At 41.0% G+C, this 267,642-nt stretch overlaps 51 protein-coding genes across 71 annotated transcripts in view; 26 read left to right on the forward strand and 25 right to left on the reverse strand.

The window, feature by feature from the left end:
* Positions 1–1,319: 1,319 nt before the first annotated feature.
* On the reverse strand, positions 1,320–6,459 carry LOC108599005. Of its 2 annotated transcripts, XM_033293598.1 has the most exons (3): positions 6,388–6,459; positions 6,098–6,170; positions 1,320–1,637 (listed from the first exon to the last, which is right to left on the reverse strand). In XM_033293598.1, exons 1-3 carry the CDS (start codon positions 6,399–6,401, stop codon positions 1,401–1,403), a joined length of 324 nt encoding a protein of 107 aa, XP_033149489.1. In that variant the 5' UTR covers positions 6,402–6,459; the 3' UTR covers positions 1,320–1,400. The 2 variants fall into 2 exon arrangements, 1 of the variants encoding a protein (XP_033149489.1); XR_004458843.1 differs by lacking the exon at positions 1,320–1,637 and adding an exon at positions 1,966–2,007 and having other exon boundaries at positions 6,098–6,453.
* Positions 6,460–45,547: 39,088 nt separating this feature from the next.
* Positions 45,548–46,768, forward strand: LOC108599104 (rhythmically expressed gene 2 protein). The gene is made up of 3 exons (XM_017985362.1): positions 45,548–45,841; positions 45,896–45,984; positions 46,203–46,768. The coding sequence occupies exons 1-3, from the start codon at positions 45,684–45,686 to the stop codon at positions 46,739–46,741; spliced, it is 786 nt and encodes a 261-aa protein (XP_017840851.1). The 5' UTR covers positions 45,548–45,683; the 3' UTR covers positions 46,742–46,768.
* A 6-nt stretch (positions 46,769–46,774) lies between these two features.
* On the reverse strand, positions 46,775–47,750 carry LOC108598290. The gene is made up of 2 exons (XM_017985363.2): positions 47,265–47,750; positions 46,775–47,208 (listed from the first exon to the last, which is right to left on the reverse strand). The coding sequence occupies exons 1-2, from the start codon at positions 47,554–47,556 to the stop codon at positions 46,796–46,798; spliced, it is 705 nt and encodes a 234-aa protein (XP_017840852.1). The 5' UTR covers positions 47,557–47,750; the 3' UTR covers positions 46,775–46,795.
* A 462-nt stretch (positions 47,751–48,212) lies between these two features.
* Positions 48,213–56,074, forward strand: LOC108600881 (tyrosine-protein phosphatase non-receptor type 61F). 3 transcript variants are annotated; one of them, XM_017988700.2, is made up of 7 exons: positions 48,213–48,591; positions 52,288–52,461; positions 52,528–52,790; positions 52,854–53,220; positions 53,771–54,297; positions 54,380–54,505; positions 55,973–56,074. In XM_017988700.2, exons 1-7 carry the CDS (start codon positions 48,469–48,471, stop codon positions 56,007–56,009), a joined length of 1,617 nt encoding a protein of 538 aa, XP_017844189.1. In that variant the 5' UTR covers positions 48,213–48,468; the 3' UTR covers positions 56,010–56,074. The 3 variants fall into 3 exon arrangements, with proteins under 3 accessions (XP_017844189.1, XP_017844187.1, XP_017844190.1); XM_017988698.2 differs by lacking the exon at positions 55,973–56,074 and having other exon boundaries at positions 48,214–48,591; positions 54,380–55,342; XM_017988701.2 differs by lacking the exons at positions 53,771–54,297; positions 54,380–54,505; positions 55,973–56,074 and adding an exon at positions 53,318–53,444 and having other exon boundaries at positions 48,214–48,591.
* A 351-nt stretch (positions 56,075–56,425) lies between these two features.
* Positions 56,426–58,194, forward strand: LOC108598896 (tumor susceptibility gene 101 protein). Its single transcript, XM_017985657.2, has 7 exons — positions 56,426–56,583; positions 56,657–56,741; positions 56,807–56,872; positions 56,922–57,197; positions 57,249–57,463; positions 57,520–57,875; positions 57,932–58,194. Exons 1-7 carry the CDS (start codon positions 56,539–56,541, stop codon positions 58,116–58,118), a joined length of 1,230 nt encoding a protein of 409 aa, XP_017841146.1. The 5' UTR covers positions 56,426–56,538; the 3' UTR covers positions 58,119–58,194.
* A 198-nt stretch (positions 58,195–58,392) lies between these two features.
* On the reverse strand, positions 58,393–58,853 carry LOC108599360 (transmembrane protein 258). The gene is made up of 2 exons (XM_017986164.1): positions 58,763–58,853; positions 58,393–58,704 (listed from the first exon to the last, which is right to left on the reverse strand). Exon 2 carries the CDS (start codon positions 58,701–58,703, stop codon positions 58,467–58,469), a length of 237 nt encoding a protein of 78 aa, XP_017841653.1. The 5' UTR covers position 58,704; positions 58,763–58,853; the 3' UTR covers positions 58,393–58,466.
* A 92-nt stretch (positions 58,854–58,945) lies between these two features.
* On the forward strand, positions 58,946–64,825 carry LOC108600141. The gene is given in 7 exon segments (XM_017987534.2): positions 58,946–59,032; positions 59,099–59,393; positions 60,308–61,558; positions 61,561–62,250; positions 62,302–62,501; positions 62,558–62,695; positions 62,754–64,825. Coding segments are annotated over 7 exon segments (4,575 nt in total). The 5' UTR covers positions 58,946–59,023; the 3' UTR covers positions 64,746–64,825.
* Positions 64,826–64,885: 60 nt separating this feature from the next.
* On the reverse strand, positions 64,886–68,298 carry LOC108600140 (dnaJ homolog subfamily C member 16). 3 transcript variants are annotated; one of them, XM_017987533.1, is made up of 2 exons: positions 65,666–68,298; positions 64,886–65,082 (listed from the first exon to the last, which is right to left on the reverse strand). In XM_017987533.1, the coding sequence occupies exons 1-2, from the start codon at positions 67,990–67,992 to the stop codon at positions 65,079–65,081; spliced, it is 2,331 nt and encodes a 776-aa protein (XP_017843022.1). In that variant the 5' UTR covers positions 67,993–68,298; the 3' UTR covers positions 64,886–65,078. The 3 variants fall into 3 exon arrangements, with proteins under 3 accessions (XP_017843022.1, XP_033149760.1, XP_033149759.1); XM_033293869.1 differs by having other exon boundaries at positions 64,887–65,082; positions 65,608–68,297; XM_033293868.1 differs by having other exon boundaries at positions 64,887–65,082; positions 65,569–68,297.
* A 557-nt stretch (positions 68,299–68,855) lies between these two features.
* LOC108601115 (protein FAM76A) lies at positions 68,856–71,337 on the forward strand. Of its 3 annotated transcripts, none has more exons than XM_017989034.1 (6): positions 68,856–69,017; positions 69,366–69,430; positions 69,492–69,608; positions 69,845–69,938; positions 70,133–70,543; positions 70,602–71,337. In XM_017989034.1, exons 1-6 carry the CDS (start codon positions 68,931–68,933, stop codon positions 70,971–70,973), a joined length of 1,146 nt encoding a protein of 381 aa, XP_017844523.1. In that variant the 5' UTR covers positions 68,856–68,930; the 3' UTR covers positions 70,974–71,337. The 3 variants fall into 3 exon arrangements, with proteins under 3 accessions (XP_017844523.1, XP_017844524.1, XP_017844525.1); XM_017989035.1 differs by having other exon boundaries at positions 69,495–69,608; XM_017989036.1 differs by lacking the exons at positions 68,856–69,017; positions 69,366–69,430; positions 69,845–69,938 and having other exon boundaries at positions 69,537–69,608.
* On the reverse strand, positions 71,316–72,171 carry LOC108601116 (adrenodoxin-like protein 1, mitochondrial). Its single transcript, XM_017989037.1, has 3 exons — positions 71,929–72,171; positions 71,786–71,837; positions 71,316–71,734 (listed from the first exon to the last, which is right to left on the reverse strand). Exons 1-3 carry the CDS (start codon positions 72,038–72,040, stop codon positions 71,383–71,385), a joined length of 516 nt encoding a protein of 171 aa, XP_017844526.1. The 5' UTR covers positions 72,041–72,171; the 3' UTR covers positions 71,316–71,382.
* Positions 72,172–72,412: 241 nt separating this feature from the next.
* LOC108598521 (heat shock protein 67B3) lies at positions 72,413–73,634 on the reverse strand. Its single transcript, XM_017985201.2, has 2 exons — positions 73,229–73,634; positions 72,413–73,160 (listed from the first exon to the last, which is right to left on the reverse strand). The coding sequence occupies exon 2, from the start codon at positions 73,153–73,155 to the stop codon at positions 72,568–72,570; it is 588 nt and encodes a 195-aa protein (XP_017840690.1). The 5' UTR covers positions 73,156–73,160; positions 73,229–73,634; the 3' UTR covers positions 72,413–72,567.
* A 211-nt stretch (positions 73,635–73,845) lies between these two features.
* On the forward strand, positions 73,846–74,457 carry LOC108598522 (rhodanese domain-containing protein CG4456). Its single transcript, XM_017985202.2, has 3 exons — positions 73,846–74,016; positions 74,087–74,246; positions 74,305–74,457. Exons 1-3 carry the CDS (start codon positions 73,896–73,898, stop codon positions 74,363–74,365), a joined length of 342 nt encoding a protein of 113 aa, XP_017840691.1. The 5' UTR covers positions 73,846–73,895; the 3' UTR covers positions 74,366–74,457.
* Positions 74,458–75,100: 643 nt separating this feature from the next.
* On the forward strand, positions 75,101–75,830 carry LOC108599000 (heat shock protein 22). Its single transcript, XM_017985777.1, has one exon. The coding sequence runs from the start codon at positions 75,193–75,195 to the stop codon at positions 75,736–75,738; it is 546 nt and encodes a 181-aa protein (XP_017841266.1). The 5' UTR covers positions 75,101–75,192; the 3' UTR covers positions 75,739–75,830.
* Positions 75,831–76,065: 235 nt separating this feature from the next.
* On the forward strand, positions 76,066–76,877 carry LOC108599054 (heat shock protein 27). Its single transcript, XM_017985834.2, has one exon. The coding sequence runs from the start codon at positions 76,094–76,096 to the stop codon at positions 76,688–76,690; it is 597 nt and encodes a 198-aa protein (XP_017841323.1). The 5' UTR covers positions 76,066–76,093; the 3' UTR covers positions 76,691–76,877.
* A 73-nt stretch (positions 76,878–76,950) lies between these two features.
* On the reverse strand, positions 76,951–77,844 carry LOC108598386 (heat shock protein 26). Its single transcript, XM_017985004.1, has one exon. The coding sequence runs from the start codon at positions 77,732–77,734 to the stop codon at positions 77,108–77,110; it is 627 nt and encodes a 208-aa protein (XP_017840493.1). The 5' UTR covers positions 77,735–77,844; the 3' UTR covers positions 76,951–77,107.
* A 745-nt stretch (positions 77,845–78,589) lies between these two features.
* On the forward strand, positions 78,590–82,250 carry LOC108601022 (sodium-independent sulfate anion transporter). Of its 3 annotated transcripts, none has more exons than XM_017988896.2 (6): positions 78,590–78,637; positions 79,971–80,571; positions 80,628–80,903; positions 80,957–81,629; positions 81,692–81,871; positions 81,931–82,250. In XM_017988896.2, exons 2-6 carry the CDS (start codon positions 79,981–79,983, stop codon positions 82,044–82,046), a joined length of 1,836 nt encoding a protein of 611 aa, XP_017844385.1. In that variant the 5' UTR covers positions 78,590–78,637; positions 79,971–79,980; the 3' UTR covers positions 82,047–82,250. The 3 variants fall into 3 exon arrangements, with proteins under 3 accessions (XP_017844385.1, XP_017844384.1, XP_017844386.1); XM_017988895.2 differs by lacking the exon at positions 78,590–78,637 and adding an exon at positions 78,652–78,771; XM_017988897.2 differs by lacking the exon at positions 78,590–78,637 and adding an exon at positions 79,351–79,674.
* On the reverse strand, positions 82,243–83,398 carry LOC108601023 (cathepsin L1). The gene has a single exon (XM_017988898.1). It carries the CDS (start codon positions 83,304–83,306, stop codon positions 82,302–82,304), a length of 1,005 nt encoding a protein of 334 aa, XP_017844387.1. The 5' UTR covers positions 83,307–83,398; the 3' UTR covers positions 82,243–82,301.
* Positions 83,399–85,126: 1,728 nt separating this feature from the next.
* On the reverse strand, positions 85,127–126,410 carry LOC108598291 (protein TANC2). 5 transcript variants are annotated; one of them, XM_033293791.1, is made up of 7 exons: positions 125,565–126,410; positions 102,261–102,446; positions 101,391–101,530; positions 89,702–90,101; positions 89,306–89,605; positions 85,613–88,950; positions 85,127–85,551 (listed from the first exon to the last, which is right to left on the reverse strand). In XM_033293791.1, the coding sequence occupies exons 1-7, from the start codon at positions 126,400–126,402 to the stop codon at positions 85,234–85,236; spliced, it is 5,520 nt and encodes a 1,839-aa protein (XP_033149682.1). In that variant the 5' UTR covers positions 126,403–126,410; the 3' UTR covers positions 85,127–85,233. The 5 variants fall into 5 exon arrangements, with proteins under 5 accessions (XP_033149682.1, XP_033149683.1, XP_033149679.1 ...); XM_033293792.1 differs by lacking the exon at positions 125,565–126,410 and adding an exon at positions 121,966–122,345; XM_033293788.1 differs by lacking the exon at positions 89,306–89,605.
* LOC108598292 (putative uncharacterized protein DDB_G0271606) lies at positions 111,879–113,444 on the forward strand (the record flags this gene model as incomplete). The annotated part of the gene is made up of 1 exon (XM_017984908.1): positions 111,879–113,444. A coding segment is annotated over exon 1 (1,566 nt), but the record flags the coding sequence as incomplete, so codon positions are not given.
* Positions 126,411–129,211: 2,801 nt separating the features above from the next.
* On the forward strand, positions 129,212–130,953 carry LOC108599765 (fibroleukin-like). Of its 2 annotated transcripts, none has more exons than XM_017986781.2 (3): positions 129,212–129,466; positions 130,183–130,735; positions 130,801–130,953. In XM_017986781.2, the coding sequence occupies exons 2-3, from the start codon at positions 130,497–130,499 to the stop codon at positions 130,922–130,924; spliced, it is 363 nt and encodes a 120-aa protein (XP_017842270.1). In that variant the 5' UTR covers positions 129,212–129,466; positions 130,183–130,496; the 3' UTR covers positions 130,925–130,953. The 2 variants fall into 2 exon arrangements, with proteins under 2 accessions (XP_017842270.1, XP_017842268.1); XM_017986779.2 differs by having other exon boundaries at positions 129,212–129,419.
* Positions 130,954–131,411: 458 nt separating this feature from the next.
* Positions 131,412–135,579, reverse strand: LOC108600592 (uncharacterized oxidoreductase YjmC). Its single transcript, XM_017988270.2, has 3 exons — positions 135,293–135,579; positions 131,835–132,781; positions 131,412–131,776 (listed from the first exon to the last, which is right to left on the reverse strand). Exons 1-3 carry the CDS (start codon positions 135,495–135,497, stop codon positions 131,615–131,617), a joined length of 1,314 nt encoding a protein of 437 aa, XP_017843759.1. The 5' UTR covers positions 135,498–135,579; the 3' UTR covers positions 131,412–131,614.
* A 269-nt stretch (positions 135,580–135,848) lies between these two features.
* On the forward strand, positions 135,849–139,570 carry LOC108600593. Its single transcript, XM_017988271.1, has 6 exons — positions 135,849–135,937; positions 137,659–137,788; positions 137,875–138,211; positions 138,529–138,687; positions 138,740–139,042; positions 139,100–139,570. Exons 3-6 carry the CDS (start codon positions 137,906–137,908, stop codon positions 139,364–139,366), a joined length of 1,035 nt encoding a protein of 344 aa, XP_017843760.1. The 5' UTR covers positions 135,849–135,937; positions 137,659–137,788; positions 137,875–137,905; the 3' UTR covers positions 139,367–139,570.
* On the forward strand, positions 135,856–140,376 carry LOC108600328 (ADP-ribose glycohydrolase OARD1). The gene is made up of 3 exons (XM_017987841.1): positions 135,856–135,937; positions 139,709–140,046; positions 140,114–140,376. Exons 1-3 carry the CDS (start codon positions 135,898–135,900, stop codon positions 140,264–140,266), a joined length of 531 nt encoding a protein of 176 aa, XP_017843330.1. The 5' UTR covers positions 135,856–135,897; the 3' UTR covers positions 140,267–140,376.
* Positions 140,294–140,888, reverse strand: LOC108600329 (ADP-ribose glycohydrolase OARD1). Its single transcript, XM_017987842.2, has 3 exons — positions 140,755–140,888; positions 140,519–140,693; positions 140,294–140,463 (listed from the first exon to the last, which is right to left on the reverse strand). Exons 1-3 carry the CDS (start codon positions 140,874–140,876, stop codon positions 140,311–140,313), a joined length of 450 nt encoding a protein of 149 aa, XP_017843331.1. The 5' UTR covers positions 140,877–140,888; the 3' UTR covers positions 140,294–140,310.
* Positions 140,872–142,936, forward strand: LOC108600325 (E3 ubiquitin-protein ligase parkin). 2 transcript variants are annotated; one of them, XM_017987837.2, is made up of 7 exons: positions 140,872–141,006; positions 141,137–141,357; positions 141,414–141,591; positions 141,654–141,999; positions 142,056–142,500; positions 142,561–142,657; positions 142,723–142,936. In XM_017987837.2, the coding sequence occupies exons 1-7, from the start codon at positions 140,961–140,963 to the stop codon at positions 142,830–142,832; spliced, it is 1,443 nt and encodes a 480-aa protein (XP_017843326.1). In that variant the 5' UTR covers positions 140,872–140,960; the 3' UTR covers positions 142,833–142,936. The 2 variants fall into 2 exon arrangements, with proteins under 2 accessions (XP_017843326.1, XP_017843327.1); XM_017987838.2 differs by lacking the exon at positions 140,872–141,006 and having other exon boundaries at positions 141,099–141,357.
* A 3,117-nt stretch (positions 142,937–146,053) lies between these two features.
* Positions 146,054–151,780, forward strand: LOC108600978 (TPR-containing protein DDB_G0280363). Its single transcript, XM_033293680.1, has 5 exons — positions 146,054–146,906; positions 146,965–147,352; positions 149,678–149,967; positions 150,627–151,067; positions 151,327–151,780. The coding sequence occupies exons 1-5, from the start codon at positions 146,367–146,369 to the stop codon at positions 151,720–151,722; spliced, it is 2,055 nt and encodes a 684-aa protein (XP_033149571.1). The 5' UTR covers positions 146,054–146,366; the 3' UTR covers positions 151,723–151,780.
* A 1,641-nt stretch (positions 151,781–153,421) lies between these two features.
* Positions 153,422–160,201, reverse strand: LOC108600152 (CLIP-associating protein). Its single transcript, XM_017987547.2, has 2 exons — positions 159,760–160,201; positions 153,422–158,102 (listed from the first exon to the last, which is right to left on the reverse strand). The coding sequence occupies exon 2, from the start codon at positions 158,040–158,042 to the stop codon at positions 153,606–153,608; it is 4,437 nt and encodes a 1,478-aa protein (XP_017843036.2). The 5' UTR covers positions 158,043–158,102; positions 159,760–160,201; the 3' UTR covers positions 153,422–153,605.
* Positions 160,202–160,461: 260 nt separating this feature from the next.
* On the reverse strand, positions 160,462–162,294 carry LOC108600151 (asparagine synthetase [glutamine-hydrolyzing] 1). Its single transcript, XM_017987546.2, has one exon. The coding sequence runs from the start codon at positions 162,233–162,235 to the stop codon at positions 160,559–160,561; it is 1,677 nt and encodes a 558-aa protein (XP_017843035.1). The 5' UTR covers positions 162,236–162,294; the 3' UTR covers positions 160,462–160,558.
* Positions 162,295–162,931: 637 nt separating this feature from the next.
* LOC108598330 (probable asparagine synthetase [glutamine-hydrolyzing]) lies at positions 162,932–164,614 on the reverse strand. Its single transcript, XM_017984946.2, has one exon. The coding sequence runs from the start codon at positions 164,612–164,614 to the stop codon at positions 162,932–162,934; it is 1,683 nt and encodes a 560-aa protein (XP_017840435.2).
* Positions 164,615–175,779: 11,165 nt separating this feature from the next.
* On the forward strand, positions 175,780–192,798 carry LOC108600976 (adenylyl cyclase 78C). Its single transcript, XM_033293480.1, is given in 27 exon segments — positions 175,780–175,820; positions 182,196–182,625; positions 182,693–183,023; positions 183,437–183,663; positions 183,665–183,730; positions 183,792–183,957; positions 184,045–184,226; positions 184,302–184,503; positions 184,664–184,797; positions 184,869–184,958; positions 185,022–185,183; positions 186,124–186,260; positions 187,101–187,241; positions 187,302–187,609; positions 187,612–187,802; positions 187,860–187,955; positions 188,022–188,161; positions 188,233–188,387; positions 188,484–188,895; positions 188,897–188,993; positions 188,996–189,223; positions 189,289–189,384; positions 189,438–189,618; positions 189,678–190,081; positions 190,140–190,368; positions 190,426–190,572; positions 192,632–192,798. Coding segments are annotated over 27 exon segments (5,160 nt in total).
* An 864-nt stretch (positions 192,799–193,662) lies between these two features.
* On the forward strand, positions 193,663–209,238 carry LOC108600821 (GTPase-activating protein). The gene is made up of 6 exons (XM_033293481.1): positions 193,663–193,711; positions 203,905–205,760; positions 205,823–206,088; positions 206,430–206,435; positions 206,670–206,871; positions 207,779–209,238. Exons 1-6 carry the CDS (start codon positions 193,663–193,665, stop codon positions 209,090–209,092), a joined length of 3,693 nt encoding a protein of 1,230 aa, XP_033149372.1. The 3' UTR covers positions 209,093–209,238.
* Positions 209,239–211,299: 2,061 nt separating this feature from the next.
* Positions 211,300–214,412, forward strand: LOC108600619 (myotubularin-related protein 9). The gene is made up of 7 exons (XM_017988303.2): positions 211,300–211,801; positions 211,868–212,118; positions 212,173–212,533; positions 212,603–213,078; positions 213,140–213,552; positions 213,612–213,709; positions 213,804–214,412. Exons 1-7 carry the CDS (start codon positions 211,655–211,657, stop codon positions 213,879–213,881), a joined length of 1,824 nt encoding a protein of 607 aa, XP_017843792.2. The 5' UTR covers positions 211,300–211,654; the 3' UTR covers positions 213,882–214,412.
* Positions 214,413–214,666: 254 nt separating this feature from the next.
* Positions 214,667–217,386, reverse strand: LOC108600618 (ATP-binding cassette sub-family E member 1). Its single transcript, XM_017988302.2, has 5 exons — positions 217,276–217,386; positions 216,800–217,013; positions 216,134–216,744; positions 215,356–216,072; positions 214,667–215,292 (listed from the first exon to the last, which is right to left on the reverse strand). The coding sequence occupies exons 2-5, from the start codon at positions 217,010–217,012 to the stop codon at positions 214,998–215,000; spliced, it is 1,836 nt and encodes a 611-aa protein (XP_017843791.2). The 5' UTR covers position 217,013; positions 217,276–217,386; the 3' UTR covers positions 214,667–214,997.
* Positions 217,387–217,652: 266 nt separating this feature from the next.
* On the forward strand, positions 217,653–219,816 carry LOC108600823 (signal recognition particle subunit SRP68). The gene is made up of 4 exons (XM_017988615.2): positions 217,653–217,862; positions 217,979–218,328; positions 218,383–219,045; positions 219,105–219,816. Exons 1-4 carry the CDS (start codon positions 217,763–217,765, stop codon positions 219,807–219,809), a joined length of 1,818 nt encoding a protein of 605 aa, XP_017844104.2. The 5' UTR covers positions 217,653–217,762; the 3' UTR covers positions 219,810–219,816.
* Positions 219,817–220,081: 265 nt separating this feature from the next.
* On the reverse strand, positions 220,082–222,145 carry LOC108600824. The gene is made up of 3 exons (XM_017988616.2): positions 221,679–222,145; positions 220,964–221,256; positions 220,082–220,902 (listed from the first exon to the last, which is right to left on the reverse strand). The coding sequence occupies exons 1-3, from the start codon at positions 221,938–221,940 to the stop codon at positions 220,108–220,110; spliced, it is 1,350 nt and encodes a 449-aa protein (XP_017844105.2). The 5' UTR covers positions 221,941–222,145; the 3' UTR covers positions 220,082–220,107.
* Positions 222,146–223,416: 1,271 nt separating this feature from the next.
* On the forward strand, positions 223,417–224,281 carry LOC108598451. The gene is made up of 2 exons (XM_017985093.2): positions 223,417–223,465; positions 223,884–224,281. The coding sequence occupies exon 2, from the start codon at positions 223,889–223,891 to the stop codon at positions 224,258–224,260; it is 372 nt and encodes a 123-aa protein (XP_017840582.1). The 5' UTR covers positions 223,417–223,465; positions 223,884–223,888; the 3' UTR covers positions 224,261–224,281.
* On the reverse strand, positions 224,282–226,763 carry LOC108598450 (N-acetylgalactosamine kinase). 3 transcript variants are annotated; one of them, XM_017985090.2, is made up of 7 exons: positions 226,676–226,763; positions 226,248–226,307; positions 225,934–226,114; positions 225,707–225,880; positions 224,903–225,636; positions 224,640–224,844; positions 224,282–224,581 (listed from the first exon to the last, which is right to left on the reverse strand). In XM_017985090.2, exons 3-7 carry the CDS (start codon positions 226,101–226,103, stop codon positions 224,506–224,508), a joined length of 1,359 nt encoding a protein of 452 aa, XP_017840579.2. In that variant the 5' UTR covers positions 226,104–226,114; positions 226,248–226,307; positions 226,676–226,763; the 3' UTR covers positions 224,282–224,505. The 3 variants fall into 3 exon arrangements, with proteins under 3 accessions (XP_017840579.2, XP_017840581.2, XP_017840580.2); XM_017985092.2 differs by lacking the exon at positions 226,248–226,307 and having other exon boundaries at positions 226,676–226,762; XM_017985091.2 differs by lacking the exon at positions 226,676–226,763 and having other exon boundaries at positions 226,248–226,428.
* A 570-nt stretch (positions 226,764–227,333) lies between these two features.
* On the forward strand, positions 227,334–228,945 carry LOC108598465 (protein phosphatase methylesterase 1). Its single transcript, XM_017985109.2, has 6 exons — positions 227,334–227,491; positions 227,571–227,769; positions 227,835–227,944; positions 228,002–228,313; positions 228,369–228,566; positions 228,623–228,945. Exons 1-6 carry the CDS (start codon positions 227,418–227,420, stop codon positions 228,930–228,932), a joined length of 1,203 nt encoding a protein of 400 aa, XP_017840598.2. The 5' UTR covers positions 227,334–227,417; the 3' UTR covers positions 228,933–228,945.
* A 333-nt stretch (positions 228,946–229,278) lies between these two features.
* Positions 229,279–230,303, reverse strand: LOC108598466 (UPF0193 protein EVG1 homolog). Its single transcript, XM_017985111.2, has 3 exons — positions 230,020–230,303; positions 229,595–229,966; positions 229,279–229,534 (listed from the first exon to the last, which is right to left on the reverse strand). The coding sequence occupies exons 1-3, from the start codon at positions 230,234–230,236 to the stop codon at positions 229,359–229,361; spliced, it is 765 nt and encodes a 254-aa protein (XP_017840600.1). The 5' UTR covers positions 230,237–230,303; the 3' UTR covers positions 229,279–229,358.
* A 234-nt stretch (positions 230,304–230,537) lies between these two features.
* Positions 230,538–231,635, reverse strand: LOC108599019 (nucleolin). Its single transcript, XM_017985799.2, has one exon. It carries the CDS (start codon positions 231,581–231,583, stop codon positions 230,660–230,662), a length of 924 nt encoding a protein of 307 aa, XP_017841288.2. The 5' UTR covers positions 231,584–231,635; the 3' UTR covers positions 230,538–230,659.
* A 94-nt stretch (positions 231,636–231,729) lies between these two features.
* Positions 231,730–232,607, forward strand: LOC108600579 (transmembrane protein 50A). The gene is made up of 4 exons (XM_017988247.2): positions 231,730–231,878; positions 231,945–232,079; positions 232,151–232,280; positions 232,337–232,607. Exons 1-4 carry the CDS (start codon positions 231,795–231,797, stop codon positions 232,444–232,446), a joined length of 459 nt encoding a protein of 152 aa, XP_017843736.1. The 5' UTR covers positions 231,730–231,794; the 3' UTR covers positions 232,447–232,607.
* A 54-nt stretch (positions 232,608–232,661) lies between these two features.
* Positions 232,662–235,109, reverse strand: LOC108600577 (chitooligosaccharidolytic beta-N-acetylglucosaminidase). Its single transcript, XM_017988246.2, is given in 6 exon segments — positions 232,662–232,872; positions 232,874–232,909; positions 232,911–233,848; positions 233,907–234,492; positions 234,550–234,595; positions 234,663–235,109. Coding segments are annotated over 6 exon segments (1,812 nt in total). The 5' UTR covers positions 234,740–235,109; the 3' UTR covers positions 232,662–232,743.
* Positions 235,110–235,310: 201 nt separating this feature from the next.
* LOC108600576 (general transcription factor IIE subunit 2) lies at positions 235,311–236,614 on the reverse strand. The gene is made up of 6 exons (XM_017988245.2): positions 236,468–236,614; positions 236,298–236,402; positions 236,080–236,242; positions 235,734–236,024; positions 235,583–235,670; positions 235,311–235,523 (listed from the first exon to the last, which is right to left on the reverse strand). Exons 1-6 carry the CDS (start codon positions 236,527–236,529, stop codon positions 235,348–235,350), a joined length of 885 nt encoding a protein of 294 aa, XP_017843734.2. The 5' UTR covers positions 236,530–236,614; the 3' UTR covers positions 235,311–235,347.
* Positions 236,615–237,058: 444 nt separating this feature from the next.
* LOC108598487 (RNA-binding protein 45) lies at positions 237,059–239,727 on the reverse strand. Of its 3 annotated transcripts, none has more exons than XM_033293483.1 (10): positions 239,315–239,727; positions 239,059–239,253; positions 238,628–238,995; positions 238,501–238,564; positions 238,353–238,450; positions 238,193–238,299; positions 237,955–238,125; positions 237,824–237,896; positions 237,739–237,772; positions 237,059–237,565 (listed from the first exon to the last, which is right to left on the reverse strand). In XM_033293483.1, the coding sequence occupies exons 1-8, from the start codon at positions 239,623–239,625 to the stop codon at positions 237,825–237,827; spliced, it is 1,386 nt and encodes a 461-aa protein (XP_033149374.1). In that variant the 5' UTR covers positions 239,626–239,727; the 3' UTR covers positions 237,059–237,565; positions 237,739–237,772; position 237,824. The 3 variants fall into 3 exon arrangements, with proteins under 3 accessions (XP_033149374.1, XP_017840630.2, XP_033149373.1); XM_017985141.2 differs by having other exon boundaries at positions 237,059–237,677; XM_033293482.1 differs by lacking the exon at positions 237,739–237,772.
* A 120-nt stretch (positions 239,728–239,847) lies between these two features.
* On the forward strand, positions 239,848–240,414 carry LOC108598488 (protein twisted gastrulation). Its single transcript, XM_017985142.2, has one exon. The coding sequence runs from the start codon at positions 239,987–239,989 to the stop codon at positions 240,398–240,400; it is 414 nt and encodes a 137-aa protein (XP_017840631.1). The 5' UTR covers positions 239,848–239,986; the 3' UTR covers positions 240,401–240,414.
* Positions 240,415–240,557: 143 nt separating this feature from the next.
* On the forward strand, positions 240,558–241,776 carry LOC108599049 (ribosome biogenesis protein BRX1 homolog). Its single transcript, XM_017985829.2, has 2 exons — positions 240,558–240,724; positions 240,796–241,776. Exons 1-2 carry the CDS (start codon positions 240,611–240,613, stop codon positions 241,735–241,737), a joined length of 1,056 nt encoding a protein of 351 aa, XP_017841318.1. The 5' UTR covers positions 240,558–240,610; the 3' UTR covers positions 241,738–241,776.
* A 36-nt stretch (positions 241,777–241,812) lies between these two features.
* Positions 241,813–245,508, reverse strand: LOC108598579 (CTL-like protein 1). Its single transcript, XM_017985270.2, has 9 exons — positions 245,313–245,508; positions 244,361–244,743; positions 244,145–244,299; positions 243,858–244,087; positions 243,484–243,799; positions 242,800–243,079; positions 242,573–242,735; positions 242,289–242,510; positions 241,813–242,232 (listed from the first exon to the last, which is right to left on the reverse strand). The coding sequence occupies exons 1-9, from the start codon at positions 245,430–245,432 to the stop codon at positions 242,005–242,007; spliced, it is 2,097 nt and encodes a 698-aa protein (XP_017840759.2). The 5' UTR covers positions 245,433–245,508; the 3' UTR covers positions 241,813–242,004.
* A 1,029-nt stretch (positions 245,509–246,537) lies between these two features.
* On the reverse strand, positions 246,538–247,683 carry LOC108599009 (caspase). The gene is made up of 2 exons (XM_033293584.1): positions 247,599–247,683; positions 246,538–247,531 (listed from the first exon to the last, which is right to left on the reverse strand). The coding sequence occupies exon 2, from the start codon at positions 247,484–247,486 to the stop codon at positions 246,701–246,703; it is 786 nt and encodes a 261-aa protein (XP_033149475.1). The 5' UTR covers positions 247,487–247,531; positions 247,599–247,683; the 3' UTR covers positions 246,538–246,700.
* Positions 247,684–248,050: 367 nt separating this feature from the next.
* On the reverse strand, positions 248,051–264,085 carry LOC108598663. Of its 2 annotated transcripts, none has more exons than XM_017985375.2 (6): positions 263,866–264,085; positions 250,124–250,305; positions 249,954–250,061; positions 249,305–249,469; positions 249,146–249,246; positions 248,051–249,083 (listed from the first exon to the last, which is right to left on the reverse strand). In XM_017985375.2, the coding sequence occupies exons 2-6, from the start codon at positions 250,236–250,238 to the stop codon at positions 248,619–248,621; spliced, it is 954 nt and encodes a 317-aa protein (XP_017840864.1). In that variant the 5' UTR covers positions 250,239–250,305; positions 263,866–264,085; the 3' UTR covers positions 248,051–248,618. The 2 variants fall into 2 exon arrangements, with proteins under 2 accessions (XP_017840864.1, XP_017840865.1); XM_017985376.2 differs by lacking the exon at positions 263,866–264,085 and adding an exon at positions 263,371–263,796.
* A 247-nt stretch (positions 264,086–264,332) lies between these two features.
* Positions 264,333–266,992, forward strand: LOC108598924 (protein maelstrom). Its single transcript, XM_017985688.2, has 7 exons — positions 264,333–264,754; positions 264,832–265,012; positions 265,220–265,350; positions 265,410–265,611; positions 265,671–265,820; positions 265,882–266,285; positions 266,339–266,992. The coding sequence occupies exons 3-7, from the start codon at positions 265,231–265,233 to the stop codon at positions 266,783–266,785; spliced, it is 1,323 nt and encodes a 440-aa protein (XP_017841177.1). The 5' UTR covers positions 264,333–264,754; positions 264,832–265,012; positions 265,220–265,230; the 3' UTR covers positions 266,786–266,992.
* Positions 266,993–267,637: 645 nt separating this feature from the next.
* The window catches only part of LOC108598352 (protein indeterminate-domain 11), a 681-nt gene continuing 676 nt past the window's right edge, over positions 267,638–267,642 (forward strand). The window contains exon 1 of the mRNA XM_017984970.2: positions 267,638–267,642. This exon is cut by the window's right edge and continues 457 nt beyond it. The gene's annotated coding sequence lies outside the window, so the exon portion shown is untranslated.

A 267,642-nucleotide genomic window follows, 5' to 3' on the forward strand; every position in this document is an offset into this window, starting at 1 on the left:
AAGGGTCACTCTTTGTGTCAATAAAGGATCCGGCAGGATCAAGCGCAACCAACTGTCACACGTACCATGCGAAATTAATAAATTACCGAATTTTCTTTTATATTGCAAACTTTTTTTTGCCAATTTTTGAGCACAAAAAATGGGTGAAAAATATAAATTTATTTTCCTTTTTTTTTTTGCATTGTGCTCTAATCTAGTGGAAGGGAGGGGGTGCCGGGCGGCGTTGAAGGGGTTGTGACACATTAACTGAACCCATTAATAAGCCTTGCCTCAACCCCTGACACGCGCGGGTCAGTGTCAGACGTTGCATGCTGCATCCTTGCTAATGTCCTTGACAGCCAGCAAAAATTACCTAAATTTTTTACAAAAAAAATTGCAATTCAAAAAAGAAAAATGGATTTGCGATTTTCTATAAAATTGTCACAGACGGCAAACAAAAATTAGAAATAGGTAGCAACAGTAACAACAACAACAATGCAACGCTTCATAATCCTCTTAACTGCAAAAACTGTCGCATATATATAAAAATACAACAATGTGTGTGCAGAGTTTTCAATAAATGCGATTTTCAATGTATTTTTAGGGAAAAATGGGCACAAAACGTTGTCAATTAGCTGGGCAGAGCCTAAGCCTAAGTAAATGGCTTATTGTTGTGCGTTAGGCTGCTAAGCACACTGATTAATTAAAAATTGTGCGCCTGATTTTGTAAATACATTTAAATTAAAACTATTATTGTATACAACACAACAAGTTTTAAACATTATTTGAATATAAAAGGTTATTTGCTTAAATGCATGTTGCTGCTATTTCAATTTGCTTCAAATTGCTAATGCAATTGCTGCTAAATTTTATATTTTACATTATTTAATTTAACTTTTAGCATTACAACTGCGCGCCAACAATTTAAAATTGACTGTTCCCAGCTGTTTTATCCATACGGATAAAAAGCATTCTCAGTTCGTTTCAAACACGTTGCCTTGCTTGTGGTGCGTGTCCTAGCTAAGCCTGGAACAGTATCTAATGGTAACAGCATCTAATTTCCACACCCATTTGCTGATTGTTGTCTTGACTAGAATTTAAAATTAAAATTGGTGCGCATATTTTTCTTTAAGTGTGCGCGTTTTCTAGGCCCTAAAAGCTGGCACTGTTTTTTTTTATTGCGCAAACATTTTATTTGAAATATTCAAAGCAGAGCACAGGGAGTTGCTAAGCAAACTTAATTTTGCTTTTCAATGGCAACAAATTTTAACCAATAAAAAAAATGTTGCGCATTAGTGAATACATGTTTGTATTTATTTTATTTTTTAAATAAGCTGCAGCATTTTGACTAAAAATTATTAGCAGCTTAGCTGCTATATTTGGGAGCTCTCTTGACCCGTTATCAATGAAATAATTTCAATCTAGTTGTTGCCCCTGCCCCCAGCAAAGCACAAACAGTCGCACTTTGATCGACATAAGCCATTAGCTGCCAAATCAGCGTTTTTTAAACGATGTCTATAGTGGACTATAGCTGTTGTTGTTGTTGTTGTTGCTTTTAATGTGCGTGTGTGCGTGTGTGCGTCGCTGTCGCTGCTGCTGCTGCTGCTGACCCAAATACCAGCGCTCAAGTAATCTTTAGTGATAAACGGAAGTGCATGCTACTAAATACGAAAAATTAGAAATGTGTCGCTGCTGAAACTACGACGTAATTAGAGCTTTTTTATGTTTCGTTTACAACTTAATTAGAAATGTGCGAGTGTGTGTGTGTGTCACAAATATGAATGAGCGAGTGAGTGAATGAATGAATGTATGAATGTGTGCGCTGATACGACTACAAAGTGAGTGAGGGGGGGGCGGCAGCAGCGGCAGCGGCGGCAAGCGTCTACGCATGCCGGATCAGGCCAGGCCAGGCCAAATATAAAACATATATATATTATATATATGTGCATATATATAAAGAGCGACAGAGAGAACCGGAAATGAGTTAGTTGAACTTCCGTCTTGGAGGCGACTCTGACTCTGTGCGGCCTGCAATATTTATTTATTATTATTATTATTATTTTTTGGTCTCACTCACACACACACAGTTTTGTATGTGGCGACAATAATTTGCACAGTCACAGCAAACAGCGCCGAAAGTGGCGACACACACATATGCGCATATATATGTACATATGTACAGTTAGGCAGCGTCGTCAGGGGTGCGCGCAAGATGTTGTTGAATAAGCAATAATAATCATAAGCAAGATCAATTGGGCAATCAGTAAACTGCGTATGGGTTTCATATTGTGTGTGCATTATAAATATTGTTGCTTATCTGATTTCGAAAATAATGTGGGAAAGCAAGCAGCGACAGCAAAGCAAAGTAATGAGAGCATTTAATAGCGAGTTAAATACTGTAAAGTAGTGTTAACTAATGTGCAAGCTTTAAACTGAGTAATGAACGCATAAGCGCTGTAATTTATTTATTAAATTAACGCACAATTTGTGTGTTTTGACTGCTGGCATAAAACAAAGCATACTTTTCTGCGCTGCACAAAAACCTTTAACTAGACCTTGCGTAGTCTTGCCAGCTCCTTGCTATATCCTTTTGCTAGCTTTGCAGCTTAGTTGCAGCTTTAAGCTTACACTCTGCCTCGCTAGCGCGTATCTTTGAGTTACTTTTAATGCTCAGCGCTGTGTGTGAACGCCTTGGTCCAAAATATTGTTTGCTTCCCATGATTTATGCGCTGCAATCTACTGATCTACACAACTGGCAGCGAGCGCTGCGTCTAGCGATAATGGGCGTGAGTTCAATTTGGTTTCGTTGTGTGTTGAACTGGAAAAGCGAGGCGCTTGGGCTGCAGCTGGAGAAAGTGCAGCACTTTTCACATGGCCACCATAAATGTTTATCAAATGTGCAACGCACTAGGAGGGCGGGCGGGCGCACCAACGGGGAGGGTGTGGCAGCAGGGCCAGACTACAAATCAAGCAATTTACATTTCGTGCACTTTTTGCTCAGACTGTGAAAATTTATATATATAAATGTCTGGGGCGGCAGCCCGCATCGAAACTGAGAATCGCATTAGAGTAGTAGGAGAGGGGGGGTGGGGGGGGGGGGTGATTGTCAAGTTATTTCAATTCTGGGTGTACAAAAGTTTTCAATTTCCAAATTAAAGATATGGTTAAATGAAATTCATAACGCAGCAGACATAGCATACATATATAATTAGCCTATTAGAAGCAATAGCTGCGTATGCGTATGTGTGCGTGTGTTGAACTCAAGTACAGTTAGAGTTGCTCTAAGTTATGCCGCAGATACTTTTGCTTTCAGGAGCTGACGCAATGGCGCATCAAGTTTATTTTTTTTCTGTTCTTCTTCTTACAGTGATCTCATTTCACAAAAAGCTTTAAATATATATTTCACAACCTAGCAACAGACAAAACCGAACGCGTTCAAACTTGCACACACACGTGTGTGTGTGTGTGAAGCCACCCTAAAGGCTGCTATTGGGTTCACCCCAAATAAGAAAAAAAAAACGACATATCTTTCAATTTCACACACATATTCATTTTCGTGTCTATTCATGAATATGAATAGCGCTGTTCCTCTACCTGAGCGCTCCAGATCTTTAACGATCCCAATGCGCCCTAACTTTAATGGCAACTTAATAAGCTAGCGAGGGTATATCTATATCTATATATATAGCTAGTGGGGTGTCTTTTGTACATCAAAAGCGCATTCAAGCCAAAGCAAATGTAATTAGTTGTCTGTTGTTGCAAACGAAAACAAAATATAAAATAAAACTAACTGCAAAGAGCAGTTCCGAGTTCCTTAAAAAGATATAATAAGCATGGAGTAGGGTTGGAAGGGTAGCAAAGACGCTTCCCAAGCTGTTAAGCAATGTGATAAAGATTATTGTGGTTTATGCTATTTTGAGTTTAATTTGTTGTCGAGGCAGTTTTATGTTCTGTTATGATCGTTATAGCAGAAATATGCGAAGATTGATAGACTCATAAGGGTAAAGCTATAAGAAATGCTTTATATATATTAAGCTATTAAGTGTTAAGTTATGTTATAGTCTTAAAATAATATTTCAGCATAAAAATTTCCATAAGCGAGTTTGATTGATCTTTTTGTTCTGCTGCAAGAACTTTACGAACTCTAAGCGCTTAGAAATTAAGTCATAACATCGCTTATTCGCCTCTTGCTCTAAAATATTAGTAAGCTATGTATATAAGTTTTTGTTCAAGATCTTTAATAAGTCGGAGGTTTGTCTGCTTGCTTCCTTCTTCTTAAATATTGCTAAGCTAAGTTCTTCCTTAAGATCTTTATTAAGTCAAAGCTTCTTTGAAGTCTGAAGTTCTTGCTCTCTTCTAATATATTTCTAAGCTCTTTCTCTCTCTCTCTCTATGAGAAGACTAGTTCAACTGTATCTTTCTTCTATTCTTCTTTAGCTAACATAAGTACTTGTATATTTCCTAATCAACATTTATCAAATGTTGCATATTTCATGTCAAAACTGGCGTCGCAAGTTCTTGAAGATTCCTTAGCTCTTCCTTTTTTCACACAAGGGTTGCGAACAGGATATTTAGCAGTTGGCTACAAAGAAAACGTGGCCAAACTGAAGGCCAAACAGCCAGACAACAGCAACAACAACAACAACAATAATGTTGCGCATAGGAAATGGTTAAAACTACAAAAGAAAGCGCCTCATGCATTCAACAGTTGAAGCAGTTGGCTGTTTACACTCGCATGTGTGTGTGTGTGTGTGTATCTTTTCTCCACAGTCTGCAGCTGTATGTGCGTGTGTGTGTTGGTTGCTTGTGGCCCAAGCACTGGCGCTGGCCGCATTTGTGTAGCGCTTTATGGCCCGCCACTGCCACCAGACGCATTCCGATGCGTATCCGGGATTGTGAAATGTTTTCATTTCAAGAGAGCGAGAGAGCACACAACTCGTCTCGAAGCGTCTCGTCTGTAGCTATCTCTGTCTCTAGTGCGTGAGTTCTTTGGCTGCTTTGGGCCACTCACCTAACCGATACGTAACGCATTTTAAATAATATCGTTGCCAGCTCTGCAATCAAAACTATTTCGGATTTTCGTACTATTTATAGCATTACGCGATTTTAATGCTTTTTATTGCAGTCTAAACGTTTGGAATGCATACTAATTGTAGTTTGATTTATATGGGGGCAGCATAGCAAATTATGCAGAAATCTTTAAATATTTATCAAATTTAATGCTATTTTTTATAGCTTTCTGCATAATTTTGGCTCAAAGTTATCAAACTTAAGCTAATCAAAATTATGCTTAAACACTTTTATCAGCAATTAATTACTCCGATGCTGTTATTGCTTCTAGAAATTTCCCGGAACTGCCAGTTGGCATTCCGTTGCACCACTCCCCACGCCCCTTTCCGAGCTGCTCTTTGCTTTAGTTTTCAGCTGCTTGCTTTTGACAGCTGTCGTGGCCACCACAGGTCTTGACAACGTTTAGAAAGTCAGTCCCGGAAATTTACAGCAACAAACAGAGAGAGACAGATAGAGAGAGAGGGAGAGCGCTCTAAACACGGCATATTTATGCTGATTAGCACCTTTTGCTTAAGCCCAAAGCATGTGCCCCAACATGTTGGAAAATAATCAATTGGTAAATATGTTTATCACGACTTTTGGAAGCTACAAGCTGCTCCACTTTGGCATGGCATGGAATGTAATGTAGTAAAGTGAGATGGAGTGGGTGCCCAGGTCTTGCATTGGGATTCATTCATGAATACACAAAGCATATCTTATCATAGCTTATCACAGGCTGTAATATTTTTATTTTGGGGCTTTTGTAATGCGCAAACAAAGCATAAATTCCAACACATCAAGTTGTTTAGATACACCAACACCAATACAACAATGTTGGTATGCTTGGAATGTTGTTTGCTTTTGTTAATGTTGTTGTTGTTGTTGCTAGAGTTGCAGACATCTCACCTTGAGCGACAGCAAGAGTGTTGAGCTTACAGTCGTGTCGCATATAATGTACCCAGCTATGCACATACGACGCGGCGCTTGCGCGTCGACGCTGCTGCTGCTGCTGCGTTGGCGTTGACCCACTGTACTTACAGCTATAATATGTTTGTATGTAAGTACTCACCTTCAAAAGTTTCACTTGGAGGCTGCTGCTGCGGCTGCTGCTGCTGTCGACGACAAGCGGCATTAGTTCAAAGCTAATAGAAACAAGAAAAAACAAAATAACGTTGGAATGTGGAATGTGGTATTCATTGACAAAATCAGCTTTCAAAATGATCTCACTTGTATGAAAAACAGTCAAACCAAATCGAAAACCGGTTTCGTAGTCAAATCAAAGCTTAAGTTACACACACACAACTCTACAACAACAAAACACAAACACAGCGACAACTCTGTAGAGACACATATACTTACATTTTTTTACACATTTAATTTTCCTGGAATTAACAAAATTTAGTTCGAGTATTTCACAGTTTTCACGCGTTTGTTACTACTTTTTCTTTTTTTTTTGTTTCGTATAATTATAATTACGCTGTGTGTCAAGTCAAAATTATATGCTAAATTTAACACATTAAATTAAATGAACGCACGAGACGAAAAAAACAAAAACCTTTTAAAGAGCGTAGCCTAAATATTTTCACACGCGCAAAGCAAAAAGCGTAGAGCAGCAACAGAGAAGGAGAGCGCGAGAGTGCGAGAGAGACGCGAGCAAAGGCAGCAGCATCTTACGGTTTCGGCTTTTAATATAAATAGCACAGACAATTAGTGGCGCTGAGAACAAAAAGAAATGAAATGAAATGAAAAGAAATAAAGAGACGCGCAGCAGAGTTGAAGTAAAATGAACTGTAAATATTTCAAACAGTGTGCGCGCCGCGCAGTGGTATGGGAAGTTTATCAATAATGCAAAGGGGAGCGGGTGCGGGTGTGAGCTAAATATAAAGTTTGACGGGGGAGCCAACAACTTACCTTAGGCCTTAGGACTGACTGCAGCTGAAGCTTTTTTATAAATAGACGAAAAAACACGCGCAAGCATGCGCAGGCGCGCCTTGTAACTCACACACAGCCGCATGAGTGTGTGTGATGGAGTGAGAGAGAAAGAGAGCGTATGACTGAGTGAGCGCGTGACGCTTTGGAATGCTGGGAGCAACAATCTTTTATTTAACAATCATTAATTTAGACATCGTTCCAGCTGTTTGACATTGCGGCGGCCGAAAGGGAGCGCCCCCAAACCGTCGATGGCGCTGCTGATGCTGATGTTGATGCTGGGAAGCTGTGGGAAAGTATGCGGCGCAGTTAGCAGTGGCTGCGGCAGCGACAGCGACAGCCAACAAATTAGGTCAACATTTTTTCATTCACTTATTTTTGTTGTTGCTAGATTTCAACACACACACACACATGCATATGTTTGTGTGTGTTTAGTTTTTAGTGTTTTTTATTTTGCTGCTGCTGCTGCCGCTGCTTTTAGCTGTGTGCCTGGCCATTTTTTATTAACACTAAACTTTCTATTGAGCGGACAACACAAACAGAAATCTGTATGTACTTTTTTTTTTTGTTAACTAAGCCACACACGAGCTTCAGCAGACCGTAGCATTAACCGTTAGTTTTTTTTCTCTCTGTTGATTTTTTTTTTTGTTATTTTTTTTATAGCACATTTTTATGGCCTGGTCAGTAGCTGGCACCTTGATAATATACAAATATAGCTATAAAAAAAAAATACTATTATAAATTTTTTGATTAGTTTTAATTGACATTTATGCACTGTGTGTGCTTGAGCGCCGCGGCCAACAGACAAATACATAATAAAAACTAAGCTTACAGCTTACGACTGACTAGGCGACCGCGACCACGACCACGACCACCAAGGCGCTCTCCCTGCACTGCACTCTTCGCTGCCTTTTGCACCAGTTTCGCTGACAGCGCTGCTTTTTTACAGCAAGAAGCAGAAACGGGATCATTTTCGCTTGGCGTCCGTTAGGCGTGTGAGAGAGCGCGTCTGTGTATGCACAAAGAGCGAGGCAGAGCGAGAGAGAGAGCGCAGCTTGCAATTGGCGCTCCCTTTGCTGCGGTTCTGCTTTTGCCCGCATTCAATGCTGGTGGTTGACTTTACCACTGTCGTTTAGCTGCTTTTTTTTTTCTGCTGAGTGATGCAACTTTAATTTCTTCTTCGCTCGCTCATTCGTTCATAGCATAGAGTAGACACAAATTAAGCTTTACTGTTGTATTGAGCTTGACTTGAAACCCACGCTATAACATGACTCATGCTTGAAAAATTTTAATTTGAATTTCTAAATAGACGCCACACACACTCAAGCACACTCACACTTATACAAATACAAATACTTGGCAGACAGTCGCGACGCGCAGCATCCAATTTCAGCCAATAAATATTTTAGTTGCGACGAGAACTCCACACACAAAAGCAAAGCCGAGCTCTGTCTGCCACACACACCACTCTATGCATGTGCTTGTATTTGTGTTTGCATTTGTATTGGTATTTGTGTAAGCGCATTGACTGCAAATTCCACAAGGCTTACGCTTAACCCATGTGGCCTGAGCTCAGACTTGTAGGTTAGAATCAAAGCGTTACTTTGGCATGTCAATGGAGATGCTACGACGACGACGACGACACAAAGTCTTGGACTGTGAAAAACAAAATAAAACAACAAAACACATACGCAAACCAGTTCTCTCATTCTCTCTCTCTTTGTCTGTTGTTTGTTACTCACTATTGAAGCGCAAGTTCTATTTGGCTTAGTTCTGGCTTCTTAGTTGGAAGTTGTACAGAGCCGCATTCCATGCTCCACACACACACACACACACACACATGCATACACTGCGCGAGAGTTCTTTAACTTTAATTTTTCCACGCTGCCCTCTACTCAACACTCTGCACTCCCCGCTGCCATGTCCACCCCAATGAGTTATTTGAACTCACTGGAATGCGGTCGCGCAAGTTTCATACAAATACAAATACATACAAACAACTTAAATTTTTATACACTGATATTTTATACACATCGCACTGTCGCCCTCAAAATCCTCGACGGTATCGCTGAACTCTTCTTCTGACCGCTTCTGGTATTGCTATCTCCCTCTTGCCAATGCACAAAAATTCTGCCGCTACCGACTGCGAAGATTTGTGAGCGGCAATAAGAAGCAAACAGCAACAGAAGAAAAAAGAGCAAGAGGTTCAAGAGCAAAATAATTTAACATATAGAAATTTGTACACCCTTTAATTCTTTACGTTCACTGAAATGTATGTTTAAGCGATAATTAATAAGTTTTTAAAAAATTCATCAAAATAAGTCATGATTTCAATTCTAAAATTCATATAATTAATAAACAAATATTTGTTTATTGTATAATTCGTAACAATATTTTATTCATATAGTCCGGCAATTCCGTGCAATACGCCTTTCTATTATTGCAAGTCGCGCGCATTGCTCTCCATCTTGGAAAGTGTAGCAGTAGCCAAAGCATTCTGTAAGTATTATAAGTCTATGCAGCATTTAAAGTTCTCTATTTGAAATTTTGTATTTGCAGCCAAAGGCAAAATAGTGGATGCATCACAGGAAATGATTGCGCTGGGCTTTTGCAACGTTTTTAGCTAAAGTAAAGTAAAGTTTAATGGAATTGTGACACTTCAAGTAAGTAAGCGATTTAATGTAATTTGCTTGTACTAATATTTGTTCTTTATTTACAGTGGTCATAGCCCTAGTCGATGCGAGCCAGCAAGCGAAGTCACTGCGGAAGTCACAAAATATAAAATACTGAACTAATTAAGTTAGCAAATAAGTTCAATTTAATTGATTTTTCTTAATTCTGAATAAAAAAATTTTCATATATATGCTTATTTTTTACTGTATTTATTTATTATTTTTCAAAAATGAAATTCCTATTGGAATCCCTGTGGATTTCCTATAGAAAAATCCCCCTGGATTCATCGTGGAATTGTTGTGGATTTGTATAGAAAAATCCCCCAGGATGCATCGAGGAAACAGTGCGGATTCGTATTGAAAAATCCCCCAGGATGCATCGAGGAAACACTGCGGAAAATATCCCTGAGGAGGGCCCTAGGAAATGGCTGTGCAAAAATCCTCGGGGATTCTTACGAGGAATCCTCGAGGAGTCGGGGATTGATCCCTGATGATTCCTCGAGAAATCCTCTGTGAGTCGGGCGACAGGGAAGCTACGAGGCCTGATTGTGTGTGTGTGTTGGTGTGCTGTCGCAAGCGCAATAAGCTTGTCGCTTGTCTGCGCTGTGTTTTAATTATGTTTTGCTTTGTTTTAACAAATATATATTTTAACTTTTCATTTAACAAACTTCAGCGCTTACAATTTTATATATTTTTTTGTTGTTTGCTTTGCTTTTTTAATTTCAACTCGTCGCTTGGCACAGCTAAGAAAACGCGAGCGCTGCCGAGCGTACACGACCATGCGGCTCTAGCTACAAAAATTTACTGAATGAATGAATTTTGTGTTTCCTTTGCGCTGATCTTTTGTCGTCGCCGCGATCAAATGCTGGAATTTTGTTGATAGCGCCGCCAAAAACATCCTGCTCTTGTTGTTGTTGTTGTTGTTGTAGTTCGTTCGTTTCGAAAGTAGTTGAGCGTGCGCACGTCTCTTTGCATGACTGTGTGTATGTGTGTGTCTGCCTGTGTGTGTGTGTGTGTGTGCTAGAAAGTTTCAATGCTCTGTGAGACGCTAAAGATATTAAAGAGACTTCCATGGCTGTGTGTGATGTTTGGGTCAGCAACATATGAAACTTACAGAACGGCATTCCACAAAACAAAACTGACACTGCTGCTGCTGCTGCTGCTGCTGAGGCTGCGCTCCCCCCTGTCTATGACTGCCACACGCCCTTGTATTTTGTAGCTAAGTTCCACTGTATCTGTAGCTGTAGCTGTGTTTGCTGAACTAAATATTTTCTACTTTTGCCTGGATGCTTGGCAATATTTATCTTTGCTTTCTTCATATGTTAATTGTTATTTTATTTTTTATTTACATATTTTAGTTTTTTTTTATGGCAAATGTAAACTTGTCAACATTTGCTTGTTGTTTTATTCTAATTTTGTAAATTTTATAGTTTTATTTTTTATGTTGTAACTGGTAGCATTCTTTTTTTTTCGTAAACAACTCACACAGCTACACACCCAACCAAAATAAAAAACACAAATTTGCCATTGAACAAACGGTAAAAAACAAATTCCAATGTGTTTGACTTTGTCGCTCAATGTATGCGTGTATGCGTGTGTGTGTGTGTGTGTCTAGTATTATGGACTTTTTCAATTACATGTTTGTAAATGGAATTTCTGAACTTTTTGTGAACGAGGTCATTTACAGCGAAACCAACAACAACAAGAAGCAGACAAAAAACCAAAGCACATTTTTAGAGGGGGAAACTAAAAAGCTGTTTTTTGTTGTTGTTGTTGTTGTGTTGATTTTTTTTTTCGGTGATCGTCAAGAAGGTATTTATAGGAAATTCCATAGGCATTACTCTTTAAATTTAAAATAGGCGTTATTTATAGTTGCCAGGCCAATGACATGTCATGCATACGAAATGCTGAAAGCGCGTGGTAAACACACCAAAGTCAGATTATCAGAGGGAGGGTTCAAAATGTCAAGCGATCCGACGAGTAATGTGGGTGGGCAACTACTAGGGGGGAGCGCTGATATTTGAAAAGAAATTGGGGTAGCCTATTGATGAAATTTTGTTTTTTCCAGCTCATTTGCAACACTTTTAATTACAAGCAAGAAACTATTTATACAGATAAGATTGGACATTTTCACATGGGAAACAACTTGGGGAGTTTGTTCGCTTATATTTTGACCCACCACCACTGTAGATAAGCTAACTACAGGCATGTAGTGCTCTTTGGAGCTGTAAATTGGTAATGTCATCGGCATGAATGCAGTCCATTGACAACTGATTGAAAACTGGACGTCATAAGAATTGATAATGCAATGGACAAGCGACTACTTGACGCCCCGGAATTCGAGGAATTTCGAAAGTGTAAACACACCTGCCCTGCCTATGGTATACACAAGAGCACGTGCTCCAATCTATATAGCTTATCAAAAAGATTCCAAGCTATAGTCATAAAGCAAGCCTTGTGACGGCAACAATTGCTTGAACTGTATTCGGATCACATGCCTTAGCACTTACCTTTTGTACGCTATAGTAATGCCCCAGCGACGATATCAAAGTCAGTATCTGGAAAGATAGTAGTAAAGAGAGCATTTGTATTTGCGTGTGTGTGTATGTTATGTGTGTGTAAGAATGCGAACGGAAATTGTAAAATATAATATTGTTTGCTTTATAATTACAAAAGGGATTTCTCAAAACCGTACGTTGGACTTTCGACTGCGTCAAGACCATAAACATTAATTAATAAATCTTATCTAAAGAAGGTGGCATACCAATGCAGTCCAGTCATTGAGAGAGCGCACATTAGTTGGCGTGAGAGTTAGCTAGCGCGTTATTTGTTTAGACTAGACCCCCTGCTAGACAAATTGCACATAATTTCTAGTAGAGTGCAGCGAACCTGCCCGAAAAAAATATATACAGACTTTTCAGGGGGGTGTGTGGGGACTTAAGGCCCAAGGCAAGCCAAGCAGGCAGCTAGCTAGTTAGTTAGTTAGTCTCAGTGCTCCCCAGTCGTTTTCATGGAAATTATGTCGTGTGCAATTTTATGCATGAGAGCTTTAGTGCAGCAAGAAAAAAAAACTTGAACAGCGTTAGGTAAAAGTAGCGACAGCGGGAGAAGGGGGGAAGGTTGGTGGGCAATTGCCGGCGGCAAATGTGCACTCTTCTCTCTGTTCGGTGTATGATAAGACGCTTGACGCCGCCATCCAAATGGAGAACCCACAAATGAGCCACGCAAACCAAGTCGCAAAACTTGGCTAACTCATTAAAAAAAGAGCCAGCGAGGTATACACGAAGTTAAAATGCACTTTAGAGATGCTATGAGGATAAGATAAATGTGGAATTGAATAAAGTATAACTAGGATGCACACAAAGAGCAAATACACTTGGCTAACTCATTGAAAAGGAATGAAATAAAGTCAAACTAGGCTGCACCCAAACTATAAATACGCTTTGGTTAGTTGCTCTTTCTGCTTGAATGTAATCATTGAATTCACTCCCTTTGAACTTTATGCTCTTAATAGAAATATTGTAAAGTAATAATTGTAAATGCGGGTGCTTTGGGTTGGCTTGGTCAACTAAGAGGGTCGCGTCTGCGGTTCATGGTCTGATTCTGTCAGTGCCACTTGTTTTCACTCAAGCGTTGCATCGACTAACTATAGTATCGACTATTTCGCACTGTGCATTTTGCGGCTAGAGTTTGGCTATGGGAGAGGCCACAAAGTGCGGGTACTGCGGCGGCTGCTGTGGAGTTGGCTTCCTGAGCCCACACGTTGTCTGCTTAAGAGCGAAAGAGAGAGAGAGCAAGAGCGAGGCATAATTATAGCACATTCCATGGCTAAAGTAGCTTGCAATCGGTAGTGGAATTGTGGATTTTGTTCAGCTGCTGCCGCCAAGTAGTAGAAGTCGCTGCACTCTCTCGTCCCAAGTCTATGTAGGCGTCCCCCTCGTCGAACAACTACGCCCGCCTGCGATCTGAGAGATGTATTAATGACATTTGGCCCAGTTTTCTTAACAGTTTTCAGTTGTCTCGTGGGGGCGACGACGATGTTGTTGGAGCAGCAGCTGTGTCGACGTTGGCGTCGCGTCTTAAGTCTAAAGTCTTCTGCTTTTGTCTATGTCTGCCTCTCTCATTCATATTCATAAATTTTAACGTCTTTTTGCGTAGCGGAAGTTGTACGACCTCCTACACTGCACTCGTCCGTCCCCCGCACACACACACACACCACACACTACTTCTTCTTCTTCTTAGCGCTTCCTCTCTCTCTGCATTTGGCAGACAATGTGCCGCTCTATTTTCGTGAACGTTGGACATGGACGGGACGGGACGTTCCCGTTCCCAGACGCGCCAAACTAAAAAAGTTCAAAGCACTATTGAACTCTCGGGCAACTCTCGCAGCGCACTGGGCAACACTTTCGCCATAAATAGCAAAAGTGACGTTGCCCCCACTCCCGCCTGCTCTTGCTCTTTGGCCCCTCTTAGGCCAAGCGCCCCAGCGTAGTTTATCAACGGAAACAGTCGCAGCTGTTGGGAGCCCACAGAAAGAGAAAGAGAAAGAGAGAGAGAGCGAGAGCGAGCGGGAGGCATAGGAAGTGGCAAAAACAGCAAAAGAAACATATATACATACAGAAAAAAAAAAAACGAAAACAAAAGTGACTAATGCGCCAAGTGTGTGAGCCGCTCGCATCGCTTGCTTCCACTATACCCGACCCGGCTCTCCCGCTCACTTCCTGTGCGTGTCGTCGTCGTCGTAGTCGTCGGCGGCGGTCTAATGAGGAAGTGGAAGTGGAACTGGCAATTGGAAGTGGCAAATGTGGCAGTGGCAGTGGGAAGGTGGAAAGTGCAACTGCACTTTTGTAAAGTGACAGCTCTGAAGCAAGAGATTGACTACAAATGCAGACAAAGAATGGACAGAAGAAATGCTCGAAGTGCAAATACACTTTGCCTGAAATCTGTCGAGCCAAATGCATAGCAGCTTGAGAAATTTTATTATTTGGATTATAAAGTATCCAAATATCTTAAGACGAATCTTTAGCAGCTGAAACCAACTCGAACTAGATTTTGGGCTGAATTGAGGCTGATTTGAATTTCTGTAATATGCCAAATAATGATTGGTGCACACAATAGACGAAAGGAAAATCTTTGAAAAGTAATAACTAACTTAACTGATTTTGTAACCAATATTCCTCACACATATTGCCGTAGTGCATGATGGGCAAGCAGACGTCAATTTGATGTCAAAACTGTGGCTTGTGTATTCGTGAGTATCTCTATAAATAAGCGTTGTAGTATGCCCCGGAAGGCCGGAAATATTGTGACCATATAGACGCACACACCTACATACGATCGTCTGATACTTCGCTTTATGTTTGTTTGCATGTAAATGTGTGCGCTTCATTCATAATTTTGCAGCAGCAGCAGCAACAGCAACATATATTCATTCATAACTGAATGGTATGTTTGAATGGCAATTGGGCAGAGGCAGAGACAGAGGCAGAGACAGAGGCGAAGGCGTGGGGAGCGGCTAACGGACGCATATGGGCAGAGCTGTTGTTGTTGTTGTTGCTGTTGTTGTGATTACGGCAAAGCCAAAATCAAAATCGAAAAACAAATAATAAGGCAAAGCAGACGGAGCTGCTGGAAACGTATTGGGTGCTGACCCCAAAAAATAAATAAAAACGACAACGGAGATACGGATCCGTTCCGCACTTATCAGTGTGTGTTAATACATATGTGCATGTGTGTGTGTGTGTGTTGTAATGTTTGACTATGCGTGTGCTCAATGAAAATTCATTAAAATTTAGAGCAAATCTATAAAATGCAGCGAAGCAAGCAACAGCAACTACAAGCTAAACTACACACACATACACACACATGTGTATATAGACAAGAGCTTGGGGGTCTCAATGACGTTGGCGATGGCGGCGATAAACTAACAGCAACAACAACAACATTGGGGCGATGATACAAGAGACTGCGACGGCAGCAGCAGCAGCAGCAGCAACGTCGGACTGCGTAGCGTCAGCGTCGACGTCGACGTTTGCGTCGGTGGTTGGTGGCTATTGCTGCAATGCATGAATTTATGAATGAAAGTGTATGTGATTATGTTTGTCGCTCTGCTCATGTGTGTGTGTGTGTGTGTAGTTGCTGTGGCGTGTCGCCGCCGCAGCTGCTGTCGCTGTATGCGTTCACATTTAATGAATGAAAATCCCCAACGACAACATAAGTCAATGCATACACACACAAAATACATCCCACACACACACACACACACGCATACACATACAACAAACTGCACTAAAAAACGGAAGTAAATGAGAACAACAACAAAATAAATATATATATACTATATGTCTGTGTATTTGTCGCATTTGAAATGAATGAATGGAGCGCTTGATTTTAGACTACGGATAAGATGTTCTATAGCACTCAAGTATAGCCGCACATGCTTATTTACCGTTACGCTTGTGTGTGTGTGTGGCACTAAGCGCTGACCTCGACTGTAGTTAAAGATCTGTTGTCTGAGCTAAAGCGGAACTACAGCCGTATTTAAATCAGGAATTCAAATTCAAGTCTCCACTTAAGCTTTGCTTATATAATAAAGCATTTTTTCTTTTTAAATGCAATAGTATCCAAAGTATCTTAATTCCCTATAATTATTTATTGCAGATAAGCTAATGATTTCCAAAAAAATTAAATAAAACTTTTACCCCTGTGTATTGTGCTACGCTCTTGACATTCTTTTGTTTGCTGATTTCATTTGTTTATTTTTAGCAAGCAATTTGTGATTAGCTTTGATTTTTTGCTTTCTTAGAACAAGATCACATTAAACTAATGTTTGCATTAAACTTTACAAGCGACGCTGACTCAGTTGGCACTACAAAGAAAAGCTAATGAATATGCATATATATCTATAAATATATATATATAGAGAGAGAGAGACGATTGGCTTAGTCACAGATCTTGAGTTACATATGCATACACGTAATTGAGTTCTAAAGAAATTCGCTTGACTGCATCACAAGTGCCGCCGTCATTGACCCAATAGGCTGACGATGACGCTGGTGCAAAAGGAAATAGGGAAAACGCCACTTGGTACACAAAAATAAACAACAACACAAAAAGTCGTTAAAAACTTTACACTGTATAAATAAATAACTTTAAATATCAACCGATTTTTGTAGCATTTTTTTTTTTGGGGAAGTACTTTGAATGTAAATGCTGAAAAACGCATTTGGCAGCACTTTTTGCAACACTAGCGTGTCAACTTTTAAGCTTTGAATTTGTTGGAGTTTACCGTTTGCTTTTGTGACGCACAGGTAAAATAAAATACCCATAAATACATATTTATACATAGAGCTTGAGTTTTACGAGTGGATATTTATCGAAAGATGCGGGCAAGCGATAAAATTACAACAGTGAGACACTAGCGAAAGTGCTGCAAAAACAAAAGCAGCAGCAGCAGCAACTACAAATATAAAAATGTAAACTGAAAAACAATAACAAAACCAAAAGGCGAAACAAATGACGCACAAAACTTTACAAGGTTGTCTGTGCGTCTTTGCTATTAGCCCCCCCATGTAATCAGTCGCGGTGTGGAGAAAGGGGTAGTCGTAGTCGGTAGGTAGTCTCTCTATATAGCCGTGAAACTGTACAGTGTACGTCATCGAATGGTGAATGAAAATGAAAATTAAGTTTGCGCACATGTAGAAGAAGCCCATGTACGTCAGCAGCAAACACAAACTGTATTTCCAGCAATTTATTTGTTCTTTTTCTTTTTTGTGCTATATGTATATTTAGCTATCGTGTGTACTTAGATTACAATTATTTATATATTGCAGCAGCAGCAATGACGTAGCGAGCAGCAGTCAATATTGCGTCAAAAGCGCGGCGCTAGGCGCATAATTTTAGCAGACACTGTGGCTGTTGTGCAGTGCTGCCAAATAAATCAATAGCTAAAGTAATATAAAAAGCATAGCCAGATCGCTAAAGCGATAATGAGCGTGAGAGATCAAATACAGGGTGCTACAGCTAGCTATTTGATAAATGCGTAACATATATCAAACTGGTTCAATTCTGTTGATAGTTTTTGTTTTTGTTGTTGTTGTGTGCGCCTGAACAATGCCAATCTTAATTGCGCATTTAAATATACATACAAGCAAACTATTCTACAAATTTACAGCCCATTGTGAACTTTGAGTCTCTTGCATGCAAGGCCTCGCGTGGCTGCTTCCCCAAAAGCGTGGCTGCGCCTCCCTGCTACCAGGCCCGCTGCGGACGAGGTGATTGGGGTCCGCTGCCTCGGTACATGTTTGGAGCTGGAGGAGTCTGGCTTCCGGTGTGTTGTATTGGTTGTGTTGGGTGTGGGTGTTGTTTAGCGTTTTGATGGGGCGCCTTGTGCGGCATGTGGGTTGGGTTAAGCGTGCCTGCGTGTGTTAGTGTGTCTGTGGCTGCGGTTGTGGAGTCAGTGCGTGTGGCGCTGGTACGTTGTCTTTGGTGGTCTGTTTTGGTGACGCCGCACTCGTGGGGCTTGGTACGATTGTCGCTTGTGATGTGGGGGGTTAGGGGTGTGTTTCTGTTGTGGCGGGGTATTGGGGGAGGGGTTGTGGTGGTGCGGCGGCGGTGCGGGCGGGCATCTTGGCTAACGGCGTGGTGTGTGTCTGCTGGGGTTTCTTCGGCTGGGTTCGGGTCTGAGTGTTGATTTTGGTTGCTATCCGCGCGTTTTTACGTGATTCTCTTGGTCCCCCTGTCCTCCTCATTGCGCCAACATATGTATGTCTGTCCGTCCGTCCGTCTGTCTGTCTGTCGCTTATTACGCCTTGGACTACTTATTATGTATTTTGCAAACGTCTAATTTTTTTTTGCGCACTAGCTAAACCAAAAGGTAAAACAGGTGGCAACGCTGTGCAAATTTTTAAAGCAAAAACTTTATAACAATTTAATTGTTAACAGCAACTGTTAACCACTGTGCAGCCGAGCCACACTACAGCAGAGTGTTAACCGTTTCATGCTCACAGGCACTTAAGCTAAGAGCGGCCTAACAGCGCGCGCGCTCTTAAAAGTTACTGCCATTACAAATTTAAACTTAACGACTGCAAGAGTAAATCAAGCTGAGCTTAAGTATGGCCTGAAATTGAGCTTGATCGAGTTTAGTCAAATTTCGATTCATAAATGGGAGCGCGCTGGCCAAAGAGAAAACGAAAGAGAGCGCAACAACTTGTTGCGCTTGCTTGAGTGTGGGTGAGCAATAAGTATTTATATGTGTGTGTGAGAACGCGCAGCTAAGAGCGCGCAGCTAAACAGCAAAGAGAGCGCGCGTGTTGTACAAAGAGTGCGGGTGGGGTTGGGGGCTCGCTCAGTGGCGCTACAACTGTGAGCTTGTATGTGTGCATTTGCTTATACATACATACATATACGTATGTGGTCTTATTTTTGGTGCGCAAAAAGCCCAGCGCATGCCTAAGGACATACATATGCATAGACTGTATGTGTGTGTGAGGACCTGCTGTCTGCAGCTTAAGCCGACGCAGCGCTGCGTCTGCTGCAGTCAACAAGCGTCGGCATTAAAAACAGCTGTTTTTTGTTGTCAGTTTACAAATGCACGGCCGGACAAAGCAGCTGTGAAACTGCAACAGCGACTGCGACTGCAAGCCGAAAAATGAAAACAAAAAACAAACACACACACACACACACATTTGCATATGCATGTGAGTGCATGTGTGTGTGTAAAAACTAGTTAAAGTTTAGTTAAATTGCTTTTGATACTTACAAACAAAGCCCATTAGGCGGCGATTGCTGATGACGCTGCCCTGTGTGCTGATTATATAAGCAGCTCATACATATACACATATATATATGTTGCTGTTGGTGTTAGTGTGTGTGTGTGTGTGCCAGTTTAATAAATGCTCAACACACGCACTGAAACTCAAACTCAACCGAACGAAACGTCGACAAAAGGCAGATAGGCAAGTTTGCCTTTGTTGTTGTTGTTGCTGTTGTTGTAGCTGCTGGGCGACAGACATTTGTGTCGTATCTAAAACATTTGCGCTTTAAATAAATATACAAACAGACAGACAGACATACATATAAAATAGCAAAATAGCAGCGGCAAATAAAGTACAACACTCTATACATAAAAATTGTATTTTTCTTTTTTTTTTTTTCATTTAGTTCAATGCACGCCGCCCAAGTGGACACAAGCGTAAGCTTATCACAGGTGATAGAGCTGCAAATATGGCGAACGTATGTGCGATAGAAAGAGAGTGAGATAGAGCGAGCGAGCGAGCGCTAACATGCGTGTGCGATAAAGATGGCGCTAGTTTTAGCTATATTGCTGATTTTGGGGGTTGGGTGTACGGTACTTGTAACGCACACTCGCACACACACACACACACATACAGTTATCATGTTCATGATCAACATCAACATGTTGTCACTTGTGGAACAAGTACAAAGTTCATTTACACACACACATTGCCAGCACACACACATGTGTGTGTGTGTGTGTGTGTGTATTTATAATTTTTTTCTTTCTTTTTTGGTTGTATAAGTTTACAGTTGCTTGTTGCGCCATTTTTAAATTTTTTTTGGTATTTACTTTTTTTGCTGCTGCTGCTGCTGCTACTAATTTTAATTATACAGTTGCTTGGCAATGGCAAGCTCAAAAGTCGCGCGCCAGTTTGTCTTTAATTCTTCTTCTAGTTTGTTGTTTGCATTTGGTTTAATACGACGTTTAAGCAGTTACGTTGACGTTTACGTTACGTTATATGCGCTGGCTGGCTGGCATTGGAAACCTTTAAAAACTGCGTCGCAAATTCGCAAACATTTTTTTTATTATTATTATTTGTTGTAGTTGTTGCTGCTGCTGTTGTTGTTGTTGTTGGCACGATCGAGTTGAGTTTGAGTTCAAGTTTTGTTGCTTTTGTTGTTGTTCTTTTTTCTTTGTGTTTGTTTAGCAATATAATTAATAATTAGTTAAATGGCTACACGCACACATACAGACAGACAGACACACACACACATACACAGTGAGACAGACAGACACACACACACTAACACCAATGAGCAAGGCACAGTTTCTTTTTTTTTTTAATTGAAATTCACTTTGATGCCGCCGCGCAATCCAGATACCAGAGCTAGTAGAAACAGCAGCCGACGAAGATTCCAACAGTCTAAAGCCTCGCCCTAGCGTGTGTCGTGTGCTCACCGCCTCCTCCTTCTTGACGTTGGCGCTGTCGGTGACGTACTGAAACAAATGCCGCACCAAAGTTTCGCATGGCCTTCAGCAACAGCAACAGCAGCAGCGACACAACGCTGCGCTCTCTCTCTCTCTGTTTCTCTGTCTCTGCTGCGGCTGCCAGAGAGAGAGCCAGAGCGTGGTTTGGTATCAATGAATTTAAGACAGCAGCAGCAGCAACAAGCAGAAGAGAGTATCTTTAGCTCTGAGCGCAGCGCACACATTTCAGAATGTATGAATGAATATGTGACTTGAACCGCTTGCTCCGCTTTGCCCCTGCTCGCTCTCTTCGCTGCGCTGCTGTCTTCGCTGCTCGCGCGCGCTCCCACTCTGCCGCCACACTGCCACTGACACTGTGAGTGTGAGTTTGCATGTAATGGTTGACGCCATCGTGGTAAAAACAAATATATATACACATACATATATATATTGCTGCTGCTGTGCTGCATGCGACAATACAATAACAAACACACAACAAGTCACATCAACCACACAGTCCCATACGCTGCTCTCAGCGCTCTCAAAAAAAAAGCTTATCGCTTGCGCCTTGGCGCACGGTAAAAAATTTTTATAAACGTCGCCGAAAAAAAAGAAAATGGCGCCGGCCTGCTGCAAATGCTAAGCAAGCGCAATAATTGCATATTTAATGCTTAAAGCAACAATTTACATATTTGTTATTAATTGAAGCAGCTGCAGCAGCAACTCAATTGTTTAAATTAATACAATGTGCAGCATAAAACACTGCGCAATAAGCAACAAATTGTAAATGAAGCAAACAACTTAAGACAAAATTGTAGCAAAATATTTGTACGCTTGGCATAAAAGTCAAAACTATGTTGAAAATAAATTATTAAAAATATTTTAAAGTACATAAAATTGTAAAGTTAACCGTCTAGTTGTAGTTAAAATATTATAAGTTGAAATTTTCAAAAGTTTGGTTGAGTTTTTGAGTTTTTTTGCAGCGCCAGCAAATATACTTGACAAGTTTTATTGCAAGTTGTTTGCAGTAAAGTAACTAAAGATTTAAGTTTAAGCAAATAAAGTCGCTAAAATTAAGCTTCAAGCCTTAATGACTTTATTCTGCATTTTAAAAATATTTTTAATCATTTTTTGCTCAAAATTTTAAGAGTTTATACCATATTTTGTTATTTTTGACAAAAGCTAGACTTTTCATTTAAAAAGCCAACTTTCTGCACAGTGTATTGCACACACACACATACGCATACACACACTAGTACAATACACATTCACGATCAAAATCGACGAAAAAAAATTATAAAGCAGCACAATAGAGCTATAGCAACAGGAGCTGTAGTTGTGTTGTGTGTGTCATATGAAATGTGTAACATCAAAATAACAACAACAACAAACACACACACACACACATGCACATATATCACGAGCAAACTCAGCACTCGAGAGCAGCAGATACAGATACATATGCTAGAAGAAAAAAAACATTTCGATTTTGGGCAAACGTGCATGTGTGTGTGTGTGTGTGTGAGAGCTGCTTGATATGCGTGTAAGCGTGTGTAAATGTATATGTAAGCATGTGTGTGTGTGTGTGTGTGTGTCTGAATGCCATGAGGGCATTTTTATAAACTTTTATACTCATTTAAAAACAAATGCCAAGTGGGGTATTTAAAAACTATAACAATCAAATATAAACAACATTTAGTTGGCCAAGCAGCTTTGCATTAATTTGTTTGTACTGCAGTTAGACAGCTTAGTAACAAAGCTTATTTTTGTACAGGGTATCTAGAAGTCGCCACTGTAGCATACGCTGATTTTAACATTTTGTTCTAATTGCAGGCATGAAATTGAAATAAATTTCTTTGTGATATTAAATACATGTATTTAATAAACTTTTACTTATAATGCGCTTGCCTTGTCGACTACGATGATTAAAGAAACGAACCTGGCGCACAAAACGGAACTAAATCTTGACTGAACTACAAACACGCACACGCAGCATAATTACATGTGTATGTGTGTGTGTGTATATTTAGTTATAATAGTGCGCCTGTGGGCAACCTTTAACCGCAGCCAACTGATATCAGTTTACGAGTTGTCATTGTCCAAGCGTTTGAAAACGGAAATCAACGGGTAGACAACAACAAAAACAACCAAGAGCAATTAAATAATTTAACTATTAGCTGCTTGAGCTTGTGCAAGCCTTAAATATACAATTATGTTTTTCAATACTAAAGTGTATCCTAAATGATTTTCCAAAAGTTAATTAAACGCTTTTAATAATAGTCCACGTGCTAATGCTGACGTAAGGGACGACAGTCGACATGACAACTCATAGGGGCGTGCACAATATCACACTCTCACACATACACACACACTCGCACACACACATGCATACATATGCCTTATAGCGCCGCTCTACGCTATTTGAATTAAAAAAACGCAGCAAATTTCTCACGCATACCAACAACTCTCTCGCTCTCCCTCTCTCTGCCTTGCACGCACACACATGTCAACGCAAAATTTCTTTCTATAAAGATCGCAAAATACACACACACACACATGCATACAGTTATAAATTGAAGCGCGCTACAAAGCTACAAATGACGTAGACAAGTTCACATCAAAGACAAATCAAAATGTCCGTCGCTTTTGCTTGCTATAGAAAACTATAACCAAGCATTGCATGAAAATGAAAATCTCGCCCATCTAGCTGATCCTGTGGCTGCTGCTCAGCTGCTGCACTTTTCCTTTATCCCAAACGCCATTTCGTCGCATTGCTGCCACACACATCACGTGTTCCGTTCCGTACTCCCAATAAGCAGCAAAAATTTTTATATATATCAGCACAGCAACAGCGGAGAGTGTAGAGCGGAGAGCATGGAGCAGAGCATACCCAAAATTAGCAACCAAAAAAAATTATATATATATACATATATACGCTCGACACTCTCAAAGAGAAACTCACGCGTAGCTGCGCAAAAAAAAAAATTAAAATGTTTAACAAAATGGCCGCCAGGTAATATTGCATACGTGGTTTTAAAGTTGCTGTTGCTAATTTTTCAAATTCATAATTTTAGGTATTTATTAAACGTTTAATTTTTTAAATTATTAAAATTGTAAGCTTATAATATTCAATTAGTTGTAGCATGTAAACAGCAATTAAAGCAAAACAAAATGGCGGCGCTTCAGCGTGTTTTATTGAATTTCAGCGTATAGTTGCACTTTTTGTTATTAATTCAATTACTAATTATAATTTTAAACGCGTATGGAGTTCTGGCTTCTGTTAAAGCATATATTATGCATCAAATAAATTTAATATTGCACATATTTATTTGAACAACAAAACATCAAGCGCTTCAAAGCAATTTTTAGCTTCAAACTGCAGCGACTCAATTTAAACTTAATGATTCAATTGAAATCATAATTTAATCTATGCATTTAGATATATAATTCCTAGCAGTTGATATCAACACATTACTCTGCTGACTAACACATTCCACAAGTCATATAGTCATCATATATATGCATATATGGTAGTTGGCAATACAATTCAATTTTGCCTGGCAATCAATTAAATTTGGCCTCAATTGTGAGTTTGATTCTGCATGCAACTAACACCAGCAACTAGTTGACCGTGCGACTGACTGCACGCCACAGCACTCGCCGCCCCGCGTGGCGCGTCCATTTGCATTGGCGACAGCGACAGCAGCAGCGTCCATTAAAATGCCCCACTAACTGCATTCCAAGAATTCATAAGTCAAAGATCGAATGTGGCTGCAGCATGGGGCAAACGATAGTGCGGGGCCATCAGCACACACACACACACACACACACACACACACACACACACACACACACATTTCTTTCTTTCTCTCTAGGCCAGCAGACAACAAAGACTCAAATTGAATGCATAAAGCGCTAGATTTATGCATACAAAATTAATAAATTGAAATATACTTAAGGCCCCCGGGCACACATACAAACACACAGAGAGACAGAGCAAGTGCATCAAGGCATTTAATTTTAATGCACCAAGGTTTATCAGCATTACTACTCCGACACCAAAAAGAAAGAACGACAAAAGAGATTAACACTGAGAAACCAGATATGAAATATGCGCGATAAGACCAAAGTGCATTGGTGTCAAAAACAAAAACAACAACACAAAACTATGCAGAAGAATGGTAAAAGTGGCAAACGAATATGATATACACTTCAGAAGACAGTTGGGTCTACTATCGTCGAAACTATCGTCACGATCGAGACGAAAGCTTTAGCTGCATATCCTTTCTTTAAACTAAATGTGTCTTCTGTTTAAAATTCTTCCTTATGGAATAATTGTTAATTAAAGATCTGCCCATTGACATTTATCTATATGCTATTGAGGACCTTTAGAACTAATTGTAGCAATTTTCATTAGCTTAAATAGCTTCAGCTTCAGTTCCTTTCTTTGAACTAAATGTATCTTCTGATTGAAATTTATCCATATGGAATAGTTGGCAATTAAAGATATTCCATATACCTATATGTTATCATATACTATTAAAAAGCTTTTTATTAGCTTAAAGTACGATCCAACTCAATAACTATCGCTTTAAGGATTACCTCCAATCGAAAATCATTTGGAATAGTTGTCAATTCAAGACATTTTTCCATATTCTAATGAAGACATTCAGAACTAATTGTACAGCTTTTCATTTGCTTAATAATCATCGATATAAGGACCTTTAATGCCTGCAAATGCAATCTTAAGGGTTCTACCATTCCCAAATTCTTTAAAGTATTTCTCGATGTTGCGCAACAAGTGTATTTATGCAACTACGTTAGCGTTTAGCTTGCCACATGTAGCTGTATGTAGCTGTTATCTGGTATCTGGCCCCGGCTGCTTATATTTCTTTCAAGTGGTAAAGTGTTGAAATGAGCATGAGCTCCATAGACTCCCCACATACTACATCATAGTATAAACATGGGAAAGAATCCAAGCACACCCAATCAGCATTACCATCAACACTCGGCCGCTCAGTCACAGATACCAAAGTTCTTCAGCTTCACAGTCAGTCACAATCACAAAACGCAGTCGCAGTTGCATAGCCAGTTTGGTTTTTTTTCTCTTCTTTTTTTTTTTTTGTGTAAGTTTCATGAATGGCGGGGCCCTGAGTGGCTGAGAGCTTGCAGCTCTTTTGTGGGGCTTATGGTTTTTCGTATGAATGAATTGCGCTGGCGCCGCGGCGCTTGCATAGATCGAACTATTGTAATTACTATGAGATTATGCAAAATGTGCATATATACACATGGAGTAATAAATAAGTAAATATACATGTATGCGCATATAAATTGTATGTATGGGGGGCTGCAATTAGTTGTAGCCGCATGTCTCAGACTGCGACTGAGGCTGAGACTGCGACTTCGACTGGGGGTCTGAGTCATGGGCCAACTGGTTTGACTTGACTTGAGAACGTGTACAAACGTACTTACAATGCAATGTTACATAGCAAGTAAGTGCGAGTAGAGTTGCCATGGCGCACATGGTTGTGGGTTACCAAAGGGTATCCAGTAATAAAGCAAATCTTAAATGGCATAGCCAAATTGCAAGCAACTGAAGTGAAGTGTGCTAGTTTATACAAATTTCTGAATATCCTTTATGCTTGCTCAGCTTTCATTTACATAAGCCTGCGCCCCCTTTTGGTCGACGCCACTGTTTTAAGCATTAACTATGATATGAAGTCACGATATTGGAATGTGTGTCTTGATAATGATGATAAAATTGTTGTGCAAGCCATGCCAGTGTCTCAGTCTCAGCCTCAACCTGTTCACCTTTTTGCAATTAAAATTAAAATGAACATAATAAAAAAGAAACAAATTCAAAAAAAAAATACAAAAATCAAATTCAAATTGACATGGTCTTGACATAAAGGGCGCTCTTAATACAACTCTAATTATGTTTATTTTCTTTTTTGTGTCTATTTACAGCAGTGATATATAATTTGATGGTCCATTGTTCGTGTTGTAGACATAGCATTAGATATCACACACACACATATCACATTACATTAACAGGGATGAGGGGAGGTGTTTAATTCCTGCAGCTTGCTGCTGCTGCAAGAGATCAATGCAAGTCAATAATATGAAAAGATGCCGATGATTTGGATGATGCTGATGATGGTTGAAAGAAAATACACGTAATGACTGTCTAACTCGCTATTGCTATCTCGCTTGCACGCATAGAATTGAGGCGTGCCCTGTCCCCTTAAAAACTGATAATAATGTCGCCTGCGAGAAATTCCTTTAGCGGCATTTAAGGCCACTTAATTATGGCCCCGTTTGCCAGCGAGCGTCTGGGCCAAGTCTCATCAAGCGACAACGACGACGACGACGACGCAGAGAAAAACGAAAAAACCGAAATAACCAATCCTAAATTCCTGGAATTTTGACTCTTGTTAAATATCAACTGTTGTATTTGTACTGTCTACGTCTGGGACCGCCGTTGCCGCCGCTCAGCTTCGAGTCTGCATCGCAGTCGCTGTCTCGCTCTAGCAGCGCTTAGTGCACTTTTTAGTGTTTCATTTTCACTGGGAAATCAAGTAGTAGCTTTTATAATATATAGTTTATACCATGTCGGCGATAATTGAAGGCAAAGCCAATGCACCCATAAGCAAATCAGCACCCTAAGGTCAGCAGCTCTTAAAGTTCTTTTTTTTGTTTTCGCTCGAAGACACTCAAAGCGATCATAAGCGAAGATCAGTGCAAAATGCCGCAGAGCGAACCAATTAGATCAAACGTCTACTCCTGCTGAGTGGCAACAACTTACACACCATCAACTGCACCACATCACTGCAGCCGAGAGAGCATTTACCTACTAGCCACCCCACCCCACCACACAGCAAACACCAAGCAGCAAACACCATACACCAGACCAGGTACACAGCAATGTAAATACACACACACACACACATGCATGCATAGCAAGGCGGCTATCAGAATTTCTTTACAACGACGCTACGTTTGGTCTACGGTCATCAAGTTAGCTTGTTCAACATGCAAGGGGCGCGGGGGGTGCTGGGGTGGGCTGGCTGGCAGTTAAGAGTGGAGTAGCAGCCAGAGCCAAGCAGCAGTTTGGAGCTGGAGTTGGAGGCATCGATGATAATATTCATTCATTTGATCAAACCGCCGACGACGTCAACAACAACAGCCACGAAAAGCCAAACGACGACTTTCATTATGCTCCATGCCCTGATACCAACATCCCCACACTCCCCACCAGCCCACCTTACAGCAGTGCAACCAAAGGCGACTGCAGACGACGACGACGACGACGACGACAGCGTCGACCGCCTGAATGCAGTCCAAAATCAAATTGAAGCAGGCAAAAGAAATAACAAAAACATATTGCCAAAGTAGCACCAGCAACAGCAACAACAATAAGAACAACAATTGCTGCAGCAGCAGCAGCCACAACAAAATCAACATCAACAACAGCAAGAGCAAGAGTAACACCAACAACAACAACAACAACACATAATTACACTGCAAGAAATATATGTTAATCGAAGTGCAGCAAGCTTTAGGTAAAAAAATTTATTTGAAAGAATTTAGCAGTTTAAATAAAATTAGTATAAGATATTTTCAAATAAATTTCATTGCTGTCTACAGAATTTCTTCAATATATGCAAGTATTCTAATGAATTTTTAAACATTTGTTTCTTGTTGCTTCCAATCTAAATTTTACGAATTTTCAAAGATTTTTTTTCTTTGTCCTGCGCATATTTTTTCTAAGCTTTATGCATTGCATTAACTTTTTCTTTATAAAGCAACAAATTTTTAATATTTTCAATAGCTATTATATATGCTTCAACCTAAGCAGCTCAACTATTTCTTACAGTGCACAAAATCGACACATTCACTTATAGGTTTTTTTTTTTCGAAAACAAAAACAAAACAAAATCGATGAGAAAAGGAATATGTTGAACGGGCATTCAGTCTGTAGCACGGCTCAAAACTGCCGTCCGTTGTCCGCCCATGCACACACACACACACACGGACTGCACACACACACACACAGTCAAAAGACGTAGCAAAGACCTCTTTTTAATGTATTGCAATTCCAAGAATTTAGGAAGAGGAACGTGAGAAACTTTGTTTTTGTTATTTTCTTTTCTTTGCATTTCATTTCAAGATACGAAGCCTGTGTGTATGTGTGTGTGTGTGTGTGTGCTCCAACCTTAAAGCATATACAGCCAGCCTATATAGCGCTCTCACTTCAACTGCAGCTCCATGCGCAGTCTTCGCCGGTGGTGGCGGTGGCGTTGGCTATTACTCTTGCAGCTCCTATATTGGGCTTGGGGCTTGGGCCATGGCCAATGTTTGATTGCAGTACCGCTGCCGCTGCTGCTGCGACTGCTGCTGCAGCTAAAGTTGCCGCCTACGTCGCTGCTGCTGCTGCTGCTTCAGTTGGCGTTGCAAGCAGCATGCCCCAGACATTCATATTGTATACACTTAAGTTCTTGTGGAATTTCGTATTGCAGCAGCCAAAAACGGCGCATTTAAAGGTGCAAACGTCTGTAGGTAGAGTCGTAAGCAAGACAGAGAGGGAGCGAGCGGCTACACTGCGAGAAAAGTGTGGCTTGGTTGCAAATAAAATGAGCAAAGCATTCAACTCGGGTTTGGAGGCGCGTGGGTGTGAGGAAGTGCTAGGGCTGGGGTTAATAAAATAAGTTTAAGTCAAAAGTCTAAGTGCCTCTTTGATTAGCTGGGGGGGGGGGGGGGGGGGGAATATATTTGAATGAGTTTTGCTAACTTGCGTATAAAAATGGTTAATTGACAATTAGAAACTTTATAGATTTAGTGTGACTAAAAACGGCTTGCAGCGGTGAGAATGATGCTGTGGTGGTGTAACTTCGATTTTTTTTTATTTTCTCTCTATTTTCTTTATGCCTTTTTTTATTTCTCTAATGCACTTATTTGCTTCTATTTTTTTTTTTCTTTTTCTCTGCTACCTAATCTTCTCTGCAGGGCAGCAGCGGTGTGGCATTGGGGCGAGTGGATGGTTGATCGACTTCCGCTGCGCGTTGCGCAGCAGTTGCGGGCCATTCGTGTTCGGCTGGTGTCTGTCTTCGTGATTTTTTGTCTTATATATTAATGTCTTTCTCTCGGTCTCTCGTGTATTCAATTTGTTAGTATAGTTCCTCTCGAAAAATTCGCGGAAGAGCAAGAAGCAATGTGAGGGAAGGTGGGTTGTTGCGGTGGCGGGGGTGTGCTGCCGCATGTTGCAAGTGCCGCATTTAGTTATTCTGTTTGCTTGCCACATTTTGTTTTTGTTTCTTTTTAGCTTTTTGCATTTGCAGCGCCTTTTTTTTTTACTTTTTTTGCGAGTGTATGCAGCTCATTTCTTTTTGGGATGCTGCGACGCCGACGACGGCGACTGCGGCAGCGACTGCGACTGTTGGAATGTGCGCCGACGCTGAGGCTGCATAATTTTTTTTGTTTTTGTTTTTTTTTCTTTCTTTACGGCCAATGGCGCAGGGCAGCGACAAAATAGCAGAATCCTGTTGCCATGATCGTTAACAAGATGCCAAGACAACGGCACAGATAGAAGCGAGCAGCGAGCAGCGCAACAAGGCGGGGCAGGGAGTTGGCTGGCTGGCTGGCTGGTAAGCTTTGGCAGCAGGAATCTGGAATCTGTGGGAGCTTCGAAAACTGGCAGCCAAATTAAATAGGTGCAAGCGCTTGAGTTAGCCACGAGTTGTGGCCCCAAGTTGTTGTTGTTGCTGTTGTTGTCGAGTTGATTGTCCTCTCACCTCAAGTTTTTGGCCTGAGCTGTGCTCAGCTTTTGAGCTCTGCTTTTTATTGTTGTTATTGTTGCTTGTGGAATGTTGACTTACGGGTAGAGAGAGAGAGAGAGAGAAAGAAATCTTCTCACCTCATCAGCATCATTGGAGGATCCGGTATGCGCCTTATATTGCAATAATTGCAATTTATTCGCAAATACTGCAGATACCAACTGCTTACTAGGCTAACAAACAGTTAGAGCCAAAAGCTAGGATGCGTTTTTATTAGACTAAGCTAACAAATAGATGACTTAGATATTAAGCAAGTTAGGGCAGCTTGGAAAGCAAAAGCTGCAGATAAACAACAAATGATTTGTTTATAAGAAAGAGACAAAAGATTCTGCAATTCTGCACAATGCTTTCAATACTCAAGCTGAGTTATAAGCTTTAGCTAAACACTTTAGTTACTTTAACTACTATTGATTTAAATTCATTATTTGCAACAGCGTTAGCTACTAATTGAAGCTCTTGCTCTCAATATCTTTGGACCAGCCGCAGTATGAAAAAAATGAGCTTGTTGCATTGATGATGTCTAAAATATGCAATTAACGTTTGTTGCAAGCATACCATGATTATATCGCCGGCAATATAGCTATTAACAGGAGCATGTGTTGATCATTTTTTGTTTTTTTTGAGGTAGGTACGCAGACAAAGTGTGGCCAAGGCATGTTTTTTGGCAGGGAGGGGGGCACAGGGAGTTGGAAGGCGTTTCATGTTTTTCTTTTGAATTCGGCTTTTGGCGAGTTTGGTCATTCTTTTGGGTAAAGAGCGCGCCCGCTGGCTGCATATTGTTCATTATGATTATTGTGAGCGGCAGCAAGGTAAGGAGACAGCTTCGGTGTGTGTGTCTGTGTGTGTGTGAGGAGACTGTGCAAAAATCCGCACATAATCTGGCAAAACCAGTAGAACAACAACAAGAAGTCGCCGCCACTTCGGCACTTAGGACTTGCTATGCTATGGATGTAGATCTGGCCAGTGGCAGCATCAGCAGCAGCAGCAGCAGCAGCAGCAGCAGCAGCAGCAGCAACGCAGTCGCAGCTCTGCTCATTTATAATGGGAAATGTGTGTGAGAGAGTTGTCGACGCAGGCGCAAACGCAGACGCAGACGCAAGGCGCAAATCCCTTTACGTATGCAACTTTACCTTTTGCCTGTCAGTTGTTGTTATTATTATTATTGTTGTTGTCGCGGTCGTCGGGGTCGCCGTCTCGGCTTTGCGTATATTTTTTTTGCCTTTTGTCCTGCGCATCGCATTCGAATTTTCCCAGAAATGTTAATTATAATACACACACACACACACACGTATAATTACTCGCATATTTTTTTTCTTTTCTTGCGCCTTGTCCATATCCTGTTTATGCGTTGCCTTTGCTAATGCGCCAAACAAAAATTTGCATGCTATGCGTTTTATTTTTAATGCCCAAAAGTTCCCTTTTACCTTCATAATGCGTCTTGTTTATTTTTCTTTACTTTTCGCCAAAAAAAAAAATGGTAAGCATAGATTTATTTTGCATATAGGGCTGTGTTCTTGAGCCTGTTTTCAAAGGTTGCACTTAGGATCATCCTCAAGGACAGAGAACTAGCTGGGCAGCTGCCCAAGCTGTTGCAATTTAATTGTATTTAGTTTGGTTTTAGTGAAAATATTAGAAATAAAAGATATTGACAGCCATTAGCTTGCAGATTATCTAAATATACTTATTTGCTTTATGCATAAAATATTTTAATATATTTTAACTTTCAAATTATCTAAAGATCTGTTTGCTTTTTCATATGCGAATTTATATTTGAATTGAATGTGAACACATGAAATATTCTATTAGAAAATATTGCATGCTCCTATTTATCTTAAAATATTTATCGATTACACAATTGATCGATGCGCCATCGTATGTCAACAAAAATAAAATGTCTGAAATTCTTTGTTGAAACTAATTTTGAACGAAATTCTTTGTTGAAACTAATTATAAAATTTATGGGACAACATTTTCCAAATATTTTGCCAGCTTTTCTTAGTTTTCATTTTTATAACCACAAAACAACAAATGAACATAATTAAGAGCTTTGTTTTATTAACTTTCTTCGGACATTAGTGTTGTCAAAGCCAATAAAAATATATAATTTGATACACGTAACTGTATATTATGCAATCAAATGAACATTTTTATGTCTTCATAAAATGCAAAGTCTAACATAAAAATTTAGAACAAACAACAATTAATAACATTTAATTACCAAATTGACACAAAAATAAAATGAAATGAACTACAAAAAAAAATAAAAATATAACCGACGAAGAAAAACCAAAAATACAATAAAAACAAATAAGAAAAAATTATAGTTTAAACAATTTTTCTACAACGCAATTTTTTTTGTGAGTTTTTCTATCAAATTTATAAAATCAAGCGCCGCCATTATGTTTTTGTTTTTGTATTTGTTGCTCTCAAAAAAGCACAAACTAACAACAACAACAACAGCAATAAGTGAGCAGTAAAGAGCAACAAAAAAAATAAACGAAGCCCTCCCACTTCACATGCGCACCCCAGGGTCTCAAAAGCAATAACAATAACAACAGTGGGCAAGCGCTAGAGCGGCCTCTCCAAATACAAAAGCGACAACAACAAAATATGTCAAAAACTAACAAAAAGCTAGACACACACACACACATACATAGGCAAGCGCCAATTGATCGCGCTCTTCTGCGCCAATTTCTCACCTACACAAAGACACTAGCAGCGCGCGCGCTCTCGCTCTCGCGCATTCGCTCGCGCTCACATAGCTAGACGAACAAAAGGCGCAAAGGCTGCTCAGACTATTGCGACTACGCTAATCGCTGGCAAACGAAGAGAGTGGGGGGCAGATGCTCTCTTCTATGCAAGTGTATGTGTGTGTGTGTGTGCTAGGTAAGAGAGGCGAAGGTGGGCGGCAAATACAACAAACATACAAATACTAAAGACACTGAATGATTGACGTCGACGCGTCGAGACACACACACACATACAGTGAAAAGCAAATATGTGTGTGTGTGTGTGTGTGTGTGTAAATAGCATTGGAGGCCAACTAACGCCACCCTGTATTGCCAGCAAAGCGATAATGAACGCGAGAGCTTGCCCAAGGCGCAAAGAGAGGTTGCGGGGGAAGGAAAGTAGCGTGTGGTGTGGAGCAACTGCATTGCAAACTGGTTGCGGTGGCAAGTCGCAATACCAATACCGCATTCCAAGCGCAAGAGTTTAGAGCTCAGACTCGCCGTACCGTCCAATTCATTCACAATTTTCAACGTCAACAACAACAAGCTGCTGCTGCTGCTGCAGCGTGTGTGGGGCATTAACGTATAGCGTGCAGCAGCAGCAGCGCAAGCGCAGCAGACTGCATACATTTTTTTTCAGTTTGCTTTTGTTGTTCTTTTTCTTTTTGGGGCTGACTTGGCGCCGCGCATGCAATACGAAGAGACCGAAAAACTTAACCAAAGCTCTCAACTTGAACTACGTATTGTTTGCTCTCTCTCTCTCTCTTTCTGTCTCTATCTTTGCCTGGCATTTCAAATATTTATAACCTGTTGGCTTAATTTCTTACTCAAATGGCAAACGAATTACAATAAATTCCTTTGGAGCGCGCGTTGTAATCGTGTTATCATCATTATTTACAATTACATACAAAGCATATATACGTACATACGTTGGAGCCATACACAACTCCAAAGGCCATGCAACCAACTAGACATTGATCATACACAGCGAGAAATTTACTTGAATTTGAAGTGCGCTGTTTGGCATAATTTGCAGCATTTTATGTTCAATTTAGGCTTGCCACGCATATGCTATACACTTTCCTTTAAGCAAATACATAAAATGTTATGTTCAAATTATTTAAAATATATATTTAGTAGCAATACACTGCCAACAACTTGTTTATGTTTGAACATTAAAGTGCAATAGAAGTTTGGCTAAGCAAAGTGTATTAAGTAGCCGGCAGTGTAGCTTTAGCGTATTCGTAGTTCTTTTTTAAGTTTTTATTGCTCACAAATAATGATGAGGCATTGAGCTTTATCAAATTAATCAAAATTAATTAATTACAATTGAAGCAACACACATAAAACATCATAAAATACTCAGAAGTCTGTGATTTTTATAATATACAACTTATATGAAATATGGTAGCTACTTTAAAATGAATTTAACATTAGACTTGAATATTTAAAATATGAAATTAATATTAAAAATATTTAAAATATGAAATTAACTTCAGCAATTTAACTTTTATGCTTTGTAGCTTAGCTTTTCGATATTTAAAAAATTGAATTTAGCTTCTGAATTTAGTAGCGCTTACAAATTAAACATTATACACTTTAAATTAGTCAAATTATAAAGTTGTGCCAACAATTTTTGACTAGTTAGTTGCTATTTCTATAGAATTGTAGTAAGTTTTAGGCCCGAGAACGCATAAACTGCGAGGCAAAGTGTACAGCATAGTTGGACTACAAACTAAGCTTATGCTGCACTACTTTGAAATGTAACTGGACTGTTTTTTGCAGTGTAGACAGTGCGTATCTTTGCTTAGATACTTGGTCTTGGTATTCATGCGTTTGCTGCGTGCCTTTTTCAGAGCAGTTGTAGTTTTTGTCGCTGTCGCTTCCCTCACACTACCTATCAGTCGCCCTCTCTCTCTCTTACACATTGTCACACTGTCTCTTTCTGTGTGCTGCTTGCTGTATAGTCGGTACATTAATAATAACAGCAACAGCAACATTGCTGCGATGCGACGGCAACAGCAACAAACAGCGGCAACTTGCATACGAGAGTACGAAACAATTTGTGGCGACTTTTGAAAGCTATAAAGAGCGAGACAGGGAGAGAGACAGAGAGAGAAGACAGACATACCTACACATACTTCAATGTTACCTAATTAAAGTTTACAAGTAGAAGTAGACGCTGTCGCAGTTAAAGCAACAACAACAACAACACTAACCACAGCAGCAACAGCATGATTCATTGGAATGCAAAGAATTTTTATATGTTTTTTTTTTGTTACCTACAAACACACACACACACACACACACACACCAACACATAGGCATGTATGCATATTGTTGTTGATTTTTTTACATTTTCAATATGTGCGATGAATGATTTTGTAACAAACAACAACAGCCTAAAAAACATCAAGGCAAACACTATGCGCATGTGGAATGCAGCATAATGTGGGGGCAACCAACACCACCCCCCTGTACACCCCGCTTGCAAGCATAACAAAGCAGTTGGCTAGCGGTGCTGTGGGGGTTGGGGGGGTTGCGAGCCGCTGTGACAGACAGCACAGACAGTTAGTCAAATAGACAAGCGAGAGACAAACAGCCCTCAATAGATAGACAAATACGAACGAACGTTGAAGTATACTCGCTAGAAGTTTACTCGCTACACACACATACACACACACATAAAGCTAGCTAAGATATATAGAAAAATGTTTGTGTTCATGCACGATAAGTTACTTAGTTGCAGATACCATAAAACCATCGACATCAAGTGCGCAAAGAGTTTATAGGTTAAACAAATCTGCTGCTGCTGCTGCTGCTGCTGCTGCTGCTGGGGGCTACGTGTATATAAAGTGTACAAATGATCATTGTGATCATTAGCTTTTGCTAATTATATAGGCGATCTTTTATAATGCCCATAGCTTATAGATTGTAATAGGGAAAAGCTGATCACTGATCAAAGCAAAGTGTAGCTAACTAGCTGAACTTTTTATTTTGTAGAGACAACTACTCAATTCAATGCAAAAAGCAAAACAAAGTTAGTTATTATATAGTAATACTATAGCTGCAGACAAAAAAAAATCTGGCCAGCTAGCTGATCTTAATATAAAGACAACTAGTAACTTCATTTGAAAAGATCGAGCTTAATATATCTGCAGACAAAGCAAAGATCACTGATCAAATAAAAGTCTGTCTATTTGGCTGATCTTAACAACTAAAAGATCTACAGAAGGAAGTTAATTTATATATCTTTATATATCTGCAGACAGAACTAAGATCAATGATCCAACAAAAGTGTGTCTAGCTAGCTGATCTTAATATAAAGACAACTAACAAAGCAACTTCATTTAAAAACGAACTGCTGTAGAAAGTTAATGCATATAGCTTAATATAACTGCAGATCTGTCTGCTCTGGCAAAGATCACTGATCACTTTATAAATCTTGCTAGATTTTTATTAACTTGATGTAAAATAAGCTTGAGAGCAGTAAGAAGACTTGATGGGCATAGATTCTATTGATCAGTGATCATTTAAAGTTCGAGCTTAAGTTAGCGTTGCAAAAAGTGATAAATAAAGTATTAACAAAGACAATAGTATAAAAATTATATAGCCATGAGTTATGCATATTAATAATATGAATTAATTTTCAAACACACCAAATTATTACAGCTACTTTAATAAAACATAGAAAAGAAAGACTGCAGATTTCAAAAATATTCCCAGGACTTAAGCACATTCATTCACAGAGAAAGAAAGAGAGAGCGAGCCAAGAAACGCTCTCACGCTCTGGAAGACAAAGAGTCGAGTCGATAAGAATTGATTGCATATTTATGGTATTTATCAGTAATCCTGCCACCCTCGGCTGACTCACACACACACAATTTTCAGGGAAATTTAACGGTAGAGCTCGTTTGAAGTGTAAAATCAGGTCAAGGCACAAGGTTGAAAGGTTAAAGAGATAGATACACACACACACACACACATATGTTGTGCTCTCAACTGTCTTTTGACTTGTTTGTAATCAACACATCACTTGACAGTACGTTGAAGGATATTGCGGCTCACTGGCTTTGATATTGGCACACCCACACACAGAGACAGCGATATCTCTCTCTCTCTCTCTCGCTCTCTCTCTCTCATGCTGTTTGTAATCTCAACAGGAAGTTGTTGTCAGCAAAATGATTACATGCTGACTAAATTGAATACCAGAGTGTGGGCTCGCTTCCAGGAAAATCTTTAGAAAATCATAAAAAAGAGCAACAACAACAACAACAACAAGCAGCAGCATTGAATGCAATAAAAACTGCAACTGACCGTGCACTGATCGACCGACCGCCGACGCTGTCGTTAGGTTCTTTAGAAAATCCATTCAAACAGTACGCGCCTCCTATTTCAAAAAAAAGAGAAATAACTATGAACGCCCCGCGCTGTGGCTCAATGAGTTCTACGAATTTTTCTGCAGTACGCTCTTGACCACTTGTAATAATGTCACACGCAGTCTAAAACTCACGCTGAATTCAAATTCTGTTCAATTTGTTTGTTATGCATTCAATTATTTGAAAACACCGCCTACAATGCAAGCTCATTATTAAAAAAAACCCCAGACACTTGAGTTTTTCCGCTGTGCTCTTGGGGTTTACGGTTTATGGTCTATTGTCGTTGTTTTTGCCCTTTTGTTGAGCCGCTTTTCTTCTAGTTCATTGTATGTGTGTGGGAAATGCAATTGCTGCTGCTGCTGGGAATTCCCACTAATTGAATTCAACTTGCAATTATTGCTTTTCAAAATCCATGGCAAATTGCAGCAGCATTATTTTTGGGCAAAATAATTTTAATTTAAAGTTGCAGTAGCAGATTTTAAGACAAGTTCAGGCAAACTAGAGACTAAGCTTGATATTACAGACTGTTCTGGCATAAGCTAACTTAAAGTTATTGCAGCTCTTAGAGCATATTGCATTTATTTTAAATAGTTAAGCATTATGTCAATTAGTATGTGCAACCTTTCCAACTTACCCAATTAGTATTTGCTGTCCAATTTAAATTTATTTCGTTTTGTCAACTGACTAGTAGAACTTCTCTTGGGCACCCACAAAAGCCACAGACTTGCAGCTTCAGCAAACAATTTCCAATGTTTGCATAACTTTTAATGTTGTTGTTGTTGTGTGTTGTTGTTGTGCGTGTGTGGAAAACTTAGCTAGAGATGGCAGTTGAAAGCTGCAAAAATAGAAATTATAAAGATAAGTTAGTTAGTTATTGTAATTAATTATTAAATACAAAAATATAATAAATAAAATATAAGAGCTCATGTATTAAGCCAAACACTTCTACAATTTCATTTCTTTACTGAGCTGCAGCTATGAAAATATAAAAATAAAATAGTTGGCATCAAAGACGTTTTAGTCATAATTAGTTAAAAAATCAACCGATTATTGAATGTTTAGCTGTTTTATGCTCTTATTGTTGCTAAGAACAAAGTTGAAGCATTATATTTTGAATTTAACTATTTCAATTAACAATGCTTAATCTGAAAGCAATTTTATTGAAAAGCATTTCACGAGCCTAAAAAGTTATAAAACTCTAAAATTAAATGCCATTTAGCAAAGTAACAGTTTTTGAAAACTAATTAAAATAAACCTTCAATATTTTGTTTATGACATGGCTCAATATTTATTTAGGCATACAAATTTATGTCTATATTAATTGTGATCAATCAGATTTAATTTCGCTGAGCTGCAGCATTTTAAAGCTTAACATTATATTAATGTTATTAGTTAAATTTAAATTTTAGTTCAGTTTCAGTTGATCTTTTCTTTCGACTGTGATACGCATCACAGATATAAATATAAATATTTAAGTGCAAGTGCTAATGATTTTGAAACCTTAAACATATTTAAATAAAGAATTATAGTATTGTATTTTAGATTAATATTTTGTTGTGTGCATTTTGTTAGCTAAAAAAGTAAATAAAATTTATAAATATAATGTTGCAACTTGTTAATAATTTATGGCCATAATTTTTTGAAGCTAAACTATCGTCATTTCTATTTGCCATCTCTAGGCAGACAAATGCAAGTCGCATTTGAATATGAAAAAGCGTTACTTCGTTAGCATGGCATGCCATGTGTGTGTGTGCGTGCGTGTGTGTGTGTGTACAATGGTATGCTTGGAATGCAGTTCAAGTCTGTCTCTTTCACTCGCTGTACGTCCAACTCGCTGTGCTTTTGTTATCAGTTGTGGCAACTTATGCTTGATGCATAGATAGATCTCTGGCTATGGCGAAGATGCCGAAAGTAGAAAAGAAAAGCAGCAGCATCTGCATACAATGCAATGGCAAAAGGCATTGCTAATTTTTGCCAAATAAGGTACAGCAGTAGTAGAAGAAGAAGAAGCAGTTGTAGATGTAGCTGCAGTTTTGGCCAAGGTCTGTTAGCAGTCTCGCTCTCTCTCGCTCAGTTGTTGCAACGGTCATTTTCATGAAAGAATGCGGAAGCATGACTCAAGAGAACTCAAAGAACTGTGTGCAATAATTCGAAAATAAATGCACAGGAAAGCAAAGAAAAAAAAAAAAGAAAAGCGCTTAGCGTTTCCATCTGCAACTGCACATGCAATTTTCAACATGTTATGGCGCAACGGCAGCGGCGGGGGGAGCGAGGCAGAAAATGCTGCTGCAGACAGCAAGCAACAGACAACGGATGTGTGTGTGTGTGTTCAGCTGTGGCAAATGACTTTGCAGCAACAACAAGAAAGAAGCAACCTTAGGCTGCAACTATAAAGTTAGTTACAAGTTGAGCTTTGCTTTTGGCCCTCAGACTCTGAACCAACAAATCAATCAAAACATCAACAGCTTCAAGCATTGCGCATAGCAAGAAAATCTTTGGCGCTGTCTGTTGTCTATGTTTAGCTCACACACACACACACACACGCATACATCAGTGATCTAACTGTCTGTGACAAATTTTATTTCTGTTGCGGATCGGGCGACGCGTCTGTCTCCCAAACCGAACCCCAACGCCTGCTGCTGCCCGCGCGCCTGCTCAAAAGCTAATGTCACTTCGCAGCATATTTAAAAGCACATAAAGATGTTTAGACCAAAAATAACATGCAAAGCCCTAGCCCACCACCACCCCCCAGCCCAGCGCTCAGCCCAGCGCTCCTGTTTGCCCCTCTCGCGCTTTGGCTGCAGACAACGACAACGACGACGACGACGACGACGGCCCGTGAACGAAATAGTCAAAAAATAGCCTAGCGACAGTCCCAAAATAAACAAAGCAGCAGACGATGCCAGCGCTGGCAGCGCTGTCGACGTCAACGTCAACGTCAACGCTTGGCGCCCCTGTCCAAATGATGTGCGTCGGATCTATGCGCAACACACAGGGCTGGATGACATCTTAGCCCCCATGACTCACTCGTCACTCCAAAAACTCTAAGCAAGGATGTCAATGCAATTTGTGTTGCCTACTTGCAGGCGCTGCCAAAGGATCTTGCGCAAGTTTGTTTATTTTCGCAACTACTTAGAAAAAAAAATAATAAATACAAAAATAAATAAATAACAACAAATATAAATAAATAAAAACAAATATAAATAAATGAAAGCTTCATTAATGAAGGCAAAATTCATATACTAAAAGTTATAAAATTAAATGCACATTTGTAAAATTAGGTCAAGAGTTTAACAAAACCGCAAAAATATCAACAGATTATAAAATTTCAAAGACTAATCGTACATTTATATTATTGCCCTATATTTGCTTCAAAGTAATACGAGTTATGTTAAAAAAGTATATGAAATTATTTTTAAGCGTTGATAGCATTAATTACTTTAAACTTAGAGCAAGGAATGCGTTTTATTATATTGATTAAGAGTTTAAGCAGTAATTTAATTTTAAACAATTTCACATTTTATGTCACAGAAAAAAGTGTAAAATTATTTTTAAAAAGTATTTTAACTTAATTAACAACTGCAGTTTGCTGCTTTACACTCAACTAAACTTAGCTGCTTAGAGAATTTTATACAAAATATTTGTTATGGTTGCTATGCATTTGTTTAAAGTATAGCTTAGTTTTTTGATTATTTGCAGCTAGTTTGCTTATAGAGTCTGTCAGCCCTGTGTATTGTCAAAAGAAGACAAACGTACACAAATTAAATGCTGTCTGGTCTGTAGTCTAATGCGATGCTACTTGCGCTGCTGGGACAGACCAGATAGACTATATATGCATATATAGCGGGCAGTACAGTATGCCATGGCTATAAGCAATGCAAGCAGCAGTGTGCTAAATAAATATACAATTTGTAGCTTCACTGTACTTGCGCGTCTTGTATTTTAAATGCTAGATAATTTTGTAAATTCAAATTCAGTTTCACTTGCCCACAAAATTAGAAATTTAAAGCAAAACAACAAACATGCAAAAGCTACAGCAATAACAAAAATGTTTGCCTTTTATACAAGAGAAATAAAAGCAGAGTTTGTATTAAGTTAATACACTTACTAAACAATCTGCTGGCTGTAAGCTCCAAAGTCAAATAAAGCCAAAATAATTATTCTAATAACAATTTAAACTAAGCTGCTATAGCCATTTGCTTTATAGTCCCTTTGCCTAGTTTTATTTTAAACTCTCGCGCGCTGTCTCTTTCGCACAGCAACAATTTATCTATAGCTGTCTATTCGTTGTATCTGTTGCGTATTTAAGCATTGTCTGGGAATGCCCAGAGTTGTGTCTTGTCCGTTTGTTTTGGCCCAGGAATGCGTACGGCTCGTGGCACAGCCCGGCCCGGTCCCAGTCCCGGCCCTTTGGTCTGTGTCGAACCAACAAAAATACGATATGCATTCCATATACTTCCGTATGGTGTGTGTGGCGCACAGTGGGGTCTCCGCCCTTAATCAGCGCAACTCAATCATCGCAACAAAATAGCCAAAGGCATTTCCGTTATTTTTAGTACAAATCTAGCGAGCAGAGCAGAGCTGCTGGCATTTCCCCCCCATGTGGGTGGCTGGCTGGCTGCTCAGAATTTGTTACCAACTCGAAATATTTGGTTTATATTTTAATGAATCAGCGCTGCGAGTCATTCAAACAATTGAAAGTACCAGACCCAGCGCTGTTAATCAGCTGTACAAAGCTAGCTTAGCTCAAAAGCTTTGACTTGCAACAGCAGCAGCAGCAACATGAGAGAGAGTCAAGAAATTCTTGCGTTTTTTTCTTGGAATTCACTCAATAAACTCAAACAAAACCCAAACATTTAACAAAGCAGCAGCCGTGCCAGACAAAAAGTCCAACAAGACGTAGACATAGACGCTGCTGCTGCTGCTGCCACAAACAGACAAAAAAAACAGCAGCAGGAATTTCAAAGCAGCAGTTGCTGTTTTGGCTGTAGGCAAGTTGCATGTTGCATGTTGCCAGCTGGCTTAGAATTGCCAAGTTCAAGAGTTTCTCAATTACAAAAACGTTCAAAATTATTTAAAATTTAGTAAGCGTTAGCAAATTTATAAGAGGGACACCAATGCGCATTCATTAAACGGCTGCAAACTTTTTGCAGCATACTTTTTGGCGCTTAGCTGTAACTATGTAAAATTTAAGCATTTCTCAATACAAAAATTCTATTGCCGTTTTCTCTTTTAAAATTAGCTCAAATTTGCGTTCTAGCTTACATTTTCTCCCAATCTAAGTCTTAACTCCTGCAGTAGAAGCTGCTCTTATGTTTAACTGCATTCCAAGTCACCCAAGAACAGCAACAAGCAGCGTTAAGACAACAAGCCGAACCTAATCCGCCAACGAATTATGCGCGTGGCCAAAAATAACTTCGGCACCAACTAAAACTTCGTATCAAGCTTCGGCTGCGGCTACTGCTGGCGCTCGCTTCGCCTTTTGTTGTTGTTGTTGTGGATGCTCCTAAGCGAATCCTCTAAAAATTATTTATTAACATGGTAGAAATTCGCAAACAGGTTAAAACGAGCAATCAAAACAACAACAAAAGCAAAAGCGTCGGCAAAGCGTCCAAAGTGCAGATAATATTAAAAGGCAGTCAGTTGACTGAGCGGCGCAGTCGGCTCGCAGTCGAAGTTGGAGTTGCAGTTGGAGCTCTCGGCCCGACCGACCGACCAAGCCGACCGTCAGCCAGCCAGACAAACTGCCAGACACATTTCGAAAAGGGCCAACATGAAATTCCATGCGAGTCATTGACTTTATTATTATTGGTTCGCTGGCTGGCTGGCTGACTGGCTGTCTGTCTGTCTGTCCGTCGAGTTGGCGGTCTAACTGACTGCTTGACTTGGCTCTTAGCTCTTTGGCTTGCTTGAGTTTCTTGAGCTGTGGCCAGAGAGCTTTGAGTCTTGCGACGCTTTTGCTTGCTTAATTTTCTTGGGAAAGTTGCGAGCGCGCGTTGAAAGTTTTTTGTTGTTGTTGTTTTTGTTTTGCGGCCTTTTTTATACCCTTGTTTAGTAGCTTATAATGCTTTTGACAGCAGTTTATGGAATGATCCTTAATTTAATAAAGCTGCGTTTTAAATAAAATTTGAAAAATAAACTGAAACCATAAGAAACACATATTAAATGATTTAATTATTTCAATAATTTTTTAAAGAGGCTTGTAAAGAATAAAATTATGTATTTCAATAACAATTTTTAACATATGAAAAGTCTTTGCATTTTTTTCAGCATAACAGTTTCATTTTTTATCTATGCGCATTATCAAAAGCAATTCAAAAAATTTGTTAAATATTATGAATATTTATGCAATATATCAAGCGCAGTGCAGTCACATTTTTGCCATAAATTCCCAAACAGCTTGTTCTTGGTAACACTGCTTTGGGCCAAGTCGCAAATAAATAATGGCACATACTACTCTGCTGGCCAACAAACAAACAAGGACAACTTCAATGCTTGGCATTTGCGGAATTTACACAAAATGATTTTGTGTGTATTTTTATGTTTTTATTTTCTTTAGCTTTTGCCCTTCCATAGAAACTTGAAGCTAAGGCAAATTGATACTTTATTTATAGCGAAAACGCACAAAAATTGGCAAATACCGTACAAAAAAAATAAGGGAAAATAAATAAAACTGGGCGCAGTCAAAAGATTAAATAAGCAGAAAAAGTTTTTAACATTTTTTTTCCGCTTTTTTTTTTTGTGGGCGCGCGAGTCAACAAAATTCAGTGAAACGATCTGCGCTTAAACTTTTGAAGTGCACACAACAAAAGTAGACATGTGTATGTGTGTGTGTGAGTGACTGAGTGTGTTTGTGTGTGTGTGTGGCAGCACTTTTGGCAGATTGCTGCTTTTTAAGGTTTTGCTATTGTTGAAGGCCTGCAGCATGAATGAATTTATGCTTTTGTTATTTTTTCACTGGAATTTTTTTGTTGAATGCCCTTATGTGGCAATTTTTTTATTCGCGTTTGTGCACTTTCGTTCTCTTATTGCCTTTTGGGCTGCGTATACGTATGCACGCAATCAATAAAAGGATACAAATTTGTTTCAAGTCGGCAACTTTCGTTGCCAATTTCATTTGTAATTGGGCCACAATTCACAATGCCAAAAATTACTTTAAGCGCAGCTTGTATACCCTTACTTTGGGGCCAGCAGGTAGCCTGGCGCGGCTTTAGGTCAAAACAACAAAGACGTGCAAGTGTTTGTTTCTTTTTTTGTTGTTGCGGCTGTTTTCTTGCTTATTGCTTCCCACGCGCATTAATAAAACTGACACGTCTTCATATATGCGCAACTTTTTTAGCAATTTTTTTTGGCCGTTGGCCTCGAAAGCAACAAATGGCGCCAGCAAGTCGCCTGCTTAAACAAAATTCAAATGCGCGCTTCATATTATGGGTAAGCGTCATGGCTAAACGTGAAGTTGGCTACACTTAAGTATAGACAACAACCAATGTAATGTTGTGCAGCGCATGCACAGTCTGGCAACGCTAGCATAGCAAGGCGCGCATTTCGAACCGATAACACACACACACAGAGAGAGTGAGAGAGATAAAAGTTCTATATGTAAATCAATGTATTTGCTTAGATAAGGCGCTGCCAAAGCAGCTTGTTATTAAAAATACATAACTAAATCAAGCAGATAAACACATACGCACAAACAGCTGAAAAAGCGCACACATATTAACGAATAAATCTGTTGTTAACTGATAACAACAACTAGAAGCAGCAACAGCTGCTGTGCGGTCATAGCAGAAAAGTAATTACGGACTCAAATCACGTACGTAGTATGCCGGCCAGCCTCAAACGTAGCAGACGCACATACACCGCATATTGCTTATAATATATATACATAAAACGAAACCCCAGCAAAGATGCGCGCACTGAAACGCTTCAGATTGATAACATTCGATGTAACAAATACGCTGCTGCAATTTCGCACCAGTCCGGGCAAACAATATGGCGAGATTGGTGCGCTCTTTGGAGCGCGCTGTGATAACAATGAGCTCGCCAAGAATTTTAAGGCCAATTGGTAAGCCACACAAGTCAAAGGTTAAATCTAGTTTAAAGATTGTCTATGGCGCAGGTACAAAATGAATCGCGACTATCCAAACTTTGGGCGTGAAACCACGCCCCAATTGGAGTGGCAGCGCTGGTGGCGTCAGCTGATATCAGGTGAGTGAAAAGTGTAGTTTTGTTCAAAATAAGTTCGATTTTGGGTCAGCAAAGTGACCAAGGCAGCAAAAAAGATGAGCTGCTGAATAAATCGAATGATGTGCAGTGAGCTTACCGTTAAAGTAATAAGTTAATCTATATTAATCAAATTGAGCTTGAATTCATAATTCGAACAAGTCAAAGTACAAGTGCCTAATTAATTGAGTTTTATTTGACAGGCACTTTTGCGGAAAGTGGCGCTGCCATACCCGAGCACAAGCTGGACAACTTTAACAATCATCTGCTGGAGCTATACAAGACCACAATTTGCTGGCAGCCCTGCAATGGCAGCGTGGAGCTGTTGCAACAATTGCGTAAAGCTAATGCCACAGGAACGCCACTGAAAGTGGGTGTTATAGCCAATTTCGATCCACGCTTGGCTGCGCTGCTGCACAACACTAAGCTGGATAAGTACTTGGACTTTGCGCTCAACTCCTATGAAGCTAAAGCGGAAAAGCCACAAGCGGCCATATTTGAAAGCGCCATGGCTGTGGCAGGCTTAAGCGACCTTAAGCCAGAGCAGTGTCTGCATATCGGTGATGGTCCAACCACAGATTATTTGGGCGCCAAGCAACTGGGCTGGCATGCGGCGCTGGTGCATGAGAAGAGTTACACATATTTGGTCAAGAAGTACGGCGAGCAAATCAAGCGTGAGCACGTTTTTCCAAGTCTCTATGATTTTCACAGAAAGTTGAGCGACGATGCAGTAATTTGGTAGATTATAGAAATAAACAATTTAAATAAACACTTGCCTTTAATTTAACAATTATAGTTACGTCGATGGTTGTTTGGCTGTAAATATATCACCATAGGGATTCTGCGGTTTTTGACTTTCCGTATCGTATTGCGAGCCTATGGCCCAAAGCGATTCCAAATCGTAATGCTCACGTGCTTGTGGCGAGAATATATGTAAAGCTATGTTACCCAAATCCATGGCCATCCAATCTCTGCTCTTTTCGCCTTCGATGCGTGGCAGCAGATCACCTTTGCTGCGTTTGATTTTAAATATGCGGCGCACAAACTCCGCCGTGGAGAGCATATGCCGATAGCTTCTGGCGCTGCAGACTGCCAGATGATCCACATACTTTAGCTCTTCTGGCACATAGCAGACAAATATATCATCAACATTTTCCTTGCGCAGCAGCTGAACTAGATCCTCTATGTCAAAGACACCACGCACGCCGCCTGCAAAGAAAGAGTTTGAATTGTGGATTGAACACTTGAAATACATTCATACTCACGCTTTAGATTGAGTCCCTCATACTGATCCTGTTCAGCTGCCGCAGGCAACTCTTGCTGTTGATAGCGCGCCTCCTCCACATCAAAGATTTCTAAAGCCTCCTCATCGCGAAATATTTTATATTTATTTTGTACGCCGCTGGCAAAAGTTGGCTTAGCTTCTTTCTGTTCGGTTTTATTTCCATCCGTCGATGTAGTTTGCTCTGGTTTGCTAAACTCGTGATGGAAACCACGGACTAGGCGCAGACTGTTGCGTTTGCTGCATATGCAGCGCAGTATTTGTGTTTTTAACATGCTTTCCACAACAAATCAATGTTACATCACAGAGCTCCAATAAATTTTAGTGTTCCCGTAGCGCTTGTGTATACTTGCTTATAGAATTTGTCGTTTTAAGTATTTGTTTGCCAAGATATTTGATCCACAGCCAGTTTCTTACAATTTATTAAAACAAAAACCTGTAACAAAAATATTTCGCGCTATTTTCATTTTCAATTGTGGTGGATGACACTTGCAGTAGAGCTGTTTAGCACCTAGCAACTCTACTTCGAGCTCGAACATTGGCTCGCACATATGTTGCTCGCACCGAAGCCCAAGTGCTGCACTTTTATAGAATAGCTGTTAGCTAGATTTCTAGCTATTATACATTTGATTTTTAGCTATGAATTCGTTATTTTATAGAACCTTCTATTATATAAATAAAAGAACATATTTACAGAAGCACACATTTTGTTATTTGTAAATACACAATATAAAAAACGGTATGAGAATTATAAAGTTCTTTTGAAAACAATGCATATTTTATTTACATACATTTTTATTCTTTGTATATGTTTTACATTCTAGATATAAAACTGTTAACATAAAAATGTAGCAATTTTAGTTAGCCTTTTTTGCATTCGACTATTTTTAGCCATTTTTCATCATTTGACTATTTTAATCCACGATATTCTGGCAACACTGATGGTGGTTGGCTTCGGCGCTGCGAGGTTTTAATCAAATATAATCAAATATTAGTGAATTATAGTTGAAAAACATTGTTGTACATGCGTTGACGAAGTTGGAGTGCGTGTATGTGATAGTGTTACGAAAGCAAATCAAGTAGAAACAGTGCGAAACGAGAAAAAATTGCTATACAAAATTCTAAAATATCACAAAAAAAAAGTTGACTGTGTGCGGTGCAACAATAAAAAGCAAAAATAATATAAAATGAGTGAACGTGAACAGCAAACAGTAATAGCGACGACAAAGGATAATACGCCAGGCAGGCTGAAAATCGAACAGGAATATAAAAGCAGAAAAAATGGATCGGGTTGGCTTGGGTTCTACAAGGTGAGAAGCAAGCAAGCACACACACACATACATACATACATGCAAGCAAAAACACTTGCACACAACACAAAAATACATACATGTGCACCTTTACACACACACACACACCCACAAGCGCTTTTTATTCCTTTTTGATACGATTTCCACGAAAATGTGATGAGTGCGCAGAAGGCTTCTTCTCCTGTTGCTCTGTGCACTCGAGCGTTTGCTACAAAACAACAACAAAATATTACCCAAAAATATGTATTTTCTCGTTTATTATACATAATTGTTAATTCTGTATTGATAAAAGACATAGCGGCATTGGCAACCGAGTTCTGCGAATTCTTTGTAGTTACTCCTCATTTGGTTTTTCCTAGAAATGTGTGTGTTTTGGATTTCATTTGTTTTGATTGCCTTTTTGGGGGCCCGGTTTTCTGATAAATATTTTGCCACTTGAAACAATTTACATGTGCAATAGCCCACAAAGCACTTATGCTCTTGCTCCCTCTATCTAACGTCGGTCGGTCGTTTGCTTTGCACAATTTTAACTGTTAAGAGTGCTTTGCCAGAGTGAGAGTGCAACTGGCAGTTTACTGTTAGAATTTTAGTTGGCACAGTAAAAACTAGCTAAAGTATGCAAACCAAACAAATCAAAAAGTTGAAAATTTACATACATAATACATTTATTTGCCCAAACAAAAAGATTTAACACTTTAAGTGTTTATGTTTTTGTTTGCTTTAAGTTTGTTCTAAGCTGGCTTTACTTTATTAACTTTTTTTGCCTAAAAAGTTTCATAGAAACGAGCTTACCTTGCAAGTAGACAAAACATGCAAAAGTCTGACACACACACACATGCACACAAACAACACACACACACACACACACGTGAACAGTTAAATTTCTTGCGCTTGGCACAAAGGGCAATGCGTTTGGGGGTATGGGTAACTGGGCTCTCACTCTTTCTCGCTCTCTGTGGCTCTGGGGTTTCTTGTGCTTGCCTTTTCCTTTTGCTGTTTCTGCTGTTGCCGTCGTCTGCGTCTGCGTCTTTTGCCTGATCTGGAGTTTCTGCTTTATGGCCAGTTCCGGCGAAATGTGTCTTCAGCTGCTTGCCCATGCCCGGTGCCCCGTTTCTCTGTTGTTGTCGTCTTTGGCCACTCACTTCAATTTGGATTTCACGGAATTCAACTTCGCAGTTAGGATGACATTGCCTGACTGTGTGTGTGTGTGTGTGTGTGTGTGTGTGTGTTGGGTATATATATATTTGTATCTGTGTGCATATTATATTCCATTCTTCTGTGTGTATTTGTGGGTGTCCTTTGTAGCAGGATAATCTAATTTTCCAACTAACTCGCATACAGCATCAATTACAGTGCGAGCAAAATTAAAAGCAAATTGCTTTTCGCTTGAAAGCGTCCCCCACACACTGCAAAATGCACATTTCCAATGAATTATGCGACCCAGGTCCACCCACTACACCCCTCTACCATTAGCCCACATAAAATGAAAACCGTAATAATAACAAGCACAGTTTATTTATTGTTTATTGTTATGCTTTCTGCGCACTTCGATACATAAATAACATAAATACATGAATACTTATGGTATGTACATTATGTATATGTATATATACAACTGTTTGTTTGTATGTATGTATATACATTGTTATGTGCGGGAGCTTTCTTATGTTGGTGTTTATCACCTTGCTTCCTTTTGTGTTGCTGATTCTTCTTCTACATTTATGACAGCTACAGCTCAAAACATTGTTCGACGGAACACGAGATGCTTTACATTCTCTTTCCATCTATCTCTGTTTCGCTCTCTTCTTGTCTTGCTCCGTCTCTTTATGCAGCATGCAATTTATTTATGCACACAAACATACAATATGCATATGTAGCATGCATCCCATTGCTGCAGTTATTAGATATCTCGACGCTTTTGGTCTTTCATTCAGTTTTGGAATCTCCAACAATTGTTTTGGCTGCAAAGAGTTCAACAGAATATGTTAGCTGAGCCAAGTGAAAGGAAATGGCAACATAAAAACGATCTACGCTTTGTTGCAATGTGGAATAATTTCAGAGTAATGTTGCTTCTACTCTGGATGGTTCAAATTTTGTTTTTTCTTAAAATATAGTACTCAGTTTTTTTTTTATAGATTTTTAATCTTGATTGTCGGTTTTAATATACATAAATCTTCTACATTCACAATCTTCAATTTCAATGGAAATGTTATTTTAGACTAACAGGAAGTATACACTAATTACCGCAATAACATCATTATATATCCCGGGGGTTTTCAACTTGTTAAGATTGTAATTGGGATTCATTACTATAGGCAATTCATTCACTCTATGTAAGGAGCTTTTCGGACAGTCTACTCAATGTCTGCCATATGTATTTTTGGTAGAAAATTATAGTGCCGCTTATATTAAAATGGCATAAAAATATGAATGACTGCAATAAAATCCATATGAACCAGATGTACGAATGTATATAATACTGATTGCTTAATGTGTATTTGTATTGTAAATGAAATCCGTTATTTGTACATCCCATATACACACATGATTGACGATATAATAAAGCCAGCCACAAGTCAAAACGAGACTCAGTAACAGTAGCGATAACACTTACTCTACTATAGGCCTATACAAACATGTAAATCTCAGAGAATATTCCCACTCTCTTCCTAACTCTCTCGCTCTCTGTCTCTTTGTGCCTTGTGTTATCGGGCAATGTGCTTTAGTACAATTGAATTTCATAATACTGTCAGAGGCAGTTTTTAATCACAACTTTAATCTGAATCACTTCAATTAATGACAAATACTGTCAATTAGCAGCCCGAATTGAAATCAGTGCTAAAAGCAAGTGTTTCGGCTTGTATGCCTCATGCCTCATTACTCATTACATCCATTACAACCACACCTACTACAAACAAACACTCCAAAAGATTGGCTCAATGCAAATTGGAGCACTTTACTATATATACAGCTTAAGTGGGAGAAACTCTAGAATCTAATGACATTGAACTTGTTATACACTTGAGGCATTGTGGCTTTTGTGGTATAGTGACTTACTTGGAGTATATGTAACATTGCAATCAATACATCCACCTATTATATGCTTTAATTAATTGCCAGCTTGAAAATAAAAGTTGATTGAGCAGAGTTATTCATAAAAAGCAATACTTACAATAAGATATAATCGTAAATCTTAAAAGTTTAATACAAAATTGTTCAAATGAAATTGAACCAATTGTTGCTATCAATTAAAAGGTTTAATTAGTCCACAAAGTAAGAGCATTCAATTGTGTTTTTGCCAGTTTTGCTTTTAATTTTCCTAGTTGTCTTAGTATTTGTTATTTTCCGATTCGTTATAGCATGGAAGATAATACAGCTGATAAGCAAACAATCAAATGGTCATGCCAAAGATAATACCGTTAGCAATGCTTTGTACATACATCTATAGATATACAAAAACATACATATGTTTGAATTAGTCATGCTAGCGTGTCTGTCTCTATGGCTAAGAGCACGAAGGAGGGTCAGGCAGTCACTGGGCCAAGATAAGAAACTGCGGCAAAATTGATTAAGAGCCTGGGGCTATCCCAGTAAAAAAAACAAACAAGCATGCACATGCTTGTACATCAACATTATGTGAATCACATTAAAGACTTCCCTCACGAGCAGTTAAAAAACTGATTTTACAATTCACAGGAAATTTGCGAAAAGTCCGATCGCGAGGCTAAAGAGAAACAGTTTACGACACTGGAATCGGAACGCCTAGAAAATCGTGGACTGAATCGCTATAGAGATGTTAATCCCTATGATCATTCACGTATTGTGCTAAGGCGTGGCAACGTTAACTATGTCAATGCCAATCTAGTTGAGGTGAGTTAAGCAAATTAATTGAAAGATTTATATTGTTGAATCGAGCATTTTCGTTTGAATTAACAGCTGGAGCGCGCAGAACGTCAGTACATACTGACGCAGGGACCACTGGAGGAAACAGTTGGACACTTTTGGTTAATGGTCTGGGAGCAGGACTCTAGAGCTATATTGATGCTCAATAAGCTGGTGGAAAAGAAACAAATCAAATGCCACTTATACTGGCCCGATAAGCTGGGTGCCGAACATGCGCTCAAGCTAAATACTGTTAAACTATGCGTGGAACTTATCAAATGCGAGACGTATCAGAACTATGTGCGAAGGTGGTTCAAGTAAGTGAATACGCATAGTAAGCTGAATCTTTAGTTAATCTTTAATCTTAACTCTGCAAATAGATTAACTGATCTCGAAACGCAGACAAGCCGCGAGGTGATGCAATTCCATTATACTACCTGGCCGGACTTTGGCATACCCAGCTCGCCGGATGCATTTCTCAAGTTCTTGCAGCAGGTGCGCGACTCGGGCGCTCTAAGCGTCGACGTTGGCCCAGCCATAGTGCATTGTAGTGCGGGCATTGGACGATCGGGCACATTTTGCCTGGTGGACTGCTGTCTGGTGTTGGTGGACAAGTTTGGCGAATGCAATGTATCCCAAGTTCTCTGCGAGCTGCGCAGCTATCGCTTGGGTCTCATACAGACTGCAGATCAGCTGGACTTTTCATATCAGGCCATCATCGAGGGCATCAAGAAGCTGAACGATCCCGTATGTATGCGCAGAAAGCGCTGTCGTAGATCCTTACGTTAGCACACAAAACGTATTGATATAATGAACTACAAAATTAATATGCTGCCGATGCTAGATGCCGAATACGAATGCGCCAATGCGAAATGCAGTGTGAGCAACAAAGCGAGCTAAGACCAAAGAGTGCCAAAGCAACAGATACTCAAACTCAAGAGAGAACATGAAATTGTTTGTAATTTTAAATGTGATGTAAATTCAATTTGGAAATAATTATTTAAGAAAATGTTGTTGGTTTTCTTATTGTAAATAATTATTTATGCAAATTTTGTTAATTGTTTAAACTGTTTGTGCTTTAGTCTCTGCTTGGCTTGCTCACATTAATACTTAAGCTCACATCACACACACACATAGGCTGTAAATTCATTGGCTTTTGTAGCTCATTATACATGCAAACCTTTAAGCTTTGTGGTTAAAAGCGTGCTAAGTGAATCATCTGTTTGATTCATTTAGTGCACTATTAGTCAATGCTTTGTTGCTAAACACTCTCTTCACATCCCACCCCACTTTGCAGAGCTTTCTTAGCGCCGAGGAGCCCATCTTGGGCAACGATGCGTATGCACAGACACAGGATGAGCAGCCGCCACCATTGCCGCCACGCTCGGATTCATTGAATCTGCCATTGGCGCCCAGCGCCGGTGGTGTGCTCTCATTGGACGTGCGTGCCGCGCATGCCAATGGCGAGAGCATAGAGCTGAGCAGCAAGGATGCCCTGAATAACATAATCATTAAGCCGCATGAAATTATAAATGCCGAAGTGGCAGACAGTTTGCTCAACAATCGTCCGCTGCCGCCGCTGCCTTCGTTAGCGCAGCATAGCGAACAGGATTCGGATAGCGACATAGAGGAAGACTATGAGGAGGATGATGTGGACGATGATGATGACGATGATGATGATGATGAGGACGAATATGAGCACATTGATCAGCTGGAGCACAGCAATGGAGAAGTGCTGCCCAGTGCGGATGATGTGAATGCTAACAATGAAAAGTCTACTACGGTGGAGCATAACAAAGCCAATGGCATTGAGGCGACAGCGAGGTGCGTAGCTAAAATGCCAACAGAAACAAATTTCTTGCTACATTAACTAATGTTTATTGTTTATCTATATTTTTTATTTCAGTACCGACTCGGAGTTGAAGCGACGAAAACGCAACGAATATCAGTCGAGTTTGGAGCAGAAGGTTAACGAGATCAAGCGCAAGCAGCGCGAGAACGAGGACAATCAACAGTCGGCGAAAAAACGAAGGTCATTACTCACATATATTGCGGCAGGTGTTGTGGTGGGCGTCATTGCAGCCTATGCCTATACGAAGCTAGCTTAAGCTCCCCCCAACCCCCAACCCCTTTGCCACTCCCACTCCCAAGCCCACAATTTCCCTTTCCAGCTTATCCTTACTCCACACCCTCTAATCCCCGCTCCTTAAACCGTTTTTCTAGCCAGGAAATAGAACGTAGTTGTAGCAATTAGCAGCATGTAGCGTGACAATGATACCCAAATCTATACTTGGGCATTTATATATATTTATATATGTATGTGTGTATGTAGCTATTTTTTAACGAGCTAACATTAAATGTAAGCGCAACACAAATACACGCACACACAGACACACACACAGACAGACATTACGCATACGCAAGAACAAAAAACAAAATAAAAATAAATACAAAATGCGAAAGTAAAACAAATTGTCGCAAGTTGATGACAATGCATTTTAGGGAATTTTTTATGAAGTATACTATATAAAAAAAAATGAGACACAACAACAAATTTAAAAATTTGCGCCATAGACTGACATTTTAGAACAAATTGTTTTTTGGATACACTGAGCGAAAAATATATATGGAACAGAACAAAGTACACCTTAAAACAAAAACAAGTAAAGCTTAAAGATTAGATATTGATATATAATATCTTTGCACTCGCTAAACTATGTACAATTTATAATATTTTGGTATATGCAATTAAATATATAAACCATAGCCACACCACTTCCAAACAACAATCGCCCACAAGACTTGCTTCACTTGTTATTAAACACCAGCAAACATTTCGCACAGTCAATGTGCCAAAAAAAAAAAAAAAGTAAAAGTTTAAAAGAAATATGCTTTTGTTGGTATTGCGCACATACTTAGCCCACTAACTGTAACCAAAAGTTTAACAACAGCAGAAGCAATAGCAATGTATGCAAAATAGAAACTTATAAATAAACAAAAAAAAAAAAACTATGAAATGGTTTTATAGCCGTAAATAGCATACATTTAAAATATTTTTATATATGTGTAATTCATAAAATATAGAAGAAAGTAAACAACACGATAACTAAAGCTTCACAACCACCAAGGCGAGAGCGTAAACCATACGACGAATTATGATAATGACTTTTTATAAAAATAAAAAATATACATATTTATACACAGATATATACACATATATTTAATGAAGAAAAGTAACAAATGAACAATACCTATAGTAATACCTAGTTAACTGAACATTGGCTAAGTAACTGACACACGAACACATAAAAAATATATATATATATATATTAATATATATACATACATACATATGCCTAAATAGTAAAGTGAGAAAAACCACAAACGAAAGTATTCAAATAAAGTTATATTTAAGATACAAAGCCAAGTGTTCATCTTTTATTTATTATTTTTTATAAATTTATGATTTTTGTGTTTTTCTTTTCTCTATTTTTTGCAGGCAATCCAAAAAACACAAACTTAGCAAGACTGCATGAATAAAAAACGGATAAGCTACAACAACCACAAGAGCTGCACATATTATCTTTGCCACTAACATACATTGAATAATAAAAAATATAAAATTATCATAACTTTAAATTTGTTTCAAATTAAAAAAAAAAAAGTAACGTATGGCTTAACATTACCTTAATGTAAAATGTCTGTTAGCAAAATTCATACGCTTACAGCATTATGGTCACACAGTAAAGTTCTCAGTGCTGAAAAATGTGAAAAGCCGCTGGTAGCAGTAACAATAAAGAAAGAATTCTACAAATATCATAAAATTCCTTTGCGCCCGCAGTTTCTTTGGTTTAATTAGTTCAGTGGCGTTGTTTATTTAAAGTATTTTAAAAGAATAAGTTTAGTCATCAATCCAAAATTATCGATTACATCGATTTGGAATCGAATCGCTTACCAGCTCTAATGCGAATAACAATAAAGAAATTATTTTGTTTAAGCAAATATTGAAAAAAAAATTAGTAGTTGGTGTAGCAAGTAAATTAATCAGCGCAGAAGTTAACAAGCATGCCAGCCATAGAAGAGGCGCAGATAACAAAATATTTAGCTAAGGTATTTTTCAATGATGACTCATAAACTCCAATCGAAACGCAATTAAGTTTGATTAATGTTGGTTTGCTTTTAGTATAAGAATGTGAGTGCAACACGCAAAGATGTTATAGATGTGGTTACCACATATCGCAGTTTATCTTATGATTTGCAGACATTTGGTGAGTACAAAGAGCGTCAGAAAGGAAGAAGGAGAGCACTCATCTTTTTATTGTTGTTTTAACAGTTTTTAATGATGGCAGCAAAAAGGATTTGTTTCAGCTGCAGGGCACCATTCCGGTGGTGTACAAAAGTAGGTTAATTTTGTAAATTTAAAGCGATTATTAATTGATTTTTTGTAGACAATACGTACTACATTCCCATTTGCATCTGGCTAATGGACACTCATCCTCAAAATGCGCCTATGTGCTTTGTCAGACCCACACCAACAATGCAAATCAAGGTATCCATGTATGTGGATCACAATGGCAAAATATACCTACCTTATCTGCATGATTGGCAACCGCAGAGCTCGGATTTGTTATCACTCATACAGGTCATGATTGTAACCTTTGGCGATCATCCACCAGTGTATTCAAAGCCCAAAGAAGCAACACCGGCACCATATCCTGCCAGCAGTATGTGCTCATGATGCAATTTATTACACTTGCTTATAAAATTCTCTACAGATTATATGCCTCAACCAGGGGGCGCTGCTGGCAATAGCTATTTGCCTTATCCTAGCGGTGCAGGCGCTGGTAATTTTCCACCTTATCCTGCTGCTGGTGGTGGTAACTTTCCACCATATCCTACCGCGGGACCAGCAGGTAATGTGGGTGGTGGTGGCAGTTATCCACCGTATTATCCACAACCAGGTGGTTATCCCGGCAGCACTGGTGGCTATGTAAGTTACTCAAAGCATTATTAAGCGTATATTTGTAATAATTGTTACTTTAATAGAATCCTGCTGGTGCTGGGTCTGTCAGCTCAACGGGTACGATCACAGAGGAGCACATAAAGGCCTCGCTGATTAGCGCTGTGGAGGATAAGCTCCGCCGTCGTATACAGGAGAAGGTTAATCAGTATCAAGCTGAGATTGAGACGCTGAATCGGACCAAGCAAGAGCTGGTGGAAGGCAGCGCTAAAATTGACGCCATCATCACACGCTTAGAGCGCGAGCAAACTGAGCTGCAGAAAAACATTGGTGTGCTAAAGGATAAGGAGCAGGAATTGCAGGAAAGTTTGGACTCGCTAGAAAACGCCGAAGCCATTGATCCCGATGAAGCAGTGACCACTACGGCGCCTTTGTACAGACAGTAAGTGCATTTCTTCGCTTTCTGTTGACTTTGCATAATACACTTTTACTTTGCAGATTGCTTAATGCATATGCTGATGAGGCGGCCACAGAGGATGCCATTTATTACCTTGGCGAGGGTCTGCGTGGCGGTGTCATTGATCTGGAAACCTTCTTGAAGCATGTTCGCACACTCTCACGCAAACAGTTCATCTTACGCGCCACCATGCAAAAGTGTAGACAGAAAGCTGGATTGGCTGGCTAGTTGACATTATTATCCCTAATATGTTAGCAACATATACTTATATGGAAAAATATTCACCGCTGGTTTTTATATAAGTTTTAAAATTGAATCTTTCAAATTAAATATATATGTATCTATATTAAAGTTGAGATTTTTAGTTTAGTTCGAGTATCGGTCATTTTGTTCAGTTATTTATTGCCATAAAATACACCGGCTCGTTTAACATCCAAAGATGATCACTTATTTAAATTAGGTGGCGAGCTAAATGGGATACTATTGAAGAAAACGACACAACTCTAAGTTAATACATTTATCGGTAAACTCCACGCCCACATGCTTTATTCTTATTCACAAAAACGGAATGCTTGATCATACGTAAATACCAACAGTTAGCAGTAAAAATACAATGCCAAATCCTAGGAAAATCGAGGCACACAAACTGATTAGCAACTCCTTGATGAGCGGACGCTCTTTGGAGTTCTTGCGCGAGACCACAAATATAAAGAACCAGGCGGTGAAGAAAGTGCCGATAATTAACAGCACAGTAGCGAGATGTGGAAAAACCGCTGGGTTTACAGGTGATAAATAGCGCTGCATGTGCTCCATGCTATAAACATTAAAAATACTATAGCTTTACACTAAATACTTTAGTTAATTTAACTTACATTTGTTTTAAAAGTTTTTGTTATTTTACACAAATCGTACGTGGCCGGCTGTCAATATAGCGTTAATGGATGACAGTGTGTTGTATTGCAACCCCAACTGTTAACAGTTAACAGCATGTTCATTTACATAAAGACGATTCACAACCACAACGTGCTCTCGTTTTTCGTTCGTTTGCTGATTTTGTTGCTCTTTTTTACAATATTTAAAGGATACATACAACATATGCATAACTTCAAATCGAAGCAACAAAGACAGCCAAGATGAGCGATGTAAGTATTAACAAAAAAGTGAAAAATTATATTTTGCGCACTATTTGTGCTTGTGTTTTTGTTTAGCTAGAAGAAATGGACAGCGACAGGTTAAATGAGCTGGAATCTATACTTTATTCATCTATACATTATAATGATTACAATGATGGCACTGCAGCAGAGTCGGTGCACCCCCAACAAGTGGAGGTGGATATGGATGCGCGGTACATGCCTCCGCCGCTGCAGCGCCAGCAGCGCATTGTAAGCGACAAACGCGTAATAAACAATGGAACTGGCAAGCCGCGCTACTGGACCGACAACAAGTGCGAGACGTCGACACCTGTAACAAATCCAGAGGAGCAGCAGCCAAGAAAAGTTGTGGGTAAGTTGGCAAAGTGGGCATTGACTTTTTTGGGACATTGCTATTGGGAACTTTAGTAACTAGACATAAACAAAATTGAAAATTGTGCTTGAAATTTGTGTGATATACACAAGAAAAACAACAGCAACAAATACAGCCATGACACCACTTTGGCTACTGCGCCTGATGAAGGGAATCCCGCGAGCTCTCTGCAATTGCTTGCGCAGTATATTGAATCACAATATTCTGGCCATAGTCATGCTCAAATTGTTGTTAATTCTGCTCATAATTGACTATAACTATCTGTATAATGGTTGCGATTTGCTCTACTGGCGTGAGCAATTGCGGACTGCGCCGTTGCAGTATGTGCTCTCAATAGTGGTACTCATGGTATCGCTGCATGTTGCGCTCTCTTCCATAGAGAGTTGCATATACGATGTGCTCAGGCGCCGTCAGCAGCAGCGAGAGAGCAAGCCACGACAATATTTTGAGGAGCGCTATAGACGATTTGTTTTGATGCGACTGGTGCAGGCGCTTGAGACTGCGCTTGACAAGCAAGAGCATTGGCAGCATATTTGCGACTGGGAGCAGCTATGTATGTGCCAGCAGCAAATCCATGAAGCCTTAGCAGACTTTCGCAGCTCAGTGGCATTGTTACTGTGGCCCAATCGTGCCGATTTGCAAACCGAGCCCTCTATACTCTATAATGTGGATGACCAGGAGCTGCAGGCGTTACAGCAAGCGGGCTATAGCTTGAATCAGCCGCAGCTGGCGGACATAAGCAATGAGCATCTGCAGCGATTGCTTAATCCAAGCGGCTATTAACAACTGTAAAGCGCAACCCCCAAATTAAAAAATATAATTTTTGTGTAATTTCCATTTATTTTTATTTTATATTATTTTGTTTTATACATTATATTTGAATTTTCTTGCAGCTATGGAGCAGACCAGTTCTAACACGGATGAAACAAAGGCCCCGGAGGCAGTGAAGCCTAAGAGCTGTCCTAAGAAGTCGGCGCCATTGCAAAAAAAACCAAAGATGATGCCACAACAGCAACGTAAGATTCCGCCAGCTGCAGTCAAGAAGCCGCAGGATGTGTCCAAACAGGAGTTGCCTACACCCAAGTCGCCAACAACGCCAGCTGCTGCTACTAGCTCTACCGACTTTGAGCCAGAGCGCTTTGATCAACGTCTGCTGGTGGCAATACCATCTAACTGGCCCATAGCCAAGCCAAAGGTTGCAGGTGGGTTTGCCAAAGAACAGCGCAAGCTGGAGCAGCATCAGCGCTTGGACAAAAAGCGTCAGAAATCCAAGCGCGCCAAGCAGCAAAAGAAAATGCCTGTGGAGATTATAGATTTGATGAACAGCGAGTCCTCGGATACAGATGATGTCATATTGGTGCCGGCACCACCGGTTCCCATAATAAATGTAGATGCAAGCGATGAGGAACCAGACGAGGAGCAACAAGATCCAGACCTAAGTGAAACAGAACCAGAGTCCAGTTTCTATGAAGAGAACGCCATGGATGCAGCAGATATAGCTCTACCACCCACTGAGCTACCCAGCACACCCACCCTAATGCACTCACCTTGCAACTCGGTGCTGTCTAGCGATGATTTTATTGTGCAAAAGGATACCAGCCGTCTGCTGGCGGAGTGTGCCAGTGCTACAGACGAAGATCTGCTGGTGCTCACCCAGGATGCTATGCGAGACGCCGCCGTAGCCGAGCAACTAGATAAGCTGGATAACTCAGCAACAGGCGATAACTCCTCGGAGTATGAGTTTGTGCCGCCCTCGCGACTGGAGGAGATTAAGCGCAATTATCGTGTTGATGAGCAGCAATTTCGTGCACTGGATGTTTATGAAAGCGAATCGGATCTCACTGAAAGCGGCATCTATAGCAAGGGCAAGCCCAAGGCGACGCCTACAATTATACGCAGTGTAGATTCGCCCAGCGATAGCTCCGATGTGGAGGAAGCTGTAGATGCGACAGTTAATAAAACCAAACGACTGCGCAAACGTCGCGCCTCCAGCACCAATCAAAGTCAGTCCGATGCGCGCACCGAAGGCGAAGAATTGGAAACGGATACGGATGAGGATGAGGCACAGGCTACTGGTGTGCCGGGCATAGCGCGTGGCATGGCGGTGGAACGCTGTAAGCGCAAGATTAGGCGACTGAGTCAGCGGCAAGAATGCAGAGGAGCCGCATAAGCTTGAGCCAATGCAGGAAAGCTCCGGACTCTGGTGATGAGGAGGAGGACGAGGAGCAGCGTGCGCTACCCACTGCCAGGCAAATAGCAGAGCGACTGCTGGAGCAGCAGCAACAACAACAGGAGCGCGAGAAAAAGCTGCCCAAGCTATCAGAAATTGTGGACATTATATCAGATGACGAGCCTATGGTGAAAGAGGAAGAACTGCGACCACAGTTGCTAGAGGATGTATCGGATACAAACTCCGTTGGCTCGGATGCCAATACCGAGGATGAGGCTGAGCTGCAATCTGTCATGAACAGGGAACATCTAAGTGATGTCTTCAAGCGCATTGACGAGCATGCAGCAGATGCAAAGCGTAAGCAGCAACATCCGGAGCTGGAGCGGGAGCCGGTTAGCAGCTCTGAAATGGAGGAACGATCAGTGGAAATCGTGGATGAGGAACTAGAGCTAGCTAAGCTAACAGAGTTAGATGAAGACAAGCAGGATGAGGAGATGGAACCGCAGCATCCAGTTGATGTACTAATGGCGCCTACTATGCGCGCTTTGCAGGATCAGCCGCGTGGCGGCGATCTAGTCGGTTGGAATATGGAAATGTGTCGCTTCTACAATGATAGCTGGCATGGCGAGCATTTCAGTTTGAACAAGCTATATAAGGGCATGAGTGGTAAGCTTGCAAATTAAACGATAAACATTTTAATTAAACTCAATTCCATAGGCCATCGTAATGACTGGCGTATTATGAATTCGGATCGTTATCCAGTGGCACGCAAGCGCTCCAATTTCAAGTGCACCAATTGTCTAGAAATGGGACATGTGCGTGTCAAGTGTCCGCGTCCACGCAAGCCAATCGTTTGCTATACTTGCGGCAATACTGGACATGCTGAGCCACGTTGTCCGAATGCCATATGTCTTGGTGTAAGTTGCCTGTCCATTTATTTATTATTTGATGCTTCATATTCATTTATTTACAGTGCGGCAGCAAGCAGGCGCTTTATGTGCAAAAATGCAACAAATGCTCGTTTCACAGTCGCGTTGTCTGTCAGATCTGCAAGATGCGTGGACATACCACTGAGCTATGTCCCGACAAGTGGCGTCGCTATCATTCCACAGTAAGTGCAACGCACAGCATTAATAAGTAATGTATTAATCTATTATCTTTACGATCAGACCCGCTCCAATGTGCAGCTGGAGAGCAATGTACAGTATCGCACCAAACATTGCAGCTATTGCGCCGCACGTGGTCATCTCTTTGAGGAGTGTCGTCAGCGCATGGGCGAGTTTCGACAGCAAGTCTATACAAGTCAAATCATATCGCATCAAAAGACGTATAAAGATCGCACTGGCAGGCTGAGCTACTTGGAAGATACCCCAGCATTGTTTCCAATTGAGACACCCTTTCACTTTAATTGGGACTCTGAGTTTGCCAGCAACAGCTGCTATGCTAGATTTCTAAAGGTCGTTGGCCTGGCCAAGCCACCTGAGAAGATACGCCGCTTAAAGGCGCCGCCACAGCAAGTCTATACCAATGACTATGTCCCCAATCCACAGGCCAAAGCAGCCAGTAGCAAACAGCAGATACAACTAAAGGAAATAACCAGCAATACGCAAACTAAAGCAAACGTTAGTAAGATAAACACACATGAACTGGACTCTGACTCCAATTATAGCTTCTCGGAGCACTTTGAGTTGCCCAGCTCCACAACTACAAGCAATGAGGAGCAGCCAACAAGCAGCGCTATGCCTGACATGATACCGCTCAGCACCACGCCCGAGCCAGAAGAGCAACTGCCCAGCACCAGTCAGCAACAGCAGCAGCCGCAGCGTATACAAGGCATAAGCATGTGTGTAAACACCAAGCTAAATGCCGTTCCCGAAGCCGCTTCCAACACAAGTACTGGCTTGGGAGACTTGCCCACCGAGGCGCGCATTTTGATGGCACGCGATCAAACTGAATATTTATTTAGTCCGGAGGGCAGAGAATTTTTAACTGATAGCGCCAAACAGTGTCAAGTGAGCGTGCGCATGGATTTCAAGGAATACGGCTATGTCTTGGTTATCTATGGAGTCAAGAAGCAACAGGAACAACTGCAGCTGCTGCTCATGCATCGCCATCAGCAGGTCAAGAACAAGACCAAAGAGTTTACAAGCCAGTTGCCACCCAAGCGCGTGGATGTGCTCATTCGCTTCATACGCGATGGCATCGCTAGCCTGCAGAAGGCGTCTCTGGGCAAGCCCCACGATCATTATCAACGTATCAAACAGCTGGAGCAGCAGAACACTAAGCACAGCTACAAGTTAGCAGCCAGCAAGCGTCGTTTGCTGAACATGATATTGCTAGGACAGGCAGGACTCGGCAATGGCACTATGCACTTGGACAAACTGCTGCTTATATTAGGCAAGCTCATCGAGGAGTATCCGGCTGTGGAGGTCGCCACACCTGCGCTCCGACAGGAAATTGACGACCATTGGCGCGTCATATTTACCGCCTATCCGCACGAGAATTATGACGAATTGTTGTTTGACTATGTCATGCTAAAGAACAAGAATCGGCTAACGCAGCTGATGATAGATCCAAAACTGATGGGCATACAGCCGCGCAAGCCAGCAGCAGTGCTATTGACTCCTTATCAGCCGCAGCAGCAGCAGCAACAACAGCAACAACAACCACAACAGCAACGTTCGCCCAAACAGCGCGGCAAGCCGACAACACTACCACATGCTTGTGAAGATCAGGATCAGGAACAAGCACCAGCTGCACCTTCGATGCGTCCACCCAAACAAAAACCACCCAAAACCAAACCCAGGCAGGTTGTACCTGTAATAAATACACGCCGTCAGCTGCCCGTCAACGATCCCCATCAGCGTTCGCCCAGCAATCTGCGGCTGGAAAAACATCTTCGGCCGGAGTGTGTGCGTCTCTTGGCCGACATGGAAAACGGCACCCAAGACAGTCACAAAATCAATACGGATGCAACGAAACCCTCAATGTTTTGGTCGCGTGAATCGCTGCAATATCTTGACGATCTATTTAAACTCACCGACAACGCAGCCACCATTGAACGTCTGCAGCGTGTCCTGGAGCGCTCTAGGCGCGGCCAGCTTTCTCATAATGACTATCGCGCTGTCATAAAACTGCACTCGGTCATGGCGCATAATTAAATATAAATACTAAATAAATACATATATCAATATGCTTGTACAACTAAGCTTTGGTGCCTATTTTCTAAAAACAAAAACTTCAGTTGTTTATATAGTTTAAACTTTAGTTTATAATTTTGCTAAACATGCGTAATACTGTGTAACTACAATACAAACTTTATGCAAATTTTCATTTTGGAGAACACTACAGGAAATTGTTTCTAATTCTCTTTGTTGGTCCAGCAGTACACCAATATATTATTATTCATCCAATTTCATCGAAAGGCAAAGCTGTTGCGTTAGATTAAATTGTGCCTGGCTTGTTTTTGTGTATTTCAGTCAGTTGGAGAGAAGTCAACTGTAAACAGAAAAATTACACATATTACTTAAGATATTTATGTTAAAAAGAAAATCTGAAGAAGTTTGTTTTTTGTAATTTTCATGCACAGTAATAACCAAAAAAACGTGCAGTAAACCTAATTTCTCCTATGTTTATAATTTAATTAAATCTTAAGTTTGTTTATCATAAATATTCATGTGAATAAAGGTTATCTAATTTTAATTGAAATATTAATTTCATCTTTACTGATTAAAATAAATTTAAAAACCAAAGCATATTCAAATCATACATACATAATCAATAATTGTCTATTTAAAAGAATACAATATTGAATTGTCTTCAGATATAGATCTGATAGATACATTTTATTTGCAAGCACATTAACCTACATTTTAAATAATCCGATATGATATGCAACAATATTCAATTTTAAAACTAAAAAACAAAAATAAAGATCATTGTAATAATAACATAGATAATAATTTATTGACTAGAAAGATTTACAAGCAGTGTTTGTGTTGTGTCCAAGTACAAGTAATTTACATTTTTGTTAGATATTGCATTGCATTTGGTTTTGGTAAGCGGAGGGGAGAAGTTTTACTTTGTAGGAAAGTCGGGCCAGTAGTTAATATAATAACGATGTGTGGTGCCTTCGAATAAGCGATCCAACCAATTGCTAAGACCATCCAGCAAGTTGTCCTCAAAGAGCACATTTGTTTCTGATTCAGAGTCCTCTGAATAGTTGACGCCCAGAAAGTTGCCTATTTCAGGATCGTCATTGCGATCCAAAAGCTGTTTGGTCATCTTAATCATGCGCTTATTACCGCGTGCGCATTCCGGATGCTTGGCATGGTAGACGCAAAAATATTTGCGATGTCCATTCAAAGCTATAACGGTGCCCACACAGTTGCGCGGATTAATTTGGAGCTGTTGATTTGTGCAAAGTGAGAGACGCAGCAGCTCTGTATACCAGGGTAAGCCTTTTTCTATAAGCATATGACCAAATAATAAAGTCTTGGTGCGTCTATAAGGCCAAACAGCACGATGGAAGGGTGGTATAAGCTTGGTGCGACTTTGTAGATCGGTTATGAGTAATATAGTGCGACAACCGGGTTTTAATAGTCTAACTAGACCATTGTATTTCTCAGCTCTAAGTTCATAGAGCTTCAATTCTGGCTGCACTTTGGCAAGCTTATTTTTGCATGCATCCTCATTGATGGCACCTTGTGCTTTCAAGGACTCTTCCTCGGCACGTACAAAATACATCATAATATAGCCTACGGTGAACATAAACGCTATAGTGCCAAGCAATGATAACGCAGCAAACAAATGCTCATCTTCAACATTATCTGATAGATAATCCGCCATATATAGCAATCTGGTTATCCATTTACTTAGTATACCCTGAGCATGTTCGTCCAGTAGATTTTGTACAAAGGCCTCATAGGTTAAAGCCTCCGAAGTTTTGAGTAAACGTTGTATGGTTAAGTTAATCTCATGTTTGGTAGCATTTATAGCTGAGTTATTGTTGTAGTCTGCCGACTTTATATCCAACTTGGCGCCATCTACCCACTCATATTTAATTTGTGTGCTGTCTCTGCGCCAGATAACTACCAAACGCAGCAGATTATCCTCAAACGAGCCCTTGGATATGGCATTCAAAAAGTCGGCTTGTTTTTCTTTGAACATGTACGCAAATCTCACACGATCCATACTATAGCCACTCTCCAAGGCTATGTGTCTTAAGGCACCTCTGGCCATATCGTATTCAGGTGAGTTTTCGGTAATCAAAACGACACACAAGCGTTTTCGTGGTCTATTCCATTCGGCTGGACAAACGCCTTCAAGCACCTCTTGCGAGGAAAGTCTAGGCAGTGATAAATACTGATTGGCGGCTATGATATTATCCAAGGTTTGCGTAGGTATATCCGCCATGGATATGCTGGCCACAGCGCGTACTGAGTCCTCATTAAAAAGAAACAGTGTATCCAACTTGGGATTAACTTTAAAGCGTTCCAACAACTGCTTACAGTACTGACTAGTCAAATCCACAAAGCCAAAGGCCACACGCTCATGAAAAGCAAAGGCAGAGATTAAATATCTCAGGCGTGTCACACTTCTGGGCTCAAGCACTAAAGCTCTAACGCGATTATCCTGCCAGCCATTCAGGAATTCATCAATATTGTCATCGTTAATACGTTGGCCAATCTTAAAAGGCATTTTCTTGCGTATAAACTCGGCAAGCTTTTGTTGTGTATAAATGTTCTCGCGATAGACATAGCAGTGACCAGATAGAACCAATACCATTCTTGGTATGTCATCTGCGCCGGACTTACGCAGCACGGCAGGCTCGTGCGCCGCATTGACCGTTGCAAAGGTTACGCCTAAAGGTTCAAACGTATCGATTAGTTTCTTAAAGGCGCCCACTATGCGTATGCAGCCAAAGCACCAGTCGTTGTAAAACATTACAATGTGCAATTTGTTTTTGCTCTTTGGTAAAACAGTTTGATCAAAATAGTTGGATGTAATCGACAGCTTGTGATAAAGACTTATGTCCTGGTCAAAGTTAAAGTGCTTGCCGAAGAATTCCTCAACTGGGTCAGAGCCAAAGCGATTGTAGCCGCTGTAATCATGCTTTTGCTTTAGATAATGTGAATCCTCGCTGGTAATGCCATGACGATCGTATAGTCTTCGTCTATCGCTATCACTTAGCAGCTCATAGGCTTTATTGATTCTCACAAACTTTTGTTCTGCATCTGGATGATTGCTCTTGTCCGGATGCCACTCTTTGGCCAATTGCTTGTATGCACGGCGTATGTCCTGTGTGGAGGCTGATTTACTTACGCCCAGCTCCTTGTATGGATCGCTTAGAGCGCCTAGACAGAGCGCAACCAGTGCGCTAAGTATCAGCACATACTTCCAATACATTCTGCAGTCTCTACCAGCTTATCCCTTTTTCACACACGCACTCACACACACACTCAGGCATATACTCCAAAGTGCGTTTGGGGGTTGGAGTGTGGGTTGCCCTCAGCCGTGCTCCAGTTACGAGTTTAATTATTGGTCTCACTTCCGTTCTCTTAAGCGTTGTTGCAAACGCACATGGCGTTGCAAATAATTTTTTTTGTTAGTTTGTGTCAATGTCGCACTAATTTCTATTGAATTTGTATGCTTTTTATTTTTATTTATATCTGACAGCTTAACTTAACGCTACACCCGACAGGGTTGCCGCGGAGTATGAAACTAACAGTGTGTAAGCATCTGTTAAACTTTGCATTGGGTTGGTATCTTTAATCAGTACACACAACTAATTTAATAATAGAGTAAAAGATTTATAGAGCTCCACGAAGAAAGAAATCTATTAATCCCGTTGAATTATCTATTCAATTTCGCAAAATATAAATTAAACTGTATTTTATTTCATAGTTGGATGACAGTGGTTGCGTGCATTCATCAGTTACAGTGACCACTCGCATACGACAAACCACAATATATAATACAATAATAATACATCATTATTATAACACAATACTTTTGTCTCCGAATCTATTGTTTTTGCATAAGCAAATCATGGAATCCTAGCGAATGTATTCAATTTCATAACATATGAGCTTGTTTAGCTTAAACAACCTTTTGATAATTAAAGATTTTACTGTATTTGTTTTCACGCAACCAGTGTATACATATGCAAAAATTGTTGATACAGCATAAATGCCGTTTTATTTCCCGACCGCCACTTTCAGCTTGTTAAGTGTGGTTACACTGTGTGCGTGGTACAAAAATCGCATTCGCAAATCACCAAGCTGAATTTTAACAAAAAGCACAAAAATATTAGTAATTATTAAAAAATAAATATAAAATTTAAAATGAGTGCAAAAGCATTATTCGCCTGTTCGAAATGTTATACTCGACACCCGTATGAAGAACTCTCTTCAGGACAGCAGCTATGCAAGGTGAAAACAAAAAAGAAATTTATAAAAGCAACAAAAAAAAAGAATAGACTAATACAAACTCAAAATGCAAACAAACAAAACATAGCGTGAATCATAAAGACTTTGCTGCGTTTTTGGCAAAAAAGAGTAAAAAGAAAAAACTGACGCGCGACGAAAATGCTGCTGCGCATTTAACAATGAAAAATTGTCGGCAAGAGGAAGCAGCAAAGCGGGCAGCGGTGACAGAGGCCTGAAAAACTGTAGCCTTTGACTGTGAATAATGATCGTCATGGGTCCAACTGCAGTTCTAAGAACGATATCATGATGTTTTTACAAGGTATTAAATGTTATTTTTATTAATTTTTCCAGATGTGCCGTGGGTCTACCTCAGTTGTTAAATGTACTTACTGCCGCTCGGAATTTCCCTCCGCCACGTAAGTTAGGCTTAGCTTATATTACATTTTTTTTGTTATAAATATATTTTTCGCATATTAGCAGCAAATCACAAAGTGCCTGCAAAAAATGCGAACATTATTTGGCCAAATATGGCAAGCCCAGCGCCTGCGAATGCTGCAAAATAGTTGCCGCCTTTGGTAGTTCCAAATGCATGAGGTAAGTGTCCAAGTCTACTAACAAAGTAAGCTGAGCTCCAAGTAGTCAGTTTTCAACATAATTCTTGTAGTTCAGTCTGGCAATAGTTAGAATACAAAAAAAAAAAAAAACAACGTCTCTTATGAACGCAAAACATTTCTCTCTTCTCTTTTTCTGCTACCCCCTCCAACGTGTTGTGTGTGTGAATTACCATTAAAATATATATGCAATATATGTACACACTAACTGCAAAATAGATGCGCAAGCTACGAGGCTAAATATGGACCGCCAACACAATGCGACGAGTGCAAGCTGCGATCAGCCTTTGACAGGCGCGACGAGAACAAAAAGGTCAGCCAGCCAGCCAAAGGATTTAACTTTATAAGCGCTAAATTAAGTTATTGTAAATGATTAATTGTTGTATTAAGAGACTCCTAATTGCAAGTCAAATGTATTGCGTTCATAAGAGTATCTAGTTTTAAGCACTTGATTGTTAAAGAGTTGTTGTAATGCTAATGCTTATAATCAATCAAAATCAATTTCAGGTCAATGGCAAAATGCTTTGCTGGCTGTGTACGTGCGCCTATAAGCGTGCCTTGCTGAAAGCACAGCAGGAGGGGCGAATATCCATGTCTAAGAAGCGGCCACACGACAAATCCTCCGCCACGTCAAGTCATCGAGACAGCGCCTCTGCTAAAAAGCCCTCACGCGGTGGTGATATTGGCAAAAGCGGCAGCAGTGGTATGAATGCTGTTAGTGCTGCTGGTATGGAGCTACCTGACAAGCTGTCGCGTGGTAATAGCGGCAATGGCAACATAACAGCGCCAGTTGCCATTAGTGTGGACACAAACTCATCAGATCATGTGGTTGCTATAACACATCTCAAAGAGCGCATTGCCAGCCTAGAGAAGCGTCTAAATCACAAAGACAAGGAACTTTTGGAAAAGGACAAACAGGTGAGTCAAGAAACTAAAGTTAATTTGAAATTATTTTTAATCTATATATGTATCACAGCTCACAGAGCTTAAGGGCAAAAACTTTGAAAAGGAAAACGAAATGCGCAACAGACTAAAAGAAGTAGAGCGCCTGCATGATATGAAGGTAGACAACTTGAATCGTAAGGTAGCCAGTTTGTTGAAGGATCTGGCTGTCATGAAGAAAAGCAACAACAACAACAAAAAGAACAGCGCAAAGTCTGAGAAAGAAGCGATCAAGCGTGAAAACTTATCGCCCAAAGAGGAAGTCGTTGCCAGCGTTGTCACTAGTGCTGGTGATATGAAGCCTGAGCTAGACAAAGACGAGAAAAGTCAGGATCGTGATGACGAATCCAATGATCGTGCCAGCGTGCACACACGTTCCAGTTCAAGCAGCCCTTCTTCAAACTGAGACACGCACATTTCAAAATCCCCAACAAGAATCCATACTTGTTGTAATCACTTTTAGTTTGTCGCTTTTCTTTTTTTTAGCTATATTTGCATTAATTGTAACATAATTTTTACCACATTTTGTTTATGATGAATTTTTTACATGTATTCCAACTCCACCCTCCTCCCTCTCCGTATGTACTACTTTTATTCAATGTCAACCATCTGATTAGAAAATGTAATTTTTATAGGCTCAACTTATCAAATTTTCTTTAGTTTAATTATGCGCTACATGAAAAAAACGCAAAAAAAAACAGATAACGAAAGCATTGTTTAACAACTTAAGAAATACATATTAATGTTGGGAACACAATCAACTATTAAAATTATATTTGTTTTTATTTATAAACAATAATTGTTAAAGCGTACTTTTAGTGGGGCTTGGGCTTATGCCCATCAACGTAAAAGTTTCGCGTAGCTTTGGGCAACTCTAGCTCCATGCCCTCCATAGATTTGTCGAGCATTATTTGACAGCCGAGGCGGGAATTTTCACGAAGGAAGGGCGCCATGTCCAGCAGATCGTCCTCCTTTTCATCCGCCTCGTTTAGCTTATCCAGATACCTATTCTGCACATAGACATGACAGGTGGTACAAGCCAGAGATGCTTCACAGGCGCCCTCCATTTCAATGCCATGCCGGTGCGCCAGATAAAGCACGTTATCACCCACCTTGCCCTGTACCTTGAAGCGCTTTCCGTCCTTGTCTACGTAGGTTATATTTACGCTGCACGTGGAATTATGAATAAGAAGCCTTTCTTTTTGCTTATTTACTTACATTTCATCTGGTGACTTCGGATCTTGCCATTCGTACTCGCCATGCCGCAGCCCTACAGAGCAACAAAAGCAAAATTGAATTTCATAATTCTTGACGGTATGACGGAATTAAATCTGTTGTATACGGCAGAATGGATTACTTACATGGTGTCGAGTGTAGTGCTCTGTTCACTCTGTATACTGATGATTTAAGAACTGGCTTGTATATAAAGCGACAGGAATAATTACGCGACTGGCGCAATAGTAAACAAATCATTTTTAAGGTTACTGTTCAGAGGTGAGCGATAGTTTTAAGCAGCTGTTAATCCTGAGCGTATTCAATCACCATACTTGTATAGAAAATCATAAAACAATCACAAATACTATAATAACTGTGCTTTATGGTTATTAAAATAAAAATTGTGTGTAAAAGTTTTAAATAAAGCACATTTTTAACTAGACATAAATAACGTAAAGTCAGCTGCAGCCAAGCGATATCAAGTTATCGATACACACACATAATAGCGGCAGAGCTGCCTTATTCAAACAAATGTCTTTTCTTTTGTTTATATATTTGAGATTAATAAATTTATTAATACTGTTTCTAAATATGTTTGTATTACATTAAAAACTAATTTGATGTAGTAAATGTAAGTAATTATTAAATAAATGCATATTTGCTAATAATGAATTATTTAAAAATGCGTGCAGTACTTTTTACTTCAATATTATGGTGCACTTGAATGATGAGAGATAGTCTTGGGGAAAATCACTTGCTGCTGCGGCTGACAATTGGAAGATGCTTTACTTGTCTGCCTGCTCGCCATCCTTGTGTCCATTTTTATTATCTTTTGGCTGCACAAACAAGTCTGAAGGACCCACGTGCTTGATAGGTATAATACGCTCCTTGCCATCCTCTGGTGCTACCAATGGGGGCACAGTAACAGCCAGCACCCCCTCATCGTTAAGTGTCGAGGCGATGGCATTTATATCATACTCCTTAGGAAGCGGATAGCGACGTATGAAATGACGTGAGACATGTCCATGATCATCCTCACGTTCCTCGTGCTTGCCCTCAATAATGACGCAATTGTTCACCAGCTTAACGCTAATTTCACCAGGCTCAAACAGACCCACATCCAGATTGATCTCAAAATTGCCCAGTTTGTTCTTACCGGCAGCAACACCTGCTGCGAGCTCTCCACGATGCTTTCTGGCCACCAGCTGATGAGCATGGGCTCCCATGCGAGCTATCAAACCCAGCGTATGCAAATCCAATGCGTCATGATGACGCGAGTGTTGTCTGCGATACAAGCGATTGGGAAACATGTCATGGCCGTAGTACATGGAGTCTGGAGAATCCAAGTTCAATACAAATGGCACGTCTGGCATTTTTTCTTATTCAATTAGGTCGTGGAAGAAAATTATACAGAATCTGTATCTGGCACAAGTTCACTGAACCTACAGGCAATTTTCTGGCGTACGTGTGAGGGTTGATTTGTATGTAGAGCGAGGAAGTATTTGTAATTCCGTGTCTTTACTAATTTAACTTTGAATTTCTCAGCACAAATGTGGAGTTGTGACAACATGGCTGACTTTTATACGTGTGCAGCGCAAAAGCTTTTCGAGCTTTTTTGGAGCGACAAACTGGGATGTTCTGGAGCGAATGCAACAGACAAGCAGACAACAGTAACTTTAAGCTGGAGGTCGAGCTTTTTGTGCAGTGCGCCAAAGTCAAACCGCAGGTAAATAAAAATATACAAATTTAAACTTTTGAATTCGATATGTTTTGTCTGCTGCCTGGAGCCAGAGAGCTGCGCTACGTTGTAATATGATAGATAACTGGCGCGCCTTTTAACCACCAACACCACAAAAACAACAACAAAAATAAACATAATAATAATAATAACAAATAGTTAACGGACAACAGGTAGGCTTTGCAATTTCTAATCTAACAGCTGCTGCGGTTGCTTTATTCTACTGAAAGCGCGACTGATAAGCTGACGTTGGCGTCGCAGTCGACGTAGCAGCCAACGTCTAATAAATTTTGCACACAATAAATGCTGTTGGCATAGCAAATAGAGAGCTCAGTTTTATTTCATCAACCAAACGAGAAGAACTAAGCTATAACAATGGCCACCTATGAGCAAGTGAAAGATGTGGTGAATCATCCAGAGATTTACTTAATCGATGTGCGCAATCAAAGTGAAATCGCAGAGACTGGCAGCATACCCGCTAGCTTTAATATACCTTGTAAGCCAAACTTTTTATAAATTTATGTCTGCTTTAATTACAAATATATAAAATTCTTTTGTATTTCCAGTGCCTGAATTGAGCACCGCTTTAGCCCTTGATGAACAAACTTTTAAGACTAATTATGGACGCGATAAGCCTGCTTTAAATGCTGATATCATTTTCACCTGTCGCAGTGGGCGACGTGCGCAAGAGGCAGCAAATATTGCCCAAGCTGCAGGCTTTACCAAGTACGTGAATATAAACGTGAATGAAATTCTTTCAACTATCACTTATTTTTTTTTCTAGTGTACGAGTCTATGCTGGCTCTTGGCTGGAGTGGGCCGAAAAGGAGGGCTTGAAAAATTAAATATTTTTGCATGCTATTCAAGACCGCACTTGGGTGATAGATAAGCAACTATTTAAATTATATACAAATTTTATACGTGCACACCATTTTAATAAATACTTTGTTTTGCTTTCCAAACTGTTAATTTAACGACAATTTACTTCGGGTTGCTTTGACTGCAAATTCAAATTCAAATTTGAAATTTATAATATTTTGCCCTAAATGTTTATGAACAAACAAACAACCTTTAGTTGTTAATGTACGAACAAATAATCTTTGGTTGCTGGTCTACAAACAGCCTTTGGTTGCTGATGTACAAAACTAGCAACCTTTAGATGCTGATGTACATAAGCAGCAAACAACATTTGGTTGCTGATGCTAACTTAGTATATGCTTAATATGCTTTGTAAGAACGTAGTCAAGTTATGAAATACTTTTTTGACGCACTGTACTTTACTCTGTCTTGCTGCTGCGACTCACGCTCACTTCTACTCTCTAGAATGCTCTTTGTGTTTTGGTTTTGCGTTGACGTTGACCTACCTCAACAAAAATAAAGAAAGTGTTAACATTTACTGTGAATCTATAAACAAATTGTAAGTCATGTTACTGTTGAAACATTAAATAAGCTTTCTAGAACTTTACACTGCAGCAAATGCCAATAAGCGCAAACGATACACGAATAGAAAAAGCTAGAAATTTCTCGTTGCTAAGAGCTTGAAGTATAAATAGCAGCCGCATGCAGCGCTCTCTTAACAGTTTGAAATAGACAAATAAAGCGAGCAGAGCTAAATGCTTAGTGCGATTTAAATTAATCAGTTATTTAAAAAGCTACAAAAGATTATATTAAAATGCGTAACCTACCCATGTTGCTGCGTATGGCGGAGGAGATGACCCGCATGCCACGCCTGTCCCCATTCCAGTCGTTTTTCCGTGAGCCACCTTTCTGGAACAGCATTGCGGCTACACCACGTAATTGGCAGCAAATTGGACGCTGGCAGCAGCAGCAGTTGACACCGGCGGCATCCATAGGCAAGGAAGGCTATCAAGTGTGCCTGGATGTCAGCGACTATAAGCCCAATGAGCTGACTGTGAAGACTATCAACAATAATGTTGTCATTGAGGGCAAGTCGGAGCAGCAAGAGGATCCAGAAGGCGGCTTTAGTTCACGACACTTTCTGCGTCGTTTTGCCTTGCCCGCAGGCTACGAGGCGGACAAGGCTACATCCAGCTTGAGCAGCGATGGCGTGCTGACCATTAATGTGCCCAATCCACCAGCTGTGCAGGAGGCGCTTACGGAGCGTGTGGTGCCCATACAGCAAACCGGTCCGGCAGAGGTTAATGTCAAGCCAAATCCCCCACTTGATGAACCGGATAAGAAACAGGAGCAGCAGTAAAGCCAAAAATTATAATTAACCAATTTAGTTTAACAATTAGACACCAAACAAATTCAATTAGCAATTAATAATAGAAACAGTCTGTTTATTTACATATTTACATATAATATAATATAATAAAGGGTGTACAAAATATAAGCAAAGAGCACTTTCTGTTTTAATTCCTCGTTGCATGATGACGTTTGCACTTTTTTGATGCGCCGCCAAATCTTTTAGCTTGTTTGTTGGCCTTCGCGCTTTGCCCGCATGATTCATCCACATCATCCGCATCCGGCGCTGCGTTGCGCCTTGGGGCGACAGTATAAAAGCTCGCACAGCTCTGTCTACAATTTTTATAAGAATTTCAAACGCGAGCATGTCTCTTGTGCCCACAACATATCGCGATTTGGTTAGGGAATTGGATCGCCCGTTGTCGCGTCCGCCGTATCAACCCTACGATTACCAGCTGTATCCATATCTGTGGGATGATCCGCGACATTGGTGGCGCTCAAACAGTCTCGAGTCTCTGCGCCCTTTAGATGAGCTGGTGACCAGACGAGTGCGCAATCAGCTTATACAGTCAACGCCCTACGAGTGGGCGTATCCCATGCGCTGGGATAACTACTATGCCGGCGAGCGTGTTCATGCAGATGAAAAGGGATTTCGTGTTGACATCGATGTGCGTCAGTTTCGTCCCAGCGAAATTGTGGTCAAGACCAACGATGATTATGTCATAGTCGAAGGTAATCATAATAGACGCAATGAGGGCTCCAATGGCTTTGTGGAGCGTCATATTGTGCGTAAATATCTCCTTCCGCGAGGTTACAATGCCAACGAGGTCATCTCAGATATATCCAGCGATGGCATCTTGACCATTAAAGCGCCACCGCCGCCTCCAAGCAAGTACTATAATCCAGGTGAGCGTTTGGTGCGGGTCCATGAAACGGGCAAGATGGCGCTGCCTTGGAAATAGTGCCATTGCCTTTACACGCTTGCTTAATCCCTGGGCGTATGTTCAAATTCAAGGTGAACTATTTTTAAACGAGCAGCAACTGCAAAATGCAATTTAGTTTTAAAATAAAGTCTATACATACGTTTTGTACAATATTTGCAGTGTATAAATAATATTAAATGCGCAATAAATCGAATCAAATTTTTAATTAATTACTATTGCATTTGCTGAAAAATTGAAATGAAAAAACAACTTTTATTTTGGTTTAAAGTTTGAAATGCATTGCTGCATCAAATTTATTTTGTATTATTATTAATTAGTCTTTAGCTCGTTTTAAATACACATTGGTTATTAGGAAATAGGGATGAATTAAAAATGGCAAGAGATGAGGATGACTTGACGAATCAAGAAAAAAAAATGGCTGCCTAGTGATGGCTTTCACTTGGAGCCGCCATTTGTCGCCTTCTTGTCCTTGGCATCATCTGCCTTATTCTCCTTCACGTTCAGATGCGCAGGTCCCACTTGCTGTATCTGAACGACGCGCTCCTTGGACTTGTCCTCAATAGGCTGCGGCTTGGGCACGCTGACAGTCAGGACGCCATCCGAAGATAGCGCAGAAGCCACCTTGTCCGCTTCGTAGCCTTGAGGCAAGGCATAGCGACGCACAAAATGGCGCGATATATAGCCATGATTGTCTTCGCGCTCCTCATGTTTGCCCTCAACCACTATAGAGTTGTCCACTACTTTGACGGTCAGTTCGCTTGGCTTAAACTGCGCCACATCCATGCATACTTGGAAGCCATCCTTCCCCACTTGAGCAGCAGGCCAGTTCCAATTGTCGCCACCATCACGCTTAGTCATTTCGTGGTTACGACGACGAGCCACAATATTGGCCATAGGCGAGGTAGGACAGGACGGATGCATACATTGCCAAGGATTCGCCATTAACTGCTGCGACGGGGTTGCCCAGGTTTGTAGCTGGCGCGGATGCATTCCGTGACCAAAGTCGTGGCTGCGTGGCTCCTGCAGCAGATCGGCAAGCGAAAGCAAGTGACTGAGTGACATTTTGTTTGATATTTTTAGTTTTGCACAGGTTACAATTAAATAAAGTTTTTCGATTTCGCACTGCGAAGTACTAGGTATGTATGTTCACTTTAACGTTTTGTTTTAAACTGTGAGAATATCAAAAGCGCCGGCTGCTTTTATATCACCATCCACTATGTACTCGACTTCTAGAGAGTTCGCGAAGCTGCCAATGCGTGTGTATGTACATACATATGTGTAAATGGAAGTCTCGCGAATTTTCTGGTGTGTGAAAACTTATGCAGATGGCAACTAAACAAATTCTAACAAGAAAATAACATTAAAGTTCAGTTACTTTATTACTTACCACACACTTTATTTCATTTCATAAATAACGGCGGATTTTAAGTTTGCTCTCTCTGTGTTTCTCTTTTTAGTCTCTTATTTCTCTTTATAATAAACAAATTCTGTAAGTCGGCGCAGGCGCATGTGAGACTCTAATATATAAGATATTTTGTTTTTATGCTATGATTCTTCTATTTTGAATTCTGAATAATATGTATTTAATTGCAATTTACTATTCACAAACAAGAGAGCAAAGACTGAAACAGCTGATACCTTTATAGAATTGTCATGCAGCTTTTATTTTTTTTGGCGGGCAACATATTTAAATGCTTGTATTTAAATTACAATAGAGAATTTACAATAATTCTACTACTTTTCGCTGAATAAAATATAAGCAAAAGTAACCGTTATTGAAAATTAGAAATATGTACATGTAAATATATTTTATTTAATAAATAGTAGTAACTCTTTATTGCCATTCTCCCCCAATAACAGCTGTGTTGCTTTTGTTTTCAGGTAGATGGCGCTGCATTGAGTAAAATAAGTGGCAACGCTGTGTGAAATTCTAATTGTGAATTGTAAACATGACAGACTAAAAAGGTATTGTTTTTGCTTGTAAAAGTTTCTTTAACAGGTGAAAGTTAGTATTTTCGCATATTTAGAACAATATGATAAACTAATCGGTGTAATGTGTTGGCGGGTGTTGCGGTAAAAGGTGTACTTGGTTAAAGCCGGTAAATATGGTGTGGCTTAAATATTCATACTAACATATGTATGTACATAAACACGTTAATAGTAATAGTGCTAGTGGTTTTAAAGTAAGTCCACTTTCTTAAGTACGACCTATTTATTTTCTTATTAGGTTAGTTAGTCATAACTTGTAGTTTGTGTTAGCGAAAAGTAACAAATTATATTTCAAGAGAAAAGGTGTGAATGTCTAAATTGTAAACACATTGTATCTTCGGCGTATAAACTTGACTTATCTGCTTTTGTTTACAAGCTTGAAACTAGTTTTCTTTTATCTTTGGCAATTTGTGATCAATCAATTGGTCATTGACTTTAAAGTGAGAGCTTTACGCATTCCAGAGTGTGCAAAGAAATTAAACACATGTCTTGCAATTGTTTACTTTTGCTCCAATTGTCTTATTGGACATTGCAGAGCACAACAATTGAATTGCTTAAATAATTGTTTATCTCAGATTTTTAACCAACTGCAGTCAAGTATTTTCCTGATTTTTGATGTCATTTATGCTCTAGATAAGAGGCAACTTGAGTTTCTTGTTTAGGTAGAAATCATAAAGCGCTTATCTTTGAGTCTTTAATTTAAATATTCAAAAACAATAACAATTTTCAAACGTGTAGCCTTGGTCTATGATAAAAACGGCATTCCCTCACTAGTTGAGAGTGTCTAGTAGTGATAACTTCCTCACGTGTTCCGTAGCCTGATTTTCGATTTGTTTGTTTTTCTTTCCTTATATCAACTAATTGGCGGCCATCGTGTGACTTCCAATGACTTCGGCACGCGATCAACAATTCATTTCATTTTATTTGATTGCCTCAGTCTTTATCCAGCTGTAGACGCGCTCAGTTTGAGGTGAAGGCAACGCGACAAGTTCTCAAAAGCAGAAAAATAAAAGGTTTTGTTATATTTTAGTACAAAACATTTGAAATATAAAAGCTGTCAAGCGAGTTCTAGCTACTTAACGTGTTCTCAAGTAAGAGTGTTGGGGCCACCATTAAGTAAAAGCATTTGTACACACAAAAGTATTTTATGAAGATATAAACGTTTTGAATTCTCCATGGCAGTTTTGATTAGATAAGTGTGAGTGCAAGGCTGAAATCCAAATTATTTTTGAGAAAGTAGAGAGAATTAATTTGTAGATTATACTAATTTCTATTACACTTCTGAACAAGCTATTCAATCTTATTGCAGTTAACGCAGAATGCCGCTCAAAAACTTGGACCGGTTGTTGCCAGGCCTAAGGTGGCTGCATGGCTATTCGGCGCAGGATGCAGTGGCTGATCTGATAGCAGGCATTACAGTTGGACTTACAGTGCTGCCACAGGGTCTGGCATATGCAACACTTGCCGGCTTGGAGCCACAATATGGTTTATATTCAGCTTTTGTGGGCGGCATCGTGTACGCACTGCTCGGCAGCTGTCGACAGGTGACAATTGGACCAACTGCCTTGTTGGCTCTGATGACTAGTCGACACACAGGCCTTGGATTGGACTCGGGTCCAGCCTACGGCATACTGTTGTGCTTAATCTCTGGCATAATAGAGCTGGCAATGGCTGTGCTAAAGCTCGGCGCACTGGTGGACCTTATATCGCTGCCAGTCACAGTTGGCTTTACATCCGCGACGGCTGTCATTATAGGCACATCGCAGCTAAAGGGACTGCTGGGTCTGCGCGGTGGCAGTGGCTCGGATTTCATCAACACCATGCGCTCCGTCTGGACGAATCTGCAGCATGTGCGCCATGGTGATCTAACTTTGGGACTAGTTTCTATTACTGTGCTGCTGCTGCTGCGCGTAAGCATAACATTATTTACTGTCTGAAATATTATTAAATTGCTTTTTACTTGCAGCGTCTAAAGAATTCGAAGCTGACGCAGCGCGTAAACAATTTGCGAGCCAAGCAGCTGCTGAGCGGCAGCATTTGGGTCATTGCCACTGGACGCAATGCACTTGTGGTGCTCATCTCCAGTATCTTGGCCTACAGTCAATGCAAAACCAAGGACAGTTGTCCCTTTATACTAACAGGCCGTGTTAAAAGCGGTTTGCCAAGCATAGCGCTGCCCAAATTTGAAACCTCAATCCTCGGCAAGAACGGGACGGCTGTGACTCAGAACTTTGAGCAAATGGTGCGTTTATTATGTTGTTTTTTATAAACATAATGCTTATGTTTACTTTGCAGCTCACGGAACTGGGTCCGTCCATGCTCATATTGCCCATCATTGCAGTGCTGGGTAATGTAGCCATCTCGAAGGCCTTTGGCGGTACAGGGCTGAGCCCCACACGAGAGCTGGTTGCACTTTCGATGAGCAACATCTGTGGCGCCTTCTGCAGCTCCATACCTGTCACGGGTTCGTTTTCACGTAGCGCTGTAAATCATGCGAGCGGCGTGCGCACGCCCATTGGCGGTTGCTATACCAGTGTGCTGGTCCTGCTGGCGCTGGGACTGCTTGCGCCTTACTTTCAGTATATACCCAAGGCGGCGTTAAGCGCTGTCATTATCTCGGCTGTGATATTTATGATTGAATTTGAAGTCATAAAGCCACTGTGGCGTTGCAGTCGCCGGGAGCTGCTGCCAGGCGCTATAACATTTGTCCTAAGCTTGGCCGTAGGCGTGGAGATTGGATTGCTGCTGGGCGTCGGTGCTGATGTTTCGTTTCTTGTTTATCGCGCTGCTCGCCCTGTGCTGAATGTATCCAAACTGCAAACAATTAATGGACTGAGCTATATTTTGGTGCGACCCAAGCACAGTTCACTGTACTTTCCCGCTATAGAGTGGGTGCGCTCTGGCATCTCAAAGGCGCTCGCTACGCATGGCACGGCGCCTATTGTGCTGGACTGTGCTCAAGTGCATGGTAAGTAATATAAAATAAAAAATCTCTGGCAATTTAGTTAATTTGATTTATTCAACTTGCAGATTTTGATTTTACTGCTGCTCGCGGCATGGGCTCACTTTATAAGGAGCTGGCCAAAGCTAATGTGCCTTTATTTTTAATGGACGCTCATAAGGATATTACCGTAATTTTAAAGGAATCAACTGGAATTGATTTTCCCACAATAGACTGTGTTGACGATTTAGAATTCATACTGGAGCTAAGTGAGTTTATATATTCCTAACGCTAACTACGCTTCATAACAATCCCTCATCTTTTGCAGCGCCAGACTATGAGTTGCACTTGCAGGTCACAGCGCCACTTGTTGAGTCAAGGATACAGCAAAAGGAGCTGAGCACTGCTACTGAACTGAGCCAATTGGCTGCAAAAAGTATATGAACATATCGTGAACGTCTAAAGTCTGCCAGACTATATGCTTTACACAATTTTATTTAGTTTAGTCTACTTTCATTACTATTACCTTATTATCTTAAGTACACGTACTTACTGCCTCTTTGTTATGCTCGAATGACTATAATTTTACATATATATGGGATATAGCTTTATGTACCTTTCTATTAAGTTTGTTATTAAGTTGTCGCTTAGAAAGTAAAAACATTTTTATTAAGTTTAAAATAGTAGTACAATTTTAAGCTACAATTTCTCAACCACAGGATAAACAGTTTGAGCTGCAATTTGGCAGTTATTATTTCTGTTACGTGCCATGCGAATGTAACCATCTTCACCCCAGTGTGTGCTCCAGGAATTCTTTACTAGCCAGTAGTCTCCGTGGTTTTCATCGTGCCCATATCCAACAACAAGTACAGCATGATTTGGATTTCTGCGGCAGTTAGGATCATAATAGACGCCACCTTTATAAAGCTGGAAATTGCCTGCATCAACAGCTGCGGCGACGGGACCAATATTAGCAACAACTTCTGCCAGCGCTGCTTCAGTTGGGGCAACCATTGTGAAATTTAAGACGCGAACGCTCATTGCATTTTCATAAAACCGACACTGGGCATCATCGCGCACTTCATATGGATAGGCGCTTTCGCTTTCTAGGCCGCCGTTGTCTTGGACATACTTCAGCGCAAATCGCGGCCTGCCACCATGGCAGCCCCTATTGCCGTATTTCCTGGTGCAGTCTATCAGATTCTGCTCTGAGAGCTCCATCAGTTGGCCTGTTTTAATATACTGGTAACTTTCGAGTGCACCCACAGCAGCAAAGGCCCAACAGGATCCGCAGTGTCCTTGAAACTTTACAGGCGTTACAGCTTTCTTTTCACGCCAATCGAAACTGCTCGGCAGCGTAACATTCTCGGGTGGTGTATATGTATTATAAGATTGCATAAGTGGTGTATCTAGATTGCTCAGCATTATTTCTTCAAACTCCTTTGCACTTAAGTCTGTAAATTGATTAACACCCATTTCAAATGACTCCTTTCCATCGGCGAAGCGTTTATTATGCGTGTCAATAAGTTCCTTGTTCTGTTTAAAAATTTGTTTGCGCCGCAAAGCTTCGTTTTGATCCTCGTATAGCTTTTCATGCTTAGATCGAAAACTACTCCACTCTGTTTCCAGAACATCGGTATAGGCTAATCCCTGAACGATCGCGACAAATATCAAAGACAAAACAACTGAAGCAACGGATTTCATCTTGAACACTGTTTAACATTTTGAGAATGTTTGTATTTTATACCCGCAAATGGACCATAGAGGCAATACATAAGCCCGCATAGAAAAAAATTATTGCGTTATCATTATTATATGTATATATATGTACATCATTATTATGTTTATATATATATTTAAAAACAGTGTATAGTGTTTATATATTTGATGTTTTATATATTATATACGTTTCTACATTGTGTTAATTTATGTACTTATGAATGCATATGGTATTGGATATATTGTTGTTGGAAAGTACTTTTACTCCTTAGTTATCCTTCATATTTCCAAAGGACATTCATATTCGTAATTTTTGGTACTAGATCAATCGAGCTGCTGCCTTTGAGGCATTAATTAATAATCAAGTAAATAAGCTAATAATTCACCAAAGCACAAGCTTGTTTATGCTATTTGCTTCCTACCGTTATCCTTCGCAATTCCAAAAAATGACCATGCATTATTCGTACTCCTGGGCACCAAACTCTATCGATCTGCATTCAAAGAATTTTCCAGAAATTGGCACAAAAAAATATTTCTGAAAAAATTCATGGGGGGTCAGTCGCAAAAATTGGTCCCAAAAAACACAAATTGTCCTTTTTCTCGGAAACTGCTAGGACGATTTACAAGAATGTATTTTGGCATACAAGTAGTGCTCATCAAGACCTTTCAGAATATACCACTCAAAGGACGAAAGTCCTTACAGGAGCGGAGAAAAACAGCATTTTCTGTATACAGAAAAACGGCTATATCTCGCGTATTCTTTGCAGGATCAGGACCAAATTAGGGCCAAACGATGTTGATTTAATAGGGCTATCAACTGACCAAAGGACATCCGGATCGTCCTTGTAGTTCCGGAGATAATGACCATTTTGTGATTTTGGCCATCTCCTTGCGACCTGGAGCTGAAAAATTTCTAAGTTAATGGATAATAACATGACCCCATATTTTTTTGATGCAGATCGATAGAGTCTTGTCCTGTGAGTGTCGCAAACCAAACATTTTGAAAATGCGATAGGATATAGCCGAGATATGGCCAGTTTCCTTTACAAGATAATCAGTGCTCTGCAACTGCAAATTGTTGCATACTTTCGAGCTGAACTATGTAAACAAAAATGACTTAGGCAACAAACTTGCTTATTTGCCAAGTTCGTTGCCTAAGTCATTTTGGGTGGTGACCCAAGTTCGTTGCCTAAGTCTTTTTACATGAAGGCGACCAGCTGCTGATTTCTGTTCGCCTGGTACTTCAGCTGCACTTTGGCTACTTTGCGCGTGATGAAAATTAATGTGACGTCAGCACAGAGCGCCTAATATTTACCATTGCATACCATAAGGGGTTTCATATAAGAAAAACTATGTTGAAGTAAATCCATAACTTGGCCAAATCCTTGCGTATTTTCAAAATTGTTGTGTTGCCGGATCCACAGGACGATCAAGGATTATGGTATCATCCAAAAATCTATCGACATGAAATTTTTCAGTTACAGAGCGCAGTTGCCAAGATACAAAACCACAAGGACGATACGGTTATTCTCGGCTCCTGCAAGGACTTTTGTCCTTTGAGTGGTATATTCCAGAAGGCCTTCAGGAGCACTTCCTCCATGCTAAAGGACATCGGCATCAGGGTTGTAGTTGTGGAAATAAAGCCCAGCAAAGGGATAATACAGGACATTTTAACTTAGAAACTGTTCTTTTTGTTTAATTTCATAAATTCGCACTTATAGATTAACTTATATCTGTATTGTACACGAGTTATGAAAAAAATATATATTATAAAATATAAAATTTGCAATAGTAAAAATGCCAAGGGAAATAAATAGAAAACAGTTAAGGCCTAGATTTCATAATTTTAAATAAAGTTAAAACTTAATAAGCTAAGTAATTTGTCTGCAGCAACAAGAACAATACGTGCAATTTACAAATCGGTCATCTCTTGCTGAGATTCGTAAACAGCGCAAGCGGCAGAGTTGGCCATCACTTTACCAGACGTTGACGCCTGATCCTCGCTTGTAATACGTGTAAGCAGCTCGGCCTGAATGCGTTTGAGCACCTCGACAACCTCGCAGAGCACACCGCTTTGCGCTGCCTGTTGCATGGCTTCGTTGGCATCGACAAGAGCTTCGTTGAGCGCGCCCAGCTCCATGCGCGCCTTGGCACGGGCATAGTATCCCTCGTAGCTGTGCGGCTTTTGCAGTATGGCTTGCGTGGCCAAATCTATGGAGGCATCAAGTTCCTGCAAAACAATGGAACACAATTAGTAAATTAATGCAAAGCCATTGGCCAGTTGGACTTACATTCAATTTACGCTTGCAACGCGATAGATTCAGCAGCAGATTGGTGCGCAGCTGGGCAAAGACCGCATTACGTTCGAGCAACTGTTCCAGTCCCGAGATCTTTCGCAACGCATACTGGTAGCGATGAGCAGCATCCTGAAAGCGATTCTTGCGATACAGCACATTGCCATCCTCGAGTAGCTTGTTGAGCAGCACCACCAAAATTTCCGGCTTGCCCATAGCCATGCTCCAGGTAGTGGGTCCGAGTTTGGCGCCCTTGCGCAAAAACACCTGCACCGCTTGTATATTGCGACAGGCAATTGCACGGTCCAATGGACGCATGCCATGCACATCAATATGTTCGAGATTGGCGCCCTGCTCCAGCAGATAAAGCACAAGACTGGCTGCACCCTGGTACGCAGCCAAGTCCAGAGCAGTGCGTCCATTGTGATCCTCATGCTGACGATTGCAGCCGTGCTCCAAGAGACATTTGGCTGCCGCCAAATGACCACGCAGACATGCCCAGCTGAGCGCAGTGAAACCTTCGTGATCCTGCGCCTCCTTGGCGGCGCCGCGTGCCAGCAGCAGCTCCAAAAGCTCCAGATGTCCCTCTTCGGCGGCAATCATCAAAGGCGTTTTGCGTGTCTGCCCCAGCGGCTCATCCAGCAATGCACCACGCTGCAGCAGCTGCTCCACCACGCTCCAATGTCCCTCCTTCACAGCCAGCCACAGAGCCGTATAGCCCTGTCGATTGCGAGCTTCCAGTTGCGCGCCACGCGACAAGAGTATATTGATTACATCCACGCAGCCATGACGCGCAGCGGCTGTTAAGGCCAACTCGCCGCTGCTGGGCTCCAGGCCATTCACATTAACGCTCTGCTCCTGCAGCTCCTGCTCATTGAGATCCAGCAGATCCTCCAGGATCTTAACATGCGACTGCGCAGCGGCGCCTATGAGCGCTTGCTGCAGCGCAAGCGCGCGGCTGACATCTTGGGAGCGCGCACGTGGCGACCAATCGCAAGCCAATAGATACTGCACCACCAGTTCGTAGCCCATGCGTGCGGCATGCACCAAAGCGCAACGTTGTGTGGTATCCTGTTGACCCAAGCTGCTGCCGGCGGCTACCAGGCGACGCACCACATCGCAGTGTCCTCGCATGGCTGCCAGTATGAGCGGCGTGCAGCCTTGACTGTTGGTCAAACCCACATCGGCGCCAAACTCCAGCAGCAGACTGACCATAGGCAGAATGCCCTCGTGAGCAGCAATGCAAAGTATGGGCGCATCGCCCATATAATCCGTGCGATGATCCGGCGAGGCGCCAGCCAGCAGTACCAAACGCGATACCTTCACATTGGGACTGTACACATTGCGCAGAGCGCCCAAGGCGCCAGAGATGTTATCCGCTACGCCGGCCAGCCAATAGGCCTGCAGATCGCGTGCTGACAACGCCGCCTGGCTGTTGCTATAAAGATGCGCCTTGAGCATATGGTGACCCAGCTCCAGTGTTAGCTGCGGCTGCAGCGGCGCCTGCAGGCGCGACAGCCTAAATGCTATGCCCGCATGACCCAAGCGCGCATCACAGAGAAACTTTTGGGATTCGCCCTCGTCGCGTCGCATTAGCCATTCACGCAAGGCGCTGTGAAAGAACATGTAGGTGTTGTCCAAGCGCTTGATCAGGAAGCCGTCCAGCAGCTTGAAACGTTGGATGAACTGCGGCCAGCTGATCGGCTCCTGGCCCTGCTGCAGTGCCTCTATGCTGTAGTAAATCTCGTCCAGCGTCAGGGGATACAGCGCAGCCAGGCAGACATTGAGTATGGGTTGCGTTTGCTCAAAGCTGCGTGCGGTGGGAAAGCGCAGATTGAAGTGCAGCAGAAAGATTTGCGCCAGAGACACGGGCAGCACCTTGTAGCTAGTCGACTTGACCACCAGCTGACCACGTGCTATTAGGTCCAGTATAAGCTTGGCGTACAGCATGGAGCCGCGGCTCAGCGACTGCAGATGTGAAACAAACTTGGCCTGCGAGCTGTGTCCGCCCTGCTGTCCGCCGATATTATGTTGGATTTCCATGCTATGTTGTATGCGTGTGTTGATATAGTCTAGCATATCCTGCTGCAGCGCTTGGCTGCTGGCCCAGCTGTCCAGTGTGAGCTGCGTATAGCTCGGCGCCTTCACTAGCTCCAGCATCTGGGTGCGCACCGTGGCCACGAGCTTAAGCCAGGCAGGAAAATGTGGCGTCAGTTGAGCTAGAAAGCTTGCTATGGTGTGTCCGTGATCCGGACGATGATACTCTGCTTCACAGAGTGCATCCACTAAGATAATACCAAGCTTGGCGTGTATTTTGCCCGCACGCTGTAGTTGAGCAAGTGGCTCCAGTATGGCCAAGCGCATGACACGCTGCGCATCGGCAATGCACTCACGCACGCTCAGTATATCCTGCAGATGTGGCTCCGAGAGCAAGTAATCTCTATACGCTGTTAGCTGCGGCGCTTGGCAGAGTTGAGCGGCCAGCGAGTGCACAAAGTCCGGTACCTGGCAGGTGAGATTCGCATCTGCCTGGCAAAAATGATAGCCCACCATGTGCGAAGCCAAGCCACGCAGGCGTTCGTTCTGCGCCGTCAGCTGGCTGTAAATGGCATCTGCATCCTCTTGCAAATGTGCCTGCATTTGGCGGCGACCAAAGCAAGAGTACTCCACTAGTTGCAAACAGAAGGCTGTCTTGCCTGTGCCTGGTTGGCCGTTGATCAGCACCACGCGCGTATCGGTGCCCAACAAGATGTTGGATAGCTCCTGCACCAGCCACTGGCGACCCGCATATGGCGGATCTGGCTCCTGCAGCGGCACCTCAAAGAACAACGGCTTTAAGGCCAGCTGCACTGCAGCCAGAGCTGCTGCTGCCGCCGCACGCTTGGGATTGACTGCGGGGCCTCCGGCTACAGCCTGACTGGCAGCTCCACTAGTTACTGCTGCGCCATTGCTGGGCAATTGCTGTTTGCTGCGACGTGCAACATTTTTGCGTGTCTTCAATGCTGGGACTGCTTCATAAGCATGTTCTGGCTGCTGCAGAGCGCAATTCATTTTGAATTTGCTGCTTAGACTAAGCGTGTCATCCTTGCTGGTGGTCGCCACCGACAGTTGACTGCCACTGAGACCCACTGCGGAGCCGCTGGCCAGCGTCTGCTCCGGACTACTGCTGCTGCTGTCGTTAGTGCCAGCATTGGTGCTGCTCGACAATGTGGTGGAGTTGCCATTGTGATCGCTGCTGCTGCTGCAACTATTGTTGTTGTCATTGAGCAGCAAGCCCAGACGCGTGCGCAGCTGATCCTTTTGCTGCTGCTGCTCCAGACACAAAACATCGCTGCCTGTAAATGGAAAAAGTAAACACGAACTAATGAGAAACTGTAAGGCAATTAAAAACTACTGAACATGCATTAATGAGCTTACATCAATTATTTTTGATTAATATAATAAGTAATTAACTTTGTTAAGCTTTGTTAGCAGCTGAAAAAGAAATGTCACTGCTATCGATTGTAAATCTATCGAACTGCATCAACACGGCAACTCTAGAACGAAAGCCAGGCTTGCCACATAGTGAGCGACAAAAATACTAAATCAACCATTCACAATGGTCTAAGTTGTTAGAATTCAAATTAAAACAATTAAATGTTAAATAAAATGAACGACATGCGTATGAAATGTTTGGAAATGTAATCCTGCCTGCTAGTTGATTAAGTCCCGCCTCGCTGGAGTTGGAGGAGTTAACGCTCCACAGCGATTTAATTTTGCCAAATACCAAAGAGGATAAATGACCCGCGTAGACAGAAGTGCCTGCCAGGCTCAAACGATTCAAGCGATTCTCGCTATTGGCGCCATGCTCCGTGGATGTTTTCAGATTGTTGTTGCTCATATGCTTGCGACGACGACGCGTTACCGCTGAGTCCGAGCAGGTGGAGGTGTTCAAAGCGTTTGCCTCCTTGCTGTTAACTTGATGATGATGATGGTGATTTGGTGTATGATCTAAATGCATGAGTGGAAGTGGAGGAGAAGGTTGTGGTAGTAAAAGCAATAGAGACCCAGCACCTTTGACTTGATTGCAAACTTAAAGAAACTTACAGCCTGACAGCGTGGACGAGGTGTCCAGTGGATAGCCGCCATTAGAGGCAGTGCGTCGATGTCCAGTGAGGGCGCTGCGCAGATTCTTGTGATTGAAGAAACGTCTGCGTGTCGGAGGCGTGGCAAAGGCGGGCGCATTGTTCAAGTCGACATATGGCAAGTGTAAATTGTTGTTGATTGCAGTTTGTTGCTGCTGTTGTTGTTGTTGTTGCTGTTGTTGCAACTGCTGCTTGGCGGCGCCGTTATGATGTATATCCACAGTTACGGTGTGTGTATTGCCAGCATAGCCAGTGCTGTTGCCATTGTTGTTGTTGTTGCTGCTGCTGGTGCCGCTTGCCGCACGCGGCAACTTGCCAATGCTTGCATAGCGTTGATATTCCGGCGACTCCTGGCGATGCTGCTGCAATGAGATATGTGTGTGTGTGTGCTTGGACTATAAGTACTGTATATACATATGTATACGTTTCATAGGTTTATCAATGATGAAAGTTTGCCACACCAAAAGCTGCCACAACAATCAACAAATTTGTTTTTGGCACATCGAACTGTGGGGCCAAAAGAAAAGCGTGCCACAATTGATTCGTTATGTCTACGAGCTGGGCTAACGACTTAAGCTGCAGGCCTTGGGAGCCAGAGCGGGCTGCAAACACGCTCAATAAGAGCTAATTGGAGCAGGGAGTGTAAAGAGAGGTCAAAGCGATCTAAAGTCGAAGCGAGTTCCTAAGAATATTCAGTGCTAACTGTACCTGTAGGATGAACTAACTAACATAGTTTATGCATTTGTACTCTTAACATTGCTGTCCATACATCATCAGCTCTTTAGTCAAGCAAATCTAAGCTCCAACCCACACATTGAAGCACAGCCCATGCAGCTGGTTAGTGCAACCTCCGCAGTCTTGTTGCTTAAATCAGAACATACTCATCTCAACTACATTGGCCGGCCAACTCAACTCAATATATTTATGTGTGTGTGGCGGGCTTACCCCTCTCGATCTGGGGGCAACAACTTGTGGCGATCTGTACGATTAGCCAAAAAGCTGTTGGCGTTGCGCTGTCTGCAAACCGAAATGTTTGCGTTGGCCGCTCGCCGCCAAAAGTCCATTTTCACTCAAAATGCAACAACTGTCAAGTGTATTTAGAGCCAGACGCTCAGAGCTCAGCTCTGTGGCCATCCTGTGGCCCCAGCTAATGAACTGCAAATCATTTTTTGTTGTGTCTGGTCTGCGTTGGTTTTTCTCTTTTCTTTGCTTGGGTTAAAGCAATTTAGAACCAGTTGCTGCACTGTGTGTGTGGGTTAAACAGAGAGCCAAACAGCTGAGGATCACAGGATGGCTTTAATTGACAGGCAGGTAAAAAAGCAAAGAACTTGTAGGTAGCATAAATTGTTAAGCTTTAAGCAGTAGTAGAAGAAGTTATGGCCATGGCCATAACATCCTGTTTTCTAAGCTTAACCTGTTCACCCAACTTCAAGTTCTGCAGCTCTGAGTCTGAGGATGCTTCCGTTGTCAGTTGCTTGGCATCATCGAGTGGGCATCAGCTGCCCACAGAGACAGTTAACGTGGATTGGGTTAAAGCTCTAAAGGACACACGCATTTGCTAAAGTCTGCGGCTTATCGATCGGCTATATACACTTAGCTTTCAAACTTGACTTATAATTAAGTTACGCTACATTTCGATTCGATGCAATTCGTTACGACCACAGCGCAGCATAGGAAAGGCTTTCTTTAAACTAGTTCGCATAGCTAGCGGCCTCACTCTCTTTCTGACTTGCTATCTACTTGTATCTGACGCTTATCGTTGGACGACTCCCGCGGTGGCGTTTTAATTGGCCACATCATTTTGATTAAGTTGTAGCTTGAAAATTAATTAACAAATTATGCGCGCCACAGCAAGCATTGGAAATTGAAAATTACTGTGTCTTGTTTAGCAGTCGTTTAAAAGCATAAAAAACTAACATAACACACAGATGAATTTTCACTTTTCTACACAACACAAATTGCTAAGAGATAGTGCCAGAGATATTATGGCTATTAGCATATACAAGTGAGAGGCGAGAGATCCTTGACTGTGCCCCAGAGAGCTTGCCACAAAGCAAGCGCTGCTGATCTTGTCGAGTAGAACCAATATATGAGCCCCTAAGGGAACGTTGCCGTTAAGCTGCGCAGGTGCAACAGCAGCCGTGCCTCAATTGGGCGACGTAATTGTAATATGACAACAACCCGCATTAATTTGGCTACAACAAAAACAAAAAGGAAAAAAAACTTGAAGCTGCAACGGCAATGCAATTACCGCAGCCATTTAATGATCAACTTTTGGTCAAGCTGGCAACAAGATTAATGTTTCATTCAAGAATTCGATTTTCAGACAAGCCAGACACTCAGCAGCGGCAACAGCAGCCGCAGCCGTAGCCACAACAGGTTTAAAATAATATTTGGCAAAATATGAACAAAAATAAAATGGCAAAAAATATTGCTTGTTTAGCTGCGGGGCACTGCAAGAACAACAGCAGCGTTAGCGAGCAACAACGATACAACTGTGAAAGCTCTGGCGGGTGTCCCAGACGATGTTTTGTGGACACCAAGCCAGGCAACGACTTGGCCCCCAATATTTTGGTTTTTAGGCTTGGCTTGCAGTTGTTTGGCCACTGCATAAAAATAAAGCAACAAAAGCGATATTTTTAACAACATTTTGCTTGTGTTGAAAAATAATTGTTTAAATGTCATAAAAATCGCTGCACTCAACTGCAACAAGCTGGAAATTGAAAAGCGTTGAAATGCATATCACAAAATGCACTGAGCGAGCAGCTAACGAAACGATAAATTTGCATGCGAATTGCTTGACATTAGATAAAGCTATGGGTGGTTGGTGGCCAAGACATAAAGCAAGGTGCAATTAAAATGCAAAGCTTTGAATGTCAAAATAACAAAAGTAAAACGCTTTAATTTAAGGCTGGCAAAATGCATAAAAGTTCTATAAACTTTGCTTGGAAACTCGAGAGCGCTTTAAACATTTGCATTTAATGAAGCAAACACAAATAGCAAATGTGTTGCCCAACTCTTGCACCCTCTGCCTACTCCTACACTTGGCCCAGAGACTCTAGTTATAGCCAAGCTGCCTGCACTCGCTCGGCGCACATTCTGTGCATTTGTTTTTTATGAGAACTATTTGCGTTTTGGCTGGCTTTGCTTATTTATGCACTCGCCGCCGCGCTTGTATCAAATTTCGATTGCCAAATCATTTGGAGCGCACATTATTAAAATACATATAAATTGTGTTGGTTTTAGCGTATTGTAATCAAGGCAGCAGCAGAATTGTGGGCTCAGGTGTTTCGAAATTGGTCGAGTCTGGGGCTTGGCTCTGGGCACAAATGGCGCGTAATTGCGAACAAAGTGCTTTAGACTATAACTAGATAGCTCTTGTGGAGTTGAGTTGCTAATGAGTGTATTCATAGTAAATAATTTATGTTGTAATTCGAAGCTCAGCTGCAGTCTGTTAATAACAGCAGCTTGTACATACTGTTAACATAACAAAAAGCTGTTAATGCGCATGCTCCAAATGATTGCCATCTGCAATTAGTAAATTTATAAAGAAATGTTGTTCAATTAGTTGAAATATTTTCACAGCTCAGCTCGGGGTTTGTTGCATCATCGACACCAGCACGCCACCGATGCTTTCAACTTTCGCTTTGCAGCAAATGATCCATTCGAAACAACAGCACTAATGAAACGATAAACAAAAGACCACAACCGACCGAAGTAAAAGTGACCCAAGAAATTAATCAACTAAGCAAATAGTGTAAATCAGTGTGGACTGCAATGCACTGTGATCATAAACAAATAGTTAGCTGAAGTGCAGCAGTGAGCAAAATATTATTAACTAACTACGTTTTTAATAAAGTAGTTTGGTTTAATTAATTGCCTGGCCGTGTGTGTTTGCTGTTTGGCAAATTAATCAACAACTGCCAAAGAAAATGCAAAGTGCAGTTCGCAACATGGTTAAACCACATTCAAAGTGAACTGAAGCGAGAGAGCACGAGAGATGGCGAGCGAGATAGTTGCAAAATTTAATGCATTTATTTAACGATCGATAAATTGAAATGCAGCGCGACGACAACCGAATTGCGCAAAAATATTATGACCATCGTCATGTGGCATATATCAAAGGCGGCCTACTACCAACTACCAACTACTCCCCGAAAAGCAAAAAAGCGAAGCAAACGGAGGCCTGAGAAATTGTTTTCGAACATGCAATTGCCGTGCGATTTATTTGAGGAAGCAGCTCGCATGCCAAAGCTAAAAAGACCACAAAATAGATAAACAAGAGATAAATAGATGCATAGACAGTGAGACTAGACAACAAGTTGCTTGTCAAGCTGCCGCCGCAGTTGCTGCCGCTGCTGCTGCTGTTGGTGAAATGGCTGAGAAAAATATAAAAATTGTTTAACTAAGCAGCAAGTGAAATGAAGTTGTTATTTACAGTTATGTGCTTTTTGACATTTTGGAAAGTGCACAAAATCCTTTCGCTGCAGAACTTTGAAGCATAAACAGTAGGCAAAGGTGTTGCCACCCCCCCCACCACTCCCCAACTAGAGTTATTATAAGCAATAGAACCCTAGAGAGCACAACTCATTAACTTTAAACCTTTTTCACGGCGCATTAAAAGTGTAACTAAGCAAAAAGAAAGCTGAGCTTGAGCACATAAAAACCAAAAGAAGTTAAAATTATTGTGTGCAGCACTTGGCGTTAATCAAAGCGCGTACGTTGCTGTAATTTTGACAATTGTTGGCCTTGGCTCAATCAACACAGTGTGTTTAATTAGGTTTAAGTGAGGCTTGTGCATTAAATCGGTCAGTTTCGAGTGCCTAGTGTAGGGGGCGTGTGAAGTGCCACAGTTATTGATTTCCCAGAAAGTGAAATGCATTTTCAACTCGCCCGAGTCTGTGAGCAGAACAAGCAGCGAACATTCTCCCAAAAAAATAAAAACTATGCAACGTTGCAGCTTTCTAATGTTGTGTGTCCAGTGCATTTATGACCCTGTTGGGTTTCTTTGCAGCACTAACGAGTGTGTGTGTGTGTGTGTGTGTGAAACGTGCCTGGCATGCCAAATAGTAATGAACACTCCAACGCTCGTATGAGTGCAGCACTCAACACTTATGCCCCAATGACCGCAGCGCACTTGAGAGCGCAACTAATCTGCCAAAATTGCAATTGGTGAGAGTCAGTTTAAAGTTCTGCTTAAACAATAATAAATGTTTGCTTAATAAAAGTTGAGTACGAAAGTGAAAGCCACAATAAAAACACAAATGTTTTTGTTATCGCTCAAACATTTGTCGGCACTTTTATGCTCAACATATAAATTATGGCGTTAAATTTGAATCAATCAAACAAATTACATATTAATTAGTGCGGCCAGAAAGATTTATCAATTGTAATTTTCCACTGACTGGCATAGCTCTAAGCATTTAGTAGAGCTCTGAGTGCTACAATATATTACAGTGTAAGTGCTTATCGCTGGCATTTTATCTAAAGGTGTCAGCTTGTTTTATGCCTTTTTGCACGTCCTCCACATGCAGTTTGTTTTTAGTGTGAGGGAGGGGTAGAGGGTGGGTGGGGTTGCACCTTTCGCCAAGTTGCCATTTAGCTTGGCAGTCAAATTAATTTCAGTCCAGCAGCTAAGCACAGACAGTCGTCGGTCGGTTGTTGCTGGCCCTGCCCCTTGATTTTAGTTGGGTGTGTGTGTTTTATCTTTGCAGCAAAATGATTAATTTATATAAACATATGCCAGAGTCTTCTCTCTTTTTTATATAACAAAAAGCACAACACAAATGCTTTTCATATTTTTTGCGCAGTCCTTTGGGCCAACAACTTTCTTTCAGTGTTGTCACTCAGCAGCGCTTTGTATACAACTTTAATTGCCTCGCTTGGCAGGCCTTAATTTACTTGTTGGCCAAATTGAAATTTAGGCCAATAAAGATAAGCCATGTAATTTGTTTTAAATACGTATTAAGTAACTGTGGCCGCCAATTTAGAGTCCACTTTTGAGGTGGGTGTGTTTTTAATCGAAAAACCGCTTAATTGCACATAAATTGAAAATGTTTTAATATTAAGCTTATGACAGTTGAAAATAAATTGGCAACTTCGCTGCGCAGATTTAATTGATTATTAAGTTCAGTTGCAAATTGAATTCTTCTTTTAGAATTGTTGCACCCAGCACAAGCATTAGGCAGCAATAAATGTCAGCAAATAGACATTAGTTTACGCTATTTAATAAACTATTTACAACAATTACGAAACCCACAGCAAATAAATGAACGTACACCGAGCAGTCGACATTTAACGTTTGCCTTCAGCTCATTTGCATAGAGCAGCGAGACTTTGATTTTGTGGCTAGCAATGGGGGCAATTAACTGAGCGGGGAGCTGGCCAAATAGTTTGCCCGACGGGGTTATTTTATTTTATATTTTTTGCATTGAGCTTCTATCGTTAGAATTCCAATTAGTTGCTAGTTTAGTCAACGTTTATTATTATTATTTTTTTTGCTACGTCGATATAAGATTGATAAATTGCTAGTTGTCGTGTTAATTAGAGAGTCTCACATAACGAACAGCAGATGGCGCTGCAATTGTTTTTTTCACGCTGACAAGTTGCGCGCTTTGTTGACTGTTTGTGATAAGCCGAGATTGATAAGAGCCTAAATGTTTATTGCTACTATAAAAATAAAGCATTAAATTATTAATGGAATAAAGAATAGATAATGATGAATGCATTTAAATGTTTAGTAGTTACATGTATTTTGACTTAAGTGTAGCTAACTTATATTTATATTTAATTTCATTAGATAATCGCAAAAAATTCCCTTAAGAAAACAAATCTACACACTTGCTATATATTTTATATTCACAGCTATGTCGACCACTTTGTCTAAACTTGAACTTCCTGAGCGCAGCCTACGCCGCTTTGCTCTTATCTCTTATCAGCTGCATATTTAAATAAAGCTTTGTGTGTTTTATATTAAATTAAGCAACTAAAATCTAAAAATAAGACGCAATTGCAAACATTTTTTTCAAGGAAATCTATGCAAGTACAGCTGTGTTTTAGTTAATTGTTGTTGCTATGCTGCAGAATTAAATTAAATAGTTCCGCTTGCTGTAGCGCAGCACAACCAATTTTACAATAATATTATATTTAGTGTTCTTAGTGTTTCAGCCTGCAAACGAGAATGAGGTAAGCGCTGCAACTAAAACGTCAAATTCATTTGATTTAACTTTCATCTTTTAGTTTTGTAACGCATCACAAACCATAGACCAGGAGTGTGGCATTTATGCCTGCAACATCATGAAGCCAATATTGACATATTTAGGACAGTAAATTATCAAAGTAAATTAAGCGACAACAATGTTGATGCTTTAATAAAAGAAAATGGGCAAATGAAAGAGGAGGACAACAATGAGCAATCTAATAAGTCTACGCAACTATCGAGCTAATCAACAATTTTACTGAAGGTTATGCTAAATTGAATAACAATATAAAACGTCCTCATGCTCAAGCTGCCACGCATACCAACAATAGAAAAATCATTGCTTTGAGCTAAGAAATCAAACTGAGCTACAAACTAAACTTGAAGAATGTTCCCAGGAAATAATTACTAAAGATAACAAATGCCAGCAACAGCTTGACTTGAATTTAATACGCATCTGCGCAAAACAAACGAAAAATTAAATAATGAAATAACAAAGCTTTAAGCTCAAGCTGCTGTTAGTGGCTCAAGTATTGAACTACTTTTTAAAAAACACATGAGCAATACTAAAATATTTGAGGTGGAACTAAGAAATCAAAATAAGCAACAATGAACAGCTCGACTCATATAAAAACAATAAGAAAGTCAATAATAATCTAAACAATACCAACGGGAAACAAAATGAGCTAATTGACGAGCTGACAAACAATTTTGCATCAATAACTAATAGTAGTTATTGATGCTAAATTGTTTGTCAGTTCGTCAATTGGTTTAGTTTGATGATATCAACACTACAGAAAAATATGAGTGTACAAAAATCAGACTGAACTACTAACTAAGCTGGAAACATGTTCTTAGGAAATTTAGAAAAAGAAACCAATGAACAGCAAGTTCAAATAGAAAAGAAATATTAACACTATAGAAAAGAAATGAAAGGAATAATACAAAAAATCAGACTGTACTTTAACTAAGCTGGAAACATGTTCACACGAAAATTTAGAGAGAAAAAAAACAATGAACTGCAAGTTCAAATAAAAAAGTTACAAGACCAAATAAAAATTGTTGAATTTGAGAAAAGGAAGACATATGCCAAAGGCTAAGACATAGATAGCCCTTGAGTACATACGATAGAAGTGACCGATCTGAAGGCATTTAAAGTACTTTGCAGTGATAATATCATAGTGGGATAATCATTCAGCAAAGAATAAACGGCAACGAGGAATTTCAGAGAGATTGGAATACATATCGTGAAGGCCTTGAATCGAAGTTTACTATTTCTTTATCAACAGAAACTTAAATGCAAAGTACTTTCAAACAGAAACAAAGGAATAAACGGCAAGGAGGATTTTCAGAGAGATTGGAATACTTATCGTGAAAGCTTTGGATAAAATACTACTCTCTAACTCCAGAAACTTAAATGGCAAGTACTTTCAAAACAGAAACAAAATATAATCGATCTAAACAATTTGCTTGATCGGTACTCACTTAAAAGGATTCAAATGTAAATTCGTCCAATCAATTGACATGAATTATAAATGTGTAATTTTAAATATGCAATAAAGTAAACAATGCACATTGAATATATATTTGATTTGTATAAATAAAGGAAACAACATTTTGCTTGCTTTAAGCAAGTTTAGAGAAATAAATACATGCAACTCTAAATACTTTTGTAATTAATGCAATTCTTTTGGTAATTCCCACGCTTTTTCTATGTAAATCTCGCAGCTGACTCAGACGCAGCTTTGATTAATTGTTGCACTGCGAGGTGTCACAAGCTCGTCTCAGCTGGAGGAGCTTGCAGGTGTCGCACATAAATCTTGTAAGCAAAAATCTCGAGACAGGCAGAGATCATTTGATCGGCAATCCAATCGAATAGCAATTACAATGTTTGGCATAACTCAAGAGCACAGAGCCCCGCACCACATGTGATTGATTGCATTTATAGTTTTTATTTAGTTTAGTCAACGTGATGCTATCGAAATTGTTGTATAATTAACGCCATATTTGTGGCAAAGCCAGCAACAATTAGACAGGCCAAAAATAAATTGCCAAGCGGTGCGATAAAAATCAATGCATTGCTGTTGTTTGTGTTGTTGTTGCGACTTTTATGGCATTTTTAATGCAAACAATTTGAATTTGAATCATAGACATTTCGGCTGCAGTTTGTGACATGAGTTGATTTGTCGCCTGCGCGTGTCAATCACAAAACTCGAGCTAATAACACGATTTCCAAACGATAATTAGCCAAATACGAGAGAGTAGAGCCAAACAAGCAGTCAGGCAGCCAAACAGCAACAGCAACAGCAGCAGCAGCAGCAGCAGCTATGGTGGCCAAGCTGCTATTTAATCTAATGACAGTTCTCTAGCCACAACTACACGCCCCACAAAAACCAGACTAAGCTTCAAGCTGTAATTGCTTAAACGACTTCTGGTTTGCTTTAGATACTTGCTGCTGTTGCTGCTGCTGTTACTGGAGTTGAAGTTGAAGTTATGTAAAGTGCGCATTGACACACTTCCGTTGGTAAGGAGAAAATGCAACGCGTTTGTGCCAGTTGCCCACTAAAGACAATGATAACAACTCATACAATCAGCTCTCGAAACTGCTTATGGATCGAACGAACGTTCGATCGATGGAACGTCTGCCAGCCAACTCGTTTCAATTTGCCACATCAACAAATCAAATCAAAGGCGCATCAAATTGAGTCAAATCAACTTGCAATGGCTCAGCCTACAAAAGGAAAGTTTCTAGAGAGGTGTTGAATATTTTTATAGCGTCGGTCGGGCGGCAAGTGCAAACACAAATGCTGCTCATTGTTTAAGCTACAAAAATCAAACTTTTGGCACCGCGCCACACATAAAATTTGTCTATCGTAATAATAAAAACAAAGAAATGTTTTCAAGCGCAGCACAATTTTCAGCTTAAGTCGTTTGCTTTGCTGCTGAAACTTTTAATTGCCAAGCGTTGCGCTTTGCTTAAAGTTCAAGTGTCAACTGATTTGGTTTGCGCTACAAAACAATTACATTTATCACATTGTGCTGCATTGTAATTAATTGAATTTGAGATTCGAGATTGAGCGAGCGTCTCTTCCTGCTCAGCAGATTGGCATCTGGGCATCGTTGCCGGGTTTAACTGTCAGCAAATGTCACTTTAAATACGCCAAAATGGCGCAAAAGATTCAATTGGCGGGGCGCCGCATAAACTCTCTAAAAAAACAAAAAAAATCTGTGGCAGACTGTGGGCTGCTGCTGCTTGCCACAGATTGCCGCCACAGATAGTTCGCCATGGCAAGCCGCAGCAGTAGCTAGAAGAGTTACTCTTGCTGCTCGTATCTCATATCTGCGCTTGTGTATCTGTATCTGTATCTGTTGCCTGGCAAAGCGACTGTCAAATGCTTCAACTGACAGTTTGTGTTTCTCTGCTGCTTTTTTTTGCGTCTGAGCCTCTTTGCCAAAGCTGCTAAATTGGGTCACAGTTGAGTTGAGCTCAGGCTTCAAGTGGCGGCTGCAACGTTCAAGCTGACAGGCCAGCATCTTCTGCTTTCTAAGCCAAGTCGACTGCGACTCCGACTCGACTCCGAGTCGAGTTGAAATTGTTTTACTTTTCGCCGCACATAATATTTATGAACATGCACATGCGCTTTGTATATTTATTTCATTGGCGCGCGCGATTCCCAATTGATTTCAATTTCAATTTCCATTTCAGTTTCATGTAGCCCGAGACTTGCGCTTGACACATGACATGGGATTTCACTTAAGACTTTAATGCTCGGCATATATATGACTTGGTACATGACTTGGCGCTACAGGTTATAGATTTTGCTTATAAATCTGCGCTCGCTCGTGTTGAGCCGACAGTTGAACAATGCGCCAAAAGCTAGAGAAATGTGTAAAAACTAAAATCCGACGTGTAAATTGATTTCAAACTGCGCAAACAACTTTCCTTGTATACAAACTAAGCTTTGGACTAACTAGAGATATTCTTAGCTGCATATATTAAGCTTGATCAAGCGACTTTGATTGCTTTGACACTCTCTTTACAACTTGATTAAAAGCAAATCAAACGTTTTACGAGCTATTCTTTGCCTATTCTATAGACACATTGATCAATAAACGGGGCACGCCCACATGGTATAAATGTTTTGTGTGGTTTGTGTGTTGTTAATGAGAGGGGTGAGGATGAGAAGAGCGGGCAGCCAACAAAAGAGGCGCCGGAAATGAGCATCGTTTTGACAGTTACAAAAGAGTCTCAGCTGCTTGGCTGTTGGCTATTGCCCACTTCCATTTTGAGGCGACGGGCGCAATCAAGCGGTCATTAAGGTAAACATGGCAAATGGTGCCGCCAGACAAAGACACACACACACACATAAACACACACTGGGGCAATCTTTAACACTCAGTTGCAACGCTTAGCTTAGCAACAATTGTATCTCAAAGATACAAACACACTCACCTGCATATAGCGCGCCAGAGCGGCGTTACGTTGAGCATGGGATCTCAGCTGCGGCTGCGGCGAGCCCAGCGGGCTGACAATTGTCGAAGTGGAGCCGCCGATGCCAGTGTCATAGCCCTGAGCATTGGCGCCATCAACATCTAAGCGAGAGAGAGAGAGAGAAACATTAGTTTAACAACATTTAAAGAAAGCAATCAAAATGCAAATTGCAAGTGTTTAGTTTACTTTGCGCAAAAATGTTAAAGACACAACGGTAAATATTTTGTTGGGGCTGGCCACGTTGATCTGATCGCGCCAGAAATTTACATTTCTTAGGCCAAGTTAACAGGTTGGCTACAATACAATTTATATGCCAATTGTGTACACAGAGTCGGGCAACTTCAGAGAGACAAATGCCCACTGTACAGTAGTAGTTTGCCCATGAAAACTGAAAGTTATGCTGACATGATTTTCCACACTGCGCGCACTGCTTGAATTTATTAACTTGGCCATATGCAAAGTGGTGTCATTTTGGCCACAATTTATGAACTGCCTTGCTGACTATGCTGATGAGCGCGTGTGAAAGAGAGCGGGCGGCTTATTAGCATAGCTAATTAAGTGTTGCAGTCTAGAGTGAAGATTTTCGTACTGAAGTGCGCGCGCACTCTTAGTTCATTAAAGCAATTTCATTTGGCAGCTCATTAAATTGAAACAACAACTCTTGGCTGTAATTTGAGTGGCATTCCTCACAAATTGTGTGTGTGCAGGGTATTTAACAAATAGCAAAAGCTTTAACAACATAGCTCACACACACAGACACACTCAACACCTTGGCAGCTTGGCTGCCTTAAATGGCAATGACAACTTGCAACAACAACTTGCCACACTTACCTTTCAGCGAGCTGTTCATGCACATGGGGCATTGATCGTTGCGAAACATGCAGGAATAGCAGCGCTCGTGTCCACAGGTGTCGATCAGTTTCCGTCGCTTGCCCTTGTCAAAGGAAATGCGGCACGAGGGGCAGACAGTGCCGCCGCTGGCATCGTGTTCCAACAGACGTCGTATCGATTGTAGATCTGCAATTGCAATATAAAAATAAAATTAGTGAGAATTTACTAAATAGCTGCGAGTTAAAGGAATTCCATTTAAAAGGGCTGTCTGACTTTTTTCATAAGCTTAACATTCGTGTAGGATGTGTGAATGGCAGTGTTAGGCAAGCTAAAAAGGTTAACAGAGGCTTAAGAGCAGCAGCAGCGTAACAGCTGTAGGATGTGAATGCCACTGTTAGGCGAATTTAAGCTTAACAGCAGCAGCAGCTTAACAGACACTTGTTGAGCAAGCGTAACTACATATACTAATATTGAAGAACACTTGAGTTTACTTTAATTTAATTATAAGCTTATCAAGCCATTAAATAATATGCGCTATTGTTATGCACTACATTTCTATATTTGCCTACTCCACTTTTTGAGTGCATCCAGTTCAGTAGTTGAGCGTAAACACAACTGTTGCTCAACTGTTTGGCTCCAACTCCTTGGCACTTGTTTATATGCAACCGTTTGCATAAATTGCGACTGTCAATTAAATGCCATTCGTGGGGCCTGCAAACAACTGCAGCTGTCAATCTTTAAAACCACCCCCCGCCTACCCGCTCGCTCTATTCATACATTGTATGCGCATTTCAAGCAATCAGCGGAATTCCTCCTCTTGGCTGCGCTTTAATTGATTTAATTCGAACACTTGGTTTATTATTTCTTTGAGCACTTTGTCAATTCTGTGTCAATATTATGCAAACAGCCACAAAGAATTTCTGCAGCTCTCAGCATAACATTTGAACTTTATAAATAATGCATAAGCTTAAGTTTAAGAGTGTGTGGAGCAAGCAAAGGATATGTGACTAGTTCCCATGACTAGAGTCAGCGACTTCAATTCCTGTTTCAGCTGCTTGAGTGGGGGCTGGCTGCGACGCCAACAAGAACCACGTCCGGTCGTCGTAAAGTGGATTACAAGCCCAGGGTCTGCAACTGCAACTGAGACTGCGCCGCCTGGGCTTCCATTCATGCCCACTTGACAAACACTCAATACGAATACGAAGTTTGCCTGCATTTGGCTTCTCTGCACATTTCGTATTTATTGCAAATCAAAAAAAAAAAAAGTGGCTGCATTTGTTGTTTCAACAAGTTCTCTGCCTCGCGTGGGCCGTCGCCAGTTGCCAGCTGCCACAAGCAGCCCACGTCAAATTTGTTTGCCGTCTTATCGTTTGGCTTCAACTTTGAACTGCGTTTTTTTTTCACTCACTTGCTGCTTGAACTTTTGCCCAGTGTCATGCGAAATGTAGAGAAGGTGCGGTTAGCTGTTTAGCCAGCGTGTGTGGGGCAGGGGCAGTGGCAAGGGTAAGCGCAGCTGCTGCTATGCAAATTTGTAAGCAACCCTCTTGGCACATGGCGCAAATTATGAACAGTTGTTTGCTTGTCTGGACGCAGCAAGCAACAAGTGCAGCAGACAATTTGCATTCTTTTATTTATAGTTTTTTTTTTTTTTTTGCATAAAATGTCAACTGCCAATTGACGGGCGCAACTGTCGTGCGCAGGCGCAGCAGATGCCACTGGCATTAATATTAAAGGCTATGTGCCACATGCAACACAATCAATTGGAGATGGAGAGGGTTGCCAATTGTCTAGCAGTCGGACGCGCATATTTCAGTTGATAGCATTTGGGGTTGCAGGCAAGAGCTATCAATAGTTAACTATAATAGTTAACACAGCAAAACACACAAAAGAAAGTATAAATAAAGTATTTTTAACTTGTTTGATTAAGTTGTTAAATAAATCCTTGACTTTCTGTAAATAGTTCGTAAGTTAGTTTGTTGTATAGACTGCTGGGCTCAATAATAAATAGGTGAGTAAGTGTGCGTCTATATTATAAAATCTAAAAGTATATATACTTATTATAATTCTAATTAGGTAAAAAAATTCCATTTACTTCATACAAAGAATATATACAAAAAAGCAAATAAACAATTTACTAAATTTTGTTTTAAGTTCAGAGAGATTGAATTGAAGAATATTCGGAATTGAAGTGAAGAATTTCATACATAATATTCAAGAATATTCCAGATTAAGCATATTCTGATATCGTTTCGCATTTAATTTGTGCTATTTATGCCGAATTTTGTGCACTGTGTAGCAAATAAAAGCTCGTGCCGCTCTCCCACTCTCTCTACAACACACACACACTGCTTAATAACATGTGTATGTGTGTGTGTGTGTGTGTGTTTGTGTGGGTTGCACTCCGTTTTTTAATATAGTTACTAGACACGCATGCACACTTGGCTTGGCTTATGGAGCGTGGAAATTGAGTTAATTTCATGGATTTTAAGCAGAGAATCTCAACGTGGCGAGCGTCGATTGAAGCCTTTTGTTTCGAGAGCTAAGGCAATAGTTACAGTTTTGTTGTAAGGTCAATGCACTCATTGTAAATGCAACTGGGAATGCAACCAAATTGCTAAATTATGCGCGCCTCCCCCTGCTCCACCGCCCACTTACACTAACTGTGCTACGCATGCGTGTGTGTAATTCTCTTTTTTTTTTTTTCATTAGATTTATATGCGAATCGCAGCGCGTTGTCTGCGGTCTATGCTAAATTGATTTGAATTTTCTGCTGCATTTTTTTTTTCATCTAAGCTCAATGAATGAATTGCATTTGCCGGTTTGCCCCCGTCAGTGTGTGGTGAATGTGTCTGTGTCTGTGTGTGGACAGCAAGTAGTTCATGTGGGCGTTTTATTTGCAACTAAATTGGCAAACCGCTGCCTGCGGTTCGAGACTCTGGCAGCTTCTCATGTGGGCGGTTTATGTCTCTCCGGCACTTGTTTTCCTTTATGTAATTTCTTTGCAAATTACTTTGTCTTTGCCTAATTCAATTTGCGGTTTATGCTGGGGAATGTGCGTTTAACTAGCTTCATGCACTTCCCAGCGAATTCTTTTCACCACAAAATTGCAGGCAGTAAAAAAATACGACAAACACTTAAATTTGTTACATTCTAGCAAAACAAGTTGCGTTTAATTGTTAATCAAATGTGACAGTTAGCAACAATCAGTGTATAATCAGTTGTTGTCACTAAATATAACAATTTGTCTATGGCAGGTCAGGGCCAGGCTAATTATAAACCAGCAAGCCAGACAGACAGACAGCTCAGGGTTAATTGGAGAAACTTTAGATAGAGATAAAGCTAGCGAAGGGGAGTTGCAGAAAAATGCGTATTCATTACACTTGATTGACAGAGCTCGGTCATAACAATTCAGGCTTGAAGTACGCACCCCAAAACATTTACCAGTTACCACAAAAGCAACAAGCGCTCAACTATTTGCAGTCTCAATTAAATTTAAACACAAATCAAAGCTGCGTCGACTTGGCAATACTCTACACTTGTATATATTGCTTGTTAAGCTTAGTTATAGCCCATTTACTATGCTTTAGTCACTGATATGGAACTAATTATTTTTAGATTTTAATCTTTGCATAACAATTGCGGCTTTGTGTTGAAATTGCTTTTTAACATTTTGTTATTGTAAATAGTAAAGTGTAAAATTGCTTTCATTGTTTTGGCTAAAAACATTTTCAAGTTCAATGCGTGGGCAGCACAAAAAGTTTATGTTCAAGTTTATTATTATTATTTTGCGCTTTACAAACTTTGCTTGGTCTCTGGTCTCTTTTGACGGCTTTTTTGTTAGCGGCTTTTGCGTGGGTCATGACTATGCATGTGTGTGTGTGTCATCGACATGGCTGTGTGAGTCAGCATCCTAGCATATCGGAAGTGGGACGTCTGTAATTATATACTCGGATTCATGGAGCCTGCATTCGATTTGCATTTTCAATGGAATTTAGCTGAAATTCGCTACGCTTTGCTACTCCAGCTCAGTCTATAGAACTTTGCTCTGCTATGGCATAAAGTTCAAAGCTTAACATATTAAACTTTCATTCTAGCTGCATTAAATTGGAATTGGAAAGTTGGCGTCAGTGCATTTGCAACAAAGACATAAATTTAAGCCTAATCAGGCAGCAGGTGTGAGAGAGCGAGAGACGTTAAAAGCAAATTAAGCGCGAAATTGGCTGCCGAAATGGAAAAATAAAACAAAATACTGTTAAAAGTGTCATAAAGTCTTAAGCGTTGCGCGCTTAAATGAGTTGCAAACAAATCACAACTCATAAATAACCCAAATGGTCAACCGAATGGCAAATTTCGTGAGATTTTTCACTGCGATGCGCTGCGCGCTCTGCAAAAAGTTCGTGAAAACGTGAGCGAGAAGAGTTACCTAAGCGTAGCCGCCAGCTCCAACTAAAGCAGCTAAAGCATTATGGAGAGCCTAGACTGCGGTAACTGGAACGCGCTTGCAGCTGCAACAAACAAAATGCGAGGCGTAGTCAGAGGGCAATTCATGGAAAATCCATTAAAGTTCGCCATTGCATTTTGCAATGCTTTTGATTTTTCTTGCCACAGCCGCCAAGTGTCACTGACTTGTGTAATAAAAGTAAATGCGCATAGAATTGTTCAGAGCAATCAATGAACTCTTATCTATGGCTAATAATAATGTTTTATTAATAGCATAAATTGTTTAAGGCTGATAGAGAGGCAAAAGTAAAGTTTGATTACTGCAAATATATTAAAATTAATTAGATTGCAGTTAAGTTAAATCAAATTAAATTACTTCAATATATCAATCACGGTTAATCTCTTTTTCTATATTAAGCTGCTTAGTCTATAAAATTAAACACATGTTAGCCCTCAGCTAACGCCACACCAAATTAAGTATTTGTTATAACCTTTTGCCTTATCGCTTAGCATTGACCCAGTTACAGATAAGGCAAAGACAACTGTAGTGCAAGCATTTGGAGTGACACATCTTCAACACAGCAATGAAAATAACTCTATTAGCAAACATAATAAACAAGCAAATATGTATTTAATATTTATGGCTATTTAAGCTGCAGCCACATGCGTTTAAATGTGTGTCAAGCAGGCCGGAAATTTGCCAAAACACGCAATGCAAAAAAAAGCAAACACAAGTTTCAAATGCGAATGTGCATAAATCAAATGTCACTTCCGTTGCGCGTGGGTTCCCCCTCAAAAAAAAATAACAGCACATTATATATATATATGTGACAAATTTATTGGAAGACAGCAACAGTGTAAGCCAAGGCAACAAAATGCCAACGCACATTGAGTTTATGTAGTGCAAAAATATTTGTTTGGCTTAAATTAATGAGCTATTGGTTTATTTTGTAAGCGCATTGCAGCTTCGTCTATGATTTTGTTTTATTTTTTGGCTAAAACCCACGCACTGCAAAACGCAGACAACGCGGCCACTCACTCGCGTCAGCAGCAGCAACAACAGCTGATTCATTCATTCACTCAAACAATCTTCCAAACTGCAACTGTGGGTCGTGGCCCCAAAGCCAAGCGGACTGACCATAATTGGCATTGATCAATAGCTTTGTTTTTAGTTTGTAGCTAATGCGGGTTAGTGCTGAGCGATCTATAAAATGTTTTGTGTCTTGTCTTGGACGTGGCAATTTGTTAAATTTTAATTGCCTTGAAATGCAGCAGCGCGGGCGTTTTTATTTATAATAAATTTGCATTTCAACATCACGAGCTAATTTGCCAAATTTTTGTTAACGCATTAGCAACTTTATTAAGCTAAAAGCATAAATTTGCTGCGTTTAACGTTTTAGAAATAAATTTGCTTTTAATGTTAATGAGCCTTTAATTTGAGCAGCTTGAAAAAGAAATTTATATGCAGCTATTTAATTATATGAAATTAATTTCAAACTAATTTTTACACACACTCAAAGTAATTTATTTAAATTTGTTGCTTATGCAAGGTCAAGTGTCTGCTGCTTTGAACAATAAGCATATTGATTTAAATAAATGACGATTGTGAAAACTGAGAGCAAGATTATCATCAGTAATAGAAATTTAAAAACTGTAGATTACATAAAAAACGTTGTTAATATACAAAATACGTTAAACAGTTTTTTATGCATATTAATTATAGCCATGGGCATTAGCTAACATAAATATAAATATAAACATATTTATATTTATCTAAGACAATATTGTGCTAGAGCTTGTCAAATATTTTGTTAACATTAGCACATCATTAGGCCAACTGTTTGACTTTGATTTCCTACTGTTGAGATTCTAAGTTCCAAGTTTGGTTTTAGCTGCTGGCAGCTGCAACCAAAAGCGGCTTACAGTCTGGGCCAACAAATGGCGCAGAACTTGAAAACAAATTATACAAATATACATAAAATTTGCATAAATTGTTCGAATTGTATTCCCAAGCTGACGCGTGTGTGCCCAAAGCGAGAGAGCGAGAGGGACACAGATCGGCGTGGCTAGCTATAGATTTGAGTCTTGGAGCATTGACAAGCTTTCAAGTGCATTGAAGCTGTCGCGTTACGCGATTGTTATCGATGCTGAGCGCTGCTGAGCGATGAGCTGCATACAAATGAGCGGCGCTGTGTGGGCGCCAACACGCTGTGGGGCATGCCACACAATGCAGACACACAATATTGTGTTGATTATGTGCAACATTTGTTTGTCATTACGCCTCATTAATCATTACAAAAGAGGCGTGGTCTATGCTCTTCGGGCTTGTTATAAATATTTTGATCAATATTTTGTACGCACTTTTTATTTGTTTCATGCGCCGACTCTTTTTTGTTGTTGTTTAATTTGCTGTAAATAGAGCGTGTGATTGACAGCGCTGTACATTTTTTTTTTTTTGGGTATTTTTAATGCTTTTTGATTGATTGATTATATCTTTATTTTTTGGGTTATATAGAATTGGCGCTATGCGCCCAAATTGATATCAAATTATGAAATATTTCATTTGAACCAATTTCAAAATTGGCTTTTGACGCAAATTGTTATTAATCAAGCAATTTTTTATATATATAGCATAAGTTGTGACTTGTGAATTAGTTGGATAAGCATAGCGCTTTAATATTAGCATAAGCATGTAAATTTGACAAGTTTATGCTTCAAGTTTAAGCTCAAAAGCAAAATAATTTTGAACTCTGTAGTGCAAAGTAGAAAGCGTCTACTAGTTTGCAAGGCAAAGCCTATAAAATATTTATATATATAAGAGTCTATTAAAAATCAAAATTATTTCAAATAAAACTAATAAAAATAATGATAAGCAAAACATACGCACATTTCTAGCCGAAAGCCCCAGTAGCTAAGGCTGCCTCCCCTGAAGCTTAAGTTTTAATTTTAAGCCTACAGTTATATATATAATAAAAAAAAAAACTAAGCTAATTAAAAAACTAATTTAAAATTGGTAATATTTATAATAAAAATTTGCATTTAAAATGTTTATATGCATATGCTTTAGTATAAGTTAGTTATTGTTTATATAGCCACGCCTAGACTCTAATTAAAGCGTCTTAAACTGCCTGCTGTGCCCGTATGTACTTTGCAAATATTTCTTACTGCGCTCTCAGGTGTGTCCACGGGCTTGTAAGCTCATGTCTATATACACACGCTATATTTATGTGCAATTTGTTATGCTGTTTAGCGCTAAATAATAGAAAAAAATAATAACAAATTGTGTGCGTGATCAGCTTGACATTGAACAACTCAAACTGCGTCTCTAAATATTTGATTATAGAATAAAAACATTTCAATTGATAATGCTGTGCGTCTAATTAAAAAAGTTCAACTAACTTGAACTGACAAGAAATATTTAAAAAATAAGATTGTTGTCGCTAGTTTACAGTTGCTCTCTAATAATTTTGTATATTGCAGGTGACATAAGCTGCAGAAATATGTGCACAACTTTATCAATTGTGCTTGACTGACAGCTTAATAAATCAACAAGCATTTAAATTATGAATTGTTGCTGGGGCTAGTCACTCACGCTGAGCTCATGTTACACAAATAGCAGTAGCCAAAGAAAATCTTGGGCAGCTAATTGGAGCTGCGGTGCTTCAAAAGCTGCTACGTTGTCCAAATTACATTTGTGTAACTAAAACTGAAGCGAGTGACGTGGCGGCCCCAGAGCAGTTTAGATTGAAACGTCTTTTAATTGCATGTTAATTGCCTTAACCAGCGACTGAGCGACAGACAGACAGACAGTCAAAGAACTCTAGACGACGAGACAACAACGTTCTGTAGATTTGCTCAAGACGATAGCAGACATTGGCCAAGAGCGTCAAAGCCACATTATTTGTATTGCCAACTGTTGCAGTTATTGTGAGAACGTTTTGCTTGTTCGCTTGGCTACTTTTTCTTAAGTTGGCTGCTGCTGCTGTTGGAGAAGCAGCAGCAGCAACACAAACTGGACTGCAGTCTGCTGCTAAAACAGTTGCACTCATTTGTTGTCCCAGTCGTTGTTTGCTGTCGCCCAGACCAGGCAGGCAGCAGTTGTTGTTGTTGTTGTTGTTTGGTTCCCAAGTCAAGTCCAAGAAAACAAAGACAAGTTTTTCAAGTTTTCCAAGCGTGCAAAAAACAGTTTGCCTGCTGTCTGGCTATAACTTCTAGTTCTCTTTGTTGCTGTTGTTGTTACTTTACACTTGATGTTCAATGGCTTATGGCAGCTCTAGCGATAAGTTATGAAATCTAACTAGATTTATATACTGATAGTCGCACTACTTAAGTCTATTAACTAAACTGCTTTATTTTAAATGCGTTTGCAGCTGATAGCGCCTATCTGACTTACCCAGACTTATTTACGACTGTTTACTGACCCAATTCAATTGCTTGAGTACACAAATGAATGCAACAATTAAGGGCGGCAAGTGTTAATTAAATTTATTTAAATTCCGCAGCCAATTGAAGCGTGCACTCATTACCAACCCAAAGGCTTGGCAACGAGACCACAGGAAATGAGTTGACAGTTTTGTCATATGAATTGACCAAACGTCTTTATCGCTGCGTGGAAAACTCGTCCGCAGGCAGCAGCAACAATTTCGGAAAATGGCAACAGCGTTCGTATTTTATATTTTGGACATAATTAAGCCATTCAAAGCCAAATGCTTGCCATTTGCGTTGACAGTTGTCAGCGAGCCAACCAGCCAGCCAGCAACATGGCTAATTAATCAAAATGGCAACAAACATTTTTGCTTAAATGACTGACAAATATGGCGCATGGCATTTCATTAACTAAATGGCTAAGAAATATGAAAGTTATACCCCCATCTATATGCAAAGACAGGATATTGCAGCTAACTGACTTTTCAATACACTTGACGGGGCATTAACACATTTAGTTGTTTGCTAGATAAAGTTGCCCATGGGTCTTTTTGTTAAGACTCAGTTCAGGCTCAACCGATTAAAGAAGTTTAGACCATTAGAAACTGTGGAATTTTTTGAACAGGGACACAAAGTCGAACTCCTGCCCATCTGCACTGCTTAGCAACTGTTTGGTTGCCATTGCTCCAGCCTAAACTGTTGCCTGACTACGGAAAACAAACAATGCACGAAGTTAGTGCAACTTGTGGCAACATGCAGTACAGTTGGCTGCCACAGGAGCGACGTAAGCTGGTGATACGCGAGAAGCCGCCGCTGGTCATCTCCAGCAAGCGACTCGAGCGACTGCAAGTGAATGCGCAGCAATTGCTGAAGCAGCAGCAGCTGCAGCTGCAACAGGAGCGACAACGCCATGAGGCGCAACTGCGTTCAGCTGGTGAGCAGCTCGTGCTGCAGTTTGAGGGACGCAAGCTGTGCCAGACAGAGGAGCAGCAGTTCCGCAGCGAGCAGCGGCAGTTGCAGCAGCAACAAGCGCAGGCCAAGCAGCAAGCGCTGCAGGAGAATGCGGCGCTGCGGCAGGAGGAACAGCAGCGACAACAGCAGCGCATAGCCAAGGCGCAGCAGCTGCTGGAGCAACTGCGTCCAGGGCCACGTGAACTGAACGCTGCACGGCTGCAAAGCGAAGTGCTGCGTGGCATTAATGCGCAGCGTGAGCTGCAGCAGAAGTTTGCGCTGGTGCAGCAAGAGCAGCAGGCGCAGCAGCGAAAAGTTTACGAGGCACAGGTGCAGCAAGAGCTGCAGGCAGCGCAGCAGCAGCACAGCGAGCGGCAGCAGCAGCTGAGCGAGCACAAGCGTGAGCTGTGCTTGGCCATAAAGCAAAGAGAGCGCGAGCGTGAAGCGTCGAAAGCGCAGCAAATGCAAGAAGCGCAGCTGGAGCGACAGCGCAATGCGCAGCAGCTGGCAGCGCAGCAGGCAAAGCAGCGCGCAGCGCAGGCAGCAAAGTTGCAACAGCGACGCGAGCAGGCGTTGGCTTCACTGCAGGCAGCGCAGCAGCGTCAGCAGCGACTGCAAATGCTGGAGGAAGTGGAGCAGCTGCAGTGCGAAGTGCATAACGAGGCCAAAGCGAAGCTGGAGCAACTTAAAGTTGAAGGCGCAGCGCAGCGCGTGCAGCGGCGACTGCAGCGCAATGAGCAGCTGGCGCAGCAGCTAGCGCCGCGACTGCACTACAGCGCTGGTCAAGATGAGGCGCGCTATGAGCAACAGCTGCACGAAATGCGACGCGCATGGAGCGTTGAGCAGCAAACGCGCGAGCAGCGGCTAAAGCAGTTGAAGCAGCAGCGCCTGACGCAGCAGCAAGCAGAGCAGCAACAAGCGCTGTCAGCGCAGCAGCGTCAAGCAGAGCAGCGCAGCGAAGCAGTGCAGCGCAGACTGCAGAACGAACAGCTGAGCGTGCAGTTCAAGCAGCAGCAGCGTCAACAGCAACTGCAGCGTCAACGCGAGCTGCGTCAACAGCTGGACAAGCAGTCGCAGCAGCGAGCAGCGCAGCAAGCGCGTCCAGGCATCAACTACAATCGCGATGCGCAGCTGGAATGCATGCGTGAGGACATCTTCTTCTTCGACTATGCGCGCCAGCTAATGACAACAGCCCAATCCCAGGGCTGCCCGCTCAAGCCATTCACGCGTGTTGTGGGCCAATACAAACTGGAGAATCGCATTGGCGCGCAGGTGCGCGTGCCGCCGCATATGCGCACCAAGCTGAGCATGGGCAGACGCACGCAAGGCGACAGCTCACAGCTGGCCCAGCAGCCAGCGCAGCCCGAGGAACTGCAGCATCAGCAGCAAATTGAGCAAAACCTAAAGAAAATTGAAGCGCTGCTGCTAAACGAGCAGCGCAACTAAATTTAACTTTGCCATTTTATACTTTCCACACTTGCGTACAAGTGCAAACATAAACTATATTGAATTACTTAAGCATTATCTGTTAACAATGTCAACTGGCCCAGTCGCATTACTCAGCAGCGGCTGCTCCCCTTGCCCCCATTGGCTAACAAAATTACAATATCAGGTTGGCACAGTTTGCTGTGCCATGTGATGACTCAAAAGTGTCTTGGTGAAAGGTGAAAGGCGGCAAGGCACAGTGGTGCGCATTATATAAACAAGTGTAGCAGTACTTTGGACACGCTTGTTGCTACTATTTATACCACTGTGCAGGCGTTGCACTTGCCAATTGTCAATGGCAGTTGAAAAATCGCTTAAATTTACATTCTCTGCGTTGTAAGCAGACAAAGTTTGTTATATTAATGTTATATCAAAAGAGCGTAGGAAATTGAATATTTTTATATGTCAGCGATATGCGTCAAATATAGTAGCAACTTTATAAGCAATTTGGTGTCACTAGCTCTTATAGTTTTGGAGATTCTGTAGCTCATACAGTCATAAGCACGGCTAAACGACTACGCTGCTCTCAATTTATATACTGCCACGCCTTCTACTGCTTTGACTAACTAAGAAGCTGTACATATTGTAACTGTAAGCTTAACAAGTTCATGGAGCAGCGCTTGTTATATTAAAGTTATATATAAGGGATGGGGTACAAACTTCACTTTTTTATATGCCAGCGAGCTGCTTCGCATATAGTAGTAGTTGTATAGCCAATTTGGCGTCACTAGCGTTAATATTTTCTGAGTTTCTGACGCTCATACAGTCATAAGGCCGTCTAAACGACTACGCTGCTCTCAATTTATATACTCGATGCACTCTGCAACGCATTCTACTGCTTGACTAACTTAAAAGACCAGCGGTACATATTGTACCGGGTCTAAAAACTGTAAGCTTAACAAATTTATTGAGCAGCGCTTGTTATATTAAAGTTATATCTAAGGGATGGGGTAGGAAATTCACTTTTTTATATGCCAGCGATCTGCTGCGTATATAGTAGTATCTATATAACCAATTTGGCGTCTCTAGCGCTAATAGTCTCTGAGTTTCCGACGCTCATACAGTCATAAGCACGGCTAAACGACTACGCTGCTCTCAATTTATTACTGCCACACCTTCTACTGCTTTGACTAACTTATAAGACCAACTGTATATATTGTACCGGGTCTAAAAACTGTAAGCTTAACAAGTTCATTGAGCAGCGGCCCCGCCAAATTTGTTAGCATAGCTGTTGCCCACTTTATGTTACAACTAACTAAGGCTCAATTTCATATTATTCATTACTCATCACTCATTCATAAATCAAAAGCAAACGTTGAACTCAAAAGCGCTTGAAGCCATAACTAAGCTAACATAATACACCAAATTACAATACACACACACACGCACACACACTCAGCTTTTATTTTGAGCAACCCACGCAATTGTGTAAACGAGCCACACTAAAGTGTCGAAAATATTGAATTATTTGTACGTCGCATAGATTCTAGTTACTCCGACTGTCAGTCAACTTGGATTTTAGTTGGTTTAGTTTCTTTTTTTCGGAGGGGGTTTGTTGTCTAAGCAAATGCCAACATGTGTGTGTTAAAAGTTTTATCTTCTTTTTTATTTCATGCTCGTCGTGAACTTGTTGATTTTAGATACAAACTTTGCTGTTGCGTTGTTTGTCATTTAACGTATTTGCGCAAGCCAACAAAATTGTCAAAAAACGTACTGAACACGAGAAGCAGAAGGTTAATGTATCTTCCACCACGTTCAGCGCGTTCAGCTCAACAGTTTTGTATCTATTGCAAATAACACATATAATATACAAGTAGTTAAGTTATTTTGTTGTTGCTGTTGGACACACAGGAAACTTGAAGCGCGTTTCGGTTTCAAATTTTGTATTGTATTCTGCTTGCTTGATTTTTGCCAAGTCTGCAGCCAGACTTTGTAGCGTTGCCGCCTGCTTTTTGTCTTTGGCATAAGCTCAAGTCTGTATACATAAGTTTTGGGGCTGGCTTCTTAGAAAAGACGTCTAAAGTATTTGTTTTCTTTTTGCTGTCTGTCTGTGTGTCTGTTGTGCCAAATTTCAAAAATTGAGCTGTGCAAACATAAATTGTTTTTGATTTCGAATTATGAATTTTTGCACAGGTAACGAAAAAACGCGTCGAGAGAGGCAAAAAGTTTGCCAATTAGTCAAAGGATTTTTGCTGCTGCTTGAGTAATTTGTTAGCTTAATGCAGTTATAATGAGCTCAGCTATAAAGAGTACAGTTGAGTAAAGCAACAAATGTTGGCAATAAGTGAAAAAATTAACTAATGATTCATTAATGCAAAACGCTTTTGTCAACTTATTCAAAACTTACGCATGTTTGATTTTTACAACATAATAAAAAAAACTTACCTAGAAATAAAAGAAACAATATATTAGTTAAATGAACAAAAACATATGTAGCGCTTAGTTTATGCATGAGCTGAGCTTAGGTCTATAAAAAGAATTGCAACACCAAAAGTTTATGCCACACTCTATAAAAAAAAAAAACTTGTCTTCAAATTGTTTATGTTTGCTTTTAATAGGCTCATTAAATAGCATATAGAAAATTCCATAGAATTTAAGTAGCGCAGACAAACAAACACATGTCACCATATAAAAAAATAAGCACTTTGAACAAAACGTTTTAATGCGCCTCGATTTACATTAAATGCTTTGACATTTTTTTCACGCTTGCCAGTGTTTATCATTTCCATTTTCAGTTAATTGCAATGCAAATTTGCAACAGGCGCCAGCAATTGGCGCCAGATCTTTAATAAACAAATGCAAGAATTGACAAGCATCTGCCATTTCCTGTCTAATAATCCCCAAGTTATAAATACTTGCCATGCAGTTCAATAGTTCAATGTCAGTTTATTTATTATTTATGCATCTATCAAAGCCACAGCCTTGAAAGCAACACCAAGCGCTTTGACCATTGGGCTTTGAGCATGACTTACAAAAGTTACAAATGCCTTTTGTGTAATGTACAAAAATTAAGTTTATTTTTATACAGCCCAGCCCAGCCCAAGACTCTTCCGCTTTTATAATTAATCAGCTTCACGAAAATAAATTGCGCGCTTTGTGTGAAAAGGCATAATAATAATAAAATTGTTAATATTTATGAGACAAAGGCGTTATATTGACATGCCACATAACATGTTGCCAGCCCCAAAGGAAGTCGCTCTCAAACGCTAAACTTTCCTTAAATATTTGTAAACAAAATAAGAGAAAACTTAGCTGCAGCTGCTAGCAATACAGTGGGCACAAAATAAAGCGCACACAAGTAAAACAAACTAGTTCAGCTCTTTATAAACTTAAGTAGCTCAATTTGTTGCATATCTATCATTATTATCATTAGCTCTTTTTAGTAAATATAATTATATGACTTTTAGACTTAAAGCATTCGATTACCACAGTACTTTCGGCTGCTTAGCTTAGCTTGTTGCCTACTTAGCCATGGCTTATAATTTATGTCTATGCAAGCATTTGACCGCCGGCCACTCGACTTGGTAGTCGTGCCGTTTAGTTTAGCTTTACCTACATTATATACATACATATATATTATTATTTCTTGGCTTGGCTCTTATAGTATCAGCCATTGGCCATCTCAACGCATAAATCAAACTTTGCTTTGGGAGTTTTCTTCTTTGCTGTAGAAAAAAAAAAAAACAAACCGCATTCAAATATTTTGGTTTGCCCATATCAAATTGCCAAAACTTCTTGGAAGTTCTTGCAGATGAATTTATGGGCTTTTAATGTTGTGGCTATGGCTACCAAAGCGTTGACACTGTAGCGGTACATGCTGATAAATTAATTCGTTGCAGTTGCAACGTTACGTTGCCATCGCTCATGCCACAAGAGCCCTAAACCTTGCATCGTTGCAAAGTGATTCATGGCAGCGCGGCCAAGATGACAGTGCAAAGGAGATGTCCAAATAAATGTAAGGAATTCAATTTACCGTTTTACAGATTGCACATGCAAAAAGCAGCGAATAAATTGAGCTAAACTCGACTATGAAATACGCTTTGCTTACAAAAAAGAGTCAAATTTATTATTTTTACTATAAAGTGTATTCAGAACTTTGTGCCTTAAGCAAAAACATTAAGCCAGCGGACAAACTGCGCAGTGCTTAACTATGTAATACACTTTGCTTATAAAAAAAAGAGTCAAATTTATTATGCCTTAAAATAAACGGACTATTCAGAACTTAGTTCCTTAAACAAAAATATAGAGCTAGTTGACAAACTGCGCAATGCTCGACTATGTAATACACTTTGCTTATAAAAAAAAGTCTATTAATTTTAAATTTAAATACACTTTATTATATTACTGTAAGTTCCTTAAGCAAAACTAACACACTAGCGCACAAGCTCAAACTGCTCGACTATGTAATACACTTTGCTTATACAACCCATTCAAATTTCAATAAAGCGTATGCAGAACTTTATAACTCTTGCCCAGTTCCTGCACAGAAACGTCAAACCTGTTTGTTCTTGAAATGTTGGCCTGTCATGTCTGAAAGTTATAAATGTCGGATCAAAGTGTTTGATTTGCCAGCTTGTAAAAATCCACAAAGAATAATAACAACAACAACAAAATTCTCTGTGTATTGTCACTTGTCACGCATCTCTGGTGTCTAAGCCAAAAGGTTTCTTGAACCTTGCCGCGTTTTGTTTTCTGTTTTGCTATGATGAGTCTTCTAATTAAAAGAAATGCGCCGTCATTAGGCAGCAATTTCACTTAAATGCTTCACACACACACACACAGGTGAAAGTTTGTACGAAACAAAAGCAACGCACTAAACCCAAAGCAGCAATTAAACAAAGTGAAAAATATGATTAAAGAAAATAACAATAAATTTATAAAAATTGTATACGCCCACAACAGAAATTAAATGAAGAGGCGCAAACAGCAATGAACGTTAAGTACTGAGGGCGTTGCAAAAAGAAAAAAATACTTTGCATAAAAATTTATGATGTTTAAAAATAAACGCGAAATTCAAATGTACAAAATGCTTTATTTTATGACAGAGGGTGCTTCACAATTTATTCAGCTTGAGCTGCATATTTATAAGTATGACAAATTGTTGGCGAGAAAAATACAAAATTTACAATATGAATTAAACAGAAGATAATGCAAGTGCTGCATGCAATAAAAAAAAAACAGATCTAAGCAATTTGTTAGTAACTTTGCCCTTGGGCAACAACAAACCCTTCAGCTGACCCAGCTGCTGACCCTGAAAGTTCTTTTAACATGCTGACCCACAATAAACTATTGTCAAACTTTAACTTTTGTCATGTTTTAAGTGTTTAGCGCAAACATCTTTAGCCAGCGCTAAAAGTCACGCTTCATGACCGCGCCCCCAAGCCAAAAGCTTGGTAAACATTTAACGTGTTGTTTTTTTAATTTTGTGGTTTAGTTGATGCTATTTTTAAAAAGTTAGTTCACAATTTGCAAAACAAACGTTTTTGTGGCATATGGAGAGCAAACGAATGTTTGCAGCGGCAACAAGCAAAGCCAATTACTGCGCTATAATTATTTGTAAATATTGAACAACAAAAGCAAATGCAAAAACTTAAGGTAAATTAACAATAACAATGTCAAGCAACGGCTGGCGCCGCTTATCAGCGGCAATGGCGACAGGTGCGTCCCATAGTACAACAAAAAAAAGGCGCAACCCAACGCTTATCTAATCAAAAAGAAAATTTTTACAATTCGCATGCCATGGCGTATGCGTAATAAGTGCAAAAGTACTTAGCTGGAAAAAAGAATTAGCAAATGAGTTGGATACACAAATAGAAGCTTTAATTATTTCACTAGTTACTGGTAAGCAATTGAGATTTCTAAGCGCTAGAACTAGTTGAAATTTCAATTATTAATCAAAGAAACTAGTGACTAAGATAAGCGGAATTGAACATTAGACATAATTGGCCTAAAATTATAAACAAACTAGCTAAATTTAAACAGCAAATGCGTCACAATATTTACTATAGATAAGTCCTAAAGTGATTCAAGCGCCTGCTGACGAAATGAGTTAGCAACAAATGTTTCACACGATTGTGAAAGTAGACAGCCATAAATAATATTAAACAAAACTTTTGTTAATGTATTTACAATTAAATTCAATGAGTGCTTTATGCTTGGCTTCAATTAAGTTCGCTCTATGCTGCAATTACAATTTCCATATTGAGCACATGTGTTTGGAGAATCGAAGAAACTTCAAGGTTCAGAGCGTCAATTAAAAATTTGCAGATGAATGTAATTGGTGGCTTCATTCAAACTATAGCGAATACAAAATTCAACAATTTTATTGCCGAGGCTGATTTGTTGTTGTTGTTGTTGTCGCTGCCATTGGCTACTTGTTTTATTTGCAAACTAACGACAAGTGACGCCTACAACTTGACACCAGTTGAAGCTGAAGCGGCTGCCATAGTTGGTTGTTGTCAACAGTAACAAAGCGGCATAGAGAAAGCGAAAAAACAAGGAAAAACTTTTAGCAAATGGCAAAAGTTTCGAAAATACTTGCAAACGTGTTGAAGGCCTAGCTCACAGCAGCCCCCTGTACACAAAATGTCAAAATGGCGAAGTTGAGCGAATTGTCTTTTTGCATAATTTGTATGCGCAAATGGCACAAAGAGTGCCGATCACTTAATCAAGCAGCGGCTGTGGCTGTGGAAAGTTGTGCAAGGGGCAGCAACTTTGGTAACATCTACAACATGTTGCTGTTGTTATTGCCGTTGGCAGGCGCGCGGACGTTGATTTCAAAATAATGAGTTAATAAAACTGCATAAAGTCTGAGGAGGCAGCAGCCGTTTGGGGCGTGCAGTAGTTGGCAAGTGTCAAATAACTCAAAATGTCACGGCAACAAATCGAAAGCCATTTGATATACAGCTAAGCAAAAGGGAGACAAGCTGTTGCCAAGTTGTTGCCAACTTGTCAGCCACTGGCAAATGCGCAGCAGTTGGACAGCCCGCTGCGCAGTCGCACAATTAGCATTAGTCTGCCGCTTCAACAGCGCTGCAGGCTTCGCTGCTCAGCATCTTGCAATTTTCTAGCTAATTCCACTGACCAATAAATCTCACTCACACTCGCAGTTGCCACACACACACGCCTAATGAGCCCTGAGGGTGCCAAATCCAGGGTCTCTCTCTCTCTCTCTCTGCCTTTCTATTGGCATTGGCGCACAGTTCCTAAACGTTTTTTTCGCATATGATTAGTTCGCCCAGCTGTTGGAGCTTAATTAGACTTGTTATAGAATTATGCATTTAATACAAGACACGATTTGTGCTAGAAACCAAAAGTTGTTTAGCCAGCTGGCTAAGCTTGAAGGGCATGCAAATGTCTATGATTAATTATGAGCTCATTGCTGTGTTTAGCTAATTTCAATATTTGTAGTTTGCCAAATCATAAATCAAAGCATGCCTAAGTCCACAAACTGACAAAAACTGCTGTCCTTTGTGCTATTCGATTAATAAAGGACCTGTCTGTTATCCCCATGCAAACTCAACTCTAACCTTCAACTTGTGGCGCATTACAGAGCGAGAGGGCAGCAAACACTTGAAGCTCAGTTGCTCTTGTTTGCGCGTCTCTCTTGCGCTTGTTAACAAATTTCGAAATAAAACATTTCTCAGAATTTCAGCAGGCAAACCAAACAAAATGTGCACACCGGCATGCCCCCCGACCCGCCCCTGCGTACGCTGCTACTAAATACTGAGTTGCGATTCAATCGCTCGCTCGCTCGCTCAAGAGTTCTGCACGCTTCTCTGCGCTCTGGGCTCAAAGGCATGCGCAGCCAGCAGAGAAAGAAGCTGAAGCTGCGCAGCGAATTGCGCAAGTTCAGAAAAAATTGTAGTTCAAGCTGTGGAAACGAAGAAGAAACGCAGCAGTCTATGGAATTTTTATGGCATTTCTCATGGCTTACACTTCCTGCTGCCCCCGTGGCAAAGGGCCAGCCCAGACAGATAAAAGAGTTGCATTGTCTCTACTGGAACAACAGCAGCAGCAACAACAACAATGAAGCTCAAAATTGTTGCAGTCGACGGTGCGACATATAAATTAGTGCATAGTTAACAAAGCATACAAAGATAAGCGAACTACTTTGCAATTAATTGTAATTTGCATTGTAAATATATTAAAAGTCAGCCTGAGAACTGCGGGCTGGAGTAATTAATTAAACGCAAGCTTTCATTTTGAATAATTACAGAAATTATTAAAAACTTTTAGAGCACAGCTTGAACTCATTTAGTTCTTTTTTCTATGCAGTTCATTAGAAAACTATTAGCCTGCCCTCGCTTAAAAACTTGCTGTACTTGTTGCTGCCTTCGAAAAGAATTTTCTTACAAATATTTAACGCTTAAATTAATTCTTATGGCACCCATGAGAGATTTACCTAAAAAACTGCAGCTATACCCACTTCCAGCTCGACGACCGGTTGTCTTATTGCAGCTCCAATTATTTTGAAAATTTATTTTATCCTTGCCGTTGACGTTGCAGTTGGCTGAGTCGTTGCCAATATTTTTCTTGTTGCTTTTGCCACTCGAGGAGCGGTTGGTTAGTGAGAACATGGCATGTATCTTTGTTGGTATTCTGCTTCATGTATTTGTATTCGTATTCCTTCGTATTTATGTCTATCTGTAGCTGTATTTTGTTGCAGCTGCCGAGTCCGACGCCGCCAAGTGCAGGCGAATCCTTTCAAGTTCTTTGACGCAACACCGCGCTTCACTTGTCTCTGCCGCGTTCACGTTTCTCAAGATCTTTATTTACTTTTCGTTAGTGTGTGCGTATTTAATTTAATATGCGCATTTTAATTGAAATTAGCACTCACATAAAAAAACCTATAGTTGGTTTAAGGTTTTTGTTTTTTTTTGTCTTATAGCGCACATTTATAAATTTGATTTTCTGCTGAGACAGCCAAATGCCATTACTAATACGCCCGGAAAACAATAGCGTCGCACATTTCGTTTTAATTTGCAACCTGGCGCATTTTTTTGTGTTAATTAAATTTTGCATGCAATATTTTGTTTGCTACTTGTAACCGTATCCAACGCGATCGACTCCGGCTCGGGCAGAGCTAATGCTGACACGCGCAATGTGCTTGCGCGAGCTTTGACATTCGATTCGAGACTGAGAGAAGGTCTACACAGCCGTTGGTAGGTCTCCACAACAAGTCGCTTTACCGGTTTCCACAAGAGCGAGCGAGTGAGCGCCGCTCTCTGGCACTTCGCATGCGCGTGGGTTCTGCTCTCGCTCTCATTATGTCGCTCTTTTCCACGCTCTGCAGCTGATATCAGATCTCTGTATGCGGCGGCGCTCGGCGCTCGCTTCGAAGCGTGTTGTGTTGTCTGGCTTATCAGTTCATTATCAACTCGTTTCTTTACATTTTTTCTGCCTTTACTGTTTTTTCAATTTGTGTGGAATAATTCATTCACGCGTTTCTGTTGTTGTTTTTGTTATTATTATTATTATTGTTTGATTGCCTGTGCTCTCGTATTTATATTTGTGCACGAGGTATTTTTGACTGATTGAGGTGCTGACTCTGACTCGGGCTTATCTCGTTACAACGCTCACCGCTCAAGTGGCAACACAGTCGGTGGTGGTGCTGATGACGCAAGGCTTAAGTGCTGCTTGTACAATCTGGTTAGAGAGTTCGAGTTCTTAACACTGATAACCCTTGGGTTGCTGCTTTGCAAAACAATGGACATTTGTATTGATTTCAGGCAAAGGAGCTGCAGGCAAGAAAAACAGCAACGCTGACTAATTAAGTACAGTGCACGCTCGCTAATTAGCTGCTCAGTATTTTCTATTCTAAGCTCCTTTAAATTCTATTCTAACAACAATTTTATAGCCAAACCCAAGACAAAGTGCTTAAGCCTTATCGCAATTATATATATGGCACTCTATAAACATTAAATTGATTAACGTTTAGCAACATTAAGCACAGATTTCTATTTTGAAATTATACTTAATGTAAAATAAAATTACATAGCGCTGAGCCTGGCTCATTAATCAAGATTGTGTCACAGCTATTACCTCATTGAAGTGGCTTTTGATTCTGATTTGTTCTACGCTGTGCTACTTAGACGATTAGTGCTCATTATAGTTGTAAAGTAGTGGAAAATTGGGCACTTAGCAAGTAGCATTGAAATTCAATTTCATATAAAATATTTTCAATTTAGTTTAAAGTGTAAGCCATCAATTTGCAGCCGCTTTTATCGCGACCAAGTCAATTGGCAAGTTATCTATGCACATGTTCAATCTACTACAGAGTTCAAGTCATAAATATTGGCAGAGCAATTGCAAATACAAATACTTATATATCAGTTGTGGGAAATCGCCAAGGCACACGCAAACGCAGCAGATTGAAACACACAAAATGCATTCGAACTGTGTTTGCTTTTATTGGAAGCCTCGAGCCTAAAGCCAAAGCTAAAGCTAAAGCCTGATGCCAGCTGTCTAGTGTCTTGGGTGCCAAGTTGCATCTACGCCTCATGCTAATAAATAGTTGTTGTTGTTGTTGCAGCCAAAGCTTCTCTGCGTGCTACAAAGTTGCGAACTGCAGACGTAGTTTTTCCATTTGCTCAGAGTCAGAGACTCACCAGTCAGTTTATTTTTGTATTTTGGGTTCGACCATTCATGGCAACTACCGTTTGGTCTTTTGTTTAACTTTGTCTTGTGTCCGTCAGCTTCATGGAGTCTATTTGTAGATACAAGCTAACCTAACAAGCGACCACTCCAATCTGGCTCTCTCTCTCTTTCTTTCTCCTCTGCAACTCTGTGGCTTGGCCCTTGTGTACTTAGGCCTCATTCTATGTGTGTGTGTGAGTGGGGGGATTGTTGCTTCTGGGGCTTCTCACTTGGGTACGCTATCTCAAGTGTTTTTTAAAAGTTTTCCAGCGATAAGCAATGTAAGTTTATGATGCCTCCAAGCTACTCGGCCACTCCATGCTCCATGCTAGAGGTAGATACGATGCTCTTGACTTGTGCAGGTTGTGGCAGCAACAGCAACAGCAACAACAACAACGATTCACAGTTTGCAATGTTGCGTTTTACTGATCATGATGTATGCATAAATATGTGCGCAAGTGTGTGTGTGTGTGTGTGTGATTCATGACTTTTCACTTTTTTGCAGAAGAGTGCGGCACAGTGGGCTTTAAAAACTCAACAAATCATCAAAGTTTGCGCTTTAGCTGCCTAAGCAACTTAACTAAAATTTGACAAAATTCATCGCATCGACCCCACTGTACGCATGCATGGATGAGAATCTTCACGACTTTTGACCCTTTGCATAAATTTTCATCAGTTTTGTGGTCGCTGTTGCATTTGGCACGCAATGGCACGTAAATTACTGTGACATTGCAACTTGCCGCAACATTTTGCAATTTGCATTATTATTGATTAGTTTTAAATTAAAATTGAAGCTGCATAAATCTCGGCAAGCATTTTCTTATTAGAAACTGTCGTATGTCAAACGAACAATTTCCACTGACATAGTCCAAGAGTTATATTTATAAACAAGATGCCATATGCAAATATGCTATGGAGCTTTTTTTTTGGATGATTTATGACCCTGGCGGGCTGGTTAAACAGCTGTGTGAAATGGGCAAACAGCCTGCCAGCCAGCCAGCCAGCCAGGCTGACAGTCGGCAAATTTGGAGCTTTCACTCGACGGCTTTGTTTACTCTATTGACCAAGCGACTTAACGATCATTTGTGTTGGCCATTTTGATGTGGCCATGGGGATGTGGGGGTCAGACACCGCCTTGCGGGCTACCTTTCTAATGCGGAGCAGGGAATGCTAATGGGAAAAGGAGTTACAGCCCCCTCGCTGCGACTGGGCGACTGGGGTCATTAAAAAGCGTTTGTTAGCCCAATGATAATGAAGGATTGTAAATGAATTTAATAGTCTAACGAACGCATTGATGGATTGCCTTTCAAACTGTATTATGCCCCCAATCAGCACTTTGTTCAAACGAAAGTCAAGTGTACTCACCGCTCTCCGCTGCACTTAAGCACTTGGCTGCCATTTCCTCGTTCAGCTCCTCGGCGGCATTGGCATCGCCATTGTCGAGCACACAAGTAACACTGTCCGGTGACCAGTAGAGCGCACTAATCGCATCGGCGGACACGAGCGAGAGATCCATGGGTGGCACTGAGTTGCCACGCAGCGTGCTGGTGGCCGCACTGGCGGACACGCTCATCATGTGATCCAGCGAAGAGTTCATAGAACCGCCATAAATGGAACTAGACTGCGAGGCCGTGCAGGTGGAATCAAAGCTGCGGTTGCTCTCGCGCCGTTTCTCGGGCGTAGCATAGATGGGCTCCGGCGCCTTTTTGGGCGTCAGTGCCTCGCTGCCAAACGAATTGTTCAGTGTGCCATAACAAGAAGTATTCATAATGTCATTGCGATTAAAGCTGGGCTGCCAGCAGTCCTCCTCCTCCACATTGCCCGAGTCAACAAGCTCTGTGGTCGACTGCTGCTCCTCTGCCACAAGCTCATCCAGATAGTCTACTTCATAGAGACGCGACTCATCGATCATGGCAATGTTATCAGCTTCCAGCTCTTCATCTGAAAGCTCATCCTGCTGCTCCTCCTCAACGTTGAGCTTTTGAAAAGTTTCATCTGCCTGCTGCATGAGCTCATAGGCGCGCGGCATGGAGCTGCCATACACTGAGTCCGTATCGTTCTCCTCTATGCAGGACAAAAGGCGTGTGCGAAAGCCATAGACTGTGCCGCTGGCATTTATGTTTGGCGGCGGTTGTATGGGCAGCGGTGGCGTCTCCAGCTCCTCCAACTCCAGCGTTTGCAATTGTATTGTGGCCATTGACATGTTGTCAGCTGCAAGGCATAAAACGATATATTAATTTCTAACTTTGCTTGACTTTAACGATCTACAGAAAGGCTATAAAGCAGCCTGGCCGAGAAGCTACTGTACACCAAACGGAAATGAGCTGAGCTCTGTGTATCTTTTAGGTGCGAGCTTGTAAATGATAAGCCCACAGCTTTAATGCCACTTAATGCCTTGGCAACGTCAAATTGTTTCAACGTAAATCAGACAAGCAAACAGACGGAAGTGTGTGTGCCGTAGCGATAGAAGTGCACGCAACTTCCCCCATTTCAACAGCAGCAGCAGCAGCTCCATTTGGCCCCCTGCAAAGATTCTTAGCAGTAGGTGGGGGAGTGTGCATCTGTGTGCGTGTGTGTGTGCAACAGATGCGAGTGGCGCGCGCGCACATACACGTTCTCGGCTCTCGGGACAAGGAACTCGAAGTCGTAATAGTTCTGCTTGCATCAGCGTCAGGCGCTGGCAGCGCGCTTCACTGTCAACATGCAATGTCGACGCACTCTTGACATCAACAGCCCGCTGTTGTTGCTGCTGCTGCTGCCGTCGCCGCCGTCGCACTCTCAAGTAGGTGTTCGCTTGTCTTCTTCTTCTGCTTCTTCTTAGTGTCTAACGCTTACTATTTTTAATTTGCGTGCCATTGGGGAAAAACAAACGTGGAGACAGCTTCACTGTTGGATATTGTAGCCTGGAGCTGCAATCGAAGCTTGTGTTTGCTTATGTACTTGGGGTGAAAAAATAACTGTAATGTTTGTCTTTTGACGCGCGACCGCCATTTTGCATTGGCAAAACTTACATTGCTGCAAATATTTGTGCGATGTTGCGCCAAAACTTGCTTTCCTTGACTATTCATGTTGTTGCATACTAAGCAGTCTGTTTTACTAATCACTTGCAAGTATAAACACATATTTTTAATATTAAACTCTTTAAAAAAATTAATTCAATGCGAACATTCGCGGACGCTGTGAAAAATGCCGCCAACGCTCGATTTGGCACTTGTTATCGTTTAGGGTTGTCAATGCCGAAATGCTATTCAATATGACAAAAAGTAATCGCCAGTTGATTGGCAAAAACTTACATGTGCTGACTTTGTTGTTATCGATCAGTGTTGTTAATGTCAGCGATAAAAGCTGTCAATATGAAAAAAAAAGTACTTGAGCTGTCGCTTTTAATTGTACTCAGATTTATTGAAAACAATAAAAAGGGCACACAGTTCAAAGCGCATATAATTAAAAATGTATACAACCCTTGCCAAGTGCGTTTATTGAACAAACACGCGTATGCATAGGAATGCAGGCAAACGTTTAAATTTTCTCCAGTGTATAGTTTACACAAAAACTAATGCAACAAACAAATTACTTGAGGCGACGAAATACTACTACACAACGTAGCAGTCAGATCACAATGCCTAGCTTGGCGGCAGCACCAAAAATAGAACAAGCAAACTATCGGATTGGGATCGGGCAATGGTTGGCCAGAGGCAGAGGAACTAAGCAATGCGACGCTGTCGCTGTCGTCATATTGTTGTTGTTGTTGTTGTCGTGCGCCAAAGCGGGAAAATGAAAATGCATGGTGGCGCAGTTGGTAGCAGGACAGGATCCCCAGCAAACTGCATTAAACTACTTTCGGAGCAGTTTATTGCTTTGTCTCGTGCGTTTCTACTTTTAGCTATGACCTGTGTGTGTCTTGTCTGTGTTTGTGAGAATCTTGAACTTGTGCAGCGTTCACTCTTTTTTGTTTACGTTTTTCTTTATTTTTTGTGAAAAGTGAAATGAAAAGTGTAGGGGAGCGTCTGCAGCTTGTATATGCGACATTTTCTTCTTGATTTCAGTTGCTTTTTATTTAAATTAAAGTTGTTCTCGTTCTCCTCTTGTACTTGCAGCGTTCCAGACATTGGCACTTAAATGCTTTGGGATGTGGTCAACTTGAGTATTGAACAGTCATTGTCGCTATATTTAGAGGAGCCATGCTAATTCTGTCAAGAGGCTGACATTAAATTACATTCGCATTACTCATAGGACGCCAAGTTGGGGTTTGAGCACTAGCCACTTTAATTTTAACTTATTTGGTAAAGTTATTTTATAAAATATATAATATATTCGTTAAAGTGCTTAGTTACCTTGTGAAGAAAATTATTATATGCTTAAGTATTTTTTTTTTAACATTAATATCCGTGCAGTGTCACAATTTTGTCTTTTATCACTTGTATTTTCCACATGAACATAAATAATATCTTTGGTATGTTTTGGGATCTAGGAACTTCTTATCATTGCACGTAGCGCGTAGTTTTATTTAACAATTTCTTATCACAACTTAAGAATTTTGTAGTTTTTTAATGCACATTTACTTTCACTGATAATCCAAAGCGTTGTTAATAAATATGAAATGAAACCGTATCCGTAATTATATCCGTTCTAGTTTGTTCGCCGTATCTCTGTGCCGCACGCGCGCTGCAACGCTGGAATGCAATTGAAACGTCGCTCGAACTGTGGCAGCATCCACACCCTAGTGCTCTCGGCAGCAAGAGCGAGCTCGGCCTGCCCGCTGCTGTTGTCTGCCTACTAGACGAAGACGAAGAGAGGACAGTCTTCTAAAAATAGCGCCAGCCGAGCTGCAACGTTCCATCAACACTGTTAGATTCCTGAGATATGTACTATATGCCACAAAAAAGCAGACGAAGTGTCTGTTGCACCCCGCGAACTACACGCGTTGTCTAATAATGTTGCAAATTCCTCTGGCAAGTCGCTTATTATCATTTTATGTTATTAAATAATCTAATTCAACTACAGATTTTACATTTATTTTCTTAGTAAAGTTAATAAGTACACCAAAGATGCGATAACTGTACCCTAAGTTGAACGAACTAAGATGCCACATGACAACAAGTCGTCTAATTGGATTACAGGATCGCTGGGTACAGTTCATTCAACCCCGCGTGGCAGAAATATTGTCGCGCACGGGAAATCGAATGACAAGAACAGGAGCAACGACGCATGCGCAGCAGAGTTTGTTCACCTTTAAGATGCATAGATACACGGCCTGACTAAATAATGTAACGGATAGTATTACAAGGGGGATAGAGATGATACATGCACACATACTCAATGTTGCAATTTGGGGTCGCGCTGTTCTCAATGCTTGAGTGAAAGTACTCTGGGTGTTTTTCTGATTTTTGATTTTTCCTAGCAACTGTTTCAATCTCTAGACTGATGTCTATTTATCTTCCGTGGCACTAATTTCATTTTCACTTTTTCTACACAAGGAGGGGCCCGCACCTTCATGATTTGTGACACATTTTTGATGGGCTTTGACTTAGTTGCGCCTGCGCTTGATTTGATCTTTAGATCTCTTAAGTACACATATTGCATTTTTGATAAATTATTGTGGGAAAATTCACATTTTCCAGTATACTATATATGTATAAGGGTGAATAGTAAAGTCATAAAATCAAAACAAAGTACAAACTAAAATTTATATGCATTAATAATTATAGTAGTATAGTATACTCTTCAAATATGCTTATAAAGCCAGCAGAAAATATGCCCCTGGGTTTCTGTTCTGATATAGGGTATTGTATTAATACAAAACAAGGCATTAAATATAACGCTTTAACTCTGATATACATTTCTAATCTAAAGGTCAACGCCTTTGTCCGGGTTCGCAGTGTTATCATCTGTCTTTAGAGCCACGCACTAAGCTTAGCTATTCCATTTTAAAAATTAGTTTTTATTTGTTGCTTGATCAAAATGAACCTGTCTCTATTCATAGGTCTAATACTGACAGCAAGATTTATTAGTTTCTCAGCTCAGTTAGAGTTACCTGATGAAGATCTTTTGGATTCCGCGATTGACAGTGAATGCAATAAATTGTACAAATCACTCCATGCTCCAAAAATTAATTTCACTGGCATAAATGGACCAGAGTGGACAATTATTCAACAACGCATTGATGGAAAAGAGGATTTTTATAGAAACTGGAATACATACCGCAACGGTTTTGGCTCCTTTAATGGCTCCTTTTTCCTGGGTTTGCAGAATATTCACGACTTGACCAGTTGTCAGCGCCATGAGCTTTATATTCACATGGAGTTCTTCAATGGCACCACTATTTACGCGCGCTATGATAACTTTACAGTCTCTGATGAGCAAGATAACTTTAGACTGCTGTCCGTTGGAGAACACACCGGAACTGCTGAGGATCGGCTTTACTTCCATGTGAACCGTGGCTTCACAACATTCGATAAAGATAATAATGACTGGGTGAAAGTTAATTGCGCTGAGGATCGGCATGGCGCCTGGTGGTACGGTATCTGCTCGATTAGGTAAGCCATTGCGTACACTTATCAACACAATTATTATTCACTTATTATGAATGTCTATTTTTCAGCAACTTGAATGGAAAATATTTTGATGCTGAGGTATATGGTTATAGAACATCAATATATTGGGAACCGTGGATTGCACTTAAGACTGTCAAAATGGCAATTCGACCATTCCCAAATAAAAATTAATAGATGTACATTAATAAATATAAAATAAGAACGGCGTGCATTGATGCTGCTTCTGTTGTTGTTATTGACTGACTGGCAGGCAGCTATTTAAATGAATGCAGCCCTGGTATTATATACATATGCAATGCAACTCTGGTATTCACAGTAAACAATTTTTTGGTGCGTTGGTTGTTGTCCTAGCTATTCTTTTCACATTAATGTGAACTTCATATTCATATTATGAAGCTTTCATGTGGTTGTAACACAAACTTATTTTTAGCAAATTGACAAACCAGTCAATAACAGAACGCGTCGACAAGCGACGTTTGCATCCAGAGTTCTTCTCATATAGCAACAAATCTAGCTGATCATGAGTATCATAGCAACAAATCTTATTATAACAAAGATGATTTAAAGCTACAAAATAAGTAAAATAACACTAGTCTAAATAAAAATACTTAAATAGTAGTATCAATTCAAGCAGGACAAGTACTTCAAATTACAACATATTTATAGCCTCATTTAATTTATTGGCTTTCAATATCATAGCACGTTATGTGTGTAAGAATGGTATGTAGCATATCATTGGTCTGGGTGTACATATACAAATATCATGAGAACTTGAAGTTAACTCAGCGAAAGTAGTTAAATATTTATAAACTTAGGCACTAACCAGCTTTGGTCAACCGAAATGCAAAGTAAACGCTCCAACTATGCGTTGAACTTGAGCGGAGCAATGTTTAGTCTCTCAGCAAGGCTGGCGCAGGTGTTTAGCTGATTCTCCAAGTACTGAATACCGCCCGCAGCATCAACGCTCTTCATGTTGTTGGCCTCCTTGTCGCCGGGCAGCAGCACGGGTTTCTTAGGATCAGTCTGCGAGAATGGCAAGCAAAGTAAATATTTTAAATGGTGAGCATTTTAAGCTACTTACGGGCTCTGAGCTGCGCAGACGCGTATTGAAGTCGCTCATATGCTCAGCAAAATCTGGCGAGAAGCAGTTGGGATCGACAGCAATGAAGACTTGACCCAAATCAGCTGCTGAATCGGCGCCTGCATGCGTCCACTTGCGCACCTTGGTGGAATAGTTGGCACCAGCCATAACACCAGACAGAATATCCACCATAGCGCCCAAGCCGTAGCCCTTGTAGCCAGAGGTGAGTTCGGAGCCACCCAGAGGCATCAGGCAGCCAGTTTTGAAGCCCAGCTCGGCATCGTTGGTCATGTTGCCCTCAGGATCCTGCGCCCAGCCATCGGGCAGTGCAGCGCCCTTGCGTCGTTGAATCTCAATTTTGCCCACAGCAACAGCCGTTGTTGCCATATCCAGCAGGAAGTTATCACCGTTGGCACCCGGAGCGCCCAATGAGAGCGGATTGGTGCCTAGCGCCGCCGTCTTGGCGTGGGTGGGTGCCATCAGCGGTGAGGTATTCGTCATGGACATGCCCACAAGGCCGTGCTCCATTGCTCGCAGCGCATACCAGCCGGCCATGCCGTAGTGATTGGAATTTCTGGCGCAGACCCAGCCCACACCCACAGTCTTGGCCTTCTTGATGGCCAAATCCATGCAGTAGTTGCCAACAACAGCGCCCAAACCATTGGCGCCATCCACCCAAGCAGTTGCGGGTGTTTCCTTCAACACTTTGGGCACTGCGCCGCCATCCGTCGAATTAATCTTCAGATCGTTAATGTACATCTCCAGGCGATTCATGCCGTGGCTGAAATGACCGCGATGATCGGCTGCCACCAGCAGCTCAGCCTGAGCCACTGCCGCCGCTTCAGGCACGCCAACAGCCTTGAAGCAGTCGATCATAAAGCGGCGCGATTCCTCAACAGCCACCAGTTTGGGTGCGGCACCAGTAGACGACGACATCATGCGAAAGTCTGTGAATAAGTAAAGTTCTTAGTTCCAAATTGACAAGGGATCGCGAACTTTTGGTGTCTGTTCGTAAACGCAGCGTGTACGCGACTGTTTTTTAGCTCTGGAGACGTCAACCAAAACCAAAAAGTCTCACCAATACCAATAAAAACTGATAGCTCAGTTAGACCGAGCAGGGGGCGCTAGGCAAAAAGAGAGCGCAGTCTTTATATATTTTGGCAAACTTGAAAAAATTTTGAGAGCCGCGAGGGGCAAAGAGCTTAATACATTTGGTAAACACGTATTATCAGCAGTCTGGACATAATGTTAAGCGTGTGCTATAAGCATAATGAGCGATAGAACATATGTATACATGTTGGTAGGTATGTGCTAGAGATGGGCATAGTCTAGCTCTATAGACTTAGTCCGATTATAAACTGGACCAATGTTTTCATTCCATATAAAAACTATGTTTTAAGTAGAAACTCGCTTCCTTTTCCTTAACGCACGAATTCTCGTGATATTTTGGAGCAGCACGTTACCATCTCTAATTTTGCTCACATATATGTAGCTATGAGTACTTTATTGACATTTATAAAAACGTTCTTAAGTTTGCCAACTCATTTATGCTCACGACTCTCGTTTATACAAGATTCTTTTGTTTTCTATACTATAGAGGGCTCGCTTGCTATCTATACATTATGTATATGAATTCGTATATATATTTCATACATTTTTTTGTTTGTTAATTTATGTCTTGTGGGCTGTACGATCAATGTCGCGTGTTTTGTCTTGTTAATGACCTTGAACTTCAATTGCTATTTCGATATTCAACTACACTTTAATAGCTGCTCATGGATGAATTAATTATGTTGTATACTGTAACGCATTTTCTTTGATTGATAGCATGTGGCTCAGTTGGCATTTACCCATTTGTTTACCACACCCACTCCCCCAGATTGAAAGCGAAATTTGCTGTCTATACAATACAAATAGGCTTAAAGCCATACAAATAGGCTTAAAGCCATTAGTGTTTGGAAACCCTATACTAAGCACTTAATATGCTTATCTTATCAGCTGCACAGTTAACAGGGCGTATGCTTATCGTAAACATATTGAAGGCTTTGTTCTGGAAGCTGCTAAACAGCTCTCTAGTTCTAGCGCTCTAAACAAATTTAAAAGATATGTATTGATTGTATTTATTTCGCTGATTAACAATAGAAAAAATATAAGTATGCTTGTATTTAATATTGATAAACATTTGTCAGCGTTTTTTTGTTGTTTCTCAATTCGCTCACAACTGTGTTTAAACGTCAATAAAGCGAAACGAGTTTTGGCTTGTAAAAAAAGCAAGTGTTATATTGTTTAATGTGCTTTCAATTAGGCAATCAATTTGTCATTACTACAGTCTGTCCATTATGCGCTTTAATAGCCGTGAGTAAATAGTACAGCTTACGCCTCAGGCATTCTAGCAAAGTTTTATTGATTTTTATTTATGTAGCCCATTCATAAAATTCTTTATAACAATTAAATTTATTGCGCTGTGATTCATTTATATAACAAAATGAAAGTTTATGCATAATAAACAATTGCAATTAATGCAATTAGCATATGAATTTGTCGCTGCTCTCTTTGTTGTTGTTGCTGCCTACATTTACTCTCAATCATTAACGCTTTTGAAGTGTTTGTTTACACCGCCAATTGACGCTGACGTAGGCGTTGGCAGAGCACGCAATAGTCATAGAAATAGAATTTATGTAATAAGCAATTACCTACATAACGGTGAAGTTATGACAGTTGACATAGTTTGTAAATTTGAGCGTAATTAATAATATATCAATGAAAGCTGAAATTCGTTAGCTTATGAGCCAAGTTCAATAAGGTAATTTCTAAAAAGGCAACCGCGTTAATTCCAGCTCCTGCTACAAAGCCAAATAAAGCTTACAACGCAAATTAATAATGCATTATAAAAATAGCTATCTGATCAATGGCTGTAAGCATTTTGAGTTTTAAGCTGTGTAAACATTAACGTTTAGCATAGCTAAATTTTATTTAAAACTATTTTATTAATGCCCATTTTTAGTTTAATATCGATGCTAACGTAAACAAAGTTTCGTTCTATAAGTTTCTAGATATAAAAGTGTAAGCATTGAATTTCCGCTTAGATAAAAATATTTTATAATCTATAAAAAATTAAACGCATATATATATACATATATACCTGTCTGTTTTGGAATGCTGCATCAAATTCTTTAATTAGACATGATATACATTTGTGTTTGCATACAATATTTTATTGACACTATGTGGGCGTGATATATTTAAAGCTGAAGAGTTGTAAAATTGCTTCACACTTGGGAATTGTTTATTGTGCAATTCGTTATTAATTTATACATATAGTTATTCAAATCAGCTGTTAGGCATAAAAGCTCAACAAGTCTAACCAAGAAGGAAGCTAACGCGATAAGCAGATTTATTTTACATAAATTATTACAAACAATTGCACGCGTAATAAGAATATTAAAACAATAACTTACCAGCGCAAAAATTTGCATTTGATTTTGGCGCCATGACAGTGGATCTTGTTGTTGTTGTTGCCAATGCAGCTGATTGGAGACACCTCCATTGCTCTCGTTGTTGTTGTTGGCGCCTTTGAAGTGTTTGTATGAGCCGCCAATTTGCGCTGGCGTAGGCGTTGGCAGCGAGCGCACGACGCGAGCAGCACAATGTCAACGAAGTCATTGCAGTAAATATGGCAAAATAAAATTGAATAAGTTCTACTACACTTCACAATACACTACACTACTTGGACAAATAAAGGCAACAACAATCAGACGAGTCACACTCGCAGTCAGAGCTAAAGCAACAACAAAAACTAGTTTAAAACAAAACTCTACACAAAGCAACGGTAAAGGGGTTGAGGGCGAATCTCGCCAAAACAGCTGATGTTGACGTCAACGTCTCTGCTCGGCTGCTGCTACTCTCAGCTTGTTTTTGCTTTGTAGTCTTGCACTTTTTATTTAGTTATTCTCTTAGCGGCGAGTGTTTCAGAACGTTTCTGTTCAAGCTTTGTTAAGCGTGTGTTTCAAGCTTTCATGGAAGATTTACTGTGCTGAATAATTGTCCAAGAAATCCAAGACGAATGTTTATAGCGCGCCGGCAAGCAACACAACAAATACAAAGTAATATAACACAACTATCTTTATTTATAATCGCTTTTTCATGCGCCGCTATAAACTATTTATGTAATTTGCGCAAAACAATCACAACTACAACAAATATGTGCCAATTTGGCAAGCTAAGCAACAACAAAACACGCACACAAAATTTATTTTATATATCGCTAGTCGGAGTCGCCTCGCGTGTTGCGTTTTGTGCGTTTTCCTCGGCACACCAAATTGAACTGCCATGAACTGAGGGTAAAGACACTGCCGCTGAGACTCTGCCGACGCTGCTGCGTTATCGCATATACTAAGTGATTTTGTCCCACAGTGCGAGAGTGAAATTTAAATAATAATTCTACAACAAATTGTGCGCGCCACGTGTGGAAAAGTGTAGAAATAGTCAGCGAAAGCAATACAAACAAGTGTGCGTGTGTGTGTGGGTGTGAGAAAGAACGCGAAAGTGTGCGTAATGTGTTTGAAAACAAATGTGACCTTGTGTTGTAACAACAACAACAAGAACTTGTTAATTCATTGATTAACATTAATACACACTTAACTGCGAGTGTGCTTTGCTTGCCGCTATGCTCTTATTTATTTAACATGCAAGTCGCTTAACAATAAATAATTATTACATTAATATTCAGTCTGTTAGACTTTTTGCAAGTCGAGACACAAACCATTTATAAATACAGCCAGGCACTATTGAAGTGCCCTGCACTGTGTGCGCACAAACCATAAACTCGCTGTTGTTGCTGCTATTTGTGGTTTACTAACTAGCTGCTTAATATGGTAGTTTATATTTGAATTGTTTATTTGTCTGTCTGTCGGTCTGTCTGTCTGTCTGTTTGTGTATGTTCCAGCTGCTTAGCGCACTTTAGGTGTGAGAAGAAATGAGAATAATTGTTATATAAAAAATAATATTGTCAAAGCAAAGTCAAGTGCACAGTTTGCCACTGATTACTGTTGACAGGTGGCAGCAGTAGGTGATAGAGCGACAGAGATAGCAAATATATTGTTTATATTTGTATTTAAGAATCGCGCCTACGCTATCAGCAAAATATTTCCAAAATACATAACTTTTTTTTTCTACATATATTATGTATGAGAGCAAACAAGAGCTTGAACTGCCTGAGCCCTAGCGGCTAAAACAACAAATTAACAACAAATTCTAACAAAACAAACAAATATACGAACATACATATTCATTTATGTTTGTGTATAATCACATGTCATCATCATCCACCAGCATGATGGCATATTCTGGCCAACAACAATGCTGAGTCAGAATTAAAGCCAAAGCCCATTTGACAACGATTTGTTGTTGCTGGGCCAGAGACACACAGAGAGAGAGAGAGAGAGCGAGAGAGATGAGTGGGGGCGCACTCTAAATTTGGGACGCCACTGTTGCTCAGCTGTTGCGCTGGCGCTGAGGCTGACGCTGGGCTTGAGTTTTGAACTTGCTGCTTTCGCTCAGCACGTTCAGCGCATTCGCATTCCAGTGCAGAACGTTGTGCAGAGCAGTCGTACGTACAAAAAACGGCAGCCGTGCGTCAATTTGATAAATAATCTCAAAACAAGTTAACACAACAACTAGCAATACTAACTGTTGGCCTCTGGTATCAATAACAACAACAACAACAACAACAATAGCAAGAACGGTAATCGAAGTCGAGACGCAGCGGCGTCAACGCAACGTTTACTAATTGCTTTTGTTTGGTTCTTCGTTCTTTTTACCTTAGCTTTAGCTGCGGCTTGTTTAAAGCGCCAAAAAAACAAAAAAAAAACAAAAACTGTAAAAAATTCACGTAAAGTTTTCATTGTGGCCTCGTCGTGAAAGTTAGCTGCCCTCTCTGCGTGTCTGTCTACCAGGTAAGTCCGCCCGTTCATCAAAACGTCAAAATATACAACGCGTATATCTCTTTTGGCATTGAAACAATAATTTCACTTAATTGCAGTTGAAACAACAACAGCGAAAAGTTTGCCAAAATGGCCAGCACGAATGTCAAAATCATCGAGTCGAAACTGGATCTGTTCCAGGCCCCACAGAACTATGCATTGGCACACGCCGTTGAATCATCATTCAGCGCATTGCGCGGCACCCTCGCCTGGCAGTTCGGCCTCATCTTTGGCGATGTGGATGAGCTGCGTCGACGGCGCGTCACCAGCGGCAATTGCGTCGTGCTGGAGCACAATTCGCGTTTCGTTTACTATCTGGTCACCAAATCGAATCTCTATGCGGCCAGCACATACGATGATGTTCAAGCGGCACTAATTTGCATGAGAGAACATATGGTGAGAGTCTGGGTTGGGTCTGCTGGTTGCTGATTGGAAGCGTAGCTATTATAATTCAAGCGAAAACAGCTTCAACTGATTGACAATTATGAGTGGTTTATTGCAAAGTTAGAACAGAACATGTTTGGATTAGACTGGAAACTGCTTTCAAAATTAGCTTATTTTGATTGGACTGCATTAGACTTTCAAACATTCGTTTTAAATTAGAATTTATAATTCAAAAACTGGGACATCATTTATTTCACTTGACTGCGCACTCAATTAACTTTAAATTTATTTGCCTATACAAACATTTATTAATTAAAATCAAATTGCAGCGCAATCATGAAATCACCAAAGTGGCCATGTCACGCATTTGTTGCGGCAACGATGGCCTTGATTGGAAGCAAGTCAAGCGCATTATGCAGCAAATCTTTTCGCACAGCGAATATCCCATCGAGATACTCGTGTGTGAACATGACGACATCTCAGACGAGGTAAGTTGTAATAAGAAATATTTAAGCCAAAAGCTCAATCATTTACTCACAGCTTAAGACGCCCAAGTGTCAGATTACGGAGGCCAAGGGCAATTTGTTTAGTGCGCCGGAGAACTTTGCGCTGGTGCATTCCGTCAGTGCTGACTTTGCCATGTGCGCTGGCATCAATTTGCAGTTTCGCTGCAAGTTTGGCCAGGTGGATGAGCTAAAGAAGCAGCAGAAGCACACAGGCAATGTAGCAGTGCTGGAGCAGGGCGGTCGCTTTATATACAATCTGGTGACCAAGGAGCGTTCACATGAGAAGTGCACATATACAGCGCTCTATTATGCGCTGCTAGCGATGCGTGGACACATGGTAATATAAACTACTTGCTATTCTCGACTGCTCATAAACTATGCTGCTCTTTTGTAGCGTGAACATAATGTTACCAAGTTGGCCATACCACGCTTGGGCTGTGGCATTGATCGCTTGGATTGGCTGCGTGTGCGCAGTTTGCTCGAGTTGGTGTTTGTCAGCGATCCTGTGGATATTATAGCCTTTTTCTATGAACCGCCCAGCATGGTGCAGGATACGATTAAGGTCATGTGCCCCACCTGCCACCACATGAAGTTGATGCAACTGCCACGCAGTGTCAGCTCATCGAGACAGTCGCTCTATCGCGAGAAGACGCCCTTCTGAGTGAATCTATTCACAATTCGCTGAATTTTTGTATATAAACAAATGTATTAATTTATAACGCTCGAAACTGGTTTGCATGGGACTTGCACCGTTACTTATCTAGTTGCTAAGGCTACGCTATTGTTTAAGTTAAGCGCACAAAAAAGACATTTTAATCTATATTTATGTTATTTATATCAAGCGAAATAAATGTCAAGTAACCAAGAACTTGCCTTTACATTTTAGACTCTATAAATTATTTAAATAAGCGCAGCATGCCTTTAGTTTAACTAGTAGTATTATTAACTAAACCTAATCATTAAACTCATAAAAAAAAAATGATTTCTCCCAAAAAACTTTTAGAACTACGTCACGCTTTTCGTCGCGCTTTTGTTGTGGGCATGGCATCACATTTTAAACTAAATGAAGTCTCGGGTGATCTGTTCACAGCGCCACCAACTCACTCGCTGGCGCATTGTGTGGGTGCCGATCTGGCCATGGGCGCCGGCATAGCTGTAAAATTCAAGGAGGTCTATGGCAAACTTGACGAGCTAAATGCTCAGAATCCTAAGACTGGCAGTGTGGCTGTACTGCAGGACGATCAACGCTATATATACTATCTGGTAACCAAAGAAGAAAGCTGGGAGAAGCCCACCTACGAATCGCTGGAGGCATCTTTGAAAAAAATGCGCACGCACATGGTAAAGCTTTAAATTTTACTTAATTTTATAAAACGTTGTACAAGTTTTATTTATATTTTGCTTGCAGCTGGAGCATGATGTTAACAAGCTGGCTATACCACGCATTGGATGTGGCATTGATGGTCTGGAGTGGGAGAGAGTGACTGCCATACTGGATAACGTTTTTGGCAAGGAGCAAATGGAAATTGTCGTCTACAGCTTTGTGCCGGGCGGACATTAAACTTATTATTCTTTTGTGTTCAAATTAGTAGCATGTCTTTATTATTATGCTTTAGCTGGGACATAATTATAGACTAGCAGCTCGCAGTTAACTGCTTGAAAGATCTCTGCCAACATGTCTTTTACTTTGGTCCAATTGAGTCCATCCAAGCCGCAGCCAATGCGCGGCATTGCTAATTTATGCACATTATTTTTTAGCTAAAAACAATGCAAAACAATAGAGCATAACTGTAAAATTGAATGCAGTACTCACCATATGTTCACGCATGGCCAATAAGGAACTGTGGAGTAGCGCATAGGTGGGCTTTCCCCAGCTGCTTTGTTTTGTTATCAAATTGTAAATAAAGCGCTGCTGGTGCTTGATTACACCAACGCCGCCGGGCTGGACATTTTGCTGTTGTAACACTCCCACTTGTCCAAATTTATTCCTGCAAAAAACAAATTAACCGTTAACTGGGCGTTTGCCGCTTGCTGCACTTGTATGCTTACCGAAATTTAACCGCAATTCCTTTGCCCATGCGCAAATCGGCTGCAACACAGTGGCACATTGAATATTCGGCACTTACAGAAAACAAGTCGCCATTGACTTCGTTGAAACTGAAGCCTGACATATTTTAAACACAAAATTAATAATTTGCTTTAGCAAGCTCGATGCTTAAATTTATTAGCGCGCAATACTCGACGTTAACAACGGAATGGCAAGTGTGTTGAGCAGCTGTGTTTTGCAGTGTTGGTCAGTGCGTAAGTATAAATGTTAACCAGGGCTGCATCTGAAATAAATAAAAAAGTTGCTGCACATATTTTGTTATTGTTATTGTTCTTATCGCCCTAAGTTAAATGAGTTTTATTTTTAAATTTTTCGCTACTATTGTGCGCAAAATGTTGGAGCTGCTGCAAATCGGTGGTAAATTAACGCACACGCTCAGCATTTATGTAAAAACAAACACAGGCCGCACACTGTCTGTTAATTTGGAGCCACAGTGGGATATAAAAAACGTTAAGGAACTGGTTGCGCCACAGCTAGGCCTGCAGCCGGAAGAAGTAAAGATAATATTTGCAGGCAAAGAGTTAAGCGATGCCACAACCATTGAAGTGAGTTACATAAGAAAACAATACATAAAACAGTGTAAATACGACTTTCATTTTAGCAATGTGATCTGGGGCAGCAGAGTGTGCTGCATGCCATACGCCTTAGACCGCCGTTGCAGCCAGCCAGCACGCTGCTGGAGGAGGAGCCGCCTGCTGAGGAACCTTCCAAGCCGATGAATGAAACGCTGCTTGATCTACAGCTAGAAAACGCAGAGCGTCTCAACATCAGCGATGAGGGTGAGCTAAGTCAGAGCTTCTCCTACGGTACTTGCTTGCTTATACTTTGGATCACTTTGTAGAGCGTGTACGCGCCAAGGCACACTTCTTTGTCCACTGTGGCCAGTGCAGTAAGCTCTGCAATGGCAAATTGCGTGTAAGATGTGCTCTGTGCAAAGGCGGTGCCTTTACTGTGCATCGTGATCCTGAATGCTGGGATGATGTGCTGAAGCCGCGACGCATACGCGGTCATTGCGAGAGTCTAGAGATTGCCTGCGTGGACAATGAAGCTGGTGATTTACCCTTTGTAGAGTTTTATTTCAAGTGTGCGGAGCACGTTTCGGGCGGCGAAAAGGATTTTGCAGCGCCCTTGAACTTGATTAAGAATAACATTAAGGATGTGCCTTGCCTGGCCTGCACAGATGTCAGGTGAGTGGTGTGCAGCTCAACAATGCGTGTGATGCTTTAACTAAGTTATTTTGCAGTGAAACTGTGCTTGTTTTCCCATGCGCCTCGCAGCACGTCACATGCCTGGATTGCTTTAGAGATTATTGCCGCTCACGTCTTAGCGAACGCCAGTTTATGCCGCATCCAGACTTTGGCTATACACTGCCCTGTCCTGCGGGCTGTGAACATTCTTTTATTGAGGAAATACATCACTTCAAGCTGCTGTCACGTGAGGAATACGAACGTTATCAACGTTTCGCTACAGAGGAGTATGTGCTGCAGGCAGGCGGCGTGTTGTGTCCTCAGCCAGGCTGTGGCATGGGTCTGCTTGTGGAACCAGATTGTCGTAAGGTAACCTGTCAGAATGGCTGTGGTTATGTATTTTGTCGCAGTTGCCTACAAGGCTATCACATTGGCGAATGTCTGCCCGAGGGTGCTGGCGAGGGTGCTCCAAACTCGTGTGAATACACGGTCGATCCAAGCGTAAGTATAACTGTCATTTTCCGTTTTTCCTTGTATAACTGCAGCTTATGTGTTTTATAGCGCGCGGCGGAGGCACGCTGGGACGAGGCCAGCAATGTAACCATCAAAGTTAGCACCAAGCCCTGTCCCAAATGCCGCACGCCCACTGAGCGAGATGGTAAGTCTGTCAATGCTTCGCTTATTTCACATTTTTTTTTGCTAACTTCTCCTACTACACCGCAGGTGGCTGCATGCACATGGTTTGCACACGCGCTGGCTGTGGCTTCGAGTGGTGTTGGGTCTGTCAGACGGAGTGGACGCGTGACTGCATGGGTGCTCATTGGTTTGGCTGAGCTGAACTAAATTTTAAAACTGTTATTTTGGTTGACTATTTTATAAACGATTTGACTGCAGCAAAGACTAAACGTAAAGCAAAAATTGCTTAAAATGCATTGTATACATGGCTAATTTTATATATATAATCACCCTGTATGCCGTCTACACAATCAATAACAAAAACACCCTTGACAAGCCCATGCTCTGGTGCACCATCCTATCCCACTGTATTCCAGCGTTGCGTGCGCACGCTTTGTTTACGTTTTTTTTCATGCCGCAACGTTTGTCACCCACAATGTTTTGGAGGCTTTGCCGTTGGCTGGCAAAAACCGCAAATAACACACAACACGTGCATTCAGTGAGAGGGCGAGCCAGAGAGCGAGTGCGATTGCGATTGCGAGAGCGCAGCAAGCTCTCTCCCAGATATAATCAATAATTATGGCGCGTACTCAATTGCACGCTAAGCCATTAACTGCTTAACTTAACGCCTAGCATATGTCCAGCTACAGTTCATAGTTAATGCTTATCGGTCAAGCATTGATAAGAGTTTCATAGCTGGTTAGCCAGTTGGAGCAGCGCTATTAGCTATGCTATAGCTTTGGCCAATCGCTGGTCCAGGGCATATCAATAAATCAGTCGTCTATCCATTGATAAGCTTGGGAATAACGCAGGGAAGCCCTCGCTGCGCACTCGCTCTTGGCTCTTGGCTGCGCGCATTTTTTGTGAGGTGCGCTCTCTGTTTTTGTTCGGTTTCTGTTTTGTGCTCCAATTCGTAAGCAAAGTAAATGAATTTTTACAAATGACATTTGGCCAAACAGCAAGAGCGCGCGCACACACACAATCCTCTCCCGCTCGCTCTTGCTCAGACTCACACTCGCAGTCAACGCCTCTGCATCTTCCTGTACCCAAACCCGTGAAAGCTCACTCGCTCACGGCGTGTGTGGGCAGGTTGCCCATCGAATCGGGTCACATAGTTCTGCTCGGGGTTCCCAGTGCAGCACAGCCGTTGTGCTGTTTTTTCTTTTCGTTTGTTGTGTTCGGTCTTGTTGCTTTTTCGCCGCCGTCTTTAGTTTTTAGGGGGTACAACGACAAAACGATAAAACGACAGCGCAGCAAGCAGCAAACGGCAATGGCAAACGCCAACGAGGCTTTCGGTGTATAAATGGTAGCGCGCCAGCTGTATCGCATTTCAGTCTTACGTTGGACTTTGCGCGCGTCGCACACGTCGTCGCGTATACGTAACGCTTTTACATCCAAGGGTTAAACGACACCAATACTGCCCACTGCATACGTGTACCGCCAAACTGAGCGTCTATGTCTCTCATCTAAGTGTTTGTGTGTGTGTGTGTGTGCGTTCTACGACATTTTTGCACTTTTGATCGTACGTTGTCGCTCTTTGCTTAAAAAAAAGAGAGAGAGCGCGCGAGCGAGCGAGCGCGTGCATGAGTTACAATAGCAACAAATCTAAAAACAATTGAGAGTGAAGACAAGTTCACAATAGTTGTAAACAGTGAGCGCCACAAATGGAAAATCTTAACAATTATTGCAAGTGACAAATAACAAAGTTAAGCTAAAATTAAACAAAAAATTAAGTACGAGTTCAAAACTAAATAAAAGGTAATTGTTACAATTTTTTGTCGAGTCCTGCATTCCTGTGTGTGCAACCTTAACTAATTTATATTCCACACACGCTCTCAGAGCTTACGTTACGCATTTGCCCCAATTATGGCAAAGCATCCACAACAACAACAATGAGTTAGGGCACTCAATTAAAATTGCATTTTAAAATAACTGCTGCTAGCTACAAAATAGTAGCAGCGCCCGAGGGTGGGCGGCTGCAATAAACTGACGTATGACGGCAACGTAATAATTACACCCGCACTTACGTACGTACGTGTGTGTGTGTGTGTATGTTGAGAAAAAAGTAGAGAGAGAAAGAATTAATGAAGCTGCGAAGCTGAGCTAAAGCTCGTCGTCACTTTGGCTGCTGCTCTGTGTCTGTTTATTGATTTATATGCGAACTGCGTGCTGGGCAGCAGCATCTACCGTTAACTTGCAGAGCTTCAGCCAGGCAGGCAGGCGGCGCAGACAGCGCAGCAGCGGCAGCAGCCGCGCAGTCCGATTGCAGTATAAACAAGCGAGTATTTATGTTTTCATAAAACCCTTCCCTCTGCAGAATTTCCTGCTTTTTGTGTTTTTGTGCGCTACTCACAAAAGCTCGCTCTGCCGGTTGCATGTAATTCGCTCTCGCTCACACACATACACGCGAGCGCGCTCTCTCTCTTTGCTGTAGCTCTTGCTCTCTTCATTGAGCGCGTGTTTACATTGATTATGTTATCCAGCGCGTAGCTGCTAATAGAGTTGCTAGTCGCTCTCTCTCGGCTAGTCTCTTTGTCCCGTAGTTGTCCCCTGTTGCCTGTCGCTGACTTGCTAATTTGTCCTGCGACTGCCAACAGGACAAGCTCTACACACGTTCAGCATTTTAAAAAAAGTACAACAAAAAATTGCCAATCAATAAAGCTTAATAAATGCTGCAAAAAATACCGACTATTTTTTTGCTTTTAGTCAACACAGTCTGCTTCTTATTAATCAATAAATGGCACACGTCAACCACAAGCTCCCACACACACACAAACGCACAGTAAGTGCTGCTGCTGCTGCTGCAAGACTTTGCCTGGTTACTGGCTGCTGCTGTCCTGGACTAGCACCCGCTCACTCACTCGCTCTCAGCAGTTGGGCGCTCTTCAGTCTGTGTGCACTTTTGTGGCTCATTAATGGCTTGCGTGTGCCCAAAATGCCTGTGGCTATTATGCATGCATGCACATGTGTGTGTGTGTGCGTGTGTGTGACAGGCTCCTTAAATGTATGCGTGAGTGCAATGCAAACAATATTTTGCGCATGCTGCCACCCACAGCAATCAATCTTCAGCTAAATGCAACCACAACCATAATCCAGCAATTTTGGGCTAATCAGCAACGAAGACTTTAAAAAGTTCTATGAGCCAAAGCAATTTTTGTTGCCTAGCTTAAGGCGCACTTGACTTTTCAGCATTTCAATTGAACATTTGTTGTTTGCCCTGTAGCCATGTCCTGCGGCTTTGTTGCGCACTTAATGTTTATTGACAAACGTTAATTGTTTGTCTATTGCGCGCGCCCTGCTGTGCACAGCGTTTCATGTTCAAATATTTCAGCATTTTGATATATAAAAGAATTCTACTTACAGGTTCAAAAGCCAAACTTTAAATAAAAGTCAACGACGCAAAGGAATTTCTCAAGCGTAGGCAGCATAACTATAAAATAAAAGCACAAAAAGAAAATATATCTGAAAAGGCAGTCGAGTAAAATCAATAATAGACACATGTAAGAGGATATATACACGCATCATTGAGCACAACGCCAGAGCGTTCCAATATGGCAACAACAACAACAAGAACAACTAGAGGCTACGATTACGGGGCGTGGCAGTCAACTGTGCCATTGTTATTGTTGTTGCTGCACGAAAGTTGCCACTAAACTTGAACGCTTGCTTAAAGAAAAACAAACATTAAAAACATGTCTGACCGCTATAGCAGCTACTACGAGCACCTGCATCCAGCGCAAGCCCAAGCTGCCATGTCGTCCTATGCAGCAGCCGGCTATCGCGGTGGCTACGCCAGCGCTTACAATCCGTATGGCTATGGCTATGCTGGCGCCACAGCGGGCGCGGGCGCCTACATGCCCAACTATTACCGTTACGCGCCCTATGCCTCGCCTCATTACAGTCAGCCCACTCACCATGCGCATCCGCATCCGCATCATCATGCTGGCATGTTTACGCCTGCGGGTCAGCAGCTTATCCCTTCCAGTGTGCTGCACTATCCGCCACGCCCACCAGTGCCGTACGCTCACACGCACAATGCCTATCAGCAAGCCAGCAACAGTTATGAGCCGCCCGCGCCTGCGCCCTACAGCGCCGCTGCCTATGGCCGCAGCTTTGGCGCCTATCAGAGCGCCACGCCTACGCATTATGCGCCCACAGGACGAGCCGCTACGCCAGCGCCCAATCGCACAGTGCTGCCGCCAAATTATCTCGAGTCGCTGCGACATGAAGAGGTAAACAGCTGTAAAAATTATTTTTAATTAATTTTATATAAAATTGAATTTGCCACAGCCGCACTCACATACCACGCCCAAGCTGGAGGAGCCAGCCAATGAAGCCGATACAGAGGCGGGCTCGCCCACACAACGTTTAACCACTTCACCGCCCATGATTAGCGCCACCGGCACCGACAGCGGCATTAGCAATTGCAGCACACGTGCGCGCAGCGACAGCAGTCAAAGCACTCCCGTTTACAGCGGCGAATATCCTGTGAACATGTCCGTCGAGTCTGCCTCCTGTGTTTCCTATCACTGTCCCACCGATGGCAGAGACTACGAAGAGGAGGCACAGCAACAACAGCAGCAGCAACAACAACAACAACAACAACAGCAGCAGCAACAAACAGGCGCCGAGGAAGCCAAGTCAACAACAATTGCAGACCAGGCACTGGATGTGAACGGTATGTTGTCAACGTTTAATATGCAATTATGCAGGGGGTGTGGCCGGGGCGTTGCTTAGTTGATGTGATTCGAAATTTATGCAAACATATGTCAGGCCAGATTATGTAACAAGTATTAATGCAATAATGGTTATGGTAGTCAACCAGCAGCTGCTGTTGCTAGTGCTTCCCAAACTAAAGCGACTTGTTAAGTTACACACAGTGGTTAAAGAACAGGAGAAACCTTAACTTTAAAAATGAACTAAAGACGATCGCGCTTTAAGCGTCGCTTTTACAGTGTTGCATTTTTGCCATTCACACTAATCATCATAATATTCGCATCGGCTTAAAAAAAATGCCATAGGGTCACACTGCTACTGAATTTGAATTTGCACACTATTTTTGGCAAAAAACTACCAAAAAAAAAAAATACCAAATATGTAGACTTTTAACAAAAACCATCGCTTAAAAGCGATCGTCTCACGGCAACCTCAGCAACAAGCTGAAGCAAAAATTCTTTTTATTTATTTTGTACAGTAGCTCAAATATTTCACAGTGTCGTTGGCCCACTGTGCGCAAGTGTTTAACGCTGCGTATACTTGATATGCCATGCAAATTAATGCAAAGACTGTCCATTTGAGTCGCCGTCAGCAGCGTCAGTTGCGCTGTCGCCTGTCTGTCAGACATTTCCAGCTATATATACCTACAAGGAGTCAACACTCAACCACCCAATCAGCGTTTGGTTAACTTCCGCTTCCTGTCGCCCTGACTTGGCACAAAATTTTTGTTGCTGTGTGTGTATGTGTGCGGTTTCGTCTGCGTCATGTTGCTTTAAAGCACTTGAAAATTAGCTGTCTATTTAGGCGCGAAGAAAGCGCACGAAAGAGATGGCAACCCAAAATAGGGAGGAAAAGAGAGCGGGATTGCGAGAGGCAGGCAATTGGGGCTGATTTGACGCTTGATGAGCTGCGTTTGATTTGACTTTCTTTTTTTGCAGCGCCGCAAATCAATAAGTTAACTTTTCCATTTGATGTCCCCAACACACACACACACACACAGCTAAAGGTGTGAGCAAGCGCTTTTGCCATATGACAGCTTTTCAAAATATTTCGTAATGTAAACGGGAATTGTGGGCACTGCTAACGTTATCAATGGGCGCTCGACACACACATACACACACACACACGGACACTTAAGCTGCGATGAGGGTGTTTGACTTACATGTGTATGTGTGTGTGTGTGAAATGTCATCACACGGGCAAAGCATGTAAATGAACTTTCCAACGCAATGTGGTGGGTTTGTTCTTGTTTGTACTTAGGCGAACTAGAGCCAAAAGAGATGAGTAATGTCGAGTAGCTTTACACGCCGTGTAGCAAACACCTCCCCAGAGTTTTCGCCATATATTTGTAGTTTGGCAAGCGTGTGTGTGTACTCCATGCAAAAATCAATGTTAGACGTGAGAAATTTTTGTCATAACTGCAAAAGTAATAAGGCTTGGAAAGTCAACATTTGCTAAAATTGCAATAACATGTTAGACTTGAGCCTTGATGTGAGTGCAAAAATGCAATATATATTGCTTACTGAAGCTTATACTTTTGCGTACTCTTCATTAGTTCCCGGTAAACAGTTCAATTCAATTTGCAATGATGCATCGCGTAGGGTTAGTAAAGTAAGTGGAGCTGGTTGACTAGTAAATAGTTATTTCAATAGCTACGAACAAGTGCCAGTTGCATGAGTTGCACATTTATCTAGCTATTGATACTGACAACTGATATTCTTTGCAATATATAATAAAGCTGTTGAAATCTTCTACAACGCGCGCGTGTTAGCGAAATATTTGTAAACATTGCAGACCTGCGCCCAAAAGCATGCAATGCTTTTTTTATTGTGTGTTTTAATTTAGATTGCTTACAATTCGTTTGCAACACACGCAAACTGGCGCATTTGTCTGCCTGTGTCTGTGTCTGTGTGTGTGGCACGTTCAACAAGTGCTTGCTACTTGCGCTCTCTTGCACACACTGCGCTCTCGCGCTCTTTGCCACCCTCAAGTCAAAGTAACAGTCCACAGCAAAACTTTGATAAGCGCTTGCAAAAAAAAAACCACAAAAAAAGTAAAGAAATACGAAAAAAAAGTTGACGCTGGCGCGCTGGTCAACTTGTGTTGCATGGCTCTGATTTTTTAACCCTTGATGGCACGCACGCATGACAAAAATAATTACAAAATGCCAGCGCTGACAATATATACAAAAAAGTATATAAAATATAAGAAATACATGAAATCTTATTGATTTTCTTTTCGACACACGCCTGCTGTGAGTATGACTATTTTCTCGCTAATTTTCCAGATGACATAAGCGCGACAGCAGCAACGCCAACTGCGACGTCAACGTCGCCAGCAACACCTACGCAGCCCATTGTGAATGATATTGATAAGACGGAAACGGCAGCGGCTGAGGCAGCGGCAAGCGAGGAGCAGCAGCCGGAAATCAATTTGGCGCAGGCGACAACAGCCACGCCACAGGACATTCATGTGGCTGAACAGCAGCAGCAGCAGCAACAGCAGCAGCAAGAGCAACAGCAACATTCGCTAGCAGCTACTAATCAAATAAAGGACGATGCAGCAGTTGAATCAGAGGTAAGTTGATGAATTAAAGCTGCAGCTGCAGCTCTATCCAAGTGCCTAATTAGCAGCCCAGGTAACTGTCCAAGCATCAGCAGCAGCAGCAGCAGCCAGCAAATTAGGCCAAAGCATCATGATAATGACAGCCTCCCACTCACATAAAGCTCGACTTGCCTCTATTATCAGTCGAAAGCAGCGCAACAAAAAAAAAAATAAATAAAAAGAGCAGACAAAAGCAAAATGCGTTTAGCTCCATCGACCGGCGTGCTAGGCCGCAGTAACGAGAGAGTGCGCGCCACACAAAAGAGCGCACGAGTCAATGTCGCTCCTGCTCTCGCTCTATCTCTCTCGCAAGCCGGAAGCCTTTTTTACAGGGTGTCGAAACAGTAAACGGGCGCCTATTGATTTTTGGGTGCTGCGCTGAACTTCAACGTCTGCTCCATGTTGCTGTTTGTGTGTGTCTGTGTGTGTGGAGGGGCGTGGTGGGGGCAGTATAGCGCTCGAGAGGGTTGTTGTCGCCTGGCAACATGAGCACGCGCCTGCTGTCAGGCTTGCTATCCACTCAGGCTGCTCCATACGCCAGTTTGGCGCAAGTTTCAAGTGCCTGCCACTTGAGCGTGGAAACTTTGCTGCTGCAACTAAAAACTAAATCGATTTTTGTATTTCACTTGCAGCAAGAACAGCAGCAGCAACAACTGACAGCAACAATAGCAGCCAGCATATCGCACAACTGGAGTCCAACGCCCACGTCACGTCGTTCGCGCACACCGCCCGCTCCACAAAACTCACCCGTTGGCTATGGCCTCACGCCACACAGCGTGCCACCTGCGCTGGCGCCGCTGCTGCAGCAGCAGCAAGAACAGCTGCAACAGCAACAGCAATCAACATATACAAGCAGCAAACGTCATGCGTCAGCCAAAAATCGCAATAACAACAACAGCAGCAACAACAACAGCAGCAGCAGCAGCAGAAACTGCAATAGCAGTCACAACAACAATCGCATTATTGAATGCGATCTCATACCGAGCAAAAAGTCAAAGCGTAAAACCAACAAAAGACCAGCTGGCTCAGAACCAATTGAGGCTATGGAGTCTACAGTACGCGAGCAGATAAGGGTAAGCGAAACTTATGGGAGCTGCTTAAGTATCAGCAATTTAAGTAAAATATTAATTCAATTTTTTTTGATTTTCAATTTGTTGTATTTATTTGAGTTTAAAATAGTTTAATATGCAAAAAATTAAAATCTACATCAGACTTAATACGAAGTTTAAGGAAAATCTGTATATTTATATATTATTATAGTTTTATATATATTTAACAAGTTTCTTATCAAGCAAACTCTCTCTCTCTCTCTCTCTTGTTTTGCCTTTGCAGGATATCAAACCATTGCCTGGCTTTCAGCAGGCCTTTGGCTCCACCGAAATTGGACGCTTCTCGGAGCGCTTCCTGCAAACGCCAGAGAGCCTTGTCGAGCGACAGGCCGAGGATTATGCAGGCAGCTATTACGACTGCAACAACATGATGCCCACTCCGACGCCCAATCTAAATGTCATGCCAAGTGTTGGTCATAGCTACGCTGCTGGCGCTGGTGGCATGCAGGGTTATTGGCCGTATGAGGAGCAATATTACAATCAGCACATGTCACGCCAACGTATGCGTGGCCAGGGCTATCCGTATGTGCCGGACTATGCGGCGTATGAGCGATATGGCTACGCAGCCTACAATGCAAGCAGATCGCGTTATAACGAAATACGCTGCAATGGCTATTAACAATGTATTATAGCTACACACATACTTATACTATATACACACTATATATATATTATATATATAAAAATTGTTTAAAAACGTCGTGTCATTCAAAATTCTCTCTGTGTGTGCCTTTTGCGGGTCAAAAATAATCACGGCAATGCTAAAATTGCTGGCGTTGAATCGTTAAAAAAAGAATAAAATTTATATATATTGAAAAAGAAAAACAAATAGGCCAAAATGTATAACTAAGATTTATAAGTAGTTGAATGTTTTAAAAGTCGCAGCGTTTTAAAAAAAAAAAAGACAAATAAATATTTGAAGCAAACACACTTTTGTCCCACTGTACATAAGGCAATTGCATTTCGTAACATAATATCGGTATATACATATTATATCTAGAGTATAAGCGTAAGAAATCGATTCGGTCTACCATAACCCCCAAGCACCAAGTTGGCGTCAGCGAAACTTTAAATTAGTTTAGGTACAGTTGACACGATTTTCCAAGTCCGTTCGGTCTTTAATGTGTAGTTTGAAATAGTTTTCTTTGCTCTCTCTCTATACATATATATAAAAAACATATAGAGTACTATATGTCTAGTTATAAGTAGCAATAATATTGAGCAAATGATGTGCCATTGAATATATATTATATAACTTTAATGCGTAGAACACGTTTTTGTAAGTTTTACGATTATTTACAATAAATGAAAATTATATAGTTAATACATAGTACACACTAAACTAAAGAACCACCGCACTAATTTGTACTTGTTCCAAAATTTACTTGCTAATAATTAATCTTTTTCTTTTGTTTCACTTTGCTTTAAGTGCCTTAATTTAGTTTTTTTTTTTTTTGTTAGTTAATAATTTTAATAAACAAGTTCAGGTTTCAAATGGGCCCAAAACGAAATAAATACCAATATATAATGAAATGCAACCCGAAACACATCGAGCAAACATTCAAAAATGTTTTTAGTCAAAAAATAAATGTTAAGTGAAGAAAAATCAAATGAAATATCTTTGAAAATTTATGCAAAATATAAAACTTCATGGTAGTGTAAAGTTAAGTAACTGTGTAAATATGATTTGAACGTTTAAATTTTAATAAACAACAAATGTTAATAAACAAATGACGTCATTTCCCCTTTAAAAAGGCAAAATAAAAGACAGAGCAGCATAGTATTGTGTTTATATGTTTGGGAGTTTTATTTGCTTTTTTGTTTTGTTTATTTGTTTAACTGTTTTTTGTTTTTTATGCATTTAATTAAATTTATAAATATTATTAGATAACCTAAAGTTGTGTACGCGCGCGTGTGTGTGTGTGAGTGTTATTAAATTAATTACAAAAATAGTTCAGTTGTAAAAAGAGCAGAAATAATTATTTATATAAAATATATTCATTAAATTTAATTAGCGTTTAGTTGAGCGGAAATGAAACTAAAATTTGTATTCCAACCAAGTTGCTAAGCTTTTGCACTTGGAAAATTAAACATAAAGTGATAGTCAAGTGAAAATAGTAAGCAAAGTCCAAAGTGTGTGTGTGTGTGTGTGGGGAAAAGGAGTAAGAGAGAGTTGGCTACAAGTTGGTTTTATACATTTTTCATTTGTTATAATTGCTATATATAAATAGTTTTGTTCTGTTCCGGTTGATACAATTAATTAATTAGTGTTGTAAGGATTTTGTTGTATTTTCTTTTTTTGTTGTTTTTTTTCTTTCTTTTTTTTTTTGTAAACATAAACAATTACAGCTTAAAACTGAGACTGCAGCTACTATCTGAACATTAGCATTTAATTTATAAATAATTAGTATGTGTGTGTGTGTGTGTGTTTGCTTATAGCGTAAGCTTTAGCTGTTGTTATTTATCAACTTTGTGTGTGTGTGTGTTGTTGTTGGCTTGCAATCAGGAAGAGGAAGCAGCAGAGGAGTTCTTCGTGGAACCGCCGGCCATCGAGTTGCGCTGCTTCTCTATATAAACATTGAGCAGTCGCACTTTGCTGGGATTCATCACCGACAGCTTGGGCTTGAGCTTATCCTCGCCCATCACAATGTACAGCTTGACAATGCAGAAGACCGCCGCCTTGCGCACCATCGATTGCATATCGTCCGCGGAGCGTGCCAGATTGGGAAACACGGCATCCAAATGGGCGTCCGTTAGCTGCGTGCCATGATGCTCGGTGACCTCCAGCAGCAGCTTGATGGCGCACAGATTGGCTGGAAAGGCGCCCGTGGCAATGACTGGATTCACTATGTTGATGGTCAGATCCAGCGGCAGCGCGGGCGCCAGACGTGGAATCATGCCATCGATCTCACGCAGCGCCTCCTTGCTGTGCTGATAGCAATTGATGATCTTGAGCAGGATGAGCTCCAGAAAGTTCAGCCAGTTGTGGCGCATCTTGTCGCTGCGCACGATCTTCTTGAGCACCTGCAGTCCGGCAATGACCACATCCGAGTGCTCCGCCTCCAGCATGTTGAGCAGCATGCGCATGATGGACTTGAAGTGCTTGTTGGGCAGCTCACAGTTGCCGCCGCGTATGCACATGCCCAGATTGGTCAGCGCCAGCTGCAGCTGATCCACGGCCTGCTCCTTGCTGAGCGTTAAAGCCACACGCACCACCTCGCTCTCGTACACATTGTTGGGTAGGATGAGCTCGCCGTTGGGCGCAATGTTTATGTTGATGGCTGCTGGCGGCGGCACGGGCGCGGCATCCAGACGCATGGTGGCCGACTCTGGCGTATTGGACTGCGTGGTATTGGCAGAGGACTGTGTTTTCGAGTTGGAGGACAGCGAGTCCTGCTGCGCCAGCTGCTGGTCCATGGCCGTGAATTGCAAGTGATGCCCGTTGTAGCCATTGGCGGATGGCGCTAGCGAATGATACTGCTCGCTGGAGAAGCAATTGCGTATCTGCTCCGAAGTCTTTTGTATGCTATGCTGCAGCTCCAGCTCGGAGCACTGGCCATAGAGCAGCTCCTGCTCCACCGAGGATTGACGCGAGCGCGGACTAGAGTTGAGTGTTTGCAAGTTGAGCGAGGCGAAGGGTCCAACGCTGGGACTCTGCAGCGGCTTGGGACTGCTGCTGCTCAGCGGCGAGCTGCTGGGCGAATTGGCGCCGCTGCTCTGGCGCCGCAGATTCGACTGTATGCAAAGACGCGCCGTATCCTGGCAGCCCTTGGGCAGCGCCGTCAGCAGCTTGGTCATCTGTGGCGTATTCAGATTATACAAGGCTATCAAAGCTACGCGTGCCTGTGAGCGCAGCTCCATGGACTTTTGATCGGTCGAGAGCTGCGCCAGCTTGAGCACAGTGCGCTCACAGCTCAGGCTCTGATCGCTGGGAAAGTCGCTGCTCTTGCAGTAGGTGTTGGCCAGATCCGTGAGGAAGCGCAGGATGGCAATGCGTGTCTTTGTCGTCGGCGTCTGCGTGTTGTCCGAGATGATGCGGAACAGCTCCTTGAGCTGCAGCTGCGGCGGAAAGTATTCGTGCACCACCTGCAGCACCTTCCAGATCTTGCTGTGCATCGAGTTGAGCAAATCTGTGCCCAGCTTGTTGAACAAACGCGTCAGCAGTATGAACAGCCAGTCCTGCAGATCGTGCGCATGCACCAAGATCAGCTCGGTGACCGTGTCCAGGAACAGCGAGTACACCTTGGTGTGCGTGTCCATGAACATCTTGCGGAACATGTCCAGCACGCACTGCAGCTGATGCGACGTCAGGATCTTGCCGTCGGCCAGATACTGTGTCAGACTGATGAGTCCGTCCTTGCGCTCGGACCAGTGCGTGGAGGCGCAGTATTGTATAATGGTGTCTATGTCCTCGAAGGGCGCACGCTGTGTGCTCCAGTCCAGGCGATTTCTGGAGCCGCTCAGCGAGTAGTTCGAGTTGGAATTACCGCGCGTGTAGCTCGAGTCAAAGCTGCGCTCCGAGCACACCGAACTGGCCTCCGAGTCCACATCGTCGGACTCATCGCGTGCCAGGCCCAGCTTGCGAGCATTGCGCAGGCCGCCGCCGCTGCGCATAAAGTCGCCGGACGTGTAATCCGCCAGCGCATCCACCTCGCTGCCCAGCGTCTGCTCCGCTTCACGAGACTGCGCCAGCAATCGCGATGCTGCAGTGCTTCTCACCGGATTATTGCGTTCCGGCGTGCGTCTCGAACTGCTGCCTGTGGTGTAGAGACTGCGCTTCATCAGGCCACCGCCGCCACTGCGATTGGGACTCGTTTCGCGCGAGCTGGCCGTGCTGCGCGGTATGCCGGAGGCCTTCTTTGGTATGGCACCACCGCCGCCTCTGTAGTAGCTGCCCATGCCATAGGGATCACGCAGCTTGGTGCTGGGCGAGGTGGATCTGCTGCCGGGTTGTGACTGTGAGACGCCCGCGCGTGGACGACCAATGCGCGGCGAGGGCGTCACTGTGCCGGGCGAGCTGCTGCTGGCATTGTGACTGCTGGAATTGAGGCGTGGACGCGGCAGACTGCCGCAGCCACTGGAGCCGCCCTGGGCGGGCGTGCTGTTGATGCTGTTGCTGGTGCCCAGCGGCTTCTTCTGGCGCGTATAGAGCGTGTACTGAGCACGCGCCTTGGCACGCTGAGCTGCTGCTGTGTCCACAGCGGATATGGAGCGCATGCTGACCGCAGGCTTCTGCAGCTGGGAGCGTCCAATGCGTGAAGGCGCCACTGTGCGTCGCGTGTCCACCAGCGATTGCTGACTGCCGTTGATGCCGCCGCTGCCGCCATCGCGCTCTCGTTCCAGCGCACGCTGCGCGGCAATGTCAAGCGTGCCGTAGATTTGATCCGCCAGCTCCGGAAAGTGGCGTCTGTAAGCCCAGTAGGCCAGGCGCGAATGCCGCCTTGCCTCGCTGTCGGCATCGCCTATGGATTTCTTAAGCGTATCACGCAGCACGATCGCATGCCGCTCCAGCGATTTGGTCTGCCACTCCTCGAGCAGCAGCACCAACACTTCACACAATGAGGCGCGTATGTCCTTCGACTTGGACTGCTGCAGCATATCCGTGTAAATCTTGAGCAGCTTGGGCGCATGCGTATACTTGATAATATACTTGAGCGCCAGCATGGAGGCACTCGCTATAACCTTGGCCGAGTTCTGTATAAGTTGTATCAGCTGCTCCAGTATGCTCCAGGCAAAGGCGTCCAGCTTATTGCGCAGCGTCTTGGACATGTACGCAATGGTGATGCACGCCTCGCGTATAACCTGCGAGCGCAGCTCCTCCTTCAGCACGTCCAGAAAGCTGAGCGACAGGTCCTTCAGCTGCACGGCCAGAAACTGCGGCTGCGTGTGATAGCTGCTGATGAGCAGGGCGCGCAGCTTTTTGAACGCATCCACACGCTTCTCCCAGTCGCTGTTCTTATCGCTTATAATTAACACTATTTGCTTGTATATGTCGTCCATGTCCTTCTGATGAAATATGTTTAGTTGCGGCACTTGCTCAAAGCTGGCCTCAAAGATTTCCATGGTCACAGCGCCTGCATCGCCGCTGGCGGCTTCGTTGGGCGTTGGCTTCTGTCGCAGCGTCGACATGGCCGATTGCATCGGACGCTTGACTATTTTGGTGACGCGCTCACGCACCGCTATGTTGTCGGCTTCGTCCAGGCCATGGCCATTGCCGTTGCGCTGCGCCGAGGGCAGCAGCAAGCCCTCCTGCTTCACCTGATCAAACTTTTGCTCCAGCAGCGCCAGCTTCGAGGCCGGCATATCCTCAATGCGCCGCAAATCAGGACGCAGGCGATCGCCCACATGCTTGTAGATCTCCACCAGCGTCTGTATGGCCGCCTCACGCACATTGACCGTCGGATCGCCTAGGAGCGCGCACACTGGCGCTATATACACGCGCACGCTCAACTGTTGTGTTCCATATTCATGCAAAGTATTTACAATTGTCTGCAGAAACTCCTCACGCACTTTGGCGTTCTTGTGCTTGAAGCAACTCGCCGCCAATTTGTCCACCAGCAGCTGCGCCGTTAGCACTTTGTGCTCCATGAGATCGCGCAGCAGTAGTTGGGCCTTCTCGCGCACCGTGTCGCGACTGTCGCCCAGGCGATCAATCACATGTGGCAATACGGTCGCTGTGTAGGCATTAAAATCACTGCCCAAGTGCTTGATTAACTCCGAGAAGGCCTCCAGTGACTTTTGTGCAATTTTAAAGTGACTGCCAGTGAGCCAGGGCATTAGGTTGTCTATGAGGAAGCCCATGTCTGTGCATACAATGGAATTGGTGTCGTCGCTTAGGAATGTCACCAGATCCTCGGCCAGCTGCACCTTGACGCGCATATCCGCCTTGGGCATCTGTTGTATAAAGCCATCCAAGTCGCTTGGCTTCCGGTAAGCCATGTTGTCGCTTTCTGTTGCTCTCGCTCTCGTTTATTTGTGTTGATAATTTATTGGCAGCTGCTGTAAGAGAAAATCAAATTTTAAATATTTATAAAAACACACAAAGCAAATGAAATATAAAATGCAAGAGCAAAGTAGATATTTAAATTTTAATTTTAGAGGTCAGAGAGCGCAACTCCAGACAATCAATTCAAATTACACATAGCGCGCGCAACAGCTTTTGCTCGAAGAAGAAGAAGCAACACACATTCCCACAAAAGGTATTGCACGCATGTGTGTGCCTGTGTGTGTGTGTGTGTATAAGAATGTTTATGTGTATGTGTAAGAATGAAGTCAGTGTTTTGGCTGCAAAAAAAAAAGTAGGTGAATGGCTGTGCGGGCGTTCAATGGAGTATGAGGCATGGATAAATGGGAGTGCTGGGATTGTAAAAGAGAGCGAAACAGTGGGCAGAGGAGTAAACGTTGTTACGTCGTCAACATGAATCATCTCTCGTTCACATCGTGTTGAGCGTGACGGTGTTTCTGGAGTGGGTGGTTAGGTGGATGGGTGGACAACGTGCCAGGAAGAATTGTTACGTTTTAGACTAAACGCTGTCGATGTCGCTGTCAACGCCAGCGTCGCAGTCGGCGTCAAGCCGTCTATGGAGGGCAGTGTGAGAGTCAAACGACTGTTGGCTGACGTCGTCGTTGAACAAAATAATTTAAACACATATATTTATGGAAATGGCTGAATGAGATAATATGACAACAACAAAAGCAACAAGGTGTACAATTACTAAGCAACAACAGCGACTTGTTTGCTCAATTTTTAGTGTGGAGAGCGAGCGCGAGAGCGTAAGCGCGAGCAACAAATTAGCATTGCATACGCAATTTTCTATTTATAATAATAAAAGAAACAACAGCAAGAACAACAACTATTGAAGCGCTGGGCGTAGCTTTCGTAACTCTGTTTTGAAAAATATTTCGCTTTTAGTAATTTGTCTCACTTTAAACGTACGATAAGATATGGCCAGACTTGATTAACTTGGCCAGCAAGGTTGAAGTTTTTCGTTTTTCGTTGAGATAAATAACAGCTGCAGCTGTTATTGCCGCTGCTGCTGCTGTCAGCCTGCCCAATTGGATTTTCGTTGCGGCAAATTTAAATGTCACATGAGGGCGAGAGCAAGAGATCTAACGGAAGCGAAGGCGAATGCGTGTTTTGGCCAAATAGTTGCAAGATCTTTTTATAACATTCTCAAAGTTACGCAGAAAACACACACGCACACACACATGCTAAATAAATACTCACATTTATTTGCAAATCCGGCTGCTGCTGCTTCTTCTTCGCTCGCTCTCTCTCTCACTCACTCACGCACACACTGTCACAATTAATTTTTGTTTTGGGTTGGGTTGGGTCTCTGCGGCCACAAATAACAACAACAACTGCTGCTGCTTGGCCCCCTTGGCCAGTATAAAGAATTGATTTTCCAGTTGGAACTTTAACAAACAACTCGCCTTGCACACAAATACGCGTTTTCAATAAGTTTTATGTCGTTTAACAATTGACAGACACAAAAAAGAGATCATAGTTTTTGCTCTTCACATTTCTCTCGTCATCGACACACACACAATCTCACTCACTCATACACTCTCTATTATTGCGCACAGTTTCACTTTGGCAAATTAAATGTCATTTGTTGTTGCGCTATCTTTACCCTATGCCTCTTTCTCACTTTACCGTTGCTTACGCTGCTGCTGTTGCTACTGCTGCTGCTGGAGAGCGGAGCGCCGGGTTCAACACAAATTCCAATGTCTTTGAAGTCTCGCGTCTGTTTGTTGGCTGCTTTTTATGTGTGGATTTTTTCAGTGCTGGGCCTGATTGCTGTTTATTGTCTCTCTCGCTCCCTCTCTCTGGCTCTCTATCGCTTTGCTTACATACATAGGGTCTCGGTCTCTGATTAGCTATTGGTGTTTTTATTTGGCAGCGTAGCCTGTGTACTTTAATGCAAATATCACATTGTGTTGCGTATTTGCATTGATTGTTATGCTTATTTGAATCTATTTTAATTATTTCACTCTTTTACTCAATTTTGACACCGATTTTAGTTGCGCGTTGCGAAAAAAATGTCTTCTTCTTGCTGTTGTGTCGTTTCGATTGGAGTTGTTGATGCCTTATCGAAAGGTCGATAGAAATGTTTCTCTGGCTGTTGTGATTAAACAACACTACTGTACATGAAAAGTGTTGGTAAACGTTTTAAACAAAATGTGCTGATTTTTTACCAAAAACAAAAAGTTTGCTATACAGCACTAGATAAATTTGTTGGCGCTAAAGAAAAAACTGTTAAGCGCTAAAAACGGGCGTCAAGTTTCGCGCAGCTATCAAATAACAATGAAATTAATGTGTTGATTGTGCTGAATTGACACAAGTGCGAAATGCATACGTCTAAAATTTATTTTAATTAAACTTCCGTGTTAGCAGAATGATTGCTTAGTTAACAAAAGCTTTATTTACTTGCTACAATTGTAGCCTATTTAAACTAATCTTTATTTATTTGATGCACCGCCTGCGCGCGTCCCGACGGATCCTCCGGACAGCCCCAATCAAGGCGTGGCACCCATCTAGAAACAGTACGCGCAGCAGATTCACCCGGGAACTGTTGCTCGAAGATGCAGCGATAGTAAAACGCCTCTTTGGTCGTGGGCGTGTTGAAAGGGAAACGCTGCGCTGCCTGCTCAAATTCCTCTGTGCTGACATGACCGCTGGCAACGCGACGTATGTTGTCAATCCAGTCATAGCCGACGCCATCGGAGAACTGCTCCTTTTGGCGCCACAAAACGGAGTCTGGCAGATAGTTCTCCGCAAATGCGGCACGCAGCACAAACTTCTCCAGACGCGACTGCTGCTCATTCTTGTAGGCGTTGAGTGGACCAGGTATTTTATCCTGCGGTCTAATGCTCATTACGTAGTTGACAAATTCTGTGTCCAGGAAGGGCACACGCAGTTCGACGCCCTTAGCCATGGCTACCTTGTTGGCACGCAGACAATCGGACAGATGCAGCTGCTGTACGCGCATCACCAGCTCCTCATGGAACTGCTCGTAGCTGGGCGCCTTGTGGAAATACAAGTAGCCGCCAAAGATTTCATCTGCGCCCTCGCCGCTGAGTATCATCTTAATGCCCGTGCTTTTGATATAACGCGTCAACAGCAACATGGGCAAGCTACAGCGAACTGTGGTGACATCGTATGTCTCCAGATGGTAAACAATGTCTCTAATGCCGTCGAGTGCTTCATCAATTTCAAAGACAAGCTCCGTGTGATCGCTGTCTATGTACTTGGCCACCTGGCGTGCAGCTTCAAAGTCTGGCGCATTGCGCAGACCGACGGAGAAGGTTTTTAGCTTAAAGCTGGGATCACGCTCACGCATAATCTTAGTGGCTATGGAAGCTATCAAACTGGAATCCACGCCACCCGAGAGCAAGGCGCCAAAATGCACATCACACTGAAGATGCGTGCGCACTGCGGACTCCAAGTTGGCGCGTAGAAAGCTCAAATCGCAGGGCAAACTGGGCATTTGCTTGATCCAAGGCTGCTCAAAGTGACGCCAGCGTCGCATCTCACCCACGCGTCCAAAGCGCGCCTCGCCAGGTGTAAATATCTCCACTTTGGCGCAACACGCTGCCAAGCACTTGAGTTCGGAGGCTACCCAGAGATTGCCCGCCGCATCCTCGCCCACATACATGGGTATAATGCCAAAGGGATCGCGTGCCAGCAACAGCTGCTTGCTGCGCTTATCATACAAGGCAAAGGCATACATGCCAGTGATGTGCTGCAGCAGCTCCGCGCCATAATCCTGATACAGCTCGAGTATAACATGGCAATCGCTTTTGGGCTTGTAGCCGCTGCGTCGCTTGGCTATTTGCGCCGACAGCTCCAAATAGTTGTAGATCTCGCCGTTGGCCACCAGCACCAGGTTGCCATCGTTGGAGACAAATGGCTGATCGCCCATCTCGACGCCCACAATGCGCAAACGTTCATGCACCATGGCGACGCCTTGTTCAGGTAAGACCACTACTCCTGTTGAGTCCGGTCCACGATGTCGTTGCTTGCCGCTCTGACGATAGGCCAGCTCTCGCAGACTATGCTTGCTGCCCTCAAAATCCTGCGCCTCTATAGGCTGTCCATCACTGGAGAAGATTGCAAATATGCCGCACATATTTTAATACTTATGTATTTTCGCGCTGCTCTAATTAACTGTAAGCGTTACGCTCGAAAGTTCAGTAACAACTGTAAACACCGGCAGCGGCAGCGCTGCCTTTTATAGCCGCTGCATGCCGACGCCTACGCCAGCAAACTCGGTCGGCTGATAAACTTGCACGCAGAGATTGCGTCAGGCAATTTCTAGCGTGTGCTTGAGTTCTCAAGTTGAGAGCCGATGTTTGTCTCTTTTTATCAGTCTCGCACGTTTTGTGGTTTTTGTTTTCGTTTTGAATGCCGCTTGCACATATACGTAAGTGTGTGTGTGTGTATAAGTAAGTCAACGTCTTCTTTGGTTGTTTGTATGTATGCGCTCTCGCAAAGCTTTTGGCGAAACTTGCGCTCTCAGCAGAAGTTTCGCTCTCTCGCTCGCACTGTTGTGGCATTTCACGTGCTTGGCGTTTGTAATTAATTGTATGTAAATAAATACAAACACATTGTTGATTTGAATGCGTGTTTAGTGCAATTAATTAATAATTTTAGCACAAGTTCAAGGTCAGTCACATTTAGAACTGCACCTGCCAGTGTAAATTAGCATTACTTAGCTGTGTGTGCTATAAGATAGGCAAGCGATAAAAATAAGAAACAGTTGCCAAGTGCATTTTTTACAATAACAATATGCATATATATATTTTAATACAATGTTTTCATGTGCTTAACACTTTCCATAGGCATTCTGATGCGCCGCTTGAGCGCGTCCCGATGGATCTTCTGGACAGCCCCAGTCCAGTCGTGGCGCCCACTTTTCCACTGTAAGCGCCGCAGCATCGCCTGGAAATTGCTCCTCAAAGATCTGGCGATACCAGTAGGCCTCCTTGGTCTTGGGTGGATTGATGGGAAAGCGTTTAGGCGCTGCAAGCAGCTGCGCATCGCTCACATGACGTGCAGCATATTGAGGCAGTGCATCAATCAAAGCATAGCCTACACCATCGGAGAACTGTTCCTTCTGGCGCCAGAGCACACTCTCAGGCAGATAGCCATCCTCGAATGCTTTGCGTAGCACAAACTTCTCCAAGCGCCACTTGCGCTCGCCGCCAAATTCATTCAGTGCTCCAGGAATTTTATCCTGCGGTCTAATGTTCATAGCATAGTCCACAAAGGCAGTGTCCAGAAAGGGCACACGCAGCTCCAAGCCCTTGGACATGGTTACCTTATTGGCGCGTAAAATATCCGAGACGTGCAGCTGCTCACAGCGTGTAATCATTTCGGCATGGAACTGTGCATAGTCCGGCGCCTGATGGAAGTAGAGATAGCCACCGAACAGTTCATCTGCGCCCTCGCCGGAGAGTATCATCTTAATGCCCGTGCTCTTCACATATCTGGCCAGATAGAACATGGGCAGACTGCAACGCACTGTGGCCACATCGTAGGACTCCAGATGATAAATCAAATCACGCACGCCATCCAAGCAATCCGCCACTTTGAAGCTCACCTCGGTATGCTCACTGTCTATAAACTGCGCCACCTGCCGCGCATGCTCAAAGTCTGGAGAGCCCGGCATGCCCACGGCAAAGGTGCGCAGCTTATAGTTGGGCTGGCGTTGTCGCATCAGTTTGCTGGCCATGGCAGCTATGAGACTGGAGTCGACCCCACCCGACAGCAAAGCGCCAAAGGGCACATCGCATTGCAAATGAGAAAGCACTGCACGCTGCAGTTGCTCGCGCAGCTCCTGCAGATTCACTGGCTGTGTGGGCAACACTGTGCGCCAGTTGGGCTCGTAATAACGTTTGGTTTGCAGCTGTTGCACAGTGCCTGCTGCCACATGTCCTGGCGGAAAGTTGCTCAGCTGCGTGCACACCTCGACCAGACACTTCATTTCCGAGGCAAACCACAGATTGCCGCCAGCATCCTTGCCCATGTAGAGCGGTATGATGCCCAAGGGATCACGTGCCACCAGCAGCTGCTGCTGTCGCTTATCGTACAACACAAAGCTGAACATGCCACGTATATGTTGCAGCAGAGCTGCACCAAGTTGCTCATACAGTTCAATAATCACATTGCTGTCGCTCTTGGGCTTATAGCCGGGCACGCGCTTGGAAATCTGCTCGCTCAGCTCCACATAATTGTAGATCTCGCCATTGACTATGAGCGCAATGTTGCCGTCCTGCGAGTAAAGCGGCTGATGTCCTGTGGCCACGCCTATTACCGACAGACGCTCGTGCACCAAAGCCACGCCCTGCTCTGCATTGAGTTCCACGCCCGTATCGTCTGGCCCACGATGACGTTGCTTGGCACTTTGACGATACGCCAGCTCCCGCAAGCTGTGCACGCTGCCTGCAAACTCTTGAGCTGCTATAGCTGCTCCATTCTCCGAGAAAATTGCCAGAATGCCGCACATCGGGTAAGTCCTTTGAAAGTTTTAAGTTTAGAATTACAACTGCTGAAATTCGTCGAGCTCAAGTTGCTTTTATAACGCCAAATTTAAGCTTAATTAATGCAAATATTTATGCATCAATTATTAAAGTTAATAAGACCGCATCAATACTTAATATATTTGCATATACGTAAAAAAAATGATAAGCATTTGAAATAGTTAAACGCACATTTGCATTTAAAAAACAAAACTTGGTTAATCAAACATTTGATTCTTTCTGTTTGATTTTTAATTAGCAGTGACGCGTTAGTTTCAGTTCCATTTTTTTGGTTTGATTTTAATGTGTAAACAGTTTTTCATAGTTCCAGTTGTTTTTTAGCTGTGCATAAATTGTTTACGCACATTTATTAACAATGCATAAATCTACATATATAAATTTGGCAAAGCCTAAATTAATAACGAATTGTGTAATTAGCGTTCGAAATGAGCTTATCGCACGCTAAAGCTTATCTTAAATAAATTAATGTATTTTTAACAATTCAGCAAAGCTCAAAGGGATTACTACGTAAACAGAATTAATGCGCTGGTTTTGCGATTACGTGTTAAGAAATGCGATACAACTATTTCTTATTAATAAATGCAATTAAATATAGTAAGTAAATTCATTTATTTGCTGTACAGCTGACAGTTGACAACTGGCGTAAACATTTTTCTAAACTAATTTTAATTAAAGCATGTTTGTTTACAAGTTTACTCTGTGTGTGTGAGTAAATTTGGCAAAGCGCAAGCTTTTCGCTCTCAACGTAACAGCGCCGCTGCTCGCGCTCTGTTAACTTAACAGCGACTGCAAATGCTAACAGGTGGTTGGGCAGTCACTGCGCGATAAAACGCGTGTTTACTTTGCTTCAAGCGTCAAACGTTTTAATTATGTGTTCAACTTGCCCTCGTTTTAAACACGCACACACACCAGCTAACTGTAAATCATGCAAGTTGCTTGTATGTAAGCTAAAGTGTATATACTTTTCTCTGAGTGTACGAGTATGCGGCGCCCCTGCGCAAATTCTGCTTACTAGCAACTGCTGCTGCTGCTGCTGCTGCTTGTTGTCGTTCGTCTTCGGCTACGGCTACGCTTACGATTCAGTAGCCGTTAGAACGCGTCACAGTGCGGTGCCGGAATTGCGTATGCGACGCGTAGTCTCAAGTAGAAAATGTTTTGAACTCAAGTTTGCCGTCGGTGTTGCGCGCCTTTTTTGAAGTTGCAAGTGTCAAGCGTTAATTGGCTAAAGTGTAATTAATTGCAAAAATTTCGAAATTAAATTAGTCACGGCTCTCAAACCGTCGCTGCGTTTAAATTGAAACTCAATTTGCATAGCAGTAAGTTAATGTGGCAATAATATTGTTTGGCAAACATAATTAAATTACAATAAGTGTTACACAAAAAAGTTCTCGACTGCAACATGTTTGCATAAAATAACATAATTACTTTTCATATCAAATGGTAATTTAAATTTTTATTAAATTTTGTCTGTTGTGTGTTGAAAAATCAAAATCAAATTAAACAAACTTTCTGACCATAAAAAATATATGATTCGAACATGGCCGCTATTACTGACACGTCCGGGGCGGAGTGCAAACAACTTTTTTGGGTCACGTTTGACATTTGGCCAACACGCATTGACGACAAGAGAGAGATGCACACAGCCCCAGACACATTTCCACTAAAGCCACAACAACAACAAAAACACAGTCGAGTCTAGCGAGGGCTGACTAGCAATTAATTAAAAACTTTTTTCACACACCCGCACCCCAAGACAAATCAACACAACACAACATTTTCGCAGGTACTTGGGCTACAAGTTCAAGTTTTGTATTTTTGGCCAACTAGAGATTTGGTGGGCACTGTTCTGTTTTTTTATTGAGTGCTTGAGCTGTAGCTGTCAGATCGATGCTTTGGCTGTCCGTAAGCAAAATCAATGCGCATTACTGCAGCCTCGTTGCGCCCCAAAACCCAATGGCGGGCAGTTCAGTTCCAGCCCATACGTCAACTCGTACGGCAGTAACGAAAATAAATTCACGTTTTTAAAAATACCAATACACGCTGCGGGGGTTGCAGCTGAGCCCGTCTGACCCGCTTGACAAGTTCAAAATTCTAATAAATATAGGGGTATGCGACTATTTTTAACCAAACATATCTGAAAACTGCAAACCCCAATTGACGACGCATAAATCGGCAGCAGCGACAACAGCAAATTTGTTTAGTGTTAGTTTAAAGGGGTCACAGAACTCGGCGAAAATTTATTTAATTAAGCGTTTGTGCCAAAGCTCTCAAAGCAACTTTGGCGTTACCTTTCTGGCAATTTCGACGTGAGCTGCTTATTAAAATATGAAACCCAGCATTTAATCAGCCTGTTTCATTAGTCTGGCTAGCTAGTTGGAATATTAACACAGCTTAACGCCCCTGTGCAGTTGCCCTAGTTGCCTTTGACCCACACACAGACGCACACACACAGATACGTACATAATGCGCCAAATGGTTAATTAACAACTGCAGCAGTCGCATAATATTTCTGCCACGTGTAGCAGGCGTAGCCATTAGTGGCTACTATAGCAGACAAGGTTTGCGTGTTAAGCTTTTGCCTAGGCATAGCATTTGATTATGACAAACAAGAGCATGTTCGAGCACACACACACACACGAATGAACACACACATTGCTTAGAGTTGAGATTTGTAGTTCAGTTTGTTGTAAACTTCATTAGACTAATTCAGTCAAGAGTGCATAAACTCAAAAGTTGTTTGCGCTTTAATATCGATCAGTTTATGCTGTAGCTCATTTTAACCAATTGCTCATTGCTTAGTTGTTATTTTACTCAAAAGCTATTTACACTAGTAGGCATAAATATTTTGACGAAACTAAAGAGCATTTGATATTGATATTTTTTATGATTTTTATATTATTTGCAACTACAGCTGTTGCCAAAACAATGCGAACTTTTCAACACTGATAAATAAGCATTATCGATAAACGTTATCTGCTTTGAAGAATAAGTACGATAGCTTTCTAGCGCTGGTCACACTGTTGTTTTTGTCGTTACTTTCTAGTTGGTTTGTACTTGTGCGCTCATAAAACTTTTGAAATATATAAAACTATACAATTTTCTAATGGGTACTTAATGGGTTAAGACATTAAATTGTATCATTAAAAAGAGATTTTCAATATTGATAGCAATATGTCAATAACAAAATGCTCAATTTGGTGATTACCTTCAACTTTAGTTTCGTCAAAATAGTGTAGTTATTCAACTGTTACTTTAATATCGCTTATTTTATTGTGTAGTTTTTAATAATTTATTTGGTTGCTTATTGTTTGTAGCTCAGCATTGATTTTACTTAGAAATTCATAAGACTAATTAAATTTTAAGCTGTAGTTCATTTTATTAAATAGTTGAATACTTCATAATCTAATCATCTAAATAATTTTGTTCAATTATTGAATTGTAATTTTACTATATATTTTATTCAATTGCTGCTTGTTTATAGCTCAGCGTTCATTTTGCTAAACAGTTCTAATTGACTGTTCTATGCAGTTCACATAGCTCATGAACCTAGAGCAATTAAAAAACTTGAACGAATCGACACAGCTCTAATGCACAATTAAAGCTCGAGGGGCGTGTCCTAGCCGCTGGCTGGGCTTTTGTTTTCGGCTTTGGCATTGTATTTCTTTTGAGTTGCAAACTTTGTGTTGCCCCAAAATATATAAAAAATGAAGAATGTGCGTAACGTCAGCATTAAAAATATATTTAAAAGCATTCAGCAGGAATTTGTTGCCTGAATTTTGATGTGGAATTTAAAAACTTCAAGCCAATTAAGCTGCAAATATGCATAGATTGAGCTCAAAATGGGCGCATGACAAACTAGCAGCAGCCACTAGACGAAGACCATGGGCAAATGGTTCATCACTCATCACAGGGTCACAATCACAATCGCAGCCTTGACATTGACTGAGGCGGCGACGGCGGCACAAATATTCGTTTAGATGAGCGCACAACAGGCTGCGCTTTTTCTCACAGCAGCAGCATTCAATCAATAAGCGACACAAAATAGAATAAAAAGCAAACCTGTTGAGCGCACAAATCAATTGCAGTTTATGAAAAGCACACAAAACTGTGTGTGAGCATAAATTTAATGAATTTATTATTTATGCTTCAATAACATGTCATTTAATTCAATTGCTGGCTTAATAAATGTAAGTGAGCAGGCTGGCAGGCTGTCATTATGAGGTGTCATGTGGCGTATACTTAATAAACATTTGATGTGCTCAAATTGGCTGCAGACACGTGTCGCTAAGCAGCCTGCCAACTTTGCTCTACTTATACTTTTATATATATAGTACATATATATATGTATGTGTATATTAATTTAGTAGCATTGTCGTTGGGATTACAGTTAGCGTTGCTGCTGTAAATTTAACAAGACTGTTGTGGCCAAAAGTCAAGTGAGCGCTCCCCAGACGGACATAAAAGCGACGCTGAACTTTTTTTTTTTTTTTGTTTTTTTGCCTGGTAGTTAAGCGTTAACTTATGTTTATGTTGTTGTAGCAATAACGTTTTGTTATTGTTGCTCAGTTTGTTTTTGCCTAGCCTAGTTTTTGGCGCAAATAACTTGCGGCTGCAATTTGCAGCGTGTGCTCTTTTTACAGTGGGCACAAATTCGCGCATTTAGGTGCAACAGTTTTGTTTGTTTACTTGTGTCAAATTGCTGTCAAGGCTGCAAGCGAAAAGCAAAACAGAACTCGGAGCTGGGAACTGCAAACTGAAACCAAAACAAGCGCAAACGAACAACAACAAACAAATGGGAAACTCACTCGCTACAAAACTATTGCGGCAGCCAAAAAACTTTGCTAGGCTTTTGTGGCATGTGGCACGTGTGGCAGCTGGCTTAAGGCCTTAAGACCGTTGCATTAATTATGAAAACAACAATGAAATTATAATAAAATTCAAAGAATTTCTCGACTGCATAAGTAAATACATTTCTGTGGAACTTGTTAAATAAAATGTTAAGCAGCGTCTTAACTGCTTATCAATAACTGCAAAAAGTTTTATAAATTAATTATGCGCTTAAATTGTCAATAAGCTTGCCGTGCCTGCTGCTACTAAAAATTCATGCCCTAGTCTCTGGCCTGGCATCGTTTGTTTGCTTTTTATTGAATACACAGACATGTCTGCTTAAGCGCCACGATCTTTTATATTTATAAGCGTTATTAATGCTAAATGTCTTTCAACATTTAAAGGCCACGTACATAGTCTGTAGTCTGTAGCGTCATAAAATCTTTTTACGCTCATGACTCAATCGCTCCGTAAACTTTATGAAGAGCAAATTATTTTTGTCAGCTAAGCTTGAAGTGATAAACAGCATCTGCGACTGTTTAAACATTAAATAATATACACAGCATAGTTAGTTATGTACATATTTACATTGCAGCCACTGTGTCTATTGTTGTTGTTATTCTTGTGGCTGTTGTGTTTATCTCGACAAACGATTTTAATAGCCAAGCGACAATAGCAACAAATACAAGTCGCATATGCGAGCATGAAAAATTTCAAATTTCATATAGTTGCAAAGAAAATTTTCACCCAAAACAAAAACAGTAAAGAAAACAAAAGCGTGTGTGTGGGTGGGTGGCAAGCTAAATGGAGCGTTGCCAAGAAATTTTGTTGTGCAGCTGATAAAAATTTACTTGATTCAATTTAACACAGTTGCAAACTGAGGGGGGGGCAAACTCTGAAGCAAATGGAGCTGAAATCGTTACGAACCGCAGACAATGGCAGCAAATAAAACTTGCAGACAAATATATTTATATGCAATTGTCAAATGCAATAGCAAAATTGCAACTCAACGCCAAGAAAGTTGAAAGTTGAGTGTGTGTGTGCTGAGAGATTTTTGAAATATAAACTCTGGCGAAAGTAAATTAAGTAAAGTTTATTAGCTTGCTTAAAATATTTTTATAAATTGCAGCTGCTTGTTATTAAAAATTTATTTGAAGTACAGACTATTGTTACAACTTAATAATTAACATTAAAGATCAGAATATTAGCATTTAATTTTTTATTATAAAACTTTCCTTGCTTAGTTTGCAATCAAATTTATGCGTGCCTAACATTTTTTATTGCAATTTAACTTGCGCTTTATGCGAAATATAAACAAAGGTCTCTCGCTCTATGCAGAGCAGCTCAGCTGTCCCAAGTATCAACTACGTTTGAGTCTGAAGTACTCAGCAAAGTAATCGCACTCGTAACTAGTTGCAGCTGTGCTTTGGGGAGTGCAGACATCAAGTTTGTTTGTTTGTCTGTTTGTTGATTTGCTAGCTTGTTCTTTTGCAGTTTGTTTGTTTGTCTGCGCTAAACACTTTTGACTCGCTCTGCTCTGCGGCCGTCGCTGCTTTCCGCTTTTAACAGTTTTTTGCTGCGGCTTTTGATAAAAAAGCGATAAAAAACGCATTCAAATAAGTTTGTTTTAAAAATAGATATAGCCGCGTTACCTTTAGGCGGCCAAAACAAACACAAGTTAAGGCCATATAATTGAAAAATTAATTACACACACATACATGAGCTACTTAATTTATTAATTTGCCACATACGCGTATTTATACTGATAAGCGCATAGCTTGGGGGCAATTTTCATGCCCAAAAAGCAAATAAAGCGTAGAGCAACAACAAGAAGAAGGAGTAGTGGGTGTAGACATACATGCAAGACTGTAGTTTATCATAGTCACAAAAGAAATTCAAAACAAGCAAACCTTAAATACACTACAACTATTAACTTTAGCCAGCTGCCTTAAAGTTTAGTCTATGCTACACTTTATAGTGTAAAAACTACGTCTTTATACCATAATTACAATTTTCAATTAATTTTATGCCAAGTCTTTGGACATGCGAGAGGCAGAGCGTCCAAAGCATAACCCTCATCTCTTCAATTCCTATAGTTAATCATCATTTAATGCGTGTACAACGTCACTCAAAGTCATTCCAATTATTTTTCAAAGCGGATGATAGCAACTCACTCGACTAGAATATTCCCCTCAGCCATAACTAATGCTTTGTTTTTAATTAATGCAAAATTTATCAGTTTTCGCATTCTTTTTGCTCTGCTTCTTGCATGAAGAATGAAATATTGAAACTTGAAAGAGCTCATGCTGTGCTTTGGCTTTATTTATTAAGCATTGCTGTCAGTAATTAAAAACAAAATATAAAGCGCATAAAAATATAGTCAAGCTGTGCAATTTCCAATGCTTGTCATTATTTTATTATTGCTGCCTTCCTTTTATTGTCACTCAAAGTTTAATATACGAGGCTACCGTTTTTTGCTTTACTACCTGTCATTGAGTTTATCGTGCCAGAGATTTAAGTAACAGCACTCTTAAATTTAAACACTAATATAGCCAAACATTTTACGATGCATAAATTAAAATGACTGCGCTATATAAAGTGTTGCATAAAAGCATAAAGTGCATTTATAAAAGTTATAAACGCGGTTTAAAATGCATTTAGCTAAACAGACAGCTCATGTAATATGCAGGAGTAACAAACGCACGAACTAAAAAGCGCCAAGCGATAAATGTAAATGAGCAAATCACATGATTAGTCGTCATTTTGGTGTGGGCTGCGATTTAAATAAATTGCCAAATGCAATAAAAGCGTCGCATACAGAGTAGCAAATTGAATTGCGCGCAATATTGAAAATGCATTGACGTAAGCACTCATGTGTGTGTGTGTGTGTGTGTGTGTGCGTGTGTGTTTGTATAAATATTTATCAATAATTAAAACTAATTAAAACTGGCGTGTGCGATAAATCAAACTAAGTAAAAAGAATTCAGCGCCAGCAAGTATGCAACAATTTTGTATATTACGCATACGCTACGTTATGCTGAGATTGCCGCTCAAACAGGTGTAAAGCATGTCAGAAAAATTTGTTCTATGCGCTTAAATGATTAATTCGTTACAACATATGCATAAATTATGCAAATATAATTAAAAATCAACGCGCATCAATACAAATTTATATACAAAAGTTGCTTAATAAGAGTTTAAGCGTTAAAGTTTGTGCGCTAGTTATTGCTAAACACTAATTAGGCTTAATTAGCAACAATGTCAGCAAAGTTAATTAGCAACTAGACAATAGAGACTCATCAGCTTGTTATACACCTGCTGACAAGTTGACCAGCTTACAGACGTAGTCATTAATTTATTTTTAAGCAGCACATAATTGGCCCCACAATAACAACAACAACAACAACAAGCGCACACTTAAACCTGCTTAACGTTGCAGCGGAGAGCAGCAGCACTCGCGTTTCAGTGGCAATAAGCTGCAATTATATGTGCGTCAGGTGGAACAAAAAGGGCCGAACGTGCAACAAACTGTCAGTGCAACAAACAGCAACTCGAGCGGCATGCTCAGTTTGCTTTTAATGAGCAGACAGCGCGCGGTCTTGCATTTGCCTTTGTGTGTGTGTGGCACATAAATCGCTGGCTTAATGTGAAAATATGGCTTAAATGCAAAAGGAATGGCACCAACAAGAAAGTGGCGCAAGCCTGTGTAACGCTTTTAGCTTTGCGCTTTGCCTTTCGCTATGCGTTTCTTGCTGTTGTCGACATGAATCAAAAACTTAATTATTTTTCAGCCGCACGTTGGACAAAACAAACGCGCACAACAAAAAGCAACATTCAATTAGCACAGCAACGGCAAAAGCAACGGCAAATTAAAGCGCAACGAGCTGACATAAATCGTCAGGCAGGACATTTTGACGCAGCTCGCAAAATTTTACAACTCTTTAGCCAGCGCTACAGCAAAATGCCAACAACAGCGACAACAACGAAAGCAAATGCAAAAACAACAACAATAAACATATTTACAGTCAATTTGTTGAAGCTCTAGCTCTGTTACTGTTGCCCCTTTCTCATTTGCTCGCTGCCCTCTTATGGCTGACCAAAGGTATTACCCATGGATTTATATGTGTGTGTGTGTGCGGATATTTGCAGCGCTACGTGATCCAAGTGTCATAAATTGCTTTCGTAGTGCCAACAGCATAATAAACGCAGCACGCATTGTAAATTTGACTTTTCTCTTTTTTAAAACAATATCAGCGCATGGGTCGTTCCGCGAATTCTTTTCAAAACAACATTTGATTTATTAAAATATAATAAATAGGTTGCTATGATTAAAAACATAAATTTTGTTTGAAATTGTTACACTTTATGGCGGTAGCTAAGACTTAATCAGTTTCTTTGTTGAGATGTTCTTAGAATTCTTTGTAGATGTCGCATTTTGGTGAAAGCTGCTTAGCTATTTAATAAAACAATTGTATAAATTGCAAACCAACCTAAATTCACAGATTTCTCTTTATGCTCAAGCTTTAAATTTAAAGACATTTAGTCACTTTTAGTTGTCGTAACTAAATGTTCGTTCCGAGCAATAAAATCTATGATTTGGCTTGAGGGTTTTGTGTGCCAGCCCTCATATAAAATTCATTGTCAAGGCTCTAGCTGTGGTTCGATAAACTTATCGATATGCAACTAGAGCACAGTGACTGCTTTTGAACAAAAGCTGACAGCCATACAACTCTTAAGTCTCAATGCAAGTCAAGCGCAAGTTTCATAGGCTTGACAAGTGAATCAAACGACCCTCGCATGTCAGAGTTCACACACACACACACACTCATCTACATGCCGCACATAATTTGTGACACATGCATGCATATTTATGCCATGGCAGGCAACTTGGGGCCGTAAACTTGCTACATTGTCAACCAGCTTGCCGCAAAATGTGTCCGCAGACAGAATTTGCGAACAGAGGCGTTAAGGACACGCAACAGGATGCAGTCGTAAAAACTACAGAGCCCAATCGTTTGGCATTTTTATGCGCTTTAAAATGTCAATAGATAAAGACAGTGAGAGCAAGAGAAAGAGAGAGAGAGCGCTGCAATTTGATTACGCGCAAGTGCATCCTGTTCAAGCGCCTTAAATTGAGTTTTATGACTTAATAATGTGGCAAGCCCAATACACGCAGCGGCAATTACCCGCAAATGTAGCAGCTAAAAGCAAGTTGCAAGACAAAGCGGCGATGGTGGTGGTGGTGGCAGCAGCAGCAGCAACAACCACAAACAGCATCGGCAAGTGGCCAACAAGTTGCACGCACTGATTGAATTTGACTCGACGATGCCAATGCTGTCACTAGCCCCACTCTCTAGCTATTGCAGCATGCGGCATGGTCTGGCCATAAAAAAATAAATGCCAAGCACGACAGCTGTCGACATTGCAACGTAGGTCCTTGTTGGGTGTCTGAGTGTGTGTGTGTGAGTCCATCAGCATGATATGCATGACACAACGTTTTTATAAGGACTCGCCTGCTGGTTCAATTTAAATGCAGCTAAAAATCAATTTATTGCCAGAGAAATCAATAACTAATATATAGCAGCTAGAGCCTTTGTAAAGTGCTTAAAAGTTATAAACAATTGGCTGCCAGCATGAAGTTTATCATTTAATAAATTTTTATAGCGTCTCCATTGCAATTGTTACTAAAGCCTTTGTTGTTTGATTTTTTATGCCACTTTTTGCACACGCTTTTGCACTTGTGCGCACACACACACACACACACATACAAAGAGTGTGTGCAGGTGTGCGCTGCCATTTACATTGTTGCTATTGTAGCAGCTGTAGTCGTGTCGTCGCACCATTTCCACTTGATTCTGTCAACTGCAACTATTTATTAAATTATATACTGCCATTGTTAACGCTGTGAATAACTTGGCTAAGAGCAGCACAGCAGCTTTATATGTAGCTCAAGCGCATAACTGTCGCTTTGCTGCTTTGCCAAGCTATAGCTGCTTACTATATAGTTCACTGATAATCTCTTTACAGCTGCCAGCCAGCCAAAGCAATGTGAAGGACTCTACAGCTCGCACTCCTTTGTGTGTGTGTGGAGCATTAGGCAAATAGCTTAAAACGCATTTGCAGCAACTTAAAGCCGCCCGAAATAAAACTGTCAAGCTCAAGCGCTGTCTGCTGCTGACATTGGTAACAACAACAACAAAAAAGCGACAACAACAAATTGAACTCTCAACTCACACTTGACAAGTAGCAGCAGTAAAAAAAGGAAAAGCAGCCGACAAAAAAACAGAAGGTGAGAATACACAGCATGAGTGTGGAACAGGAAGAGGAAGAGCGTGTTTGCCTCAGGTGAGTGAATTTATATAGATATATGTGATTTAGCAATTGCATTAGGCATGCTGGCTTTAAGTCAAGCTTAAATTGAGCTTTAATTGGATTTGCATGCAAATCATTTGTACATTTGTAAGACTCAAAAGAATATATTAACACTATAGCAAGCACTCGAATAGGGAAACTTCAAATTCAATTTTACACACATACAAAAATATCAAAGCAACAGACCCAAATTTAATTAATGCAGCTTTAAATTAGCATAGCGTGGGTCTAACTTAAATAGAAGTAGTGTATATTAGAGTTAGATAGCTGAACAAGCGTTATGAGTAAAAAGCCTGTGCTGCCTTGAAAGCGTTGAAAAGCTGTAACTTAGTTTTGAAAATTATTTGGTTTCCTATTCAAATGCTCAGCATTGTATAACATTTGGCTTTTGAGCAGCTATAAAAAAATGCTTCAGCTAAATGCAGCTTTGCCATTAAGTTCCAAGTTGCGCTTAAATTGAAAAACAAATGTCTCCGAGTTTATGCTGAATTCGCACTAACTAAGCTTCCATTAACACACACACACGCACATTATTGAGGTTAACAAACTAACATAACAAAATTTTGTGTGCATTTGTTGGTCGTTTAGTTAAGAAATTAAATATGATAGAGTGGGAGTGAAAGCAGCAGTGTCGCTTTCGTTTATTTACATTAATCAATTAGATGCCGGCGACACCAACAATAAACCAAAAAAAAATAAGAGCAAAAAGTAAACAACATTGTCGCAATGGCAAACTGAGAGCAAACAACAAAAGTGGCGACAACAGCAGCAGCAGCAGCAGCAACAAAGCGTTGCCATTCAATGTCAATCTCATATTTCAATTATGTTTTATAAATGGCTGCAGACTGGCTGGCGTTTTGCTCTTTTCATTTCACATATCTAGTCGACTTGCAACTTGGAGCAGCGCCCAGCAGCAACTTGTGGCACATCAAATATTTAACATGCTGCTGCTTGGTCAATTATAAGCACTTTAAATGCCTTCAATTTAAAATCAAGCATACGCAGCGTGACCAACCACTTCATGTGAAACTTGCGCGTGTGCTGATCGAATTATAAAATATTTATTATTCTCAACTGCAATGCACAAGCCGAGGAGGCCAGGCAATGATTGCAAAACAATTTAATAGCAGCCATAATTGAGCCTGAAAGCTCAAAGTTTTATGATTTATTATTTAATAAATAAAGGAGTAAAACGCTGCTGCTGGCTGTCTGTCAATTTCAATGTAATTAAAATGCTCAGAAATCTAAATAGAAAACGCACGCGAGCCAAAGACAAAAGCCAAACCTAAATGTCACTTTAATTTTATGCAAATTTCTTTGGCAATGCAAATTTTTACGTGCCGCAGACAACAACAAACAACAAAGCAGACAAGCTAAAGTGACAAGCCAAAGGCGCACCAAAGTTTCCATCCAAAGCGCTCTAGACTGTAAAGAAAAAACTCCAGTGCTAGACCAAGACTTGTGCAAGTCACTGCTTTGCTTAGCATAATGATTTAACGGCTACGGGGAAAAAAAGTGTCAGCTGGCCTGAACTTTTAATAGCACACGAAACTTTGCGGCTTGCAAGTTGAACTAATTGGTGTGCGCTGTCAGAAATTGAATTGAGGTTTTCACAATAAAGTTATGGCTGAATTTATCAATTCTAATGGTTGACCAAATGCCTTAAAAGTAGGCACTTATATGGCTTATTGCGTTTTGCTTTTGTGCGTCCTTTTTGGACTCGACGGGCCAGCCGCTCTCGCTCTGCGCTGTTTACACAAATCAGCAAACGACTGCCAAATAAACAGCTTTGATTTTCAAGCAAAAGGCAAAGAGAGAAAGAGCCAAAAAAATGTACATCAAAGCGACTTGTGGCCAACATAGACACATTTAATGCAAAATAAGGCAAAAACATGGTAACAATTTAACATTGTTGATATTTTAAAAGCAGCAGCTACGAAATTGTTCCACAAAATTAATTCGCTAGCGAAAAAAGCTAAATCTAACGTGAATACGCTAAATTGCAGGCTGCCAATTGAAGAGAGCGCGCGATTTAAAGAGTAAAGCGTAAGAGTCTAAGCTGCTGATCTCTTTTAATCTTGCGCTTTAATAAGTTTAAATCGCAGCTGAATTTCGCTTGCAGGCGTAAATGGAAACACGTACGGCTTGTTCCTTTTTTTTTTCATGCTACTGAGTAATTTTTCTATTTTCTGCTTTGTTGCGCCCTTTCAAATGCACACCCATGTTGACCAACGTTCAACATTAACCCAAATCCAAAAGGTACACACTAACGAAAGAGACGAGCAGCAAAAAACATGAAGACTTGACCACTTGACAACTTCTACTTAGTGCGTACTCTCACTTGACTCACTCTCTCTTCCATTCTCTCTTCTTTGCTATACAAGACAGCAGCTAATAAAGACGCCGCGTCGCGTCGCAGCTTGTCCTTGCTGCTTGGCAACGTTTTTATTGTTTCTGCCGTCAGACTTTTAGCTAAATGAATCAGCAAATATCCTGTGCACAGGAGTTGAAACGTCAAGCAAGCCAAATTTTCTATACAATTTGCCACCTGCTGCGTTTTTTCTTTTGCTTTCAATACGCTACGCCGGAAGTTAATTACACGAACTCATCAAATTATGCACATAAAATGCTTTAATTGATTACATTGAAAGCAGCATTATCGATAATAATGATTCTGTTAATGCCGCCATAGCTAAACGTTTGCATAAAGAAATAAAACTATAATGTACTTGCTGGGAATTCCAGGAACGTATACGTAACGCTAGTAATTAAGTTAATAGTGCTTGTGTGGACTATGCAAAATTACTTGAATATGCCTTAGGCTTTAGTCAGTGCTGTGTGCTGTGCTCGCTGGCATCTTGAGCTAATTATGTTTAAATATTTACATTACACATTGAACGTAACCAGGCTACAAGTCGCTATCAAAGCTGCCACGCCCAACAGCGACTAACAGGCTTAAATGCTACATAAATAAACTAAACAGCTTGCTAGACAATGTAGCCAGCCATATCGATGGTTCTGGCCTTGCCCCTAACAATGTTTGTTATACTTGCAATGCACATTGGGGAACAGTATGCGCTCCAGTTGGGGTGGGCCAAGCATAAATATGTCAAGTGTTAATTGCTGCCACTTAAGCCAGAGCACAAACTCAAATACAAACTACACACACACAGGCACACACACGTATGCAGAGCATGAGAGATGAGAGAGGCGTGTAAATATGAGTTTAATCTACTTAAGCTTAAGCAGCCAGCTCTGTCGCTCAAGAGTTTGTAAGTCAGCCAGCGCAACAAAAAGTAAACACACACACACACACACACGCACTTGTTACACACCCAATAATACGCTCTAACAAGTTTCTTATGGCCATAAATTCAACAAGCCAACAAAAGCTCATAAAAAGGGCTGACTAGCCAGCCAGCCAGTCAACCTCGCAGTTTTCCTTTTCCCTCGTTTTGTACGCTCAGTTGCCTTGGGCGACCCCAAACAACAGCTGCCTACAAACCGTAAATAAAAGCATACGTAGCAGACATGCCTTTGACATTACACATCATATCAACGCACACACACAGAGACACAAGCGAACAACAGCTGACAGCAGAGACAAGAACCTGCTGCGTTTGTAAAAAAAGTAAAAAATTGTAACTGCACCCAGGCAGACACTTTTGACAGGCAATTCGAACATAGTGTGTGCCAAAGAACAAAGCGTCGCCGTAGGTGGCACGCGCTTATCATGCCACACACACACACACACACATTGTATATTTATTGCATGTGGCAAGTGCCTTACCCCAGCTCGATTGCCATGCGGCATGTCTTATTTGTCTGTTGCCGATTGTTGTCAGCGCGCACTTCCGCCGGCCACTTGTCAGCTAAGCACGCTGCTTGCGTTGGGAGTAATGAGGAAATTGAAATCACTTTGGCCAAACAGCAATCGCGTCATGCAAAAAGTGCTATGCTTTTAAACACTACAACAAGTTCTAACTGCTTTACCGCTGCTGTTGATTATCATCAGCGCTCGCCAAACTCTCGCTGAGCATTGAACTCAGCACTTAACTCAATTACCATATGAGTTCGAGTATTCGCAACCGCCACAGTCCAGCTCGCTTCATATACATATAGCTGAGTAGTCATATATTTTATGAATACGCTTATTTGTGTGGCTATAGCTAGTGAGCAGCATTTGGCGCTCAGTTGCCAAACACCAGTGCGCTGTGAAAGACGCAAATATTACGTATACGCAGCATAAACAATACTAACCGCGGGCGGTAGTGCAAAAAAAAAAAATAAATAAATAAAACAAAAAACCCACCATACAACAGCATATAGTAAACCTATTAGAGCACTTTATATATATTATAATATTATTTTTTGCTGACGCAGTGGAAAATTATACAAAGTTGTGCTTTAAAGCAAAAAACAAAGTTGTAAATTGATTTGGTTTACCTTGACAGAGACAATGAAAACAAAAAATACTGAAATCCAACTCGCTAGTCAGGCATATTATCGATTTTATATTTTGAATATTGTTGCGCCATTATCAACACAACATTTATATAAGCGATAATTATATTAGGCCATTTATCTCGCCCTCGCTTGATAAACACAGCACGCTCGAGTTCTTTGTTTATCTATTGGATTACTCACTGGCCACAGAAGAGCGACTCCGTTAACACAGTTCAGCAACCGGTTTAGTGCGCAACTAGTGCAACAAATTTAAACTGCAAACAGTCGAAAATCAAAAACTACCTATCAATAGTGCTAATAGTATGAGCTAAATTCATTGATGTATGACATGTGATATTGGCTGAGTGCGGCATTGTAATAGCTAACAGGTGTGTAAATGACGAATTGACAAACCATTCACAAAAAAATAGGTAAAAAACAAGCTTAGCGGTGTGAAATTATTGCGAGCCATGCTCAATTAACTATGAAGCAGTTTTGATCTAAAAGGTGCTAAAAGCAGCAGCTGCTAGAACTGGAAAATTACTGCTTATAGATTTTAAAAATAAGCGAAAGTGAATTCAATTTGTATATTATTAAAATCATTATACCCCTTTTGGGTGTTTGTACGACTTCTCATTTGCTTTTCATATCGATAAATAATAGCAGATAACGGCTATTTAATGTGTTTAAATGCTCGCACTGATAACAAAAGGACTGCCTCGTGCAGGAAATGCAACACACACACGCAAAAGCAAATATTAAGCACACACACACAGCCATAATCGAGCTGAAAATAGCACATTATGTTCTATATATAATCACAAATTATATACTATGTGCACAAATGAAGAGATAACATTTTGGCAAACAGTTGATTAACTTGTTGCTAAAGCTGCAAAACAACTTTGTCCTAGCTAACAAAGTTGCATTACAACTAAATTAGCTGACAGCGCCAGTTGCTGTCCTGTATTAAATCGAATTCTATTCAAGCAAAACAAATAGGGAAAGTAAATTCTTTCGTCTATGTGTGCAAAACATATTTGTAGCTGCTGTGATTTATTGGAATTTTCCGTAGGGGATTTATTTAAATTTACTTGACAGCTTTGGCTCAAACCTCCAAAAGTATGCAACGTTTGGCCATACATGACGCATATGAATGAGTCTTCGACAAATGTGTGTGTGTGTGTGTGTGTGTGCTGCGTGCAGTCGTGTGTGTCTAAATGCTAATTTGAATAATGACAACGACATCAGCGCGCCATTTTCTAGTTGTTGACTGTCATCATCATCGTCGCCATTTTGCGTTTCCGCTGCGCCAACAAGAATCCAACTTGAATAACCTGTTATATGCAATAGGCGAACAAACAAACACGTATTCCCCATACATAAGTATTTATCTATATCTGACTGTCTGTGTGTCTTTCTGTCTGTCTGCCAACAATTTATTCATCACAGCTTTAAGCTTAATGCCTTAAATATGAAATGAATTTATTCTTGTTTGTGTTGCAATTTGTGGAATTTGATAAAATATGTAATTGCTTTGTTACAAAAGGATAGCTTACTTTACAAAATTCCGATTCAGCACTAAGCTATATATTTTGTTGTATGTACAATCAACCCACAGCTGGTGTATCCTGTTTTACCATTTTCCTTAAAATGATTTCACGCCTCAATGCAGCATTTGCATGTCTTGGGGGGTTCTGGTTTTTTCGAATTTGATTGCGTGTTGTGTTCATTAGATTTGCGGAGATCTAAGCTTGAGACAAAACAGAGTGAATTAAATTGTTGACAACTTCAAAAGCGCAAATTGAAATTTAAGCGTAGCACATGCCAGGCAGCCACTGCTTGTTTACCAGGCTTAGCAACTTGAAATGATTGTGCGTTGATTGTTGTTTGTTCTTGCAGAACTCACGAGGCGGATACGGAGCAAGAGCGCAACATGGGCGACGACGACGACGACAAGTTAGTCTCAGATGAAGTGCACCTGCGCCAGCTTAGCGCAAGTCCCTGCTCGGCGTTGCAGCAGCGACGTCAGAGCAAGAGCGTTACTCATTCCGCACCACCCGAGCTGCCGCCGACAGCGACGCCACAGGAGACCAAGGATGAAGTGGAACAGGGCGTTGTGCTGCGACGTGCTGCCGAGAAGGGTCCCATCACCTTGGCACAGATGGACAATCTAAAGCTGGACAGCGACGATGACGCCAACTTGGACGATGTTGACAGCGATCCGGGGCTTAGCAATCCCGCTGCGCTAACCACAAATGATGAGCAGATTACAACCACAGCGACGGCGACGGCGACGGCAACGGCGACTGCGACTGGAACAACATCCGAGGTAAGTTCAATTGTGTGCCCAGCACTTAGTGCTAATTAAAAAACTGAAACTAAAACAAAACCAGCAGGATGCAGTCCCTGTTGCTCCGGACATGTCGAAAATACCACGACTGCCTGGCGATGGTGCCCAGATGGATGAAAACTGCGACCTGCCCCATGCGCTGCGTGCCTCCACAGCATCAATTTTATCCAATTTGCGCAAGAAACAGCAGGGCATGCTTGGCGTGGGTGGAGGCTTAAGCGTGGGCGGCTCTGTAAGTGGAACTGGCACGGGCGGTGGTGGCATGTCCAAGCAGACGCCGAGACGTGTGCAATCTGTGCGCATTGTGGAGGCCAAATCGGGTTATGGACCTAAACGACGCACTGAAAGCTGCAGCATTTTTGGCAATAGCAATTTCGGTAAGCACAAGCAAAGTGAACTGATATTGAGTAGTTGATGAAAGTGGGCAAGCTACGCAAACCCAAAATGTGGAAAAATTTGCACATTGATTCAAAAGCAAACGTTTAAAGTTGCAAGAGTGGCAACGCTGGCTTAAATTTAATGTATCGATGCCTGCTAATGTACTTGCGATATCGATAACGCTGTAGGTAAAGTGATCGGTGAGCAGTTTTTTAAAACAGTTGCAAGTCTTGTTTACGTTGTTGGCGAATTCCATTAATACCTAAATAATAATTGCGATATCGATAACGCTTAAGGTAAAGTGATCGGTGAGCAGTTTTTCAAAACAGCTGCAAGTCTTGCTTACGTTGTTGGCGAATTACATTTTAAATAATATAATAGTTAGATAATAATTGTTAATAAATTTATGCAGATCACGAACTAGAAACTGGTCAATCTATAGCCAGCATAGCTGGAGTTGGACCGCAACGGCCATTGACAAACGAAACATATTCAGCTTTTAAGAGCGGCAACGTAGTCAAGGGCATACTCTGCCCCTCGCTGACCAACTCCTTCAAGCAGTGTTCGCTGGAGCGCAGTTATCTCACCTATACGCATCGCCAGCGCCAAAAGTCGCTGATCATAGTGAACGTTGTGGAACTTTGCGCTCAAGATAGTTATGGCGCTGCTTTGGATGCTGCAACCACTGAAATATCGCCCAACACCGGTAAGTCATCTGCTAGTCTCTTTGCTCTGTGTTAAGGCTACACTTTTGCCATTTGCAGGAGGAAATCAACAACGCGAATACGGCCAACATAGCAACGGCGGCCATTTGGTCTGTATGCTGCGGCATGGCCAACTTGGCCATTTGTTTTCTGGGCTACTGGCGTTGCTTCGCCAACAATTACTTGCACTGGGCGGCCGTCTGCACTTGGGTGCTCTTCAACATACAGGGTGAGCCTTGTCATAAATCATGCGTCACATGCGTGGGCCATTAAATTTAGCTAATCCTTTGTTTTATTGCTCAACATGGGTCGACAGGTTTCATCAGCGTGGGCGTTGGCTTCGAGAATCGTGAGTACCTGGTCTGGTACATATTGTTTGTCATCTTTGTGCCCTATGCCATGCTGCCGTTGCCCCTAAAATGGTGCGTTGTGGGCGGCACAATCACGGCCAGCTGCCATTTGACCGTCATAACCATCAACAAATTTCAGAACAAGCAGGTAAGGCAATAAAACAATACCTAACATGGCTTAATTGCTTCATATTGGTTTTGCACCTCTTGCACTTCGCTGCAGACACAGATGGATCCCAATTGCGTGCTGTTCCAAATCTTTGCCAATTTCATACTCTACACGGCCATCAATGTGGCGGGCATGTACACCAAGTATCTGACGGATCGTGGACAACGTTTGGCATTCATTGAAACACACAAGGCCATGGAGCACAAAAAGGAATCGGAAAAGGAGCTGCAACGCACACAGAAGCTGCTCGATTCGAGTAGGTTTCCCTCTTTATATTTAATACCTAGCAACCAGACAAGTTTTCTGCGAATTTATGGCTGCGATTTATACAAAATAGCTTTGTGTTAAGTCCCAGCTCAGGTAGCTGCATTTATATTGCCTACTAGTTATGTCTTTCAATTTTGTTTCGCCTGCAGTTCTGCCCAACATTGTTAACAACCAAATACGCAGCGAAATGTATAAGGGCACGGATCCGACGGTCGAGACGCAATTCAACAAATTATATGTTTACCCCATGGACAATGTAAGCATTTTGTTTGCAGATATCAAAGTAAGTGCCGTAAAAAATTTATATTAGCTGCAGGCAATTTAAACTTAATGCGCCCCATTTGCCATTCGCAGGGCTTTACCGAGTTGGCGAGCAAAACAAAAGCACAGCAATTAGTAAAAATTTTAAATGACCTTTTCGCGCGTTTCGATCGCATTGCAGAGGTAAGTGTCCAGCTATATGGCATAGCCTACATACTATAAAGCAAACAATTGTTGTTTTCAAAGGACAACCATTGCCTGCGCGTAAAGCTGCTAGGCGATTGCTACTATTGCGTGTCGCAATTCGAAAGTGACAACTGGAAGACGCGGCCGGATCATGCGGTGTGCAGCGTTGAAACTGGACTGCACATGATAAAGGCCATCAAGGATGTGCGCCTGCATACGCATGTAAGTGGGGGGTAACATTAAAGGCGGCTGGTGTTGTTTAAAAGACTCTTAAATGCGCACAAGTTGACTATGAATATAACAGTTAAAGTCTGTAGACTGTGACTGTGCCTATTTGCGCCCTGAAGTATGCAAATATATTTTGTTCAAAGTATGCGTTGGCCAACAATAAAGGTTTATAGCACTTTTTGTTTATAAACTGGCGGCGGCATTGTGGTTTTCCCAGTGCAGCCTTTAAGTGCTTATCCTGGGGCCAAATCTGAGCCCACGTATTTATTTATTCAACAGCTTCAACTGTAAATCAATAACATTTAACTGCAGGGCAAAGCGTATTTATTTTTTTTTTCGAAATTTAATGTGCGCAAATTTCTCAGCTGTCGACTGCTTTGCATTTTCGGCATATTTTTTCTTCTTGTCCGTGTTACATTTTTTTTCTGCAAACAAGCCGCTTTATTTTTATTGCACATTGCTGTGCGGCGGGGCCAATGTCACATGTTGAGCGCCCGTTTGCTGGACGTGTTGACAATTCATTTGTATGCAAATCTCAGCAGCGCAAAAGGCAGACCAAAATATGTGTTAAATATTCATGCGGGGCAGCAGCCAAAGCTCCGCACGGGTACAAAAAATAGTAGTATAAATATATATTAATTGATATTTTTTTGGCGCAACGTTTGTGTTGCACAGTGGCAACTGCAGCAAAAGCTTAATTGCTGGCAAACTGAGCGACTGACTGACTGACTGACGCACTGACCAACGTAACTGACACTGACATTGACACAATGACAACAACAGCAGCAGCAGCAGCAGCATCAACTGTTGACCACAGAAAACATCACACAGACCCAACCCAACAATCTCCCTTGTGCCCGCTCCAGTGCATTTGGTTAAGGCAGCGTCGTGCTTTGCATATTTTGTGTACTCTGCACTTTTGTTAATTTTACAGGTTGACCTAAACATGCGCATTGGCATACACAGCGGGTCGGTCATGTGCGGCGTGCTCGGCAACAAGAAATGGCATTTTGATGTTTGGTCCAACGATGTTATAATTGCAAATCACATGGAATCCGGCGGCATACCCGGGTAAGTGCAGTCACGTGCCGACTTAGTAGCATATATATTCCCTGAACTGAACCCTCAACTGAATTCTTGCTATGCTAATTAACTGTAAAATTATGCACTGGAAGTGACATGATCCGCATGTGCGCCCATGTCAAAACCAACAGCCATGTGGCAAGTTAAAACCAAATATTGTTAATTAGCATACGCAAGCAATTCAGAGCGAGACAAAAACCTGCAAGCTGCAGGTAAAATATTGAAGTTTTCATTGTTAGAGCGAAAAGCAAAACAAGTAACTTAAGCTTATGATTGCACTACGAGCAGCAAAGTAATTTACTCAGCACTTTAATTACAGCATAGAGAAAGTTGCTGTTGATTTCAGCTGTGGCATAAACAATTGCATAGTTTTCTATAAATTATTTGGCCAGCGTCCAGTTCGATAAATTAGAAATGCAATAGGAAACTTTTCGTAGTGTGTGTTCTTAGAGCAGATGCCACATTTTTAATTGGCCAATTAGGGCCATAGTGTGTACTGCCAACAATTGTTAAGTAATTTTGCAAGCTTGGCAAGCCAACCACAAGAACTGACTTCAGAGTCGATTTGAGAACAAAAAGGACTAAATTTAATGCAAAATGCTTTGATGTAATTGCGGCCTAGGCCAACAGAAATATAAAGCGCCTACGCTCGTAACCAAATCGTCGAGCAACCCAATTATGAAAAGCACACACACACAGACACCCACACACACACAATAAGCATTGAAAGCAATGATTGTGTAAGCTTAGAACTTTACGCACAATCGCTGCGAACGTTGGCAAATATTTGAATTTAATTTTCGCCAAACTACAATAAACGAATTCCAGACGCGTGCACATCTCGGAGGCAACGCTCAAGTGCCTGAACGACTCCTACGAAGTGGAGCCGGGCAATGGCGGCAGTCGGGACAATCATCTGAACAAGCTCAATGTGACTACCTATCTAATCAAGCGCACCGAGCCATTGCGGTAAGTCTATTTAGCTGTGCCTCAAGCATTTGCTTATAGCCATTTGGTTATCCATTGCAGACCCAAGCGGCGTTTCGGCACACGCAGCAGCGCGCATCAAAGCACTGGCACTGTGGCCGCTGTTAGCAGCGCCTTGCCCAAGTCCATTTCGGCCAGCGGCAGCGGCAATGACTGCAGCATTGGCGGCGACACTGGCAGCATTGATGGCCGCAGTCTGGAGTTTGCAGCCGCAGCAACGCAGCAGCCCGCGCAGCTGCTGCAGCAGCAACAGAAGAAAAACATTTCGCTCAACTCGCTGCCCAATGTCGTGGAGGGCGTGGCGCTGGATAATCGACGGCTGCGTAATGGCGGCGCCAATGTGCATGCAGCTGCGCCAGTGCACCCGCCGGTCTGTCCACTGTAAGCTCACCCACGGCTATGATGTCGGCGCCGCTGGAGCAGCAGCTAAGGCCGCGTAATGGCGCCAGCATACAGAATCTAACGGAAACCATTAGCGCCAAGGGTTTAATCGTAGAGGACGAAAGCACCACGGAATGGACGCCGGAAATACCGTTTAAGAATGTAAGTTAAAAGTGAAAGAAATGTATGTCCTGATTATAATTTGTTGCTTTCGTTTAGTTAAGCAGCGGCGAGGAGTGTTTAAATCGCGTGGATTCCATACTAGTGGATCCCAAGCAGGATCAGCGTGTTTCACTCACCGTGCTGGATGAGGAAGTAAGTTGCACGCTCAGCTTATGCCACAGCACTTAACGCTAGCGCTTTGCCTTATTTACTTAACAGATTGACGAGTTCATTGAGCAGAACATACAAATTAATTCGAATAAAGAGATACGCCGCGAATATTTAAATGCCTGGACATTGAAATTCATTGATAAGAGCCAGGAGCAAAAGTTCTGCCAGCTACGCGAGGACATGTTCCGGTGCGTTGTACCTTGGGCACGTTTAATTAATGAAGTGTTGCTAATTGATTTTTGCTTTTCCGCTGCTGCAGCTCGAATATGCTCTGTGTGTTTGTCATTTGGATATTTATTGTGTTGTGCCAATTTATCATCATACCAAGGTGCACCATAGTCATCATTTGTTTGGCCGTTGGCACGCTCGTGCTCACATTCTGCTGTGTGCTTGTCATGGCCGAGGAGTTTCCAGGTAATTAACGCCTACACTTTAAGTAATTAATCAGCATTCAGTTGCTTTAATTTTTGAACATTTTCTTCAAGTGTATTTTTGTTTGCTTAATTTCAGGTCTGCCCACCTTTTTGAAAATTAATTCAGCCAAGCTGGTGCGTCAACGTCGACGTCGCACGTTCTTTATTTGCGGCGTCATCATTTCCATGTGCATGCTGAGCGCCATTGGCCTGGTGCTCTGCCCCAGCTCCAGCTACAATGGCAACACAGAATTGCAGCAGCACCAGCCACATCCAGCCATTGCGCAGTTTAGCAACGCCACAGACGCCACCATCTTTTGGTCACAGACCATACAACAGAATCTGACCATAAGCACGCCTGCCAAAGGCGCCTCCTCGTCGGCTGTGTCACTGCTGACGCAGATTAACGAGAGTATACCCAATAAGCCCAATGAGCTGTTGCGTCTGTTGAGTAATCTCAGCACGCCGCTGGAGACCTTTGAGCTGTCGCATCGTCCACTCGCCTTGAGCTTCAGGTGAACGCTATCGCAGCAACAGCGCCTTCAGTTCCATGGACGACGAGCTGGGCTGTGTACATCGCGAGTATATTGTGTTCACCTGGGTGCTTCTGCCTTGGTCTCGCTGGCGACGGCTCTGAAGTTGTATTACTTGATTAAGGCGACAATGGCCTTGGCTATGGTATTATTCTATACGACCATGATTTTCATCCGATTTACCACTGAGGAGAGCTTTAGCTTGGCCAAACTAAGAGAGCTGGGCATGCCGCTGGGCGTGCAGATGCTTATACTGCTTATAACCTTTCTAATTATGGTCTGCTATCATGCCAGGCTAGTGGAGGTGAGCGCGTGCTCCTACAGTTCATTGAACCTTTTGTTTATTTTATTCTTTTCTTGGCTGCCCAGGTTACTTCACGCCTTGACTTTATCTGGAAGGAACAAGCGGAGCGTGAGCTCATCAACATGAAATCGAATCGTGCGCTCAATGATACGCTAATTAAAGTAAGCGCCCCAACACTAATGAATCCCAGCTGATTAATTAAAACCTTTTGCAGAACATATTGCCGGACCATGTGGCCGCCTATTATCTATCGGACGAGCATACGGATGAGCTTTATTCGAACATGCACGAGTTGTGCGGCGTCATGTTCGCCTCCATACCCAATTTCCAGGACTTTTATTCGGAGGACATTGACAACGGCAAAGCCTGCATACGTATACTAAATGAGATTATCTGTAAGTTGATTGATTAAATGCCGCGCGCCAGCTTCTAAGTCTATTGTCTCTCTGGCTAGGCGACTTTGATGAATTGCTGGAGGAGCCACGCTTTGCTTCCATAGAGAAAATCAAAACTGTGGGTGCCACCTACATGGCAGCGGCTGGACTTAATCGTGCCTCGTTGAATGAGCGTGGCGAGACCGCCGAGGACAGCGTTTGTGATCTGGTGGAGTTTGCATTTGCCATGAAGAAAAAGCTGGAGGAGATCAATGGCGATGCTTTTAATAACTTTCAGCTGCGCGTTGGCATTTGCAGTGGCCCACTGGTGAGTGGCGTCATTGGCGCACGCAAGCCTGTCTACGATATCTGGGGCAATACGGTAAATGTAGCCTCACGCATGGACTCCACCGGTGAGAATTGGCGCGTGCAGGTGCCCGAAAACACCGCCGAGCTGCTCTGCAGCCGAGGCTACACCTGTGTGGTGAGTAAACATTTAAATTAGGCTTAAGCGCACGCTTAACTTGTTTTATTCAATGCAGAAACGCGGCGAAATCAATGTGAAGGGCAAGGGCATGATGACCACCTACTTTGTGCATCCCAAAGGCATATCCGACAGTCAACTGATCTCACCTGTGCGCATGCCCGCTGGCATACCACTGGCACCCACACCGAATCTACAGCGTCAGACCTCGCATCATGGTTCCTTCAGTGCCGTTGTCTTTGGCATGCTGCAGGCCACCAAACGAAGCACCACCATACCAGGCACACGTGAGTAATCCTACTCACATACTTGTATTTTATATTAAGTTTATATTGTTTACTTAGCCACTGGTACGCCCTCGCCGCAAATACGTCGCGGACATCGCGGCAGCACCTTCAGCTCGGTGCGTCTCTCCCTCAAGTCCACGAGCGTTAATCCAGTGCGACGCAATACGACACGCGTGCGTGCGCGTTCCTATCGCCAGAAAAAAAGTAATTTTTTATTTTATTATAGTTAAAATTTTATGCGTTCAGTTTTTGCGAGTTGCTATCTGGCCACAATTCACTGGTCGACAGTGCCAGGCTTACGTTAAACATCTATAGTTATTGTGCGCTTATTGCTGTTTTCGCACTCTTGCCGAGTCAGTAGTTGATGACAACTTAATTCTGATAGCGCTATATCAGACACACAAACGATCGCTATTATGAGTGGAGGCCTACAACGCGTAGCAGCATTGGGTTTAATATCCAGATCACAGTAGTGTTATCTTTGCGCGCATATAGCTCTGTCACAGACAGACTTAAATATTATTGCTAGAAAAAGAGTTCTGAAGACATATTTCATTTTTGGCAAACTTGTTTTGCACTATATCTAGACTCGTGTGCGCGAAACTGGCATCACTATAGTTAGAATCATATTGGAGAAGTATTCTATTAGTATTTGTATTATTCATGTATGAGAGATTGTGTAATTATTAATGTCATGTATGTTAAATTTGCATTAAAGAGACTTAACTCAGAATCACACTATTGCTCAGCATCTAATTATCTAGATACGTTTGCTACATATATAATTACGCTAGTTCCTAATGGTATTATGAGTCTATAGCTCTAAGGTGCATGCATTTTTTAGCAAAATGTCGCAATTCGAGACTGCCACAAGTTCGCGTTCTATGAGGGACGTCCAAGCAATATCATCAGAGTATTATAACATATTGCCAGTGATATAGCTGAACTATACTGTATTGTAAATGAGTACCTTTGGAGCTAGATGAGTCTTTAGGTATGCAAAACACGACTGTTTGCAAGACATTCTCGAGATTCGATTTGTGTAACAATTACCTTCACTAGTATTTATTACGCTAAAATAGCGGTACACATTTAAATATGCAATATAACAGATACTACACGCTGACAGTTGTCATACATACATATATTTAAGCTCGTGTAATGTCTAGTGTGAAAACGCCCTAATGACATCTATAGCATACACGTCACACCTAATAATAGCACCACATATTGCAGATAATCCATAGTTATGTTATATATCGCATGGCGCGACTGACCATGTTAAAACTGGACCAGGGAACTATGAAAAAGAACAAATATTAAGAGTGAAATAGTCTGCATATAGCGCTTGAATTTAAATCACAGTGCCGAACGTACAGTTTATCCTAACACCAGCCTAGTTAACGGAAGCTAAACAATATGTTCAAATAAATGACATAGTAAAGAGAAAGTGCGACACGTATGCAGCCAAAAAACACTTGACTAGCTCTTGGTAATAAGAGTGGAATAACTCAGTACAATCTGGCATCTAAAATAATCAGCTACAATAACAACAAAAAAGAAACGACCACAAAATGTATTTTTATGCGCAGATTGCAGACGAGGAGTGGTACATCTAGCACGAGGAGGCAAGCCGCGCGGAAGCAGTCGCGTGCATGACGCAGATTGCAGAGACAAGATGGGACCAGCGAGCACAGGCTAGCATCTGATCTAGAGCGAGGGACACGACGTTCACAGCAGCTGTGCCAGCGCTATGTTACTGTTATAGGCCGCTGTCATGCTACCAATATAAATGTTCATGCTCTTCACGAGAGCTTAAAGCCAAACTGAACATTGGCGAGCGCGTATCTATGAGAGCTCACGACCATACTATCTTTCTACTATTGCTACTCGACACTGCTAATTGACCATCTATTGATATGCGTCTGGCTATGAGCATAACGTAATGTGCTAGCGGTAAGGCTTCCAGTTGTCTTGAGATTGAAGCAACATGCGGTAGTCGATCATATATTCTACTTAGTGCTATAGTGCGTGCTGATGTCTGAGACGTGATCGATATAGTGAGTGTGATTCCACAATGCGACAGTTAATCGTACAAATACATGGAATGAATTCTCACTACATCACTCCTCGTACTCTCACTATCTAAAGTCTGTATGTTTCGAGTCCGTCAGCTTCGCTTTGTGTCTACAATGCTAGTCTCGAAGCGGAGAGCTGCACGACGCTATAAACTCAAAACTGTCGGAGTCTATCAACATAACAGTCATCATACGGTCTATGAGTGAATTCATGTACTCAGAGCGGATGCTGCTCCACATAATGCAATATCACCATAGCGTCAATGAGCCCAGCAGCAAGCACAGCCCGAAGCAGCTCGCGGATACGATCCATCTACCTATCACCACCCGACACATGACGAGCTTCCCTTAAGGCTACATGCTCTAGCCACCATATCTGTGCGAGCAGTCGTCGGCACGGAAGCGATGACCAATATTGGATGCTGAGTTGATGTAGCTTGCGCGGCATATGTGCGTAGTAGTGTGAATGCATAGTAAAACATAGTATACACGGACAGACATCACGCAGTTGCTAATTTCATTATCATTCAATAAAACTACGACGAATAAGATGTACAGCACTAGCTTAGGTGCTAACAAGTAGCGACGCCTTGACAGCGACATTTCGTCTGATATTCTAATACGCACAGCAAAACGAGTATAAAATTAAAATTAGGAACTACATACTGCTGATGTAAGAGTAACTATATATTATTTAATATCAAGTCTCAGCGATGTCATGATAGTCATAAATCTCCGATAATGGCAGTATATTCGAGGTAGCTAGAACTATCTAATATCTTCTATCATTACGATTATAAAAGAGGCGAACTATTTACTACAGCACAAGTTCTTAAAAATGTATCTAGCTATTATATAACTGAACAAACTGCGAGAGACCAAGAGTTATACTAGTGCCACGACACTATTAACTTATAATTAGCTTATTCGATACACAATAGATTAGATACGCGCACCATATACAAGTATTTCGATATTCACATACCTGTTGTAGCTATGCGGCTCGTAAGAGAATTAGCGTCCGAGCGCGCAGAAACAAGCATGTGCTACATATTCATTGGTGCACAGGCAGGACACACAATAAAATTAATAAGAGATATAGCGACACATTTCACTGACGACAGCTTTTTCATACATTGAGCGATATGAGCATCGCACATAACATTCTGCAAATTTAACTATATTGAGAAACGTTGTTCTTGCAGCATGCACGGACATGGCAATGAAGTCGCCACTAGAGCACACAATGAAAGCGATCAACGCACGTGAGTCTATAATGCCTGAGCATTGTGTTTACAGTTTACGAGCACTTGTGCGAGGCGATGCACCTCTGAGCTCCTCTAGTAAATAACTTGTAATTGTTACTTTCTAGCGATACACGTCTGATGCAGCTTGTTGTTTGCATGTAGTCGGGTTTCATTGACTGTAGATACTATAGAGCACTGGAAAAACATGAAGATATATACAATCTGGACAATATGTCAAGCGCGTAAATCATATTCACTGTCTCTTCACTAATTCAATACATGGAAGCAACGAACATGACGCGTCTGAAATTCAGAGAGCTGCGTGGTTGTGCTGAGGTAATGAGTCAACATAAGTATGCGCTAGCTACATATTATTTGTGCTAAACCGATACTGATGGAAATCGCTTGCCTCAGAAGCGCTGACATTCGTCTGTTTGTCTTTGATGGATTGAGATTGCATGTGACGATATATGTATATCGAGGCGCACACAGACGCAACTAAAGAGACAAGCTCCTGTCGCATGCAATAATTAAGTGCACTTCTATACGCGAATTTACTCCATAATACCGAGTAAAGCGAGAGCAAAAGAGTCGCGCTAAATTGAAACAATATTCACACATGTTCACAAATCGAGATCAGCAAAATGCACACTTGCGCCGGCACACATACTAAACTCATAAGCGACCTCACGCACACACAAAACTATGTTCTGTTGACAAAAGACGCGAAGTAATCATTCAGTTGTAGATTTGCAATGAGCCATGTGTGGTTACAGCTGACGTATCGTAGCATATTGATTTACTCTGCACGTGCAACAGCTTGTGGCAGCAATCAACAGCAGCAGACGACGACACAGACATACATCCAGGACACGCTGCAAACGCGAGACGAAACAAGAACACAGTGACAAAGTCTGTTGAGGACACAATAGCAATTCTAACGAGGACTAACACACCGAAGTCGAGATATAGAGGAGCAATAATAATTAGTGAAGAACATAGGTAAGTGTTAACACTATCGCTGACTAAGAACTATAATATGATATGCTGTGTCAGACGTCTAGCTCACTAAGTTAAAGTCTCGCGAATGCTCAGCAACTAAAGTCTCAAAATATTCGACACGCTATACAGCAGTTACAATACTATTCTTACCATGTAGAACAAGCTGATTGGACATGTGAATGATGTCAGCAAAGCAAGATAAGCAGAGAAGTAGTCATAAGCATAGTCAATATCAATATGACATGAAACCAAGTGGAAGTCATCAAGTGAGCTGATTGCGAGAGATTAATTAATAGCAAGTGTGCTTAGGTATGTATGTAATTGAGAGTGACAGTTATTAGCAAACACGCATAAGAATGACTATCAGCTAATTCCTGACATGTTCTATTATATTAATGGACTAGAAAATGCATTATGTATTAAGTCGATGTAAGTGTTTTAAAGGACATGGCAAGTCAGCGTGCGTCAGAGTGCGATTCTAGATACTACGATAGATATGACGAGTATTGCACACTCTAACAGTCGCTGGCTAGTCTCTCAATCATGCAAAGCTCCTCTGCCGCAGTGTCTGTGTTAGTAGATCGTGATTTTTTATTTCATTCACTTCGTGTTATGACATGCAAGTCAGACTCAAGATTTATAACGATTGTTGTTGGTTCGACTTGCCAGCAGCAACACGTGTCACGAAGCCAAGTGAGTTCGCCTGGCTGTTGTCGCTTCTCGTTTTCAAATCCGAGACTAAAGCGCTTGCCCTGGTTGAGCCTGGTAGGCAAGGATGGCATCGGCTCAACCCTTAGCGCTCACCTTCTGTTGCGAGCAGCTGAAGCGTCTGTTAGCAGTGAGTTGCCTAATCCTTTTGTGAATGGAATGTTCTCGTTAGCTGTCTGCTGTGCACCGATGCGTGTGGTGTTAAGTCCAGTGTCTGATTTCTGTGTATGTATGTGTGTGTTGAGAGTAGCGGACGCTGATCATTGTGGGTTGTTTTTTTGCAAGATCAAGTGTAATGTTGCAGATATTGCGGAATGCTTATCTTTTCGCTTGTCAGAACCAGTTGCTATAACCTGAATAACAATACACATCAACGAAACACATACACAGAATACACAAGGACATCGACAGATCGCAATATTATGAGATTCGGTTCTATAATGCAATATCTTCAAGATGTGGCAGCCCTGAATTCTGCGATCGCGCTGCTGATACCTCTACTCACCGACTGCGATAACACTTGCATGTCAACACGACCAATACGTCGATAATGTACATACTTTGTGTATGCGTGTGTGTGTCAGTAGTGTGGTGTGTGTCAAGCAACTATCGTAAACGAGTCACTATGCACAATAATGCAACGAATAGTAACTCATGAATGTATTTTTCGTCTAGCAAAATTTTTTATATTTCTACTCTTTTTACAATTAATACGCTACAATAATAATTTTCAAACTGTAAGCATCGACACTACAGTACTCAAGCTTTCAATACAGTAAAATATGTTTGGACTTTTATTCAAATATGTTGCTATATTCCAGATCCCAGCTCGAAATGTAGTTTTCAAACCCACAAAAAAAAACAACAAACACAAAGCACAAGCAGCAACCAAAAACAAAAAAGGGTTGCTGTTGTTTTTTTTGGTGCTGCTGCTGTTGGCCTCATTTGCCTACCGGTCAACGTCATCATCATCCGCTCGCGTTTCACACCTGCACTCGTTGCTGTCTCGCTCTCTCCCTCTCACGCTCACGCTCACATGCAAAACAAACATATCTTGATACACATTTATTTTGAACTCCATATTATTTATGCCCCAACACGTTTTAAGGGCCGCGCCGCGCCGCGACTGTTGTCATAGCTTCTTTTCCAACTAAACAATTTCAATCTTTTTGTTGCCCCCACCCCTTAGGCCCTAAGCAGCTTTTGCTACGCTTCTTTGTACACGTTGCGCCATAAATTATATGCAAAGCTGCTGTTGCTGCCACTACAACAACAAACAATGTTGCAGCTTTTGATTTCCGTTTCCCATCACATGAATTTCCTTTCTTTCATGCCCACAGTGTGTGTGTGAGTTTGGCTTGAGTCTGTGTTCTGCAACTTTTGCTTTTTTACGTAGGTTCTTTACCTCTTCAGATCTGCCCCCCTCCCTCCTCTGTTCATTGTGCTTTTTGCACGCTTCAATTGTTTTCGCATGCGCATGTATCTTTGTCGGCTACTTAATGTCTCCTCAGTCCTCAGTCTGTCTGTCATTTCATTCATCCTGTTATGCTCTCAAGCTTCCTTTTCGAACAGCTGCCGAAGCTGTTGCTGCTCCTGGCTTGCGGTTCACCCTCAAAATAGTTTGAAATAAAATGCGCATTAAGCAATACATATTTATATTTGCTATTATTCATGTAATTTTGTAAGCAAGTTCAATAACAAATCATTGTGCGCACCGCAAACCGCAACTCAGGGTGAAGCGTCAGCGCTTATAAACAAACAAATTCTTTTTAAATTTATAGCTCAGTTATTTTCATCTTAATTAAAGTGAGTGTTTCAATATGAAGGTAGCAAACATCAAATGCAACCAGCATTCAAATTAAATGTATCTAGATACTTTTGTGCTGCTTGCTAAATAGCAAGTTATATATGCATATAAATTGTAAAACATTTATGGCATGTCAGCAAGTTTTTATAAACAACAACAACATGAGCATCAACACCTTTTTGCAAGCACATTTTCCTTTTATTTTATACCTACACACACATACACATACACATACTTAAGCCATTCACAGTCTTTACGGCTGCGGGTCTTGTCTGGTCGTTTTTTTTTCAAGTTTCATATTTCCACTTCATTATGCTTTGCATGCTTAATAATAATACTTCCACTTCGTGCTCAGTTTCAATTACACAAAGTTTCGCTTTTGTTGCTATTATTATATGTAGTTGTTGTAGCTTTCCATTTTGTTCACTGTTGCGATTTCTACACACACACTGACCGAAATTGCCGTAATACTTTTCCACTTAATTAAAATGTTAAGCGCATAACCTAAATTTCATTTTCTATATTCCCCACACACACACACACACACACACAGAGAGAGACACTAATACACCTACATGCATTGGGGAACTTTTGCACAGCTGCTATTTCTAAGCTGCAGAGGGCGCTTCGGCTCTGCTCTGCTCTGCGGCTGTGACTCATGCAATTGACTCATGAAGCTGCTGGGCTGCAAGACAATGACAAGTTTATGCTCTCAAGTGAACATAGAGCGAACATGCATGCAATTTATGCGGAAAAATGAAAATATTGATGACAATTTTATACAGAATAAAAGATAACGCGTGCTGCTGCTGCTGCTGCTGGCGTTGGGGGCATGTGGCATGTGTAAGGGATTAAGACCACACACGCACGCACTGCGATTTCTGTTGAACTTGAAGCGCACAACACAGCAGCAGAACAACTAACAGCTAGTTGTACATACATATATATGTATATATATATTTAGTGTACTGAAGCTGAAATAGTTTTGCCTAAAAAAGGCAATTAATTAAAAGCCGGTTGTTGTTGTTGTTCTTGTAGCAAATCCTAAACTGGTTGAGCAACAAAAACTTCACTTGGGGCCTGTGTTAGCCTGAGGATTGTGCTAGAGACTGCTCTCATGCCTCGTCGCTGATCTTTTGTTGACAATTAGTCTCTTGACTTGTCTCTGTGTACGTGTTCTTTGTCGGTTTGCACTTCTAATAATCTAACACATACATAAGCCACAATTAAATTGGCATCTTTTCGTTTGAAAAAATAGCTAAACATAATTATTAAAGCAAAAAACATTTTACTTGGTATTTATGTGTGTATAAAAACCAAATGAAATACAATTTATGTGTTATAGTTGCAAGTTTTAGTTGCTGCTACATAAAGTTTATCTAATTAACGCGCTATCTCTCTCGCACTCAACCATACAAATAGCCTTGCTGCGTACTTTTGTGGTCAAGTTGCCTGCACTTGTTGATTAACATCAAAAGTTGACAACGTCATCGCTTGCAGTTGCCAACGGCGCTTGACGTCGCTGATGATGATTAACAGCGCTTGCCCCTCACACTAAAAACCGACTGAAAGAAAGCAAGTAAGAAAGAGAGAGAGAGAGAGAGAGTTTGGCTGTTTGATGACTTAACGCTTGACCCTTCTGCTCCAGCGTCACTTTTGATGTGCTGCTGTTGACTTTGCCCCCTGCCTGCCTGGCCGTTGTATCCATTGAGGTCACTTGCAAGGCTTTGAACTTCACGCTGTGCTGGGCGCTACTTTAGTGTGTGATGGGGTTTTTATCATAATTTTCATTTTATTATTTTTATGACGCTGCCTGCCGGCGTCAGTTTAACTCTTGTAATTTGTAATTAAAACTTGTGCGCACAACTTGTGCCTTGTGTCTATTTCAAGTGTCGTTCTGTGTCTTGCACTTTTCGAGTGGAGTGAGTGTAGTGGAGTGGGTAAGGTAAACATCGGATGTGCCAAGGGCTTATCAAGTTCTCTTTTCACTCTTTCACTTTGTGTGCGTAATCAGTCTGACAAAATTATTTCAAGTGTACCATAGCTACTGTATTTATGACTAAGCATTAGGCACAATTTTTGTAGCTTTCCATAATAACGACACACACACACAAACGCATGTGTGTAGTAGTTAGAAACCCACACAGTTGACTGCCAACTATTGTTTTTGTTGTGTGGGCGCCTTTTACAAAAGTTTTTATTTATTATTAAGTATTTTTATAATACAAAAGTTGACGACGACGACGCTTTGCTAAAGTTAATAGGCGTCTATTTTTGGTCACATCCAAGCGTAGACCTCGTTGCTTGTTTAGATGCGAGTCGTGTGTCGTTGACAAAGTCACTGACTCGACTTGAGTTGAGTTGACTTAACTTGACTGATTGCCAGCCATGGGTAATTGAAGGTTAATGGCGCCAAAAATGAGCAGCAGCCAACATTGCATTGCTTAACATGAGAAACAACAGACCTGTCATAATAATACATTTATAATTAGTTGATGGTTGCACTAAAAAAAACACACACACGCACACACATGCAAACAAAAGTAGTCGAGGCGTATGAATAATGCAAGAAGTGTGTGGAGGAGCTGCAAATGAAGTCGAGAGACCACAAGCAAACCACAAGAGGCACAAAAGGCACCAACTCAAAGATTTTTTTATAGACTATAACCCGCCCCCCCTCTGACAATGAGTGGTGGCAGTCAGCACCACCAACTGAGAACTGAGAACTGAGAAACGGCAGTGACAAAGCAGAAAAGTGGTTACGGTTATGTTTACTCATTGCCGCATTGATGATTGAGGCGTTGACATGATATTGATAGCCAAAATAAGAAAGCAAAGCTTTCATTATACAAAAGCAAATACTAAATAAACAATTTGAAACTGCTGCTGAATATATAAATGAATAATCAAGCATTTTATATTGAGACTTAACTATCGCTACTATATGGCATAAGTAATTATGATAGCTTATAATGCCTTTAAACCAAAACTTAAGTATAGTGGAAATAAATTATGAAATCAAAGCAGAGTCGCTGGGGTAGATGATCAACGTGAACGATCGATGCGAATGAGAATGGGAATGACGCTGATGAAAAGCTATAAACACGCAAAGCCAGAAGCCAAACAACAGACAAATAGGCTGGGCAAAGAGAAGCTGATTGCTGCTGATGATCAAGCAGCAGCAGCAGATCACACAGCAGATGATCATGTGGATGAGAAACGTAATCAGACCGGAAATCGATCGGCACGTACAAGCGACAGCCAAGAAGAAGCAGCAGCAGCAGCAGCAGCTGAAGACGAAGCAAAGGAGCACAGAGCGCAGAGGGGGTTGCTGCTGCTGCTGTAAATGAATTATATGAGGCATATTTCTTTAACACACAGGCGTGTGTCGGTCGCTTGCTGTTGTGTGTGTGCGTTGCATTTGGAGCAAGGCGAAAGAGCATAGAATGAAAATAAACTGGATTGCAGTTCAAGCAACTAACCAGTTACTTCCTTTAGAGCCTAATTATATAGCACAAAAAAGATACCAATACCTATGGCACTCTTAATAGCTGTGTAGAGTGTGCTCTGTCAAAAAAGGAAATGGCCCAGCGGAAAAAGGAAGTTGTGTAAACACACAGGTGCAAAAGAAATTAAAGCAATTGCGTATAGGGTTAGAACTAAAAGCAAGGATATAGGATATCGACTATAAAGCAAGCAGATTGCAGTAAAAGTTGTAGTAAGTGCATTAAATATTAATTTGGTCAACACCTTTGCTTTTGGCTCAAATCTGCATAAAGTGCAAGCAATCTTCACTTGTTGTTGTTGTTGTCGACAGGAAGCTGGCGTTTAGACAAACGGCCAGAGACCCAGACAGCAACAACAGCAACAGCAGCAACATCATCATCAGTTGCTGCTGCTTCAGTTGTTGTTGGCCTGTCTGTAAATCTCTCATCCGCTGACAAGGCAGCGCGCAAAAAAAAACATAAGAAATATATTTATATATGTGTGTGTGTGTGTGTATGCCAGTGAATTTATCTCTATTTCCGTTTCTTTTGCATAAATGTTGCCTTTTTTTTTTAGAATTTATTACACAGCCGCCGCTGCTTGCAACGCCGCCGCCCACTCTTACTCTTGCTGCTTGCAACGCCTGCGTTTGCTTTACTTTTCTTTTTGTATTCTGCTGTAATTTTATTTTTCGCTCTTGAAGTAATCGCCTCATTAATTCGCGCGCGGGTTTCATGCTGCACTGAATCAATTTGCATATTGTGCAAAAAAAAAAAAAAAAGCGACTGTGGAAAACGCAGGAAAAGCGCGCACGAGTATTATAATGATATCTACTTACAGAAAGAGTCTTTTAAATTTAATTTTGCGCCATTGCTGCAAATTGAAAAGCATTTAATGATGCTGTTGAAATTGAGAGAGAGAGAGAGCGAATGTTGCACGTTTTATGTTGTAATTTGGTTTGCTGCGCCGCTTGAATGACATTGATGTGCGCAGCCCTCCAATGGGCTAATGTCTGAGTCAGTTGGGGGGGTGGGGTAAATGTATTTTTGGGGGCCAACTTCAAAGCAGCGGGTTGGGTGTGTCGACTTTGGGGCACACGTGTTATTTGCTTTGCTATTTATAGCCTCGAAACATATTACGCCTAATCACATCAGCTCAAAAGCAATTTGAGTCTTCTCTTAGCAATTTACCAAGCATTTTATTGTTTAATACCATAAGTGCACTTGTTGAAAATGCTAATTACGCAGATTTAATGGTTTTTTAATAAGCAAGCATGTGTGTGTGTGTCTGTCTGCCTCAGCATTTCAGTCTACATTTTAAAATCGACAGCGAGACAGACAGCTCAAGGCTGTGTGGCAATTTATAAACTGCCAATAATATTTCTCTGCGTTTTTTCACGTGACTTGTGAAATAGTTTAAAAATAAAGATTGCTAAAGTATTGTATATAAATCTGAAGCACATGTCCGGATATGCGCACTTCCGTTCAAGAAAGAAATTCCCACATGTAAAATGATATGCAAATGCAAAAAAATAAAAACCATAATTCGGTGAGTAGCAACAAGACAAGCACAGACGACAGCACAAAACTCTTTATATTGGCAACTATAATTTTCCTAGTAATCCCTTATCGCTTTACCGTTAATAAACAAAATTAATTCCTATTAAAATTGCTTGCGATTTGATGATTATAACTTATCGCGAATGTTAAAATGCGTCAATAAGCAACAAGCATAAGCATCTATGCAAATTATGAATTTGGTTGCTATATCAAACTTGTTTTGGCAAATAAAAACACGCAATTCATTTAAAAGTGTCACACACAAATATTTTTGTTATTGTTGTGGCCTGGAATTCCCTCAAAGCAGCCGAAAAAAAAATGAAGAGAGACGCAACAATCTGTTGACGACAACGCTTGCCAATTCATGAATCATGAATGAATGGAATGAATGAAATTGACTGTCGGTCAAGAGAGCAGCAGCAGCTGTTGGTGTGAAAGAGATAGCAGCACTGCCAGCGCATGTGCAGCAGACAGAGAGGGAGCTAGAGGAGACGGCGGCAAATTGAAATTTGTAAAATCAAAAGTGATTTTATTTTTGCGCATTGTTTTAATTGTATTTTATCATTTGATTTGCGTTTTAGTTCAATTTGTTTGCCACGCTGTATTTTTGTTTTGCCTTCAGTCGTATTCGTTTCATTCATAAAAAGCAAAACACGCGATATGCGCGACAAAATGTTGTTGATGTCTTTTGTTATCAAGCGAGCGAGAGATAGGCAAAGAGAGCAAAAGAGAGACAGACACTAACAAATACAAATGCAGACTAAAAGACATTTGATTGTTAACACACACAAACAAGCATGTGTATATGTGTGTGTGTGTGTGTGTTTGTTTGCTTAGAGTTTGCCTAGCTCAAGCAGCTGTGTAAATATTCAGTACAACATAATGAAAAAGAAAAATACTTGTAAAACTTAAAGCGGCACAGCAACAAGAGCCAAAGAATTGCAAAAAAATATAAAAACCTACACGCAGCTATAAAGATATATATACACCCAGGCGTATACGCATTATATTTCCGCTCCAATGCGCCTGCCCACTGTTGCGCTCTCTCGCTCACTCACGCTGTCTGCCTTTTTCATTGAGCAAAGTCAGGCAGTCAGAGCTTGGTCATTGCCTGATTAACATGGCTTATCAAGGCGGCAACAGCAGCAGCAGCAATAACAACAACAACAACAATAATGTTTTTTATTATTAACTTTGCACACTTGGCATACAGGGACAAGCCGTCTAGTCAAGCGCCAGGCAGGCATTGCGTTGTTTGCTGACCAGGTGGCGATAATGCAATTTATCAATACACACACACACACATACAAATACAATTACACATGCACAGGAAGTCACGTTGTTGTCGGCTCTGCCCTTTGCTGGGGCTTAAAAGCGCACCGACAAATACGCACAAAAATGCTGCGTAAATTTATGCATAAATATTTTTAAGTTAATTATGCAAAACTTATGAATTGCACATAAATCAAAAGCAACATAAGTTGGTCAAAGGCGTTAAGCTCAAGGTCAGATGAGCAGCTGAAATTTAGCAAAGAATTAAAATATGAAATAAGCTAATGTCAAAGTAAAAGAAAATGTTTACAAACATTTTTAATATATTTAATGCATTTATTTATTATTTATGCTTAACATTTGTTTGCTTTTCGCAGGTGAAGCAAAAAACCTCAGCAGTCGCAATGCGGCCAACACAAGCTGCAGCACGCAGGGCACACGCGATGTCTACTGCACGATTGCGTTGGACCAGGAGGAGATTTGCCGCACACCCACCATTGAGCGCACACTGTCGCCTTTCTTTGGCGAGGAGTACAACTTTAAGATACCGCGTCGCTTTCGCTACCTCTGCGTCTATGTGTGGGACAAGGATATGAAGCAGGACAAGCCGATTGGCAAGATTGCGATCAAGCGCGAGGAGCTGCACAAATACAATCACAAGGATCATTGGTTCTCGCTGCGGCCCGTCGACTCCGACTCCGAGGTGCAGGGCATGGCGCACATTGAGGTCGACTTTGAGAGCGCGCCGGCGAATGCAACGCTCAACGAGAGCATCGAGCTGGTGCAGCACACGCTGCCACATCATACGCATCATACGCGAGCGCATCAGAATGACTACAAGGAGAACAACGAACTGAGCAACATACAACAACGAGCAGCGGCAGCGGCAGCAGCAGCTGCAGCCCACAACAGCGTTGGCATGACGTTAAAAGCGCGCACCGCTGGAATCTTTGGGCATGTCCAGCAGCAGCAACAACAACAACAGCAGCAGCAGCAACACCAACAACAGCAGCAGCAACAGCCAACAGTCTGCAATCAGCCGCAGCAGCGGCATGTGCGCGTCGCCGTACGCGTCGCTGCCTGCACTGATCTGGCTAAGAAACAAGGCACCTGCGATCCATTTGTGCTCTGCACAGCGCATTACAGCAACAAGCAGACGATAGCGAAGCGCACCAAGGAGCGCAAGAAGACCGTCGATCCGGAGTTTGATGAGGTCATGTACTTTGATCTCGCCATCGATGCGGAGGCTAACAGCTATGCGAGCAGCAAATCGCCCGCCTCGCTGGAATCGTCGGCCAACAAGGCCTACTCCATATATCCGCTGGGTGGCGCTGATCTCTGCGAGATTACGGTGTCGCTGTGGCACGATGCGCATAGTCCTGTCTTTCTGGGTGAAGTGCGGCTGCCCATGCTGAACAAGCAGCAACAGCAGGCGGTGCAGCCAGCTGCCTGGTATTATCTCCAGCCACGCAGCAGCTCGTCCAGCTGTCGCTCCCTCACAGCCAGCACACGTTCCTGCGCCACGCCCCCAGGCACGCGACTTAGCGTCGACTCAACGATTGGTTCGCTGCGTTTGAATCTGAATTATACCGCCGATCATGTCTTCCCGCTGGCCACCTACGATGATCTGCTGAATCTGCTGCTCGAGTCTGTGGATCAGCGGCCCATAACACTCTCAGCTGTCTATATTTTGGGAGAACTGGTGTCGGGCAAAACGGAGGTGGCGCAGCCGCTGGTGCGTCTCTTTACGCATACGGAACGCATTGCGCCCATCATCAAGGCGCTGGCAGATCATGAAATATCCAATCTAACCGATCCAACGACCATCTTTCGCGGCAATACACTTGTTTCCAAAATGATGGACGAGGCCATGCGTCTGTCCGGCCTGCATTATCTGCATCAGACGCTGCGTCCGGTGCTCTCGCAGATTGTGGCGGAGAAGAAACCGTGCGAAATAGACCCGAGCAAGGTGAAGGATCGCTCGGCCGTCGATACGAATCTGCATAATCTGAAAGACTATGTGGAGCGCGTGTTCGAGGCCATCACCAAGAGCGCTGAGCGTTGTCCCAAGGTACTCTGTCAGATCTTTCACGATCTGCGCGAGTGTGCGGGCGAGCATTTCCCACGGAATCGCGAGGTGCGCTACTCCGTTGTCTCCGGCTTCATATTTCTGCGTTTCTTTGCGCCAGCCATACTGGGTCCCAAGCTCTTTGATCTAACCACAGAGCGTTTGGTGAGTAACCAAAGAAAGCTGCTAAAGTTTCACTTTCTTAATCCAGTTTGTTTTTTTCGTAGGATGCGCAAACGAATCGTACGCTGACGTTGATTTCCAAGACGATACAATCGCTGGGCAATCTGGTCAGTTCGCGTTCATCGCAGCAGCCCTGCAAGGAGGAATACACCGGGGAGCTGTACAAGAAGTTCTGCACGGAGAAGCATGTGGAGGCGGTGAAGCATTTTCTGGAGGTCATCTCCACGGCGAATGGTTGTGAGGCGCCCAGCGGCAATCAGCTGTTGGAGGCTCCACAGCTGCCACTAGAACCAGTATTACTTAAAGAGGGGTAAGTTGTTGGCACTAATTAAGCTTAGACCAGCGCCAAAGCCATCGATAAATGCTAGAGTTAATCGATAGTTTTGTAGCTTGTTAGTATTTATGCATTTGTATATTCCCTCTGAACACCTAAATTTGGTTGGATTACGCTTTATTTTTATTCTAATACCAAAACTTTCTTTATCTCTCTCTTCTTTTATGCGCGCTGCCCTAAACAAAATACGAAACAAATAATTAAAACCAAAATTTAAATCGCATACTTCATGCAACACTTGCAAACTAAATTCGCACACACAAACACACACACAACTCAAATATTTTTCACATCCAAATTATAATTCTAACGTCTAGCGAGGGGTAAGAACAAAAAACAAAAAATATACATATACGTTTTGCTTTATTATTTGTTTTTATTTCTACCTTTTGGAATTTTTTAATTAGCCAATTTTTTTTTTTTGATAACAACTTAGCATTTAAACATATTTGCCAGACATTTACTCATTTGTTTCTTGTTCTTTTTTTTGTGTTCTTTTTTTCTTTGCTTTTTGGTGTGTTTGCGCTCGCGCTCTCTTGACTTTTCTCTTCGTGCAGCATGATGGTCAAATATCAAACAAGCCGCAAGCGCTTTGGACGCCAATCTAAGCCCCGTTACTTTTGCCTGACAACGCAATCGCTTAGCTATGCCAAGTCGAAGGGCAAGCCACCCAAACCCAACTGTGATATACCGCTCGAGGAGATCGGCAGCGTCGAGCAACTGAAAGACAAAAACTTCAAAATGCAAAATTGCTTCAAGGTAAGTTAACTACTATAAAGCGAATATGCTCTCTAACTATATCGTAGTGCACAAGTTAAAGTTTAGGCGTACATTAAACAAGCATGCAAATGCATAATACCGGAAATGCACAAGTTAACAAACTCATTTTTATAAATAAATTGGGCGCAGGCCGCGTCACTCAGCCCACGCAGCCTCAGACTCCAACATATGCAAAAGACGAGTGTGTGTGCGTATGTGTGTTGGTGTTTGAGAGCGAGTGCAGCTGAGTGGGCGGCTGCGCTGCTGCTGCTGCACTTTTGAGTATCGAAACATCGAGTATCGATAACCACAAGTTCACACGCATAATTAAATCAATTGGTAACGCTGTTGTTTGTCCGTTCGTTACTGCGGTTGAAAGTGAAAACTAAATTGGATTCAGAAAAACTGCCTAGGGCATAGAAACTTTCACATGCAAAAAAGCTTAGTCTCTGACTTGGTCTAGTGTCTTGCCACAATTAAAAATAATTAGCCTTATTATGAATACTACTACTACTACTAGCAGTTGGCAGAGCATTGTTGTTGCTTTATGTTTTGTTTTATGGCCAAAGCGAGCGCGCAAAAAAAAATATACAAAAAGGGAAATTTCAAAACCATAAAGAAAAGAATTCGCTAGTAGTAGGTGCGCGCGTGGGATTTTTTTTTATATTTTTTGCGTGTGAAACGTCTTTAGCGTTGATTTCACTCTATGCGCGCAATTGTTTAGCAACAGAATTATGCAAATACATATATACTATATATATGTATGCTTGTATGTTTCGCTTGTGCACACTTTATAGGCTGAAAGTGAAAAGAACGCAAATAATTAACATATTTACGTGCTGGTGGCCGCAAACTCTCTACAGTTTTCAACACTTTGTCATTCTCTTTCTCTTTGTTTACTCCATAGATTGTGCACAAAGATCGCCCGATAATTGTACAAACGACCAACTGCGTGGAGGAGCGCGAGTGGTTCGACCTACTGCACAAGATCTGCCTAATGAATTCCATCCGCATGCAATACTTTCATCCATCGGCCTTTATTAGCGGCTTTTATAGCTGCTGCGGACGCTCCGACGAGAATGCGCCCGGCTGCAAAAACGTGTCAGCCAAGGAAATGGATTACTTTCAAATGGATCTGGTGACGGCACTCGATCCGGCGTTGGACCTACAGCGCATACACACGCTCATCATGTCGCATATGAATCTACTGGAAGCGCTGCTCGATCCGTTGGCATATCATCAACATTTGCCGCTCTCACAGCAGCAGCAACAACAACAGCAGAAGCAACAGCCACACAATCCGCTGGCGCCGCTGGCTAGCTCACTGCAGCAGCAGTCGCCGCAGGCATTTGCCGAGTTCAAGAAGACCATCGAGAAGCTGCGCGAGAAGGCCTACGCCATCGACAGAGATCATCGCGACTATAAGCAGGGCATAACGCGTCAGCTCAAGTACGGCAGTCGGCAGGCACCGATAGGCGATGACAACTACTGGCACATGATGCGTGCCGCCGGCCAGCTCAACCTGCAACATCATCATCAGCAGCAGCAGCAGCAACAGTTGCACACCCAGCAGCAGCAATTGCTGCAGCCAGTGCTGCCGCAAATGCAACATGTACGCGCTTTGCCCGCCAATGCCAACAGCTCCAGCAACGGCAACATGAACGTAAATGCCTACTACATGCACAATCTGCAGCCGCAGCAGCAGCGCCTGCAACTGCAACAACAACAGCAGCAGCAGCAGCAACAACTCTATCAGCAGCAGCTGCGCAGCCAACAGCAGCGGCATAACAACAACAACAATAACAGCATCAACTGCGGCAATGTCTCATCCTCCAGCCCCTCATCGACAGCATCGAGCGTAGTGGCAGTCACGCCCCCAGTGTTCTCGGTGTTTCGGTGCAGCAGCGGCTGCGGCAGCGCTGCCCAAGCCAGCGCCGCCAATTTATTAGCGGTCAAGACTATGCGTATTTGCCATACCCAGAGCGATCATTTTGACGCGGTGAATGCGCATAGCGGTACACCTAACTACTGCCCCTCCCCGCACACACACACACACACACATACATTAATTAATACACACTCATCCTCCCCACACATATACATACATGCATACAAACAAACGTACTTCGAAACACTTCCAAGCAGCAACAAGAGAAGCATTACGCGTGTACTAATTTTAAACTACTTACAATATTACGATTATTTTTGTATACAAGTTTAAAATGCGTAGACCTAAGCATTTTTTTAAATTAACAATTTTTATATACATTTATACGATGTAATGCGTAACAACAACAACAAACAAATATGCGAAATCTAAATACTTAAGCCTATTTATTATTATTATTATTTTTTTATTGTATTTATACAAGACGCATACAAATTTTCTACTTATGTTTTTAAATACACGCTAACAAACAGAAGTAAACAAAACAGAACGTAAAGAGATAACTGATAACTATATAAGCCGCTAAATAGAACTCTTTCAAATACGATAAACTCCAAAAAAAGCTAAGAACTTTTGTTTTTAAAGAAACCCCCAGCGCTTGTAATGCTATAAAACTCTATATTATATGTATAGAAATTAGTGAAATTAAACTTGTATATAACAGTAACTAAGCATAACATATATAGATCTAGCAAGATACATACATACATATATGTATATACCAGTTATATTAGGCGTAGACAAATTGCAAACTAAATTTAAATGTGTAGTCAAAGCAACTCACAAACATACATAAAAAGCAAATATTTCTAACAAATTGTGAACGCTATTACTATACAAAAGAATAATGCTACATAGATGTAGTTTACATCTAACATACAGATATAAATATATACATACATTTAGTTAGTTTACTTAACTGTCATACAGCTAATGTTATACACACACATATATATGCATACTATTTAAGCAAAAAAAGAAGAAATTAACAAAAAATCGCTTAAAATTGAAGCATTGTTAAGAACAAATTTACTTCCATTTTACAAAACATACAAACATATTTATTGAATGCATTTAATTTCTCATGTTAAACAAATGTATAAAAAATTAAGTAAATTGTTAATGCAAAATTGTATTTGTTAGCTTATCAACTTACTTCCACCGATTTGTTTCCAAAGCTCTTCCAATTGCCTAATAATTATTATTTTAATAATACGCGCACTCACACACACACACATACAAACATACATATATAGTACATACATCAACTTCTTTTATAACAATTTGCCATATTTAGTTTTTTGTTTGCTATTTATTCCTCATTGCATAAATGTCTTCCTCTTCACCTAACCGCTCACCACACTATGACTAACCTTTGCGTTTTGTTTATGCATTCCAAATTATTTGTGCATTTCTTTGTTCTAATGTTGCATAATGTACATACACACATACTTACATACATACACTTACGAATATAACCAGAAATCATTTAATTCATTTACAGTTTGATTTTTTTTATAATTTCGTTTTAAGTGCCTATATATTTAGTATAATTTTATTACGTATACGTAGCCTAAGTTGTTGGTACAAAGAATCGAAACAAAACATACATATATTTTTGTTTATCGAAACAAAACAAAATAAATAAAGCGTATCGCACATTATTACTTTTTTCGTTTTGTTTATTTTATTCCTTTTTGTTAATAAGTTCTTATTCAACTTGGTAGTACCTTATTCATGTGCTTTAGGCAAATTTCGGCATCCTGTTGTGATACATCTTATTAGACAAAAATGAATGTCCAAAAATTATACATAAATTTTCTATGTATGTTGGTTGTTTAATGCAATACATTAAGTTAAAATTGTTGAGTATTTATATTGTGTATTGTGACAATTCAAACAAAAGCAATTATTTCAAACGCTACAAAATCCAAATTAGAAATTAAACATGTACATAAAAACACACACACATAATTTTCGATTAAGTTTTTAATTAATCATGCACACGATCATATCCCAAGGATACAAAACCATGAATAAGCAAATGAAATAGCTTTGTGGCTGGTTTCAATGACATGGAACAGTAAAAAAAAGAAAATAAAAAAGTTAAACCCTATTTTTTGTAAAGAAACCTTTTGAAATCAACTTTACGTGTACTTAAATATATATACAAAGAACAATCTAGTTGCTAAATTAAATCATTTATTCGAATTGCGCGCAGTATCAGAAAAGAGATGGCCATAGTTGTGTGAGTGCTTTCTCTGTCGTTGGGACTGTGCTGCCACCTGACAATTTTAGAATGCACCGAGAACAAAGGAAAACCAAAAGAGTGGTAGCCCCAGTCTTTGCAAATCACAGCTGTTGTGGTGGTTGGCGATATTTCAGTCGGTTTATGTAGTTTCTATCGGAATTTTGTTATTGCAACTTGCTTATTAGCAAAAAACGAGTTTTAACTTTTAAATTAATATCCTTTTCATATTAAAGTGTTATTTAAGTTTATAGTTAACGTTGGTGTATGTGCAAAAAGCTCCAAACACAGTAAAAACACGTAAATACACTACTACGCCCACACTGCTGTTGTCTGTTGTTGCGGCAGGTTGCCAAAAGAGGGCGGTAAGCGGAAGAAGAAGCAATCAAGTGGCAAAAACACAAGCAACACCAGCAACAACAACAACAGGCTGCCACTGCGACAGCGCCACAGGCAAAATGCAAAAAGTTAATTAGCGTGAACACAAATCACCACTCAAAGGGTGGTCTGGCCGCAAAGCGTGCATGTGTATGTGACAGTGTTCGTTTGTGTAGTAGTAGGTCAGGAAGTGGGCTGACCTGTTGGACATGGAGTTTGCCGATTTGATAAAAACCCCCAAGCTGGATGGGGTGTATCTGCAAAATCCAATTGGCACCACCGTCGAAGGCACCCTCTGCATAACGGGTCATCATTTATTACTCAGCTCACGCCAGGAAAACAGCCAGGAGCTATGGGTTTGTTCAAATTGCTCAGCAAAGCGTAAAGTTGACTTTTAATTGATTTCGTGTTGCACGTTATAGCTACTGCACAAGAATATCGACTGTGTGGAAAAGAAGCCAACGGCTCAGCACATTGTTACCGGAGGTGGGATTATAACACTCAAATGCAAGGATCTGCGTATTATAACACTGGAGATTAAGCATGCCAAAGAATTTTTGAATGTTGCAAATTCACTGGAGGCGCTCAGTGCTTTACAAAATTCAGAGCTTGAGTATCCGTTCTTCTACAGACCCATGTACTCTATATTGGAGGATGGCTACACCATGTTTAGGTATAGGCTACAGTCTCTTCGTAATATTCCTATTAAATTATATTTGCTTTGCAGACCAGAGCTGGAATTCGCACAACTCATCAGCGGCTTGAGTATGGGCGGCGCTTCTTCCCCCAATGTAGCCAACATTACCATTTGCACGCCCTCAACATCAAGTATGAGCAACAGCATACCCCATCCTCTGCAAAATGGTTTTGCATTAGACGCCGCTGCCGCCTTGACTGGCAGCACCAGTAGCCTTGCAGCCTCCTGCGAGTGGCGCATTAGCCATGTGAACAAAGACTTTGGCGTCTGTGCCACATATGGCGCTACACTGATTGTACCTAAGGCAATTAGTGATGAACAACTAGCGCTCTCCGCTGCCTTCCGCGATGGAGGTCGCTTTCCCCTGCTCAGCTACAGGCATGAAAATGGCGTACGTACGCCTAATGGCATTGCTAAATGAATTACGTTTGTGTTTTTAATACAATTTACTGCTCTACAGGCCACGCTAATGCGCAGCGCGCAGCCGCTGTCTATACAAGGAATCAAACGTTGCCGTGCTGACGAGGCCATATTGAATGTGGTGCTGGGACGCAGCAAAAAGGGATTTATTGTGGACACCTGGGGCAAGGGCAAGTCACACACCGAAAGTGATCCGCATTATTCGCAGTGGAAGAAGGTTAATCGCGCCATAGGCAATGTTACTTCACCAGCCTCCATTTTGGACAGCTTTGCGAAGCTCATAGAGGCCTGCAATGATGTGGGCTGCAGCACCGACAAGTGGTTGACACGTCTGGAGAACAGCGGCTGGCTAAGCCTCGTCCTAAACTCGTTGAATGCCTCTTGTGTGGTGGCACAATGCCTGGATCAGGAGGGCAGTCCAGTACTGGTGCATGGCGCCAAAGGTCTAGACTCAACGCTGATTGTTACGTCGCTAGTGCAGATTATACTAAATCCCGATTGTCGCACTGTGCGTGGGTAAGTCTTATCTTAATTTATGTTTATATCAATAAAATAAATGCATTTTCTGTTTGCACAGCTTGCAGGCCTTAATAGAGCGGGAGTGGATTCAAGCTGGTCATCCGTTTGGATCGCGCCATCGCTACTCTTGCTACACGCCGCATCAAATGCGCAACAAAAACTCAGGCGCCACATTTGTGCTCTTTCTGGACTGCATCTATCAGCTGTTTACACAGTTTCCATGCAGCTTTGAGTTTAGCACACAGCTGCTGATACTGCTCTTTGAGCACAGCTACTTCTCACAATATGGCACATTCTTGTGTGATTCAGAGCGTGAGCGACATGAGTTGCAAGTGCATACGCGCACCACAAGCCTCTGGTCCTATCTCAATCGACCGGATGTGCTGCAAACGTTGCTGAATCCGCTCTACGAACCGAATGCAAATGTTATATGGCCTTCAGTAGCGCCAATTAGTTTGGAGCTATGGAGCGGTGCGTTAACTTTACATACATAATCTTAAAGTTTTTATAATAATTATTTCCCATTATAGAACTCTATTTGCGCTGGGTAATTGATCAACGCAATTCATCTATTGCCATGACACAAATTCAGGATCTGGTTACTAAACAAAAAGAGCTTCGAACTCAGGCAAGCATATATTTTAAATACATATAGAGCTCTTTATCTCTTTTCCTATAGACTGTAAACTAGTGTAGTACTAATCATTTCAATATTTTTATAGGCACTAAAGCTGCGCAAACAAGCCTTGGAACTAAGCCAGGAAACGACCGCACTCATGGGCGAATTAGATAACGCATAAAGATGGCTACCTCAACGTTGTCTCTCTCTCTAACTCTCTATTACAACATTATTGCGTAAATATTACATATATATAAGATATACACTTATTTTTGATACTTTCTGTAGCCATTTTGAATCAATTATTATTTTAAGCGTACATTTATACAAACAGTCTCTTAAAGTTCCATTCACAAATTTTGCTGAAACAGAAATTTACTTATGGATCTGCTATTGGATCAAAACAAAGTCTCTCTCTCTCTCTCAAAGTCATTTTAACTATAGAAACGATTTTAAACTAAATCTCTCAAATACCGCGCTCTCACAGTCTCTGGAAAAGTATCAAAAGTTGAACTACATTAAGTCAATTTTGACGCATTTACTTTTATGGAATTTTTAGCGTAGTAAGTCGATATACAACATATACATATATATGTAGTACTAATTGGTGTTTAAGTATTGTAAATTCAAAGATTTGCCTTTTTGTACATTTTGATTGAATCGCATTAATTGAAAGCTTTAAAAGCGTTTATAAACAATGAAACTAAATACAATTGAATTAAGCAAGTAAAAGTGTTTTAAATTCCTACATAAATGTGTTTTTTAATATAAATGTTTTTTGTATGTTTGTTTCGCATTAGAAACATGGCAATATTTAAGTAACTGCTATGTATTTTACTTAAACCAATGAAGTGCAATAAATACAAATTGTTTTTCGTAATTTGAAACTGCTAGACTTTAAAAAACACGCATCACTTTTGCCGTTTTTATAATGTAAATTGTTTTATTTGTCGCTATACAAAATATGCCTTTCCTATTGGTTTTTATATCTTTTATTTTTATATAAAAAACTTGATTTAAAGAATTCCCACAATGATCGATCGATTAATTAATTGTACTTAATGCTGGGCAACAATAACAACAGAATATATGTTGAAATATATGATTTTGTAAAAAAATGCAATAGGGACAAGTGAACTTTGAAAAAGAAAAATATATCGCGAGAGCAAGTGAAATGAATTTAAAAAACGAGGCGTCCAACAAAGCTGACGGCATTCAATTCAATTTGAGTTGTATACAATATGTACGCTGAATTACAGAATTTGTGTGTGGTTTGTTGTCTGCTCGAGCAGCTGTCTTAAGAGCACGCCTCATCCTCCAAGAAGAAGAATTGACCGGAACGTTTCTGCTCCGTATCCTTAACCGAGGCGTTCTTGTTGATACGCGGCCTAAAGTTGTTGGGATCACGTCGGAAGGTAATGCCCAGCAGCTCCAGGAATCTGTTCATGCCATTCAACAGCGATTGCGGTGAGAATGCGGTTGTCTTCACCGAGGGCTGACCCTCAATAACAATGACACGATCAGCCAAGTAAGTGGCCATAATGAAATCGTGCTCCACCACAAAACCAGTTTTCTTTGCATGCAAAATGTAGCTGCAAATATCAATAATTAATAAAAAAAAAAATAATTTGAAAAAAATGTATGTAAATACGCACCGCTTGATAACCTTGGCGGCCACTAGACGCTGCTCAGAATCCAAGTAGGCGGAAGGTTCGTCAATGAGGTAGACATCGGCAGGCTTGCCCAAGCAGAGCACCAGCGCCACGCGCTGCAATTCACCACCGGAAAGATTTTGAACTTCCTGATCCATGATTTCCTCAATCTTCATGGGCTTCATAACATCCGCTATAAACTGCGGATGCACATAGGCATCGCGAATCTTATCGTGCAGCAAATGACGCACATGATTTTGGAATTTGGGTGAAATCTTTTGCGGCTTGTAGGAAATATTCAACATAGGCAGTTCGACTTCACCATCGGGCTGCAGATTGCCAGCCAGCATGCGAATAAACGTCGTCTTGCCAGTACCGTTCTCGCCGAGCAGCACAAGAATCTCAGAGTCACTGAAGTGACCCTTCTCGACGGTAAGCTCGAACTTGCCCAGCGTTTTAACCATTGATGGATACACATAATGATTCATGCGCTTGATTTCCTCCTCGGTGGCCGACTCAGACACCTTGAATGTCAGCGACTCCGTACGGAATCGCATGTTCTCCGTGGGCACGAAGCCATCCAGGAAAATGTTGATGCCTTCACGCACCGAGAAAGGCATAGTAACTACACCATAGCAGCCGGGCACACCGTAAAGACAGCAAATAAAATCGGACAAGTAGTCCAGCACGGACAAATCGTGCTCCACCACAATAATGAATCTATCAGATTAAAGAAGCAGTTAATACGTGCTATAAATGTTGTCTAAGTTCCTGGACTTACTTGGTCGGATGTAGCAAGGAGCGAATAGTCAAGGCAGCGTTCAGACGCTGCTTCACGTCCAGATAGGAAGACGGCTCGTCAAACATGAAAATATCTGCATTCTGTATGCACACCATGGCAATGGCAAAACGCTGCAGTTCTCCGCCAGAAAGTTGGGAAATCTCGCGATCCCGAATGTGTGACAGATCTAACATATCGCAGATTTGCGTCTGTATCGCACGCTCGTCCTTCTTATCGAGCAGGTCACCCACTGTGCCGCGCACTGCCTTGGGAATTTGATCCACATACTGTGGTTTGACCAGCGCCTTAAGGTTATCCTCCAATATCTTGGTGAAGTAATTTTGCAGCTCAGAGCCACGGAAGTAGGCCAAAATCTCCGTCCAGTCGGGGGGATTAGCATATTTGCCTAAATTGGGTTTCTGCTTGCCTGCAAGGATTTTCAACGCCGTTGACTTGCCAATACCGTTTTGACCAACCAAACCAAGCACCTCTCCGGGTCGTGGAATGGGCAGGCGATGCAGCTTGAAGGAGTTTTTGCTATAACGATGCGTTGTGTGCTTCTCCAAGTTGCTGGGCAAGTTAATAATTGTGATAGCCTCGAATGGACATTTCTGCAAGTAGCTCAAGATTTAGTCAAAGGACATTAGAGTAAGACATTGGACGAACCTTGACACAGATACCGCAACCTATGCAGAGCTCCTCAGACAGTGATGCTATCTTCGATGTGGGCGTCACTTCAATGCAGAGTTTGCCCATGCGCACCACGGGGCAGGACTTCTTGCATTCCTGCCTACAACGCTTCGGTTTGCATTTGTCATCGCTCACGATGGCAATACGTGTCTGCTTGTCCGTTTCCTCGTGATCCTTTCTGCGCGACATGCTGTCAATGGCAAAATAATTGCTTAATTATAAATGCTCGCCACACACAAACACTTGTCAACGTTGCAAATGTCACACACGACGGCCGTCAAAACAAAACTAGTGCAGCGCGGGGGAGGGTGCGGGGCGGGGTCAGTGCTGCGTGCAGTGAAAGTATAACCTCAAACAATTGCTTTCTGCGCGTCTATAACAGGTCAGCTGTACTTGAGTCCTTGCCTCCGTTCACTATTTCACAACTACACTAAATTTCACTTGAAATTTACCTGTGAATTTGGCCGAAATATATTTAAAACAGGCAAAACGTCGACGCACGCTCTTGCGTTGCCAGCCAACAAGTTTCAAAGGGATTGCACGATACTACTCGGTAGCGGTGGCCAGCAGAAATTAGGTATCGATAGTGACTATCAAAAGAACTAGCTGCCAACTGAACTACAAATAAATTTTGTGTTTATATATTAAAAAATACGTAAATCAAACTGATATAATTGAATGTGTTTTATTTTTACGTATTAATTTATTTCAAGATTAGTGTTAGGTTAAAAATGAGCTCAAATTAATTTGTGAAGGTTTTTTATCAAGTGAATCAAAACTACCAACTCTAATTACCCTGTCGACATGGTATCTATCGATGTATCGATGCTCACGAAATCAATGATGACGTTTAACGTTTGACGAGCCGAACCGTGCATCCGTATATTTTTTTACAATTCCGTAGATATTTACACGCTATAGCTACGTCTGGCTGAAACAATGGTCGTGGAGGAACCCAGTGCGAATAGTGGTGAAAATGTGGAGAAAAGCGACAGTAACACCGCTGTGGCGGAGCCTGTGAAAATCTTCACAATCGAAAGTAAGTTCGTGTGTGTGTGCTTGTGTGAGCGCCCCTCCAGCTGAAGTAGACAGCCACTGACATTTAACCTAAAAAAGTTTGTGTCTATGTTAATTAACAAAACTTTCATTCTGTAGTACTGCACATGATCAAGGATGCTCAGCAGCAACATGGTCTGAGACATGGTGACTATCAACGCTACCGTGGCTACTGCACACGTCGCATACGTCGTCTACGCAAGGCTTTGAAGTATCCTCAAGGCGATAAGCGACACTTCAAACGTCGCGATGTGACGCTTTCCCAGCTGACGGGCAAGAAGGCGGATGAGCGCTTCATACATATACCGCTAATCAGTTCGGAGCGTGCCTGGGCATATGCCATGCAGTTAAAGCAGGAGGCCAATACGGAGCCACGCAAGCGTTTTCATTTAATCAACAAGCTGCGACGCGCTTGCTTCTACGCACTGCAGCTGCAGGAACTGTGCAATGTAGGTGAAATAACTTTTGATTTATGTACATTTATTAAATTATTGTTTTTGTAGACCGAAGCTTTTGATGCACGCACCAAGCTGGAGTGCGAGGCGTACGTTGCCTGGATGCATGGCACACTGCACTTTGAACTTCAACTTTGGAAGACCGCTGGTGAGCATTTAAAACGCGCTCAGGTTGTCTACGAGAACTTGGCACAGGCTTTGCCAGACGATGAGCAGGAGCTGTATCGTGCCAAGGTGAACGAGTTCACGCCCAACTTGAGATATTGCGCCTACAATATTAGCGGTGGTGCCAGCGGTGGCAATATTGATGAGATACTTGAACTGCGTGCACAGGGCGTGCTTGAGAATCTGGATGTGCTGGTGAGCCAGACAAAGACGGAGAGCAGCGAGGGACTGCAGACAATAGATTGGCGCGGCCGCAAGGTGACCGTGCGTCCCGAAAAGGTGCGTCTGTTCCTGCTTAGTGCACAGGAGCTGGATAAATCTTTGGCCAAGACGGCCAAACTGGATGGCAAGATTGAGCTAATCGAACGCATACTTATGGACTGCAAGGATGCAATACAAGCAGTGCGCGATGAGATCAAGCAAGATCCCAAGCTCCGTTCGTTGACCACCGGCCAAACGGTGTCAGGAGTGCAATATTTGTTAGCCTATTTGAGCTACATCCGTCACAGCCGCACGCTGCAACGGAATTTGTGTTTGGTCGAGCAGGTAAGCCACATCGTTTAGTTTTGTCTTAGGCACAGTTAACTTGAGATTTACCTCAACAGGCTAAGCTAAACTTCGAAGATCCCAACCAGCAAAAGCAGGAGCAGACACAAACGCAAGCCGAGGGCAAACGTGTACGCTCACAGGATCTGGCTCGTCTCTACGAGATTATCTTGCAGAATGTAACAGAAATGCAGCAAATCGGTGGCATGGAGGAGGATACAAAATATCAGAACGAGGTGGCCAATCTGGCGCTTACCTTCAAGGCCTTCCGTTGTTATTACATTGCACTTACGCTGGTAGACATGAAGAAATGGAAGGAAGCAGTAGCGCTGTACGAGCGCGCCTCCAACTATGCCAATGAGGCCCTAAAGGGCAAGTGCTGCGAGGAGTTCCAGATGCAGCCGGATCTAAAGAAAATGGTATCCACCATTGATGGCAGCAAGTTCTCAGCACATGCTTATAGCGTGCTCGAGGATGAGAATGGCGATGATGCCAAATCGACTAAATCGCAGAAAACAACGAAACCGCTTTATGAGCGTCTCTCCCAATACAAGGAAGACCAATCGCTGCATACGCGAGCGCCCAATGTGTTTAAGCTTACACCCGACATGGAGCCCATACCCTGCAAGCCACTGTTCTTCGACTTGGCCATGAACTACTTGGAGATGCCTTCGCTGGAGGACAAGCTCGAGTCACCTGGAAAGAAGGGCGCCTCCATAACTGGCTTTGTCAAGGGATTCCTTGGCTGGGGCGGCAACAAATAAGAGGACCACAAACCCTGCCCTTTTAGAATTCCATGATGATGTTGCTTTTATGGGCAACGCTTGAACAATTTGTTATGCGTTGTTTTCTAATTTTCTTTTTATACGTTTTTATCGTCACTTTTGATCCCTGCTTATGTTGAGTCCACAAAACATAAACAAAGTAATTATACAACACAATTTGTTTAAGTTACAATAGTTCAGATTTATTGGTAATAAAGGAAGCTACAAGCAAAGTAACTGCGGACTTCCTATATGCTAAGCTTACAACGCTACAAATACAGTTAAATTAGTGAATCCTTCAGGCATCCAGATAGCCGTGCTCATAGAACTCCAGCGCCAACTCACGTATGCGTAGATGATACTCCGGCGTCAATTTTTGCGTGCAGTTAATCTCTTTGCCTTGAAGGTTGTCCTCGCTGATCTCATCCAGATTGGGCAGATTTAGTGGGTCGAAGGTAACAGCCGGCAGTATCCACATTGAAATGGCCAGACCATAGTGCACATGACGCACATACTCTTCGCTGAGTCGCTGCAGCGAGAATGTCTCGCACAATTCGCTGAGCTGCGCCGCTGCCGTCGTATGCCGCAGCTGCTGGGCGAGCTCCTTGCGCAACGCCTCTGCATATGTCGCCAGCAAGGTGTCTGTGTGCACATCCCGTAGCTGGCGTCGCGTGCTTGTGTAGATAAAGTGAAGTATATCGAAGACGGGTGAGGTTCTGCGCATGGCCTGCAGGTCAAAGAATATGACCTCCTCCGGCTGTGAGCGAAACATCAGATTGTTTAGCCACAAATCGCCATGGCAAACAACGCTAAAGGGCGTGTCTGCCGCTGCATTAATACTCTGCTGCAGATTGCCAAACAATGTGGGCTGCAATTGCTCCATGAGTCGAATAGGCACCGATAGATTGCCATCAGCATTGGAAGCATTGAGACTGTCCAGCGCTTGCTGCATGGAGGTGTCCAAGATGCTTGAATAGAAATCCGCTGCAGCCGGACAGTAGACTATCTCGGACAATTGCGCGCATTGCACAGCAAAGTGCGATGACTCCAAGTGCTGTGCTGCAAGCGAAGCGGCATGCAGCTGCGCTAGTTTCTACAAGTCAGACAATTAGTACACTGCATGTAAGCTAAGATTGTTGCCCCATCGACTTTACCTTCATTACCAGCAAACAGTGACGCAGCTCCAGGCCAGCCAAGCGATTTTGCATGCGATAACCCAGCGCTTTGAGATCCTGCAGCACTATAATAGGCTCACCATGCGCACTATCATCATGTGCATCTGCCAGGTGGCAAAGTGGAAACAGTGGCTCCTTGGCGTAGCGACAGAGCAGCGGCACCACATGGCGATAGGCGTTGATTTCGTTCGAGAACGCTTCTTCACAACGGTACAATTGACGACGTGAGAGACTAGCAATTTGCCGTTTTATGATGACTGAACAGCTGTTGGCTGCAAAAGAAAACAGCAAGACAAAAATAAATAGGCGCACTCGCTCTCACGCTCACGTTCTCAACTCAAACAGCTGATTTTTGTTTACAAACGCGTAGTAAAACTTATGAATGAACAACGCGCGCTATATATGTGAGCGACTGTGTCTGTGTGTGTGTTTGAGAGAGCGTGCTTGCTCTTGCTTTGATGTTGTTTGTGTGTGTGCGTGCTTGTTTGAGAGTGGGGCGCGTGTGTAAGTGTTTGACCTTTAGCGTTTGTATGTATATTGCGCTATATTGCACTTAGAATGTGTGTAACAAGGTCAATTCGTATCTATGTGTGTATGTCAGCAACAAAAACAACAACAACAACTGCAAATCAATAAACTCGTATGCAGCTTAACTTGCCAACTGCTCATAAGCAGCTTCTTTTTTAGCTTTTACCCCTTTCGCTGCGCTTGGTCTCATAGATCGTCACACGCTTCACCAAGGACATGTAGTTGTCACCACTGCTGCTGCCCGCACTGCAAGCTATTTCAGCAATATTGAAATTCAACAAATTCCTCGCTTGAAATAGTTTGCGTAAGTGCTCAATGTCCTCCTCAAAGTGATTGCCACCAGCAACGGCGGCCACTGCCATGGCGTCATTTGAAGGTCCAGCTGTCGTTGACGTTGCCGTAGCCGCCACCGTTGCGGCTGTTGCCATTGCACGTCTAACACTTGCTTTTAGTTCAGTTTGTTTAATTTCAAGTACGAATGCAACATTTTGATTGTAACAAATTCTGGAATTCAGCTCAGCATGTATTTATTGTATAATATCCATTGATTTTCGAGCAAATTATACTAAATACGAGTAGTGTGCGTATTCACGCGTTGGGTTAAACTAAAGCGACAGACAAACCGCAATGCGCGCTGCACAGCGACAAACTAAACGATTTTCCAATGCAATAAGAATGCACTCACCCATACACAGCAAGCGAGCGCGCGCGAGAGAGAGGGAGAGAGAGAGCGAGCGAGCGTACGCGAGAGCAGCTTACGCTACTGATGCTAATTGCAGCTGCAGTTGAAAGCCGGTAGCCGTTCAATGTGAACGTGTCTGCTCGCGCTCGTCTGTAGTTCTCTAGTTTTTGTGATTTGCTATAGTTAACATTCAAGGTAATGTCAATGTGCACTTTCACTAAAGCCTACATTGCGTATACTTGTTGCAGCAAGCGGATATATTGCGTATACGCCGCATGTCATCAAGTGGTTGGCATTGTAACATAACTGCGTGCACTTGAAATTTATTGCATGCCCAGCGTGTTGTTATTGCATTAGAAATTTGTATAAATTTAACTCAGCTCAAAGTTAAGTTGAAGGTTGTTGGTTTTCAAATTGATGACAATTTTAAATGGCTTAACTTGGTTTTAAATTATAATAACATTTAAGTACCTACACATTTTTATGCATAATAATAACAAACAAATCTACATAAATCTGTTATAGCCACAGCACTCATTAATATGCGATTTGATCTACACGCCAGACAATGCAACTACAAAATATCTATTAATTAAATATCAAATTCGACATGGCCAATAAATGTAGAGACAAAATGCTTGGACCACTCCTTAAAACCAAAATTAAGTAAACAAACAATGTAAATATCATGAGGCATTATATGTCATGCTACTTAAAGCTACGCAGCAAGCAGACTTATGTCAAGCGAAAGTTCAAGGCGTTGGTTAAGCGACAACCCCAGATTACTGGCTTCCGCATCAGCTGATGGCAGGCAGTTGAATAACCCGCAGACAGCTCAAGCAGCCACAAGCAAATTAGGGTCAAACATGTGCAGCTTGCGTTAATGTTCAAGGTCAGCTCTACAGTGGCTACACTTTCAAAACGCGTATTAAGATTTTGCGATTCTGAGTTAAGTTGTCAATCACACAGTCCGGCAAGCAGCGACCTTTTTTGGGAGCCTGAGAAAATAAACTCATTGCTTTTAATTGCAATTGGCTATAAAGCCTAGGCCTAGGTCAGTTGAGCGCTTATACATTAATGAATTGAACAAAAAAGTGTTTCAAACTTGCTCAGATTGCTGAGCGTTATATATCTTTTGAGTGAAACTCGTTCTTGTGGCATTCAACAAGCGCGCACATAAAAGTTGACTACATGACTATTCTGAGCTCAGTTACAGTTTCAATTTCAACTTCAGCAGCCAGCTAACGTAGCGCCGTTTAAAAAACATACAAGTGGGTGTTTGCGTTAATAGTTTTAACAAAACGTTTATAATATTTGCGTGGGCTGCACAGCTTGCAGCAACCTTGACTTTGGAGCTGCATTTGCATTCCTTCAATGTGACTAAGTCTATGCAAGAATCGAAACTAGAGCACAGCAATTAAAGCTTAAAGCTGTCTAGTGTTATCAAACCAGCAAAAAGTGCATAAAAAACGTCAATTGTAAAAAGTTCATGGATAAAGCAACAGTTGCAGTAGCAACAATGCCTAAGCTTGGACTGCTCCACTTGCTGCTGTGTTAATTGTTTTTATCGTAAATAATTTATGACTGACACTTAGATTAACCGAACTGCCAACGAGTAGCGCCCATAAATCAGGCGTATCAATTATTAGCTTTTAATTATTTATATACAACCCTCAACCTCTCTTGCAGTCACCATGTGGCACACACGTTTGCTCTTTGCTTGCCTGGCAGTCAGCTTAAGCGTCGCGCAGGCGCAGTTCTTTTACCATCAAGCGCTGGGCTTGCCCAGCAAGGCTGCTTATGAGCCAGACTCGCCGTATGTGGGCTATGCCACAGCCGATGCACATCCTTCAGTGGTGCGCAATGCCCAATGGGAGTCGGAGCTGCCTGCCGAGCTGTCCAAGAGTGCTCGCTTCTACAATGATCCCGTTATAGCAGCCAATCTAGCCAAGGAGTCGCTGCTGACGCGCAAGGAAATGGCCGTGGAACATCGCGAGGCGGACAAAATTCCACGCGAGCAGGTCTACAAGCTATTCAAGAACGCAGGCTGGCTGAGCCGCAGATAAATTACAAGTGCTAAGCTTTAGTTTTTAAGTTGTTAATATAAATGTTTATAAAATTTAAGACCTTCTGTGCATTACAATTGTGAGGCAAGCGCGACTAAGCTATCTACAGTTTATATAAAGAGCGCTTATAATTATTGTATAAACAATTCAGCGCCATTGCTGGGGAACAGTGGCAAAGACAGCTTCATTGAAGTCATTGGTCGCATAGTATTCCCACAGATGCTCAGGCAATTCAGCGTAAGTAATCACGCTTCAAGCACTTTGACATATTCCTCAGCAGCCTCCATGGACTCGCACATGGCCACAATGCAACCACCCCAGCTGTAAATTTACCAAGTGTTAGTTTATAAAACAAATAATTAACACAGCTATTGCTTACCCAGCGCCTGTGACACGTGCGCTGACGCCTTGCTTCGTGGACAGCGCTACTAGACGCTCCAAGTCCGGGTGTGAGCATTCGTAAAGCTCACGTAGACTATGATGCGACTGTTGCATAAGCTTGCCCAGTTGTTTTACATCCTCCTTGCTGGGTCGGCGCTGCAGCTGCTCACAGATTTGACGGAACTTGAGCACGCGACCAGACTCTAAGCAAAACAATGAAGCATTAGGCAAATTTTAATTCATATAAGGTCGTGAACTCACCTTGAATGACATGCAACGCACGCTGACGCAGCTTAAACTGCTGCATATGCTGTGTGCTGGGCGTTAGAAAGTCCGTTTCCAGTTGCTGCTCGGTTATGCCCAGCGCCTCGCATATATCATCACGTGTATAAAGCGATTGCTTGAGCTGCTGCAGTACAAGCTGCTCATATGCAGCATTATCCAGCTGACACTCTTCCTCAAGATCTTTGAATCGCATAAAGTCCTGCCAGTTGGGCAACTTCTGTGACTTGGCCAGCCAGCGCGTGGCCAGACGACACTCCACAACACGCTCATTGTAGTCCGAGGAGGCAGCCTTGTTTTTATGCACACAGCTATTGGCCACCACAAAGCAACAGCCAGCGGGCAGCATAACAGGAGTGGCATTGAGCTTGGGATGGAATTCAATATGCTGCGCATATCCTTTTTTGGCTAAATAGGCTATCGCCTGATCCATGCCGCCGCTGTGAGTGCCTATGTACTGCTCGCAGCTGGCCGAAATCGAAGCCAGCAACTTGCGATCGAGCGACATGCTCTGCACATGCGCTGTGGCCAGCACAGCAGCGCTAACTAAAGCACTTGAACTGGAGAGTCCTGCGGCCAGTGGAACATTGCCGCTCAGAGCAACGCGTATGCCTGTTTCACGCCATTTAGCGCCCAGTTCTTCCTGTATGCCCTTCACACCGCATATAAAGTAATTATACCAGGCAGGTCCTCCTACTTTGGGCAGCTTGATTCTAGCAATGATAAAGAGTACTTGTTAGCACTGCTGCTGTGAGCTTTAAATAGCATTTGTAATTAGCTTACTCAAGGGCATTTAGATCGCAATCAAAGGTCTGAAATTTTTTCCCGTCGAGGTGACGTAACTGCAACTGTGTTTGCTCCGGATTAGCGCCTATAGCTAAAATGATGCTCTGCTCCACTGCCATGGGCAGCACCGAATAGCCGCAATAGTCCACATGCTCGCCAATCAGATTAACGCTGTAAGTACAAAATGATAGTGTTTATGCAGTAACTGATATCTATAAGCTTACCGTCCCGGCACACGCACATAGAACTCTGGTTCGGTACCATATTGTTGCTTGTAAAAAGCTCCCAAGCTCACCAAACGATCATAGATTTTTGACTGCGGCTGCAGATGTTGTACTGCAACATGCTCCTCGCCGGGCACATTGCCAGCTGTACCATTTCCACTTGCTGCCATTTTAGATGCAACTGTAAAATTCAATATATCTTAAAACAGCTGCCAACGTGTCGCATTAACGAATACCTAAACCCGTTAAGCCGTAATAACAATCGCGAACATCGTGTACGTAAACAAATATAGCTTATACACATACTAACATACCTCAATATTATTGTATAAAGGTGTTCAAATTGTTGTTATCAGCGTCAGTACGGCTCTCACCTTATCAGAAAGTCATTGCAGCCATTAAAATAAACACAAATTGCAAAAAAACAAGTTACTAACAATGAGCTATCAGATTCGGAAGCGTTATGCTATTGCAGTTATGTGTTAAATTGACGCAAATTGCAATTAATTTAAATGAATAGAACTTTTGGCCTGTATAATATGATAATGCACCGGCTGCGAAACAAGAGAGTGACTACGAGAGTGCAGATGCGCAATAACAGCTGATAGCTAAGAAGAGTTGCCAGAGTTCTTAGAAAATACACACAATTGGCGCTTAATTTAAGTAACTAATTATGTATTTAAGTAGTTTTTGCTTAGTTCATTGAACTTAATCACTTTTGAATGTGGGTATTCTAACATACTTGTCGATTTGTTAGTTAATGGCACTTGTGCGCAATATTTTCTTTATCACTTTTATTTTAAGTGCTGCGAACACTACGACTTCCAACGTACAACTAAGCATTCATCCCATTTAGTTTCCGTTTTTGTTTAGACTCATATCAGCTATTGTGGAATTGTGCATCAGGGGGCGCGGCAGCCAGTAGAGTTTTCGTTTACATAGCTGTTTGTTATCAGCTCCACTTCTAAGTAGGTCACGCTTAGGCCACAATTACAAACCTCTCAGTCTTTCTTTAGTCATATCTTTTAAGCTTTGAAAACAGGTTTTTAATTTGGCAATTTATCGTGTCTCATTTAAATTTTACAAAATATCTTTCTCTTGATAAAAGTCAAATAGATATAAATGTACTGTTTCTACTAAGAAACATTAAGTGATAGTTATTTTGATTGCCCTAATGTTTTGAGCGTGTATTTTAGCAATATAGCACCTCTGTATCCACCATAGTTACTTTTGTCAGACAGTTATATTAACAAATTCATTTATTTTTTATAAATTATTTAAAAAGACCGCCAGCTGCTAGATTTTTTAATACAACTTATCGATTCGTTGTGGTGGTCTTACGATAGAGCTTAGCAAAGAGCGAGCGTAAACTTTTCTCTCGCACTCTTTGCATATTATTCGTACGCGAAAAATGTATAAAAATTGAGAGGCGTTAAAAGAAATATTTTTATTTACGAACCGTTTGTTGTTGTCCATGACTGACAATGTCGAGCTTACAACGAACAATATTGAAATCGAAACTTCCACCTACAATTCCAGGAGGTCGAATTGGTAGAGCGTAAGTATTAATTGTCCAAAACTCACAAAATTATTACGTGGGTGGAGAAAGAGTAATTACTAATAGACATTAATTGCAGAGATTCTTTCAAGAAGTCTCGCATACGTGACTACAAACCATGCATGTGGAACGAATTTTTTGCCGAAAAGGAAGATATTGTGGTGGATGAACAACGCACATTTAGAATCTACAGGACAAAGAAGCCCGAAAAACCGGGCCCTACATTACTTCTGTTGCATGGTGGGGGCTACTCAGCGCTCACCTGGGCGCATTTTTGTGTATGTATATATGCAGCTTATATATGTACATATTGTAATAATGATACTATGCGCTTGCATTGCAGTCAGAAGTGACAAGCATGATACACAGTCAGTGCCTGTGCATTGACCTTCGGGGCCATGGCGACAGCAAAGTGGATGACGAGGACGACTTGTCGGCAGATACGCTTTCAAAGTAAGTAGCCTGTTGCCGATAAAAGTGCAAAACTGAAAAATTTTATATATTACCTAGGGACATTGGCGATTTGTTGACGAAGCTGTATCCAGAGGACATGCCACAAATTTATGTAGTTGGCCACTCTATGGGTGGCGCCATTGCCGTACATTTTGCGTATATGGCCTTGGTGCCGACTCTCATTGGCATTACAGTCATTGATGTGGTAGAGGGCACAGCTATGGAAGCATTAGCCAGCATGCAAAGCTTTTTGCGCTCGCGTCCAAAGTACTTCCAGAGCATACCGAATGCCATTGAATGGTGTATACGCAGTGGTCAGGTGCGCAATGTGGACAGTGCCAAAGTCTCAATGCCGGGACAGATAATCAAGTTAGTAGTGGCTGCTATAAATGGAAGAGATTATTTTTAACCAAATGCATTTTAGCTGCACAACGAATCAACTGGCAACGAATGATTTACCACTTCCCGATGAAGTGCTGGAGGAGGCGCATCATACCAGCATGTTTCCCAATGCGTTTAGCATTTCAGAGGATGAGGAATCACCTGCTGGTGATGAGGGCGCCACAGGTGAAGACTTCAAGAAGCCCATTACAACCAAGGCAGCTACAGATGCGGCTAAGAAGTAAACTATTAGTATTTTAAAAAGTTATACTGTCGCTAAAGCGTTCTTCATTGCAGCTACACCTGGCGCATTGACTTGGCCAAGTCGGAAAAGTACTGGGTTGGATGGTTCTCTGGTCTCAGCGACAAGTTCCTCAACTTGCGTTTGCCCAAGCAGCTACTGCTGGCTAGCATCGACGGTTTAGATCGCACGCTGACCGTAGGACAGATGCAAGGACGCTTTCAAATGCAGGTGCTAGCACGCTGTGGACATGCCGTACATGAAGACCGTCCCCATGAGGTAGCTGAGGTAATTAGCGGCTATTTGATACGCAATCGTTTTGCCGAGGCCGCTGGCGAATTTCGCTGCCACATGCCCTCCTGTTAGGCGACATCCATGTACAGTTGTAGCACAAAGATGTCTATTTTTAAATGCAACATTACAAAACGTAGAGCTTAGAGCATACTAACTACAAAAACACACATATATGTATAAATATATATACTCACATTATTTATTAATTCGATTACTTAAATCCACAAACCAAAATTGTACTTTCAACTAATTGTATTTGTAGTTTTTGCTCCTTTTGCCAAATTCTCATGTCGAACCGAGTGAAATTCGCCTAAGTTGCGCTGCTTATAATTGTTACGGTATTAAATGTGTGCCACATTCGGTTGCAATCAAAGTATAACAACATATTATCAAGCATATAAGTTAAATAAAGTGCTAACATTATAAACAAATAGCTCAAGCTCTAGCCTTTGTTTATTTTCAATAACATTATTCTTACTATAATTTAACACAACGTTTTCAGTCCACAAAGCGATAGCCGCCAGCAGCCTTCATCTTAATCTTAGTCTCCAAGGCGCGTATGCGATGCAAGCGTTCCGAAATCTGATCACGTATCTCGGCCTGATACTTCTGGCCATGTCCCAGCGATTCCATCTCAGCCAACCATTCGGCACGCTCTTGGATTTGGTCAAGCACTACAAGATAGAGTTAAGAGTTAATTTGGTTACTCAATTGAAATTCAACTAAGGACTTGCATTCATTGATGATATCCTCCTCGGTAACCTCACGATCCTCGCGTGAACGACGCAGCGGCTTAATAGCCGGATCCGGCAAGTCAATGCCTGCCATGGTATGCTGCAGCTGAGCCTTGGCCTTTTCTGTCGACTGACGATTGTCAGCTCTTGGGCGATAGTAAGTGCTGTTGTATGCACCGCTGGCTTCAATCTGGCGTAGATTCTTGCGCTTGGCTTTGCGTGCACGATCCAGAATGGCTAAGGTCTCCTTGTCCGGATCATTGCTGGTATTCGGGCGTGGAGGCTTAGGCAAGGGCAGGGGCTCGCCTTTGGCCAGACTCTCATTGATCTGCTTGCGCATTAACATGGACATCTTGGACTCCTTCATGAGCACTGCAAAACAGATTAAAGATCAAATGGATATATACGACTAATCAGGCACCTACGTTTGAGCAGCTCTGCTGTCTCCTTGCTGTACTCCACCTTGGCCGTATGAAAGGCACCGCTGCCGCCAGGACCAATACGCTCGCTGGGCCAAACCGGCAAGCGCTGTTGCTGCTCGTTCTCCGGCTGGCCCATATCCAGCTGCTGCTGCTTCTGATGCTGCAACAGACCCGATGTAACGCTACGCATCTGTACATTATTATAGCGATGTCGGCTCATGTTGTTTATCGTTGGAATTTAGGTAAATATATATATATATTTTCGATATTTTAAATCAATGTGTTTGCTTGCTGCGCTATTTAATTTCTAAAAAGCAAGTTTGTTATGCTCGACACAACAACTTGGAGCCAAAACGCTTGGCAACCTACGTTGTTAGGTAACCCGTCAAGGCAATAAAACATGATTGGTTTTAATATTGAAATCATTTATTTTTAATAAATATATATGTATTACATATATACATATACATTTATTATAAATAAATCGATGATTTTATTTTTGAAATATTTACTATTGTACACGATATACATACATAATATGTATGATTTTGCCTTCTAACAAATAAATGCACGTTAACATTACTTAGTCAAACAATCTTTATTCAGCTCCTCTGCAAAACTATTTATATTCCCTAAGTACGCACTAGACAGTAATGGCTTTTTTCGTCTTCTTGTACTTGGGCACCTTGAGAGTCTCTTCGTCAGTCGCCTTGCGCTTAACATTTTTGTTTGGTCGACGTTTCTGCTTTGTGTTGAAGCGTAGCAACAGCTTCTTGCCGTCAATGGTTAGATTTTGCTTAATTGCATTGCGTGCCTCATATGTAGTGGGCATGGTAACAGTTGCAGCATTAAACTCACGGAATTTTCCCTTGCCGGGCTTGATTTGAATGTCCACTGCATTCTCAAAGAGCTTGCGCACCTGTGCCACTGATGTTGTCTTGGGTAAGTTGCTGATAAGAACGGATGAAGTGAAGGTCTCTTTGCGTTGCACCTTCTTAGTTGCACGCTTCATTATGGATTTGGATTTTTTCTTCTCCAGCGATTGCTGCTTGCGTGCTACCAGCTCATTGACAAAATCTTCGGAATCTGTCTTTGGCAGTGATACAAATATACCCTTGAAAGCTTCATCCTTTTCGATGGCTGCCTTGATGTCCGTCAAGGCCGTATCTCGATCTGCTTTGGAGCCGAATTCTGCGAGACAGAACCGCGCGTGCTTCTGGCGTGGTTTCGCGGCCTTCGCGATGAGAGGATGCAGTGCTTTCACCTTCTTCTCAAATTCCTGTTCGTCTAGTGGCAGCTTTTGTGGAAAGCGTACATACAAACGTGTTCCCTTTAACTGTTCATATTTATTGTGAATTTGTTCCTCGATGAGATCCGCCTTCGTCTTAGGTGTCTCAGTGTCGCTCTCATCATCTTCCTCACCACTCTCGTCTTCGTCAGTCTCGTCTTCATCGGATTCTGTTGCGCTGGCGGCTAAATCCAGTTCGTCTTCATTGTCGGACTCTGCGGACTCCTCTTCAGTGCTCTCATCGTCATCTGTAACAATTTCCTCCGGCTTTTTCTTCATTTTACTCGCAGTTTAATTTGTTTATGTTTCACACGTGTTTTGAATTAAATATCGATATATACGCTGTAATTACATCGATGTATCACTTTATGCTTACTGTCATCCATGCTGATAATATAAATATACCTATCGATTATTTCTCTAGATTGCTTATCCCTGGTATAAAATAGAAGAAAAACAAAGACACAAAATTAGCGAAATACATTAAATTATGAGTCTATTAGAAAATATTAGAGAATGGTTCACATCGGAGACATCCCGGAACAAAAATTCAGCTCTGGCAGCTGGATTATTGGTAAGACAATGCAAAACACTGAGCTTAAACCATAAAATCCTTAATTTACACTGCTGCTCCCGCTAGTTCTTTACAGGGTGGTGGATAATAATCGATGCCATGTCTGGAGATAGCCAGCATCAAATAACGACAGGTCATGTTTTTATTGGGATTTTCGGCACTGTCAGCTTCTGCATGGTCAATACCGTTAAAGGCGAGCATGTAAGTTACTAATTATTATCTGCTTGTTATACAAAGAAAATGAGTCATTGTTGTGTTGCTTGTGTTTGTAGATATCAGAAGATAACACATCCGAGTCAGGTGCAAGGATCGCTAAAATATGGCTGCTTATTGGTTTTGTTATGGGGTTCGCCTCCATCATTGCTGCCGTCTGGGTGATGGTGGACGACTTTATCAATAATGGTAATTAATCTTTGACGTGAGTACTATATTGCTTATACAAAATTTCTTACTTGCAGACAAGAAAGATACCAGCCTCGGAGTATCCTTGTTGCTTCAAAATGTGTTTATATTATTTGCCAGTTTGGTGTACAAATTCGGTCGCAACGAGGAGGATTGGAACGAGTAAAAGTTCTTCTTCCATCTATTATTAATTATATATACATAAACACATACTTGTATTCATAGACCTCAAAGATTGCGAAAACGTTCGCCTCACTGCGTATTGCGTTTTAAAACAACAAAAAAACATAATCTCATTTAAATTAATAAACGACGAGTCACTCGCAAGCAACGCTCGCATTTATTGCAGGCACATAGCGTAAGGCTGAGGATTATGAGGCCTAATTGACTGGTAACCCAGACCCTTTCAACACGCAGGGCATATCTACAATTATAAATCATCTTAATAGCTATACAGTTAAGATTAGTGCGCATACGCATCAACTGGGCATTCGTTCTCGTTTTGTAGACACCACTGTGGCTGCATAGACTCGGCGCCCAAGCCATTCTCCACAAGACGCTCACGATGCAGCAGTAAACGTGCTTCAGCCTGGCCGCCAGCTTTCGCTGGGATTCGACCATAGGCGTTGCAGCTAAGGCACTGGCCCGAGGCCAGAAACGACTGTCCAGAGTGTACTCATCAATTTGTTCCGACCAAATGGCAGCTTCGGCGCCCAAAACGTGGTGCATATAGTCGCCTGCGATTTTTTCTAAAGCATTGTCATAGACCTTCTGCCAGCCAATGTAGGGGGAGCACCAGTTGTTGCCGTCGCTTACCCAACCGGGACCACCGCAGTCAAAGTAAAGTGCATCATAGTTGGACACGATGATGCGATAGCCGCGCTTTAGTATTTTCTTCACTACCTTATCCATGCCCTTTGTCCAGATTTGTATAATATAACGCTGAGGATTCAGATACTGATCAATGTAGGGCTCGCCAGTAAGTGTGCTAGTCCAAAGCACAATAGGTGTTTGTGCGCCTCCCGCAGCTACATCGACGCACTTAAGAGCCTTTTCCTGGTAATAACCCCAGAGGCGCATAAAGTCTGCTTCATTTAGGCTCCATCCTTGCTGCAACATCCAGTTACGTATGGGCGCGCTGCTGTTCCAGCAAGCCACCGACACTTCATCACCGCCCATGTGAAAAACATCTGGATGGAACAGCTTAAACATATCAGTGAAGATATCCTCCAGCACATTGTACATATCATTCACGGTGGGGTCAAGCTGACCGCAAGGCGGCTCCACGCAATATGCATTCCAAGGTTGAGCATTAAAGCAAGCTGTCATATTCTTGTGCTGCCAGCCCTCGCCCACATGCGCTGGACTATCAAACTCGGGCATAACACGAATGCCGCGTACGCGTCCATACTCCACTATCTCCGCTACATCGAGTTGTGTATAAACCTTGCTAGGCGAGTAAGCGCCCAGTTTATGCAGCTCAGGACGCTTGCTTACTTCAAAGGGAAAGCTATGCGAGTCGGTAATATGCCAATGGAAGGTGTTTAGCTTCACCATGGCCATGCCATCTGCAAGAGAACGCTTTTTATAATAACATGATATGCAAATTGCAATGTTAGACGCTACCTAATGTACGCTTGATAGATTTCACCGAGTAAAAGTTACGAGATGTATCGAGCAGCAGGCCACGCCATTTGTAGACGGGTGCATCAGTTATTGAGGCATTTGCCGTCACTTGTAACTCACGACGTATGTCGTCGTAGACAATCAGCTGGTTAAGCGTTTCCAGAGCATGACGTGCACCAAAGAAATTGCCAGCGGATACTGTGGCTAGCACGCGATCATTCTCAAGCCCAATATTGAGCGTATAGCTTTCATCCGTATCTAACGTTAATCTACCAGGCACTCCATCGTCTACGGTACTGATGCTTATGTGCAGTGGGAAGCCGCCAGATTTGTAGTTCTTGATGTTTGGTATTTTGCCATGCAGCTGGTCCATCCAACGCTGCTCAGCCGCCTGCCAAACACTGTTCTTTTTGTCCGTGCCTGGCACTTCAATGTCTATAGACTTCAAATCAACATGACGCATGAACGGCTCCAGCCGCACAGGTCCCGTGGGCTTGGGCCAAAGTGTGCCTATGCTGCTGCCACATAGCAAGCGGCAAACAGGAAGACTTATTGCCTTGGCAAAGTTCTGCTCGCTTAGCTCTACCTGTACACAAGAATTAATTATAGAAAGCAGAAATTTACATAATTTTTTTCAGCTTACTTTGCGACACATGCCGCTCTGGCATTCATATCCGTAAATCAAGTCACTGCAAATAGTTGTAATTAGTTATGAGCGTTGCTTTTATTAATTATAAGCAATTTGCCAATGCTTACTCAGAGCCGTTGGCTGTTCCAGGCATTGGCGCAAAGCCAAAGGCCAGCACCATGAGCAATGCAAGCGTCGCAAACATAATTTGTGGCTGCCAACGACGCACGCACGCAGAATAAACAAAATAACAATTGCAAAAACAAGTTTTTCCACTCTCGCGAGTTGAAACGCAATCCGTTGGCGATTGTATATGTATATAAACTATTGTTGCGGGCTTTCAGTCAGTGACTGACTCTTTGTTTTGCTGCGCGTCCAATTTATCGGTTTGCCAGCACACCGACACAAGCACACGCATTCACATACACACACATGCAAGAGTACCGTTACGTCTTGTGTTGTGTTGAAAAGGTGAAGCGCAGATTACACCCTTTTGCTTTTAACTATTGATCGTGTTCTTCGAGCATTTGTTTATTTATAAATTTTAATTCTAAAGCAGATAATGAACGGCTGTAAATTTTGGCTTTGGGATATTCTAAAATTTACTGTCTATTGACGCTTGCTGTGATATGGAATTAAAAGTTGTACTATTTGAAAAGTACTTTAAAGCTATGCATAACTACCTCTCTTGATAATTGCACTCATTGATAGAAAAACAAATGTCAGTTGATAAGATAAACTGTCATACAATAAAACACTTTCTAAATTAACAGGTTAATTTCTTATTTTATTGGGTGCAATCTATATAAAACCTTAGCTTTGTGTTGGATTTGTGCCTTTTGTAGTCAATGTATTGTCCTCGTAGATCTCCAAGACATCTGCCAAATGCTCGTTGTCTCTAGGTTTCTTGAACTGACGCTTTTTGTTTGCCGCCTTCTTGCGCTTTGGCACGGGCTTCTTAAGTCCATGGTCTTGCATAGAGCGTATGCCTGAAAATATGTATAAACATATAGCTTACGGTGCAATCTGTGTATATATCAGTTCCTACCTTGTTTTTCGAGGTATTCATCGATTTTGGCATCATCCATGGCATCCACTGTTGCCGAACGCCAAAGCTTTTGAAACTCTTCATCCACCTAAGAAAATAGTTACATTTATATAGACAGATTTTAACGAATCATTAAGTACTATATGCTTACAGCAAAATTCGCAGTTCTGTCGTTATAGAAAAGGATTTTTTTCTTGTCAATAGGGCGTATAACGAATAAAATTTCGGCAGCACGGTTTTTTAAAACCTTCTCACAGTGAGGCAGAGATTCTTGCACATCCTCCAGCAATATGCCACCAAGCCCCTTCAAATCATGCTGCTTTAGCAGTCGCATCAGATTCTTGCCATCTTTAATTTTATAAACAGGTTTAAAGCTAAACTTTAGTCCATCAGAGGTGACATCGATTTTGGGATTATTGCTGAGCGCTTCACCAGACAGCCACTGCAATTGTATACAAGATATAAATATGTTTGCCTAATAAGGTCGCGCTTTTTACATTTTTGACAGATTGACCAATATCAAGCTGATTGGTCTCATCTAATATCTCCTCAATGCTTAGAGGGTGGTCATCGCCTTCTTGGTGACGCGTTCGCATAAACTTTACTATCTTGGCTAACACTCCAAATCGATACTGTGAGCTGCCAGACATTGTTTTGTAGCTGCAATTGGAAGATTGTTAGAATTGCATAAAAGGCCTATCCAGCTGCAGCTTACGTGGAGGAATCAAGTTTTGGAGCTGTTGGTGGTCGCATCTTCTTAAGAGCCTCATCTCTGCTAGGTGGTGGTGGCGGTCTGTCTGGTCTGTTTTTCTTCTCAACGCTGACAAAAAAGATATCCTAGATGTAACATTTTATGCATGCCATGTGGAGTCTAGGGTAACTTACGTTGGCGTGGCCATAGCCCGTTTTTTGAAGGCTTCGCGTTCGCGAAGCAGCGCGGGATCCATTTTGCTTTATTTTTATATTCTCAAAGGCAGTAGACAAGTTTAAAATAAACAATGTTTATGAAAACAAAACAAGCGAATGTCAGACCAAAAAGTGTGACCAAAAATATAAAAACAAGAAGTACTTATTTTAGACAATATAACGTAACGTAATAAACGTAAACAAATCACAGCTGATTGGTATTTTAACAGTCAACGCGCGATATATCGTTGGTCTACTTGAATATCAAGAGTAAAATTTTAACTATCGATAGTGATTGCAGACTAATTTGAATTTATGAGTCTTTAAAAATGATTTAGCTAATTTTTGAACAAAATAGTTATCAAACAAATTTGTTATGAATAAAAATTAAGCTAATTAAAACGCATGTGCTGCCGATTGGTTTTGTAAGTACAGCGGAGGCCACAAGTTCGCATTTAAAGACAGTTGCGTTCAGCGCTCCCAATTAAAGGAGCAGAGTTGGATTAATACAGCCCGCTAAGATTAATATGCTAAATAACAGCCTTTTAAATATTATTTATTTAATGCTTTATTAATATCGATTTAGTGGCATTACATCATAGTAGTATTTAATTGAATGTTTAATTTCCGTGTAGAAAATAATTGCATTCACTTTTGTTTTGCATAGACATTAAAGTATCTATATAATCCGTAAGTTTTGCTTTTGAATATAAGTATTTGCTTATCAATGTCGGAATACGTTAGTAAATTGTACAATAAGTTCGTTTATGTATATAGTTTCAAGGTTTTGGGTAATGGTAATGCGATACATTCGATAGTCCCGTTAGTGGTTGGTTTAGCAATCATTGCCGTTTCGTTGACTCCGTTTAGGTCTGGTCTTAAATGGGTACTCAGTACATGGTAAATCTTGTTTCCGTACTCCGTGTCTGTTTCACTCTGTGTGAGATTGTGGTTCTGGTTGATTCCGTTTTGTTTTGGGCGGTTGTTGGTCAGTTGAACTGTTTAATTGAAGTGTATTCTTGTAAGTAAACTACTCGTACATAATGTTCTCTGTTAAGTACAATGTTGTCAGTGGGTCTGTGAAAATAGAAAGATAAAAATTGTTTTGCTTATTATGTTCGTGGTCGACGGGAGCAACGTCGCGTTAGTTTTGTTCACAGCAGCAGTTTCTATTAAAGCTAATATCAGTCTGAAGATAAGGTCAATATATATCTGTTTATGAAAGCGTCTGGTTATGACTTGCAACTTACCTCTGACCAGAAGAACACCTCGTTCCAACTATGGCTATATAAATTGTATAGATACATAGCATGTTTATTACGAAGCAGTACTTACACTAATTTCGCCTCAGTCGCTTTCTGCCGCTGTCATCACCATCCGAACCACTACGCTCTTCAGCTTCCATAACCTAAACGACACGAATATCTTATTAGGGCAAATCCATTCAAAAATTTTAAAGAATGTACCTTTATCTTAGTGCCACATATTTCCGCACCATTTAAAACGTCAATGGCATGTTGTGCACTGTCGCGTTCAGAATACTTAACATAACCGCAGTTTTTGTTTGGCAGTAAATACACATCGATTAATCCCTTCCAGCAGGAGAAAATATTTTTCAATATCGAGTGCGGTAGATTCTGGAATATTGAATAATCTAAATCCGTTAGTGCCTGGAATATTATTATTATTGCTTGTCAAGCTTACCGCGGAGAGAACGATGAAAAGCCTTTGAGCCACTTGTGCATCTGGCGATGCCAAAGGCTGTGTGGGTGGCAAAGGCACATTACATATTGCATCTTTTTTAGTGCGCTCTATTAAAAATGAAAATAAGTAGCTGAAACCAAACTTAAGCAAAGCTGCTTACTGTCTATAAACGATGTATCCATGCGAGCTGAGCTCATGCCGTTCACCTTAACAATTATGCGTTCGCCCATTGGATATTCAAGACCGTGTAGCTTATCCCTGCAAAAAAATAATTAATAACATTCAAATGTATATAGATAAATGATTACTTGGCATAAATAGCAGCTTCAGGATTATCATAGACTACAACGGCTTCATTTGTGCGTGGACCATCTGCAGAAAATTTCAATAAGTAAAATGTAAAGGATGACAATCAATTCGAAGGGAACTAATTACGTTCACGCATTATTTGGCAATAGTCCAGGCCGGGGATAATATCAAACAGACGCCAAAGCTGGTCCTGGTTAACGCAATTACTAACTGTTACTTCTAAGCATGTGGGTTGCGGAACGGGTACATTTTGCATGCGCAGAAAAGCGGACATATCACTATTAACCGATGAATTCCAATCGTTATTAAAGCTACTACTTCCGCCGCCATTGTAATTTGAGCTACTGCCTCCACGTCCAGAGCTATACATAGGATTCTCATCCGAGGTGCGGCCATACTGATCGCGTTGTGTCCGAGCAGAACCCTTTGGCTCAGCAAAGACAGCTTTGTATTTGGCCGAACAGTTTTCGAATGCCACTGCCGCATAATAGAATCTGAAATTAAAACATTTTATAGTCGCTCCATATATTAACAATTTAAAATAATTTGCAAATTACTTTGTGAAGCGCACATAGCCAAAGCCCTTTGGATTGCCATTGTTTTTCTCTCTCACAATGGTGACGTTTTCTACCTCGCCCCATTGAGCAAACTCATCACGTATTTCGTCTTCCGTGGCTGTCTTTGGTATTACAATGAATAGCCTCACATACTTTTCTTGCTCATTTTCAGATTTGTTCGAACCTTGATTACGACTGCAAAAATTGTCAAATTAAAATTGCCGACTTCATCACAAAAACTTGCCAGGTCACTTACTTTGCGGCAACTAGTACCTTCAATGTTCGGTCTGTTTTGCCAATGGTTTTCCCATTCAGTTGCTCTTGTGCCTTAGCGGCATCTGAGGTTTTCGAAAACTTTACATAAGCAATTCCCTTGTTTTCCTGCGTGTGCTTATCCTTTACCACCCAAATGTCTTCTATCTCACCGTAGGGTGAGAACGCCTCCCGAAAATCTTCTTCTGTGTGGCTTTTGTTGCATATAATGAAAAGCCGCGACATAGGCGGGTCATCATCATTCGAGTAATCCTGCCCGCGAGCACCGCGTGATTGGGAACGATAGTCTGACATTATTTAAACTTTAATTTAACAAAAATACACTTATTTATTGTTTGACTGTTTTCAACACAAATACAAAATGGCAGAACAATTGCATAGGCTTTTGTGTATACTTTAGAGATGACAGTGTGCTGTCGATATAATTTTGCAAGCATAGGCGATATTTTGTGAAAGTGATGCCAGCATTTACGAAGCAAAAAAGAAAAAGCGCTTAATTTGAACTGGATGCAGCTTCCAGGTAGAACGACTTTGGTTACCTGCAGCAGAGTATTTAATATTGTTAACGTGATACCTGCGAGTTGATATATAAATGTACATCCGTATAAATTGACGATCTGGGTAAAGAGCAATCAGTTGCAATAAGTATCTTAAAATGAAAGCAATACTAAAAAGAATATGCATTATCATAATGATAATGCCGTTTACATCTGGCTGTATGTCTGAAATGTCAAAAAAATCACACGTTGAAGACTTCGAAGGCGTGTCTGTCTTGTTTGAGGCTGTCACGGCACCAGGCGGCGATGGTTTCGCTTCCGATTGGCGCGTATTTTCCTTTCCAAGCAACAACGTGCAAGGATTCTCAAGTGCAAACTGTACGGTCGTATATCTTGACCAGTGTATTTCCTGGAATAAATGCCGCCAAACTTGTCAGAAAACAGGTGCGTCCAGCTACAGGTGGTTTCACGACGGTTGCTGCGAATGTGTGGGCGCGTATTGCTTGAATTACGGAATTAATGAAAGTAGATGCAGCCAGTGTCCTGAGCCGGAATGCAATGATGAAGATTAATACATAAAATAGCTTAAACCCAGTACTTAAAATAGTTTGTAAATAAAAATTGAAATAAAATTACTAAATGAACTAATAGTTCCTTAACAAATTGTTATCGATTTATAGAAGCACCTTTTGAGCAAAAGTATAGTTGGTCACACTAATTTCTACTCCACGTTGTTTGGAACGTGAATTATTTTGAACTGTGAAATTTAGTAAAAGATACAAATGGGTCGAAAATTCATAAAGAAAAAGAAGGTTGAGCAGCTTGAAATTGTGCCGCTGGATGAAAACCCACCACTGCCACCACAAAGAGCTTCAGACGAGGCCATTCCGAAAAGGGTAAGCATTATCATGAACCAAATAGTAGGCAATGCGAGCAATCTTACATATTGGATTTCTGACTTCTGCAGGAGCAATGGGTTAACAAACAGCGCGTTCTGGTGTTTGCAGCTCGTGGTATCAGCCATCGTGACAGGCATTTAATGCGAGATATAAAGACATTAATGCCTCACCATCGTCCCGAGGCCAAAATGGAGCGCTCAAAAACATTGTCTGTGGTAAACGAAATGTGCGAGATGAAGCACTGTAATAAGGCTATGTTGTTTGAAGGACGCCGCAAGCGCGATTTGTATATGTGGGTGGCCAACACGGTGGGATCTACGGGACCCTCTGCCAAATTTCTCATCGAAAACATTCACACAATGGCCGAGTTGAAGTTGACTGGAAACTGCCTGCGAGGCTCACGCCCGCTGCTTTCTTTTGATGCCAAATTTGAGGAGCTGCCCCATCTAAAATTGCTGAAAGAATTGTTTGTACAGACATTTGCAGTGCCGAATCATCATCCTAAGAGCCAGCCGTTCATTGATCATGTGTACACATTTACCTACTTGGATAATCGAATCTGGTTTAGGAATTTCCAGATTCTGTCAGAAGATGGTGGTCTCTCGGAGGTAGGACCACGCTTTGTAATGAATCCTGTTAAAATATTTGACGGCTCTTTCACGGGCAATACCATATGGGAAAATCCCGACTATGTGAGTCCGTCCAAGCAGCGCCAGGTACTTAAAAAGGCTGCAAAGGATAAATATGTTAACCGTGTTGAGCAAAAGGTGCAGCAAGAGGCAACTCGCCCAGTAAAGGCCTACGAAGGCCTTGACAATGAAGAATTGTTTGACGATGAGGATCCTATAGAGACAGCCAAGCTACTAGCGATGAAAGCCAAAAAGAAGCTAGAGGAAAAGAAAACGCCAAAGACGGCGTTGAGCAAGAAGATCAAGGAGAAACAAATGCAAGTCATTAAAGACGTAATTGAGCAAAAGAAAGCTAAAGCAAAACGTACGAAAAAAGTTTAAATGTTATATTTCGCGTTACGTTAACGAATAAATACATTTACATAAATACATATATAAAAATGATTACATATAATAAATACATTTATAAATTGTGCAGTTATTATGGTTTCAATATCATGTGTAAAATATATATCATCTTTTACTACGTTTTGTACGTTGAGTTTGTTTACCAGGAGGGCACGAGCTGAGATAGATGCTGCGTATTTCGTTAGAATATAGAATTTATGTATATATGTGATGATAGCGTCTTTGTATTGGAATATGAATTTACTCCGCCATTGGGGAGACTTCAGCATCACTTGGCGGTAGTCGTGTAATGCTAAATGGCTGCTTGTTAATGGGCATCATTTCCACAACTTGAATAGGTGGCTCCTCGCCCGCCTGCAGCGGCTCCTCACCCACAAGGTGGGCCAAATTGCTTTGGGCCCAACGACCAGCGCGTCCATTAATAGTTTTATCTTCACAGACGCACAAAAACAACGTGTCCACCACCATCTGCAAGTTAAGTTCAAAATTAGGAAATACTTGCAGTTAATTTAAAGCAAATATACCTCAAAGAGCGAGAGCACAATATGGGCAATAAAGAATGAGAATATGATAATGAGTATGACAGGCGCCATGTAAAAGTTAAGTCCTGGTTTATCCTTTAGCATAAAGATGCCAACCAGACCAGCAATAGACGCGACCACAATTTTGCCCAAGAAGAGGATAAAGTCACCAATGCTATTAATTGTTGCCACTTGCAGTACATTGGTGGCCATAGCGTTCCAGGCCTAGAATACAAAATAATATTACAAATGAATTTTATGTACGTATTTAATAGTAGTATACATACAATGCCTGCAGCCGGACAAAAGTTAATTGATTCAATGGCCACTACAGTGTAGGCGTTGTGGTTAAGGAAACGAATAAACTTCTCCAATAGCCAAAAGCCGCAGATGCAGCACTTTAGACAGCAAGCAGCACACTCGGATCCTTTGTCCTCGCCCTTCTTTAGTCTTAAATCAATAAAGCAAACATAAGATATGAAGAGCTGCTTAAAGATTTACAAGCTACACTTACTTGGCGTATAGATAGGTCAAAATAAGTCGTGGAATTTTGAAAATGGTAATGACAAACGAGCCCTTCGCTACAGTACCCAAATGATATTTAACTAATTTTCCAATGGCATAAATTGTTGGTGTGGTCGTCGGCTTATTAAAGTACCAAAAGGCAACAGCGGCGGCAAGAGCAAACTGCTGACAGGCAAAGATGAATTCAACAGTCCAGATAAGACCAACAACATAAATCCAAAACATGCTGCGCAGTGTATCATCATCCGTAAACTCTACGTGTCGGAGAGCTGTCAGTAGTTAAAAGGAACAATATTAATATAGGTTAAATACATTAAAAAAAAGTTATAGCTTTTTGTATATATACAGCGTTTAGCATATTTTAACAACATTAAGAATTTTGAAATATGTTTCTATTTACATAAAAGTAAAAAAGTTACAAATTCAACCGTGCATAGATTTCAAAGGTGAAATATGACTTACGTATCATATTATAGTCACAGATTTTATCAACAAAAAATGAATAAATGAAAAGTATTAGATGATTAGTATTCAATTTGTCAATCAATTTTCATCCGAGCTTGCTGGTTAAACAGTTTTGCTGCTAAATATTATTTAATAATGATGTTATAACTCGGGCCATATATGCATTAACTTCAATTACTAGTTATTCCATATTTTCAACCATACTTACTTCTTTGCTCAACTCCATTAAGTCCAGTGGCAGTTTGGTTGGCTAGCAACGCGTTTGTATTCAAAGGCAATGTCTGGTGAGCAACTGAAGCACTCTGGAACGGTGCCAGAGGATTCTTATCGGGCGTGGTAGCAGTGGCGAGACAAATGACAACCGCTACCCAAAATGATAAAAATGCTATAAGAACAATAAAGGCAATGAGAGGAGCAATCAGCAAGCCAGGCAGATTCATCATGCAAATGCCTGATTCCTCAAAGAGCGCAGCAAGACCAGACAGTTTGCTCTTAAGGAAGTAAATGATAACCAAAAGAATGACCTGCAATAAAAATATATATGGTTAGTATAGGTTAGCATTTGATTATATACGCATCTACCATAGTTATTGTCGCTATTACGGCCAGAGCGAGTACTGCATGCTGATTACGCAAAAACTCCTCCAGTTGAGAAATCTGTACATTTTGATCGGTCTTGTGGCGTATGCTATAATAGGCGTACCAAAGTGCAACTGTTAGTCCAATACTGGCCACTATGACCAGCACGCAAATAAGCCAGGAAACTATGCGGGACAGCCAATGCATCATTGTAACCAAAGCAATGGATATAACTGCAATAAAATAAAAAATAAGTTTCATATACAGAAATTATTCTCGACTCTGCTTACGCAACGATAGACCGCAGACCATTGCAATTATATGCCAAGTGGCGTAAATATCACCCAGAAATTGTTGCGCTACATCCCAATTGTTGAGCATGGTGTAAAGTTCCTTAGCATCCTTTTGTGACTTGTTGGGTACACAGCGATGCAGCACAGAGGTACTAACAAAGGAAAAAGTAAATTTAATATTCATGCATCGAAGCAAATACTGTAATAAATTACCTTTCCAATATGGGTAAGCTTGGACAAGGGCCCAGGAAATTAAACGTTTTATCCACATCATTGCTTGGCAGATTTGTCAACTTTGGCATATCATAGTCATATTTGCAAAGCTGACTGCCGGTTTCACTATAATACTGTAGCACATCCTGGGCTTTGGTCAGTGTCCGCTTGGGACACTCCTTAACACAAATTTTCAATGATTTTTTTAGTTGTCCAACATCAAAATATAAGACTTCCGGTTCATTTATCGTATTTCTGCCTGACAGCTGAAAGTTTTGAAACTTTTCGTTGTGTTTAACGCCACAGGTGTTGCCAAAGGAGTCGTAGCCATTCAAAACACGCAACGGATTGCCAAATACAAACGAAAATATGGCAATTACAATCTGCAATTCAAGTTAAAATGTTTAAATTTAGTATACCCACATGACTTATGAATCAACATATTACGCGTTTTAATAGTATAAATAATACTTAGGAGCTTATGCCACTGTGTAAAAATGCCAACGCCCACACTCACGGCATTGTAGCATGACAATCGGCAGTATGAATACGTATCTATTGCTTGGACATGCAAATTGCGTGTCCGCATAAATATTCAAAGGACTCCAAATAATTCGTTCCATATGGAATATAAGCAATGTAAGCACAGCTTGACAAGCCCTAATTTAAAGCATATACTTGTATGTATCTCATGCGCTCAACTTTTCATTAGCAGAATTAGCAATTCAACTTATGATGACGATGACGACACTAGCACTTAATGCTATTATTGTTCCCCTTCTCCACTTGCATCGGCTCAAGGTGGAGCAAAAACAATTATACGCACAGATTAATCATCGTTGATCTCTAGCTTTCACTTTCTTCAAACTTTAATACTTGTCTTTTAACTGTTTATTCACGACACACGCAAGCATTTTAATATCTAAAACCTGTGCATAGATAATATATTTACCAAAAACAACCAAAACAATATGTAAATCACAAGCCAAAAAACGTCCGTACAGGTGCGATACTTGGGTCTATTTCGGTTATTTTGAGTTCCATCCTCATCTTTGCTTTCGGCGCAACCCATTTTTAACTTATTTAAATTGTACTTGTATTTATATCAGCTATTGTACTTTTGAGCGACTTTTCTGTTATTATATTCACAACCAAACCGCGAATGTATGCGAGGGATGGACAAAACGGACGCAGGGAACTTAGGGATGGCCCCTACTTTCTCTCGTGACTATCGATAATATAAAATGTTATATTTAGTGTGGCGGTCCCCCGATAGGCTATAATTTACTTGTAAGAAGTCTAGTTTTACGTAGTTTTAAAAGAGAGTCAGATCCCGGCTGGACCAATATTTTTGGAGCGCTCGCTTAGCAAGAAAACAGAGACGCTTGCGCTCGCGCTCAGTCGTAGGATTAGCGCTGAGCGATCGAGCGCTTGACGGCGAACGAATGGATGCGAGCGGCTCTCCAAGCATTTGAGCGAAGAGCAGCGCTAATGAAGTGGGAGGGTGTCAAATAAGACAGCAGCTGAGTCGCTCGCAGGTCAGTAGTGCATGAACTGTCGACGAGGAAATACGCAGTGTTCGAGTGGAAGTTTGAATAATAATTAATAGGTAAATAATATATATATTTACTTAGGCATATAGTTTGACTAAGTTAGTCTGTGCATTTATAAAAAGTACAATTTTGTATTTCCTTTTAGAAGAACTATTTGCTCCATTTGATTTTCGGCTGATTCTCAAAAACTCCTGTCAGCTTTAAAGCTAAACGAGGACCTTCATCTAGATGAGTTTGATTTAATAAGTCGTCATCAGCCTTAAGCGTCCAATCCTTTGAATTACTTGTCGCATTAAAATTATTAAAAGGACTTTGCACAGGACTTTACTGTGGACACATTGACTTCCTGGACACTGATGTGCAATATTCATTTGGAGCTTAAGTCTGCGTCGAACAGCTTTCCAGGCAGTTAGCAAACGCTGGAAAATCACACAATGAGATAAAAAAAACGAATCCGTCTCCAGTGGTGGCGTCGAGTGCTTAATAGAATAAAAGAAGCGGTTTATAGAATAGCTTCTCCATTTGCCCGATAAATAATTATGTAATTGCCACTTCTGAAATACAATACAATTGATAAATCTGACAGCGTCAAAGAATTGGTAAGTACATATATATATTTAATACCAAATTAAAAGCTTTGTATAATGTCCAAGCCAACGGCAAGTTGTTGCTTAAGTAAATAACAAATAATACAAATAAGAAATGCTAACTAAATAACATTTATAAGCTCACTGCTATTGCCAAAATGCAATATACGGGTTAGGGTAGACAAAATGCCGGGTATTTGCTATTGCTGGTCATCATAGGTTTCAAAGATCGCCACACGTTGTGTCACATAAGTCATAATGCGTAGGATATCCATGGATTTGCCTTTGGTCTCCAGCTCAGCACACAGGCTTTGAATGAACCAGCTGCCCGTAACGCTGTCGCTATAGGAAACATAATCCTGCATAGTGGAGTAGGCAAAGAGGAAATCCGCATTGATGGGCAGCGTATAGCTGCTGTTGGAATCACTATCAGTCTCTATAGATCTGCTTGGTCTGAGCTGTACACCAGCATCCCGACGATTGCCACGCTCAGCTTCAATGATGAACAGCTTGGGCTTGTTCGCCAATGAGGGGCATTTGTCTGAGGTAAACTCTTGCCATATGCTATCTAGCTTGTAGGTGGTGTCTCTAGCGTAGAGACATTGGTTAGTGCCATGTGTTAATATAGCAATCAATATGCAATCATTATCTGTATGATCTGCCGTGGCCACAGCTTTAATCTGTTTGCGTATGCTATTGTAGCTCAAATCATTAAACGGCTTGACCTTGAAATTCAGTTGCTCCAGAGCACGGTGCAGATTTTGACGATCTACATCGGCCGTAGGTCTGGAATCCAATTTTAGTGATGACTCAAATGTTTTATGACTGAAGATCAGCGCCACGCCGCGTTTCTTGTGATTCATTTTGTATGTCCAGGCTCTGCGTGAATTAACCATTCTGGCCACGCCTCTATCACCGCCTCCTGCAACCATCGAAAAACAGGCGCCATCAGCTTCAGTGTGGGGATCGTTTTCACTATTTTCCATTTTTCCTTAACTAAATGTAAACAATTGCAGTTGCCGGTGCGTCATCTACTGATAAAATCACGGGTTGCCAAACCATTTCGAACAATTTAAAATTTCTTTACAATTAACATACCTTGTTTGTTTTGAATCGTTAAGAACAAGCTTGTTCAGCAAAATCTGATCGAATGAACTAAAAAGCCTTCAGTTGAACTACTTTGAGCAATCCTAAATTGTGATTCCTAATACAGCTGTTAACATAGCATAACGGAATATTTCATAACAGACGATAGTGAGCAATGTAAAGTTTTTTAACTTTACAGTGTTCAGTATTTTAACAGCGCGCATTTTAACATTTGCGTGGCGCAAAATTTAAAAATAGAATGAACTCTGGGCTTATCAATTGATTTGAAAGTAAGCAAATATAACAAAGAAACAAGAATAATTTTTGAACAGGCTGCTTCATAAGAAAAACTTTTATTACAAGTGCCATTCAATCAATAAACTTCCCTTTTCTTCCATCTGTCCCATTCCGAACTTCCTTAATCCCAGAGAGAAAAATTTCACAAGTTTATGTTATAATTTGCATTTAATTTATTTATATAGTCAACTTACAGCGATAAACATTAAACTTATTTTTAAACAAACAAGCTTAATCTTAATGTGTGTGAATTGTTTGTGTGTTTTGTTTTGTTTACGTCAGCAACAATTGTTTATATTTTACATTGCAAATTAACATAAGTAATGCTAAATCGATTGAAAAAGGTCATGATGAAATTGCAGCTTGTGGGAGAGAGGGAACTGGGCATAGGTCATAAGGACACTTGGAGAATGCTACACAATGCTTTAGATTAGATGGAAAGTTTTAAATTAAATACTTTGACTTTGCCCATGGACGGAAACCGTTGCAAAATATTAAATCAAAATTAACATTGCGGCGCGATTGGAAGACAAATGAAAAGAATTCGTTTATCCAACTATTAAATTAAATGTAAATTGTATATCGGTTGTTGTTCTTCATTAAATCTTGCAGCCAATGCGCAATCAAATGTCAAATCATCTTGTTGTGTTTTGTTGCTACTGTACACAGTCTTTGTTTAATGTAATTGTATTTGTTGTCGTTCTCATATGTTAATGTCGAGTAGATGGAGCTAAACTAAACCTCCGTGCTGTGCGTTTGAATGCGCACCTTCTTAACGCTGCCAGTGCGTCGCATGGGCGGCGAGCTGCCCGATCCTGAGAAGCCAGGATTCTGTATGCCCAGCGTTGGATCTGGCCGAGGTCGCGGCTTTTTGAGACTGGAACGCAGCGGCGAGCGCGTCACCGAATCCAGCGTGGAGCCATTTGAGACGCTGGTCACTGTGGTGCTCATGGAGGCCACACTGCCAGCGGTTCCAGCTCCATTGCGTATGCCGCTGTATGGCTTGCCCGAAGCGTCCGTAACCGAGACGCCATTGCGTCCACGCGACGGCTCCTTGAAGCCGGGATTATTAAAGGTTGTTGCACTTGCAGGCGAGGAAGCGTCCAGCGCCATTGTGGGATCTCCGCCAGGACTGCGTGAGAATATAACATCATATAAAGCAGCAACAAACAACGCTATGGACAATACAATCACAACTATCTGCAAAGCCAACAAATATAAATTAATTACAACTATTACATTATCAAATTATGTGCACTCACCTGTATATAGAAGGAAATGCCACGCGATATCTTGAAGCCAAAGCGCTCCTGCTCATCGATTTGCAGGGCAAACAGCACTGTAGCGATTATAGCCAGCAAACCTAAGTGCAATTTAATATTTATTAATCAGCTATAGTTGTGGGAGCTTCGAGCACTTACCGCCCAGCAGCGCTAATATCAGCTTGACAATGACCAGCGATGTGTATGACAGGACAACCTTCTCCCGCGATGATATCATGGCATGTTGTATGACCGACAAGATGCAGAAGATACCAAGCAGCGCCGAGCTGCCGATGGCCAAGAGACCGCTCACAAATACGGCATCTGGAAGAAATGGGAAATGGAGTGCAGGTAAGTGAATTAGTTTGTCATAAGGAATTAACATAAAATTAACTCTCAGGATAATGGTTAACTAGCCTAACATGAATCTAGAAATAATCCTATTTATACAAAAATAAGAATTTATTTTAGTTTATTTATATTCGTGCTTGGCGATTTCATATCTATACGAAATCATTTAAATATATTGGGGGTTGCCTAGTGTATTTAATCAGGAAAATCTATTTTGTTTAATTAGAGTTAAAAACGTTAATTTTTTGTTCTCTTTATCTTATTGTTTTAAATACGGACTCAAAGTTATGTATGCAGACTATGAACACTATTTAAAATCCTTCTTCAAATTTGAGTATTTAAAACTATGCTGGATTCAGTTTTTATTTTATATTTTTTGCAAAGTGAGGCTCTAAGTCTAAGCGACTTATATTAACTATATTAGTAACTATATAGCTTGCTTGTTAAATCCACTTACTGCTCAGTCTGAATTTGGAGACATCGTTGCCGCATTTCTCGCGATTGTAAGTCAATTGTTTGCAGACTTTGAATGGCCCAAAATAGCCGCGATCGTAGTCATAGCCACCTGTTGAACAAAATTACAATTACGCAATGTACTTACAAAACTTTTAAAGGCAACAGACTTACCCGATGGACTATCGTAATAACCCCAAATGGGTATGCCAATGGCAACGGAGGCTAGAGCAAAGCAAACGAATCCTAGACAGGTCACCCCAGCAACATAAAGTGACGACGTAGCCATGTTTTACTGTACAGCATAACGATAATGATAACTTGATTGGTTTACTGAGATCCCAAGTGACAAAATGCTGCAAAAAGTCAAAAAAGACAGTTTATTAAAAACAATTGCTCAGCAGCTGTAGTAAAAATAAAATAAATATAGTACATATATTTGCAAAAGCAAAAATAAAAATGCTTTTCAATTAAATATAACATTTATGTGGGCTGTGTACGCAGCTGTGTGTGTGTGTGTCAGTGTGCACAGTGGGCTTTCAGTGTCAAGTGTATACTCACACACATTGAGCTGCCATTTGGCGCACTCGCACTCAAACTAATCACCTTACATTACGATTTTACTTTCTGCGTTTTTTTATGTCCGCCTGTCTGTCTGTCTGTCAGCCATGTAAGCGAATATTTGGCATTGTGATTACATAAGCATTAACCGCCCTCGTTGCTCTCGTTACTGAGTGCAAAAAATACTCATGCCAAACAATTGGTTCTCATTCATTCCACATTAAGAGCTACTTGGGCTATTAACCTTGGCTTACAGCCATACAATGTACGCTATATGCAGATGCCTCGATATACACGCAATGCAAAGTCATAAGTCATATCTATAGAATATATTTAGTGTATAGCAAATATCTGTAAGCCGATTTATGATTAAGCCGATTTCCTGTCACTACTTTGACGTAATTAAATGCCAATTATAGCCTGGCAATTGCCTTTTGCTTTCGAAAAGCTTCGATTCTATCAATAGATTTATATTTTGTGCAAATAGTTCGAGTAGTGTTCACAGCTTTATGCTAATAGATTTTTTTTGAAAGTGAATAGGTGTTTATTAAAAATGCTAACAATTTAGAATTGTACGCCGTTCTCATTTTCTAATTACACAATGGGTATATATAACGTTTTATTGATTCTGCAAGCTAACAATGATCTATAATAATAATAATAAAAATCAATAAAATATATTTAATATTTTATCTTACTTAAAAAAAATTTCTGTTTTACTTCCAGCGAATCTGAAACCTAAAAATTCGTTATCAACGAATGTCTAAAAAATATTATTTAATGTCCATGAGAGTAGCTTTCATATAATATATTTTTATTAATTAAAAAATCTGAAATTTCAAAACATTGAACATACATCCCAAGGGGTAATCAAGTCAATAAATTATATTTTTTCTACGAAATGTCTTAAACAATTAATGAAAAATTAAAGTATACATTTCTATTACTTTTATTTTTCTAATAATAATATCTAAACTCACAAATTATCAAAGCAATAAGAAATATTATTCATCAACGATCGAAGTCTAGAAAAGTTTATGAAAATATACAATATAAATATATTATTATTATTACATTTTGTATTCTGTTTATCGGCAAATAACAAGCTTAAACTATTGTTTATTTAATAAACTATTTGCATTGTCACAGCTGACAATTTACTTAACGTTGGAGATCATTATGCAACTGCACAACAAATGTTAATAAACTCAGCTAAGCGACTGTCTCGTAAGCTGAGTTCGCTCAGTGACATAATGAGAAGACAACTAGAACGAAATTCAAGATGATAAAGTCGATACGGCAATAGACACAAAGAGTAGCTGAGAGGCAGAAATAAAAGGCAAAAGCTGAGCTCAACTGAGAAGGGGAATAAAACTTGAAGCCGGCGTTTGCTGTTTGTTGCTCTTAGCGGTAAATAGAGAACCACACGGGCCGCCGCGCCAATGCGAAAAGCAATAAAGTGAATGCAAAAAGTCAGGCGAGCTACTTAAATTACCAGGTGAACGAGACGAGCGTCGGTTCTGCCAGTTGGTTACCAAGCTGCTGCTTTTGGGGCGTAGAGGCGCACAGGTGGGGCGGGCTGTGGGGTGGCGAGATAAGCAACTGTGAGGGGGCCTGTCGCTGGTGGTTGCTTGAGTGGAACCAACTACCGAGCAGGCATCATCATAACTGTGTGTAGCGTTCTACTTACATACATATCCACATAGTTGAGGGCAACCAGCAACAAGCAACAGGTTGTCGAATCATTTTTTTTTTTCGAAAGGTTCGACACACATTGTAACAAAAAAAATAAAAAAAAAAGCGCTTAACATGTCCAGTTAAAGTGTTTAGCTAGCGGCTAAGCCATTCGTTCAACTCCAGCTCGCAAGTCAAAGTCAAAAACGTCTGAACTTTTCTCAATTGTGTCACGATTTTCAACTTGCATACATTTCAAGCAGCTTCCCCCCTCCTCCCCTAACCCGCTCTCTTCAGACGCTCTGCGTGGGCGTTGAGGACAGTTTGAAGCGCTGTGGGATATTTAATTTGTTTAGCTTACCGCGCATAATTCAAAACAGCGAGAAAAAGAATTGTGTGCCTGTCTTTATGTTTAGCTGATTTACACGCAGTAGAAGAAGCGTTGGTGTCAACTCTGCAGAGAAGACACAGCGACAGCTTATTGAGTAGCCGACACGTTTTCGACCGTAGCGAGACCAAGGCAGACATTGTCAGCAGCATGCCGTCAGTTCTATAGCACAGTGGTTGCAAGCTTATGGTATTGGTTGAAAAATAGTATTTATAATGTAAAGAAACACAAGGAAGATTTTGAATTTGATAGCACATTCGCAAGCTGTTCCACAACTTCAAAAATTGTTTCACTAAAATATTATTTAGAAATTAATTGTTTGACTCAAAGACTTTCAGCTTATAAAGAAATTTGCAGCTTCCTTCTTATAATAAAAACCGCAGCTTTTTGATTTGATACAATAATTATTTGGCGAGTTAACAAACTTATAATTTAAATTTTAAAATATAATATTATTCATTATTAGAACATTTTTTGTTTGTATTAACTTGTAGACAAGTTTCTGTTAGAAAGATTTGTATGCCATGCACAAATTTCGGCTTCTTTCTTAATTTATAAAAATTATTTATTTACTGTAAATTTGAAAGCTAAGATTCTACATTTAATATATTGAAATTGTATCATTAAAACATTATTTAGAAAGATTTCTGGCTCATGTATATATCAATTTAGTTCATCTTTTTGCTGTTACAATTTTTAAATATTTTTTTCTTTTTATCTATGCCCTTTCTATTCCCTTTAGCGCTTTCTTTGTTAGCAAATCTCAAAGTTCAATCATCTTAAGCTACAAACAAAGCGAATTAACTACCCACAACATATCGAGTTTTATTTGCGCCACCGTCGCTCATTAATTCTATTCCCGTTGCTATTCCATGCTTGGAAACCCTTTTCGTAACCTTTTGCATTTCTATTTAAATTTCGTGAGCAGTGCTGATAAATAAGCTTTAGCTTAAATCCAACCACCATTAGTGCTGGTAGAAGCGAGAAAAGAAAACAATTACTTAACAGCAGAGCTTGAAGCCAAGTCGAAAATGAAGTAATTTGGCCTACAGAGAGGCCAACAAACCAAAATGTTCGTCACTTAATCAAATGAATTAAATCTGTTCCACAAGCAAAAGCCAAAAAGCCCAAAGCGCACGTATAAAAGGTAAACTGGGCCTAATGAAAAGTCGCTTTTCCGCCGAAAAATTTGGGTCAACAGAAAGAGAGCCTGGCTAACAGCAAACAGGAAATTTACTACAATTTGTCGGCTTTGGCTTTTAGGCTCGGGAATCAAATGGCAAAACGTGTTGCGGTCACCATAACCAAAGCCAAAGAACCCTCAGGCTATTAACTTGTGTATATGCCATTCAAATGGGCCAAAAACGAAAAAAGGAAACAATAACAAACGCCAATATTTATTGATTTTTGGGCAGAATTGTTGCCAAGCGTTAGTCCAAGTTGGTTGCACTTGTTGCCATGGCAAAGTGCACAAAGCCAAACCACAACAGCAAACAAGTAAACAAGTGCCCTGGAACAGTTTCGACCTGAAATTGGGAACACTGGAAAATGTGCATGCAAATAGAGTTAGAAACTTAACAGCTACAACAGCTGCTGCCAAAATATAAGGCACAGCTCTTGGCGCTTATTAAGTGGCCAAGTTAACTGAATTCATTAAAAGTTAAATGGCTGTTGCCGAACTTCAGTCAAGCTTAAGTTGCACTCAAAGTTTACCCGCTTGCCAACTAATTAGAAGCAAATTCTTTGACATAAATTATTATAACCAATCGACATGTTTTGCTAACAGCGTAAGCCAAGATAACTAATTAAGTTAAGCACAAAGTTTCGTTGCACTTTCTGTTTGGCTAAAGCAAACTGAACTGAAAACTCTAGAAAATGATTCAAGTTGCTTGCAAATTTATGAAATTGCAAACGTTTCGAGCAACAAACAGATTTATATTTATAAATAAAAATAAATCAAAATTCTATAATAATCTTAGAAACATATACTTATTTGAAATATCAAGGGAGTTGGCTTTTAAATGGGATAAAAATCAACAAAAAGCTTATCTAACCACAAAATAAAATTTATATTTATATATACAATATTTTTAAGTAAATTGTTTCATTGATGAAAGTTTCTTTGTGAGAAATATTTCTAGCTCATTTCTAATTTAAATTTTTAGTATTAAAGTTTCTACAATTCTTTACATATTATATATATTTATATATTGTAAACAAATATCAAAGTTCAATCAACTTAAGCTCTAAAGTTTTGCCTCACATAGTGTTAAAACTAACATAATTATACCTTATGCCAATATTTAAGACCTTTTAGCCATAGTGCGTGCGCTGATGGCGTCCCCAATGCATTGGCTACTTTAGCTAATGACTTTATTGCAACGAACTGGAGGCAGCTGCTCCGGGGCAACTGCTCACCTCGCTTGACTCTTTTCGCATATGTCTTGGGCTTGCCTATCAAGCAAAAATTAGCGCAAGCAAATTAAATGAATAGACAACGGGCCATCAACATCATTATCAAGGGAAAAGACTCGCTCGAATGTGTGTTGATGGCAAAAGCGCTTTGGGTGGCAGCAATTGGGTTAGAACGTGTTTGAAGTGAATGTGGCATAAACTTTGAGCATAGCTGGCAAGCACATTAGATAGATACTCTATGCATTAATTAAATAAATTAATAAATAAGCTGGAATAACATTCTATACAGTGCATCAATTGATAAATTAATTACTTAGATTACAAAATTAAATGAGAAATCTCGCTCAATGCAAAATTTGTTTAACAAACTAACTGTGTTGTTTTTATTTCTGCAGTAAAACAATTTCTTGTATAATTTTATATGTTGAATTCTTTTCAAAGTTTTTTATTATGAATCTTTTGCTTTGTGCAAAGCTTTAACTTGCAACATTCTTTCCAACTAAATCAAATTAGCCTTTGAGGTAGAGTGTATAACAATTAAGCTTAAATGTTTTGGCATGGCCCAAAGAAGATGCAACACATGTTATGTAAATAAGCAAAGCCAACCACAAGAAAAATGCTGACAAAGAAAAGCGTAACACAGAGAGAGAGAGAGAGGGAGAGAGAGGAAGGAAGGCAGGCAGGGCTGACAGTTTGTTGAGCAGAAAAACTGTTGTCACCAATAGACGCAGCGCTGAGCTGCGTTGCGTTGTTGTTGGCCACGTTAATGACAATGTCTACAGTGAGGAGCGCAGGCAGTCCAGCTGAGTGAGGCGTTGGTAGCTCTTGATTGTTTGCACAACTTGCATATGTATGCACATGTGTGTGTGTATATTTCTATTTTTTTGTAGCCAAGTTGTCATAATGAAAGATAAATACTTGCAACATAAACTTTGGACATGCCACTGACATGACAGTTTGTTAGAGCGAGATAGCGTTAGTGATGTGGCAGCTACTACAGTTGCAGCTGCATGTGTGTGTGTGTGTGTGTGTGTGTTAATTGAAACCCTAAGAAGCACTCAAAGCACAACTTTCACCCAAAAAATAAAAAAAATATTGAAGACATGCGCGGCAAAGTAAAAGTTTTTCACGCTGGCAGCCAAACGTGAAAAGTCTCAATAGAAAATAAGAAAATATAAGTTGAAACGTCAACAGCTTCCGCTAAATCAAATATTATAAGAACAGCAACAATTATGTTTAAAACATATGTGAAGACCTAGCAGCTTAACTAGCTGCTAACCCATGGGCTTGGCCTAAAGCTTAAAGCCAAAGCCAAAGCCAACCCATGTAGATTGACCTAGTTCCAGCGGCATTGTTGCTACCTAACCTGCTACCCCCCCTATACCCCCCCTAGCCACTCAAACTCATCACTCACGCTAGACAAAGCAGCGAGCCACAAATTGTTGCTGGCATTTATTTTTTCTTCTTCTTTATATTAACCCATGTGGCATGTAAACTAGAACTGCAGACACAGTCTGGGGAATGAAGATCAGAACTGGGATGCTGTTGCTTCAAAACGGAAGCTCTTGACATTTTGCCTACTTTCAGTTCAACTGTCTAACTGTTTTGCTTTCAACATGCGCTGGAAATTGTTAATGCCAAAGACATCAAATTCAATTTCCTTAAACACAAGCGGAAGTTTTCAAGCTTAGCTTAGCTTATTTATAGACCTCAGAGCACTACTTAACTCAATTTGTTGACTTTTAATGTATTTTTAATTTAAGACGCTGTGAAAAAAAGCAAAAGCAGTCTTTAAGTTTATTTAAACGAGGCGTGGCAGACGCTATAAATTGTATATTTATATTTTATATAACTATATCTATAAAATTTTAACATTATTTCACTTTAACAAGAACTTAACTTGAAGCTTCTCATTAGTCTTGTACTGTCGGCTGTGCCCAACTTCAAGTTTTTCTAACTATTTAAAGCTAGTTTAGCTCTAGAAACTAATTTACTATTTTTTGTAACAAATAATAATAATGTTAGATTTATATCTTTTGTTGTAATTATATTTGCAATGTTTGCTGCATTACTTTGCCAAAATATTAGCTAAGCAATATAAATCATAGTTTTTAACAAACTATTGTAAATAAATACTAATTTACTTTCCCATACATTTTAATTAGTTAATTAGCTTAGCAATATTATTGTTTTTGCCAAAGGAAATGAGAGTCTAGAGTATTTTTTTTATCATTTCTAACTTATCTTGTTACTTATTTTCTTTATTGCTTTCCCATACATATTAATTAGTTTATTAGCTTTTTTTTGGTCAAACCATATAAGCTTTAAGTTATGTACAAATCTCAAGCTACAAAACGGAAGTATATTGTTGACGTGATTTCAATAGCCAATTAGCCAAACAATTGGCAGCTGGCTATTAGCAAACATTAATTAATAAGCCAGCTGTGCGAGTTGTGGCAAACAGTTGCCAAGTGTTTAGCACGTGAGCTATCTGCTGGATCAGCCATCCCCCCTTCTCTCTCAATCTGCAATTAGCTGTAGCTGTGAAATTTAAAAATACAACAAAAGCTTTGCGCTGACTTAAACAAAAAACGGAGATGAGCTGCAGCAGATTGGCTACGCTCTTGGTTTACCCTTTTTGATAAAAAGGTGTTTGATTACATTTTATTTGTTTATATTTATGTCTGTGTTTATTTGCAGCGATTTTAGCCAAATCAGCAGCTTGTTGGACAACCACAAGTATTCAAATATATTTTGCAATTTATTTTTAGGCTTTTGTGTTTTACAACGTCATGCATTAGGCATTTCCACATCGACTAAAAAACACTGACAGGTTGTCTAATGGAAAACATGAAAAATGCGCTGTCATGAGCAGATATAACCGGCTAAAAGTCCCACAACAAGGTAATCATAATCAAGCTGTGATATATGCACGAACATAAACATGCAGACAATATGTACATAGCGGGAAAAAAGAGCAAAAATTTAAACAAAACAAAACAAGTTTGCATTGTGTTGCGAATGCCTCGGCAAAGGTCAGCAATGAAAGCTACAGTTATATATACACATATATATACTTGAAGCAATAAATTTGTCATTTCTACAAGAATTTCGCATGTGAGTTGCATTAGAGTTTTTTTTTTGTTTGCCTCATTGAGTCATAAACAATAAACATAATTGTTATAACAATAACAATTGCTGGACCGCTGCCCTTTGCGTATGTAAGTTTGTAATTTAATTGATGCTTTGCCATTTGCTCAGTTATTGAACTGCCCGCCTCACATTCGTTTTCGGCTTATTTGAATTCTTTTTATATTCGTTAAGGCGGCTTACGCTGCGTATACATAATTAAATAATACCAAGTGGCTACAAAAAAATGCGCATTATGCTTTAGGCGCGGCTCAGGTTAACAACCTTGACCGCGAATATTTCTCTGAGAGCGTTGTAAGCATATTTTTAAGCCCTACTGTGTCTGTTGTGATGAGCGTCAAACAAGTTTACGCTATGTTCCCATGAAAGATCTTTTGAAATTTAATTACAATTCTAATGAGATTAGCTTGATAAAGTTCAATTTAATTAGTGCCATAGATTGAACGATAAGTGCAAGAGTTACTCTTAAATTTCTTACTTATAAATTTGTATTCAATTTAATAAATAAATAAATATTTCGTTTGCTGCATAAATTATTGCAAACCCTTTTCAGCTTGGTTTCATTCTTTCAACAAATTCAATCGATAATAAAGATATACCTAAGGCAAAGAATTTACATGTGAGTCATACAACGATTGCAAAATTTACTAAAAAGTCTCGCTAATCCGAAATAAAACAAAATAATTTCACGTAGTAGCTTAAACGAAAACGAAAGAGTCTTTATTTAATATTGAGCAATTTATTTGCTTAACAGCTTTCTAAATATATAATAACGTAGCAACAAATTGACGTGCGGTTACCAAATTCTATGCAATTGTCATTAATTGATTTCCCTTGAGTGTCTTTAATATTTCAACATAAACTTTACGTTTGGCACCAAAGGGTGAAAGATCAACGCACAATCAACGCGGTGTCTTCACAGTTACCCACCAAAAATAACTGCCCAAAAAATATAAAAATTGTTTGGGGAGGTCATGACTGGGCGCGAGAGAGTTGCACAAGTATTTGTGCAAACGAAGCAAATTGCTAAATGTATTTTATATTCAAAGCATACAAAGAGCAAAAAACAACACAACAACTACTAGTAGAAAATTTCTATTCGTTTAGCTAATAGGGTCAATTGTACAATTAATTTATAATTTGTTTAAGCTGCTTGCCTGGGTTAGTGGGTTGTCTGCACTCTTGAGGTTGCTGCTCGTTTTATTATTCATTAATTAATTGTTGTTTACAAATTATTTTAGCGCTGCCTGCAGTTTAAATCTTGACACGAGGCTATTCCCAGTGCGATTGTCACGCTCTTAAGGAGCACTTTAGTTGGCTGACGTGATTCACGAAATTTCTACAAATTTTCCAATTTTATGACTCTGCCCCCATAATAACGATTAACTGCAATCCAAAACACAATCTTTTATAACCATTATTATTGTTGTTGTTGGGAGCAGCGACGACAAAGCTTGCATACAAATTGCTCTGGCTGTTTATTTTCAAATTTGCATACCCTACAGTTGGTCTAAATAAAGGGTTAATTAATTTGGCATAACTTTAAAATTTGAATTTCAGTTTGATAAATTTATTTAAGCTAATTTTATTAGCTTCTTATATTTTTATTGTTTATTCTATTCATTTTGACAGCGTAACTTGCCGTCGACTAAGTCTGTTGCTAACTTTATTTTTTATTTATTGTGGGTGGCTTTTGAGCAACGAACGTTAACTTACGTATTATCTATAAGTGTGTATCTCTGTCTTTGTGCAATTTGTCATGTAATTCTGTTGTTTTTCCCATTGACTTAATTTAGCCAAAGGCATACGCAGTTGCGCGTAATTATTATTCTAGCAAAGATGCAACCGTTGATTGGCATTTAATTAATTTAATGCATAACACAAGCGTAATAAAAAGCTAAACGTTCCGTTAGTTACACCGCATCAAAAGCTCATTAAAGCTTAATGTTTACGAAATGAATAACAATAGCATTAATTTCCTGTATGCAATTTCAATTGCCCATATTCAGTTGCACTTAGGGCACTTTCTAACTGCGCCCACTGTGCTGTGAATGAAAAAAGAATAGAGTCGAGTCGAGTCGAGAGAGCTGCAAATCAAAACAAAAAACATGAGTGTAGAATTGCTGAACCGTTACATTCTCTTAAACAGCTGCATAAATATCAATTAAAAGGCAAAACAAAACCAAAAGCGGTTCAAAGACTCTAAAGACGCGCACACTTGCAAAAGCTCGTTGACTTAAAACTCAATTACCGGTCACTTGATTACGCAGCCTAGAATGCAAGAGAGCGAGAGAGCAAGAGAGCGAGTTCTTGTGAGAGCGTATGCATAATATTTGCATTCAACAAGTTGCACTCCCAGCTTATTTTGAATGACCATGAAGCTAAAAAAAATACCAAAGTTGCCATTGCAAACTCCATTCTCTCGCTCGCTCTCTCTATTGCTTTCTCGCTTGCACACATGTGCATTTGAATTGGCACAAAAGCTGACCACGCAAGTGTGACGTGTTTTGTTGCTCTTGCTGCTCTTGTTGTTGTTGTTGAGCATTTGGCCAGTCAACCAGAGCTTTTGTTTTTGATTCCCACCTTTTCTACTCTTTCTTCATGCCTGAATTATGTAAATTCGTTTTATATGTACAACATATTGTTGTCACAGTGGGTGTGGCAGCTTTTAAAAAAAAAAAAAGATTCTTTCACTGCATGCAGACAAAAATTTTGGGTTTTTCGTAAAGAAGCAGAAACAAACAAAACAACAACAACAGTAAGTTTGTAGCTTGTTGTGGCTGTTGCAGCGCCTAACGGTGCTTAACGTCACCTACTTTTTACTCAAATATACACACACACACACACATACATACATCATGTTTGTTAACTGTTAAACTGGTTTTCAACAATTTTGTACATTGAAAACGAAATGATTTTTTTTTTTGAAGCTGACGGCATCCAGCGGCGTTTTGGCCAAGTTATTTTTAAGCCTCAGCTCGCCTCTGCTTAGAATTTTATACACTTTCTTTCTATGTATCTTTCTGTCCTTTACCTCTATGTATATCTTTATTTTACTGCTGCATTTGCATATATACATATGTATGCATGTTTTTATTACGATATGACACTCAACTCAACTCTCTGTGAACGATAAGACGCTCAAACGTGCTCATATCCAAGTGTCTGAAAAGCGCGTGTCATGGCCAAGACTTTAACACACACACTCACACTCACACATATGCATACAAACTAAACACATCTTTATTTATGTGCTAGATAGCAAATTCTTAAGAGTTTCCTGCATATCTCTTTAGTACTTAAACAATCTCTTTGTGTGCAAGACTTGGAAACATGAGAGAGTATTAATTAGCCAAGCTCATTTACAGAATACTAAAGTAAGATTTTTACATTCAAATCATATTGCATAATTTTAATAAACCTTAATATTGCATTGAAATATTTCAGAAATTATATCATACAAAAACCAACTAATCAAATTTGCAGTTTTTAGTTTTTTCTACGTTTTTAAATTTTAAAGGGATTTAGAAAATATTCTCAAAATTTTCTGTAATTTATAATTGCGCTATAGCAATTTGTAAATTGTTTTCATTTATCCTTAATGCATATTGCTTTGATAAATATGATGAGATTTATTTTTTTATGATTAAAAAACATATGTAAGTGGAAAAGTCAACTACAGTATATTAGCAGCAATAACTCATCGACTTAATAGTCTTTACCATATTATATATTGTAAACTTTTAGTCATAACTCAACTTCTTATCAAAGGTTGCATTTGAAAAATAACACAACATGAAATAAATGTGTTTGCTGTAGCCTTCAGGAAAAGTTTTTGTTGCAAAACATTTGCATAGTTGTCGTCTTGTGGCAGGTGGGAAAGCGACCCAGGGAAGCGTTGCACATACATTTTTTTTATAATTATATTGTACATGGCGGGGCAACAACTCAAACACACTTTAAATGACTTTCAGTCACGCCAGCAGCAGCAGCAAGTGCAACAACGTTATACACAAAATGAGTTAGGGGGGAGTTAGGGGGATGGAACTAAGTTTTACGCGCTTAAATTATGCAAAGTTTTGCAAGCAGCGCAATTTGCAATGTGATAAGAGTGGCTGAGGTTTTTAACTGTAAAACTTAATTAGTAAATTGCAATGCTATTAAAAATGAACCCCAAGATTTGTTGCTGTTGTTGTTGTTGTTGTCAAATGTCGCATTGCCGTGTGGCAAGCGTAAATTGGTATTTAACTGGGACACACAGGTGCCTGCTACGAAATGAGGACAACACTTAACGCTGACGTCATGTGGTCAGGAAGCCAACTTTAACTTCAGTTCCAACTTTTGGGTGTGTTCCACCCCCCTGCCCCCTTTCACATACTATACACTTCGTCATTGTCATTTAACCTTGCAGCAAAGGTCTCGTGTATCCATGGCTATAATTTAGCAAACAGCGAATGTTTTTGTTTTTTAGTGTCTAGCGATCAGACACGCAAGCGAATTTTATACGTTTTCCCAGTTAAGCGACACATTTAGATACTCGCAGCTACTTAACGCTAGCCAAAAAGTTAATTACCTATCCAGGCCCATTTGGGGTGGAGCCAGCTTCTCAGCATTAAGTTCTAATGTGATGACCTAGCCGCAAGCAATTGTCTTAATATTTTTTAAGTTGGGAATCTGTAATTAAACTGAGCTTACATCATTTGTTTATGTCGAATTATTTTAGACTTTATATGCTGAGCGATAAGCTTCCTTTTCAAAGGAAAGCGTATTTTACGATTCCTTTGCCAACATTTGGGGCACACTAAAATAGGTCATAAGCTCACGAAAGGTCTTTTCGGCCATAAAAAACAGCTAACTAGGCTTGGTCTGCTTCTATTTTTAACAACAACAACAACATATTGGGTATAAAGATAGCTCACGACAAAACCGCAAGTGACTAACAGGGTGAAAAAATAAACTCATAAAGTAAATATTTAGTTAACTACATCAGCAGCTAAACTCCACTGCTTATCAGCAAAGCAAGTTAAAGTTGTTAAATTTACTGTCCGTCTAAAACAAATGCAGATGATTCAATTCAAATTCAAGCTTAATGCAATTCATATAAAATTATTTGATAATAATACTCCACTTGTAAAAGCTTAACAGCGTCAAATGCAAATGCAAATGCATGCAAAAGTAAAAAAAAACATGAGGCAAAAAAAAAAACAGAGAACATAAAAAAATTCCAACTAACCTGTAGACAAGTCTAACCTGTTGCTGCTGCCAACGCTTACGCCGACGCAAGCAAAAGAACTTTAACTCAAAAGCTTAATGCTCTCTCACTCAAAACACAAACTGTATACGCGACTATTTTGCTCTCCCTTTTACACAGAGACACACACACAGATGCACAGGTAAGCTTACATATATCTGAAGCCAAAACACATTGCGCAAAAAGGAGAAGCAATAATGAATGATCGTCACATACAAAGACAAGCTTGAGTATGTATATGTATTTATATTCGTCTGTATTTGGTTATATGTAAACACGTTCTTTTCTTATAGCTTTACACCTTTTTCACGGATAATTTCAGCACTAAAATTTAGCTTCATCTAGCAAAAGTTTGAAGCGCGTGGCAGATTTTCATTAACACAATAATGCGCCGGCGCAGCACGTTGCAAGCCAAAAGCGGCAGAATAAAATCAATTTCAATTCATCTATAACTATGTACATACATAAATTTAATACCTTTAAAACTCGTTATTGTCGGCATTTATATGTTTGCTTAATTCACATAACTATTTGAATTTTTCGAATTGCACGCAAGTCCAGCTTTTAATATTAAAATATTAAATTGCGAACCAAAACACAACTTATTTCGTCAACAAACATCATAGCTGCGAACGAAGCTTAATGTTTATAATTTTGAAAATATCCGCACTAAACCGACACACAACCTGCCCGTTCCGTGTTGTTTATGTTATTTAAAAAAAATTTACGTTACAAGGTTCAAACATCGGTGCAGCAACATTTGTGTTGTGTGAGAGCGAAAGATCCGATGTTTGAGTTCGTTTCAAACTAGCTTTTTCCCGTCAGATTTGTTTTTATTTGAAAGAGAATTTAGTATTAAAAAAAAAACAACAAATGAAGTTAACTAACAATAATGCAATTAATTATAATAACATCGATTTTGAACATAAATTATGTATTTGCTTTATAATAATACTAGATGACATGCTGCAACTCGCGAGCGCAATATCAACAAGCAACAAAATGAGCGAGTATTATCTGCAACGAGCAGGCAAGCTACCATGGGTGTGAGCGAGAGAAAACAAACGTTCGAACTGCGTGTTAGCAGCAATATGAATATTCACAACAGTGATGCCACTTATTACCTTTTGTAAGCGAGCAACGAGGAGCAATTACATAAGCTGCAAGCTATGAAACAATCACTTAAACAAACTGTCACCACACTACAATAAATGTCTTTTTGCGTAGACAATTCAAAAGTTAGACTCGTGAATGAAGACTATTGTGCAGCAAATAAGAAAATATATTGACAAATTAAAATAATTAGCTTAGCGGCACAGTTTTCTAAACAATTCAACAAGAAACTTCTATTGGAGACTTTTAAAAAGTAAGTGGATAATAATTATGTCACTTAGCAATTATAAAGAGGCTTCGAAAATAATTCGAAACATAATAACGTTTCAGCCGCTCCATTTGCGTATTAGCGTTCGTATGTATATGTAACACACATACACAAATAAAGTGCATCTGTATATTTGACTCAAGTGTCGGCATTTGAAGCTTACAACTCTTTGCGACCGCATTAAAATTTAGCTGCTTGATATTTCATTGAGAGGAAAGTTTGAGATAAGACAACACACAAATTGTAAGTATTATTTTAAATAAATTTGTGAATATTATTTGTAGTGCGTTTTCAAAAATTCTTGGGAAAAATATTTGTATGTATGTGTGTATGTGTGCTTACGAAAACAGACACGCATGTTCATGTTTATGATTTCTTGTTCCCAGTTCAGCCAATGTAATGTTTTATTTATAATATTATTTACGTTCGCCACAATTATCTCGTTATCAGCTGTTTTCGATATGCCTCCAAAGAAACACAATGCGTTCATGACGTTCGTCAACGAATGGAAGAGCAAGAACAAGGAGGGTCGCCACATGAGTATTCCGCAGGCTGTAACCCACTGTGGAGATATATGGAAGGTAAGCAAGGCTACAAGTTGCAGTTGTCAAAATCTAAATTTGATAATTCATATTTTTAGAATATGAATGCCCAGCAACGTGGGCCGTACATCGCACTTGCTAAAGATGCGGATGTGCTGGCTCGCTGCACTGTCGAGCGCCTTAACACCCAGGGCCAGGCTCTGTCTGCAGTGGAGCGTGAGGAGCGAGATCTCGCTAATCAAATAATGCTGATGAAACAAAATACTGAGCGCATTGTGCGAGAAGGAAAGGAAAATGATGGTAAACATAAGCTAACTATAAATATTTCAAACTCATTAATGAAAATTCGCTCTTAATAGATTTGGAGAACACAAAATTCATATTTGCCGCCTTTAATTACTTTATTAAGGCAGTCGGCAATGATATATATATACCAGCCGAGTTTGCAGCCTGCGAGTTCTCGCTCAAGACTGGCATGAACTCCATTTACAGCTCTCACATTAATCCAGGTGAGCATTTTCTCAATACCACTATTGAACATGTAAAGTAAACTATTTGGATGTGCCCTAGGTCAATTGATATACGGACTTAGCAGCGACGCCATGGATCATACGAGCACCACACATCAGTTGCCCCTGCCGCCAAACGCTTTGGGCGAAACAAACATGGGTAGATTATATGAAAATATATTGGAGTATTTGCGTGGTAAAAATGATCCCAAGAAGCCTGTGATTGTGTTCACCACCACCGAAATGCTGCCTGTCGTAAAAGGTTGCCTGAGATATCTCGAATCTGATTGCTCCGATGCAGAGGAGGGGGCGATAGAGGTATATGATATTCGCTATTTATTTTTTATTTTAAAAAAAGAAGTCGCCGATATTGCCGACTTGCCAACCGATGAAATTACAAAAACGGTGACAGACAACTTGTTTCAAAAGGATTTCTTCGAGTACCACTCGGGAATATCTTGCCAGGTTAGTAACCAATCTCTTTTTATTGGTTCTCTTTTAAATAAAATCATTCACAGTTCCACGAAGATAATGATCGCGGCAGATACTGCGCCCATTCAATGGTGTCCAGATGGTGCTTCATTTTTAGTGACCACATGTGTGCCGATCTGGCAATCAAGCCTGTGCCTGGCAAGCACATGCCGCCCCAACAAGAACAAAGATTTTCGGTGACGAATCCTGACGAGTCCACTGCGGAAACTTCTTTCCAGTCGTGTGAGTCAGCTGTAAAGCAAGAGCGGAAGTACGCAAGGTACGTGCCTAGCGATAATTCAGCTTTTAGTGCTGACATCAAGGAATCCAATGACTTTCCCTCATTGGGAAATCGCAAATCTAAACCTATTCCAAAGCGTTCAGCTGGAAATCAAGCTTCGCGTGATCCAAGAAGCGCTGCGTACGTTCTGGTTACAAATCGCACTGCTGCGGAAATTGATGACGCCTTCAAAATGCCTCGTCGATTCTCCTAAATCATATTTATACTAAATATTAATAAGATTTTCATAAATACCAAACTATATAATCTTATATGTGAATTATTTGCTACAGTAGATCTGTACTTTTGAGTTATGCATTATTACCTGAAAAGAGAATACTATATTAGAGTTAATCTGTACTCATGAGTTTCGCGTCCATGTATATATAAATATAATAAATACATTGGAACTAAGCTTTGCATAGCGTATATTATATTATTTTAAGAATATATTAAATATTGAAACATTTCATGTTAAATTTAAATACATTTAAAAACATTTCAGTTTCAAAGCTTATACTTAGAAAAGCAGAATGAGTCTTTAATCTTGTGCTGTGTTCTTCATTTATGAAAATAAAGGCAATTTAATAATTAATTTGTGTACCAAAATTATAAAATGTTTGTATTTCAAAATCAAATTAATTACCTGCAAAATAACATTATTATTATTTATTAAGATAAACCAGTAGAATTATATTTATTCTATAATATTTTTGTTATTAATTAATATAATAGTACAATGTGTAAAGTATTTGGCTTCATTAACAAGATTTGATTAGAAAACTCGACGTTATCACGATCCACAGCGGACAGAGCCTGGCCCTGAGCCACTAAATCGCTCGACATCCATTACAAAGGGCTTTTCTAGACAGCTGTAAAATGTGTTTAGATTCAAAAAGAAACGTTTATAAAATTGCATTGCCAAAATTCGAACATACATACATACATATGTAGATGCAGGTCTTCATTTATAGGATCCTCTTGTTTTCCAACACTGTAAAGCTTGCAAGTGTATATGTTTGATTGAAACGACCGCCATTACTTTTTTGCTTGTGTTGGGAAAAGCGGTAG

The sequence above is a fragment of the Drosophila busckii genome, chromosome 3L (genome assembly GCF_011750605.1).
Source record: "Drosophila busckii strain San Diego stock center, stock number 13000-0081.31 chromosome 3L, ASM1175060v1, whole genome shotgun sequence".
Lineage (NCBI taxonomy): Eukaryota > Metazoa > Arthropoda > Insecta > Diptera > Drosophilidae > Drosophila > Drosophila busckii.

What these genes read in the sequence shown, in the direction of transcription:
- LOC108600592 (XM_017988270.2), bottom strand. Translation starts at nt 135,497, where the DNA reads ATGACTTCGTTGACATTGTGCTGCTCGCGTCGTGCGCTCGCTGCCAAC. An exon ending in AAATGCAAATTTTTGCGCTG is followed by an intron (nt 132,782 to 135,292) that starts GTAAGTTATTGT and finishes ACTTATTCACAG; the next exon opens with ACTTTCGCATGATGTCGTCG. An exon ending in GTCTGCGCAGCTCAGAGCCC is followed by an intron (nt 131,777 to 131,834) that starts GTAAGTAGCTTA and finishes CCATTCTCGCAG; the next exon opens with ACTGATCCTAAGAAACCCGT.
- LOC108600576 (XM_017988245.2), bottom strand. Translation starts at nt 236,529, where the DNA reads ATGGATCCCGCGCTGCTTCGCGAACGCGAAGCCTTCAAAAAACGGGCT. An exon ending in TTGGTCAATCTGTCAAAAAT is followed by an intron (nt 236,025 to 236,079) that starts GTAAAAAGCGCG and finishes ATACAATTGCAG; the next exon opens with TGGCTGTCTGGTGAAGCGCT. An exon ending in TGAATACCTCGAAAAACAAG is followed by an intron (nt 235,524 to 235,582) that starts GTAGGAACTGAT and finishes ACATATTTTCAG; the next exon opens with GCATACGCTCTATGCAAGAC.
- LOC108600821 (XM_033293481.1), top strand. Translation starts at nt 193,663, where the DNA reads ATGGCAATGAAGTCGCCACTAGAGCACACAATGAAAGCGATCAACGCA. An exon ending in ATCTAACCACAGAGCGTTTG is followed by an intron (nt 205,761 to 205,822) that starts GTGAGTAACCAA and finishes TTTTTTTCGTAG; the next exon opens with GATGCGCAAACGAATCGTAC. An exon ending in AAATGCAAAATTGCTTCAAG is followed by an intron (nt 206,872 to 207,778) that starts GTAAGTTAACTA and finishes TTTACTCCATAG; the next exon opens with ATTGTGCACAAAGATCGCCC.
- LOC108598330 (XM_017984946.2), bottom strand. Translation starts at nt 164,614, where the DNA reads ATGTGCGGCATTCTGGCAATTTTCTCGGAGAATGGAGCAGCTATAGCA.
- LOC108600579 (XM_017988247.2), top strand. Translation starts at nt 231,795, where the DNA reads ATGAGTCTATTAGAAAATATTAGAGAATGGTTCACATCGGAGACATCC. An exon ending in CTCTGGCAGCTGGATTATTG is followed by an intron (nt 231,879 to 231,944) that starts GTAAGACAATGC and finishes TGCTCCCGCTAG; the next exon opens with TTCTTTACAGGGTGGTGGAT. An exon ending in GGACGACTTTATCAATAATG is followed by an intron (nt 232,281 to 232,336) that starts GTAATTAATCTT and finishes TCTTACTTGCAG; the next exon opens with ACAAGAAAGATACCAGCCTC.
- LOC108600152 (XM_017987547.2), bottom strand. Translation starts at nt 158,042, where the DNA reads ATGGCTTACCGGAAGCCAAGCGACTTGGATGGCTTTATACAACAGATG.
- LOC108598451 (XM_017985093.2), top strand. Translation starts at nt 223,889, where the DNA reads ATGTGGCACACACGTTTGCTCTTTGCTTGCCTGGCAGTCAGCTTAAGC.
- LOC108600823 (XM_017988615.2), top strand. Translation starts at nt 217,763, where the DNA reads ATGGTCGTGGAGGAACCCAGTGCGAATAGTGGTGAAAATGTGGAGAAA. An exon ending in GAAAATCTTCACAATCGAAA is followed by an intron (nt 217,863 to 217,978) that starts GTAAGTTCGTGT and finishes TTCATTCTGTAG; the next exon opens with TACTGCACATGATCAAGGAT. An exon ending in AGCTGCAGGAACTGTGCAAT is followed by an intron (nt 218,329 to 218,382) that starts GTAGGTGAAATA and finishes TTGTTTTTGTAG; the next exon opens with ACCGAAGCTTTTGATGCACG.
- LOC108598487 (XM_033293482.1), bottom strand. Translation starts at nt 239,625, where the DNA reads ATGTCAGACTATCGTTCCCAATCACGCGGTGCTCGCGGGCAGGATTAC. An exon ending in GAAGCTGCTATTTATGCCAA is followed by an intron (nt 238,451 to 238,500) that starts GTAATCATTTAT and finishes ATTTTTTTGCAG; the next exon opens with GGATAAGCTACACGGTCTTG. An exon ending in GGATACATCGTTTATAGACA is followed by an intron (nt 238,300 to 238,352) that starts GTAAGCAGCTTT and finishes CATTTTTAATAG; the next exon opens with AGCGCACTAAAAAAGATGCA.
- LOC108600328 (XM_017987841.1), top strand. Translation starts at nt 135,898, where the DNA reads ATGTTTATAGCGCGCCGGCAAGCAACACAACAAATACAAA. An exon ending in AGCAACACAACAAATACAAA is followed by an intron (nt 135,938 to 139,708) that starts GTAATATAACAC and finishes AAAAACTTTTAG; the next exon opens with AACTACGTCACGCTTTTCGT. An exon ending in AAAAAATGCGCACGCACATG is followed by an intron (nt 140,047 to 140,113) that starts GTAAAGCTTTAA and finishes TTTTGCTTGCAG; the next exon opens with CTGGAGCATGATGTTAACAA.
- LOC108598488 (XM_017985142.2), top strand. Translation starts at nt 239,987, where the DNA reads ATGAAAGCAATACTAAAAAGAATATGCATTATCATAATGATAATGCCG.
- LOC108600325 (XM_017987837.2), top strand. Translation starts at nt 140,961, where the DNA reads ATGGCAAGTGTGTTGAGCAGCTGTGTTTTGCAGTGTTGGTCAGTGC. An exon ending in TTTGCAGTGTTGGTCAGTGC is followed by an intron (nt 141,007 to 141,136) that starts GTAAGTATAAAT and finishes TCGCTACTATTG; the next exon opens with TGCGCAAAATGTTGGAGCTG. An exon ending in TCTCAACATCAGCGATGAGG is followed by an intron (nt 141,592 to 141,653) that starts GTGAGCTAAGTC and finishes ATCACTTTGTAG; the next exon opens with AGCGTGTACGCGCCAAGGCA.
- LOC108598924 (XM_017985688.2), top strand. Translation starts at nt 265,231, where the DNA reads ATGCCTCCAAAGAAACACAATGCGTTCATGACGTTCGTCAACGAATGG. An exon ending in AGAAGGAAAGGAAAATGATG is followed by an intron (nt 265,612 to 265,670) that starts GTAAACATAAGC and finishes CGCTCTTAATAG; the next exon opens with ATTTGGAGAACACAAAATTC. An exon ending in ACTCGGGAATATCTTGCCAG is followed by an intron (nt 266,286 to 266,338) that starts GTTAGTAACCAA and finishes AATCATTCACAG; the next exon opens with TTCCACGAAGATAATGATCG.
- LOC108600619 (XM_017988303.2), top strand. Translation starts at nt 211,655, where the DNA reads ATGGAGTTTGCCGATTTGATAAAAACCCCCAAGCTGGATGGGGTGTAT. An exon ending in AAAACAGCCAGGAGCTATGG is followed by an intron (nt 211,802 to 211,867) that starts GTTTGTTCAAAT and finishes TGCACGTTATAG; the next exon opens with CTACTGCACAAGAATATCGA. An exon ending in GATGGCTACACCATGTTTAG is followed by an intron (nt 212,119 to 212,172) that starts GTATAGGCTACA and finishes TTTGCTTTGCAG; the next exon opens with ACCAGAGCTGGAATTCGCAC.
- LOC108600881 (XM_017988698.2), top strand. Translation starts at nt 48,469, where the DNA reads ATGAGTGAACGTGAACAGCAAACAGTAATAGCGACGACAAAGGATAAT. An exon ending in TCAATGCCAATCTAGTTGAG is followed by an intron (nt 52,462 to 52,527) that starts GTGAGTTAAGCA and finishes TTGAATTAACAG; the next exon opens with CTGGAGCGCGCAGAACGTCA. An exon ending in TCAAGAAGCTGAACGATCCC is followed by an intron (nt 53,221 to 53,770) that starts GTATGTATGCGC and finishes CCCACTTTGCAG; the next exon opens with AGCTTTCTTAGCGCCGAGGA.
- LOC108599000 (XM_017985777.1), top strand. Translation starts at nt 75,193, where the DNA reads ATGCGTAACCTACCCATGTTGCTGCGTATGGCGGAGGAGATGACCCGC.
- LOC108601115 (XM_017989034.1), top strand. Translation starts at nt 68,931, where the DNA reads ATGAGTGCAAAAGCATTATTCGCCTGTTCGAAATGTTATACTCGACAC. An exon ending in GGCGCGACGAGAACAAAAAG is followed by an intron (nt 69,939 to 70,132) that starts GTCAGCCAGCCA and finishes AATCAATTTCAG; the next exon opens with GTCAATGGCAAAATGCTTTG. An exon ending in TTTTGGAAAAGGACAAACAG is followed by an intron (nt 70,544 to 70,601) that starts GTGAGTCAAGAA and finishes TATGTATCACAG; the next exon opens with CTCACAGAGCTTAAGGGCAA.
- LOC108598522 (XM_017985202.2), top strand. Translation starts at nt 73,896, where the DNA reads ATGGCCACCTATGAGCAAGTGAAAGATGTGGTGAATCATCCAGAGATT. An exon ending in CGCTAGCTTTAATATACCTT is followed by an intron (nt 74,017 to 74,086) that starts GTAAGCCAAACT and finishes TTGTATTTCCAG; the next exon opens with TGCCTGAATTGAGCACCGCT. An exon ending in CAAGCTGCAGGCTTTACCAA is followed by an intron (nt 74,247 to 74,304) that starts GTACGTGAATAT and finishes TTTTTTTTCTAG; the next exon opens with TGTACGAGTCTATGCTGGCT.
- LOC108598386 (XM_017985004.1), bottom strand. Translation starts at nt 77,734, where the DNA reads ATGTCACTCAGTCACTTGCTTTCGCTTGCCGATCTGCTGCAGGAGCCA.
- LOC108598663 (XM_017985375.2), bottom strand. Translation starts at nt 250,238, where the DNA reads ATGGCTACGTCGTCACTTTATGTTGCTGGGGTGACCTGTCTAGGATTC. An exon ending in TTATTACGATAGTCCATCGG is followed by an intron (nt 250,062 to 250,123) that starts GTAAGTCTGTTG and finishes TTTGTTCAACAG; the next exon opens with GTGGCTATGACTACGATCGC. An exon ending in GCATTTCCTTCTATATACAG is followed by an intron (nt 249,084 to 249,145) that starts GTGAGTGCACAT and finishes TTGGCTTTGCAG; the next exon opens with ATAGTTGTGATTGTATTGTC.
- LOC108600140 (XM_017987533.1), bottom strand. Translation starts at nt 67,992, where the DNA reads ATGTATTGGAAGTATGTGCTGATACTTAGCGCACTGGTTGCGCTCTGT.
- LOC108598896 (XM_017985657.2), top strand. Translation starts at nt 56,539, where the DNA reads ATGCCAGCCATAGAAGAGGCGCAGATAACAAAATATTTAGCTAAG. An exon ending in TAACAAAATATTTAGCTAAG is followed by an intron (nt 56,584 to 56,656) that starts GTATTTTTCAAT and finishes GTTTGCTTTTAG; the next exon opens with TATAAGAATGTGAGTGCAAC. An exon ending in GGCACCATATCCTGCCAGCA is followed by an intron (nt 57,198 to 57,248) that starts GTATGTGCTCAT and finishes AATTCTCTACAG; the next exon opens with ATTATATGCCTCAACCAGGG.
- LOC108598290 (XM_017985363.2), bottom strand. Translation starts at nt 47,556, where the DNA reads ATGTTAAAAACACAAATACTGCGCTGCATATGCAGCAAACGCAACAGT. An exon ending in TGAGGGACTCAATCTAAAGC is followed by an intron (nt 47,209 to 47,264) that starts GTGAGTATGAAT and finishes CTTTCTTTGCAG; the next exon opens with GCGGCGTGCGTGGTGTCTTT.
- LOC108600151 (XM_017987546.2), bottom strand. Translation starts at nt 162,235, where the DNA reads ATGTGCGGCATATTTGCAATCTTCTCCAGTGATGGACAGCCTATAGAG.
- LOC108601022 (XM_017988896.2), top strand. Translation starts at nt 79,981, where the DNA reads ATGCCGCTCAAAAACTTGGACCGGTTGTTGCCAGGCCTAAGGTGGCTG. An exon ending in GGACTGTGCTCAAGTGCATG is followed by an intron (nt 81,630 to 81,691) that starts GTAAGTAATATA and finishes TTCAACTTGCAG; the next exon opens with ATTTTGATTTTACTGCTGCT. An exon ending in AGAATTCATACTGGAGCTAA is followed by an intron (nt 81,872 to 81,930) that starts GTGAGTTTATAT and finishes CATCTTTTGCAG; the next exon opens with CGCCAGACTATGAGTTGCAC.
- LOC108600329 (XM_017987842.2), bottom strand. Translation starts at nt 140,876, where the DNA reads ATGTCAGGCTTCAGTTTCAACGAAGTCAATGGCGACTTGTTTTCTGTA. An exon ending in GGAATTGCGGTTAAATTTCG is followed by an intron (nt 140,694 to 140,754) that starts GTAAGCATACAA and finishes TGTTTTTTGCAG; the next exon opens with GAATAAATTTGGACAAGTGG. An exon ending in TGGCCATGCGTGAACATATG is followed by an intron (nt 140,464 to 140,518) that starts GTGAGTACTGCA and finishes CATTGTTTTTAG; the next exon opens with CTAAAAAATAATGTGCATAA.
- LOC108599765 (XM_017986779.2), top strand. Translation starts at nt 129,290, where the DNA reads ATGACAACAAGTCGTCTAATTGGATTACAGGATCGCTGGGTACAGTTC. An exon ending in AACGACGCATGCGCAGCAGA is followed by an intron (nt 129,420 to 130,182) that starts GTTTGTTCACCT and finishes CTCTATTCATAG; the next exon opens with GTCTAATACTGACAGCAAGA. An exon ending in TACGGTATCTGCTCGATTAG is followed by an intron (nt 130,736 to 130,800) that starts GTAAGCCATTGC and finishes TCTATTTTTCAG; the next exon opens with CAACTTGAATGGAAAATATT.
- LOC108598291 (XM_033293791.1), bottom strand. Translation starts at nt 126,402, where the DNA reads ATGTCAATGGCCACAATACAATTGCAAACGCTGGAGTTGGAGGAGCTG. An exon ending in CTTAAGTGCAGCGGAGAGCG is followed by an intron (nt 102,447 to 125,564) that starts GTGAGTACACTT and finishes TTGCAATTGCAG; the next exon opens with ATCTACAATCGATACGACGT. An exon ending in CTCTGGCGCGCTATATGCAG is followed by an intron (nt 90,102 to 101,390) that starts GTGAGTGTGTTT and finishes ATCTCATTGCAG; the next exon opens with CAGCATCGCCAGGAGTCGCC.
- LOC108600824 (XM_017988616.2), bottom strand. Translation starts at nt 221,940, where the DNA reads ATGGCAACAGCCGCAACGGTGGCGGCTACGGCAACGTCAACGACAGCT. An exon ending in GACCAAGCGCAGCGAAAGGG is followed by an intron (nt 221,257 to 221,678) that starts GTAAAAGCTAAA and finishes TTTCTTTTGCAG; the next exon opens with CCAACAGCTGTTCAGTCATC. An exon ending in ACTGTTTGCTGGTAATGAAG is followed by an intron (nt 220,903 to 220,963) that starts GTAAAGTCGATG and finishes TCTGACTTGTAG; the next exon opens with AAACTAGCGCAGCTGCATGC.
- LOC108600618 (XM_017988302.2), bottom strand. Translation starts at nt 217,012, where the DNA reads ATGTCGCGCAGAAAGGATCACGAGGAAACGGACAAGCAGACACGTATT. An exon ending in GTTGCGGTATCTGTGTCAAG is followed by an intron (nt 216,745 to 216,799) that starts GTTCGTCCAATG and finishes AGCTACTTGCAG; the next exon opens with AAATGTCCATTCGAGGCTAT. An exon ending in GCCGCCAAGGTTATCAAGCG is followed by an intron (nt 215,293 to 215,355) that starts GTGCGTATTTAC and finishes TGATATTTGCAG; the next exon opens with CTACATTTTGCATGCAAAGA.
- LOC108601023 (XM_017988898.1), bottom strand. Translation starts at nt 83,306, where the DNA reads ATGAAATCCGTTGCTTCAGTTGTTTTGTCTTTGATATTTGTCGCGATC.
- LOC108599005 (XM_033293598.1), bottom strand. An exon ending in TCCAAGTGAAACTTTTGAAG is followed by an intron (nt 1,638 to 6,097) that starts GTGAGTACTTAC and finishes CGTATTTAGTAG; the next exon opens with CATGCACTTCCGTTTATCAC.
- LOC108598579 (XM_017985270.2), bottom strand. Translation starts at nt 245,432, where the DNA reads ATGGGTTGCGCCGAAAGCAAAGATGAGGATGGAACTCAAAATAACCGA. An exon ending in GGTCTGCGGTCTATCGTTGC is followed by an intron (nt 244,088 to 244,144) that starts GTAAGCAGAGTC and finishes ATTTTATTGCAG; the next exon opens with TTATATCCATTGCTTTGGTT. An exon ending in TTTGTCCGGCTGCAGGCATT is followed by an intron (nt 242,511 to 242,572) that starts GTATGTATACTA and finishes TTTGTATTCTAG; the next exon opens with GCCTGGAACGCTATGGCCAC.
- LOC108600593 (XM_017988271.1), top strand. Translation starts at nt 137,906, where the DNA reads ATGGCCAGCACGAATGTCAAAATCATCGAGTCGAAACTGGATCTGTTC. An exon ending in TTTGCATGAGAGAACATATG is followed by an intron (nt 138,212 to 138,528) that starts GTGAGAGTCTGG and finishes ATCAAATTGCAG; the next exon opens with CGCAATCATGAAATCACCAA. An exon ending in ATGACGACATCTCAGACGAG is followed by an intron (nt 138,688 to 138,739) that starts GTAAGTTGTAAT and finishes ATTTACTCACAG; the next exon opens with CTTAAGACGCCCAAGTGTCA.
- LOC108599019 (XM_017985799.2), bottom strand. Translation starts at nt 231,583, where the DNA reads ATGAAGAAAAAGCCGGAGGAAATTGTTACAGATGACGATGAGAGCACT.
- LOC108598465 (XM_017985109.2), top strand. Translation starts at nt 227,418, where the DNA reads ATGTCGAGCTTACAACGAACAATATTGAAATCGAAACTTCCACCTACA. An exon ending in GGAGGTCGAATTGGTAGAGC is followed by an intron (nt 227,492 to 227,570) that starts GTAAGTATTAAT and finishes CATTAATTGCAG; the next exon opens with AGATTCTTTCAAGAAGTCTC. An exon ending in TCACCTGGGCGCATTTTTGT is followed by an intron (nt 227,770 to 227,834) that starts GTATGTATATAT and finishes CTTGCATTGCAG; the next exon opens with TCAGAAGTGACAAGCATGAT.
- LOC108599009 (XM_033293584.1), bottom strand. Translation starts at nt 247,486, where the DNA reads ATGGAAAATAGTGAAAACGATCCCCACACTGAAGCTGATGGCGCCTGT.
- LOC108599054 (XM_017985834.2), top strand. Translation starts at nt 76,094, where the DNA reads ATGTCTCTTGTGCCCACAACATATCGCGATTTGGTTAGGGAATTGGAT.
- LOC108598521 (XM_017985201.2), bottom strand. Translation starts at nt 73,155, where the DNA reads ATGCCAGACGTGCCATTTGTATTGAACTTGGATTCTCCAGACTCCATG.
- LOC108599360 (XM_017986164.1), bottom strand. Translation starts at nt 58,703, where the DNA reads ATGGAGCACATGCAGCGCTATTTATCACCTGTAAACCCAGCGGTTTTT.
- LOC108598466 (XM_017985111.2), bottom strand. Translation starts at nt 230,236, where the DNA reads ATGAGCCGACATCGCTATAATAATGTACAGATGCGTAGCGTTACATCG. An exon ending in GACAGCAGAGCTGCTCAAAC is followed by an intron (nt 229,967 to 230,019) that starts GTAGGTGCCTGA and finishes TCTGTTTTGCAG; the next exon opens with TGCTCATGAAGGAGTCCAAG. An exon ending in GGAGGATATCATCAATGAAT is followed by an intron (nt 229,535 to 229,594) that starts GCAAGTCCTTAG and finishes TCTATCTTGTAG; the next exon opens with TGCTTGACCAAATCCAAGAG.
- LOC108598450 (XM_017985090.2), bottom strand. Translation starts at nt 226,103, where the DNA reads ATGGCAGCAAGTGGAAATGGTACAGCTGGCAATGTGCCCGGCGAGGAG. An exon ending in TATGTGCGTGTGCCGGGACG is followed by an intron (nt 225,881 to 225,933) that starts GTAAGCTTATAG and finishes TTGTACTTACAG; the next exon opens with CGTTAATCTGATTGGCGAGC. An exon ending in GCACGTGTCACAGGCGCTGG is followed by an intron (nt 224,582 to 224,639) that starts GTAAGCAATAGC and finishes GTAAATTTACAG; the next exon opens with CTGGGGTGGTTGCATTGTGG.
- LOC108600978 (XM_033293680.1), top strand. Translation starts at nt 146,367, where the DNA reads ATGTCTGACCGCTATAGCAGCTACTACGAGCACCTGCATCCAGCGCAA. An exon ending in CCAGGCACTGGATGTGAACG is followed by an intron (nt 147,353 to 149,677) that starts GTATGTTGTCAA and finishes CTAATTTTCCAG; the next exon opens with ATGACATAAGCGCGACAGCA. An exon ending in ATGCAGCAGTTGAATCAGAG is followed by an intron (nt 149,968 to 150,626) that starts GTAAGTTGATGA and finishes TTTCACTTGCAG; the next exon opens with CAAGAACAGCAGCAGCAACA.
- LOC108599104 (XM_017985362.1), top strand. Translation starts at nt 45,684, where the DNA reads ATGCGCGCACTGAAACGCTTCAGATTGATAACATTCGATGTAACAAAT. An exon ending in AAGAATTTTAAGGCCAATTG is followed by an intron (nt 45,842 to 45,895) that starts GTAAGCCACACA and finishes TCTATGGCGCAG; the next exon opens with GTACAAAATGAATCGCGACT. An exon ending in GTGGCGTCAGCTGATATCAG is followed by an intron (nt 45,985 to 46,202) that starts GTGAGTGAAAAG and finishes TTTATTTGACAG; the next exon opens with GCACTTTTGCGGAAAGTGGC.
- LOC108601116 (XM_017989037.1), bottom strand. Translation starts at nt 72,040, where the DNA reads ATGATTTGTTTACTATTGCGCCAGTCGCGTAATTATTCCTGTCGCTTT. An exon ending in AGCACTACACTCGACACCAT is followed by an intron (nt 71,838 to 71,928) that starts GTAAGTAATCCA and finishes GTTGCTCTGTAG; the next exon opens with GGCTGCGGCATGGCGAGTAC. An exon ending in CCGAAGTCACCAGATGAAAT is followed by an intron (nt 71,735 to 71,785) that starts GTAAGTAAATAA and finishes TTCCACGTGCAG; the next exon opens with CGTAAATATAACCTACGTAG.
- LOC108599049 (XM_017985829.2), top strand. Translation starts at nt 240,611, where the DNA reads ATGGGTCGAAAATTCATAAAGAAAAAGAAGGTTGAGCAGCTTGAAATT. An exon ending in ACGAGGCCATTCCGAAAAGG is followed by an intron (nt 240,725 to 240,795) that starts GTAAGCATTATC and finishes TGACTTCTGCAG; the next exon opens with GAGCAATGGGTTAACAAACA.